A 288,358-nucleotide genomic window follows, 5' to 3' on the forward strand; every position below is an offset into this window, starting at 1 on the left:
CTTGGATGGTGAATGTGGCTGTTAGTTTAACAGTAGAGAAAGCAGTCTCTCAGACAGCCAGGCCCAAAGCCTCATTGGATGGTTACATAACCCTATCCAGAACAGTATGGATTTCCAGATCCAAGCTGGCCTACCTACTAACCAACACAACGCTATCTTGTCTGTAGATAAGCTTATTTTATTTATCCACATCCAGTCCATTTATACCTAAACAAAAACACAGGACTTCCACGGTTTTTAGCCATCTATTGAGAAGGAAAGACAGGGTTTCAGAATTTGAGGTGACCTCACTCAGGAGTCTTAAGTGCTAACCGAAACATATGTGGACCCCTGGATTTGGGCATAACCTTTCAGTGTGCCATATGTAGCTTTGAATCTCTACCCTAAGCTCTGTTTTTTTTTTTAACAGAACACAAAAACAACTGGTTCTGCAAACAGATTCCAAATATTTTGAACAGAGTAAGAACTCTTTCCCAAATCTTGAATATATAAAAACTAAGTAAGATACAAAAATCTCATCATAGTAACTTGATGGTTCTTGATCACAGAATTTCACATTTTTAATTGCTCGTAATTTAATGCACCTAATTTCTTTTAGGTATAATGATCCTACATGAAGTTTACATAACTGGATATAAAGGAAGTGATGAATGGAGCTTATGATCATAGATCACACCCAGTTTCTGTTACCAGAAAAAGGGCAGGGGAGGGGAGGAACTTCATAGTGGCATATAAATGTATGCATAGTGTGAAGAAAACTGATTGAGAGACATTTCCCCCCTCTTGCATAATATTGCAGTTGAGTTCAGTAGGTTCCACTGGAGCTAAATGGTGAGAGATTCAGGACCAGAAAATGGAAGTGATGCTTCATCCTGTGTATAGGAATTTGCTACGACAACAAAATACAAAGTTGCCACCAAGCTGGAGAGCTTTAAAAAGGGAACAAGCAAATTCATGGAAGATGAAGCTGTCAGTGATGGCCATGATATCACTTGCCCTATTAGAGGTCAGTTGCTGTACAAAATGCTATTGCCTTCTTGTTAAGGTGTCCCCACAGGCAATGGGTTGGCCACTGTGTGGACAGAATGGTGGACAAGACTGGCCATTGGTCTGACCCCACAGGGCTCTTCTTATGTTCATGTATAAGCTTGTGTATAGCAAATGACAGAAGAATGGAGATACTTGGGTGTGGTCACCACCTCCAGCCCTGCCCACCCTGTTCAGCTTTCCTTGTGCCCATGATACCAGTACTACATCCTGCTGTCTAGACAATATAGACTTGGAGTTACTGTCAACTCCATGTTGACCGTACTGGCCCTTTTGGTCCAGGCTGATGTGGTCTAAATAGGGTCACTCAAGGTCAGGGGGGAGGAGCAATATGCCATTTGGCATGATCCTCACATCCATATGGCATACCAACTTTCCACTATTAATTTAACACTTTGCCTGCTCCTCTGTGGAGGGGTGGGGAAAGTGAAATAATTAATGTTGCTGGACCATCAATGATGCACTATATCACTTAGATTTTTTTTGCCTTGTGTGTAATGCCAATCAAGAAACTGCCTGTAGCCACAATTTTGATAGTCACTTCACACAAAGGCGAAGAAAAACAGTTTTTAAAAATAGTTAGTCTAAGTCGTTCATCATTACAGCAGTGGCCTGGCAGAGTAAAAAACAAAACAAAACAAACCACCTTCACCTGGCCCTCCATAGAGGAGCAGGAAAAGTATTCAATTTGTCAATATCCTAAAGTAGCTTACTTGTTAAGCCACTTAATGCTACTGGAAATTGACACCAGAAGGAGCTTTGACAGCTGCAAGGCTTGGTTTTAGTCCATTGCACACACCAGGAATGGACTAAACTGCACCAAAATAGTAGAAGTCCCCAAAAGGCACTCAAAAAAGGTGCCAGGTGGGGTGTTCTGGAGTCAAATTGGTCTGCTCTAGCAATTACATCATGTAGTTGCCAGAAAAAAAGAGTGAACCAATCTGCTTCTACAATGTACTGAACAGTGAACAGTCTGAATGAGCCCAAAGTCAAAGTGAAACAGCAAAAACGTGATTTGAAGCCCTCTTTTTTTACCACCACCTCAAGTGCATTTTTAATCTGCTATGCCCAAATTCAGGGTCTGCTTGTGTGACTTTAGGGCTGGGCTGTTTTGTGCTGATCTGTGCACTTCGTTGGTATGTGTTATCTGATGCTATTTTCCTATGGGCATTTTTCTCCTGCTCAGTGTTCACCCTGGAAAGGTAAAACAAGGAGGCAAGGGAGGAGAGAATGAAGTAAGTCGGTGAGAGGGCAGAGGAGTTAAGCAAAAGAGGGAAAGGAGTCTGTATAGGGAGTGAGACATCAGGGAGCATTTCCAGATGTGTGTGGGCAGAAAGTACTGGGAGAACCCAGTGCATCCCAGTACCTCCAGCAACAAATATTCTCTTCATGTGTGGACACAATTACCAAATCTGCAGCAAAATAAATAAATTAAAATAATTAAAATAAATTAACAACTCAGAATGACTCCAGAATAACTGGAGACAAGGCCACTGTGTGCATGAGCTCTCAGGCAAACACAAATCCCCAAACAGGATAATGAGGCCTCCGCAGTACGCCTTTAAGTGGCTGTATGCATTCGCTTCAGCAAAGTTTTGTTCAGAAGCATCTTAGGTTTAAAAGAACAAATACTCTTTCTGTGCTTCTGAAGTGTTTTGGAAAGGCAAGTAAGTGTGAATACTCACCAGACAATATTTGAAAGCAGTGTAACTACCCTTGGCTGACCTGTAGCACCCCAGCCAAAGCTGCCCTCCATTTACATGCATCCCGGCTTCCCAAACCATGCCAGTTCTGAGGACATGGCTATAATTTAGAGCAGTGAAAACATGTGCCGAATACATGCACGCCCATGCAAAGCTGCTTTTACAAAAAGCCTTCTGTCCCAGAACAGATCTTCAGCCTGATTATTACTAATTATGGGGGTGTCCCCCCCTTTTTTCAGACTGAGTGGGAAAGGAGATTTGTGTGTGTGTGTGTGTGTGTGTGTGCTCTTTCTCTCTTTTACAAATGTGCGAAAATGGCTATCAACTATCAAAAAATAATACAAGCAATTAGGAGCTGAACTGGCTGCTGGCATCCCCACAAAAGCTTTTCACTCAAATTGCTTCTTGGCCTCACAGTTTTGGTAGCGATGTCTGTTTTTTGAGGCTGGCTCAAGTGCATTGGCTCTCACCCCACCCCCACCCCCTTGCCTTTTTGAGTGGGTTTGTCTAAATCTACTAGAGTTTACAAGAGACAGTTTGGCCTGTCTCAAGACAATGGCTGACCATTTGGTCTTCTGAAACAAATGAACAATTGATAGCAATAAAATTGCTGGAGTACATTTACCCTGGTGGTGTAACCAAATTCTTTAGGCATCAGGTGACAAGCTTCTCACTTTAGAAGTAAATTTTGAAGCCTGTCTTGAATCTCTACCCAGGATCTCAGTTTCCTGCAGTAACGTATGTTTTGGCACATAAACACATTTGGACTCTGCTGAGCAAGGAGTTTGCTTGCCTCCAGCTGGATTCATAAATGTTTCTCTAGTCTGTCGAATCGTTTCCTGAAAAGAAACTGAATTCTGGAACAAAGGAAAACCACTTGTACATGCAGAACCCTCAACCTCTTATTTTTGTCAATTAAGAGAATTACGCATATTTGCTTAATTCATGTCATTCTGACTGCAGAATTTGCCTTGTGTCAAAATCAATTTATCACATTTTTTTTTCTTGCCTCAGAACAGGGTGGGCAAAGTGAGGCTCCCCAGATGTTGCTGAGCTCCCCCTGTCATCAGCTGCATAGCCAGTGGCGAAGGATCCTGGGAATGGCAGTCCATGCACATCAGGAGGGCCTCTCTTTTAAGATTTCCTTCTTAGAACAAAGGCTCCAGACAGCCGTTAGGAGTCAAGGTAATAATAAATCCTGGTAGCATCTGAGAGTGATTCATTAAAAGTAATAATTCAAAGCCACCTATCAATTTTTGTTATCATCTTCAACTACGAAAAAACATGAATCATAAGATAACCAGCCTTTGCAAGGGACAATTCTGAACATCCAAACAGGCAAGCACACATTTTTTATTGTCACTGGCAAAGGGGGGGGGCAGATTATCACAGTCAAGGAGCAAGTAATAATTTTCAGAGGTTCTTATCGAAAAAGACTGCCCAACAACCTGTAGACCTAGAAAGTGTGAGGGCTCTGGGCCATAATTTAGCAGGACCAAGTGGATGTAAACCATTTGAAACCAAAATGTTTAAACGTATTTAATTTCATGCTGGACTATAGAACTAGTGTTGGTATATAGTGCATTGACTTTCCCCTTAAGAACAACTAATGGAGCCTTCCACCAACTTGTTCTCCAGATGTGCAGGGGTCCAGTTTTCATCAGTCCCTCGCCAGTAGGTCATGCTGGCTAGCACTGATGGAAATTGCAATTCAACATACTGTACTGGGGAGGGTGACAAGCTGGGTTAGGCTTTCCTGAGGGGTCCCCACAGACCAAACAATGGAATACTTTCCCTCACAACCCTTGGATGAGATCCTCTCCCCCACTTAGGATCACAGACTGCTGCTGTCTCCTTTCAGATCAAGTCTTCCCAATCAGACCCAACAAAATGTAGTGGCATTTTAACAATGGCTGTGCTTATCTTCCTCCTCCTCTTCTTCCACCTTGAAAATCTCCACATATTTACATTTCTTTATTTTCTCCTGTTCTCCTGTTTTGACCCAAAACTTAAGGGCCTCTTTCATTTGCCATTCATTTATTTTCAGTTTGTCCATCATTTGTTTTTGTGATGCTCTTTATGCCTCTGCTACCTGTGTACACAAACAATGAAGGATGAAAACAGAAGAAATAGTTGTTCCGAGCCAAACAAGTAAATGAAATTCCTTTCCAAGTAAGCTTGCTCATGCCATTGTGGCAGCCTGCTCCTCAAAACAGAAGAGCCCAGAGATGCAGCAATATTCCTTCACATGAGGGGCAAGGCTGCATTTCCGAAAGTCAGAGCCAAAATGTATGTCGTTTTCAATGAAGAAGCCATGCTAGTCTGTTTCAGCAGGTATAACAAAAAGAACAACAAAAGAACAGATTTACTCCAGTATGAAATTTGTGGATTATAATCCATTTCCTCAGACAAATGCATAATTAGCTAAGTCACAGATTTAGATATGTAAAGTACATAGTAGATGTATGGGGATCCTATGAGATGCAGAGGGGCAGTAACAACTGAACTCAATGGTTTTCTGAGTGACGACAGCACAGGTAACAGTCAACGTGCTGATTACATAGACATTCTGTTATCAGCAATGTGCTGAGGCAGAGTTACATGAAGAAAAATGACTTTTTAATGACAGCTGCCCCAGAGACTGTGAGTAAGTCTGAGTCATACATATCTAAGAATTCTTGGTTTTTATTTTCACTTTGATGTATGTTGGAACCTGTAAATATATAGCCTACTTTATTTGGCAGTTCCCTTTCTCCACAGCAGTTACTCTGAGATCTATAACAAGAGTGTTCAGTAGCACATGAAAAAGTAATGTGTGCTCCATAGTGTGGGTTACATTGTTGTACCCATTATTGCCATTGTGGAGACAAAGTTGGCATTTGGGTTTGTATCAGAATCTATCTTTCTTTCTTTCTTTCTTTCTTTCTTTCTTTCTTTCTTTCTTTCTTTCTTTCTTTCTTTCTTTCTTTCTTATCTATCTATCTATCAGATCTATCTATCTATCTATCTATCTATCTATCTATCTAGCTATCTAGCTATCTAGCTATCTAGCTATCTAGCTATCTAGCTATCTAGCTATCTAGCTATCTAGCTATCTATCTACCACCTTTCTCCTAATGGATCCAAGGCAAGTTACAGCATTAAAAAAGCACAGTTAAAGCTAGATAATAAATTATTACAATATTAAAAAGCATTAAACCAATGTATTAAAAACTCTCAAACAACAACAACATTAAAAACACAAGTAAAGCAACAGAAAAAAATAATCCCTTTAAAAAAATCACTTTGGTCAACGAGTCATTTAAAGGAAAGCCTGCCTGAAGAGAAAAGTTTTTGCCATCTTGCAGAAAGACAGCCAAGATGGGGCCATCCTGGCCTCCCATGGGAGGCAAGTTCCAGAGTCTCGGAGCAACAACAGAGAAGACCATCCGTGTCTCTGTATCAGTATAGTGTAGTATGTTGGGTTGTTTAACATGAAGAGGCTGTCTGTGAGTACAAGCCGGTTACCCAGAGCCTGGGACGGAGAAGTATTATTGTTCAGACTAGACAATACTTGATATATGTAGTATATAATTAGAAACCAAAATCCATTAGCATTCAAAACTTGATCCAGGTAGACCTACTTGAAAGAACAATCAGACTTGCAAATGACGCCTGGATTTGCTTCCTATAGAACAAACCAAAATGAAGCAATGTATTCGCGAAGGCTTTCACGGCTAGGATCTAATGGTTGTTGCAGGTTTTTCAGGCTCTTTGGCCATGTTCTGAAGGTTGTTCTTCCTGACATTTCACTGTCTCTGTGGCCAGCATCTTCAGAGGACTGGAGTAGGAATTCTGTTCATTCTCTGTTGCTGTTTGTTGGATAGTTGAGTATTTATAACTGTGGGACCAGCTTTTGTCTTTTTTCAGGAGATAGAGTGATCAGCATGTTTTCTTGTGATAAAGGGGGGGGTGAGATTATCTGTCACTGTTATTGATGGGTGTCGTTACTAAAACAAGCTGGACATGAAATTCTATTTCAAAATACTGAAGTACTGGACAACACCAGCAATCTGTATGTTAGACTGCACAGGGAAGCCATTGAAATCCATAAACATAAACAGAACTTCAACAGAAAGGAAGAAGGCCTAAAACTAAACATGGCCTGGCTTCCAATTCTGAAAAATACAGCCTGCAAAAGGTCAACAAACTCTACCCAGCCACAAGGGCCAGGGGGCCAGGGATCATTGCAAAAAAAAGACCAGCTAACAACACCCATCAATCACAGTGACAGATAATCTCCCCCCCCTTATCATAACAAAAACATGCTGATCACCCTATCTCCTGAAAAAAGATAAAAGCTGTTCCCACAGCTATAAATATGCAACTATCCAACAAACAGCAACAGAGCATGGACAGAGTTCCTACTCCAGTCCTCTGAAGATGCTGGCCACAGAGACTGGCAAAACATCAGGAGGAACAACCTTCAGAACACGGCCAAAGAGCCCGAAAAACCCACAACAACCAAAATGAAGCAAGTTTATCTGTAAAATGCAGCAGGTGTGAAAAGCTCCTATTGTGACAGTCATATGCTTTAAGAGCACCTAAGTCTCTAAATATCACTTTCAAAAGATGTAGGTTTTAGTATAGCAAAAACTCAGATATAGGATACTAGGTGAACCTTCCAGAAAAAGTTACAGGAGTCATGTGCTCCCATCTTTAATCCCAGAGCACAATATAAGCAAAATACAACGTTGCAGTGGTGAAGACAAATCCTAATATTGAACTACACGTCTTCATATAAAATTATATCTGAATGTTTGTTCGACGAGCACATCTTTATGGTAGGTGCAGTTAACCTAGAAGAACCATAGGAGGACAAATACATGATTAATTATATCATATAGATGCCCCATAAAAAGAGAGTGAAGAAACCATGGCTGTTTGAAGTCACCACAAATGGAGATGTGAAGTGAAAAGGTGAAATGTCCAGGTCTACCCAGTAGGCTGTGACAGAAACAAGAATAATGAAATTTGTCATTGTACCTGAGGGTCTGCAAAAATTCTTTTGGGGAAGAAGCAGGGTTAGGCAGACCGAGGCAGCTGAACTACTAGAGCTGAACTACATGTTTATGTAGCGAGCGCACTGAAGCCTCTATTATTTCAGGCCTCCAGGAAGTGCTCACTCTTCTTCACAAGTTGCTGCCACCAGTATTTCAATTTCAATACCAATTATTCAGTGAGACCAGTGTAACTTTGAAACTTAAACTTGTTTATTAGATCAGTAAAATAAAATAGGTAAATCACAAATAGCTAATCAATATCTCTCACTCATTGAGTTTATGTAGCAAGTGCGCTGAAGCCTCTATTATCTCAGGCCTCCAGGAGATGCTCACTCTTCTACTCAGTTGCTGCCACCAATATTTCAGTTTCAATACTAATTATTCAGGTAACAGATGCTGAACTACTAGAGCTGAGAGTTGCATGCATCATGAGGTTTCCCCTATAGTCCTTTCAACTAGCTTACTGCCACTAGGCGTAGTGCAGTCATCATCCTCATCACCAGTGTTGAAGGAAGTCCAAGTTTCTAGCCCAGCTGGCTTGTGTACATAGAAAGTGGTGAGATTTCAGGCAGCATTATTCCTTGGTTGGGCCTTAGGCATGTGACCTAAACTGACAGCCTCCTATTTCTTCACCTGCCCCTTTTGCAAAGACTAGCTGTGTCTCATTTTTCCAATTCCCCAAAGAAACTCTTGGGGAAGGTGGGGAACTGCCCACCATTGAGGGGGAAAAAACACAGCCAGTGCTTACATCTAAACATCTGTCACAACATCCCCCTTGGTTGACCAAGGGAGAGTCCTGCAGATGGACTCCCTTTGCCTAGTCCTGGCACACCAGTGAGATCACTCTGATGGCACTGAGTAACGACAACCCCTTTCACCCAGACCCATGAGATCATTGCACTTTCCGTGCTGCGTAAAACACTCACAATGCGGCTTTTCATAAAGCATGGAGCAGCCAGGGAGGAGCAAGTGGGGGATGGGGAAGTCTTCTAAAGCATCAAGAGTCTGGGATTCTTTTAAGGTCAAAGACCTTCTAAGGCTCAAGTTTCACAAGTTAACATATTGGCAACAGAACTGCTTCTCCTCCCCCAGCATATGAAGGTAAAGAGACCACCACTGCCAGGGGTAACTTTCATTCCCCACCATCCTCCTATGGAGGACTGTTAATTGACAGTTGGTAAACATGTATTTAAAAGCAAGGCCCATGTGTGTAGGTTGGAAAAATTTTGGTTTGGGCTGTGTGTGTGTGTGTGTGTGTGTGTGTGTGTGTGTGGGATGCTGAGTGGGAAAGTCACTCTAAAGCAGCAGATGGCACCCTGCCACATTCCCAGAGAACGGCTCGCCGACTTGTCTAGCTGTCTGCTTGAACCTTGCCACAAAGTGCAGACTTGAAGTCCAGATAAAATCAAGCTGGCATAATGGAGGGAGAGAGGGAGCAAAGAAGGCAGGACCACATTTCTTATAATATGGGAAGAACCAGAGCCAGGTAAAGACACATTTCTCTCTCATCCGCCACAAGCTTTATTAGACACAGGTATATTCCGGAATGTTTAGACTCCGAGAAGAGAATCCAAGTTACTGAAATCAGGCCACATTTTATTTTTATTTTTATTTTTTCCTCCTTAGTTATTATCTTCCTTGCTGGTCTTTCCATGGTTTCTCTTTTTTCAGGTTGTTTTCATTTGCACCACCCTTTTCATTTTCCTCACAATAAAGAAATGATGCCAAGGAGTTGCCCAGACTGGTCTTCAGCATGGTGTGCATGCTAATGCCATGCACAATGGAACCCAAGGGAGAGGATCTCAAATTTTCTGTGCCAAGCCAACTGCTCCAACGAGGCTCAATATGGCTATGGAGAATTCGGGGCTTGAAAAAGTTATCCTTCTTTTTTTGGACTATAACTCTCACAATCCCAAGCCAGCATGCCTAGTGGCCATGTTGGTTAACAGATTCTTAGAATAGCAGTCCCCCCCCCCAAAAAAAAGTAGTTTCCCCAAGCTATGGCAAGAATTCTGCTCAGACTCTTCTGTCTCACCTCTGGATTGAAACATCCTATGGGATACAAACAAGTTTGGTTGAAAGAGTAAGAGGGGGGAAGATACTGGTCCACGAAGCCACAATGTGACAGCTTCACTGCTCACCCCTGCTCATGGCAACATGAGGGTACACAAAACCCAGTGCTCTTCATTGCGTGCTGGTGTATTCTAAGTATTTCTTCCTCAGAATCAACAAAATATATTCCTTTCAAGAAATTACATGAAATGGCCATACGCTGTATATGCTAAAATGTGTTATGTTGTATCATTAGATTGTTTCAAATTTTAACATGTACTTAATGTACATGTATTTGTATATTTGAATTTGTCTCGTATCCCCTACAACTACTTGTGGTTACTTACTCCTTTCTTGATCGTTATTGTTTTCTATGTGACAGGGCAATGCACTGCAAGATATAAATGTACACAAACATGCTTGGAAGGTGTCATTCTGCAGGATGCCATTTAATCTTAGCCACAGAAATTTTGAAATCAATGATGGGGTAAACTAAACTTGACTAAGGCAATGGAAGACCCCAAGGGTCAAACTAGAGAAGACATTTATCACTAGCGATGTGTATTTGGGTTCAGAAACATTTGGATTTCACTGAATAATGCCACTGTCAGATAATCCCAAATATACTGATAGTTCCAAATATCTATAATGATAATTCCTAATTATTGGAGTCTTATTTACTCCTATAGATTAGAAAGCAAAAGGCTAGTTTGCCACTTGAGAGATGAAGATGTGAAAGTAAGGCCTATTTCTTAGGCATCCTGGAGTGATTTCTTGAGAAATGAAACAAAGACGTTCTGGGACCAAGGATAGTAGGGGTAGAGAACTGATTTAAGTTGTCATGGATTTCCCAAGGGAGGGTGGCTAGGGTGAGAGAAAACATATAAATTATACCTGTCTGCACCAATGAAATCTAGAAGCAGGCACAGACACCAATTCTTTTCAATTGAAAGGTGGGCATAATTGCTTATAAATCCCCTCAGATGTTAAGATATACTCTGGTGCAAGCTTGCACTGCAGCAGTTTTCTCCATGTCCTTTTCTGAACACTCAACTTACATTTACATTCTCTATATCTCATTGTATATTGTTTACTTAATATGGTTAGGAATAAGATTTAGGATTAGTAGGTTCATAGATTAATAATAGTAATTATGTGCTGTCAAGTCAAATCTGACTTATGGCTACCCTTTTCTAGGTAGAGATTACTCAGAAGTAGCTTACCATTCCCTTGGGATTGTGCAACTTGCCCATGGCCACACAGGTTGGCTCTACTCACAGGAGGCACAATGGGGAATTGAATTCCCAGTCTCTGGCTCCTTAGTCAAATACCTAAACCATTAAGCTATACAGCCAGCTAGATTCATAGTTTAATACATCAATACATTATAAATCAACAGGGAAATATTATATGAGATTTAGGCCCCTTAGGGGTACATCAGGCGGGCACTATTTCAGAGCCATGTGACACTAAAATCAACGCTGCCCTTCCACTGTACTTTCCTCACCAGATGCTGGAGCTAGGAGTGATAGCAAATTAGCAATCCCTGTTCAGAACTTGCAGTTAAAAACTGGAGGTCCCAAGAAGTCAACAACCTGCAATCATTCTCAACAGTGTTCAACAGATGCTTGCATGGATGAGCAGGCACTGCAAGAAGTTGCTCAAGTATGGCAGGACTTTGGCCACCTCTCCAGTAGCATGCTCAGTCACCTGGAGACTCAGCACTGGTAAATGAAGTGGGTACTGTGGAGGAAAAGCCGCCTAGAGTGGTCGCAAGACCAGATGGGTGGGGTATTAAATCAATCAATCAATCAATCAATCAATCAATCAATAAAATGACTTCCTTATTGTGAAGATTAAGAGCCACCAGAGGGCAATGGTTGAGTCACCAGATCAGTGAAGCAGGGGGCTAGATGGGCCAATAACAAGAGGTGGGAGGCAGCAAGTGCCACACCCACAGCTCAAGAATAAGTTCCAGGCTACCCTGGAGGAACTTGGAGGGGTGCAGGAAAAGGTCTTCTGCCAACGTAAAAATGTCCAGATTACTCATTGCCTAGGGGACATGATAATGATAGATGACCAGCCATTCCTTATGATGGAGAACATTGGTTTCTGTAGGTTTGTGGCAGACAAAACATATCTATATCTCCCTGGCATGACTCTGGTGGGAGGTGGAGGCATCAGGCATATGGCAACACACAAGGACAGGTGGGTCCTGCTGAATGTGGCTGTGGTGGAGGGCAGCCTCATGACACTCAATAGGGTCTGAAGGACATGTTGCAGCAGTGAAATCTATGTATGGGAAGGCAAGGTCTATTTGTCACAGACAATAAGTGGTGGCAAAGCTGCATGCTGGGAAGATAAAAAGGGGTGTGCTCAACCTAGTAGTTTATGGTGCTTTGCAAAATGGCAGGCACATGCATGCCTAATATAACTGAGTGGGTGAGAAAGGTGGCAGGGCAACTTCACCACAGTGCCCAGGGCAGTGAGATGTTGCAGCAGAGGCAAAAAATAGTATTGGGATTGCCACCTAATCCAGTATGTGGCAACTTGATGGAACTCCACTTTCTACCTGCTTGAGAAAGTGCTGGAGCAGCAAAGGGCACTCCATGATTCAGCGCTGGAGACTTCCATGGCTGGTCCTACGGGCAGAGAAGAGTGAGACGTTACGGATCAAATGGCCTATACTGTATTATCCAAAGCTTTGAAAGTGCAACAGATTTCCTTAGTGGGGAGACAGCCATCATTAGCCAGGTGATCCCAATGTCCCACAACTTGATTGGCACGATGGTGGGCATACTGGGGGGCTAGGCGAGGTGAGTGGGGAATTCTAAAGAAGGAGAACAGCATTTCTTCTGGCCTAAAGAAGTGATCCTGGCTAGCAAACTAAAGGATAAGGAAGGAGATTTTTGTTGTAGTCTTCTTGGAGGTGGGCCAAATGAGGTTGCTTGCGATGTGGATGCTGTGTGGATGCAAAGATCATACCAAATAGCATACTGCACTTCTACACGACCTTACATGATCCTCTTTAGACCAATTTAGCTGATTCCAATTTGGCTGTCTAGCCACGCCCTAAGTCACTTCAAAACAACTTAAAGATAATGCTTTTCAATGGTGTCACTGCTGAATTATCGATTATGAGATAGCCGTACATGTATGTATGTATGTATGTATGTATGTATGTATATATGTATGTATGTATGTATGTATGTATGTATGTATGTATGTATTTATTTATTTATTTATTTATTTATTTATTTATTTATTTATTTATTTTATATCCCACCTATCTGGTCAGTTATGACCACTCTAGGCGGCTTACAACATAAATAAAATACACATAAAATACAAAATTGAATATAAAATTATTAACATAATGAACAATAGACAAATTCAACAAGATGGAAAACGAACAGTAGGGGAAGAAAGGAAGGAAGACATCAGGGATTAACTGGGGGGAAGGCCTGCCGAAACATCCATGTTTTTAGTTGGTTTTTAAAGGTACCCAGCGAGGGAGCCGCGCAAATCTCCGGAAAGCAGGGCCAAAGCAAACTGGGAGGGACAGGTTAGAATTCTCATTGATTGAGATGGGCCATGCTCCTTCAAGTTGTCACACCAAGGGAGGTCCGAAAGACATCCACCATCCCTCAGCAAAGGCACCACCCCCTTTGGAGGGGCTTCTGGTTGAGCTGCCCCGGCCCCCTCGCTCTCAGCCTTCAAGAGATGGCTTAACACGACGCTTTCTACAGAAGCTTTCAAGGGCATCCTTCCATGAATTCGCCAAATTTATGCTGCCCATCCACCTGTTACTTGATGCTGCTTGGTTGGTTTGTCTTTTGTTGTTTATTGATTTGATTTGACATTATCACATTATGTCTTATTGCTTACTGTTATTGTTAGACTGTAGTATTTGCTTTAACTGTTAACCACCCAAAGTAGTGCCTCACGCTAAATGGGCAATATAAGAATTTAAGAAAGAAAGACTCCCCCCTTCAGTCCTGGTTTCTTTAAAAAAAAAAAAGGAGGGGAGGAACTATTCTGGCTCAGGAAAGACCAGGGGCAAAAATTACATGTATCCCGGTCCTTCGGGTTTAGTGATGTGAATCGCCACACTTAGAGACTGAGTGGAGGAGGGTGGAAAACCTGCAGGCTCCACGAGAGAAGGCAATCAAACTCCATTCCAGGCAGCAGCTTCCTGGTCTGCAAATCAGAGTTCAATCTCATGCAACAGCTTCCTGTTTCAAGAAGCCTCAGAACTCCCATCAGTGATCAGAGACCACAGCAGAAGAAGATTGCAACCAAATACGCATCTCTGCAGGCCACAAGCCACAGCTTCTCCGTTCATGCAGAATGAAGGGGTTGCTCCACCACTTCCTAAAGATGGGTATGCATGAGGTATTTTAACATTTTTATCCAGATTTGAGGTGGAAACCATGAACATAACATGGCAATTTCATTTGGTTATCTATTCTGCCATTTTCCATGATGATAGATCCTAATAATTTCCCTCCTAGAACTGAAAGGGAGTGGCCATGATAGCAGAGGATTCTGGGAGTTGTAGTCCACAGAAAACACTGCAAAGCTATGCTTATGATCAAAAGCGGCCCATGGAGCGTTTCTCACATGTAGTCAGACTTTCCTTCATTGTCGTCCTCCTAAACAGCTGAGGATTAAAGAACAAAAAGGCACATATGAGGAGAAAACAGGAATAGTTTGAGCATTTTGAATCCAAGCTAATGCCTTTTCCCCTTTAAAAAATTTTAATTGCATTTTAAAGCATGTACCACAACAGTGTTTAGAAGTGTAGCAAAATTGTAACCATATATTAGTTCAATATTATACAGACACATCTAGGAGGATTGCGTTAATATTAAATATTTTTACAAGGTAAAGGTCTCATAGAATTATATCTGGAATCCCTCTTTTTTTATTACGTTTCTGGGAAGAACAAAGGCAAATTTATCCTGGCATTCTTGTTTGTTTGTTTTGCTTCACTTTTTTAAAGAAGAAATAAAGTATTTGAACAATTGCTCCAAATTAATGCAGTGTTAATAAACAGAATTCACTAAAAAGATGTAATGAAATTTGTATATATGTTTATATCCATTCTAGCATAGTGGTGTAAAAATATCCTAGCAAGAAGTCACAATTATTAATGTGATGATATACAATCACACACAATTAGCACATCAAGAACTCAAATCCCTAATGGCAGGTTACCTGTAAGGTAGAGTTAAACAGCCCTGTGTCATGCTTGAAACTATGGTAAACAAAGTAAACATCAGAAAATTCCCCTTGACTTCTAATGTTTCGGCCAAGAGACAGCTTTTAAGCTCGTTTTGTCCAGCTCAGAAATCATTCTGCCACTGATCACCATTTGGAGTGGAAACATTGCCACATCCTAAAGCCTATAACTGAGCAAAGGTTTCCGTTCCTTCTTGCAGACTGAAGCCTTTGGCTATGTCACCCAGGAAAAATTCTCAGATGACAAGGGCCACTGACAGCATCTTTCAAATGTCAGACTCGGGGTGGTTAAAAGGCACCAGAGACCTGGACTAATCTCTTTGTTCTACACTTGCTAATAAGCTAGCCAGGGCAAGCAGAGAAGCTGCTGTGGAAGATTGCCTTAAAATTGCTAACCTAGAGGCAGCTAAGAAGCTGAGAGAGGAAGCGCTGTGCTGGGGAAACAGGGAGAAACAAGACAAAAACACACTGTGGTGGGGGTGGTTCCTATAAGTTTGTTCAGTGCTATTATATGAAAGACAAAAGCACCATAGAGGCAAAGCCTAGAAAAGGTTTACGACTGCCCAAATCTCATAGACACTAGGACTGGGTGATTCTTGTAAAGAAATGTTTCCTAGCCTTGACCTGGCCTGATTGTGAATGTTGTTGTTTTGATATACCACCTCCTAGTTTTAAAGCATTCTCTGGGTAGCTTACAACATACTTGTAATTATGCAAACAACAACTTGCCTCCCCCCCCCCCGCAACAAGATGGGTACTCAATTTACTGACCGCAGAAGAATGGAAGGCTGAGTCAACCTTGAGCCGGATACCTGAGCCTGTCAGGATCGAACTCAGGTCGTGAGTAGAGGTTTGACTGCAGGACTGCAATTCAACCAGTATTCCATGGGGCTCCATTGACTGGATAGCCATAATAATTTCCACTTCCCTGTAGCTGGGTGTTGATTTGTGTTTTGTTTTGTTTTGTTTTTTGTCTTCTCTTTTTTTAAAAAAAAGTTCCCATTTAACTGCATTTGTTTACAAAGAGGCAACATTCAAGCATCTGCAAATCAGATTGCTCCCCCCCATCCTTCCTTGGTGCAGAAGGAAATCTTCAGGTATTGTTGAAAACAGACAAACAGGCATTTGTTTGTTTGATTGATTTATATACTGCCCCATTAATGCAAGCACTATGGGCGGTTTACAACAAAAGAACGGAAACCAACAAAACCTAACAAATTACATTCAGCAATATGGCAATTTAACAGTATAGGACTAAAATTCATACTAAAGGGGAGGAAATTAAAATTAACATTAACATTAAGAGTATCCAGGAGAATCAGTTGTTGAAGACAGGTTCAAATAATTCCTTTTCCACCAATTTCCTAAACATAAGGAGGTAAGGAGCCTCACATATCTCAGTTGGTACCTTATTTCAATGATTGGGGGCCACCACTGAAAAGACCTGATTCCTTATCATTGCCTTTTTGGCCTCCCTTGGTTTGGCCACTTTTAGAACATGAATCAAGAGATGTTCTGAGAAATACTGAGGTACTAAAATGTTAAGGGCTTTATAGGTCATAAGCAGCACCTGGAGTTAAGCACGGAAACTAACAGGGATTCTGGCAATATATCATCAAATTTATTAGTCCCAGACATTAGTCTGGCCACTGCATTTTAGACCTGCTGAAGTTTCTGTACTGTTTTCTAGGACAGCCCTCTGTAGAGAGAATGACAGTAGTCTATTTTTGAGATTACCAATGTATGAACCACTGTTACTAGGTGTGTCTTACCCAGGTAGGGGCACAACTGGGCAATCAACAAATGTTGATCTGAGTTGTATTTCTGAAGTGGGGCCATGCTCAAAGAGAAGCAGCGCTACCTCATTATTCAAACCTCTCTGTTTTAAAGCTGCAGCCCTTTGTCTTTTACTGGGCAGAACACTTCTGAACGCACTGAACTTCCCTTATGTGTGAATATGCTTAGAATTTAGTGCTCGGTAAAGTTATTTTTTTAAACTAAAATTCCCAGAATTCCCCAGATAGCATCACCACACTAGCAGCTTTCCCAAGGTCTGAAAAACAATGCCATTAGGAACAGTTGTACATTGTACAGTGGTGCCTCGCTAGACAATGATAATCCGTTCCACTGAAATCGCTGTTTAGTGAAATCATTGTCTAGCGAAAAGCATTTCCCCGTTGGAATGCATTGAAACCTGTTTAATGTGTTCCAATGGGGAAGAATCATCGTTGTCTAGTGAAGATCGGCCATAGGAAAACTGCTTTATGAACCACCGATCAGCTGTTTAAATAACTGTCTTGCGAAGCTTAGATCCCGAAAACACCCGTTTTGCGAGTGCGGAGGGAGCTGTCAAAATCGTCTAGCGAAAATCGGTTTGTGAAGCAGGGACCAAACATTGTCCAGCGAAATTCCCCCATAAGAATCACTGTTTTGCGAATTGCTATAGCGATCACAAAAAGTCAATGTCTAGCGAATAAACTGTCATGCGGGGTAACTGTCTAGCGAGGTGCCACTGTATTTTTTCTCACATGCCTAGTTTTTAGCTGTGTGCTCAGCTTCAGCCTGTGCCTTGGTCCCATTAGTCCTGATGAATTTCTTATAATGCCCCTAAATAGCCGAAAGCACTAAATAAAGTAACAAGGATGGTCATGTGATCTGATTTTTCCAGAGTTTGTGTCTGAAACATTTAAAATAACTTAATACCAGGAATGGGGAACTAATGGAGCAGCATTAGAACAGCAAACCAAAATTCAAGTACACTTAGACAATCTTCCTTCTAATTCAAGCATGCGCAACTTGGGCAGGCCACTTTTTCACCTGCAGCGCATGTCATTAGGCATTACACCAGGGTCCAGAAAGGATCTTCCCCCTCCAGAGAGAGAGAGAGAGAGAGAGAGAGAGAGAGAGAGAGAGAGGAAGAGGGATGTTTGATCAAAACTGAAAATGCCTGTCAGGGAAACTTTCAGTTTTGATTTTAGCCTTCTGATTGTTGAGGAAATACATACCCACAAGCTATTTAAAATAGAAAGCTATGCTTCTGGGGTCCCAGTGTAATGTAGTGGATAGAGTGACAGACTAGGCTCTGGAGAACAAGGTTCAAATCCCCGCTTAGCCACGGAAACTCAATGGGGAAGCAGAACTGGTAAAACCAGCCCTTTGCTATTTCAATTGCCTTGAAAGCCCTATTAGGGTTGTTACAAATCGGTTCCAACTTGACCACACAGAACATGCACATGCTTCTGGAGGTCTCCAGAAGAACAAGAAATATTTTCTCCACCTCAGGGGTGTAGTGGGTCCAGTACTCACAGGGTCAAGCCCACAAGACTTTTTGAGCAGCATGGATTAAGCCATTGCCCCTCAACTTCCCCGTTCCCTCTGAGTTTAGCTGCCGTCTTCATAACTGCTGGGATGGAAGTGTGTTTTTCTAGCAACAGTATATTCCTGAAAGATGCCCTTGTTGTAATGCAAAATATTTGAGGGTAGTTTGGTCATGAATGGACCATTTACAGCCACTAACGTTACAAAAGGCCTGCTCCCCATCTGTTGATATGGACCAAGCCAGCATCCTGCATTTTTGGACTTTATCTAAGGTAGCTGGCTTTAGCGATTGATGATGAGTACCTGCATTTCCAAATTTACCAATATACCACTGCTGTGCTCCAACCTTTTCATTATTATTCTTATTGGGAAGTATTGGAGGACTTAGCTGGCTGGATAGCTCAATGGTTTAGAGACCTGACAGCAGAGTCAGAGGCTGGGAATTCAATTCCCCACTATGCCTCCAGCCTGTGTAGCCTTGGGCAATCTGCATAGTCCCAGGGCACCCCTAGAAGAAAGGAATGGTAAACCACATTTAGAAAACCCTCAAAGGGGTTAGAACTGACTTTATTTATTTATTTATTTATTTATTTATTTATTTATTTATTTATTTATTTATTTATTTATTTATTCATTTATTCATTCATTCATTCATTCATTCATTCATTCATTCACTACATTTATACCTCACTCATCTAATCCCTAAGCATTACTCAGGGTGACTAACAGCAGCTCAAAATGCAACTACCCATCCCGGAACACAAGGACATAAATAAAAAGAACCAGAAAAACTTTAATAAGGCACATGATTATTATTAATAATAATGGGGAATTTTGGGAGGACCTCAAAGTGATTTCTGGAACTACGTACAGCCGATAGAATACACTTCCCCATCCCTGTCCTGCTGAACCACAGATGGATTATTGTTGACAGTTTCCTCCAATGTGAAAGTGTAAAGAAATGATGATGGGATTCAGGCATTGCTACCCCCCATTCCTAATGGAATCACCATGTTCCTTGTATCAGTTAGCTAACAAATGAGCACTTGAAGCACGAGATAGTCTCACTGTTTGGTTTTAAACAGTGCTTTTTATACTACAACCTAGGGGTGTGAGGAAGGCCCCTACCTGATCTGTACCTGAATGAAAATAGGGACTGAACCCACCCACCTCTTTTGGGAGACATTCTGACCTTCTCCATCTGCAAGTCAGTGACATTATCTGTGCGTGTCCAGATTATTAGAAAAAATATTTTTAAACATTTTAAATAAAGTACTTGGTAACTGGAAGGAAAGACAAATGACGAAGGTATCCTTCTAATGATGGTTCCCTTTTCCAATCTGTAGTGCAATATTGGGTAGAATTAATACCACAAATAATTTGAACTATCAGAGGTTAATCAAAACACCTTATGATATTTGTTAGATATCAGCAGTTCTTACACAATATCTGGCTAGATTTGTCAAGTGTGTGTTATTTTATTCAAGGGAACAGTTCTTACTTTTAAAACAGAGATGTATCCAGGTGGGTGGCAAGCGTTTCTGCAGGGTTACCAAGTATGTAACAGCCCATTGCCTGAGATTTGATGGTCAAACCCTAAAGCCAAATAGCAGGGTCTGACAATGTCCCATGGATGGGACCCAACTGATGGGACCCACAGAGTGGGTCCTTTTGATGTCACAGAGGTGCAGCAAGCAAGGGTTGGGAGGAAAGCAGATGACACATGCATACAAACACCTTCACACTGAGACTCTGAGCCCTGCTGGCAGGTAGGAATGAATAGAGAAGGGATCCAAGAATTAAGGACACCTTAGACAAAACCCATCCAAATGTCTTCCTCCACTCATGCCAACCCTGAGATTTGTCTTTGTGCCTGGAGACCAAAAGATACACAGCAATTCCCTCAGCACCTAACTGACATGTGGCAACCATCTACCTCCAGCAGAGTTTGAGAAAGCCCTCTGCACTAGAGCTAACCCATTCAGAAGGATCTGTGTCCTCCTGAAGAGCATTTTCAGGTACAGTAGTTAGAACAGGGATCTCAAACATGCGGCCCGGGGGCCATTTCCGGCCCCCCAGATGATAGTTTGTGGCCCTCGCCTTGCCTGCCCCCCCAAAGTGCCCACACATCCTCTGCTGTCAAGAGTAAAAAAAAACCTTGCCTCGCTCGCCACTCTCTCCCAAGACAGCACCTCTTGCACCCTCCATCCAGAACTGCACCCTGCCAGCCAGCGTGCCTGTCTGTCGGCTAAGGAAACTCCTGGGCGGCTTCCTCGGGCTCTTGCTCCGCTTGGCGGAAAATCTGATGTGGCCCAGCCTCACCCAGACTCTGTCTCTAGCGGCCCCCAGATAAATTGAGTTTAAAACCCCTGAGTTAGAAGATCTATTCTGGGTATAGCATCTGCCAAAGAGGTTTTGCTGCCTCAGCTGGACCACCAGGATGGCATTCCACAGTGTGAGTTCTTCTACCCAAAAGCCCTACTCTGCACCTAGATCTCAGGCAGCTGAAGAAGCTAGAGCAGCGCCTCAGAGCAAGTGAGGAAGAAGTGCTCCCCATTCAATAAAGTTGTGCTAAGTGCTCAACCAGCCATCCAAGATTTTTTGGCATGTGCCTTCTCATCAATGGCAGTAAAATAATCAATAATATAACTACCAGGTCAATGCCCTTTCGTTACAATGAAAACATACGTATTGCCATTCATGCTGCTTAATTATAGGATCTGCTCAACCTGAGGAGAGAGAATACAGAAGACTACTTCCTTCAGTCCACTTGCACAGGTCAAAATCCAGATCCAATATAGTAAAATACAAAGTCAAAATGCTGCTCAAGAATGCTTCTAATTCCAGAGGCTATATGAGAATTGCACTGGTGTTGTTCTTATGCAGATGTAACATTTTGGCCATGCTCAGAGGTGCTCTGACCATGCAAAGGAACACAGCTTCACAGTTACATCAGTCTGTGAGAAAATAGGTACAAACAAGGAGGATAATTTGGTGACACAGAAGGCAGGCCCAGACGGAGGGAACAGTGATGGGGAAATGACTCAGCAAACAGCACAGAAACCAAGCAGGACAGATGAAAAAAAGTTGAAGTAGGGTTGTTTCATAAAGGACTTTGATTTATAGAACTCCTGCCTGATTCTTTTGTGGTTGCAACCCCCACTAGAAGCTGTAATTGTTGCAAAATATGGAAGAGTCTAGCTCAAAAGCAAAGATCTCAAATTAATTCCAGATCGCAATAGTTATCAAGCATAGCGATTATTTATTTATTTATCTCACAAATGCGTATTGTGTACTAATAAATGGCATGCATTAAAATCAAATCCACAGAATGCATTGAAGAATCTTATGAAATTTCACCCTCATAAAAGGCCAAACATTCAAAGATCAAGTGCAGGACAGAGTTGCCCAGGACAGACGTTTATGGTGCAATTGCCTTGCCTCATTTGCAAAATGTTACAATGCCATTGCCCAGACATCTTTCACCCATAATCTTCCTGCGTTTTCTCACCATTCCTGCTGTGTTTTCTCACCATTCCTAGAAAATCCATCAAGGAATGAAAAGCAGAATATCTGCACGACGTATTTGATTGATAGAGCTGGGAGACACAAAGTGCCAGTTAGAAGAACAATGAAAGTATACACAGCAAAAATCTTCGGAGTCCAGTTTTTATGAATTTCATCCTGGAGCTTAGCTTGCACAATACAAATGTCCCTAATGCTTTGTCCTTCCGGGGTCTCGTCTGAGCCTCAGACAATTGAGGAATTCAGAGTAGAACCCCAGAGCAGGTGTAAAAGAAGGTGCTCCCTATGGTGTTCAGTCCCAGATCAGACTATGTGGTCAGCTCATCCCATTCCCTGAACTTCATTAGAGCCAAAAACGTAAAATCAGGCAGAGGGCCCTTGCGGTCTTGCAGGGGCAGAACATCAAAGGGTTGGAAGGAGGACAGGAATTGTTTCTGGACCAGATGGCTGTGGAAATGGACACAAGGGAGTGCGTGTAAATGTGCCCAGCTTCTAAATAAAACCTGATGGACTAGGATTCAGGAGACTCAGGTTCAAATTCCAACTTGGACGTTGCTATTCTTGAAGGAGGGGGGTGGGACTGGTAAAACCTCTCTTTAAACATCTCACTGATCTTGACAGCTCCATTAGAGTTGCTATAAGTTGTATGCAACTTGATGACCCATAACAACAAGGTCATATGGCAACCTGTAGTTTGAGAAGAAAAGCAGTGGCTGGGCAGATGATGGCAAAATTCAGTCAGCAGTTTCAGTGGTTGCTGGTGTTTCTTCTAGGGCTGGTATTTCACACATCCTTTAACCACAGAACTCATGACATGTGGTGAGGTTTTTTTTCCCCAGGCTTTATCTTTCTGCTGGGGTTTGTAGATACAGCATACAGAGAAGGTTCTGCCCTCCATCCCTGTGTTGCTGTTCGAGGGGCTTTCGCAATAGAGGCTTATGATTCAGGAAACTAGCCATCTACCTTCTGCCTCGCCTCCTATGGCATGGTGAGTCCAGATGCATGCACCTATTAACTTTCTCCCCTGCCTTTCCCTCGCTCTCCTGGCTTTTTTCCAAAAATAGCACAAACACAAGCAAATTTGCACTAAACCAATGAGCCCTGGCAGCAGGTGGCACTGGGTGTAGATGGAGTTTCACAAACTAAAACAAAACTTCCACCTTCTGCTGGATCGCTTGCTCTGGGATCTGTCTCCCCACCTGGAGACCTGAAGAAGCACAACCCTCGCCTGAGAGGTAATCCAGAGAATAATTTTTCCAAGTTCTGGTTTAGAAAACACAGGCTGCACATCACCATGAGTACTGCTTGACAGGGAAGAGAATAATAAAAACATTAAATGTATTTTGTTAGTTGGTATCTTGCTGTCTGGGGTTAACTGTAGAACAGGAAGATTGCATTCTGCATCTCTTTAAACTGAAAATGTCCTTGGGGTTGTGAAGATGGGACGTGGTGGCACTGTGGGCTAAACCGCAGAAGCCTGTGCTGCAGGGTCAGAAGACCAAGCAGTCGTAAGTTCGAATCCACGCGACGGAGTGAGCGCCCGTCGCCTGTCCCAGCTCCTGCCAACCTAGCGGTTCGAAAGCATGCAAATGCGAGTAGATAAATAGGTACCATCTCTGTGGGAAGGTAAACAGCGTTCCGTGTCTAAATCACACTGGCCATGTGACCACGGAAAGATTGTCTTCGGACAAAACGCTGGCTCTATGGCTTGAAGAGCGGGATGAGCGCCGCCCCCTAGAGTCGGACACGACTGGACAAAAATTGTCAAGGGGAACCTTGACCTTTATAGCTAACAAATGCCTGCAGTAGGAGGTAGACACAATTAGTACACATTGAAAGAGACAATGAGCCTGGAAATCTCAGGTAAAATTAAAAGGTTACAACTAGTTCTTCTGTGTCAATGGCAGGAGAGTTTTCCAGCTGCCTTAAATGAAGCTGAAGTTCATGGGTCATTAACCGCTAGGAAGTGAGTTGGATTCTTCTGCCTTCATAAATGGCATGTGTTTAATTTCTGAACAGCAGCGTGTTTCCAAATATGCCAGTCTTCATGACAAAACGTAATTTCTCATGGGAGCAAGAAGCAGGAGGTACTGGTATCAACAACAACAACTCCTAATTCGTTCAGAAACTTCAGAACACTAAATATGCTACTGTATGTTCTTAGCAATGCATATCTAAGCAAAAGTAAATCTTGTTAAGCTCACTGGGACTTACTCCTAGGTATGTGTCAGTAGGGTTGTGGCCAACGGCACCAGTGTTTACCTTGATTCTCCATTTTCAACATGTGCAAACACCTTTGGAGTGTACACATCCTCCAGTCTTAATGGAGCAGGTTTGCATTAAAACATTTAAGCTGGGAGCCTCTGAGACAATCAGCTGAACAAAAACCAAAGTTCATAAGGGCAAAAGATCCTGCAACCTCCCCACCTTGTTTTTCTGTGGTTTGTTAAATTTCTTTTTCGGTCTTCATGGTTCTCACACATGCCAGATGAGGTTTCAGAAGAAATCCCCTTTGTAGGTTGTACCTTTTTTGCCTTGGTAAGCGGAATTCTCCTGCGTATCTACAGATGGGTTGGAAGGACATTGTTCTTCTCCTATTTCACGATTCATTAGTTAGAAATTCACTTAGAGCAAACTAAATGGGTGCATGGTGGATATAGGTGTTACATTCACCCGTGCCCCTGTTTCATTTTCTCCCAAACTAAGGGGAGAATGTCTTAATATATGCTAGTAGAGCCTGAAATGGCAATGATTACCCAGAAAAGAGAGATACTGTGGCTGTGATGGGCAGGTCAGTGAAAAAGGCAGGTGTGAAAAGGCAAATAGCACAGGATCAAAAATGAAATTCTCAGAATCATAATACCAGAATATAAACTCCTATGATGGGGTCATCCTTGGAATTTTGAATGTACTTGTCCCATTTAAAAGGGAGAGTACAATATTCTAGAGCCAGAAAAGTTGCAGAAGGGTGCAGCAAAAATGGTCAGAGAGCTGAAGCATCAGGACAAACTACCACCTCTTTCAGGGTGGCATCAGTTACGCTTTTTGGCCACCCATCCAATGCTCTTCTATTTGCCTTAACTAGCCAACATGGCAAGAGTCAAGTGGACAAATGCCAATGTGACATTTCCAAGAATCCTTTCCCTGTCACCATTAGAACAACCTAAAAAATCCATAAGAAAAGAACAAGAAGGTGTATCAATTACTTTTGTCCATGTGGTCTCCAAATTGGCAGGGAAGCAAACAATTTTATCTGCAAAATGTCTCCCTAAACTGGTCACACCAGACCACTGAGGTATCCTTCAACCTGCCTGCAGAACATGATGTAAATGACTCTTTGCTGCTTGGAAAAGCTCCATCAGCTGACTGTACAGACAAAAATATTCTCTCCTAGTTACCATCACGACCACAGAGCAGGCTCTAAAAAGCTTTCTACCTTGATTTCAATCAGATTTGTCACAAGTCTCCTTCTGCCACTGCTGTAGCCTTTGTCTCTGCCATCTCACAAACGCTTGGCTCCTTGGAAAGGCCAGGAATGATTGTATCACCCACTGGAGTCATTTTCTCACTCCAGAATTAAGTCAGGCATTTGATAAAACCAGCAGTGATAGCCACCACAAAATCCCCCAGAGCCATGATGAATCAACACAAATTCACTAGGATTGATTAATCTCTGGTTTCTCATGACTATCTTGTGAACTGCATCGCTAAGCATTTCATTGTCAACTTACAATATATGTTTAAGTCTTCTACAGGAAGGGACAACATCTCAAGAATGCTGAGGATCTAGATGAGAAGGCTCATTCTAGTGGACACAGTAGAGAGGGAAGGGCACCAAAAAGTTTATCCAGGTTTTTCCATGCATTGCACATCAGGGATTATATGGTATAATATGTATTAATATGCATCAGACATTCTCAAGACACAACAGACCCTTGTGGTATGAACCTAGAATCAACATGATAACACCCCACAATCTAGATGTGGGAAAAAATATAGAGAGTATGTCCTTAAAGAATAACAGAGGTAAATTACTGTGAGCTTTCGTGGATTACAATAAATGTCCTCAGACACATGGAGTACAATATTTAGGCCACTGATTGAAATACACAGTGTACATGGTTGTGGGAATGGTAACCAGGTGACAATGAATGCAGACTCAGGTACAGAAAAAGAACTTTCAAAATGACAATGGCATTGTTAACATCATGAACTTTAAAAGCATTAATTACAAAAACACCCAATCAATAGTAGAATAGTTAGATAATATAAATCATCTTTTGGATGATAACACAATGGTTAGGCTGTTGTCTTTGACATGTTGAAACAATCACTTTCAGTTTCAGGGGAAAGTTTATTGTACTAAGTGTGAAGTTTTGAAAAAGAAAATAATTCTTTTGTTAATTTTATGGGCCAGTTTATTGACACATAATAAGCCTTGGTATCAATTTAAGCTTCTAGAAGTATACTGGAATTTATGAATATGACCCACTTCAGAGATCTTGCTTCTCAAATATTCCCATAGTCTGCATCCCTTACAGAAATCCTGTTCCTGACCACATACACAATGATTTTGTCTCTATCCTCTGTTCTGTGTGAGCCTCTTATGTAGACAATATTCTATAATAGTTCATTGAAATACATTTAAAATATAGAATATATAACTTTGCCAAACCTAGAGTTGCCATTTTATTTCTAGTTGTTCAGATGTCTTTGTTGGAATGGATGTAAAATCTCATCAGCAGAGACCAAAGAGAGCAATGCAGAAAATAGGGATGCTATCTCATATTGCCAAACAAGAAACAGATAAAATCAGATAAAAATACATTGAAGTCTGTTAAATCACATACCTTGCCTGAATCAATAAACTGTAAGGCAAAATATGGTTCCTCACTCTGCATGAATGCCTTCAACTGTTTTATGGGACACAGATCATAATCAAAGCAAGATTGACCAAATAATTCCATTCCGTTCTGATGGATAACTGAAATGAACAAAGTAGCATGAAGGAGGGAAATGTCAAATTTATTTGTTTATTTTCCACTGATTTTCCGCAACTGAAAAACATCAATATCGCTAGGTATTCAGATGCAACATTCTTTGGGATAAAAGTCCAAATGGTCTCTTCACAGATGATTTTCGTGAAATGATGTATTCTTCCTGCACTGAATGATGCCAAATGACCTTCTCTGTATCCTCCAGACAAAGCTGCTTTCTAGACACTGGATCAATCATTGTATTCCTGGGAGTGGTATAAAATTCACCATTTAGAAATAGACTCAGTTTTGACCAGTTCACTAGGGACGCAGACTGTGGACAGGCAAAACACTATTACATCAGCCTAAAAGGAGAGTTGATTCCATCTGCAGTGAAAAGGGACACCAAAAAATTCACTTCTCCTATCCTTCAAAAGGAAGGAGAAAGCCTTTAATTCATTATAGAACAATATATTCATGAAGGCTTTCACGGCCGGGATCTAATGGTTGTTGTGGCTCTTTGGCCGTGTTTTGAAGGTTGTTCTTCCTAACATTTAGCCAGTCTCTGTGGCCGGCATCTTCAGAGGACAGCACTCTGTGCTGTCCTCTGAAGTTATAGAACAATTTGAAATCCGTAAACAACTTAAGAGGGAGTAGGCAACCTTAAAACTGGAAGGATAGCTCTGTGGGTTGGAGCACCTCAAGTTCAGTTTCCTGCTGTGCCTCTTGGGAGAAGAGCCAGTCTGTCCTTTTTGAATAACTTTTGTACTAAGCAATGTTGGTGCCTTATAATGACAAGGCTGATGTTTCAGAATGCCAACTGTCATATTTTCTCATCTCTCCCGTGTGAATAAATGCTTTTTAATGACCTCCTCCCATGGATATGTGTTTTGAGAGAACACAAGGCTCTTAGCTCAAGCAGACATTATGCAACCTTTAGGTGACTAGAGGGGTCAAATAAATGCACAACCTATGGAAAATAGCATCTGGTTTGTTCCACAGAAGGAACAGAGATGGGTATACAATAATAATTACACTTGCATTACAGCATAAAACATTTCATGTGTCAAATAGCAGATAGCATTAATGGTGATGTTGATTACAAGAAAAGTTTCATACATGCTATAGTATAAAAGCTGACAAATGGTGGGGAGAAAGGTGGGGCATTGTGATGCAGCAAATAGGTAGATGGAAATGGGAATGTTATTGGATACTGCGACAGCGAAATTGCTAGGGGTTGCTGATAGGCAGGTGTAAAAAGAAGAAGAGGCAGGACAGTGAATTGGATTCCATTCTGGCAAAAAAAGAACAGCAAAACAGAAGGACAATATGGGTGGGGAGCAACATTTAGAGACAGTAGTTCAAGACATGTGTGGACAGAATGTGCAAGTACCCCCAGGAACAATAGCCCTAATGTACCTGGATACAAAGACGATCCATTCAAAACCATTCAGATTGGGGGGGGGACAAACAAACAAAAACAGAAATGACCTGAAATGACAGGAAACAACACCACTGAGTAAACAAGCTCATGTATTCATTTGGGATGCAATCTTACATACCCTTGCCTGGAAGCATGTCTCATTGAATACAGTAAGGCGTACCTCTAAGTACATAAGCATAAGGTACAGTATCACCCATAATGGGACCTTTGAAATGTATAGACTGCAAAGGGAAAGTAATAAGAAACAACTCACTTCCCTTTTTGACAGCAGTTTGACCATCTACCTCCAAAAACAGCCTCCATAGTATGCCTTCCCATATTCACAAATATAGGTTGTATTTTCCCTCCCTTGAATGCTTGAGACTGTGTCAGAACAAAATATATGAACTATCATTGTCTGAAAAGGCATTTGCCTCAGAGAAAGGATTTAGGCCAATCTTAGGAGATTTAGATGGTGGAGGGAGAGGCTGGTAGCTGCAGACAGGACATAAAAGTAAACTTTGGTTTCCACAGCTGACTTCTGGGCAGTCTGGCCTGGTAAATGAAGATTGGAGGAGCAAACAGCCACTGACCCCTCAGCAGTGAAAGCAATATTCTAAGCTACAGAGCTAGGCTAAAAACATGTTGCTGCCTGAGGTGGAGCAGCAAATGGTGCCACCCACCCACTCAAGTCATGGTACGCAGTACAGCAGGCTAGCTATGTTATTTTGGGATATGAGGCAGAAATGCTCACCAGTGCTTCCCTTCCCCTTGCTGGCACTAACAGAATAATAGGAAAACATTAAATAAATTGACAATTGACTGCCCTTTCATGACACCCCAAATCTACTGCTTGAGATGACTTCTTAGTCTTCCTAAGCCATGCTAAATTAAGCAGGAAAAAAGAGGCATGATCTAGTACTCTTTTTTAAGGGCCTTACAAAGCCCACTGCCATTGTTCAGTTTCTATGTCCCCCAAATGTTTTGAACTTTGGCTATCACAGTCCATCAGCATTGGCAATGCTAACAAGGACTAATGGGAACTGTAGTTCTAAGCAACTGGAAGGCACCACATTTGAGAAGTCTGTCTTCTCAAGCGTGATAGTCACAAATGTTTGTGACTATCTCAAACAGGTAGTCAGAAATACACCTTAGCTTAGACACCTGCCTTCAGCTGATATGTAATGCATAGCTCTTTTCTTCTTGGTTTTATAAGATAATTTCTTACACATATATTTAATGAATAGGGTTGAAAAGCAGGAAGAAGAACATAGAAGAAGAATGTAGGAGAAGAGCAAACAAATTATTAAAAATAAGCCGATAAAGAAAAAAAAACATTGCCTTCTGAATTATATATTCTGGCTGTGAACACCAAATTTTAAAAGAAAATGAAACAAAATGAAAAGAACTACTTCTCAGGACCAAACTGCATACTCCAATGAGAAGCACGGCATGATATGGAAGAAAGCATGGCAGAAGTAATATAAAGAATACAGATCTTTTTTAAAAAGGAGTGAGCAGCAGCAGGTGCGAAGTTATTCTTTTTATGAAAACATTACTCCACCATTTTGTGAACCCTAAGTTTTGATTTACATTCTTGAAAAATGTCACTCCATTGTCACCCCTTGCAAAAAAAAAAAAAACATCAGGAGCCACTGCATATTTCAAACAGCTTTTTCAGACAATTAGTTCTTAGCACAGGTGTTGATCCTTTGTGTGAGAGGTCCAGTTATCTCTTTTTTGGGATCAGATATAGGGAATGCTTAAAATTTTTTTTTACTGTTGGACTATAATTGCCAGGACTACAACAACCCACCTATGGTGGCTGGGATACTCTTGGAACTCTAGTCTCAAAAAGTTTTTCCCCCCCATATCTGTGCAGGGCATGGTTTTTTGTGCTACTTTTTTTCTCAATAAAAATGCTATATTTTCCTCTATCCTTCTCTCCAACGATGGTCAGGTAAGTTGTTGTGGGTTTTTCAGGCTGTTTGGCCATGTTCTGGAGGTTTTTCTTCCTAATGTTTCACCAGTTTCTGTGGCTGGCATCTTCAGAGGCTAGTCTTGTTGGCTAGTCTTTGTGTGCAGTGATCACCGTCCTTGTGGCTGGATAGAGTTAATTGACCTTTTTTGCAGGCTGTATTTTTCAGTGCTGGGAGCCAGAATTTGTTGATTTTTAGACTTTCCTCTTTTTTGTTGAAGCTATGCTGGTGTTTGTGTATTTCAATGGCTTCCCTGTACAGTCTAACATAATGATTGCTGGTGTTGTCCAATACTTCTGTGTCTTGAAATAGGATTTCATGTCCAACTTGTTTCAGAGTGTGTTCAGTTACTGCCAATTATTCTGATTGTTTTAGTCTGCAGTGTCTTTTGTTTTCTTTGATTTTGGTCTGGATGCTATGTTTTGTGGTCCCAATATATACCTGGCCACAACTGTAAATACTCAAAAATACACAGCTACAAATACTCAACAGTACCACACACTACACTAGAACACAGACAGAATTCTAGCTCCTGTCTTATAAAAATGCCGGCCACAAAGACTGGTGAAACGTTAGGAAGAAAAACCTCCAGAACACGGCGAAACACTCCCCAAAAAAACCCAGCTGTGAAAGCCTTTGAGAACACAATAATCAGATAATTTACCTCTATGGAAAATAAGTTTATTCCTTAATATTTTGGTGGCATTCTGTTTGTGAAATAAATTTCACAGTTTGGTTTTCACTCTTTTCTTTTCTGTTCAGTTTCTATGTCCCCCAAATGTTTCCTCTTTGTCTTTTGTACAATTTAAGTTACAAACTATTCTGCCTCACTTAAACCCTAAGAGAGTTAAGTACATTGATAATCCTCCAAGTACCAACAAGATGATTATTTTTAAAACATAAAAAGAAAAATGGGTATTTCAAGGCAAATAAGAGCATCATTTTAATATGCTGTACAGAATGAAATGTATGCCTTTTGACGGGCAGTCAGTATATATTGATTGATTTTTTTAAAAAAATCAGGATGGTCTTTCATAATGGGAAGACATGAACTTTGAAAGGTGGGTGAAATTTACAAAAAGGACTGGCGTTCAAACAAAATTAAGTGCTTTGGAGATGTCATGAAAGTTTGGCATTAAACAAACCACCACCACCAATAGTGTGCTTTCTTACCAACCATCAAGTTAAAGCTCTCCAGGACTGGCAGATTTTGGCTGAATATCTAAAAGAATAAAATGTTGGAGCCAATGAAACTTTGCTTGGAAGGGCATTCCACTAAGTGGGTAAGTATTTCCAAACTTGGAAGTTTCGTTTCCATTCAAATCTTTGTCTACCTTGGGGATGAAATATTTGGTCCAAATCTGTCCTTCCCAGAGAACTTTTAAAGGATTATTCCAGAACCTGGGAAATCTACTTTCTTCTGTTGAACTGACAAAGCTATCTTTGGGGATATTTATGTGGGGCGGGGAGACTGAACCTCCCAGGACAACATCCAATTTTAGTCCCAAATAGAAGATAGACATTGGCAAGAATCCCGGCCAGTGACAGGACAGCTGAACACCCTGTCAGCACAGTAATACGGGCTCTCTGCTTGTGTAAGTGTTCCCTTTTTAGAGAGATTCATTACAAATGGTGGAGATAATGCTTGCACAAGGGGGGCCTGGATACCACTTCACACATGCTCTTTAAAAGAGAAACTGCTCAAGCTATGGTGGCTATTATGCAAGCATTTCATTGTAAAAGTCCTGGCTGTTGAAACTGGTATGACTTTCCTCAGTGCAGACTAACAAGTTCTATTCATTTCAATGGGCAAAATCCTATTGAGTAAACCTATTTGGTGCAAGCTGGGGGAAAAAAGCTTCTTAGCCCCTAATTTCAGGTTCTGAGGCTCCCTAGGGTTCCATTTTGCCTTGGGGAAGCCATTGGGAGCCTCGGGATGCAGGGGGGATGTCATGGAAACCACAGAAAAATCACCAGCAGCTTGCTGTCAGTGGTCCTGATCCTAGTGGTGACCCAGCAATGATTTTTGGCAGTTAGAGGCTTCGCCCACTTCCCTAGCTCCCAAAGGGCCAGGGGAACCCTAGGGAAGCTCCCAACCCAATGCAAGGGGATAAGAAACTTTTAATTTATTTAAATTACATTTTACCAGTGACAGCTGATGACATTGTAAGCTTCCACTGGCGTACCTTTACATGAACAGGATTTTGGCCATTGGCTCTAGCTGAGACTAAAATAGAGTTTATCCCAACAAAGCTGCCTTTCTGTGCTCTGGATTGTTTTCTTGGCTTCCTTTTTTTAATTGCTGTTACTTCTCTGGTGGATGCTAGGGTTTGCATGTTGCATGGTGAATACAGTGGTAGTTTTCTACAGTTCTTCATAATGTACAAACACATACACAGATATAATAATCTGCTCTTGTTCATCGGAGTTGTTTCTATTCCATATTGATTTTTAAGTCTTTTTTTCCATACCGAGGCGATCTGGCATAAACAAATGTACTATCAATGCAGTGATGAGGTGATCTAGCACTAAATTCTGTAGTTTGTTTAAAAAAAGAAACCTTTGAGGTGACTAGGGAGAAAGATCATAGTGGTGGTGTGTAAAAACATCACAGCCACCTTAGTACATCCCCAGAATACTGCCCACAGTCAAGCACAGACACCATCATTCTGCAACAAATCTTGTACTCTTTGCCAGTGTGGTTACCACCTGTGAGACTATTTCATCACAGATTTTGATTCCAACAAGGGCTTCTGGGCAGGTCAGTCTAGGCATTAAGAAAAATGCATATTTTCCCCATTAACACATTTCTCTCACACAGAAAGTGGGATTATAATTTAACCCTGTATTTAGCTTCTAATGACTAACCATTAAAAAAGAATACAAAATGTATGATACATTTTTGAGGAAGGTCTGCATGCTAGGACACTGTTCACCACTTAAGGGAACACCTTTTCTAAATATGCACTAAGAGTCTTTAGTTTTATTCACAGAAGGCCACAGAACGATATGAAGATGCAGCTCTCCCCAGCTTCACATCTCCAACATCTGTGTGCAGAAAGCCACTGGCTCTGAATTTGGAGGCTCCACTAAACTACCACAGTTAATTACTGTTGACTTTACCTACCTCCTTCCCTTTTAATGCCATCTGAACGAGTCTAATGCCAACTAAAGACATATGAACAAGGGGTGTTGATCATATACAGAAATAATGAATCCCTTACATTAGCCAACATGTTGAGTGAAACAGCAGTCCTTTCCGTATGTTCTTAATCCATGTAAACTCAATCCCATTGGATGACTAAAGCTTTTAGTATAAATGTGCTGAAGAGAAGACCTCTCTTTTTTCCATATCATCCTTAATTGAATAATTCTTTATTACACCCTGCTCAGTCCTCCCCCTTTTTAAAAAACTAAGAAGCCCCAAAGGATCAACTTTTCTGAAAATGTTCCTTATAATCTGGCCTTTTGATCACTTTGGCTGCTCTTTACTTTTCACAGTTCTGTGATGCCCTTTGCAAGGTGGGATGATGGCTAGAAGTGTGTTCCTACTGTGGGTGGTTACACTACAGATTTATGTACAGACAAAAAAAATCTGGCAGTTTTATTTTTAATCTCTTCACTAATGAGCGAGATAAAAATATTACTTGTTCAGACAGGGTTGTTGAGCTTTCCCTCTTACTCATTTCTCAAATCTTGTCTCATCAAGGGCCATAATATGATTGCTTGCCCCCAAATAATAATGCAACAATTGCTTATATCTTCAGAAATGTATTAATTTAGAGACTAAAAATCTTAACACATAGGATACAGTGTGCTTTTTGAAATTTGTAAATGACAGCATTTAGGATTTAGGCCACTTACACAGGCTGAACTTTAAAATAGAGGTGTGATGCAAAATTCAGGAACTAGGATATGCAATATCTTTGTTAGACCATTAAAATCTCAAAAACAGGCTAGCTTTCTACAGACTAGTATAGAAACAGCCCTGCTTTAAACCAGATTAACTGGTTGGCCTGTTAATGTCAGATGACTGACTGTTCCAAGATATGAAAGGACATAGAACAGTAATGGGGAGGGAAGAAAGGGGTGTATTTCCTTCTTACAATACACAGGCATGCATGAACAGACATTTATGCTTGCTAGAACTTGCCACTGAAATTGAGTTTATTAATGGCAGCAAATGGCCATATTTGAGAACATGGATCTCACAGTACTGTCTAGTTTCTGGTTTTTCAGAACACATTGTTCTGTACTATTAATCCCTCAAAACTGTCTCAACTTTGAACAAACACACACTTTATTTATTACAGCTCCCTGCTAGAAACCTGCTACTACTAGAACTCAGACCAGACCTACAAATCTTGAGAGACTGCTTACTGGAGTGAAAATTGGGTGCTATCATACTTACACCAGTAAAAAAAAACTGGATCACGTTTTGTAGCAACCTCAGAACTATGTTGTTCAATTAACAGAATTTTATTTTAGTAGATCCATTATTCTGGGCCACATTTGTAAGGCTCACTTCTGGCATAATGATGGCCAAAATCCTGTTGTATAATTTATGTGTTAGCAGAGGGAGCTTTTCAGCAATTAAAGAGTTCTTCCTTCTTTCCTGGAGCTCCCATGACTTGCACAGAATGAGACTGATTACTTGAGAGTTGGATAAGCCATAGGATGGAAATAATAACAGTAATAACATGCCAACAAGTTGATTTTGACAACCTTTTCCGGGATTCTCTAGGTACAGAGTACTCAGAAGTGGTTTGTCATTCCCTTTTTCGGGGAGGATTACTTTTGGACTATGCAGCTCACCCAAGGCTAGTAAGAACTCTGTAGTTCCCCAAAACCTCTCAACACCAGTGGTATCATCACCCTTCTAGAGGCATAACTTACAGAACAAGATTTTGGCCACTGTACCTACAAATGAATTATTGTGTGCATTACTATAGATGTATGCTGATCTACCACACAGATATTTCTTAGTAATAATTAATAAACTGCTGGATAGCTCAGTGGTTTCCATATCTGACTGTGGAGACAGAGGTTGTGAGTTCAGTTCCCCACTGCCCCTCCTTGACATGGGCGGGACGCTATGATCAGTGCTGCAGTTCTAAGAATGAATGTCCTTGAGTCAATTTGGAGATGCATCCATGTAACTGACCTTGCGGGAGGGTCAGATTCATGGGCTGCACATTATGTGCTATAAGAAGCCAAAAAATCACTGTCTGTTCTTTAACATTTTTTAATACACAGATGAAATCACTCACAGTGATATTAAAACAAGCACTGAACTTTTTTAGAGCATATATTTTAATTGTGTTTTAATTGTTTTATCTTTTTTACTATATTTTAATTGTTGCAAGCTGCCCAGAGACCTTTGGGTAGCGTGGGCGGCATATAAGTTAAATAAATAGATAAATAAACTTCTAGCTTGTGCTTTGCAGCTGTTTGGTAGTCAGTGGTCAACAATTCTCTCTTTTAAGTAGCAATTAAAAGGCAGGTGCCTCTTATAATGGGCATTTTAATGAAACCATTGTGCTGGGCACTCTTGTGAAGAAAAAAATAGCCAAAACAAACAAAACACCAGGTTGAACTTTCAAAAGACATGAGTATTATCTTGGACTTGTTTATTCCTTGCTGTAGACAGGCACTGGGGAGAAGTGCACCTTCCACTTTAAAATATACAGTATTACTAGCACCCTCCCTCTTCAATGAGGTTCCCATCCAAGGACTGGAGAAATCTATGTCTGCAGGGCTGATATACTGGCTGGAGAATCAAGCAGCAGTGGAGCAATAGATTAGGGTGTCAGACAAAGCTTCAAGATCTAAGTATGCTTCTCCAGTTCTCCAGGCAAGGAGACAAATCTCAAAGGTGAGCATATTCTTGTGTTAGGTATTTTAAAGCCTGGGCACCCATTTCTACCCACTCCCTGCTGGCAGCAAGGCTGAGCATGGAAGTGTTTACAAGTGTGTTGTTCTAGTGCAAGATGAGGATACACACACTGCAATGTGACGCAGACGAGACAGAAATGTTTTTGGTATATTCTTCATCAAGAGTTACATCATCACTGAGACAACTAGTTGTTGGTTCTGCTTGGTCTGAGCTGGCACCTATGCTCAGGTGATGGAAGATTTTAGAAGTCTTTCTACCATTTTGCTAATATATCAGCTGAGCCCCTTTCTGGGACATTAGCCCTGAGATGCTTCCAAACATGGCATATATTTGAGCATTTGACTTACCTCATTCACATAACTGAATGGCTCTTATAGGCTTCCCTTTATAACATCCCTGTGTTTTCCCACCATATTTCTTTTTTTACTTTTGATTCTTTGTTACAATGAAAATTACAGTTTCCAGCTCAGGCAGCATTAAAAATCTAACCTGCAGTTGCCCCTCCCCCCACAAATAGTAAGTAAGATGATATACAAAATAAAAGGAATTTTTAAATCATTCAATGACAGGCAATACTGTAAGAGCACACACTAAGAGCAACCTAACAATTTAACAAAATTTCAAAGCAGTAAATACAAAACTAATAAAAGCAAATATGAATAATGTGCCCCCCTTTACAACAGAAATTAATGAGGAAAATACTGAACCATCTCTCTATAAGTATCCTTTATTGATTGATTGATTGATTGATTGATTGATTGATTGATTGATTGATTGATTGATTGATTTGATTTGATTTGATTTGATTTGATTTGATTTGATTTTTGATTTATACCCTGCCCATCTGGTCTATACGACCACTCTAGGCAGCTTACAACATAACATAGAAACAATAAGAATACTACATAAAACATCCAATAACAAATCACAATACAAAGTGGAGTAAGAAATAAAGAAATAAAGAATAAAAGAAAAATCAAGTACTGACAGGAGGGAAGGCCTGAATATACATCCATGTTTTTAATTGGTTTTTAAAGGTACCCAGCGTGGGGGCTGCGCGAATCTCTGGAGGGAGGTTGTTCCAGAGGTGAGGAGCCACCGCCGAGAAGGCCTGATTTCGTGTTTTTCCTTCTGGGCCTCTCTCGGCGTCAGGCTCCTCAGCCTCACCATAATCTGAGTCATTCTTATTTTTTCAGCTTTAGAATGTAAAAAGGCACCAGAGATGTACCAATATAATGCTTTTTCTTTTCAGGACTGAAGGTGATGTCACGCAGGTTGGATTACCAGAATATAGTTTACATGGAGCTGTCCCTTAAAACATTAGTCTGGTTGTTTCACTTCACTGATGGAGTTCTGATGGCTGCTGCCTATTCTGAGTACTGTATATTTACACCTATCCTTTATCAACTTTGGGAATCCCTTTTTCATCAATTTGCTTCCAGCACAATTCAAGCCCTAAATTGTCAGAAGTCAGGATACACCCTGGATTTACTCACTCATTCACTCATTAAGGTCAGCCTGAGACTTCTTTTCTGCTTCTGCAGCAAACTTCTAGGTCTTGCCACTGTTCTTTTTGGTTGTGACACCTACATTTGGAGTGTTTTCCCAAGAGAATCACATTTGCCCCTTCCCTGATTAATTTCAGCTGGATAGGAAGACAATTTGGCTTAGGTTGGCTTTTCTTAAAATTCTACCTTAATGACAAATTCTGTGTTGTTTTTAAAAACTACTGCATGAATTTCTTACTTTTCCTTTCTTTATTGCTTCATATAGGACTTCATATTTTATACTATGTATTATCTTTCAACTTAGTGTAAACTATTCAGTATACCTTGGTAACAGAGCAGGGTGAAAGAAAGAAAGAAAGAAAGAAAGAAAGAAAGAAAGAAAGAAAGAAAGAAAGAAAGAAAGAAAGAAAGAAAGAAAGAAAGAAAGAAAGAAAGAAAGAAAGAAAGATTATTACTACTATTTGTGCATTACCTTTGTAAGGGGTGGCTGTTGTAATCTTCTCCATAACCAGGTGGCATCTGGGAATTATAATTTTAAAAAATACCTAGAAAGTAGTATCCATAAACTCTGGAATGCATTGCTTCAAGAGACTAGGTCATTCTGCTCTTTCCCTGATTCAGTCTGTACTGAATTTCTTCTATTGTTTGTTAATCTGTACACATAGGTTTATATGTGCTAATACTTTTGGCTTGTTTTAAATGTGCTTTTATTATGGTTGTTTCAATATTTTGTAAGTCACTCTGAATTACTCTTTTTCTACAGAGGAAAAGCAGGATATAAATGTTTAGAACAAATAATATACCATCATTATCACCAATTACTATGAGCTACAATTACTATAAAAATAATATCCTCCTAATAATGTACTGAGCTATGTCAGCAGGAATATATTATGCAAATAGCTTCATACATCTGCTTATAGTTAAGCACAAGGTAGCCCTGGCAGAACGTTTATAAAACAACGTTGTTTTGTTTTTCAGGGTAGAAGGTCACATAATTGTCTCTGATGTGTAGTTGCCATATGCAGGTGTCATTACTGTTCACAAGTTTTTTTATGGGGAGGGGAGTGGTAGTACTTCAAAAACCTAAAGAATATGTTTATTTTAAAAGTGGAAGAAGTGTGCACACACAGAGAAATGCTGCCTACATCAAGGGTTTCCACTGTTAGAATATTTTCATTTGTCCACAATAATACTCCAAGGGCCTTTCCAGACTATTTTTATTTACAGTCAAGAACTCATTATTACCTAGTAATTCTCAGCACTTAATATTTTTTTTATCCCATCTAGTTAAGTTATTGAGGGAAAATAGTATTTCTCCAACACCCAAATTACAAAAAAATTAAAAAATTAAAAATCAGTGCATAAATTTGACTTTTGCATATACCCCACAAATGATCCACTGAAATGAGTGGTACATTCTCCCTTAATGATGTGGGCATCATAGTCATCTGTTGGCCAATGTTGATGACTTCAATGACTGCAAACAAGCCATTCTTTTCCCTATCTCTCATGCATTAGTCAGTATTTTTGAAAACATTTCATATCTCATTTCTATTTCAAACTTTTAGAGATGTGGTGATCTTTTCTGTATTACCTAGGTGGAAGTATTAATGCAGCCTTAATATGTAGGCAAAAGAAAGCAATGAATTATCTTTATCCTCAATAAGAATTGACTGATATTCAAGGTTACTTTAGATATACCATTTCTGGCAATTAAAATTCAAATTTACTCTTTTTTTAAAAAAATGGCAGCCCATGCAGTATATTGGATACTGTGTCATACTAGGACTTGGGAAATCTGGGTTCAAGTCCCTGCTTGGCCATGGAAACCCATTGGGAGGTGGCAATGGTAAACCACTCCTTGAACTTTTCACCTACCTTGAAAAAACTCTCAAGGTTATCATAATCTAGAAATGATTTAACAACTATTTATTTAAAGGCAGCCCATCCTATGGCAAATATATCATCTTCATTATGTTGCATTTGTTAGGACTTTAGCAGTAATAATTAAAAAAAACATAAAGCCCACACATTAAGGCCCAAATTCAAATACTGATTCAAAAACAATAGCATGACATTCAGTGTTGATATCATTTATGGTTCAGGGGATAGTTTATTTTCTCTTGTCATTAGGAAAATTTATATCTCATTTGCTTCAGAAGACTTTCAATGTGTCTTACAATTAAAAACATAAATAACAAGATGAACTACATTGAAACATCAGTGTCTGGTTAACCTTCAAGTACAGAAAATTAACTCCAGCTTTAAAACAGATCCCAAACAATTAACACTGAAAGACCCAGGTAAATAAAAAGTTTCTTGTTTTTCAAAGATATCAGAATCAACCCAAGGCAAACTTTCATGAGGAAATAATTTCATGGCTAAGGAGCCTAAAGGAAGAAAGACCTTTTCCCCAGACATTTGGGTTCACTTTCTATAGTGACACTGTAGTTTCTCTCTATTTCAACAAAACAAGTGAAAGATACTCCAAGAAGCAGACCACTGCTACAAGTGAAACAGACTAGCCACAAGGCTTGCTTTACCCATGTCCTTCTCAGTTTTAGGCCCCTAAAGTCTTAAGTTACTTGAGTCTTCTTTGACAATTATGCTTATCCAACATGTGTACACATGATAAAATCAGAGATAAGCATGATTTGCACATACAAAACAGTGTTTTCTGTGTGACCATGCCTTGGCCCCATTTGTCAGGTAAGTGGTCCAAAGATCCCAAATATGGTAGATGAAGATCAAGTAATTAAGATATAACAATCTTGATTTTAAAAATACCACATTCCTAGCACTTTTGGTTATAAGCGGGAACCATACCTCTTTAGGATCCATACAAACAAGTCACCTTTTTTAGAGAAACCCACCATTAAATCAACAATAAATGGTGAGAAATGCAGGGACTTGCAGTCCAGCGGCATCTGAAGGACTGCTGTTTCCCTACTCTTGGTGTACAGCCATTGGAGGTGCACATGTGTTCAGGATCAACAGATCATCTATATTAGAAATAACATAATTCAATCACTGATGTATGTTTAGTCACCACCCATGGTTTTGTATTTTGTGTTCATCAAAAATCTTTGCACCCCTATCAAATTGCTGCTTTGAAAAACAGACATGCCAGCTCAACTTACTAAAGCATTAAAATGCTACTTTAACAATAAAGTTTTCCTCTTTCATGTGTTCATAAGTGGCTAGTTCCTACATGAACTTAGGCCAAGATTGCAAGATTTAAAATAGGTCACTAGTAGTTTAGTTTACTTTCAAAGAGTGTGTGTTCATCTGGCCTAACCCTAAACAATGGGAGAAGAAAACATGATATCTTATTCTATGTCTAGTTTGGAAATAACAGGTGTGTTGCATATTGAGGTGACACCCTTGTTTTGTTTCTTCCAAATGTAAAGCCCCGTCATAGCTTTGACCTTGAAGATAATGACTTATGTATGTCCTGCCAGAAAACAGCATTTGGTTTGCTGATACTTTCTTTGCAGAAAATGTTTATGGAAAGATACTTATAAAGGCACAATAACAAAGGTATCACATATAACAGTCATGATTCTTGCTCAGACATTGATGATATCCTGACCAGAGAACAGTTCAGAGGAAAAAGTGTGAAACCTTCAGTAATTATGTAACCCAGATAGGAAGATACTGCCTATAACTGTAACCTATATATGTATCATTATTTGTGTTGTTACTTTACTTACCAATTAGTATCTTCTATTTCTTAACTTAAAATAAATAGAACACATTATTCTATTTCTTAGATGCCCTTTAAAAAAGAGATAAAAGTATCACAGATAACTGTTATAATGCTGGCAGTTGGATGCAGAGAGGCAGACTTGCATTGTGAGGTTTTAAATTGTATTTTAAAAGTTAATGATTGGCCTGAAGAGAATTCATGAACCTGTGCAGAATCTGTTTATAGTTTCCAATTTATAGTTGGAATTTGGGAGAAACAGAAAGCAATATATAATGAGGGCAGATTATTTGCATGCAAATAGGTTATACCTATAGTGCTTTTAATGGTGATTTTTATTTTTATTTTTATTTTATATCTTGTTTCAAATGGTCTTTGCAAGTGATGTAACCTCTGCTCAGTGCTTTGAATAAATCAAAAAAAGAAAGACTCTTCTATTTCCATGCTGGCTTTCAACACACACACACACATGCAGACAAAAAAGGGAAAGCAACCAGCACTAGGACCTGCCCGGAGTCTTTGAATCAAGAGGTCTCTTGATTCATTCAATCTCTCCTAGACACACGCACACACACATACACACGCACACACACAAACTGCAACAAGAGGCGGAAAGTCGGCCAAAAGGGCTTTAAAAATTTCAAAGTTTCCATTTGCAGAAGCAATGGGGAAACGTGGCAGGCCGAGGAAGGAATTCAGATGCGAAGATGATGCTGTGAAACCTGCTCTGGAGCAGCAGCAGCAGCAGCAACTGCCCGTGGCAGATAATATGTCCAGGTGCCCGTTCAGTGACATTTTCAACACCAGCAGTGAGGAGGATTCCATGGAGAAGATCAACACTTTCCTACAGAATGTGCAGATTTTGCTGGAAGCAGCAAGTTACCTGGAGCAAATCGAGAAGGAAAACAAAAGTAAGTGGAGTTTTGGTTTTGTTTGGTTCCTTCTTCTTCTGCTCCTTAAAAAATAAAAATATCAAGCGCCGGGCATGTGCGATGACAACAGAAAATGAAGAAAATGTTTGTGAAGATGCAACAAGACAGACCGAGCCGGGGCTGCCTGATCACACTAAAGTGTTGGTTAGTTTCAGCCTGAGAACCCTATCCTAGGTCCAACGGAGAAAAAAAATGTATTTTTAAAAATGCACCAAGTTATCTTGGTAGAAAAATTATCAATCTGAGAAAGCCCATGTTTTTGTTTCGTTGTCTTTGCAACAAAAACAAACCCCCAACCGCGTTATCTGTAAAGTGACCCAGGACAATGTCGTCATGTTATAGATGCATTTTTATGACATGTTTTCTCGTGAAATCTCATGTCCCTATAAAAGGCTCTTAATGTGTCAAAAGCGGCCTGGGAGGGGGAGGGGGGAAATGGGGAGGGAGAGAAAACACACACACACACAACTGAACAAACTAGGCGATTGCGAGGGAGGAGGAGGGAAAATAAAGCAAAATAAACTTTATGGCTGCTTCGATGGGGAGACCAAAAATACTTCGGGTTGGTTGTTTCCCCCCCCCCCCCGCCGCCCAACAAGGGAAAACAAGGGTTGTTTATATCTCTAAACTCTTGCCTCCTCCGCCTCCAGAGAGAACGTGTTTCCCTCCTCCCTCACGGAAAGCCTAGTCGAATAATAAGTGAAAGAAGGAACAAAAGAGGGAAACAGCCCTACAGATAAATAGAGATATATACTTCCCCACGTCACACAGACACACACACACACCCTTGGGGGGAAATCTTTCCCAAATACCTCCCCCCCCCGCGCGCGCTTTGCCAATGTCGCCGTCAGCGAAAGGGATAATCCATAGAGAATCGGTCGTTTGCCGCGGCTGAGGAGCCTTGCTCTCCTCGAACAATAACAAGGGAAGGGATCGCTGGAACCAGCCTGGCTGGGCTTTTCTCCCTGCCTTCCTAACAACGAAGGTCAGGAGGAAGAAGGAAAATTAAACGAAGCGGCGCATCGCGTCAGCCCCTGCAATGGGGGGGGGAGGGTTTAAAAACAAACAAACAAACGGGAGGGGGGGAAGAGAACCGAACTTCCCTCGGCGTTTAAGTTTATTGTTTATATATTTAAGCTCTGCCAGCAGAGACCCCAGGCCTGAGAGAAGCAGGGCGGGCGATTTGGCTCCCCTCCCGCCGTGTACGTTTCCATTGCAGTTAAAGTAGCTTGGCCTTTGTTGATCGCGCGCGGTCTCTTCCCCCCCCCTCCACCCCCACCCCCGCCGCCCGCCCCGCTTCTTTCTAACGAAGAAGTGGGTCTGGGCATTGTCTGTGGCAGGATGGCATTGTGCAGGGCGAAGCCCTCGAGCTTTGCAAGGGGGCGAAGAAGGCCTCGGTGTGATCCACGGGGACACTTTCAGGAGGCATCTCGCGGGCTTCCTGGTCAATCCAGTTCTCGCTCAGGCGCCCAAGCCGACTTGGGAGGACGGCGGTGTCTGGCAAGTCGGGCCCTTGGTCGAACACTCTAGGAAGCAGAGCCAAGTTAATAGAACAGCCTGCCTGCCTCCCTCCCTCCCTCCCTCCAAGGGAAGTCACGTAGGCAAAGAGCAAATTCGCCAGGTAGCCAACGGAGTGGGGGGTGGGGGAGGCGGGCTGTGGCAGGCATTGCTTCCAGGGCTCTCCTAAGCAACTTGGCCACAGGATGGCTAATGAGGTTACATTGGTCACCCCATTTCATTAGCGAAGGTTGATGGTGTGGAGATAGATAGAGATATCTGGGTCAAGCTTGCGTGTTTTCCTCCGAGCTCACACAAACGAGGCGTCCATCGAAGTATCCATTTCCCGTCAGATAAATTTTTAAAACCCATTCCTTGGACCTTTAGGATGTTTCTCAAATCTTCCACGTGTCTCCCCTTGATCGTTTCCTTTCCTGCTGAATTGAAAACAGAACACAACGCAAGGGCAAAACCAGACAGTTCCCCTCAACACACACACACACACCCTTAAACCCACAAACCTTCGTATTATATGCTCTTTTAGACACATTCTTATGAAGCTCGGTGAGGTTGCATGGGTTGTGACGCTGACAGCAGCTGAAGTCAACAGTAATTTTGCTTACAGGGGAAAATCGGTTTGTTGTTTAAACGATGCTGTCAATTTAATAGTATTATTTTTATATTCCCTTTGAATGAGCCAGGAATATGCCCCCTCCTCCGTCATCTCCCCCTTTAAAGCCTCGTTCATCCGAACTGGCCAGGTGTCTCTCACAGAAAGGCCTGTGCATAAATCCCTCTCCTCATCAGAACAACAGCAGTATCATTAATCCGAACTTTTTGACTAGCTAGTATTTCTGGACGCTCTCCAAGCCATTTGGATAGAAAGGGGATAAAATTGGCTTTCGCAGTACAGTACACATATTAATATCGTCCCGATAGCATCACACTGCAGTCTCCCTGGGCCCCTTTTGAAGTCTATGGGGTCACTGGGTTATAATCCCTGCCTCTCAAGAGGAATTAGCGCTGTGGTTGTTTCCATCTTCCGTCTCAGGACCGACGTCTTGTTCGTTTTCGATGTGGGGCACCTTTTGTACAGTTAAAACAACAGGAAGGCGCTTGTTGGGTTTGTTGTTGTTTTCAACATGCACACACACACACATGCACTCGGGGATTTTTGGAAACAACGTTGCCAAATCAGTTTGAGGGCAACCGGTGCTTTAGCAACTTTCCGAAAACTTCCTTTAAAATATGACTCTCCAGCACAGATTTTTATAACTTTAAAGCGTCGTAAACAAGGTATGCCTACGTTGGCTGCCTCCCTCCCTCCCGAGCCCCCGCCCCCACCGCTTCCTTAAAGTTTGGCCGCGACTCCAGCCTAACGCTGGCGCTGCCTCGGGTGCACTATGATCCGCCTGGCTAGGTTACAGGATAATCAAGCCGAGCTCCTCCTCCTCCTTAGAACCACATGGTTTCCACATGGAGACAGACTCTCCTCTTTGGATTGGTTCTGGCCTAACGGGGAGGGCGCGGCTATTTCAGGGTCTCGGCCAATAGGGTACTCTCTGGTCCCTATGATGTCACGCGTTGCTGAGCCTGGAGATCAATGGGAGGTGCTTCCGAGCGGGGCGAGTGTTCTTGTTGGGAGTTGTGGTCAGATGATGTCATAGTCTCCGCTTAAAGCGGCCGGGTCCCGGGCTAGCGAGCGGGGCTTTCGCTAAGGCTGAAGAATTGCAATAACAATGGGGGCATGAATGGGTGCCGTGCTTGTCTGTGCAGAGAAGCGAAGGGACGGCAGCTCGCCTTGTGCAGTATTGCCAGGTTGCAAAGCTCACGCTGAAACACGTTTTCCCTGCGGTGCCTTACTTCTCCTTAGCCTGCCTCGGCTGAGGGCATGCAGGAAATGTTCGTGTCTCGTTAAACGTTTTCGCATTTTTAGCGTGCACGCGTCAGAAGGAGAGGCGCCTGGGCTTTGCGGAGCAGGACCAGTCGCTGTGCCTGAAAGGGGAGCCTGTACAGTATTTACTTTTCCTTGAGCAGCAGTTATGGCCTTTGAGATATCAGAAGAGAATAGGGCTCCTTAAAGATTAAAGTTTCCAGGATGTTTGCAATATTCTGTTGGACTTTTGCTTTTAATTTACTGGAAGCCCAAAAGGCTTAACCAAACGTGCGCGTTACCGTAAATCTCGGCAATTCGGAGCCGTCCCTTGTTTACCCGTTGCAGATCGTGGGGGCGGGGAGGGGGGAGCTTCGTTCCGCAGGGCACGGAAAAGAGGGCTCGGCCAGGAAATGGGGAGTTTAAAGGAGCAACGCAGCTTCTTCAGGCTGCGAATTGCTTTTAGTGTAAATTGGATTGGGTCCCTTGAACGCCTTGATATTTTGTAAGGCATGTAAGTAGAGAGCAAACCGTTCCAGTTGTGTTTGAGTTCGGGAAAAACAACGTGCACTGTTTACTTTGCCAAAAAAGGGGGTGGGTGGGGAGAATAAATAAAAAGAGAGAGAAACCGAAATCTCGGTTTAACATCAAGGTTGTCTTTTCTGTCACAACGCAGCTGTTTGCCTTGAAGACCTTGGCTTAAAAAGCAGAACTTTACTTTATGAAAACAATTCTTTGTGTCACTCTTGCACATGGCAAAATATATAACACTACTGTAATATGTATCATTCTCACTTTTCTGGTGCCTGTTTATCGTTCAAGTTGGAACAGAAAAGCTTAGTGCCCTGTTTTACTTTCTGATTCTCTTACACCATATGTCAGCGCCTTCATACTACAGGCGGTGGCTTGAGGGCAATATTTTCATGAATTTTGTAAAGGCCAGCATGTTGAGATAATTAATAATAGCAGTCAACATAGCATAAATACATTTTGAAAGCAATTTTTTATTAAATGTGTGTGTGTGTATATAAGAGTCACACTCAAGTTAAAGGGTCTGAAAATGCTTTATTGGTTTTTTAAATAAAGAACTCTTTAAGTTGAAATACTGTTCCACTGATTTTAACTTCAGCATGTCTAAGAGCTTTCATTATTCCAGGATAAAATGGGAACAGGGCAAAAGATCTTAGCAGAAAAGAAAGGAGAATTTTTGGAAGATGCTGCAGTATTATTGGCTGCAAAATAGACACATATATGAATGATCCTTATGATCATGATGGAGAGATTGTCCCATCAAGAAATTCTGTTTGTGAATGTCTGCAAGAATGAGTCTTCTCCCCCTATCTCACTTGGCCTGCACCCTGGCTTGTCTCTGAGTTTCAGGCCACCTTAGTTGATAAAAAAAATTAGAGCATATTAGTTTATCACACTACTTCTTTGTTTTCTTATTTCTTCTACATTTTGGATAGGACTTCTGTGTTGTTATACAAATGAAAAGTATTTGCAGGCAAGTCCAATGTAGGAGCCTGGAGTTTTTTCATGCAATGCATTGCACTTCTGAATTGCAAGCCATACAGTCTTATTGGTGTACTTTTTAAGTAACACACACACATATATATTTGTGGTAGTATAATAGAGATATAGTTCTGAAGGATAAATACTCCATGAATGGTTTCAACCATGCCTACCTCAATAAATATGCTAACATGCGCTAGATTATGGAGAAAGCCAGAGAATTCCAGAAAAACATCTACTTCTGCTTCATTGACTACGCAAAAGCCTTTGACTGTGTGGACCACAGCAAATTATGGCAAGTTCTTAAAGAAATGGGAGTGCCTGACACCTTATCTATCTCCTGAGAAATCTATATATGGGACACGAAGCAACAGTTAGAACTGGATATGGAACAACTGATTGGTTCAAAACTGGGAAAAGAGGACGACAAGGCTGTATATTGTCTCCCTGCTTATTTAACTTATACTGTATACAGAATACATAATGTGGAAGGCTGGACTGGACGAATCCCAAGCCGGAATTAAGATTGCCGGAAGAAATACCAACAATGTCAGACATGTAGATGATACTACTCTGATGGCAGAAACTGACGAGGCTTTACGAACCTCTTAATGAGAGTGAAAGAGAAGAGCACAAAAAATGGTCTGAAGCTCAACATCAAAAAAACTAAGAGCATGGCCACTAGTCCCATCACCTCCTGGCAAATAGAAGGGGAAGATATGGAAGTAGTGACATATTTTATCTTCTTGGGCTCCATGATCACTGCAGATGGGGGCAGCAGCCACAAAAATAAAAGACACCTTCTTCTTGGGAGGAAAGTGATGACAAACCTAGACGGCATCTTAAAAACCAGAGACATCACTTTGCCGACAAAGGTCCGCATAGCCAAAGCTATGGGTTTTCCAGTAGCAATGTATGGAAGTGAGAGCTCAACCATAACGAAGGCTGACTGGCAAAGAATTGATGCTTTTGAATTGTGGTGCTGGAGGAGACAACAAACCTATCCATTTTGCAGGAAATCAACCCTGAGTGCTCACTGGAAGGACAGATTCTGAAGCTGAGGCTCCAATACTTTGGCCATCTCATGAGAAGAGAAGACTCCCTAAAAAAGACCCTGATGTTGGGAAAGTGTGAAGCCAAGAGGAGAAGGGAATGACAGAGGACGAGATGGCTGGACAGTGTCATCGGAGCTACTGTCTTCTACTCCCTCCAAATTCCGGGAGGCAGTGGAAGACAGGAGGGCCTGGCGTGCTCTGGTCCATGGGGTCACGAAGAGTCGGACACGACTTAGCGAGTAAACAGCAACAACTTCAATGCAAGTATACAATCCAGACAAAACTCACACAGGATACAAAGAAATCCAAAATCAAAGATCTAAGCCAGCATATTCCTTATATACCTGTATATGTCCATTGATCAGTAATATCCATTGTGTTCAATAAGTCATATCTCCGGGTACATATAGAAGTGCAGCTTCAGAAATCTAGTTTTTAAACACAACTTAAAAAGAGAAATTTCTTGGCCAGTTTCACAAATGGGAACACCTAAGGATTAAGAGCGTACTCCATAGAGCTGTAACTAGCAGTTTCTGGTGTCTGGGGCTTTGACAGCTTGTTGCTTAAGCTCATGTGAAATGTAGATATACTGTACAGACAAGAATGCAAAGAAACACCTGGGTCTGATGAAGTGATGGTCACATCAGTTCAATCTGTTTTGTGTTTCCTATTGCCCTTGGAGGAACATCTGGAGATAGTATACATGCTAAGGGTGGGTAGGTTCATTCCCATTTCGGGGGGGGGACCCCAAACCACCAATCAATGGATTCACAATCTTCCATCTAAAAATGTCTGCACAGTGGATCAAAGACCCATCACTCCATCTCAGTTACAGCTCTGCTATTCCACATTCATTCATTCATTCATTCATTCATTCATTCATTCATTCATTCATTCATTCATTTATTTATTTATTTAAACACTTATTCCATCTGACTTAATAGGACTGCTACTCTGGCCAGTCATTACAATATTATATAAACCCTAACCCCCATCCAACCATTCCCCAGCATAATAAATAAAAATAATGCGCCAAACTAGTAAAACAAATCATATAAAACAAATTGGTGGCAAAGTTTTCAAGCAGCACAGGATTGAAGGGGACATTAACTGAGGGGGAGAATATCCTTAAAGGGTTCACTAAACAGTAAGCATCTCAGGTTTTTAACTCTCTTTTAAAACTCGGGAGGGAGGAGGCTTCTTATTGGTCTTGGTTACAAGATACGTACAATCAACTGAATAGTACCTACTTTATTGCTTCTTTGCAGTGTTAATTCTGTTTTTTGTTCCTGTTACAGTGTGTGCACATGTGCATATCCTTTATAGCTGTTAATCACTTGTCATAATAAAAGGGTGGAATTTTGAGGAAAAAGTACAGCCTCTCATAACCCCTGACTGCATTGCCCTGATAATGAAGGCAAAAGAGATGTGATACACAGGCCATATGTCTAGAAATACATGTGCTCACGTGCACATATGCTCATATCACAATTGTCATTTTAAAAAAAAACTGACCATGTGCATTAAAAAGCATGAGTGGATAAACTGAAATAACACAAGATCAATAGCTTAATAAGTTTAATAACATGCAACAGAGGGCTGAACAGCCTTAAAAGCAACCCTGGCTGCTTTTGGATAGCCATTGCTTTTCTGCAGCAAGCTGCAGGAGAAACTGTGATGGACTCTTCCACATCATCAGGAGCTTTACACTTTAAAATGTGCACACCCTGTTATATTCCCACCCATATTGATGGGCATAAAAGGAGGAGTCACAAGTGCTGTGAGTGAGTCAATTTGAAGTTTGGCACATACTTGCCCTAGTTGTTGTGATGGGTGCTTTTTGATGATTTAAAAATTAATGTAATTAATTTTTTAGTTAGTGCTGCAATGCTTTCCCTCTCATAGTTATTTTTAAATGAAACAGGTATAACATTGTAACTCTATATTCAGTGATGGAGAAAGTCAATCTTATTTAAATACAGGTTCCAGAATTATAGACCTAGCATGACCTGTGGCTTGTTTGTTGCAGTATTTTAGGAGATGCAGTACAAAGAAGTATTTTCTACCCATTTTAGTGTCTGTATTTCATAGTGCCATTACACTACTCTTCAGTAATGCTAATTTCTAAAAATGATGTTAAAATTCTTTTCCAGGACCATACAGTTTTAGCAACATGGTTATTTGTGTATATGTATATATGTGTGGATAATCTTTTTTAGAAATGAAAACATAGTTCACAAAAATATTTTAATGTTTATTGTTCATTTAAAATGATAAATTTAAAAATGAAGATAAATGGGCCATGAGTGGGTCATAAAACCCTAGCCTGACAATTTTAATTAATCACAGAAATCCAGTAGTAAATTGTAACTAGAGTAGACCCATTGAATGAAAGGAACTTATGGAGGAGTTGACTCTCAGATCCTCACTTATTCAACAGGCCTACCGTAGTTGCAATTTACTACTGGATTTCATCCAACTTGTGTCGAACTGTGATAGTATTACAAGGGTATGCTGAAAAGATGGTGGTGGGGACATGGTGGTGCTGCAGGTTAAACCGCAGAAGCCTCTGTGCTGCAAGGTCGGAAGACCAGCAGTCGTAAGATCAAATCCACATGACGGAGTGAGCTCCTGTCGCTTGTCCCAGCTCCTGCCAACCTAGCAGTTCGAAAGCATGCGAATGCAAGTAGATAAATAGCTACCACAGTGGGAAGGTAACAGTGTTCCATTTCTAGTCGTGCTGGCCATGTGACCACGGAAACTGTCTGCGGACAAACGCTGGCTCTACAGCTTGGAAATGGGGATGAGCATTGCCCCCTAGAGTTGGACACGACTGGACAATTTGTCAAGGGGAACCTTTAACTATATTGAAGAGACTTTTCCCCGATTGGCACCTGATCAATACAGTGCTGGGATAAATAAGTGTATGAGTAAGTATCACAGTTCAACAGCATATATTGTTGTATATAATGAGAAAGCCTAACTGTTTGGATATACTCTTGTGCTTTCCTGAAACATCTTTTTTTTAAACATGGAGAACAGGTACTCTTATATAATAGTTCTTTTCCTTGGTACGGTGGAGTAAGATATGATCTGAGGAAAGATTAAAGAACTGCAAGGAAACACAATACTGGTTGGATGATATCGCTATATGGCCGCCCTGTAAAATGGTTCCACATTAAAAGTATCCTTCATTTATAATTATGGAGCAGCATAACAAAACCAGCAATGGTGTTCTGTATTGCCATTCTGTAGCAAAACGGAAAGAAGTGGGCTAACTGTGGTCAGTTAGCGATCCTTGCTACAGAATGGCAATACAGTGGATTTGTGCCATTATTAACAAATCTTTCAGAATCCACCACTAAGAAGTGAAATGACTGTAAAGGAGGAATTCTAAATACTGTATATTTCTGTGAAGAATATTTAGCCATTGATTGGCATTTTGAAAGTGATGCCTCAAGGTTATTATAAAGAACCCCATGGTTGTTTCCTCTGTGAAAGTACATTGTATGGAGCAAAAAAATAACTAAGATTCATTTTGCTATAAGAAAAGTTTAATGAACATTAAGAAAGGACATAGAGAATAAATCTAAGCTTCAGTTCTCTTCATTGGCTTCTTGTAGCCAACAAAGTAATGTGCTTCACAGTGGTTACAGTCTTTATGCAGAAGCATTTCACTTTAGTAAAAGGATGGTCCAAAAAGAATTGGAAAAGAATCTGAGATTGGGTCACAAAGCTAACAGTCAAGTCTGACCTTACCTTTTTTCTTATAGGTCACCGACGGCAGATAAGCTGGTGTATTTCTTTTCCAAGTATAACAAATAACAAGAAAAGAAATACTCATTCTCTTAGGCTTCACTGTAGTTTTGGAATGTGAACCTATGAATTTTCATATTTAAAACTATGACAAGTAAGGAAATGTATTGAAACCACCAGTAATGTCTAAAGAAACACAATAACTTCCTCGGTACTCTGGAAAGTGCCCGTATTAAATAAAGAAACACAGAATACTGCCTATTTTCTTTCCTTTTCATCCATCATTTCCTCTTCCTTCCTTCCTTCCTTCCTTCCTTCCTTCCTTCCTTCCTTCCTTCCTTCCTTCCTTCCTTCCTTCCTTCCTTCCATTCATTCATTCATTCATTCATTTCTTTCTCTCTCTCTCTCTCTCTCTCTCTCTCTCTTTATTAGTGGAAAAGAAAAAGAAGAAGGAAAGAGGGAATCTGACTTATGACCTAAAGACTCAGAAAGCAGATGGCAAATAAAACCAATCTAAAATGTATTATTTTAAATCTCATGGCATATAAGTCTCTCTTGCAGTTTGGATGAGAATGAGAGTTGCTTTGTAGCACATCAGGAATTGGCAAACCTGATTAAAAAAGCAGATAAACAAAGGGCTTTGAGAGAAATAGAACAGAAATGTGTCTGGCACAGTGAAAGATGGGTGGGCAGAGCAGGGAGCAACAAACCTACTATGTCAAAATCCAGATGTCATGTTTACCTTGAATTATTGATAGTGTGCATGGACTCACCTCAGTGTCTGCTGAAAGTGTTCACCAATGTTCTTCCAATTCCTTTGCTTGTAACATGTCCACAGGAACATTTTTAACTCATACATGTTTCTTTCTACTCTTGGGAATCAACAGTAGCACATCCACTGACAGGTTTTTAATATTAAAGTTTCCTCATTGTTTCCATTTCTGGTGTTACAAGTAGTTGAGGATAGGTTTACAAAGTGTAATGGCTTCTCTTTCTCTATGATCCCAAAAATTCTCCAGTGGATTTCTAGATATAATTGAGGAATTATGTCCATGGATGAAGTGTCCTAGGAGAAGGACACGACAATATTGTCCCCCTTCAAGGGTGTCTAACAAGTTATTTTGCATTAATGTTCCAGTGGAACAAGAAGTAGTGACAACAGTTTTCTCCTGAAGGAAACCCCTCTTATAAGAAGTCCCTGTATGGAAAGTATTCCCTTGAGGCAGAAGCATACACACGAAAATTGTTGTGTTGGCAGTGATCATCCAGAATACAGATTTTTCAGGAAAGATCTGTGACTGGGTTCTTGGATTCCTCACACCTTCAAGTTTGGGATTTGTCCCAGAAAAATCTTTGTGGGTGACTGATCACAATATAATATTTACTCCCAAAGGATTTATTGCAGGAGACTTTATAAAGGCAATAGCTATGCCAAAAAAATGCCCAGAATCTGCTTGTTTCAAACATACTTCTTCCTTTCCTCTCACTGACTCCATAGGTAAATCCAAATGTCCATTATTTGGGAAGACGGGTGATCTGAAATGGTTAACTGATGGAAGCCACATAATAATACCAAAAAGGTTATCATCTGTCCATGTCCTTTTATAATATTTAAACACTGCTTAATTAAGAAAGGCCCTTGGGTGGCTTACGCGAAGAATAAATTCAATTAAATGCAAAAATGAAACCACATTATCTGTTGCAACATAGAATCAACAATTATGGATAAGAACAATATAGCAAAGCTCAGCGTAGAACTAAAAATATACATATCTTGAAATTCCAGAAAACTTTCAGAGGATTTATAAATTTTAAAAGCACGAGTCCTACACATACCTATCTTGAAGTAAGGCACACTGAAAACAAGACTTATTTCTGAGTAAATAAGCATTGTAAAAGGTTATAAAGCTTTGAAAAACTAAGAAGTCTTCAGCTGGCACTGATATAAAATACAGTCGAACTTGCCAGTGCTTTCTGGGAGGATATTCCATGGCCAAGATGGCAGCCATCCTGAGGCAATGTAGTGTTTTGTCTCAGGAGACGCGGTATAGTTGTGAGCTGCCTTGGGTCCCCTATACGGAGAAAGGCGGCAAATAAATAAATAAATAAGTATCCTGTGTTTGTTGGTAAAGACATTTATTCCAAGGCAATTCTTAGAGCTTTGCTGTGAAAAATGCTAAATCTTGTTACCAAAACAGAAAAATTTGGTAAACAAAATCATTATAAAAATATTACCAAGTTTTGTCCTTCTTGATGGTTTTTTCCATAGTTGCAAAATTGATGATCATTTTCTAGAAGGAAGGGATTGCAAAAAGCATAGGATATATAGTCCATGGAGTAGTAATATGCATTATGGGGAAGGAGAATGGGGTGTGGAAGGAACAGAGCACTATACTAGATGCAAGCACTGGAAAGAACACAAATCAATCTGAAAAGCTGCCTGACTTCAAAAACTGAAGGCTTGACATTGGATAAAGAGCAACCAACTTTTATATGTTTATATATTGAAAAAATGTACACATTCATAATCATCCAGGACAGATAGTATCAGTTCTTTAACTCTTTGTGGCTTGCATTTTAAAGAGGGAGTTTGAGTGACAGAGCTTGTCCAAAGTCATTCAGTATGTCTTTAATAAAACTGGGACTTTAAACTTACATCACTCAAACAGAACATCTGGCTTGTTAGTTGGTCCTGAGAAATAACTTTTTTGTTACAAACAGCTTCTCTAAATTTAAGAATAAATCAAATGGGATATGCAACAAAAGTGATTGTATTTCTGCCCAGGGTTTTGGCCAACCATTTTTCAGAATATTCCATTGTATTTGCTTTGCCTTATATATATTTTTTTATTGTTGTGTGTGTCTGTGTGTGTGTATTTAGCTACATAAGCAGCAAATTAGGTCTCAGCATCTGAAATAAAAAGTGTGATGAGGATGAACTGTCACAAACCAGTCCACAAACCAGTGCGAAAGGAATACTATACTATGATTGGTTGATTTTCTTTTAAAGAAGGTTCTTTTGCTTTTTTAGCAAGAGAGCAGTGGATGTCAACATGTTGTGTCTTATGTCCCACAAATCAGTATGTCAACAAACCTGAGTCCACCATGGTAAGGACAAAACTCCCAGTCTTCCCAAACAAGGATATTTATTGTTACAGGCAATCTGTTACTATAGTAATCATTAGGGGGAGGATTTTTATGCCATGTCATATTTTTTCTGCAACCTATGTTTGAGCTTATGGGTGGGTTTGAACATGTTTATGATTCATCTGGTGAGAAAGGCCAGATTACTCATAAACATCTGAACTTGCTTATGGATTCAAATGTTGATTGCAGAGAAAATGTGAAATATCATAGAAATCCTCCCCCAGTCATCATTTAGGGTAAGTTTTTAGAACACTGAAAAATACTGTAGTACCAGATAAGTCAAAAGTGGATGTCTACTTGATTAATGGTTATGCTTATGCATTTTGAATATGTAAAAAAGGTGTTACACACAGGTATTTTCAACAAACATTATTTCTTAAAATCTCCTGGAACATGGAGTAACATCTGTGTTTGAAAACTGAAAATAACAAGATTTGCTTAGGGCTATACCAGAATACAGATCAGTTTTGTCCTGGCCTCTGAGAAAATAATAGGCCCCACCTGCCCTATTAGTTTCTGTTCCATACTCTGAAAAACTGGAGGGTAACATAGTCAGCTAGACCTGAGGCCTTGTGGGATAGTTTTTTAAGAGGCAGGACACAATCCTATGTGTGGACTTTGAAACCTATACCGTTATAGCTATGGAAAACTGTACCTCCTGATATTAACTTTTGGATTCAGTCCTTTGAAACTCGGAATAATTACCTGAACACAATTCCCTCTTTGTAAAAGTAATCATGTTCATATTTCTTTTAAGAAAAGGACACTTGTGTTTCTTGGAAAACTACACCTGTGAAAGAAAACACAATAGAAATCCTAGTTCTAGCTAAATAAGCTGAAGTCCTGGTTGTCCCTTTCATCTCTAGAGAGCAAAAGTGAGATGTCTCCTTCTTGGAAAGAGAAGAGAAAGGTATGAGGGTGAGGGAAGTGACATCAGTGACTCATAAGAATAAGCAATCTGAAGCTGAAGGAAGGTCTGAGCAGGAAAGTTAATCTCCCTACCACTCTTCCCTGTGCAATGATGCCCATCTTTTTGAGTGTAAACTGAATTGCACCCAATCACTTCCAACAATCCCCATGTAGGATTACATTGGAAGCAAAAGCATATGGATTACTGACCCATAGCAACAAAGGCTGAGAGGGAAAAATGGCAGCTGATGGCATGTTTAATGGCAATTCAGAACTTTCATTATAGTGACTAGAATCCTATTGCCAATTTTTGCTTGCATAGGCGAGATTGTGTAAGTCTTGGCTGCAAATGGCAACTCCTTAACAAGGTGTTGGATGTGTTCCTGGGCATGAAATTAGTCATACTATCAGGGATGCACCCTGATAGTATGACAGTCAGCATGACAGAACTATAGCCTTGCAATTTATTTTTAAACTTAAATTTAAAATAGGCACTTTCTACATAACAATGCGTACAACCCCCCCAAAAATATACCATCAGACTTAGGTTGCTTTATTACCTGCGTGCCTGTGGGATCATGAAGGTTGTATTTTGAATGCCTTTCTTTTGAATGTCTCCAGCAAAAATAAAACTGAAAGCAAAAGCTCCCAGCCTCTTAAGGAGTCAGGCTGTTTGGTTGAAAGAGAGAGAGGGACTGAGGGTAAGGAAGCAAGGAGGGAGGGACAGAGGGAGCTGTGGCTCGTCCAGCAGCATTTTTTCACTCGTCATGGACGAGTGGATTTTTCAAGCCCTGGATATTTGCATGATCAGAGTATTCAGCTGGAGTATGGGAGACAGTTCCTGGCATTCATATAAGGTATCACCAGGTGCTGTGATGATTTCAGCTTGTGGGTATCCTATATTGTCCCTAGAACTGCTGGAATGTAGAAGTGCCTAATGTATATTGATATATGGGACCGCATAGCTTTCTCAGAATTTTTGATACCAGAAAGCACATAGATTCCTTAGAATCAGACCTTGGAAAAATTACTTGGTTGTAAATTCCCAGACTTCCCCAACCAGATGGTCACTGGCTACATGACTATGTTTTCCAGTAGTCTAAACAACTAGCTTTTTCCAGCTTTTCTTAGAAAGGAATGACAAGAAATAACAGGTGGTTTAGTAGCCCCTTGGACAGTTGTTGCTAATCTTGCAACCATACCAGGACAAGACATGCCTGTGCAGTAACCAATCCTGGGCATGCTAAATATTTGTAGCTGGATGACAATAAAGTTTCATCTGTTTTTGTCCATGAAAGGTGATTCTTGTTCTCTGTCACTGAAAACCCTGGGGAAGCATCTTGACACATGGTCCACAAACTGGCGTGAAAGATAGAAACATATAAACTATGATTGGATGCTAATTTGTTTTAAAAGATTCTTTTGTTTATTCAGCAAGAAAGCAAATTTCTGTAGCACTCTAACTGGTCCTGTAAGGGTGGCAGCTATAAACTTGAACAGCAGCTACCTAAGACCTATTTTACAGCACTACAGTGAACCCTTGACTTACAGACGGCTTGACTTACAGACTTTTTGAGTTACAGACTTCTCTGGCCGCAAAATTTAGGTTTGACTTGCAGACTGAGATTTGACTTACAGACCAGAAAAAGCCAAAATGGAACAAAAACGGCCTGTTACGGGATTAATCGGTTTTCAATGCACTGTAGGTCAATGGAGACTTGACTTACAGACTTTTTGACTTGAGAACCGCCTTCCAATACGGATTAAGTTCTCAAGTCAAGCCCCCACTGTATAAATGTCAGCTTTTTTGTTACACTTGTGTAATGTGTCTGCCTCAAAAGAGATCAGATAGAAGCCCTGTGCAGACAACATTCCCTAGGCATGGTGATGGTGGTCATGATGACTGGCTCTCTCCCTCTTCTTACTGGGACCAAATTCTATGCACTGAACTGTACATACATAGGTTTCAGCTACTGGACCTGGGGTGGGAGATCAGGATTATGCAGCAGGAATTTTTGTCCATATGCAGACACGTACACAAAGGGGACAGGACAGTGGGTATAATAAGTTTCAACTCTGCTACACACAGATGCCTTGTGCTCATATGCTGCAATGGCCCATACTGTACTTCATTCTTAAGCAGTCTCCCAGGGCTCAAGGAAGGCTTTCTTGGGTGCAAGACTTGTACTTTTTATAGGCCATCAGACTACTTTTTGGCCAAGGTCATCTGCTAGTATATAAAAATTAAAACAAAATATATTGTAGGCTCCTCCTTTGTTGCCTCAAGCTTTTGCTGAAATGCAGCCAATAAAACTAAGATTGGGTTCTTTGAGTTTGTCCAAGTCACATTTTTTTCAGCCGTGTTCAAAGCCAAACCAAGATATTTTATCACACTTTCATGAAATGCTGAATCAATACCTAACCTATGTTCAGATCTTAGAAGTGGATGATCCATTAGCTAATGATGGCATTTGTCTATGGAGGGATCAGTGTGTCTTTCTGTCACTAAGTGACATTATCTGTTTTGGCTTCTGTTCACTTAACACTATTGTGCCATCCAAAAATCATTTTCAGCATTGCTTTTCTAGGATACCCACATTGTCTGTACTTCTCCAGGCATATTTAAAGAACTACTAGATTAAAAAAGGGGAAAGGAAAATACAACCATGTATCTCTCTTCTTTCTGATATAATCCAAGATGTATTTTCTGTCAAGTGTGACCTAAGTTAATTATGGTTGCAATCCATACATACTTACATTGGAGGAAGCTACACTGAGCATAGTTCTGAATAAAGATGTGCAGGGTTCTGGTGTATACCTAACATCTCTATTCTGTCTTAAGCCATCACAAACTGCACTGTCTGGATTTCTATCTGGCCCTGTTCATTTGCTCTGTTCTCTTTTTGTTTTTGTGTCTGAGTGCTTATGTGTATACATCCGTTTAACATCTAGGTTGCTAAAGCACTTTAGCAAACCTTGCTCATTTCATCATAGCTTTTCAGTTGTTCCTATTAAAGGTAAGATCCTGATCTTGTTTTTGGATGATACAACATAACATTCATAATCTTATTTGTGGTCTCAGCATGAATGGTGGAGATCAAAAATTATTTAAACCCCACTGAATTAATACTAGAACAGGCCCACAGAGTCTGTACATCCAGTAAATTTAACTGGGACTAGCAGTAAGGTTCTCGCCACCGTCATTTTTAAGGCTAAGAAATTTTGTTCCATTTTAAACAATTTTAATGGTTTTTCACAGGACTTGTTTTGCTTATTTTTGGATAGCTTTATGTTAATCAACCTGCAAGTCAAGTGAGCTCCATAAACTCAGTTTCTGGAATTTTTTAAACTGTTACTCAGTAAGGATACTTGAAAGCAAGCAAGGGGGGCACAGAAGGGTCAGGGGGTATTTTGGAGGTGGGTTTTGTTCTACATGTTGGATTTCTAAAAAAGAAGGTATATTTCTTGCTAATGTTCCCATCCTGAGCAAATTTTCTCTAGATTTAGTCCAGCTGATTTGGATGAAATTAATTTTCAGGTACACATAATTTTATTTTCAGTTGATGATGGTTATAATTTATATCTAAAAAGTTTTTAAAGTAATCACAGCAATAAAGCAAGTGAGGGAGATGAAATATCTGTATTGCCCTTTAGCACACCAATGAAATAATCACAAAGGGATTCTTATCACACATGCAAAATGAGTATTGTGGCATCCTTCAGACTCAGAGATTTATTTTATCATGAACATGAATTTTCATGGATTACAATCCATTTATCTTCCTTCTTCTCTCTTTTTGCTTAGGCTAAAAGGACAAATATAACTAACTTTAAAAAAATGCTGCAAGTGATCTCAATTGCCAATCCAAAGAAAAAACTCTCCGAACCGAAAGATTATTAAGAAAACAAACAAACAAACAAAAAACCCAACAAATTTTATAAATGAGGAAAATCCATAACTGGAAAGAAGGTAAACTGGCCCCTATAAGGGGAGCTTTCCAAGCAAACAGCTGGATTGGGCCTTTCTAGAGTGAGATATTCTTTTCAAGATAAATCTCCAGAAGCTGAGATTTGGCAGTGGTGATTCTAAATAAACTTGACCTTGTGCTTTGAGACCAAAGGTGGCTTAACAACCAGCACCCCATCCAGACTAAACCTACAGTATTTTATTTAGTAGCAGGGCCACAAACAAGAAACACAAGGCTAGATTTTTGTTTCCAGTCCTAAACGTGTTCCCCTGGCAACTTAATGTCCAGGATGGGCTTATGAGTTCCAACTGTTCCTTGTTTCGGTTTGCTTGTTTTCACAGCCAACTTAAAAATGTTCTTTATTGCTGTACTTTTGATATAGTCCTCCCCCACCCCCTTGGACTGCAATTCTGTGCACCCTCTTGAAATGCAAGACCTCGCTGATAGAAGTGAAATTGATTTCTGAATATGAGGTAGGATCTCGCTGTGAGTTGAATAATTTGAAGGCTGAGGCTTAGAATACAAGCATTTTTTTTATACCAGCGAACGTGCCGAGGAGACGAGGGGGGGCGGTTGTTTACCTGCACACAAAAACTTTTTGGCAAAAGGAAAAGGAATACATTGTCGCGTTTTAGTAAATAGGTGTATTCCAGCGCGAGCTTTCGTGGAGCAAAATCCTCTTCCTCAGACACAGGAGCATTTTGGAAATTCATTTTTAAAAACTTGGCTTCCATTGCAAAGCCACCATCCTGGAATCCGGTTTTGTTAACCAGCTAGAGACAAACCTTTACGGCTACTGTAGTTCTGCGCTCTGAACCCGGACGGGCTTTCCCCCGCCTTGCGCTTCTAACTACCGGAGGGGACCCACTGACGAGGTTCGCGGGGCGATCGATGCCTCGTTAGCGGAGCAGCTTCTCTCGCCCTGCCAAGAAACATCGCCGCCGACAGTGGCGGCGGAGCGAAACTTCCCACAATGCAACGGCCTCTGTTTTTCTCCTTGTGCACGCGCGCTGCCCTGGCCAGGAGTGCAAGCGGGGGGACTACATTTCCCAGGTGGCCAAGGGGCAGAGTCTCATGTGGGTCCCCCCTTCCCCGCTCCCATGATTTCTAAGCAGAGGTAAACAAACTGTGAAAGAGGCAGGGATCTCCTGTAGCTGCTGCAGGAGGCGGAGAAAGCGGCTAGATCCCAGGGAGAACGAGCAAGCCCTCTCGCTCGCCCGCCCGCCTGGCAGGCAGTTTGGACTATGGATGCAGGGGCAGTCCCGAAATGGAGAGGAAAGGTGTAGGGTCAAGGGAGAAGGGGGCGAGAGGGGGCAGGATGCAGGACTAGGGGGCGGGCAGGATTAAGAAGAGGCTGGAGGAAGGAGACGTGGTGGGACGTGGACGTGGAGGGAGAGAGGGTGCGGGGCAGGATCGGTGGTAACCGAAAGGGGTTTTTTTATTTATTTTTGGCCGAGGGAGGAGAACGAGCAACCAAAGATCAGAAGGGGAAGAGTCAGGACTAGGGATCGTGGGCGGCATCAGGGCTGTGAGGGGCAGGGAACTGACAGCCAGGCTGGCTAGGTAGGACGTGGCTAAGATCCAGGGGCTCCTGCTGCAGGAGTTAGGTGGTTCCACCTCCTCACACCCATCTTTTTCTGTCTCACTAATGAACTTCCTGGAAGCAACAAAAGAAACACGCCAAAGTGTCTTGCTTGCTATCCTTGGGGTTACGAGCCCCGTCGCAGAAAGGCCAGTCGTCGGGAAAGAAGCAGGACAGGCGTAGGAAGGAGAGAGGCAATAATAATAAAATTTGTTTTTTAAAAAAAATCCTATCCTCCCAAGTGTTAGGAACCGGTCTGCTAATAGGGCAGTAGGAAGCCTCCTCCTCCATCTCAAGGGCTATGGAGCGGGTGGAGATGATCAACATCCAGCGCCTTCTGGAGGCAGCTGAGTACCTGGAGCGCAGAGAGAGAGGTAATTGGATTCGGGAGAGCTGGTGAGAATTTCCATGGAAATAAGGGGGTGGATTGTTCTTTATGAAAGAAATGGGATGATTGGGGAAAAGTAGGAGAGAGGAAGGAAAGTGGGGGCAAGAAGGTTTGCATGCCATAGGTCATTCACACCCTAACCTTTGGTGCCCTTCAGATGTATTGGGCTACAACTATTGCCATGTTGGCTGGGATGATGGGAGCTGTAGTCTACTTGTGAAGAACACCAGCCTGAGGGAGGATGCTGTAGATCAGGGTGGGCAATGTGTGCACTTCCAGATGTTGATAGGATGAATATCCATTGTAATTCACCATTGGCCATGCTGGCTGGAGGAGATGGGAGGTGTAATCCAGCAGCATCTTAGGGGACTGTGAGTTGTCCACCACTCTTGTAAAAAAGTGATATTAAAAATCCCCATTGTATGACAGAGTCTTCATTCCAGTATTCTGGGTTCTGATCTGTGAGTTATTTGTCCCGAATTACAAGTGTTGCCTCAAGCCCTCAACTCCAGTGCATGTGTTCAGGGAGGCACTTTCTGTATGATAGCTGGCTTGTGTGTGCATATAGTCACTATTCCTCTTGTGTTCTTGCTGCTTTTCTCTGCTTCATGAAGGTTATTTTCGTATTCCCTAAACCTTGGAAGTTCCAGTTGGCTTCTGTCTTGACTGATCCTTCTTTTCCTCTTTGCTGATGATTTATACAGAATGTGAACATGGTTATGCCTCGACCTTCCCTTCCATGCCGAATCTTGGACTGCAGGACCCAAAGCCACCGCAGAGGCTGAGCCGAGCAAGGAAACATAGCAGTGGAGGCAGCAGCACAGGCACTGCTAACAGGTATGTCCTGGAAAATATCCACAGCTTGTTAGGCTGTAAAGGAAAGAATAGGGCAAGTTCTTCATACATCTCTCCAGGAGTTTTACTTGGAACATCTGGCGGAAGTTCAGTTCCACTTCCTTTGCAATCTCACTTCCTCTCAGTCCCTGATAATTTATAGAGTTGTGTCTTTTAATATAAGACTTTCTCAATATGTATTTGGGAGTACTGGCTCTTTAAATCTAGCAGAGCCACTTGCTATCTATGTAATGCTTTGCCTTCTTCAGGCAGCATGTGCCATGCTCTTTTTTATGTAATCTTCATTCTTCATCCTGATGGAACGGTTTTTTAAAATAAGGATACTGACATTGATTTTGAACCTGATTCTGTGCATGTTTCTCTGAATTTGGCCTCATTGTGTTCAGTGGAGCTTATTTCCTAGTCAGTATGTTAAGGTTATAGCCTAAATATTTTAAGTTGGAGAATGTGTGTAGACTTCAGGGTGCAAGAGCTAGCCACACCTATTTGAACATGCTCAGATAAATGAATATGTTCTTCTTGAGGTAGTGGTATAATTTGTTATTACTCTGGCTATGATTCTGATGTTTCTTAATGCTCCAGACTTACTGCTAGTGGTGCAACACTGCTTTCTTTCTATGGATCATTGAATCCAGCCCCTGTCAAGGGTGTGCAGTGGGGAATCAGACTCCCAACCTCTGGCTCCACAGCCAGATATCTAAACCACTGAGCTAAGATAGAGTAGACCAATTAGATGAAGGGACTTGTTAATATTTATGTAAGTCCCATTTATTCAATGAGTCTGCTTTAGATTGGAGTAATAATTGGATTTAGCTAATACAGGACTTTTAGATTTTTTTTTTTTTTACAGCTGTCAGAATTTGACAGGAATTTCCCCAGCAAGAATTCTGGTAGCTGTAGCCAAGCAATTGAAGACCACAGAAGTTTGAGTACATGTACCTGTGCCTCTGCAAGTCTCTCTCTTAACCTGAAAAAAAGAAAGAAAGCGGGTGGAAGTAGTTGGACTACATGGGAGCTGCAGGGGATTAGGGGACTGGTAATCTCTCTGCTCATTAGGCTCTGTAAAGGATACCTTTCAAAGAACTGCAATTTCCTCCTCCTTCAGGCTAGTAGCAGCTCCAGAGACAGACTTACTGAGGCATAGGTGTGTGCACTGAAATTCTTCTGTGAGCTTGACTACAGCCAACACAATGCTGTCTGAAGAGATTCCTTGTAAATTCTGAGAGCTGCAGTGGAAAACATATGACAGTCTCATGGCTATTATTGTGCAGTTTTGTCAAGTGTTTTATTCATATAGAAAGCTACACTTATAATTTGATTTTAGCAATGGCATTTTCCAAATACAGTAGGATCCCTGTATCCTAAGGATTGATATGCATAATTTCACTTATCCATGGTTTCTGCAGCCATATATACAACATACAAGGGTGTCCCCTTGTATGTTGTATACAAGGTTCCCTCATATCCACTGTTTCAAGCATCCATGGTAGATCCTGAAGTGATCCACCATGGCTACAGAGATCCTGCTGTACATAATTCTTCTAGTGCTATGTATTGCAAATACTTGAACAATCTCAACCAAAGCTATTCAAAAAAGCAGGACAATAATTTACTTCTTCAAAAATGCACACTCGGCATCCTATTGACATCTCACTGCTGCCAGCTTATAATACAGATTGTGCTGCTTGTGTATACATTGCCATTGCACAACCAGAGGGTGAGTTTTCTTCTTGGAACCACTGCTTGTGCAACAGTAGTGCTTGTGCAATCCCTCAATAATCTTCTGGTAAAACTTTTCACTTCATAGAAATATTGGTTAATGGACAAAATCCTATTCAAGTCTTCAAAAAGACCTCCAGTTTATGAATGTGGGATATTGTACTTCTGTATCTATGATTCGAAAAGCCAGGACATGGCCCAATATTTCTGCACAACAGTATGCTTAGATTGCCAGCAGATAAAAGGATGCTGATCTTTGCATAGCAAAGCACAGCCTGAATGTTGACAATACAAATGACAGCACTCAAAATGGTCTGCAGGATACTCTTGTGTGAGCCTGGACAGTTGCTTTGTGTTTGTGTGAGGAATGGTTAACTGATGAAAAAAGGAGTTAACTTCTGGGCTATTTTCTTGCTTGGTGTCACTTTATGAATAGTAGTGAGCACAGGAGGGTTTCTTGTAGACCATCTTGACTGTTGCCATTGGTGTTGTCAACATTCAAGCTGCCCTTTGCTGTGTAAAGCTCGGCGTCCTTTTTCCTCCTGGCACTGTAGATTTTTTTGGATTTAATGAAATGGTGAAGCAAAGATGTGAGTAAGTGCAACATATTATACACCCTTTAAACTCTCAGGTAAATTAATGGTGCTATGCCTGCTGCAAGAAAATGAAGAAAGAAAAGGACAGATATTAACTCATTTGAAATGTGGTGTTGGAGGAGCGACTCAATCCAGTCAAGCCTGAACTCTTATTAAAGGAGAAATTAATAAACCAAGGCTATTCTACCATGCATGTATAGTAAGAATATAGAACTGACCAGAAAAGACAATATTTGTTGGGAAAAGTTTGTTGGGGGATCAGTAGGGAAAGATAAAACATTAACATAAGACAGATTGTCTCAATATAGGAAGCCACAGTTCTTAGTTTGCAAGACCTGAGCAGAACTTACTGAAAAAGACAATGTTACTAAGAATTGGGGGGGGGGCGTGGCAATAGGAAGAGAAAATGACCTGACATGAGATGTTGTTGGTTTACAAGATCTGAGCAGAACTGTTAATGATAGGATATTTTGGAAGTCATTATCTCTTATAGTAACTACACATCAAAAGTGATTTGATGACACATTATATTTTGGAGTTTTTTCTTAATTACTGGACAGTTGTATAGTGACAAGGTGGATGTAATGGTGGAAACTATGACAGGGTATAGATGTCAAAGTTTGGCTAACATGGGCTAACAAGACCATCCCCAGTCACAAGGCAAAAAACAATAATTTTACAGTGGTTATTGTGGGTTTTTCGGGCTCTTTGGCCGTGTTCTGAAGGTTGTTCTCAGCACAAATTTCTGTTTAGCTAAGGAGTGAGGTTCATTAAGAATCCATGTAGGAGAAACAAAGTTTTTCAAATTCAGATTTTGCCTTCAGAATTATCTGTAACATCACAAGGCCATACTCTTTCTTGTACGGATGCCATTTTAGTTGAATGACGTGTGAGACTAAACAAAACATACTGATTTTGTAAAAAAGGGTTTTGGTAACTTTTCCAAAAAGTACATGAATTGTGCATCAAAACTTGACTTTAACCAGAAAATTTGGAAGGGCTAGAGGCCAGCAGAGTTGGAGCCTTAGCTGAAATGTTACTGGTGTGCCTTGAGCAGGAGATGAGGAATGGTGGTGGGAGGGGGAGAAGTCAGCAAGAAAGAAAGAAGAAGAGGGAGGGATGACTTGAAGTGATTGAAGAAAGGTGGAGTGTAGGTGGTTAAAAACAGTCCACTTCTATGCATATTAAAGGTCTCTGCTGTGAAGTCAGTGAAATTTACTCCCAAGTAAGTGAGTGTAGTTGCAGTCTTACTCTTGCAGTAACAGTGGCTAAATGACTCGGCTTAGGGACCTGAAGGGCTTTGGCAAAAAATGTGTGAAGAGGGAAGGGCTGCCATTGTCCCATTTGGTTTTTACCTGTATTGGGGCATTTGCCTTCAGCTGCTATTCCTGAGTTTATTGGCCATACATTTCTGTTTGGAACAACACCACAATGTGTGTGTGTGTCTGAAACAGGACTGCTCATTTCAGATGAGGAGGTCTCATTTTGATGGAGCCTTTCAGCTGGCCTCTGTTACCTTTGTGTCTTTTTTGAATTTCTAATAAGGCTTGAATCGTATCAGTATGGATTGGGCAGGTGTCTGTTTAAGCAAGAAAGCTTTCACAAAGTGGCCTTCTAGAGCCAGTGTAGTTGCTATTTCACTATGTCTGGTGTTTGAGAGGTGAATGTTTTATTTGGCACCACTGAGATTTGTCATGGAAGTGTTGTCTTCTTTTCTGCATCAGCATTGGGACTATGGATATGTATGTAAATATCATTTTTTAAAATAATATTTTCAACACCGCTTGCTTTATTTCCCCTTCTTTTTCTCCTTGCTGATCATTGCCCAGTGGCAGCTATTGATTACCAGGAATCACAGTTCTGAAGCATGTACACACTTTGAAATGTCATAAACATACTGTAGGCTGGACTGATTATAATTTGTGTCTCCTTTGCTGTTTATACTGGTGTCTTTCCTATTTATTTCAATGTAATGAGGAAGGCATTGAGGAGTATCTTATGGTTGCTCTGAGGTTTGGAATCTAGCAGGTGAAGGTGCTCATTCTGTGGGATTATCTTCTTTTCCCCCAGCTCTAATGTCTTTTGACTCTCTACCAGTGTGTCTGCAGAAGCCAAGAGGCGAGGAGTATTATTCCGTACATGCCTGGGTCTTCTAGCATGGCATGCACGTGGGTAAAGGTAGATGAAACCTCCTCTCTTCTGCACTCCTGTATTTAGTCACTTCAGCCATTTTTTCTGTTTGTTTACACCAAGGTGCCTCCAGTACTAAAATAAATTGCCATGTTAGACATATAGGTATTTATTAAATGTATATTCCTGCCTTTCAGTTGAAAAAAATGACATCATGGGTGGCAGTATTGATAAAAACAATAAAATTATAACATTAAACAATTAAAAGTACATGACTAGCCATAGGAAACTTTTTTTTAACTGAGTGGGACTGTTGGTCCATTGTGTTTGCAATGGCTCTCCAGAGCTTCAGTCAGGATACTTTCCTAACCCTGCCTGAAGATCCCTGGTATCTTCTTGTTGTCTCCCATCAAAGCACTGAACCAGACCCAACCCTGTTATGATTCAGAAATCAGCTCGTCTCTAGTACCTGTCAGAGCTTTGCTCAGCAACAACTCAACTTCAATGCCACAGGTCCATGTGGACAAAAGTAAGTAAAGTGACGGAGAGTAGGGAGATAAGGTAAATTATCATAGGTGATAGAGCACCACCTGCCAAAGTGTACTTTTTAAAATAAAAATGAGAACCCATATGTACTAACACATGGACACAGGTGCATACTCCATCACTTTGGTTGACAATGGTGCAGCCTTGTGAATGAACAAATGTAATGAGGAGCCTTGTGGTGCACTGGTTAAACTGCAGTACTGCAGCATTTGACTGTGTGAACTACAGCAAACTATGAAAAGTCCTTAAAGAAATGGGAGTGCCTGACCACCTTCTCTATCTCCTGAGAAATCTATATGTGGGACTGGAAGCAAAAGTTAGAACTGGATATGGAACAAGTGATTGGTTCAAAATTGGGAAAGGAGTACGACAAGGCTGTATATTGCCCCCCGGCTTATTTAACTTACATGCAGAAAACATCATGCGAAATGCAGGACTGGACAAATCCCAAAATGGAATTAAGATTGCCGGAAGAAATACCAACAACCTCAGATATGAAGATGATACCACTCTGATTGCAGAAAGTGAGGAGGAATTAAAGCACCTCTTAATGAGGGTGAAAGAGGAGAGCGCAAAAAATGGCACAACATCCAAAAAACTAAGATGATGGCCACTGCCTCCATCACCTCCTGTCAAATAGAAGGGGAAGAGATGGAGGCAGTGACAGATTTTACTTTCTTGGGCTCCATGATCACTGCAGATGGTGACAGCAGCCACAAAATTAGAAGACGCCTGCTTCTTGGGAGGAAAGTGATGACAAACCTAGACAGCATCTTAAAAAGCAGAGACACCACCTTGCTAATGAAGGGCCACATAGTCAAAGCTATAGTTTTTCCAGTAGCAATGTATGGAAGTGAGAACTGGACCATAAAGAAAGCTGACCGCCAAAGAACTGATGCCTTTGAATTGTGGTGCTGGAGGAGACTCTTGAGAGTCCCCTGGACTGCAAGGAAAACAAACGTATCCATTTTGAAGGAAATCAACCACGAGTGCTCACTGGAAGGACAGATCCTGAAGCTGAGGCTTCAATACTTTGACCATCTCATGAGAAGAGAAGACTCCCTGGAAAAGATCCTGATGTTGGGAAAGTGTGAAGGCAAGAGAAAAAGGGGGTGACAGAGGATGAGATGGCTGGACAGTGTCATCAAAGCTACCAACATGAATTTGACCAAATTCTAGGAGGCAGTGGAAGACAGGAGGGCCTGGCGTGCTCTGGTCCATGGGGTCACGAAGAATTGGACATGACTTAACAACTAAACAGCAACTGCAGCCAAAACTCTGCTCATGACCTGAGTTTGATCCTGGTGGTCTCAGATAGCTAACCCAAGGTTGACTCAGCCTTCCATCCTTCCAAGGTTGATAAATTGAGTGCTTGGCTCATTGGGGTGGGCCAATGTGTACCATGCATGATTCAATTGCAAATTGCCCAGAGAGTGCTTTAAACATTATGAAAGAGTATATAAGCAGCGCACTGGTAACTGCCTCACTGGTTGGGTCCTTGGACTTCCCTCAGTAATGTAATGCTGGTCTCTATACAATGCTCCATAGCACTTACATGATGTTTACATGATGTTTGTCCAGGTTGCTCACGACAGTAAGCTCATGAACCAATTAAACTGCTTTTTAAAAAGTAAGAATCCCTGACAAAGAGGTGGCAGTCCTGTTTCAGAATTTTGAAATATGTTGTCTCTGTATGAGAATGCATGTGCTTGTTCTCCTTCCTTCTATTCCCATTTTGTGACCCTGCAACCATAAGTGGTGAACTTCTTTCCTTGCCTCTGCTCCTCTTCTTCCTGCATAGAGGCAGCATACTTTAGAACATCCCAGCTGGGCAAATATTTTGTAGCTTCTTGGCACACTTTCTATGGCACATTATACTTGCAGTTTATTTCAGCTGTGGCACTTCCTCAAGTATAATTTTTCCAGCGTTCCCCAGCCGGAACACTTGACCTGATCAAACCTCAAGCCAGAGTGCTGTAATGTAACCTTCTCCCAACTGGAGATATGCTTTGTGGTTTATGGGAGTTGTTGTCCCAACATATTTGGAGGTGAATAGATTGAGATGGACTGCTGCAGTGTATGAATATCAGAGGTAAGTGATCTCAGGAAGCTTGGGGGGGGGGCTAGGTTTTTTTCCTTGCCCTCCCCATTGGCTACAGTGGCCTCAGAAATTCCTGTCCCTCCTCCTTTTTTCTTCTCTCAAGTGTAAACAGGAATTTCTTGTTTTGTTTTGTTTTCATTTTGGACAGTGGCATTGTTGGTTTTCTAACAGAATGCATTTGTAGCTGTCATGCTTCTAAGCCGGCCCCCTGGCCTCCAAAGGGAAAGTCACTCTTTCTGAATGCATCCGAGAACAGAAGTAGGCCATTTTTGGTCAAAAAAGAAAATGCACGGTATAAGGGTCTGTATATGTATTTGCATTTTGAACTTGGAGGGCTGTAAAAATGTCCCTGGGAGCTGATGGTGCTCATGGCTGTAACTAGAGCAGGTCTGCAGGGACTTTGCCCCAGGGCAGCAAAAGCTAGAGAGGGTGCCGAAATGTAGAGGTGAAATCTGCTGGTGAGTGTTTATTCCAAACACAACAGCAGTGCCGGCCACCCCATTCTCTTTACTTTTTGGGGGGGAGGGGAAAGCAGAAGCGTTATGTTTATTTTTTGGAGGGGATGCCGCATTCTGCTCCTTTTGTCCTGGCCATGTCTTTTGGTCATGCTTCAGAGAGAGAGTGAGTGAGAAATGGTGCCATTTTCCCTGGGCTGCCAACAGTTTTGAGTTACAGCTCTGAGGATGTCCACTCCTGATGTAGGTGATGGAAATTATCTTCATAGCTTGAGGTGTTGTAGTTGCAAAGAAATCCTCAAAAAGACTACAGTACTGTTATTATTCCTTGGATGCTGATGAGTTCCAGGCCCAGACAGCTTTGTTCTGTTGAGTGAAACCTTTGCAAATTTCTGGCCCTGTGAATGGTATATTCTTTGTCATCCCCCTTTTTCTTCTGCCCTTTCTATTTTAGTGTTTGCTTATTGTGTTCTGGGCTTGGGCTGGAACCTGGCTTTTTCCTGTTTTCTAAACAGATGCTGTTTTGTCCCAATAATAGTCTGTTTGACCAGCAGTTGCTTTTTCACCCTGTATATATGTCAATACCTTGCTTCATCAAGTTTTGCTCCTCTGCAGTTCTTATTTGAAAAGCAGTTGTGTGGAGGTTGAGTCTGATAACCCAAGCATTATTGCATGAACAGGAAATCAAGAAAACCACATGTATGTAAACTGATGCTTTTTTCCAACATATAATCAGGTTAATGAAGTTAAAGTGGGCTGTTGTATAAGCCAGCCATCTAACTGAGTTCATAAAAGGACACAACAAATTGAGGATAAGAGCCCTGGTGGCTATTAGTGGACACAGTCAGGAGGTGCAGCTTCATGCCCAGCTAATGTCAGAAAATGAACACAAACAAATTCAGAGGGAATTCCTTTGTTAAAGAACTTGTGACATCTTGTTCAGTTCAGTTCCTCTGAAATTTCTCCTTTGAGCTGTTTTCAATTGTGGGAGCCTGGGTTGCTTAAAGGAAGATGCTATGATGTTTTCAGCCAGAGGTGTGACTTTGGGTTACAGCTACATCATAGTCTCACTCTCTCTTTTTCAACTGGAACATGTTTGTAGCTACCCTGTTTCCAAAAAATAAATAAATGTCAGTTTAGGATCTGAAAGCAAAGCGTGTCTTGAGTAGGATTGAACTTTGCTAAGGATTCGGGTGGGGGAATTGTCCTCTTTCCTATCTCCGTGGATCCTTTCCTGTGCAGATATAACATATAAGAGCATAGCATTCTGGTGCTGTTGGTTCAGGCTGAAGCCCTCCACATCCCTAACCTGGGAATGAGACCTACTGAACTCAGTAGGCATTGCTTTCTGAGTCAGTGTGCAGTAGGATTGTGCTGTTAAAAGCCCAGTCCCCTTATGTTAAATGTAGAGCTAATGCTGACCATAGTGGATATGATGTTGATCTCTAAGAAAGAAGTGTAAAGCATCTATAGATTGAGTGATTTGACAGGAGGATAAGCTATGCTTAGGAAAAGCCTACATCAAACGTTACATAGGCTCAAGAGATTTTGCTATATATGTGTGACACGGCAAGAAACGACCTGTATTAGTAAACATAGTACAGCTACTTGAATGAAAAGCTTATTTAGGAATAAAACTCTCTGTGTTTAAATATATTGTAGTGGGATGATAGCAAGGTACTGAACTAATGCAAACAAATCCTCCCATACTTGTCGATGAATCAGCCACTGAAGGCAGTGTTCATTGTCATGCCACTCTGTTGCCTTAGGGAACAGACCTAAATCTGATTGCTTGTCCCAGCTAGAGTAGACCCAATGAATTAATGGGAACAACAAGCCAACATGTATGAAAACTCAACTGATCCATTTTGTAGAGTTTTGAATCTTCAGTGGTCTCTACTAATTTTTTTTTGTTTGTTTGTTAAGATTCTTTCTTAACTAGAGACTAGAGACGCCATAGTCCAAAGATGTAGAGCATAGGAGTAATGTTAATAAATTTGCAAGGCACTATGTCTAAAAGCTATTATGTATCGTGACATTATGCAATTTTGCTCCTGAAGTAAATCTGGCAGCAATTTTCCAATATGAAAGCCCCCTTTGGCCTCATGCAGAGGCTCCGAAGGGCTCCCCAGGGCAAATGGAATTCCTAGCGAGCCTTGGATCCTGAAGGGGTAGTGGATAGGACATTTAAATTAAATTAATGTAAAGAGTAGTGTCATTGGGTGATGATGCCACCCTCACTGTGTAGTGTAAAGGAATGCCAACTAGATTTGAGCCACTGATTTCAGTGGGACTACCTGAGGTGTATGTGTACAATGGATTTCAGCACTAGCTGATTTGATTTATTGTAGGCATTTGTATCCTGTATGTGAATACACAAGGTTCATAAGTTGGCTTGCAAAATACAGTGGACCCTTGACTTACAGACGGCTTGACTTACAGACTTTTTGAGTTACAGACTTCTCTGGCCGCAAAATTTAGGTTTGACTTGCAGACTGAGATTTGACTTACAGACCAGAAAAAACCCAAAATGGAACAAAAACGGCCTGTTACGGGATTAATCGGTTTTCAATGCACTGTAGGTCAATGGAGACTTGACTTACAGACTTTTTGACTTGAGAACCGCCTTCCAATACGGATTAAGTTCTCAAGTCAAGACCCCACTGTAAATAATTGTAAAACAGCAATAGAACACCAATCAATAGAGATCATCGATAGCAACAGCAAGATAGAACTGCAAATAGAGCAGTAACGTCTTGCTGTTCATTTAAGAGCCTGGGCGAATACATTTGTTGTTGCTTTGTGTCAAAAGCTTGTCAAAAATTGTAGACAAGATCCTGATCTGGGAAGCATGTTTGAGAATTAGGCACCTGAAGCTTTTCTCCTAGGCTTTAACATTTGCGTTACTTACCTAACAATATTTGTATCTGTATGAATTGAGGCAGCAGAAAATTTATTAGAGTATTCCATCTGTCAAGTTTCCCTCTCCCTCTTGTAATGATTTATTTTATTTATTTATTTATTTATTCTATTTATATCCCGCCTATCTGGTCGAAACGACCACTCTAAATTAGTTTACTGTGATAATTTGTAGGGGTTTCCCCCCTTTTTGACTGACTAAAAGCAGAGAGTATTTTGACTTTTGGCTATATTCCCAATTGTACTTATTTATCTTTTTGTTAACATAATCTCCCTCTTTCTCTTATTCATCTGTTTCAGGTGTGACTTCTCATATAATGTCTGCAGTTTCTGTTTATCATTTTTTTTGTTCCAGCACGTAATTTAATTTAACATAATTCATTAATTGTAATGTTCTGAATCATTTTGAGAAAAGCTCTCCCTTCCCTTTTCCTCTTTCCTTTCCTTTCCTTTCCTTTCCTTTCCTTTCCTTTCCTTCCTTCCTTCCACCCACCCACCCACGGAAAAACTAAATGGGGAATGTATCCAAGGATTTGTGGTTATTACCCTGTTCCCCTCAAAATAAGACCTAACATGAAAAGAAGCCCTAGTATGATTTTTCAGGATGCTCATACTATAAGCCCTACCCCAAAAAAGAAGCTCTAGTTAAATGAAACCCCGCCTCCAGCATTGTGCAGCATTGTGCAGCAACCAGAAGATGACATGACTGTATTTGAATGAATGTAGATTGTTGTACATGAAAACAATAACACATCCCCTGAAAATAAGCCCTAATGCATTTTTGGAGCAAAAATTAATATAAGACCCTGTCTTATTTTTGAGGAAACACGCTATGTATCTCTACAGACCTTTGTAACATTTACTTCATGCTTATGTCAAACCGTCCTGTACAAATGCTCAGGGTTCAATCTCTATAGATGGATGCTGATAGGTAACTGAGTTAACTGTGTATGCATATCAGAGTAGCACAGTAGTTGTACTGATGTGCTGGCAGCTATCGGGAGTTGGGTGCGATGTCAACAGCGGTCTATTCTTTACCAGGCCATCCTTGATTTTCAAAATGTATCTTCTGATGCTTTTTTACTCTGCAATAGCAATTTAAAAGGGATGTAAGTCTCTTAAATGCTTTGTCAGAGCTGGCATCTTCACAGTAGGCAACCCCAGAAATAAGGATGCTGGCCAGCTTTGATGATGTCAAGCAAATGCAAATATGTGGGGATCTGGAGGGCTTAAATATGAGGGCCAGATATGTAGGATACAAAAATACCTGTTCTGTTTGAACTCTTCTTTCAGGTCCCTGTGGCAAAGGAGAGGCCTGCAATAGGCAATGCTTTTTGACAGAACTAGGCTGCTCACTTCTGCATAATATTGTTCCTCCTGTTGGCCAAAAAAATAGGAGTGGTATATATCATGGAAATATATCTTGGCTCCTTTCACTGGTGTCTAATCCAAATGAAAGCTAGCTTGCAAGTGCTCAAATTTTGGCTGCTGCCAAACCAGATGGGCTGAATATTTCAGTTGTGCAGAAAGATGACTCTGATTATTCTGTTATTCCAACACTAGGAGCTTAACGACTGCTTTTAAACTAGTGGCCTCTGGAGAGCTGTCAAGTGTTGCTGGCTTACAGAAGGCATTGTGGTCCAAACTGACCCTTCAGGAAGATCACTGATACAGATAGTCCGGTGTAAGGGTTAAAGTGTCAGACTGGGACAGGATCAGAGTCTTTGACCTAATCTACCTTACAGAGTGCTGGGACAGTGAAAGGAAATAGGGTGGGGTGGAAATAACACCGTGTGCAAATGCTCAGAACTTCTTCGAGGAAGCAGTGAGATAATAATATTCGTTCTAGTCCTAATCTTTTCTGGCTTCAGATGGTCTAAAGTGACCTCCTGTAAAGTGTTATAACCGTAGACTAGCACAGCTTTTCAAGCTGTCTGAAAGCAGGCTGATAGATTCCTGTCGGGCTAATCATAGGAAGCCCAACTGTGGGAACCACCCATCGTTATCAGAAATGGACTTCATGCATTTCGTAGAAAAGGGAAGGCAGCTGTTGCTAGGCTTCCTGGGTAGAGTTAGCACAGAGACAGAAGAGTTAGTAGGAAAGGGTGAATAGTTTAGTTAACTTTTAACGAGGCCCCAAGTCTAATTCAGTTAAATTTAAGCTGGAGGAGACAATTTTTCAACAGTTAAATTGATATTAAATTGCCATTTCCATTAGGTGACTGACTACAGTAAAACTTTACCAAAAAGAAGTAGAAAAACTCCTTCCATTATTTTACACGTCTCCCCACATCCTGATTTGAGAAAGAAATAGGTACATGATTAAAAAAAACAACCACTCATTTCGCACCAGTCCCACCAAAAAACTTCTGTTTCTGTCCCTCACCCTTATAATTTCATCTGTTCCATTTTATTTTATGGATTCTGAAGTTTGCACTAGCAGTAGTCCCAGGGAATAAAATTCATTTTTTCTGGGACAGATGAAGAACATGTGGTTGGTTATCCAGTTTAAAATTCAAAAGAGCTAATGTTCTGATGCAAGGAGGGCCATTCCCCTCTCCAAGCCATGCTTATGACCTATTGATTTAAAATGTTTTAATCTTGCACTAGAAATCTAATTAAATAATGAAGCCTAGATGGTTTGCACTAATATATTTACACCTGTACTCTTCACATGCTTCTGGTCACTATTTTCAGTTCTCCCTCCCCCTTTTAGATGCACAGCTTACATGGATTAGATGTTGAAGAGGTAGCTGTGTTAGTCTGTGCATCTGTTATCACTAAAAACAAAATAAAAGTAAAAAATAAAAATAAAAAATAAAAGAAGAAATAAAAAGACAAAAATGTGATTCCACTTTAAAGACTAATTTTATATTTGTTTATATGTGAGCTTTCGTAGCTAAGTCCATGAAAATAATCACATAGATTAGTTGCCTAAACATGAGATTTAAGTTTTAGGAATAGAATTGCTATCCTTTGCTAATGTGTGATAGATTTTATTTTTAAAATGCTCAGAGGCACTTGTGATGGATATTTAACAACAATAATGACTTCATATGTCATAGCAGGGCCTATTCTTGGTACTTACTTGTTCCTATACTTGTATTCTATGTTAATGGGTACTACAAGGTCACTCACCCTTTTTAGGTATTTGTAATGAATTAAGGCTGCAATTCTATATCCACTTAACATCAGAGTAAGACTCACTGAACTCAGTGAAATCTACTTCTGAGAAGACATATAAAGGATTATTCTCTGTGTGACTTTAATCCCCACTTCATCCCTATGAGGATGCAGTTTAAAAAGTGAAGGGACACCCTTTCCCCTTTTTATATGCAACAATGCTAAAGGCATGTTTGCAGGCAACCTTGTCTCGAAAGATGACAAAATTTATGGGGAAAGGGAATGAAAAGTTCCCAATCCCTCCCATAGGTGACGAGATCCAGCCTTTAAGTTCAGGAGGCCTCTTGCTGGGTGAAATTCACTCTATAGGAAAATGGTAAAAGCTGTTGCATGGGAAGGGATGATTGGTGCTCAGTGCAAGTGCAAAGGGGAAATCCACAAGCAGTTCAGGCACACTTTTGAAGATCTCATATCCCTGACAATGACTATACCCATGAATGAAGGCTTCAACCCAACCAACACTGATCCAGTGAGAAAGTCTGAGTCACTTGTTTTCTGGTTGTTGTGGGTTTTTCGGGCTCTTTGGCCCTGTTCTGAAGGTTGTTCTTCCTGACATTTCGCCAGTCTCTGTGGCTGGCATCTTCAGAGGACAGGAGTAGTCCATGCTCTGTTTCCTACTCCCAGAGCCCGAAAAACCCACATCAACCATCAGATCCCAGCCGTGAAAGCCTTCGCGAATCACTTGTCTTCCTCACTCAAAGATTTCTCATGCATACAAAAGCCAGGACTAGGGCTGCACACATGTGACTTCTTCCTGCATCTTGTCTCTTCTCTGGGAGATGAACTGCTGGTGGGGACAATGTCTGCCTGCAACCTTTCCCTCTCAGGCTCTGCCACCTTCAGCAGTAGGATTACATGGGATGGAGTGCCAGTAGAGACTGCAGTTTTAATCTCTGGAGAGATCCTTGGCTAGGCACTAGTCATTCAGAGATGAGCTTTAGTGAGTAAGCCGCAATTCCTACTCATACAAATAGCTTTTGCTATGAAAGTAAGATTTCTCTTCGTGGTTAGAAATGGGCAGCTCATCATTTGTGATCTGGCACAGGTCTTGAGGAAAATCTTATCGTTGAAGCTCAGTAGATGTTTTGAACTATTGTGTTCCTTTTGAAAGAAACATGAGTGTGGAAAACAGAAGCTGCCTTATTTTCAAACATAGACTGGTTTCAGATAGCTGCATTTGAAGAAGAGAAGCTACTACCAAATAACATCAAACAACACTGTAATTTTATGTGGTGTAGTCACTTTTTAAAAGAACCCTTAAGTTCAATGCCTCATATATCTTAAAAAAAACATAGATAGCCACTCCATCATATATGCACCCTGATGTAACCCCATAACAAAATGACATCATCTAACATCTCAGGACACTCCCTCAAAATTGCCAGGTAGCAAACACACCCCTTCCCTCCTTTTTTAAAAGCCTGAGTGATAGAGGAACAACATTGACTTCCTCCTGCCCACCCTTAGTGTATTTCTCCAGTATGCCCACCACTGTCAGGGATAAAACAAAACAAAACTGTAAACTGGTTGTTGTGGGTTTTTCGGGCTTCTTGGCCATGTTCTGAAAGTGGTTCTTCCTAACGTTTCGCCAGTCTCTGTGGCCGGCATCTTCAGAGGACAGCAAACTGTCCTCTGAAGATGCCGGCCACAGAGACTGGCGAAACGTTAGGAAAAACCACTTTCAGAACACGGCCAAGAAGCCCGAAAAACCCACAACAACCATTAGATCCCGGCCGTGAAAGCCTTCGCCAATACAAAACTGTAAACTACTCAACTCGGAGGCTTAAGAGCCCTTTTGATGTATAAGCATTGAGAGAAGCAATGGCAACCGGTGACACAAATTATTATTAATTATTTGTTTATTTGCATGCCATTTTTTCCTATTGAAGGTACCAAGGCCATTCACAAATTCAATATCTCAGTTTTAGGATGACAAAATTAAGAGAAAGGCCATGTGTAGTGCAGGTCAAGTCCCTCATGCTTCAGACCTAAAAATGTACTCAAGGGAAATGGAAAAGATAAGAGATAAGTGACTAGTTTGACAGTGCCACCATCAACATAACACCAACAAAACCCCTTTTTGGTGGAAAACAGATGTTGTAATTACTTATAAATAGAGAAAATGCTGTATCTTGAAGAATTCAGTTTATATTGAGCTTGGAAAAGCTGCATGTTTGACTGCCACCTCCCGGAATCTCCTGGCCAGAATGGTCATTATTTTAGTCCAAAATTCAGTTTTCCACGCTGTGGGTTTTAGAAGGTGATTTGCAGCTGAAAATGCAATGAACTACCACATCTGAGCTAATTCCCTCACTTCACATTCTTCCAGCTGATTTACAGACACAAATGTCCCTGATTTGTTCTCCAGATATTGGTAAAATATCTCAAATCTCAGCACTTTTGCTCAAATCTCAGCACTTTAGTTCTAGCCACTGTGAACAGCAGCAGGGGAATGCACCCTCTCCTCAGTCCTTGTTTGGCATGCTGTTTTAAATTTTATTCTATAGTTCTTATGTTTGTCTATCTGTCTGGTGAACTGGATCCACAATAATGGTATAAAACTATTTAATGATTTTGTAATGGAAGCTTTTAAGAAAAATGTAGCAGATTGTTTAAGTATTTTACTGCCCTTCTGTAAAAATGTACAACAAATTCAAAACTCGTAAAACAACAAGATGGAAACCAGTAATGAAGGTGTTATGAAAGTCAACAGTAAAACAAAAATATTTTAAAAGTAAAGTTAAAGTGTAGCTAAACTCAGAGTTGGGAGAGACACAAGAAGCTTCTTCACATCTGTTCATCAGGCAGGGCTCTGCAAAGGATGGTATCTTCAAAAACATAGCAGTTTTATTCCTCTGAGAAAGTTATCCATATGGCAGCAGCACTCCATGGAATTTTTAAATATGTGTAATGATATCTTTGTGACTTGTAATGAGTTGTCAGGATTGCTTAAAGCTCCAGCCAGTATTTTATCTCTGTAGGGGTTAACCTGGGATATTCATAAGCCTGTATTTCAAAATGTTGTGGGGTTTTTTTTTTCATACCTAGGAACAACATATTTTGTTTAAATACAGAAACTGGGTTAAGCAAATGTATTATTATTTATTACATTACCACGTCTGTGTCGAGAATTTGACATTGCTCAATATTTCAATAATACTGTACATTATTAGCAAAAGTTTGGGTTGGCAGAGCTGCTCAAAGAATTCTGATCGCTGTTTCACAAACTGATGTTTTGGTCCTCAAAATGTAGTGATATATTATAGCTATTGTGTTTCTCTCCCCCCCCCCCCGCACAAGGTGATACTAGAACGTCTACTTTTGCCTAATATTCCAGGGTGTGCAAATGATCTGACACATGGTGATGTTTAGGCTGCCTTCCATCAGCTGTAGATAAGAAAGTATCTTTTCTTACTAATATCTAAATCAGTGACAACAAGCGGATACAAATGAAGTACAAGTGGCAATAAACTATTGTGGTTTTTTGTTTTTTGTTTTTTTTGGTAATGTATTGTGTGAACACTAGGAGAATCACTTGGTGCCACACAGGAATTACACTTGCAGGGACATCATGCAATCACACATTTGCACATAGTGTAAATGGGACTGTAGACCGTATACAGTTCTCTGGTGCATAGCAAAGCTTGCCTTGTAGTGGGAGCTTGGAGATTTAAAGCAGCCTGCTTGAAAGTGGCTGCTGAAAGTGTTTTCTAGGGAAAAACTACATGCATTCCAGCCTTTAGGGGCTTATATTGTCTGTGGGAAAGAAACCATACAAACTAATAACAGTCTGAGTTCGTAGGGTGCCAGGCCTAATGTTGCAAAATGGCATCGCCAACGCACAGGAGGGAGCTATTGGCATGCAGTGGAATCTTGAACTTTGCAGAAGTAGCAAACAAACAAAAAACCCTCTGAGGGAGAAGAGAGTAACACAACCAAAGATGCAACTGTACATGCAGGATGGACTCACCATAGGAATTATTTGCAACAGAATCATCTCTTCCTCTGTGCCCCTGCCTTGCTATACCTATGATGGCATGGACAGTGACCCTTTCTTGCTTTGTTTACAATATTGTAAGATATTGTTTACAAATATTGAATAATTTCAATATCTTAATACTCACACACATATATATTCTCTCCTTTTTTCTCTCATTTTACAATGCTTTGCTGGCTATTGAACACATCCTAGTTTCAGCAACTCCTCTGACTCTTAGACTTTACTGGTTTCCATTTAAGTTGGTGAATTTCAAAGTTCCACGTGAAGATTATGACCATGTTGACTCAGTTGAAAGGGTTAATCATCCTTACTGAGTTTTGCAGCTGCCTGATATAAAACAGTTAGGAATATCAAGGCTTCAGCACTGAAAATTGGAATGGCCTTATGAAATGGAAACACCAGACTCTAAAACAGTGTAATAAAATTCAGCAGAGATAAAGTTAAGTTTGGGGATTTTATGAACAAAACTGTGGAATGGTAGCTTGCTTTCACTGTCTGGACACCGTGGCTAAAGATGAGTGAAGGTGATGATGATTGTGCAGTGGAACCTGTTCTATTTGTATGCAGTGTCTTTCACTCTTCAAAATTTAGCTCAGCTTCTGGTTGTATGTACAATAAATTAGTACAGTAGTTCTAAAAGTGGTGAGATTCCTTTATGAACATTAACTGTCATCTGGACGAATATGTAGAGCTTTTTCGGGGCAGAAAGGAATGAGGCAGGATGCTGGTGATTTAAAAAAAAAATTAACTGCTTGCAGTTGCCTTCTTTCTAATAGTAATTTTACATCTCTTAGTGTAGGTGGAGGAGGATATTTATGATGGAGTGAACGTCCATAAAAGCTAAGATATGCTTTGTTAAAAAGAAGAAACAGCATTTTCTTAGAAAGCCACACTTTCCCCCAGGATTCTACTGTGCCACACTTGTACAAATATATACATTTCAATCAGATCCTGCTTAACACTTAACACATGGATATTTATTATCTACTTGCCAACAAGAGTCTGATTGTTATGCCGCTGAATGTTTGTATAAGCACGGGCAATCCTGCAGGACTGTAAAGAGTTTCAATTTTAATTTCTTCTAGAAACTATTACAAACATCCTGTGAAGGTGCTGGAGAAAGAAACAGCATCTGAGGAAAAAATGCTGAGGATAAAATTATCCCTGAACTTATAAAGAAGAATACTAGACATATTTCCATAGATTTTCTGTTTCAATGTTTGTTCCTCATGACTGCTTGATAGGATATATTTAGTAGCTGTAGAAATAGTATTTTGTAACCACCTTTTTCTTTTTCTTCTTGTCTAGGAAACTTCATTTTATTTTATGTCAATATAGTTATAAATCAAGGGCTAAATTAGCCAGCTTCATGACAATATGGCGACCCTCCTCAGTTGTGGTGTTTTGATGGAAGGAAGATAAGTAATAAAGAGTCCCCTGTGTGTGAGAAATAGGGAGAGCCTGCTGTTTTAATTTTGTTCCCAGCGGTTGGCTGAACTTTGTTCTTTCAGCATCAGCCTTGATTATAATGTAGGAATTCAGCCCCTTGCATATCTCTGAGTCTGTATTCATTAAAGGAGTCTCTGAGAAGAGGGAGACACACAATAAATAAAACTAATACACTACTGAAATTTACACAGAAATTGTTCCAAATACATATATTTACAACTGTGTGAGATTTTCTTTATAGTTTTTAAATACCACTGCTTAGACATAGCAGTTCTACAGAATTTTATTTGTGTTTCTTGGGGAAATGAACAGAATGGCAGGGTGTTTCACCTTTATTGAAACATGGAAGTTCAGATACTCTAAACAAGTTACCTGAAGAAGCACAAAGATTTAAAGGTTTTTTTTTAAAAAAATTGTTTTTAAGCAAAATTTACTCTTCCCAAATGTAGAGTAAAAGGCTGTGTTTAATATTCTTGGCATCAGTAGCTATGATAGGGCCAAAGCAGGACGTTAGCAGGGATGCAGCTGTGATCAATCAGTGAATTTAGACAGACATCTCGGAGATCAATCAAAAGTAGCTCAAAATGGTGGAGAGTTCTCTTTTTCCATACGTCATCTGAATTCTGGAGGACCAAGGGTTCTGCTGATTTCTGCTTTCATTTCCAAATTATCACATATTACATGACATACGTCCATGTAATGGCGGCATTCTGCGACTGTGCAGCTCGTTCGTGGCTGTGCAGGTGGCAGAGCATGTAACTCCATCAGCCACGTACTGTATACACACTGCTGCACCTCTAGAAATATTTACTTAAGATGATTTGCTATAGGATACCTTCTGGCTTCAGATTGTTTTATGTCAAGTGGTAAGGGACACTTTGTAATTTAAAATCTACCAGGATGAATTAATTCAACTTTTCTTGTTTATTTATGTTATCATGATGAAGATCTATTTACAAAAAAACTGTGCATCTAATTAATTCAAATAGCCTTGGAAGCTTGCAAATTGCTCAAACTAATTGAACATTTAGTCAGGTGTCTCGTTTGGGGTCAGTTATTGAGAGTTCCAAATTTCATTGTTCTATGTGTTTGCATGAAGAAGATATAAGCACAAGACTGTTGAGAGTTAAGTGCTGGGAGGGGGGAAGCCATGGATAATCAGAGAGCTTTCCCATATTTCTATCTTCATTTTGAGGCAACTGACCCATGTAAAAAGTATCATGCCTATAACATTAATTGGACAGGATTGCCTCACACCAGGTACTGATGATGACAAGCAATGAGCAAATGGATATAATTAGAATAAAATCTCCAAGCTTTTTATATCTTTGAATATAGAAAGAACTACTATTAATTATCCGTAAAACCTCTGGAAATAGGGTCCTTAAATAAAGGATTAATAAATAATTCTTTGGGTGTGTATATGTGTGTATGTGTTTGAATATGCGACTCTGAAAAAAATGTACTTAGAATTTTCTATGGGAAGATGCTTTGCGATATAAGACTAGAAATGACTAATCCATCCTTTTCTTTTTTGTTTACCTTTCAGGTCTACGCACAATGAACTAGAAAAGAACCGGTAAGTCACAAATGGACAGGATTCCGAGGAATGTAATCCCCCCCCCAGTGTGTGTTGACTGTAAAATCCTTAAACTGTCCCCAAGCTCTGTCTTCCTAAGCAGCCTCCATGTTCTTCTCTTACAATCCCCAACCCATCATGACCATTGTTTGCTGGCTGGGGATGATGGACCTTGTAGTCCAAAACAATAGAAGACCCAGGGAATGCTATCCCATGTTATTCTTTGGCAGTCAGACAAGGTAAGTGTCTGGAAATACATCAACACAATCCATGCAGAGATTTGAAAAAGCAGGGCCTCTCCCACACTCCCTGAAATGCAAAGAATTGACCCATTTTTGCAACTAATCTGTATGCCGAGGAAATACTGTTTCTCTTCTCCTTGCAAACTGAAATCTAATTGGGTCCGTGGCCATACATGAGGTTGCTAGGGTATCAGATTTCTCAGGCACTGGTAGATGTTCACTAAAGAGCTGAAGGTTTGTGCCCTTCCGCCTTTTTTCTCTGCCTATCAGCCTTATCATGGTTTCTCTACAGGAAAACAGTATTGTCCAATGGCCTCCAATGTCTGGCTAACCATTTGTCCTGTGGAGTGGTGCTCTCATAACTTGCTTCAGGACATTCGCCTGTTTTATCCTTGAGTCCCAATTTTTAGCAAGCTGTGCAGTTTTGTTGCTTGGCTAGTTCTACTCTATGACTCATCTCCTTTGTAACAGGAGTTAGAGTAATATAAATACTACTGAGACAACAGGGAATTAGTTCACACGCAGATCAGGTTATAGCATTGCTTTCAAGATGCTATTGTTATACCAGGGTTTCCTATTTATAAATTTATCTTCAAGACTGGGGAGGGATAGGCTGGTTGAATCTACAGTCCCAGGCTCACAGTTGTGCTCCTGTGGAAAGGAAAACAACATCCTATGTGTGTGTGTGTGGGGGGGGAAGGGTAGAATTATTCAGTATCTTTTCAGATTATGTTGATAATCAGAATGCTGCAGGGTCACCCTGGCCTAGTATCCTGATTAAAGGCAAACAGGAACAGTAGAAGCTACATATCTGTACAAAGTCAAAAGATTGTATGTGCCACTTTCCTCTTATCACAGAGTTGTTTTGTTTTGGTGTCCTGGTTTGTCCCTTGACATTGCAAGCCTGTTCTTTTGTGTTTCCTGTATATGTTTACTTCCCTCAGTCAGAGTTGGGGACTAAGCTGACTGTTCTGCTGAGCTGACCATACGGTTTGGATGAATGTGCACACAGCTGTCTTGTGTTCTGAAGCACCAGTGATTTTGTGGAGGGGGAATAATTTTGCAGCAGGGGAGTGGGGACACTTCTAATACATCTGTGGGAATTTAAAGTAGACAGCATTACATAGGGTTAAAATGTTCAAAAAGAGAGAAAGGAAGGGATTGCTTAATAGAGGCATATGAGGCTGGGCCAAGATATGCTTCTCTCTCAGGCAAAGAACAAAAATGGTAGCCCATTCGAAGGACAGAACTGACAGGACTGCCAGCAGAACTTTACTTGGGTGCTGGTGACAAGATAGTATAGCCCACTAAGCCTCGGAATAGTTTAGTGGATCAGGGTAGTTTTGGTCACTTTAGTAGATCAGGGACAAGCAAGATGTACAGGTCTTCCATTCAGGAGGGGAGCAAAACTGGGATGGAGGTTAGGAGGAACAGCCAGGGGATTATTGTGGCTGGCCCCAGCACCAACAGCTGCTACCCTGAAGGTGGTGGCATTCCGCCTATTGGCAGAGGATGGCCCTAGAATCATTGACTCAAAGTCAGATAGAAGGGGAAGTGCAGTCTGTGGATTGGGAGAAGGGCTGTTCCAAAAGAGTTCCTATGAAACCATAAGGAACATTACAAGAAACAAGGGCAGCCTTCGTATTTTATTGTACTGAAGTTCGTACTAAGAAACTTCAGAATGGATTTAGTTTCTGCCAACTACTTCTCCAACTGCATCTCTTAATTTCTTATACTTTCGCCACCTTGGATCTATAATATATATATATATATATTTGCTTTTATTGTTTTTAAATTTGTAAACCGCCCAGAGTAGACCTTTGGTCCAGATGGGCGGGATAGAAATCCAATAAATAAATAAAAAATAGATAAAATAATATTATTGGTGAAAGTGTTCATAAACATTAGTTCTAGCAGATATATATAAAGGATGCTTTTTTCAAAAAAGCTTATCAACACTTGTCTTGCCTTTAGAACTGTTTGGAAGTCTTCAAGACTGTTATTGCATCCCCAATGCAAAATTTAGATGATGACAGTGATTAATATTTATACCCATCTTTCCTCGAGTGAATGCAGGGCAGCATATAAGGCTCTCCTTCTCATGGATGATTGGTGATTTGAGGCCACGGCTGATGAGTACTAGGCAGCTACCCTATAACACTCTGGTTTATTAAGGAAAATAGTTAAAATGTTGAGGCAGGCGAGGAGGGAGGAATAGGCTGTTGCTTTTTCCATGAAAACTGTCCATAAAACCATCCTTATGTATGAAGAGGTATGTAGACGGAGTGCAATGCAGCAGACACATTCCTGTTGTGAACCAGGTTACTGCATATTATGTTTTAGTTTCTTCTTGGACAGTTAATTGGTGGAAAGAATGAGAAAACTACAGTGTCGGAAGAAGAGTCTGTCTAACCAGTGCATTTAGTAGTAAAGTCAAGGGTGGGCTCTATCACTACCATTTTGTCCTTTCCAGAGCCTGCTACAAAGATAATTGTGCTGTTATCCAGGAACTGTGCAACTTATTGTGTGATATGTTGAATGAGCTGCTTCCTCCCCTACTGTCTCCCCCTCCCCCACTTTGTCTCACCATTCACAAGCCAAATTCCAAATTCTTTTCATGTTGTCGCTGTTCTTTTGTGCATTATGCATCAATAACATTGGACTTTGGACAGTCTTTAATTATCCGTTTTTGCTTTTGCTTTTATCATACTTTCTATCCCTATACTGGAAACCAGTTTGAAAAGTTTCTTTTTGGGGGATAACTCCCAGAATCTCTTGGCTAGGGTGCCCAGCAGCCATGCTTTTTAGGGTATTCTGGGAGTCTTCTTTTGTAGTCCAAAAACTGACTTTTCTAACCTCAGATAATTGGGTGGGGGGGCAAGCTTCTGTGGTAATCTGAGTCCCAATATTTTCTCTATTGCTATTGGAGTAGTCTAAATGAGTCCATTTTGAAAGTGTGTAAGAAGTAGCAAGATGTCCGCACCGCTGGAATGAAAGTCCAGGGTTCTGTGGCATGTTTGCCTTTTTTCAAGCCATTTCTGTTTCTGTCAGCAGATTTTCATGGATGTCCTGCTGGTTCAGTTAAAAGCATAAACAACAAGGGGAAAAAGAACAACAACAAAAGTTCATTAAGAACCAGACAGCACATTTTTGTGTTACCAGAGGAATCCATTTCTGGGCTTCAGGGCAAACAGAAGGACTGCTTCACCTTCATATTTTCAGAACTCACTATTTGTAGCGTCTTTAAGTCTGTGACTCTCTCCAGACTTAACTGTGGGAAAGATAAAAGCCCCAAATCTAATGGCTTTGTTGCAGGTGGTTGCTGATTTTTACATTTGGGCTGCAGGTGGGGGAAGTGATTACTTCATTTTTGCATTTCTCTGTTACCTCCATTATTGATATACCCTGTAATTTTTGAAATTGTCCACTATTAGATACCTGTTTCAATTTCTTCCCCCTTTGTTATACAAGCAGTTGCTTGTCTGATGCAGTGTTTAAAGTTTTTAACCCATTCAGGTCAGATAGATGTATATTTTTCTCTTTTAAAAAACCTCATAAGAATGAAATAATGGGAGACCTCACTCTTTAGGCAACTTTCAATCTAAACAGTGGCCTAAGTAGAAGGTGAAGGAACCAAACCTGTTCCCAAGCTCATGTGTTCCTCAGTCCCATTCCTCCTCTTGCACTGAGATAAGGAGTTTGGAAGCTATTACTTGTACTATTACTTGTGTCATCTGAACTGGCACACCAGTTTGAAGATGGCTACTTTTAAATCAAGCATGGGCAAGCTGCAGAAGGTTGTGGGCCACACAAGCCTTCCCAACCACTACTGTTCCACCTCTGGTTATATAAAAAACATTCTGGGAAAGCTTTTCAGCCACACTGGGGGTGGGTGAGACAGGAGGCATCTGGGAAATCCTAGAGGAGCTAAAGGAGCACAGAAATTGCCTCAAGGACAACATGTTCAAATGATCCTATAGATTCTCACCCACATTTTAAATCATAGTTTAAACTCAAGCCATTACAGTTTGTTAGCCCAATAAGCCACAATAGTTAACTAAATACAGAAATGAACACTTCAGAGCCCCTGTTGTCAGCTGTGCAAAATGAGAGGGAACACATGAGTCTGGAAGGAGATAAGATTTATCTTTGTTATGGTAAACTATAGTTTAGTATAACTTCAAAGTGCAGTGATAATATCCTTAATGTTAAAACAGTGATTAGGAGATTGTGAATGAAGTATGTTCTTAATAACATATCCTATTTCCCTTTTAACGTTTGTTTTTATCGTTGTGTAAAACCAGGTCTGCACTGAAGTTAATGCTCATCTTTACCTAGAGCTTGGAAATGTTGGTGTTAAAAACACATTTGTCATTCTAATTTGTTTTGTTAACTATTTTTGGTTGTAGTGAATATTGTGAAGTTAATTTGACACATTAATCATTATAGAGATTTAACTTTTTAAAAATGGTTTAGAATTAAAAATGGTGAATTATCCCCAAACATAAGAAGTTTTAAAATGTATTTTAATTATTAATCAGACTATTAAAACTATTAAAAATAATAATAATTAGAATAGCTAATTATGAAGTCAGTTAAATATTATAACAAATTATGGGTAATGATATAGTGAGTTAAATCCAAGCACTGTCTTTAACCATTGTTTGCAAACTATCTTTAGCTTCTCACGTTTGCAGTTAAATCTGCATAAGATTTCATTCGGACATGGGGAGCAATTTTGCTTTGTTTATCAAGGATATGTCTATCTTTTGGCTGCAGTCATCTTGGAGGGAAAACACATTGGCCATATTTAGACATTGCACTAAAGTAACCAAATTTTATTTGAAGATAACAAGCCACAATTCGTATCAGGTTTATGTTTTCCTCACTTTCACTGTATTCCATCTGTGGGATGCAGAATAGAAACTATTTGGTTTTAGGTTATCTGAAGTTTTTCTGAATCCTGAAAAGACTAGCTCCAGAACATGTAAACTGATGTTGGCTTGTTTCTACTAATAATAGTTAAGACTATCCATAGTTGTTTGGGTATGGAAAATTCAACTAAGTGTGATCAATGAAAAATGGAAGTAGAAGCTTTCAAACTCCTCATAAACTGTACCAGAGGAGGGAAAAGGAAGATGGAAGTGTAAGAACCCAAGGATTAGTTCAGCTCATTCTTGTCATATTAAAATATGGTTCAGCATGACTGTTCTCTTCTGTGCGAGCAAGAGAAATTCCTCTTCTAAAATAGCATTTGTGAGCCATATTTGTTTTGTAAAAAATTCCACTTAGAAATAGATTGTATGATAGATATACTTTTGTCCAGTTTTTCTGAAGAGGATTTTTTCACTGTCATTTTTTGCAAGCTGTCATTCAGCCCATCACTGAGCACTAGGAACAGATTTAAATGAACTTAGGTGTCTGTACTCTGCAATAAAGTGCTATAGATTCCTTGGTAATGCCTTCTACTTATTTCTTTGAACCAAAGCAAAATTTAACTTTCTTCTTCATGGCCTCTGTAAATTCACACAAATGAGTTTAGACTGTGCTTGCGCAGGACTCCTCGGAATATTCTAGATCTTAAAATAAGTGATGAATAGTATGTTGCCCCATGGCGGGTATGTTCTGCCTGACCATAATTCCTCAGTTCCTTCTTGTGCTAGAGCTACCTTTTCTCTTTGATTCTGGTCTGTTTATTCTGATTATCCTCTGTATCTCTGGAAATTTTGACCTTGGATTGTCTACGGATTACGATTTTGGATTTTGCTTGTACGTTGTCTCCTGCTTTTTGAATTACAGACTGTTTAATGATTCCTGCCCTTGCATTGCGAACTGATTTCGTACTCAACTGTGATTATTCAGCTTTTGACATATGGACTGTTTATCGACCGTCTCTCATTCGGATACTGACCTCAGCACCTCTAAGTCCATGACATCTGTTTTAAGAAGGCATGCACGGTTGCGATCCTCTGGGATTATGAACAATGCCAGATCATGCATCGAGGACCTCCTTTTCGATGGTGTTGGTTTGTTCAACAAGAAGACTGATGAGGTCATGGAGAATTTAAATAAAATAAGGAAGACGGCTCGATCTTATACAGTCCAACAACAAACAAGATTCCAAAGATATTAATGGTGCAGACAGTTCAATCAACAACAGTACCAGCAACCATCTCACCAGTCTTCCCATCCCTTCAGACCTCCTGCCCAAGGGAGATCCAGCCTACCACAGGCCTCTTCTGCTAATGTTGCCTTCAGGTCTCAGGCACCCTCGCAGCACCGACAATCTTTCCAATGGCCTGCAAAGCAGTATCTTTGATCTTTACACTATAATCCCTCCACCTCATATTGACATCATTCTATCATTTTTGAGATTATTTGTATTTATTTTATTTATTGGACTTATATTATATCCCATTACAGCTTTTCCCACTCTTTTGTTGACTATGAGGGCTACTCCATTCCTTCTACGGGATTCTTGCCCACAATAGTAGATATGATAATCATCTGAATTGAATTCACCCATACCTGTCCATTTTAGTTCACTGACGCCCAGGATGTCAATGTTTATTCTTGCCATTTCATGTTTGACCACATCCAGCTTCCCAAGGTTTCATAGATCTTACATTCCAGGTTCCTATGCAGTATTCTTCTTTGCAGCATCGGACTTTCCTTTCACTTCCAGGTACGTCCACAGCTGAGCATCCTTTTGGCTTTGGCCCAACCACTTCATTAGCTCTGGAGCTACTTGTACTTGTCCTCCGCTCTTCCTCAGTAGCATGTTGGACGCCTTCCGACCTGAGGGTCCCATCTTGCAGCGTCATATCTTTTAGCCTTTTGTTTCTGATCATGGGGTTTTCTTGGCAAAGATACTGGAGTGGCTTGTCAGTTCCTGCTCCAGGTGGATTGCGTTTAGTCGGAACTCTCCACTATGACCTGTCCGTCTTGGGTGTCCCTGCACGGCATAGCCCATAGTTTCTCTGAATTACTCAAGCCCCTTCGCCACGACAAGGCAGCAATCCATGAAGGAGTACACAGAGGAACTATGCCAGAAAGATTTGGATATCCCGGACAACCCAGATAGTGTGGCTGCTGACCTTGAGCCAGACATGAGTATCCCTCTTCTTTTCAGGCTAGCCTCTTTCTTAGACAACTGGTCACTGATCACCAAGGACACTTGGGTGCTGACTATCATACATTCTGGCTACCTCCTAAATGGAGCTTCCTCCAATTGGTCATCTCAAAATCACATCTTACTCACCTGCTCTAGAGGAGGAAATATGTACTCTTCTTCAAAAGCAGGCCATCCAACACATTCTCCCTCAAGAGATTCCAGATGGCTTCTATTCCTGTTATTTCGCAGTTCCCAAGAAAGATGGTGGTCTCAGGCCCATTTTGGATCTCAGGCTATTGAACACTTACCTTCATCCAAAGTGTTTCCGTATGGTCACTTTAGACTCCATCATTCCTCTTCTGTGTCAAGAAGTTTGGTTCGTTGTTATAGACCTGCAGGACATATACTTTCATATCTTGATCCATCAACTTCATTGCAAATATCTTCGTTTTTACTTCATTAATATGGCTTATCAATTCTGCGCCCTTCCCTTCGGGCTCTCCACCACACCAAGAACCTTCACGAAATGCATGGCTCCAATAGCAGCATATCTTCGTCTTCACAACATCACGGTCTTCCCGTTTATAGACGATTGATTGATCATGGATGCTTCCTTTCACAAAGCCGTGCAAGACACCAATTTTGCTCTTCAGACACTGGCAAACCTTGGCCTGAAAGTAAATGTGGCGAAATCTCATCTTCAGCCATTTCAGGTCATGGACTATATAGGTGTGCGCCTAGATTCAATCAGTGCGAGAGTCTTCCTCCCACCTGAAAGAATTCAGAAGCTACATTGAACAATCTGTCCCTTCCATCCGTTCGCCAAGATTTCTGCCCACCACACACAACATCTTCTGGTCCTCATGGCCTTGACTACACCTGCTGTTCCTCACGTAAGGCTCAAAATGTGCTCACTACAAGCTTGGTACCTGGCTCTATTCAATTCATTGGCAGATAGACCTACCAAGCGCCTGTGTGTAGTAACACCGGAGCTTGCAAGGCAGCTGACGTTGTGGACATTTGTACCACATCTGCTCATGGGCCGCCCCTTCCGACCTAGTCAACTGATGATCCAAGTGACAACAGACACCAGTCCAACAGGATGGGGTGTGCACTGTGGTCCCCACAAAGTTCATGCTCTGTGGTCCAGGACAGAAAAGCTTCTACATATAAATCACTTGGAAATGTTTACCACAGTCAGGACCATGGCAGCTGAGTTCCTCAGACTACCGTCTTGTCCACATCTTCTCACACAAGATGCAGACAACATCTGCCATCAAGACCTGGAGTCACTACACCTCACAGCTTGGAGGATTCTCCCATGATAAAAGAGCTTTTGGAAAAGGCTAGAAAACCTTCAGCTAAACTTTTATACTCCTACAAATGGAATAACTTTCTGAAGTTTGCTGTGTCTAATAATTTGTCACCTGTTCTGGTGTCCTTGAATAACTTTCTCATCTTTCTATGCCACTTATTTGACCGGGGCTTATCCCTTTTTACTCTCAAAGTTTATATATCAGCTATTGTCTCATATCAACCATTGGGATCAGAAGCATTGCGTTTGTTTTCACACCCAACCTTAAAGATGTCCTTAAAAGGCTTATGCAACATCCTACCACCCCCTCGACCTCCATTACCACAGTGGTCCCTACAGGTCGTTTGTGAGCCCTCATTCAGCCACCATTTAAGCCTATGGCTTTGTCAGACTTTCAACTCCTCTCCTTCAAGACATTGTTTTTGGTGGCAATAACTTCTGCAAGGAGAGTGAGTGAACTGGCTGCCCTTCGGGCTGATGCCCCATATCTGCAGTTTTCCTCAGACAAGATAATCTTGTATCCCGACATCTCCTTTCTTCTCAAAGTTGTATCAAGTTAATCAACCCTTGATTCTTCCAACGTTGTTTCCTAATCCTTCTTCAGACATTGAGTGCATGCTCCATTCACAAGATGTTCATCGTGTGTTGCCGTTTTACACGTCTAGGACTAAAGACTTTCACACTTCTCCCAGGTTGTTTGTTTGCTTCCACAGCCCACATAAAGGCTCTCCTGCATCTTTGCAGATGATTTTGAGGTGGATTGTGTCTACTATTACATTGGCCTATGAACTGGTTGGCAAAGTCCCACCAGAGGCGTTAAAGGCAACTTCAACTGCCTTATTATGTGGCGTTGATGTTTCGGACATTTGACGAGCAGCCACGTGGTCCGCTCCATCCACCTTTGTGACACACTACCATTTGGACTTACAGGCCAAGAAGGAAGCGAGTTTTGGATGGGCTGTGCTACTTCATTGTTGGCATGACAGCCCACCTTCCAGTAAGTCAACTTGCTAGTCACCCATTTGTGTGGATTCACAGAGGCCACGAAGAAGAAAGAAAGGTTACTTACCTGTAAATCTGGTTTTCCAAGTAGTTCTCTGTGAATCCACACATCCCGCCCAGCCTCCCCACTGGCCCCTCACTTGTTGTCTTGAGCTTTGTGAGGGTCAGAGCTTTGACAGCGGCAGACATTTGGAACTGAGGTATTATGGGCGGGCGGAGCATGCGTGCCACAGGGCAACGTACTATTAATCACTTATTTTAAGCTCTAGAATATTCCGAGGAGTCCTGCGCAGGCGCAGTCTAAACACATTTGTGTGGATTCACAGAGGACCACTCAAAGAACCATGGTTACAGGTAAGTAACCTTTCTATTTGAAAGGCTCCAAGAATCAGGTTACTTTCAGATTCTGCTCCAGAATCACATTTTTGCAAAGGCCAATCAAGGCTATGGAAGTAAGGGACATTCACAATTTTGATAAGTTTCTACCAACTTTTCAAGCAAAAAGTCAAGTTCTGCAGTTCTTGCAAAAGATAGCACATATGCATTCAAAAAACAAATCAGATTGAGAGTAAAACTGAAATTCTGGTTTGGACTTGGTGCTCTACTGTTGCTCTCCCTTTTGCCAATGAGCACCCAGCATAAGGATTTTGACATCAGCCTCTCTAACTCATTCTGAAATTGAAACCACTAAAACTAGGTCATGTACTTTGTATTCATTCGGGCTGTTTTCCTAACTGCATGTTAAAATCTGCAGGTCTTAGATACTTCACATTGTTATATTGCAAGATGAAGTGCTAGACACACAACCTTTTCTTCTCTTATTATATCCATGTCTTGATGCCCATAAATATGCTCACATGCAAGTCACTGGTTTTGTTCCCGCATTCCCCAATTGGCTCTACAAAGCCATAAATTCAATTCAGTAGGTTTGTGACTTCCAAATGACTATCTTCAGGTTCAGTTTGGGGGTAAAAACAAAGTTTTAACACTTTGCATACAAAGAGTCTGGCTTTCTGGTTCCATGTCCAGAGTCGTTGTTGTTTGAAGATCAGCGATTAATTCTGTGCCTTTTGTATTTTTATGCCATAAACTTCAAAGATGCTATTGTAGCAGAACTAAAGATTTGGCTGGTTTTTGAAGCATTATTTGAAGCAGCCCCCTTATTTTGTTTTCTGTACACCAGTTGTCCGACTCTGACATGCATATCCTGTTTCCCAGCCTAATTCACTGCCCCTTACATTGTTTAATAAACAAACAAACAAATAAATAACTTTGTCAGACAAACACATTTTACGATGAAAATGAATTGCCCACATCAAGGAGATCTATGCATGTCTTTGTAGGAATACAACAGGTTACAGAGTAGAGATTTAGAAATGGGAATATGTGTAGCTCAATTTCAGGGCCCAAGGCTTTCTGTGAATGTAGTTTCATCTCACTTAAAAAACAGTGTTCACTTTTTGGTCCATATGTATTATCTCAAGTTGCAACCTTTCTGGAAGGGATGTGGTTTTTTGTTTGAGGGGGTTTAGAATCCTTGCAAATACCAAAGCTGTTTCTTTCCTGCTTCTGTGTAAAGTGTCATGCTGCTAGATCTGTATTCTATCATTTATCAGTTGGAAGAACTCCATTCACCAGATACAGCAAAAGCATCATGATTTTTAGAAAATGGCAGGTTTAATTTTGAGCTGTCATTAGACTTATGTATGATGAAAGATCTAGAATGTATCTGTATTACTCAGTTACAACAGTTTGATACCATTCTCACTGTCATAATCTCATACTTTGGAATTGTGGCATTTATAGTTTAGAAAGGTACTTAGAATTCTCTGCTAAAACACACCAGCGCTATAGAAGAGGTGAACCCACCAAGAACTCTCTTTTAGAGGATTCTACACACCTCACTCAAATACATTTCCCAGAATTCTATAGGATACAACCATGGTAGCTTAAATAGCACTAAACTGCTAGAGCTCTATGGTCACAATACACTCCGAAGAATCAAATTCCATAAAGGTATGTATTTTCTGTGTTGACCCACTCCTCTGCTTCAATTCAATAGGTGTGGAAGCCAGCCGTAGTGCCCTTGGTTATCTGTTTGTGATGACAAGCAAAATAGTGTAAAACTGTTTGGGTAGAATTCTGCATGATGGCAATGGATTACTTCCTCTTTCCCATGCCACCCAAGATTTGCAAGTGGAAGAGAAAATTCCCCTTTTCTGCTGCTGGAAATTGTTGCTTTAATGAGAAATGTGAAATGGAGACTATCCTTTGAAAGTGAAACACAGACATATAAAATATTTATCATACTAGAACATTTTTTTTCAAGTCCTGTATACTGTCACTTATTTGGCAGCTCTCTATAGTGAAGAATCATTTTGGAGGTGAATCAAGAGTATTTTTGAGTGGCAGATCTCCTTTTGTGACGTAAGAGTTTATGCAAAGCTATGGAGTTTGAATGGTAAGCCTGTTGCAGGCATGAGCTCAGTATGATTTGCTTAAATATATAATCTTTCCTCCAGAAGTTTCTCTGGTTTTAAGGGAAACTCATTCTTACATTCTTACTGGAAAAACTGATGATGGACAATACTGATTGGACTAGTTACCTCTAAAGCAAAACAAACAAGGGCCTCTAAAACAAAACAAACAAAACCAGAAGTGTTGTGACACTTTTTACAAATTTATTTCAGTGTGAGCTTCTGTGAATAACAACCCACTTCTTCAGGAAAGAATGTCTAAATCTGAATATCGTCCTAAACCCAATTCTGCCTTTTGGACCAGGAGGACTAAATATACATGTAATTGAACAAATGTAGGTACAGAATTTTGAAATAAAGGCAGGCAGCCCACTTGAAGCTTTAGAGGAGCAAGAAAGATGAGTCACTGGCTAGTGTGTTTGTCAAACATGCTGTAAAAGCAGGAGGAGGCTAGGCTTGAGGAGTGGGAAGGGCAACATGCACTCTTCTGTTTTGCATTTATGTTTGGAGGCATCTGGAGGGTTTTTTAATGGGGTAGCAAAGGTACTTGGAGGCCAGAAAGAAAAGCACTTGTGATTTTTGTTATCTGATGAAATCTGATGATGCTCAGGCTGCCTTGACAGTGTTTTCCGTGAAGATGTGGTAGTGGACTCAGGGATAACTGGTGGGGAATACAATGCCGTGGCTACAAGTTAGGCCCTCTAACAACAGGGAAAGATTATATTTTCCTATGGCACTGCTTCGCCTTTGGGCCAAAAGAGACAAAGAAGTGGATTGCAGAGTGATAATCTACTCGTTCATATGCTGTCAAGGAGAAATTGAGGAAACATCTGTGGCTTCGTTTCTCTAAGCCTAAACAAAATAAGTTGGAATTACATAAATGAGAAAGACCAACAAAAATATTTTCCCCTCGCCAGCAGAAGAGTTATCTGTCTTCATAGAAAATGGTGAGGAAATGACTGTAAAGTTGCATCAGCATCAGGGTATTCACCTGTTCTGTAGTCTGCCCAAACTTCATCCTCACAGTCTCCCTTATGAGGGGTTCTGTGCTCAGGTTTTCCTTCTTAAAGAGAGAGGGAGTATTTTGCCATTTCACTGAATATTATACTGGAATACTGCCTCCGTGTCAAGGAAAGGTACTGTTGCTATTTGCAGCTGTCACTGTTCCCCACTCACACATCCTCAGCAACATTTACCAAGTGTACTTGCAGACATTTCATTGGCACCTTTCCTACTAGTTGATGACTAAGATATCTCTGCTGGTTCGCCCTAGTACCTTCATTTACATTCAAACTGTAGGGTACAAATCCAGTTTCTAGTTCCAGCTAGCACTGACCATTAAAGGAATGGGACTTATATAAATGTTATATTTAAGTCAGTTCTTCTTTAGCAGAGGATTCAGTGGATCTACTTTAGATGGAACTAGCAATTGGATTGAAGTCTGTATTTTAGCGTGTATAAAAATAAATAAACATGTTAATGTACTTACAAGGTGTGTGTGTGTGTGTGTGTGTGTGTGTGTGTGTGTGTGTGTGTGTGTGTGTGTGTGTGTGTGTGTGTGTGTGTGTGTGTGTGTGTGTGTGTGTGTGTAATGAGTGCAGGGGCTTAATTTCAAAGTGGTAGGCAAGTGACAGGGTTCCTGACCTTTCATCTTTGCTCCTTTTTGCTGTCTTTCCACACACTCTTCTCCCAAATGGCTTCCTTTCTGGAACTGGAGCTGGGTATGGGGGAGAAAGAAAATGAGGTTATCTAATGCCAGACGATAAGCTGCAATAGAGGGATTTCTGCTCCCTTTATCCCACATGGTCTTAACACAGCCCATACTTTATATGTGATTTGAGGAAGTCATCAGATGAAATAAACAGGTTTGAGTCTTAAGACAGCAGTGGTAGTTAATTCACTGTGCACAGGGACCAGCAAATGGCCTTATGCAGTTTACATTTTGCAGCACCATCTAGATTTCAGTCAGTTTTGTCAGCAGCAATATTTCATTGGATATCGTTCATTAATTACTAAAAAATGTTCGAAAAGCACTCCAAGACTAGGGGAAGGAATTTGGGATGTTGGAAACTGTGCCACTAGTCAAGAGACCTATAGTAAAATCTCATAGAGTTTATACTACTGTAATTTCTGAAATTATTGCAACCCCTCCCAATGCACCTCAAGACAAAAACCACCTCTAACGATGGTATCCACAAAAGGTGTGAGTTTTTAATGGTTCTGTGGCACATTTAATGTATTTTTGGAATGAGATTGGCAGTTACCTTCAGCCCACTAAAACTTGTGCATGCTTTTAATGCATGGCTAAGTATGCATGCTTGTGCATTCAAATCTGATCTTGAAAGTGTTGACAGTACAATTTTCCTCTCTTTTCTTTGTAAGCTGGGTTTGTGTCATTGCCCATGGCAAGGTAAAAAGGGCAATGAGCCAACTGTTCGGTTACAGGGAAAGAATTATAGATTGGTACAAGTGATAAATATTCAGCTGAGTTTCAGTTCATTGCTATGGAGGTCCAGAGCTTAGAAAGCTGAATAACCATATTCTGCAACAAGAAATTATTCTACTTGTTCAGAAATCCTGTGTGTTAACTGAACATTGTGTAACTAGGACCAAAAAGGTAGTATTCTTTGTTGTAGGCTTTGTTTTTATTTTTAAAGACCATGGGTCAATGGCAAGTATTTCTTCATGATTAGGATATGCTGTTAGGTCTTACTGTTAGGTTATCTGTGAATGAGCCAGATTCCAGGTAGAACACATGTGTCAACCCCTGTTTTTTGGTATTTGAGCAGTTTTGGAATGGTCTGTCATAATAAGGATTATGATTCAGCAGCTCGCCCTGTAAAAACACACTGCATTATTCATTGGTCTTTGAGAATCACGAGCTACAAGTTGTTGGAGAACTGCTGGTGAAAAGAAAGTAAGGAAGTAAGAATATGATTTCTCATGCTGGCTGTAGCGCTTAAGACTTAGAGCAGCGGTTCCCAACCTCAGGTAACCCAGGTGTTCTTGGACTGCAATTCCCAGAAGCTTTCACTGCCAGCTGTGCTGGTTGTGGTTTCTGGAGATAGCAGTCCAAGCACATCTGGGCTACCCAGAGTTGGGAACTACTGATTTAGAGGTTAGGGGAGTTCTGAACCATGTGGCAGTCTCCTAGATAAGGGGAAATCCCTAGCCAAAGTACATGCATAGAGCTAGACTTTTATCCTTCTAAAACAAAATTGCACATTTGTGAACGTGGCAGACACATAAATATTCATCTAATGTTGGTATTTCATACAGAATTCTAACGTATGCATTCATACAAAGGAGAAGCCTGATTGCTATTCTGGGTGTTGCTGCTAAGATACCAAACCTCATTGAGATCTTCCTGTCACACCCTTAAAATATTAATGCTGCAGTTTAAGTACAAGGAAAAACAACAGAACCTCACAGCAGAAGTGTTGGGTGAACTGTGTGCAACACACGACTAAAAGAAAAAGTGTAGTGATGCTCCCAGATGGATGGATACAGCACCCATGTTCTAAAGCTGAACCAGAAAACTTGCTTCTCTGCTACTATCTCATAAAACTCAAGTGTTTTCTTGCTGAAACACTTTCAGAAATAGGCATCTGCAGTAATTTTGCTGAATTTGGAAATCATAAGAATATTTTTCTTGCACACACAAAATCAGCATGCATCCAGGCATCGTTTTTAATCTCAGATTTGGAAAGATCAGATAGACTAGGATTTGTTTCTGGAACTTATATGGAATTGTGAATAATTCTTGCTTTTCTGAAGGTAGGTCTGAATATTGCATAACTTTTGGGTAGTTGACAATATAAGAATGATATGCTCAAAGTCCTGGGAGTGAGACTGAAAATAGATCGCTTGTGAGGCCTTCTTGGAATAGCTTTTTCTAAAGCTGCATTTAGTGATAAATACAGAGCTTGCTTATCACGTTATGCTGCAGTGTCTTTAGAAGATTCAAAACACAGCTATGTACCAAGTTAGTCACTAAATGTAGTTTTGTTTTGCACTTGTAACATTTCAAACAGCATAGTACCATTCTTCTGAGGTGGCTACCTTTTCTGTCAACTGCACCACTTTTAACTGACTTATTCATAGTGTGTAGTTTTGTAGTTGTATGTGTGGTCAGACCACTAAATAATTTCTGTGGGTGTGAAACAGCTTTGCCTTAGCTGTGTTTCACAAAAGGAGAAGCTTTTAATAGGAGCTATTTTGAGGCAGCCTGGGGAAGGAAATGGAGGAAATCAACTGCTTTAGAGAGAGATTATTTATAAAGCCTTGTTATATCATCAAAACTTTTTACCCTTGCTGATACACAGTGTACTCTGACACTTTATTCCATGTGGGTTATGGTACTCTTTGGTCAAGATTATATTTTTTTTTTTTTGCTCCATGGGGCAAATATACCTCTGCAAGCTTGTAAACCTCAAGTTGTTTATATTATAGTTTGTCCATGGCAGGTGGAAATGGTATTTTTCAACCTGTTTTAGGATTTTTACATTAGTACTTGTGAGGGTTCGACTTTAGGCTCCTCTTTCGGTCCAAAGGAATTAGGTTTTCATTGCTTCAAAACAGGTGAAAGTTTTATTGGTGCATTTAACAATAAACAAGTGTCTGTGGCATGATTATGAGTCTTTTCTCCTTCTGCCAACGGGTCCGGAAGGGGTCTCCAATCTTCAGGCAGGAACGGGTTGCCATAACTATTGTTCCATGGTCCTGGTAAATCAGCAGGGACCCCGTCTGTCAAAGTCTGCCTCATCGAACCTTCCAGCAAAGGCACAGTCTCGTCATCCCGATCGCCATTCTACAGGGATCGTCTCTCAGAGGTCTCAGTTCTCCCAGGGTCCTCCCTGTAGTTCTTCTTCCTCATCTCCCTTATTCTTCATTCTAGCCTCTCTCTCCTTTCTCTCTCTGTTCTTTCCTTCTCTTCTCTCAACCTCCTCCTCCACTCTCTCGCCTCGGCTTCTCCCCAATAAGAGGCTCTAGGGGGGAATCTCCCTTCTTCTTCTGTAATCTGCCTCCTCTTTAGGCACTCTCAGCCTCTCCCAGCATCCTGTCCAGGGGTCCTCCATCCACACCCATTCCCAGCCTGGTGGCAACTGACTCTCCTTCCTTTTTACCTCTCCTGTTCCTGCCTCAAACTCCACCCTCTTTTTCCTCCCTTTTCCCCGCCTTTTCCTCCTGGACCTCTCTCATTGTCACACCCTGCAAGTTCTCAGTCAACTCCCCTATTTCTGTCCCTTGCTGAGCTTCTGCCACAGGTTCTGGTGCTGGCTGGGGACTCTCCTCCTTATTCTTGTTGTGGGGGAGGGACGGCTCTCCAGCAAGTGGGGCATCCCTCTTGCCTTCTGTCTCACAGTACTCCATACAAAACTAAGAAATATAATCTCTGTGATATTAAGGGATGTAATCTGATTTTGTGTAGATAGTATTCTAGTACCCCAGCTGAAATTGATAATTAGACCTATTTGGCATAAATATGTTGGTTCCGGCAATCTTGGAAACTACTTAACATTCCTACCAACTTTCTTGAATGCCCAATGTTATTGTGGCTCTGTTCCGGTGTTTTTAAGATGAATCTGAAACATAGAAATCTGTTAGAATTTCCTAAAAGGTTTGTGTCACTTAATCTCCATCTCAGAAAAAGCATTAGCTGTTGCTTTTCTTTATGTAACATTTCTTGTTTGGACTTTATAGGACAAAACAAAGCAGGTCAGGCCTACTCAAAAATTGTTGTAAAGAACCAGGAGGTTCTTGTCACATTCTCCGTAGCATTTTTTAAAAAAAAAAACTTAGATGCAAAAATATTTCAACTAAAGTGCTGACAAGCTTTGTTTTTTTAAAGTCTAACCAGCCTTGATTGGCAGAAACTTACATGGATTGCAGTTTTATTAATATTAGTACATATTTATTATTTTCAACCAAGAAGCTCTGTATAACGTATTTGACTTAACCACAGGAAGCCTTAGGTTTTGCACATTCTGCTGCTCTCCTCATCTTGTGATGTTGGGAGAAGGAATGTAGAAGCTAGTGTTTCTGGCTTTTGTTTTCTCTTGTCATCAATACATCACACAGCATTGTGTGTCATCGAAACAATGAATTGTGGTTAACATCAATTGTGCTTCATTTTAAATGAGCCTAATTCAGGAATTACAGCTTGAAGTTGCTAGTCTGTAGTGTAATAGAGGAGTCCTGGGTAATACAAGAGTATTACCCATTTGACATGTTTTTTCATAGACCACCGCCCACTTCATCAAATACATCACGAAATGGTATGTTGTCCTCAAAAATATATGGCTTTAAGTACTATAGGACTCTGTATTGTTATTACTGCAACAGACTAACACAGCTATGACTTCCCAGAATAGTGTGTTGTATACTATACTTAATAATAGTTGTGTCATTTTAAAGTTACAGAGAGGTGACAATTAGGGAAAAACAAAGGATCTGAATGTCTCCTCCTGCCTGTGTCGGGATGGTGGGGGATGAGGAACCTGCAAGTCCCATGTTGGTTACAGCTCATTCACACTCATCAAAGTTACACTTTAGCATGAGATAGAAGCTCATAACTGGCTCACATTCACTTATAGTAAACGTCATGTCCGAGTTGTGTATGTAAGGGGCAGGTTTACAATCCTGCTCAGTTCTTGCAGACTCAAGGTTGTGCCTTCCTTTTTTTGACATCATTTGTCTCTTACTTTGTTTTCTTGCTGTCTTCAACTTTTCCAAGCATTATTGTCATTTTTCAGTGAGTCTTGTTTGTGATTGAAGTACAATAGCCTTAGTTTAGGGAGCATTCGGACTTGATTTGATCTAGGACTCACTTATTTCTATTTCTGGTGGAACATAATACAGTATCTGTAAATCTGCTCCCACACCACATTTCAAATGAATTGCCTTTTTTCTTTTGTTTTACTTCGTTGTCCACCTTTCATATCTGTACGTAGTAATCAGAAATACTGTTGTATGAATGTTGGGCTTGGTCTCCAGTTACACATTCTTATACTTTAGGATCTTTTCTAGTTCCTTCAAAGCTGTTTTTCTGAGTTTCTGTCTTCTGGTTTCATTTTTTTCATTGTTAACATTAGAATTCTGTAATGCAAACTCCGGGAGGCAGTGGAAGACAGGAGGGCCTGGCATGCTCTGGTTCATGGAGTCATGAAAAGTTGGACATAACGTAACGACTAAACAACAACAACAACAATGCTTCTCTAGTCATTATTTTTGTATTCTTAATGGTCAACTGCAGTACTACTTTTCTACTTTCTTCCTCTGCTTTTGTCACTTATATGATGCCATCTGCACACCTCAAATTAATGATACTTACTTCCTTCACCAATTTTCACTCTTCCTTCATTTGAATCTAATTCACCTTTCCATATGATATGTTCTGTACACAGGTTGAACAGATAGGGTGGTAAAATACATAGGCCTTATGGAAAACTATTTTGTTTTTCCCTGTTTGGTTCTCACACTAGCTTATTCTCAAGAGTATAATATAGGCCAGTTCAGTGTTGAGGCATACATATTTCTTTTACAGTGACCAATATTATTGTAAGCCGCCCAGAGACCTCTGGGTAGTTTGGGCGGCATATAAATTGAATAAATAAAATAAATAAATAAATAACTTTCTATAATCCACACAGTCAAATAGCTTCTGCAATATAAAAATGCAGACTGATTTTCTTCTTCCAAGTACTTTGAACATACCTTTCACTTCGCTTTCTAAAATCACAGGTTCTTTTCATAGGATTCTTCTTCAGCAAAATTTATTATCCTTGCATCTCTTCTGTATAGTTCTTCAAATTATAGTTTACATTTTCTTTTTATTTTGCACTAGTCAGAGATAATGGTCTCCTGTTGATCTTTCAACACACCTGATCTAGGTTTTAAATTTGTTTTGATACCTTGGATTTTATGGGGCGGGGATCTATAATTTCCCCCTTTCTGTTCTGTTCTATTTCTTTGCCCTGATAATAAGTGTCTTTCCCCCCCTGTGTGACAGTTGCTGAAAAGTTGTATTTAGGATTCTGATCCTATTTCTGTCTTCTTCTTTTTTTTTAATTTTTGCTTCTCATCTGTTTTAGTCTGTAATCAATTTCTTCCTGGACAATTGCTTAAAAGCTTACAATGTCTTCTTATTCAAGATCTATGGTTGCAACATAGACTTCAGTAATAGTTATGTTGATAGTTTTTTCAAGTCTAATATTATGTTCAGATTTTCCTTCTAGCTCTTATTTGATTGTGTTAAACCTTCTCTTGGTATTAGAGCAGCACCATTTGTTCTGAGTTAATATTGTAGTGATCTTTTAAATGATTAAAATATGCTCTGTCTTTTCTAATGGGACAATATACAACAAGGTTTTTGCATCTGATGCATGTTCCGATTGCAGGTACTATTTACTAGTGTGTGTGACAAAAACATGTAGTCAAATAAAATATTGTATGGCAAGAGTGTTTGCAACAAGTACATTGTGTACAAAACTTAAATGTTAAAACTAAAATGTTCTTGGAAAGAAATTGACTGCCTAGAAGAGAGTCTTATGAAATACATAATTTTTGAGATGGCAAAATCCTATTGGGTAGCTGTATGTGTGTAACTAAATGTTATGCTGGAGCTACAATAGTATCAAGACAAAAGTCTTATCTACAAAGCATTGCTGCCAGCGCATTGCGCAATTGGTTGCACCAGGGATGTTTGACCAATTGCACAACTGTATTATATACCTCCTTGTTTCTGGGTCTAATGCCTGCAGATTTATGCAGGTGTAACTTTATGTTACACTTACATGAATAGGACTTTGCCTAGTGATTTGAATCCCTTTCTGGAATTGTGCGCAGTTTCTATGTTGCAAGAAAGATCTGGTGGAGAATTATTACTTACGTTTGTCTCTACAGTTGTACTGTTTGTTACACAGTTTTACCTTTCCAATAAAAACGTCTTTGGGAGTTAAAAAAATAAATAAATCATAAAATAACCAAATTGAGTAATTGTAGATTATATCCAATGTAGCAGAAGACAGCTCACAGAATTTTCTCATTTTTGTTTTCTCCCCACAGCACCCTGTATATTTTACAGATTTTCTCCAGAAGATTGGGGGAGGTAGTAATATGGAGGATGTGACACCTATAGTACAAGAGGAACAATGGTGTCAAACCTTGGCATCATGTTCTATTTGTATCTCTCCCAGTCAGAACCTGGGTGTGCCTGTATAGTTTCCAAAGGCAGCTTAATGTAGAACTGTAATCCAAACAAGATACAATGAAGGATGTTAACTATACATTCTTGACTGGAAGTTCTATATTGAACGTAATATGCATAGAGGAGACATAAATGTCATTGCATTTTAAGTTATGCATCACAATATTCAGATTTCACCCATTTGTGCATTCAGGTATGCACAAAGTTTTGCAGAGCTGTCCTGGCTGCCAGAGCAGTCCTGTTGCTGCTCCCAGACTTTTCAACTCCCTCCCACAGGAGGCCAGACTGGCCCCATCTTTGCTGTCCTTCCACAAGCAGACCTTTCTTTTCAGACCTTTCTCTTAGTGACTGGCTGCCTGAGTGAAGTTTTTAAATGGATCGTTGTGCCTTGCTGTTTTAATGCGTTTCTGGTGTTGCTTTTGTTTACTTTTTTTGGTGTAGTATTTGACCCTTTTTAGTATTTGTGGTGGGACGTGGTGGCCCTGTGGGCTAAACCGCAGAAGCCTGTGATGCAGGGTCAGAAGACCAGCAGTCGTAAGATCGAATCCACACGACGGAGTGAGCTCCCGTCGCTTGTCCCAGCTCCCGCCAACCTAGCGGTTCAAAAGCATGCAAATGCGAATAGATAAATAGGGACCACCTCGGTGGGAAGGTAACAGCGTTCCGTGTCTAAGTCGCACTGGCCATGTGACCACGGAAGATTGTCTTTGGACAAAACGCTGGCTCTATGGCTTGGAAACGGGGATGAGCACCGCCCCCTAGGGTCGAACACGACTGGACAAAAATTGTCAAGGGGAACCTTTACCTTTACCTTAGTATTTGTGGTACTTACTGTTGTTAGCTTTAAATGTTGTCTTTTAATGACATAAGCTGCCTTGGGTCCTTTTTGAGGAGAAAGGCAGAATAAAAACATTTTATCCATGCATCCATCCATCTATACATCTTGGCTATCCATGTCTATGGTTGAATCCAAGAGTGCCCAGAGGTTAGTTTTGTCTTAACAGATGACTCATGGTGAACTCAATAGTGTGTTGGACTGGGTTTGGAGGTACCAAGTTTCAAATCCCTCTTAGGCCAGGATCCAGCTAGGTGCATCTGCAGTCAGAATGGCTTCCATCAGCGTAGAGGGCAATATTTACTTTCCAACTGCAGCCATTCAAAGCAAAGCAAAGCGTGCTGCTTCAGGCACTCCAAAAACAGTTTGGGAGTTGTTTTCATTCTGCCTGGTTATGTGACTTCTAGTGTGTGTTTGTTGAGTATAATCCAAATGTTTCTTTTTGTATAAGAGTTTAAAGAAACCTGTGAGTATAACCTTAAAAGTCTCTGGAAAACCATGGTGTGAGTTCAAAGACTCAGTAAAACAATTGTTGGTAGTAGGAAGACTTTGGAAAACTGTTTACAGATCTACACAATCATAGCCTGGCTAGGGTCAATGATGATGAGATAATAACTGATTTTAGCAAGACATGCTCCTGCTGCTTTTGCTTCCAAAGCAGGCACATGTATTGTAGGAAATCAGATCTAAACTAACAGCCCTTTTAGGAAATGAACAATATTTGTTGACCAGCTTGTAGGCTTCATGTTTGCTGGAAAGAGAATATACACTTTAGCATCAGAAAAGACCCCAGAGCTCACGTTTTCAATGGTGGGAACATGACTGAACTGTCTGAACAACAGTGTTATTTGTAATCATACACATCCATAGGAATTGTGTGCTCCTTTGATGGAACTCGCTTCCTCCCCACCAGCAATCTGTAAAATCTTTACGGTATGGATTGGGGGCAGGGGGGAGTTTATGCTGAAATAAAAATAATTATAAAGGACTATGTTGTAAGAAATACAGACAAATATATTGAGATTCTCTAGGCCTTCCTTTGGGGAAAGTGTATGATACAGAATGACAACCAGATTTTTCTAATCAGTCCAGACCTTTTTCTCTCTAATCCTTGGATTGGGGGATTGTGTGGGGTAGGATTTAAAAAGCAGAAACTAGTTTTATGTCGTAGCTAGTCTGTTGGATTTATGTTATCCCAGTCTTTCCATATAGCTGAATAGACTAGATGGCCAAAGAAGACAGGAAGGAGGCTGTTGCTAAGATTAGCCAGATTCCACCTGGAAAAAAAATATTTCTCTTCTTTCCATAACCATTATTTAGGCATTCAAAAAAGGGGCACTCAGAATGTATGAGCAGGGAGAGAATTTTAGCCCCACTGCTGCCTGTTGCTGACTATGTGAAGGATAGTCTGAAGAAGAGAGAATCTATTACACAAGGAGATTTCCCATGTAATCAGGAACACTGATTTTTCAGAATCTGAAAAAAAAGTGGCAGAAAATTTCCTACTTTCCTCCTAGAGATAGTGAAAGGGAGTGGATGCGGCTAGAACTCCCTCTCTGTTGCAACTTCAGATGAATTGCCCTCTCTTTTTTTCCTGAATGCCTGTAAAGAGGTGCAGCCACACAGAAGGGAGCATTCCGAAAAAGGCATCTTCTGCCACTACTGCTGATCAAGAATGCTTACCAAAGGCCATCTAGTTCATCTCTATACTGCAAGATAGGATTCTACACCTACCACTGCCAGTGGTAGGTCAGCCTACACAATCTGCATTACAATTATCTACCAGACGTGAGCAGGTACATCACAAAAGTGGGCAAAACAAGCCACATATTAGAGGTGAGGCTGTATACTGTGTGTCTTCTGTCATGCAATGCAGTTATGGATGTTGTAAGAATTGCAGAATTCTGAACCTTGAAAACTTTCCTTTCTTCTCTTTGGAATGGAATCATACAACTCTGACAATTGTATGGCATTCAGAATCTCCATATTCTTTGTGAGGTATGGTTGTCTTGACCTCTGATACAGTACACAGCACCTCTTTTTTGCATGGCTGTGTTTAATTTCCAAGGGTCTGGATAATTTACGCACTGATATTCACAGAACATCCTGATTATGCTGAGAACCCAGCCATGTAGAGGAGCTGATGCCATTGCTTCCTGTTGGTATTAGTGTTTTTTCAGCTGACATATGTACATATGCAAACTGCTGGTAAAAAAGTGATTGTATCCGAGGATGTACTGGGTTAGACATCAGACTCACAGGTAGTTGGGTGGAATAATATTCTTAGTATTTTCAGTATCTTCTAGCACTGTTTTGGAAATTGATGACAAGGGGCATTCATGAAGAGGGACCACTCATTTCACATTTTGACATCTGTATGGCGAACCATTTGTTCTCTTAATGTTAAGCAAATTTGGTACTGTATTTACTATGTAAACTGAATTTCTGCCACTGGATTTCTTTTTCTGTCCACCCAGGTGGCATTTCCATAAACCGTTTCTGGAGGGATCCTGCCAACCAGCAAATTAATTCTTCACCCTTTGTCAGGATCAGAACTTGAACAAGTCACTTTATGAATTACCTAGCCATGCTGGCTGACAATTTCTGGGAACTGTAGTTTTTTAAAAATTAACTGTTCTCAAATCCATCATAGAAGTGGTTCAGTCTCCAGTAGTCTCTAAATTTGTCATTGTTCAGAAAGCTTTCCTCCTGGGAGAGGTTGTTTTATTCTTCATTTTAGTTGCATGAACTGTATGTTCTAAGCCACCTCCCCACCCCTGCCCTTCCTGCTCCTTGGTTAATCTTTCGTGCCCTTGCAGGCTTGAATCAAGCTGGTAAATGGCAGAAAGTTGAAAATCAATTGTCCTAAGCAAGTGATTCTGTGAAGCTGTTAATTTCCCCTCAGAGTTCTATAATTGGCCTTCCTCTATGCAAATTCAAGCCCATTCAGTATTCCAGTTAGTTGGGCAACAGTTCTTTTGCAGCTTGAATCAAAAGATCTACTAAAAACAAAAGAACAAACCTTGCTCTATTCATTTTAATACTGATTTCACAAAACTTCAAGTAGAGTTGTTTTTCCCTACTGGAACCAGTACTGTATATTCTTTGTGTGCCAGGCATATCATTGACCTAAGATGCACTGGTAGTGTTTCAAGAAACTAACTTTGCTAATGGGTCATAGAGTGGACACTGGATCCTCAGACCCTTTGTGGTTTTAGATGGGTTAGGATTTAACCATAGGAAATTTAAGAAACCATGGCTGCTGATTTTGTAGATTCCATTGAATCTTTGCATCAGGTAGTTGGGAGATTCAGTGCCTTCTTGATACAGGCACAATATTAGGTTCAGCCCTGGTTTGTCAACTAATTTTCAAAGAATAACAGAAGGCCAAGATGTTCACCACTACTCCTCAAGAAAAAAGAAAAGAAAAACCCACCATCGAACACTGCACAGAATGGCTTCTAAAGGGGAATCAATGTAATGGGATTAACCAGAATGAGGGCACAGGATATATGGTCAACTATTTACAGAGCAGCCCTTTTTTTATTTTTAACTTAAGACAAAACTTCATTAGGATAATCTTGGCTTTATAATTAGCATGGTTATTTTGTACATTGCATGCCTTGCTTTACAAAACAGTTCAAATTGGAGAAGTGGGGAAAACCATATGATGAAATAAGCAGAAACATTGTGAAAAAACCCAAACTGAGCCTCAATCATTCAGCATTCATATGACTTATGGGCCATACGATTATCAGTGGTGTGAATTTTTTTTGTTGAATTACATTTTATTTTAGTATTGCTCCAAGAAACATTAGGCAATGTACGTGGCTCTCTTCCTGTTTTCTCCCTAAAAACTGATGAGAGACAGTAGGTTTGATCCCAAGAAGCTTGCTTTAGTGCAAGAGTCTCATCCTCTCTAGGAAAGCAGCTTGTATGGGTTTAAAACAGTCACATGGGAAAGTTTCCGTGATGGGGGTCTCTTTGGTCTATATCGAGCATCCTACCCATTACAATACACAAACTGGCTGGCTGTACGATGCATTTAAATCACTTTAAATTATGTATCAAGAGTAGAAATGATTTCGGCTGTGATTCTTTCTACAAGTGGTGGCCTACTGTGTTCCTAGGACTAGAGGTGGCTGTCAGCCTAGTTCCAAAGGTTCCCTGTGTCTCTGCCCCAACAGCCCACTTTGGTGGAAAGAATGATGTGGGGAGAAAGGAGGTGGCAGAGAGAAAGAAAGGGAGGGCCTATCACAAGTGCTTGGTCTCCAGTGTTATATTAAAGGGACTGTGGCCCTTGACAGAAGAAGGTTTCTTCATGTCTGTTATCCATTTACGTGGTAGTAAGCCCTGTAGAATTTAAGGGGTCTTCCTTCTGAGTAGATATGTGTAGTGTTGCACTGTTCAGGGGACATTCATGGTTTTGAGCATTAGAAATTGATCAGCTGTTGTTACTGAATGTATCTGCATTCTGCACTATATTTCTCAATAAAGGTTTATACTGTTCTGGGTCACTTTCTTTTTCTGCCTTGGCCCATTCTGTGATTGTTCTTCCAATATGATTCCAAACTGTGTTGCTCATAGTTTCTTTGGAGTATTTTGAATCCTTTAAAAAATGAGCAGGAGTATTGGCTGAGTTTGTGTTGTTGTTATTCTGACAACAGCCCAATAGTGACTTTCTCCTTTTGTCTTCCTCAGCACAGGCTTGGGCAATGTTCTAAAGGGGAGGGGGTGAATGGAGAAGAAGAGCTTTGCTGGTTTGTCCCACTTCCTTTGGTCCCTCTGAGTTCTTATTGTCTCTCTGCTGGTGGTGAGCCTGCAACATATTCCTTATCCACCAGTGTAGGGTTTTGGGTCAGCTCAGAATGCCAGGGAAATTATATTTCTTCTCCATGGTCTGTGTGACTCACACTGGTGGGATCTTCTGTGCCTGCACAGTTTCATCTCTATAGAGCTTGGTACTTGATTCACTGTTTTAGCGGCCGTGCCATTCAGCTCAGTACGGTCAGATGTCGGCCATTCTGAGCACTCTTAATTGTTCGGTTGTTTTGTATGATAACAATGTGCAAACAAAGGTTAGAACCATCAATAACTATCTTGCATATTCATCAATACTGGTTCTCCCAATGCTACCCATTAGCTGTTTAAGATTGATACCCAAAGTATGGTAGTCTGTAATGGAAGGTGAGCAGATGACTTTACGTGTGTTTCATCAGCCCTAGCCAGCATAGGTAATGGTAAAGAATAAAAAGAGCTGGAGTGGAAAACTCTACAGAGGGCCCAAGTGGCTTCTATTCAGCTGTGAATGAAGCATGAATGAGAGTAAAAGAAAAGGTTCCCTTTGACATTTAGTCCAGTCGTGTCCAACTCTAGGGGACAGTGCTCATCCCTGTTTTCCAAACTGTAGAGCTAGCGTTTGTCCATGGACAGTTTCCATGAGCACATGGCCAGCGTGACTAGACACGGAATGCCGTTACCTTCCCACCAAGGTGGTACCTATTTATTTACGTGCATTTTTACATGCTTTCGAACTGCTAGGTTGGCAGAAGTTGGGACAAGCAACGGGAGCTCACTCTGTTGCGTGGATTCGATCTTACGATTGCTGGTCTTCCAACCTTGCAGCACAGAGGCTTCTGCGGTTTAACCCGCAGCGCCACCACGTCCCAGTTCTCTGACATTGACTCCATTGACTTCGAGCAGTATCTGAAATAGGCAAATTGCACAAGAGAGACTGCCATGTGAGATGAGATCTGTGGCAACAGTGCTATCACTTGTTTCATTTAAGATCCACTTGCTTCTCTCCCAGAGAAGGAACTCGGTCAACAGCATTGTTGTAGCTGAGGTTGAATTATAAATAGAACACGGAAAACAGAATGGAATTCCCTCCTCTCCCCTCTGACTTTCAAGGCTCCAGCAGGATGTAGAAGAGCCTCTGGGCTGATGACTGAGGAGATGAATTGGGTTTTTTTTTGGGGGGGGGGTGTAGTAAGGACCACAGGGGGTTAATAGACCAGTAGCAGAGAAAAGGGGTTCCCTGTCCTTTCCCATTTGGGGACATGGCAACTTCAGTAGGTCCAGGGGTCAATTTTCAACCTGCAAGGGCCACAAAATAAGCAGATATGCAAAAACAAGCAAGCAAGCAAACAAAGCATCCTAAAAACCTAGAATTAGCTGTAAATCTTTCCAGTTTTGAAAAATAGGAGTGAGTATTAAATGGTTCTACCGTTTCTGTGACCTCTTTGTAAGGTGAGCTGCCACTCTTGAGAGATCTCCAGGAGCAGTAATTCTCTGGTACTGAATGAGTCTTGGGGTACACACTTTGCCGATCCCTGGTTTATAGCCTGCTTCAACAGAAAATTGAAAGGATAGGATCAAGCTTTCTTTCTTTCTTTCTTTCTTTCTTTCTTTCTTTCTTTCTTTCTTTCTTTCTTTCTTTCTTTCTTTCTTTCCTTCCTTCCTTCCTTCCTTCCTTCCTTCCTTCCTTCCTTCCTTCCTTCCTTCCTTCCTTCCTTCCTTCCTTTCTTTCTTTCTTTCTTTCTTTCTTTCTTTCTTTCTTTCTTTCTTTCTTTCTTTCTTTCTTTCTTCCTTCCTTTCTTCCTTCCTTCCTTCCTTCCTTCCTTCCTTCCTTCCTTCCTTCTTTCTTTCTTTCTTTCTTTCTTTCTTTCTTTCTTTCTTTCTTTCTTTCTTTCTTTCTTTCTTTCTTTCTTTCTTTCTTTCTTTCTTTCTTTCTTTCAAGAAAAGGGCATAATTTTAAACATCCCCCCCCAATTATACCAATGGTATGTGGCACAAATGATTTAGATTCAAGTCGGTTGTTTTATGAAATGGGGCAGGAAATGCTCTTTCTCGTTCTGTTGCTGCTTTATTTCTGTGTTCACCTTTCATTTTTGTTGTTCTGTAGTTTGTTGTGTTCAACCAGATATTGATCCTGTTATTTTTTTTATTTTTATTTTTTTTGAATGGGGTTCCTTTATGGTTTGGCTTAAAATCTCTAATTAGAAGATGGCAAGGCTTTTATGTAACTGGTATATCTCAATGGATTTTTATTGTGTTTTTAAATTTTATATTTATTAACTTTAATTTTTTTCCTACATAGAATGCATCTTAGTTATACCAGCTTTTTTTTAATGAAGGGGGAATTATTATATGTTCTCCTGTAGAGAGGCACATTTTGGGAAAATTGTGCTTCCCTTTTGATTCTAATAATCTGACCAGAAGTATGAAACCTTTAAGATTTCTTTGCCTTTTATGTTTGAGCTTGCTAAGCAGGCTTTGCCAGCCATATGTTAAGAGTGAAGTCATGTGTTTAAGGGGCTTGTTATTTGGCACACTTGCATTTGGGAACATGCACCTATGTGCACAGTTACAGAAGACTGGCAAAAAGCCACAGCTGTTTTCACTGTGCACAGCTCAAGGGCTTGGAGTGCTTATGTAATCCTACAGCAAAAGGAAATACAGGCTCCATCCGTCCCCAGCACTTCACTGGTTCTTCCATTCCTGGTTTTGTTACTTAGCAAAAATCTTGGTTTTCGTCCTTTTGCTGCTTGCGAACAAATCACCCAATAGGGGAAGGCTCTGAGACAGCAGCAGCCAATAGAAGGGGGGCTCGGTGGGGGGCAAGGGGGAAAACCGATCTGATTGTCTTTCGGGTTAGAGATGAAGCAAACTCTTGAAGTCATATGATGGCTTTGCAAGATAAGCATATGACCTGGGAATTGTTTATGAAAGGAAGCTTTCCTGCATTCCCTGGGAACATGCAGAATTTATGCAGATGCCTGTTTATTACTTAGCCCCAAAATGCTTTGCTTGCACTGGTAAATTGACAGAGGCTGCTTATCACCTAAAATTATTAAGCAGTGCTTTCTCATAAACTCTGTGCTTTTGTAGAACATTTTAATTCTATATTTTCGATACTGTTTATGTTCTGAAGGTCATGTGCCCGCATGTGAGGGGGCGGTTGGGTGATTTCCCCCTAAAACCATTGCATAGCAAAACCAAACAACCTATCTTTTTCTCTGTTCCTCATCTTCTGCATATATTGAAACAAAAATACAGTATTTGGGTTGGAGAGTAAATTTTATGGTGATGGATATGCACGTTTGTTGTCTTCTCAAGAGATACTTCTCTCCTTTTAAAATGGTAAAGCTTCAAAGAAGTATATCCTTACAAGGCCCTAGTATAAAAATAACCTTGCAACCTTGCAGAATGAATCAAAGCTTGGAAAGTTATTTTTCAAAAGGAATCAGATGCAATTATAGGTTTAAATCATTCTACCCTGTCCTGACTCCAAAGCAGTTAGTTAACATTATAACTGCAGTTATTAAAAATGATATTGTATTTTCCAGATTTTCAAAAAGTATCTAAATAGTTGTTACCCTTTAGTTCCTTTTTAAAAAAACTTTTTAAAAAATCCACCTAGAATGCAGCAAACCTGCAATATGAAACACAGTGCCCTTCAATCCACCTCATCCTCCCGTTGTCACCCAAATAGAGCACAAGAGAGCAGAATGGGACAACACCTGTACCATGTGATCCTCCTCCTCCTCTCACCATTTGGTGGGCCCACACCCCAAAACCATAAAATTAGCTGAAAGTTAGCTCAACCATAGAATGAATAGTCCTCATTAAAGTCTGATGTAGTTATACCTTAGTTACAGAGAAAGGGAAATAATTGGAAATAAGTCACCACTTCCAAGCTGGCTGGATTGCTCAGTGAGTTAGATACAGTATCTGGCTATGGAGCCAGAGGCTGGGAGTTTGGTTCCTAGGAGAACAGTCAGCGTACAGTGGGGTCTTGACTTAAGAACGACTTGAGTTAAGAACATTTTGACTTAAGAACCGCTCTCATAGGAAAATATTGACTTGACTTAAGTACTTAGATTTGAGTTAAGAACTGAAAAAAAACCACGTGGGAGGCAGGGAAAGTGCAAAATGTGAACTTTCGGTTAACTGTTGGCCAGTGAAAAGGGTGCCTGTCTGCTTCCTCACTCCTCCCAGCGTTTAGAGAGTGGATTGGGAGACAGTCTTCGGACTGCCTGGTACTGTACTGCCTGGACTGTATTTTCCCTGCCTTCCCTGAACCTTTCTTGACCTAAGAAAAAAAAGAAACAAAATATCCCCCTCTAGTGGTCGAAGGTGGAATAGCAGCTTCCCATTAGTTTCTATGGACGGAAAAGAGCAGATACGGATCAAATGGTTTTCAATGCATTCCTATGGGAAATGCAGATTTGACTTGAGAACTTTTTGACTTGAGAACCGCCTTCCAATACGGATTAAGTTCTCAAGTCAAGACCCCACTGTATGGTGTCATGGACAAGCTGCACAGTCCCAAGGCACCCCCCAGAAGAAGGGAATGATAAGCTACTTCTGTGTATTCTCTACCTAGAAAACCTTGGAAAGGGTTGCCCTAAGTCAGAATTGACTTGACGGCACACAGTTATTATTATTAACCTTTCCAAAGTTCTATGCAGGCTGAGCCTCAGTTGCATTTTAGCTTCACAATGGTTGGCGCATGAAATGCCAAATCCGGCTAAACATGTTATGTGTGGACTATTTTAGATTCTCCTACTTGGTGTATGTGGAGTTCTGCAACAAAGCAGCTGTGATTTTGTTTAAATCTTTTAAGAGTGAAGGTGATTGCTGAATTGCCCCCTAAACATTCCAGCTTGTTGTTGTTGCTGCTGCTGTTTAGTCATTAAGTCGTGTCCGACTCTTTGGGACCCCATGGACGAGAGCACACCAGGCCCTCCTGTCTTCCACCGCCTCCCGGAGTTGGGTCGAATTCACGTTGGTAGCTTTGATGACATTGTCCAGCCATCTCGTTCTCTGTCATCTTCTTCTCCTCTTCCCTTCACACTTTCCAAACATCAGGGTCTTTTCCAAGGTGTCTTCTTTTCTCATGAGATGTCCAAAGTATTGGAGCCTCAGCTTCAGGATCTGTCCTTCCAGTGAGCACTCAGGGTTGATTTCCTTCAAAATGGATAGGTTTGTTCTCCTTGCAGTCCAGAGTCTCCTCCAGCACCACAATTCAAAAGCATCAATTCTTCAGTGGTCAGCTTTCTTTATGGTCCAGTTCTCACTTCCATACATCACTACTGGAAAAACCATAGCTTTGACTATGTGGACCTTTGTTGGCAAGGTGATATCTCTGCTTTTTAAGATGCTGTCAAAGTTTGTCGTGGCTTTCCTCCCAAGAAGCAGGTGTCTTTTAATTTCGTGGCTGCTGTCACCATCTGCAGTGATCATGGAGCCCAAGAAAGTAAAATCTGTCACTGCCTCAATATCTTCCCCTTCTATTTCCCAGGAGGTAATGGGACCAGTGGCCATGATCTTAGTTTTTTTGATGCTGAGTTTCAGGCCGTTTTTTACACTCTCCTCTTTCACCCTCATTAAGAGGTTCTTTAATTCGTCCTCACTTACTGCCATCAGAGTGGTATCATCTGCATATCTGCATATATTTCTTCTGGCAATCTTAATTCCGGTTTGGGATTCCTCCAGTCCTGCCTTTCGCTGCACATTCCAGCTAGAAAACAGCAATGATTAATCAAATATTGAGTTTGGGGAGAATTTCTGCCATTGCTTTGCCTGAGAGTTTGGGGAAGCTGTGTCTGGCTCTAGGTATGCTTGGTACAGTAGAGCCACAGAGCAATGCAGTAAATGCTCATAAAAATAGGCTTCCTCCCAGAGCCTTATATAATCAGAGGGAATGATGTCATTTGTAACTGTGGAGAGAGTCTGAAATTGCAGCCCTCCGCAGATGGGCGACTGCTCGCCAAGTGTGAGGAGGAGTCCTCTCCAATTTGGTGATAAACTGCAGTGTGGGATTTTGTGCTTTGTTGGAAAGAGATAACACAGTCTGGCAGAGTGAACGATCCTTCTCTCTACGCACACGCACATGCACAGAGGAATCACATTAACTTTATTTGGGAGAGATGTTGTATGCAGCACTGACATAAGGGATTTCACTGGGTATAGCTATTCTCAGCCCTGTACTGCAAAATGAAACTCTCTTTCCTATGCAACTAGAAAAGGGCCTGATCCTCTTTTGCATCTGGTCATCCTCATGCAGCCACAGATGTTTATCTCATCTATTTCAAACGGATCTTGCTCCCCCCCCCACCGCTGCACAGTAAGCTTCCCACGGTGGATAACTTACTCCATTAAGCAATGCAGATGCTGCAGAATTTTAGACTGTCTAGTTTTATGTTGAATTTATCCCACATTGGTAGGGTCTTGTCAATAGGTACAGTTATGTAGAATGCCCTTCTTCTGGAAGCTAGGTTGGTCTCCTCCCTGTCGTCCTTCTGCCTGCAGGCAAAGACTTCTTTTTTTAGGCAGGCTTTTAGCAACTGAACTGGACAGCTGAGAAAATGGTTTTTACTGTGTGGGGGTGCCATAGGTTTTATTGTTTGCCCGTATGTGTCTTAAGTGGTTTTAAATGGCTTTTAAACTGGTATCTGTTTATGTTTAACTGTGTTTCAGTACTAAAAATGTACTGTGTTTATTTCTTGAATCTGTTTTTTAATCATTGGTGAGCCACCTCAGAAGGATTTGAAATCAAACAAACAAAGCGAAGGAAGGAAGGAAGGCTTGAGTATATGAAGCAACTTGTTTTTAGAAGCTTTTGCACTCTTCCCATAATGTCTTTCTCAGTAATCTTATCTTTCAGTGCTACACTGAACATTAATGGTCTGGTATGTCTAATCTCTCTGAACACATGCTTGTCACACGTGTGTGTTTTGTGTCTTCAAGTCAGAAACGACTTATAGGGACTCTTAATAGGATTTTCAAGGTGAGATTTTTAAGGAGTGGTTTTGCCAGTTCCACTTCTCCAGTGAGTCTCCATGGCCAAGTGGAGGTTTGAACCCTGTTGTCCAGAGTCCTAGTCTGTCACTCTATCCACTGCATCATACTTGTCTCATATAGGCCAAAAATGAGGTGGATAGGCTGCCAGTGGAGAGGCTGTATCCTCTCAGATACAGATAGCAGCGGACACAGGTAACATCAAAGGAATGTATGATGGTATCAAGCAGGCCTTAGGTCCATTACAGAAGAAATCTGCTCCCTTGAAGTCTACTACAGGTGTGATCATCCAGGACCGAGCACAGCAGATGGAACGCTGGGTGCAGCACTACTCCGAGCTATATTCCAGAAAGAATGTAGTAACCGAAGAAACATTAAATAACATTGAGTGCCTGCCTGTCTTGGAAGAGCTGGACAGCGAACCAACCCTAGCAGAAATAAATGCGGCCTTGGATTCCCTCACCTCTGGCAAGGCACCTGGAAGGGACAACATCCCTGTTGAAGTGCTGAAATGCGGTAAGGAGATCATCATCACCGAACTGTATGAAATCTTTTGTCTCTGCTGGAGGGAAGGTGGAGTACCACAGGACATGAAGGATGCAAACATTGTCACGTTGTACAAGAACAAAGGTGACAGGGGTGACTGCAATAACTACCGTGGTATCTCTCTTCTTAGCGTTGTAGGGAAGCTGCTTGCCCGTGTTGTGCTGAAGAGGCTCCAGGTGCTTGCAGACAGAGTCTATCCGGAATCACAGTGCGGATTTCGAGCAAATAGATCCACCACTGACATGGTATTCTCCCTCCGACAGTTGCAGGAGAAATGCAGGGAACAACAACAGCCACTCTTAGTGGCCTTCATAGACCTTACAAAAGCATTTGACTTGGTTAGCAGGGATGGCCTTTTCAAAATACTTCCCAAGATTGGATGTCCACCTCGTCTCCTTAACATCATCAGGTCCTTCCACGATGGAATGAAAGGCACTGTAGTTTTTGACGGCTCAACATCAGATCCCTTTGACATCCGAAGCGGAGTGAAACAGGGCTGTGTCCTCGCACCAACACTTTTTGGGATCTTTTTTGCTGTCATGCTGAAGCATGCCTTTGGAACTGCAACAGAAGGTGTCTATCTCTGGACTAGATCAGATGGAAAGCTCTTTAATCTCTCTAGATTGAGAGCAAAGACCAAAGTCCAGCTGAAATGCATGAGGGACTTCCTCTTTGCAGACGATGCAGCCATTGTTGCCCACTCTGCTGAAGACCTCCAACAACTCATGAACCGTTTCAGCAAGGCCTGCCAAGACTTTGGACTAACAATCAGCCTGAAGAAAACACAAGTCATGGGCCAGGGTGTGGACTCACCTCCCTCTATTACCATCTCCACACAAGAATTGGAGGTTGTTCATGACTTTGTGTACCTTGGCTCAACCATCACTGACACCCTCTCTCTAGATGTCGAGCTGGATAAACGCATCGGGAAAGCAGCCACCATGTTCTCTAGACTCACAAAGAGAGTATGGCTCAATAAGAAACTGACAACACATACCAAGATCCAGGTCTATAGAGCCTGTGTCCTGAGCACACTCCTGTACTGCAGCGAGTCCTGGACCCTTTGTGCCCGGCAGGAGAGGAAGCTGAACACCTTCCATATGCGTTGCCTACGACGGATTTTTGGTATCACCTGGCAGGACAGAGTTCCAAATAGAGTAGTCCTAGAACGAGCTGGAATTTTCAGCATGCATACATTACTGAAACAGCGACGTCTACGCTGGCTTGGGCACGTTGTGAGAATGGCTGATGGTCGGATTCCAAAGGATCTCCTCTATGGAGAATTAGTGCAGGGAAATCGCCCCAGAGGGAGACCACAGCTGCGATACAAGGATATCTGCAAGCGGGATCTGAAGGCCTTAGGAATAGACCTCAACAGATGGGAAACTCTGACATCTGATCGTTCAGCCTGGAGGCAGGCAGTGCATCACGGCCTCTCCCAATTTGAAGAGACCCTTGTCCAGCAGGCTGAGGCAAAGAGGAAGTCACAAAGGAAGCAAAACCAGGGAGCTGGACAGGGGACAGATTGGATTTGTCTCCAGTGTGGAAGGGATTGTCACTCTCGAATTGGCCTCCTCAGCCACACTAGACGCTGTTCCAAGTCCTCCATACAGAGCACGATACCATAGTCTTTCGAGACTGAAGGATGCCTACTACTACAAGGCTGCCAGGTAATACCTGTCCTTATCAATGGAAAGGCTATATGATCTGTTGCCTCCTAAAAAGGGTCTGAAAGTTGCAATCATGGATGAGTAGGTTTAGGAGAGCCAGAGGAATAGAGCTGTTTCTTGATGTATCCTTAGGAAGGGAAGATGAGCTATTCCTCTTGGGGTGCTTTCCAGGTAGAAGGTTTTTAGTGCTATTAATGAAAAGGCATTCTGCAGGTGTTCCATCTTTTCCCTTTTAGCCAGTGATGTGGGCAGCCAGGGCTTGCATGGTTGAAGTCCTAGGATTTTCTGAGCAGTAGGGACTGTGAAGAAGGAGTGAGAAAACAAAACAGGATTGCACACTTAAAGTGTTGTCATATGTATTCCTCTTCACCCACTCACATACCTCCATCAGTGTCTGTAGGGCATTTGTACAATAAAGGCCACTAAGTACCACAGGTTAGATTTTACTTCTATGCATATGCTTGAACCTGAAACTAGGTTTTCCTGACAGATAGTGGAACTTTACAGTTTCTCGCTTGAGGAATCTTCAACAAAATATTCTCGAAGGCTTTCACAGCCGGGATATGATGGTTGTTGTGGGGGTTTTTTTGTTTGTTTGGTTTTTTTTGGCTCTTTGGCTGTGTTCTGAAGGTTGTTTTTCCTGACATTTCACCAGTCTCTGTTGCCGGCATCTTCAGAGGACTCTGAAGATGCCGGCCACAGAGACTGGCGAGATATCAGGAAGAACAACCTTCAAAACATGGCCAAAGAGCTCGAAAAACCCACAACAATCAGTCTTTAACCAAGTTGATCCCAATAAAGATCTTTATTCCTTCTTCTATTATTTCATACATTTCATAGACTAAACTGAACTATCAAGTGCAAAGAATACAGTGGTGCCTCAACTTATGAGCTTAATTGATTCCGGAACTCCGGTCGTAACTCAAAATGGTCATATGTCGAAGCACCATTTCCCATAGGAATGCATTCAAATGCAATTAATACATTCCAGACGAAGGGGAAAAAACACACAAAAAACCAAACAAAACACAGCAAGACCCATCGGAAACGTGATTAATCCATTCCTGCTGAAGGGGGAAAAAGAAAGAAAAGCAAACAAACCATGCAAGACCCATCGGAAATGCAAAAAAAGCAAAGCAAAAAGCAAGTAAACCTTGCAAGACCCATCGGAAATGGCGAAAAAAGCAAAGCAGAAAGCAAACAAACCCTGCAAGACCCATCAGAAATGCAAAAAATGAAGCAAAAAGCAAGCAAACCCCGCAAGACTTATCAGAAGTGCAAAAAAAGCAAAGCAGATGGCAAGCAAACCATGCAAGACCCATCGGAAATGGAAAAAAAAACAAGGCAGAAAGCAAGCAAACTGTGCAAGACCCATCGGAAATGCAAAAAAAGCAGAGCAGAAAGCAAACAACCCTGCAAGACCCATTGGAAATGCAAAAAAGCAAAGCAGAAAGCAAACAAACCCTGCAAGACCCATCAGAAATGGGGGGGCACCAAAAAGCAAATAAACCTTGCAAGACCCATTGGAAATGGGGGAAAAACCCCAAAAGCAAACAACCCCCAAGACCCATCAGAAATGGGAAAAAATACCAAAAAACAAAAACTGCAAGACCCATCACAGCACAGAAACATAACATCTCCCAGCCCAAAACCACGCTGCAAAACCCACCCAGAACAGTTTTTAAAAAGCAGAAAGCAGCACCTTACCTTACCAGCCAGTTCAAAGCCTCCTCCAATTGCACCCACTCTAACCGTAGGGGCAAAAGCGCTACAAAGAAGCAGCCTCTTTTCCTACCAATAGTTAGCAATTTGAATTCCCTGCCTTTTTCCCCTGCCTTTTTGGTTGTAACTCGAATTTCCGGCCGCAAGTCAAAGCAAAATTTTGCAGCCAGAGCTGGTCGTAACTCGGATTGGTCGTATGTCAGGACATTCGTTAGTCGAGGCATCACTGTATTTGGTGCTTTTCCTGGCAATTGGAGAGGCTGTGTTGAGTAAGAGTTCACATAGTTGTGAAGGAGTCCCAGGCAGACAAAAGGATAAGCTTAAGATTTTAGGGGTATGGGGCTGCTGGATGTCAAGGCTTACTGAAAACGGTTGTTTGATGGGCAAGGAAGCTAACGTTTACCTGATGGGTCATGTGCTTATTGCACATCCTATTGGACTTCAAGTCGATCTTTGTGATATCAAGCTGCATGTGTTTATCACCCATCTCGCATGTCTTCCAGGATACTCGACATATGTCTCTCAGCCACAGGTCCATCCAGCTCTGTACTGTCTAGCTTGACTAGCAGCAGTTCTCCAGGGTTTCAGGTAGAAACCCTACTTGGATATGTTGGAAACCCCATCATTTGTGTGGAAAGCATTTTGTTCCACCACAGAGATCAAGCTCTGAATGAGAATATATGTGAACATCTTGTCCTAGTCCACGAACTGGGCGCAATTCTGATTGGACTATGGAGTGCAGGTGACATTGCACTCATAAACTGCTGGTAGACTTCCAACGAATGTTCCTTCTAAGCTGTGCGTGCACACGCCTCACCCAGAGCTCCGTTGGGGTTGCAGACGGCAGCCAGTTTGTTTACTTCCTATTTCAAATGAAGCCCCACCCATCTCCTTCCACACGGAATGAGGCTCCCACACAGTCGGACAGAAACGTAGAAGGGAACATTGCTTCCAGTAAGCAACTGGGTAGCCACTGCAAACAGTATGCTGCATTATTAGGTAGGCCTCTAGTCTGAGCCACTGTGGCTCTTCAAATGTTTTTAGACATTTTTTAAAATTTTCTAGAAATTATGCAGGCATACATATGAAGAAAATGTATGTATATTCTCCTTCCTAATAAAAACCATAACAGGTGGGTTTCTTGCTTGCAAGCATTTCTGAGTCAAGAGAAAATTTTTAGAATGCACTCATGTTCCTTTTGTAGCTGGTGATGTGTATGTCATGTTCTGTATCTGTATTTGTATCTATGATTAATGAGACAATGATTAATATCTGTGATACTAATATCTATCACTTGATGCCAGTTTATTTTAGGGTATCTGTAGTCCAGCATTTCATATACTTTAGCCCTAAGTTTGCAAGGTCTTTTATGTCAAAGTGCTCTAAACTAGCATAGACCGTACATATTGTTTTCTTGGATTAAAGTATGAAAAGTACTTATACAGTATTATGAAACTGAGCTGACAGATGTGCCCCTTATTTTTCTTGCTTTGCCCTCCCCCCCCCCCCCAATTTATGTTGCAGAATATAAGATACACAATCAGGTTGCTCGTTGAGGACTTGTGTAATATTTATTTACATGGGAACAGAGTATGCAGGAAAGCAAAGACATTTGGCCAAGAGGCAGGGTTCTTGGAAACATTCTATTTATATTCCATTAGCAGAAAACTGCTCAAGTTTTCACTAGGCATAGAACTTTCATATTTCTTGGACTTCAGCTCTCAAAATTCACCAGAAAGTCTCCCATTGTGAAGGGTATGTCCCATTTGAGGGGATGGAGATCAGGAAAGACATTCCTCTAATGTCTGTCCTTCAGTACAAGGCTCAAAGTCAATGTTTAACTAACAAGCATGGTATTTATTGTGAATTGTTTATATAATTGTGTTACGATGAAGCTCTCTGCTTAGAAGCACTATTAGCTAGAGTTCACACCATCAGGGCTCCTTGAGCCCTCCTTCCTTTGATATCCATTGCTGCCTTGTGCAGTCATCAGAATTGTAGCTACAAGAAATCAAAGAAATCTGTGAGATGTATTCGCGAAGGCTTTCACGGCCGGGATCTAATGGTTGTTGTGGGTTTTTCGGGCTTCTTGGCCGTGTTCTGAAGGTGGTTTTTCCTAACGTTTCACCAGTCTCTGTGGCCGGCATCTTCAGAGGACAGCAAACTGTGCTGTCCTCTGAAGATACCAGCCACAGAGACTGGTGAAACGTTAGGAAAAACCACCTTCAGAACACGGCCAAGAAGCCCGAAAAACCCACAACAACCATGAAATCTGTGAGGTTTGCAAGGAACTGGTAGTCTCTCTTCCCATTAGGCTCTATACAGGATGCCTCTCAAAAAACTATTAGTCCCGTAATCCCTTGTACCCTCAGAGTTTAGCCTCTCCATTTCCTCTTTTTTCCTCACTGAAACACAGTGGCTGATGGAGACTTCATTCCCTTCCTGTGAGTAACAAACTCTTGTGAGGTATTTGATTTTTTGGCAAAAGCCCCCAGAATTCTGACTGAGATAATTCCTGGTGAATTCTAGGAACAGAAATCTAAGAAATATGAAAGACCCATGCCTAGTTTTCACTCCTTTTTTCCACTGATAGATTATAAATATGCTTCATTAAAATATGACAGCTCTTCAAAAGAAGCACTTTTTAATATTTCATATGTTGACAGATATACTGATTCCATTTGTCTAAAATCCATGTACTCTGGTGCCAGGTTTAGGGTTGCCACCCATTCAGCACTTTTATTTACTGTACCAAATGTTGTCCCCCAGTGAATTTATTATACATTGCAGGTGAAGTGCATAAAGAAGACAAATAGCTTGAAGCTCCATCCAGAAAAAGGACAACGGGTACTCATAGATGGTTCATCTCCCAGTGTCAGGGAGGCTAGTTTGGATGAGAATTGGGATTGTATTGTGTTGGTTTACATAGATGGGTCTGCATTGCTTTTATAGTAGGCATGGCCCTCCATTAGATCACAGAATTTTAGAATTACGAAGTTGGAAGGCATCCCGAGGCTTACCTAGTCCTACTGCTGCTGATGCCAGAAATCTCATCTAAAGCATATCTCGCAAATGGTCATGCAACCTGTGTTTAAAAACCACAATGAAAGAGAGTCTACCACATTCCCACAGACATTTGTTCTAGTGTTGAACAGTTTTGTCTCTAGAGTGTCCTCCTCAAGTTTAGTTGAATTATCTTTTCTTGTAATTTAAATTACAAGAATTTAAATTTCAAGAATTTAGTTTCAGGCATACTCTTTGAAACAAGCAAAAACCAAGGTTGTTCCCCTTTCCATGTGACAGCCTTTCACAAATCTGAAAATGGCTATTGTCTCACTTCCCAATCTTCTCCAGGTTAAACATACTTAATTCTGCCAACAGTTCCTCATAAAGCTGGGTTTCTATACCATCTTGATCACTCTCCTCAGGACATGTTTCAATTTATCCCTTTCCTTCTTACACTATGAAGCCCAGATCTTGATGCACCACTTCCAGGTGAGGTCTGACTTAGGTTTTGTATGGAAACATCAGCCTTAGCCAACATACCCAGTGGAGATGATTATGAGACTTGCAGTCAAAAACCTCTGGGGAGCTACAGTTGCCGACCTATAATCTAAAATATGGTATTAGCAATCTGGAGACATGCAGACTGGCATGTCACCAGGTTGCTAACATCGTTGTAAGTGGAGACCTAGGGTGATGAAGTGTTTTAGACCTTTCCAGGTGCATCAACTGCAACCTCACTTGAACAAAAATAGCTTGACCATAGTCCCCCTCCGTCTGGTAATCTCCAGATTGGGCTATTGCTATGTGATGTATATAGCTGAGTCTGTCTTTCATTGCAGTTCACTGTGAGAACTAGGTGTTGAAACTATTTGCACACTCCTAATCCACCTCCAAGGTCAGTTCTTGTCAGATGTATTGATTTTAGCTCAAATTCAACTCAAAAGATGATCTTGACATCTTTAAAAACCTCTACAGTGCTTATGACCCAAGTACTTGTTGGACTGTCTTTCTCCATACTAGTCCATCCAGTAATCCTGAGTTTGTCATCAGAAACTCATCCTTGGGTGTAACTGCTGTCAGAGATAAGGCAGGTCTTTTGCATAGTCACTGAAGCAGAAGTAGATGTTTTTCTGGAACTCTCTGGCTTTCTCCATAATCCAGCGCAAGTTAGCAATTTGGTCTCTAGTTCCTCTGCCACTTTGAAATCTAGCTCGTACTTCTGGGAGTTCTCGGTTCACATACTGCTGAAGCCTGCCTTGTAGGATTTTGAGCATAACCTTGCTAGCGTTTGAAATGAGTGCAATTGTACGGTAGTTGGAGCATTCTTTGGCACTGCCCTTCTTTGGGATTGGGATGTAGACTGATCTTTTCTGGTCCTCTGGCCACTGTTGAGTTTTCCAAACTTGCTGGCATATTGAATGTAGCATCTTAACAGCGCCATCTTTTAAGATTTTAAATAGTTCAACTGGAATGCCATCACCTCTACTGGCCTTGTTGTTAGCCAGGCTTTCTAAGGCCCACTTAACTTCATTCTCCAGGATGTCTCGCTCAGGGTCAGCAACCACACTACTGTATCTGGGTTGTCCGGGACATCCAGATCTTTTTGGTATAATTCCTCTGTGTATTCTTGCCACCTTTTCTTGATGTCTTCTACTTCTGTAAGGTCCCTGCCATTTTTGTCCTTTATCATGTCCATCTTTGCACAAAATTGTCCTTTAACATCTCCAATTTTCTTGAACAGATCTCTGGTTTTTCCCTTTCTATTATTTTCCTCTATTTCTTTGCACTGTTCTTTTAAGAAAGCCCCTTTGTCTCTCCTTGCTATTCTTTGGAAGTCTGTGTTCCATTTTCTGTAACTTTCCCTATCTCCCTTGCATTTTGCTTCCCTTCTCTGCTATTTGTAAAGCCTTGTTAGACAGCCACTTTGCTTTCTTGCATTTCCTTTTCTTTGAGATGGTTTTTGTTGCTGCCTCCTGTACAATGTTATGAACCTCTATCCAAAGTTCTTCAGGCACTCTGTCCACCAAATCTAGTTCCTTAAATCTGTTCTTCACTTCCACTGTGTCATACAGAGCTTCTCCATCTTTGGCTGCAGAGAACATAATCAATCTGGTTTCGGTATTGCCCATCTGGTGATGTCCATGTATAGAGTTGCCTCTTGTGTTATTGGAAAAGAGTCTTTGTGATGACCAGCTTGTTGTCTTGACAAAACTCTATTAGACTTTGCTCTGCTTTGTTTTAAACTCCAAGGCCAAACTTCCCTTTTATTCCTTTTATCTCTTGACTTAGCATTCCAATTACCTAGAATGAGAATAACATTTTTCTTTGGTGTCAGTTCTAGAAGGTGTTGTAAGTCTTCATAGAATTGGTCAGTTTCAGTCTCCTCAGCATTGGTGGTTGGTGCATAAACTTGGATTACTGTGATGTTGAAAGGTCTGCCTTGGATTCGTATTGACATCATTCTATCATTTTTGAGATTATATCCCATGACAGCTTTTCCCACTCTTTTGTTGACTATGAGGGCTACTCCATTCCTTCTACTGGATTCTTGCCCACAATAATAGATATGATAATGGTCTGAATTGAATTCGCCCATTCCCATCCATTTTAGTTCACAGGATGTCAGTGTTTATTCTTGCCATCTCCTGTTTGACCACATCCAGCTTCCCAAGGTTCATAGATCTTACATTCCAGGTTCCTATGCAGTATTTTTCTTTGCAGCATCAGACTTTCCTTTCACTTCCATGCACGTCCGCAGCTGAGCGTCCTTTTGGCTTTGGCCCAACCATTTCATTAGCTCTGGAGCTACTTGTACTTGTCCTCCGCTCTTCCTCAGTAACATGTTCGACACCTTCCGACCTGAGGGTCCCATCTTCCAGCGTCATATCTTTTAGCCTTTTGTTTCTGTTCATGGGGTTTTTTTTGGCAAAGATACTGGAGTGGCATTGCCATTTCCTACTCCAGGTGGATCGCGTTTAGTCAGAACTCTCCGCTATGACCTGTCCGTCTTGGGTGTCCCTGCATGGCATAGCTCATGGCTTCTCTGAATTACTCAAGCCCCTTCGCCACAACAAGGCAGCAATCTGTGAAGGGGGTCTACGGTTTTAGCCTGTTGTTATTTACCGACAGGAGGTTGTTTGCTTTTTAACTGTGATCTGCCATGACAGCTTGTGCATCCCAATGACCATGGAACATGCCCTCTGTACAATCTACATAACTCTGCTTCATGTCACTTTGGCACAGCAGTGCCAGCCTATATGTTTCACCATTATTTACATTCATGTATAATTAGATCAAACATGTGTTCTCTGTTAGTTTGATGATAGTTAGCTTGCTGGGGGGGGGGGGCAATGTGTAGCCTGTATAATTAAAATTGTAAACCGCCCAGAGAGTGCTTGTAGCGCTATGGGGCGGTATACAAGTCCAAAAAAAAAAAAAAATCTATACTGAGATTGCTGTGACACTATCCAAAGTTCTTTAAGTTTAAAAGGTGGAACCCTGGTTGAGATGGATAGGTCAACATCTAGGACTTTGTCCACAAAGTGGACAATGGGTGAAGTATTTGCAAGTGCACCTGTTGCTGTCACTGTAGGCATCACTCATTGATATTACTCTGTAAGGAAGGCAGCTGTCAATGTAAATGTGTTATGTGAGTTTTGGGGGTCCAAAAAGTGCTAAAGGTCTCTTCCATTTTGAGGAGTGGGAAATGTTCAGATGAGGGGGAATTAAGAAGAATTCATTATGTGCTACTAATCACTAAAAACAAGGAGGACAACAAACTGACAAAGACATTCCTGAGCAGAAGGTCTTGTTTGCCGAGTTAGAGTCTTGGAGCTGTTTTTCCAAGTGAATTACAATCCTTTTATAAAAGGAGGTTTAGAAGGCAAACATTGACAGGCTGTCCTCTCTAGTGGGTGCTGCTCTTCCTCTGTTCATCAGCCAAACCCCTGACCCTTCTACCCTTAATCATCCTTGCTTGTCAGTGATATAATTGCCCGATTACCCACTCCTCCTCCTTTCCCTGGACTCTTTTCAAATTACTAACAATAGTGGATCTGAAATACAAAATGTAAATGAAGCTCCCAGACTAATTTTTCGGCCTTCCTTCAGATGGCTGGAACTTGCCTCCTCCTCCTCCTCCTCCTTTGTCTATGAACGTGACTGATGAAGGCTTTCAAGAACTGGAAATGCCTTCAGTAGAAACGCAGAAGCTTGACGTCATTGTGTTATTGATTGGAGGATTTCAGTTTCTGTCACAGGTTGTGAATGTGCATCAGGCCAATTTGTGCAGGCTGGGAAGGAGGGAGAGAGAGGTGCAAGAACAAACAGTTAAAAACAGCTCTGCATACATCAGTTTTAGATGATGATCTCTAGTTATTGTCGGGGAGTTGAATTCCCGAAATATAACTTCAGAATCAGTCCCAAGAACTATCGACACCAAGAAGAGAATAGTATCTTACCTGGCCTAACCTTGCTGCTCCTTTCTCCGTGACTCCCATTGCTTTTAGAAATTCAGTTGCGAGGTCCAAAGGAAAGACACCTGGCCTTTTGGCTTGCCTTACCTGTCCTATACTGGGCATGTGTATGGCTGCCTGTTAAACAAATTTAAGAGATGGTCATAACATCAGTTGCTTATTATTGAATGCAAAAGATGTGTTTCTAATGCCTCTTCTGTGGCATTCTGTATGGTCTCAGAGATTCTTTTTAACCCAGGAACATATTTTTGATCTGCTGAGGCACTGGGGGGACCCACCAGTGGGAAGGTGTGGTCAATATCAGATGTAGTGTGGTCATGCAAGAGGGTGAACAGAATTTCTTCTTAGGGAGACTGTGTGACCAGCTCTTCTTTTTACATCATGATTGGATTTCAGCAATTGTACTTACCATCAGAGTTGTTGTAGGAAACAGAAGTCCATGAATGCTTATGCTTGCCGTTTTAGCTAGGATGTATAAGAGATGGCCCTAGATGTTCTCCTGAGTACCTTTGCTGTATAGCTTTCTTAGACTGAAGGCTTTATCAACTACAAAGTGGAGATACTGAGCTATTTGCATAAATTGCTTCCACGGTGCTGCTCTGTGGTGACTGTGTGGCTTGGAAGAAACATAGCTGGCATTGGTGCAGGATTTGCTTGCATTTCTTTCTGTCTCCCACTACCATGGCAGAAACAGATGTTATGGCAACTTCACTATTAGAAGCAGAGCTGCCTTAAGAACTAAAAGTCATTTGAGTATCTTTCAGTATTGTTTTGCAACTTCATAAGTTATAGATTGCTTTTGTTTGATGATTGGACATCAGGGAAGAAACACTAGACTTTGTTTTCAAGTTGATTATATAAACATGGCTGTTTTGAATAATGTGTCTCTGAATTTCAGAGCATTACATTTTATCACCCTCAGTTTCTTGGCTGTTTCTGCCCCCTATCTCAACTTTTCTCCTGTTTGAAGGCTGTTGCCTCTTTTTAAGACAGAACCAAACAAAGAAATCCTCAGTGCCAGGGCAGCCCTTATGGCCCATGTGAAATCAGAGGCATAGAGGGGAGCAAAAGAAGAGAGGGGAGGGAGGACTTAGAAATAAAGACAGCAGGAATGCATACATTCTTGTTTAATATTTAAGCTTGCTTTAGAGCAGCTCTGCACCTTATTCTGTCTCTGCGTGTGGCTGATAGTCGAGTACATAAACTGATTTGCAGACAAAACATAGCCACAGGCCCTGTTAGCAGGATACATTAATGGGACCCTTTCTCACTGACACAATTCAGTCTCCCTGAGTTGATCGGTGCTAGTACAGGTGTGACAGGAGCAGCTCCATGTGTTTCATCTGCTTGCTTGCCCTGTTGACTTGTAGAACTGGCCATGAAGGAACTTGTTCTTTAACAGGAGAAAGACAGCAAAGGAAAGCAGGCCAATCCCATTCCCTCTCTTTGCTTTACCTCCCTGTGTGGCATTGTTTTGCATCTTTTAGCACTAGACCAGTTGAGCTACGTAATGGGATCAGAGTTGGGGTAGGAAGGAAATACCTCAAGCGAGAGAGCTTGGCAAGAGAAAAGACGGCAGTGGGTTTCACTCCCAACCTTGCATTCTTCTTTACATGAGAATAATATATTCCCACACCACCCCCATTTTATATGTGCATACGACTATGTTACCATATCTAGCTTGGAATGCTAAGTGTGCAACAGCTCTGCATTGTGACAAGGCTGAGATCTTTTGTATCCAAGGCTGGCCTGGCAATGAAATTCATACCATTATAATGGAGAAGGCTGCATTGGTTGAATGTATGCTGTGTGGGTTGGCTGTGAGTGGCTATTTAGAAGCCACCAGCTAGTCCAGAAATGCAGCAATTGGTCTCCTGATAGGAGTGGATCCCTGGCAGTACGTTCTAGTCATGCTTTGGCACCTGCAGGAACTTCCTTATCTCTTTTGAGGCTTTTCTTTTCTTGTTTAGCCCTACGGCTTTCAGCCTAATGCACTCCACTTCTCTCTCAATGAAATATTGGTGATGGAGCAAGAAAACCCTCTGGATTGTGCCATCCATCCTAAGCTGGAAAAGAAGGATGCATAGCTGATCCATAGCTGTTTTGCTGTCTTCTCCAAAGATTGCAACCTACTTCACTCCCACTTCCTTTTTTGCAAGAGTTTGGGGCATCTTTATTTTTATTTATTTTATTTCAAACCAGCCTAAGCTAGTTAAGGAGAGCACCCACCCACACACTCATGTGTATTATTTATAATTAGCCTTCAGTGTGTATTTTGTTTACACTCCTATTAGTTGCTTTACACTCGTGCAGTAGAGTAGACAGGTTTTAAGCAATAGGTGTTGAAATCAGTACTAGAAGTGGGAGAAAAAATAATCAAGGGGGAAGATGGCAGATTGACTTTTCCCACAATATATAGGACAGACCACTTGATTAATATCTGTAGGTGGATATTGCTAAACATGTCAATCACTTGACAGTCATAGGTAAAGATAAAGGTAAAGGTTCCCCTTGACATTTAGCCTAGTCGTGTCTGACTCTAGGGGGCGGTGCTCATCATCCCTGTTTCCAAGCTGTAGAGCCAGCGTTTGTCCAAAGACAGTTTCCGTGGTCACATGGCCAACGCAACTAGACACGGAACACCGTTACCTTCCCACCGTGGTGGTACCTATTTATCTACTTGCATTTTACATGCTTTTGAACTGCTACGTTGGCGAGGAGCTGGGACGAGCTCACTCCGTCACGTAGATTTGAACTTACGACTGCTGGTCTTCCAACCTTGCAGCACAGAGGCTTCTGCAGTTTGACCCACAGCACCACCACGTCCCTTTTGACAGTCATTAAGTGCTTTAATTTGGATAGGTTGTAAGGATTTTTTAAAAAATCCTACATGTATATCTGTATAGAAGCAGTCCAATATACCCAGGCCTTCTTCCTCTCCCCCCCCCCCCCAGTTATTAATGTGGATCCTAGAGTTAGTGAAGAAGCACATTGGTGATATTGATTTGTATATTCTTGGAATTGTAGACCCCAAATTTAACTTCTCCCATTTCTGGACATTGCCAGCTGGGGTGAACAGCTGGGACTCTTGAGAAACCCAGAAACTCCAGAAGGGTGGTAGTGGTTATAAACAGTGTTCCTAGCACTCTTGGAAACATAGTTGTAGTAGCAGAAGAAAACTAGGCAGTTCTATGCTTGGAATTCCTGAAATAAATAAAAGAGAGGCCCACTAATATAAGACTTGCTTAGCAGTTCATTTGTTAACATGCTTTGATGATAACTGCAGGTTTCTCTGTTTGGTTAGAAAAAGAAAAAGCCTAGAGAAGTTAGTATATCAAAATCTGCAGCAAGGCAAATGGCCGTAACCTTCTACTTTACTACATTTATATTGCAAGTCACCTTTGGTCCTTTTGAGGAAAAAAGGTTGGCATAAATAAATAATAAATAACAATAAGACTGTTCTCTCCTTTCCTCTTTGCTGAAGGTCCATCTGGACTGTACACAGCTGTATCTGTTTGATGTCATGGCTCCTTCCTAAAAGGGATCTTGGGTTTTGTAATTTGGTGATGTACTTAGATTTCTCTGTTGTACTTCAGGATCAGTACAGTCTATGGCAGGGAATTCTCAGGATCTCACCAAACTTCAAAGTGTCAGTTAAAGCGATACCAGACTGTGGGGTCCATATACATGTTGTGTCGAATGGCTGGTCAGAATGGCAGGCTGGCTCAAACAAACAACGCAGATGAGGCTCAAGAGAGACTGAGAATTCATGATCATTCATGTTCACAGTTCAGCAGTGAGGCGAGCAGAGAACCTAGAGGGAGGATGTGGAGGTACCTGAGGGGCATGGGGCACCCAGGAGCCTGCCCAAGGAAGGACAATTACATTTTAAAGTTTACCTCTGATTCCCTTGTTTCTTTCTTCACAGACGAGCTCACCTCCGCCTGTGTCTAGAACGTTTAAAAGTTCTGATACCACTAGGACCTGACTGCACCAGACATACGACCCTTGGGCTGCTTAACAAAGCCAAAGCACATATTAAGGTGAGAACGCCATCCCTGAGTGTTTATCAGCAAGTGCCAATATGACTATTCTTGTAACCAAACTAAGACTATCTAGTAGCCTTAACTGCACCAAGAAGTTGAGTAGTCATGATTATCCTGCCTCAGGGGGCCCTTTACCACACAGCATATCCTACAGCAGTGGTGTCGAACTGTGGCCCTCCAGATGTTCTTGGCCTTCAACTTCCAGAAATCCTGGCCAGCAGAGGTGGTGGTGAAGGCTTCTGGGAGTTGAAGTCCAAGAACATCTGGAGGGCCACAGTTCGACACCACTGTCCTACAGCATACTCTTTTTCACAGCATGGCTTTATTCATTTTCACATGAAAGTAAGTCCCAGTGAGTTCAGTGGGAATCTTTCCTGCAACTGTGTATAAGATGGCAGCCTTAATTGGGTCTGTAAAGGAGGCTGGTGAGTATAAATATTGGCCTTAACACTCAGAGAGTATAGAGGCCTAAATATTACCTTTTAATTTAACAGGCAAAATCCAATGAAACAAAACAAAACAAGACAAAAACACATGGCTCCTTAAAGATTGACCATTATATTTTAATGTAAGCTTTTGTGGACATGTCCACTTTGTCAGACATTAAGAGACAGAATGAAATGGAATGAAATGTATATGAAATATCAGTTTCACATTCTAAATGTTAATTGCCTACATGCAGTAATTAGGCTTATGTTTGTTTTACAGTCCTTTTGTAAAAGCACTTCAGGAAAACAGAACACAGACACCAGGTCTGAGCAGAGATGAGCGGTGGGGTGGGGGAGAGAGAGAGAAAGAAAAGAGAAGAGGAGTGAGTGAGTGAGTGTGTGTGTGTGTGTGTGTGTGTGTGTGTGTGTGTGTGTGTGTGTTGAAGAGGCAGTAAACCTCAAAAAGGAAAGAAAGAAAGAATTTCCAATGGATTTCATTTTGTTTCATTCTGTCTCTTAATGTCTGATGAAGTGGATGTGTCCACGAAAGCTTACATTAAAATATAATGGTTAGTCTTTAAGGTGCCACATGTTCTTGTCCTTTTATTTTGTTTCTTTGGATCTTGCCTGATATGCTTGAACAGGCTAACACAGCTACCTCCTCAAAACTACAACTTTTGGTTTAAAGTGTTCTTTGAAATTACAGAATGTTGTAGCTCTGTGAAATGTAATGGTGAAAACCAAGAGTTTGTCCTTTATCAGAGCCATTGAAATGTACCAGTGTTTTGTAAGACTGTGTAAGCCTCTTGGATTCAACTCATCGAAAACGTTTCTTGTCTGAAGCCCATCCATTTTAGCAGGAGACCTTATTCAGGCATCATGTCTGAACCCTGCCACCATGTCCTCACTCCACACAGAAGTCAGCGTTCACCGATCAAAATCATTATTTTTTTTCAGTGATGTGACGTGCTTATGTAATTAACATTCTCAAGTATACAGGGGATAACATACTTCTGAAATGTTGCAAAGAAAGCAATACAGTATATAAAGTTAAATTCTACAAATATTTGACAATGTCCCTTTGAAATCATTATGAAACATAGAATGCAACATAGGAAAACAGTGTTGGATAAGGGCTGCTTCTGAGTTGAACTTCTGCTCTTCACAGAGGAAAAGAAGGCAATAATGGAATTTGAATTGTGAGGGATTAAAACAAAACACACACACAGGCCCAACCCTTGTAAAGAAGACAGGATCAGTGCATGCTCAGTCTAAGGAAGAGTTTGGGGACCTTTAACACTGCTGGACTCCTAGTCTTGTCTGTTCCATCCAGTATGGTCACTGGTCAGCGATGCTGGGCGGTATAGTTTGATACCTCTTGAAGGCCAGAAGTTCCTTCCTATCTCTATACTGGCCTATAAAAAATGTCCTAGAGAGAGCCCTATATTTTGAGCAAATTGTTCCAGGTAGTTGCTGAAGCATATGAGCTGGGCCACATGCTACAGGGAGAGGCTGCTGGTGACCAAGGGTGATTTGTGTCTGTTTAAATTAAACCTGTACCTATATATCAGGAAAATGAAATGGGAAAACAAGCACAATCTCTAATAACAAAAGATGAGAAAGCCAGGCTGTTTCAGAATAGCACAGCAGGTGCCCCTGCTGTCTGCAGTTTTTCCGATTCTTGTCCTGACAGTTTCTTTCACGAAGGGTAGTGCCAGGCTCACAGGGATCAGGATGTGCTTAAACACACTGGAACAGCTCAGGCTTAGTAAGGGAGGGAACCCTGTTTGCTCAAATGGATGGCATTAGCCTGAGATGACTTTAGAGTTATGCAACATGCTGGCCATCAGGAAACCCTGTGCATTGGCCTGGTAAGATTTCCCAGCTGCGATCAAAGGAGTCTGCAGTAGATTACATAAACCACTGTTCAAACAGGGAAACTGCTTCGAAGAAATACCTAATTGAGAAGGGTACACCAATCACTTTATTTCCAGCCTTTTTTTTTGTAAATTATCTGAATGGGTCTTCAGAGTTTCTGGATTTGGAAACTAAGATATCCACTGAAACAAATGCATCTCATGTTCATTAAACATAATGGGCAAGCCACGATTTTGTTTTCTTCATTACTCAGTAGAATCTTGATAGAGATACAAGCAGATGTTTGTGTTGGTGGGAGGATGTTATTGTCTTTGCCACTGTCAAACTGGTCTGGCTCCATCTGAAAGCACAAATTCATTCCAAGTGTTCTTAAATGAGAGGGAAAGACTTGTGTAGCAGAGCTGCTGGGGAGATTTGGAAAGCAAATAATAATAATCGGGTTCTCCTTTGTCATGGCAGAAACTTGAAGAGGCAGACAGAAGAAGCCAGCATCAACTTGAGAACCTGGAAAGAGAGCAGAGGTTCCTCAAGCGACGACTGGAGCAGCTGCAGGGTTCTCAGGATGTAGAACGAATACGAATGGACAGTACTGGATCAACCATTTCCTCAGATCGCTCTGATTCAGAGCGAGGTTGGTATTTCTCCTGTGATTTTGACTTGACCATTGTTACATTTAAATGACAGAGTAAAATTACATTTACTTTTTTTTTTAACATTCCTTTCATACAACACTTCCTCTTTTTCATCCCTAGGTCATTTTAATTTTATTTGACTGGCCCAACAAATATGCAGGATGTTATTCATCCGACAATTTCTTCTCAAACAGTGTTCATGTTTGTCATAAGATGAGGAGATTCCCAATAATACTGGATCTTGGGGTAGTTACTTGTTGAAGTTGCTGCTCTGAAAACATCCCAGTTAGCACATCCCATTGTCCACGCTATCAGGAGATTCTGGGTGCTGTGGCAGAAGAACTAGTACTCCCAACCTCTGCTTTTACCCCTTGCCCCTTGGCAACATTAGTACAGTGTCTGCTTAATATTACTTCCTGATTCTCTGAGAAGGCTCTGGATACCCCTGAATGGACAGTTCCTTATATAATTAATGAAAAACCATTGTGTAGTGCCAGGGAAACTTGGAAGAGTTACTAATGGAAAGCAGCTGGACCCTCCTGAAAATTTCCATGAATAGGGCAGGACAAGTGGGTAATAAAAGCTGTTTGGAAGCACCTCCGATTCAGGTAGAGATACAGGCTTTGAAGCCCCACTGATTTTTCAGGACTGCGCTGGAAATCTGTCCCAGTGAAAAGTATGCAGCTTTAATTTGGTTAATATTCTTCTTCGTATAAATGCATCAATATGGCCACACATAATTAGGTGGATATAGAAACTTCACAAGGGTGCACCTGTAGCAGCTTGGGGTGAACTAGGTTCTTTCATTTCATGCATGATGAGTAATACTACATAAGAACAGAAATCTTAAAGAAGCACAGGGTTCAGATCCACATCTCTGGTTTTAATGAGGACTGTAGAGATCACAGTTACATGCACAGTGGAAAACTGCCACTTGGTAAATGTCATTTTTGCTTCTCCTCTAGGGAGAATCTAGCATGAATAACAGCATATGGGTGTATGGGTGTGAATAGCATCTGACATAATTGTTAGTTTCACCTCAATTTCTGTGCGCCTTAACAACCTTTAAGAATACTCAGAACTGAAGTTGTTCAAGATTTTTCTTGTTAAGGTACCTGATCATAGTTAAATTACATGCACAGTGTAAAACTGCCACCTGGTAAATGTCATTTTTGCTTCTCCTGTAGGGAGGATCCTTTATTGAGTGTTAAATGGAGATCCCTGCAGCTGCCTGGTTGCAGGCTGGGATTGAATCACAATACATAACACAGTTGCTCTAGCAACTGACTACACTGGTTGCTGGTGTGTTTCTAGGCCCAGTCTAAAATGTTGGTGGTTATCTTTAAAGCCCTAAGTGGCTTGGGACCAGTTTATTTGGAAAACCGCCTGCATCCATAGAGATCCATAGAGGCCTGGCTCATATGCCCACAGGTAAAAATCTATTCAGTTGGGGAACATAAGAGAAAGGCTTTTTCTATGGTGAATCTACCCTTATGGAATGCTCTACCTCAGGGTGTGTACATGGGCTCTGTTATAATGCAGTTGTTAACATTTTGGCCTAGTTGTGCTTTACACTGTTACAATTAATTGCATTTAATATTTTATTGTTTAAATGGGTGTGAACTGCTTTGAGGAGGCTTTGCCTTCAAAGGCCATGTAGAAACGTTTTAAACGATAACAAATAAAACACATAGGTATACTTCAGTATTTGTTGTATCTGTAAAGGGCCACAAACCACCTTTTGGAAACACTCACAAAGACATGTGTAACAGAAATGTTTTTGGAAGGAAAATGACACCAGTGTTACAGCCCTAATATAAAAAGTGAACAGTGCTGTGAATGTATGAATGACATCATTCATGCAAGGCCCTTATATTCTGTCTTTTTATAGGACATGTTACAGGTTTGTGAAACAGAATGATTAGCTTGTCCAATCAAGACAATTAAATTTAAACCTAGTCTGCTTTTATTTTAATACCCTTCTATGTTGAGATGGGATCCTTAGAGCAAATAAAGAGGCAATGTAACACCTTGCCTGGAGTCATTTTAGCTGCACAGATAGCATGAATAACAGCATATGGGTGTATGGGTGCGAATAGCATCTGACGTAATTGTCAGTTTCACCTCAATTTCTGTGCGCCTTAACAACCTTTAAGAATACTCAGAACTGAAGTTGTTCAAGATTTTTCTTGTTAAGGTACCTGATCATAGTAAAAAAAATCAATAGATGAAGGGGACCATGGATTCAAGGATTCCTCTGCTTGCCTGCGCATCCACTACATGTCACCCCATTCAACAGAGCCACCTACCCCTTTGTGTTGTATTCTCAGGAAGCTGAAGTAGCTGCCATGAGGAGAAGGTAGAGGAGCATCCTCTTTTCTCCAGACCAGCTGTATGTGCCTAAATCTGGACCCAGCTCTTTGGATATACTCTTAGAGCAGTGAGGTCTATGTGGCAATTTCTGCTAATCTCCACCTCTATACTGGCTATGGTTGTTTTGGGTGCACACCTGCCCTTCACTGTCAATCTACTTTGATAGATTATTTCCCACTCACCAGGAGTCTGTTTATCAGATACAGTCTGACAGACTTCAGACAATTAGAACAGGTTTCATTGTAGCAAAGATGGCCACCATTGAGAATGGCTGCCTTAAACGCGCACACACAAAAAATGTTATTTGGCACAAGCATTCACTGGATGAAGTGGGCGGCAGTGCCTCAATATTTATGTCCCATAAAACTCCTTTTTGAGTGTTTCCAACCATCTCTGGCCAGAATTCTATTACCAGTTTACACCTGCTTAAGAGAAGTTATGTAAATCTTTGTGGTAAATTGCCACTCATTAACAATCAGGTGCACATGCAGGAATGCAAGCAGCACCTCATTAATGCGTGGCAGTTTGGTGCCATAACTTACCCCTTTGCATGTGTAAATTGGTAATAGGATTCTGGCTTCTGACTCCAACAAGTACTCTGTGCTAAGCATGCATTGGTCATGAGAGTTGAAGAAGCTCTGCCCAGCATTTTGTCTCAGTCCTACCCAAGACATCCCTGTGCTCCATACGTCCCTCCATTAGTGTCCTTTTTCTTTGCAAATTTAACCTCTGGCAGCCCAGATATTTAGAATAGATCCTGTAAGTTAAGGAACTATGTCCTATTTATATTGTTACCTATTCAAGGTGTGTGATTAGATGACGTCTGTATACAGTTTGTTTAAGGTCAGCAATATATATTTTTTGGTTTGGAATAAATTAGTATAGATGAAGAAACAATAACCTTTTCTTTGCAGTGGCCATAGTTTAGGAGATTGTATCACTGATGTTCAATTTAATTCAGAGCTAGGTTGCTCAATACAAATATTCTGTTTTAAGATAGCAACCGAAAGTACTAATCTAGTCCAGAACCTCTTAATTGATTTGTCTGGATGATTTGAACAATTAATTGTGCAGTAATAAACTATGCTTCTTTCTTTGTTCCACAGCACTGACTGATAATTAAATGCTCATTCAAGATAGGTTAATTCAAAATACAAATATGATTCATAAGGCTATTCCCTGCTTTCTGCCCTTGCTTGATTCACTAAGATCACAGCATAACTTCCCAACGAAACTGCAGGATGTGGCCCCAATTACCTTGCACTGTTCACTGTTTAGCCATTTAAAATGAAGTGTGAACTTGCCCTGTGACTAATTTGAGTGTCTTCCTTCTTTTTACAGAAGAAATTGAAGTGGATGTGGAAAGCACAGAGTTCTCCCATGGAGACATGGATGATATCAGCACAACCAGTACGAGTGACATTGATGACCACAGCAGCTTGCAGAGCATTGGGAGTGATGAGGGTTACTCCAGCGCTAGCGTCAAGCTCTCCTTCACTTCCTAGGCCATGGTGCTAGGGCAGTGCAGCTGGTTTCTTTGGGGCAGTTGAAGTTCATGCAGCAGAGCTAATATAAGACACAATATTTTTCGTCTCCAAACTACACCAATGACTAAGCTTGGACGGATGCAACTCTAGGATAGCTCCATGGGTTCACAGGAGGGTGGGAAACTAACTGGGAAGCCAACTGGTCTCCCCACCATCATAGACCCCAAATCCCAATGTAGTGCTGAATCCATAGCTTTTTTGAAATCTGAGAAAGCACTCCTTTTATGTATTGCTGGACTGAGGTTTGCCCCTGTGTCATGGATAGTAGTGCTCAAGAGATTATTGCATATTTTGATTATTCAGGGCATTTTGGCTACTTGGACCCTGATAATCTTCTTAGTTTGTCACAACTGCTAATAAATTACTCCCCCCCCTTCTAAATCCTCCCCTGTCCAAGATCAACAAACTTGTTAAGACCATTTGTGGTGCTAATAAGTTAGAGTGAGGAAAAGATCCATGATCTGTTTGTAATAACCTAACTCATATGAGTTCCAGATTACAGGACAAAGTAGCCAAGGTGATAATAGTTTAATGGGTCAGCCTTTCCCAGTGAGTTTGCACAATATTACAAATGATGAAGCTCCATGTGTAGGCTTTTTAAAATTCCGTCTTTCAGTTCCCTTAAGAGAACAATGAAGGTGGACAGTTTTTGTGTACTCTCACCAGCAGAAGCTAGTCCAGTCAATGCCTTCTGCCCACTGGGTTCCTCCAGCCAGCTTTGATCACTTGTTACCTAAGAAATAACAATAATAATGAGAAGCTCTGCTCATGCCCCCCCCCTTGTGAAAAGAGAGGTGCTGCAAATCTGGAAGCAATTCCCATTCAGCTCAACTTTTTCCGCTGGACATTGTTTCAAGGCAAGAGCTTGTGCCGCATGACTTAGCGCTAGAGTATTGAGCTGTTAACATACCAGCACCCAATGCGACTGCTCTCTGGATTCAGTGGCTAAAGCAGTAACTCCTTATGTAGAATGATGCTCCTGACACAAGAGAGTGAGAGACAGAAAAGCCTGTGAAAGAAGTGATGATGATGATGTGCAGGGAAGGCACAGCCTCCATTCTGAGCCACAATGACCTTTTTTGTTTTTTGTTTTGCAAATTATTTTGATAAATGTTTGTAAAAGTTCTTTGGGTTAGAGAACCCTCCATGCGACAATGTCTTTTTAGAACTCCTAGGCATGATTCTGCAAATGTCTTTTGTAATTATTACCACCAATGGAAAGGGACCTGTTTTTTCTGCAGCTGTGCACAAAAGGAACAGGGGCTCTTCTCCTCAGGCTCGATGGCTCTTCCTTTTCGGTTTCCTTTCCGGACTCCCTGCCATAGTCCTGGGTCCATAGTTAACATAGCACGTGTCTTACGGTAACAGCCAGCCAGTCAGTTGTGATTCTCTGGTGAGAAGCCTCCCGAGAAGAACTCTTTGCTGTGGTCTTGCTGTTGACAAGATTGTATCCAATGTTTTGATCATTTTTTTTCTTTTGAGCTTTCTAACCTGCACTTTGAGGTCTTTGCTTTTCCTTTCAGCTTTTTAACTATAAGGATTCTTATTAATTGTTCCTTTACCAAGTTTAAACTTTACTCTTCCTTTTTTTTTTTTTAGAGACCTCATTTATGACACTTGTTTGAGACTTTTAAGTAATTTGCCTATCCCTAATTACTAAGGGAAAAAAGAGAGAGAAAAATAAGGAAAAAACACTTTATAAAACTCATAACTTATTACTGATTATGATTACTGGGTTGTTAATTTCAGTCCTGTAGATTTAATTTTATTGTTTTTAGATAGGGCTGGGCAACAAAAATTTAAAAAGACAAAATAAAAAAAAAACAAAGTAACCTCATTTAGCCGTGCAGTGGAATTGTGTTTAAATGTTGGCATATGGTTCTGCTTAATAGTAGCACTTTAACACCATTAAACATTTCTGTATCTGAAATGCACTGTGTTCTGCCATTTTGGTCACGAGACTTTAGAATACCCATGTTGTTTGTGCCTGGATTTTTTTTCCTTTCAAACCTATTGGCCATGTTAATAGATGACTCTCAATGACTTTTAATGTAGATCTTGTCTCGGTACTGATATGCTGCGTGTCTGTTTAAAACCACATATGTTATTAGTTCACCCAGAGTTATTACTGTGTCATATACTGCAAGACACAACTTTAGCACCTGTTTCATGAAATAGAAGCATAATCCCACCAGGGCTATAGTATATCCATAGCTGGGGTTTTAAAACTTATCTGTTTATTAAAGCCTGGATCCAATTGTATCCATTTTGCCCCTGTGACGATGTAACATTCTTGGTTTGCTGCATGTAGTCATATCTCCCTCTAGCGGCAGGAAAAAAAACCCTGTTTTAGTAGATGGGAATGAAACCACTGGAAACTGCAAGGACATGGATCTGTACATCTGTTTATGCATATGAAATCATGCTTTTTCAGCACAGCTCTGCAGAACTATCAGAATAACTGATGAAAAGTCAAATAAACAAAATTGCAGTAGGGAATCATGTATCACAGAATCGGTGAATATAGAACTTGGCCAGGGGCAGGGAGGTGATTCAATGGCACAGTTTGTACGTAAAGGGCCCTGACTTAAAACTCCAGCAGCTCAAGCAGAAAAACTGGGGGAAACCCTAGTCTGAGATCCTGTAAAAGGTCTCTCGGAATAAACAGTACTGAGCTATACTGAAATTTTGTCTAGCTCAGTTCCTTACTGTGCGTCAAAATCATGTAAAAATGAGGGTCAGCTATGGATTAGGGTGGAATAAGAGCCACCAGTATCAGATTCTACCCCCGTCATCTCTTTGTGCAAAATCAAAAAGCCAATAGTCATAGGGTTGTGAACTACTACATTTCTCTGCAACATAACAGATAAGTATATATCTCTGAGATGAAGTCGTGTTACTATATTATTGAATGAAGTAGGCCTATTTTATTGCCATGGAGCAGGCCAACATCCTACATTGCTCCTACAAAGTATTTTCTTGGCAAAACCATGTCTTCCATTGAGCTGCCTTTTATACCTTAACTTGGTCCTATTGCTTATACTTGAGATGCTCTTTAATTGTATTTACCCCTCTACAAAAACTTGGATGCTGATTTGCAGCACAATCCTATGCATGTTTGGTTCAAAGTCTCACAACAGGACTTATTCCTAGGTAAGTATTTTCATGATTTTGCAGCTGTAGAATAAACTTAAGGCAAAGTTAACTGCTTTTTGGCTGAAGAGTAACTTTAAAAATGCAGTCAGAACCAGGGTAGGGATGAGGATAGTGTATCAGAACAACAGCAAGCAAGCTGGAAACAAAATTTTAAAATGTTCACTTCAAGAAGATAACTGAACTCCCAAGTTTGTACTCCTTGTCTCTTCAGTTATTTTAGCATCACAAATGTTTGCTCACTAAGTATACAGCAGGTATCTATGAATATATGTACGGTTGTTTTTCAGTGCTTGCTGTTTTATCTAGAACGTGAACCTAAAACCCCAGAAATGTATGAACATGTGCTTAGACTGTTGATCTAACACTGTGCCTGTTCTGTCAGCTCAGGCCTCAAGTAATTTCCCAGCCTTGCTACATTGTTTGTTTGGAGATACAGTACCAAAATGCTTTGCAGGAAGTCATTTGCCCTGCCTCTGAGATTTATCCCCTACTCCAAGTTCTCTTGTTTAATGTGCTGGAAGAGGGAAGCAGCTGTACACGCATGACTACTTTTCACTGTATGGTGTCTTGGATGAACCTGCTGGGCTACATTTTAGCCTTGCCTCGTACTCTGTGATGGGATTCTGCAAGTCTCATGACAATTCAGTTCAGGGTCTATAAGCGGGATCAAGCACAGTTAAAATGCCAGTCCATTGTGAGACCATACCTCAGGAAACTTTACCTACAAGTAAAAGCTGTATGAAAATGGCAATAGCTAAAGCCACTCTTTTTTTCATTCTACAATTTTTTTCATTCTACAAATATGCCCAGCAGACTTTATGCTGAAAACCTCCAAACAACAGACAATTAGCACAAGTTCCTACAGTTGCACAAGCTGGCTGAGAAATTACCAGAGAAGGACCAGTGAAAACAGAACCATCAATACCATACTTTCATTTAAAGGCCCACTTTTCTTCTCCATAGTCATGTCATTAAATAATCCAGAAGGACATCTGTTATCACTCAGTATAGGTGATCAAATTACATGGTACATCCTCTTTTTAAAAGATAACTTGGGTAAGGTAAGGGATCCTTTAGTAGAACTAAGGCAAAAGTTGTATATATGTGGTTAAGCAGCTTTAGGACTCATAAATACACTGAGATAACTGTGAAAGGTTGTGCATATTGAATCTATAGCATGTTATTAGCTACCACTGGTAGTGGTTTTGAGTAGTGCACTAGGCAGTACTTCCTCCGACTCCAGATACTTGTACAGTTGCCACCCTCCCTCTACTTGCAGCACAGCATATGGTAAATCCTGCCTCCCTGAAGGGAACAGAACTAAATAACATCTCAGGGCCAATTCACACGATCACTGGATGCAGGAAAAAAAAACGTGGGTCCAGGTTTAAGCAAGCATTTTAAAAATCAATAACTATTTAAGAAGTAGTTTGTACAGGACTTCCCAGTGGCTTCTATGACTGAGCCTAACACAGACAGAAATGTCACTGTTCAACTTTTCATCCATGACAGGCTATGTATGATACAGCTAACAAAGACTAGCAGGGCAGAGACCTGACTGCAGAAGACTCAAGCACGCCTGACTCTGTAATGGTTAATGGCAAAGAGCTACGTTCCATCGTTACTATAGTAACATTTATGGTGTACATGGCCCCACAGCAGAGACGAACTTAGTACATGTGAGAAATAAAGTCTGTAAAAATACAGTACATGGCCAACGCAGAGGAGCTGGGCAAAGGGAAGATCACTGTAGGCAGCCTTTTTAAAGAACAAAGGCAGAGAATGCTGGAAACTTTGCAATTGCTCCAACCTCACAAAGCAAATGAGTGTGAAGCCTTCCCTGTACTGGCTTCAGTAGGTCTAATAAGAAGGGAGATTCTTATACAATATAAAGCTCCAACTGACTTAATTAGGGCATGGATCCAGGCAGATAACCAGCTTGTTGGCTGTTTCAATCTGTTCAAATAGATTACCGTATTTTACCGTGTATACAACCCACCCAATGTATAACCCCCCTCTAATTTTGACCCTTGATGGAGGCAAAGCAGTTAATGGGCAACTGCTCCTCCACCTCCGTCTCCTGCTGCTGCTGTCTCCACTGCCCCTCCAATTACCTCCTCCAGTGCAACTGCCGGGACTCACCTCCAGCTCACGGGAAGAGGCGATCTGGTGGCGGCAGCAGGAAGAGGCACCTGAGCGCGCACGAGTGCTGGTTTCCCTCCACCTCCGCCTCTTGCCTACACCGTCAGTCCCAGTGGAGGTGGTGATCAGGCGGGTAGGGAAGGCAGCAGCAAGAGGGACCCAAGTGCGTGTGAATGCTCCTTTGCCTCTGCCTCCTGCTGCTGCTGCCTCAGGGCCACCAGAGGGGACAAGCAGTGAGCTCTGGAAGAGGCAACTGGGCAGCAGCGGCAGCAAGAGGTGCCCAAGCACACATGCACAACTGTTTCCTTCCGTATATGAAACGACACTCAATTTTTCCTCTATTTTAGGAAAAAGTGTCGTTTTATACACAGAAAAATATGGCATGCTCCATGTGAATGAAGAGCTCATCAGACAAGTGAACACTTCCTGCATGTAACATGCCTGACTCCATTATTAAATACAACAACAGAAGAGTAAATCAAATTCAGCCCCCCCACCCCCCAATATCGTTGGGTTATCTAATTGTCTGGAAACATTTCTGATAGTGTTCTTGTTGGAAGATGCTGATGTCCATGTTCAACACATGTTCAGTAACATATGTACTGATGTGTATTGAAATGTTAAAAAACCAGTTTTTCTCTGCATTAAAAACTGTCATGCTGTGTAGCTCTTGGATTTCAAAAGATCAGTCTTGCTAAACTACATTATATACAAATCTTTCTAATGTTCTATCCAGCAGAATGCAAACAATTCCAGCATGACATCTGTCTGAAAATCCCCACATTTAATTTCTCTTCTAAAACTCTATTTACTGTTTTACAAGAACAGAGTTAAATGAAACTGCAGTTTAACTTTCCTAGAGTTTAAAGTTTACAGCTGTTAAGTTATCCTCCAACTTAAAAGGCAGCTATTATATTTTGATGCAAAGTAAATATGATGTAGGTCAACCAATTTCCCCTTCACTTTTTGCGTTAGGCAGTGCCCGACACCCAAACTCAGTTGTGTACTAGTCTATTTTTCTCCAGCTGTAAAAAAACTTGCCACCAAGTCTCTTTCAACTTTTATTGAATTATTTGTTTCCTTTGCAATGTGTGTACTAAAAGGGGAATCATATGCAGAGTGCTGTTTCTTCGTAGTAATACTGTACTGGTTAAGGAAAGCAATTCAAGTCTAAACTGATACATATCCTCTTGACAATATTTTCATATGTATACATAGCTCAGCATAAGCTTATATTTAAGATTTCTGCTATCATTGTTTTGTTCCCTCTGAGCTTTTCTGAATGTTGATGCAGTTACTAAATTGGTGATGTAGCCAACTACTTCTTTGAGGAACCAAAAGATGCAAAATAAAAAATTCCAACCAATCCCTGATTGATGCTCCAATTGACCAGTGCCAGTCTTTAAAATAATACTGAAATGTTGATCACAACTCTATAATGGTGCAGGGATGGTGCTGACAAAGTTGTTGAATTTTTCATCAGTGTAAACCCTTTTTTCTTTTGTTTGTGGCCATCTATATTAACTTGTTTAAAATATACAAATAAATTTTATGAAACTTTATTTCTAGTAAGGTTGTTATCTTCCTTTTTCCTGTAGTGAAAGAGGACATTCTCTATCTCTCGAGGATGTCCTACTTCTGCTACATAAAATGAACGTTTTACAGTAAGTGCCAAAGTTGTTCTCATGCCACACCATTTATGGACTGTAAAAAGCATTAAATTGCCACCAGAATGGTTACATACAACCATACTGGTATAACTGTCCTAATACACGGTCCTCAAAAGTTCTGCAACAAACTGTTTCCATATACAATTATCACATGGAAGCTTCTGCAGGTCTGCACTTCAATAATTGCAAGCTCAATGTTCCATATAGATGAACACATCTCCTGCAGCAGCAGCAGAACAGAAGTACAAAGTGGAATAGACTCTCCAGTGCTAGACACTCTTTCAGCCCTGTGGGTTAGAGCTATGTCATATATAGGTACACATGCAAACTTGAGCTGACTTGAAAAGACAAGTTTTTAGGAAACAAAAGGACATATATGAACATAACTGGATGTTTTAACCCTCTTTAAATAGAGAACCTCCTTCATGGATTGCTGCCTTGTCGTGGCGAAGGGGCTTGAGTAACTCAGAGAAGCTATGGGCTATGCCGTGCAGGGACACCCAAGACGGACAGGACATAGTGGAGAGTTCCGACTAAACGCAATCCACCTGGAGTAGGAAATGGCAAGCCACTCCAGTATCTTTGCCAAGAACGCCCCATGATCAGAAACAAAAGGCTAAAAGATATGACGCTGGAAGATGGGCCCCTCAGGTCGGAAGGCGTCCAACATGCTACTGAGGAAGAGTGGAGGACAAGTACAAGTAGCTCCAGAGCTAATGAAGTGGTTGGGCCAAAGCCGAAAGGACGCTCAGCTGTGGACGTGCCTGGAAGTGAAAGGAAAATCCAATGCTGCAAAGAAAAATACTGCATAGGAACCTGGAATGTAAGATCTATGAACGTTGGGAAGCTGGAGGTGGTCAAACAGGAGATGGCAAGAATAAACATCGACATCCTGGGCATCAGTGAACTAAAATGGACAGGAATGGGCGAATTCAGCTCAAATAGAGAACTTCATGCTATATCTAAATTTGCATTTCAAACCTGTTTCAGTTCAGCAACATCTTTTTCTCACAGAATACAGATGGCTATTCAGGAACCAAAAGTAAAAAGCTTCCCCAAAGTTATACAAAACTGGTGGCACATTTCTTTGGATCTTATTCCCTCTTAGTGAATTCAGGTCATGTCTGTTCTTCAACAACTTTCAACACTGCTTCCTTTAAAAGAAATGTTCCCGTATCAGAAAACTACCTATCCAGGTACACAGTAGAATTCAGAGTACTGTATAGTTAATTTACTTTGAGGCCAATTCAAGATTGTCTCTTGAGATCCCAGGAAGTGTCTTCACATTCATCACCAGATAAAGTAAGCTAGCCCTACAAAAACAGATGGCCATGGAACTTGCCCACCCCCAGCAACAAACTGACTTTAACTCCTCAATATGTACTTTTTAGTTCCCCAGTCTCTACAACACCCATGATTTTTTGAGGACATAGCCAAGAGATTTTCAAGTTTTTATTTTAATAAAAGTTGAACATACAAAACTGAAATCAACACAGTCATAAAAATTATCTCCTCTTTTTGTTGACAGAAGAGCCTTTCTTTAGGAATGGGTTCTAACCACAACTATATATGGATTTACTCAGGTAAACTGACATTTTCCACTAATCTGTGTATCAACAAGTGCTGATGGAACCTGATCTTATTTTATTCAGAAAACAAATTACAAAAAGTAACTACAGTATAATGTACATGGGGAACAAAGTTCAGATTACTGAGCAAGGATTACTCTTGAATTATTTCGTAGGAGAAATAACTAAAGCCAGTCTTTTTCATTAACTTAACACCATATTTTACAAAAATAATTATCTACATTGTATACAGGGCTATACATTGACTTTTTGCTTTAAACACATTTCAAGATTAAGACATGGCACTATGACCCTAAGCAATAGCTATGAACAAAGGGAAGCAACTGCATCAACAAGATCTAAAAAAGGCCAACACTTTTACACCTGGCTCCCAAATAAAATCAAAGTGGGGGCAAGCACTACTAATGTAACTAAAATCAGGCATTTTTAGGAAGGAACCTCCTGCTGTAGTTAAACAGCTGAATTTCATCAGTAAGACAAATACACCAAATATATTTCCCATGAATACAAGTACACTTGGAGTACATTTGACTCTCCCAATATTTAAAGTGCTAATCTCTAATGGAAAGTAGCTGAATAATGTTTAATCTGATCATACAGTGGGATTCAGCACAGAGGACCACAAAGAAACTTTCCAGCCTGCCACTAGAAAGCGTTCTTTTACCCCGTAAAATCTCACACCTTTCTCTGGGGCTGGGAAAAGGCTGGCAGCAGCTCCAAAATCTTGTGTGGAATTCAAAGAGTATGCAAGATAGCCAAGAATCCTACAGCCTTCCTCCATGCTCAGAAAAGAGGAAGGAAAATCTGCTTGCTTGGAGCCTTGGGAAGCTTCAAGACACACTGCTGCTTCCAGACTTGCTGTGTTTCCTTCCTCCTTCTTCCAGCCTGTCATAAGGGGTGCAGTAATCTTTCAGACCTTGCACTGATTTGTAAGGAACAGCAAAGCAATTATTTCATTTTGCTACTTTCCAAGTCTCTCTGAAATTCAGTATGACAAAGATAAACCCTCCCTCTGTTTCTATGAAGCCTGGAGCTGAGAAAGGAAACACTCCATAGTACACTGAACCTGCCAATACCTTTGTAGTTTAGACGACTTCATAGCAAACACCAAATTCTTGCCTTCGGGGAGCACTTGATGGTAAGCATGTCCCATCAATTTTTTACACACAGCCTAATTTTCCCCCCACTAAAAGGAAAGTACCATTAGCATATTCTGGCCAGCAAGCAGTGATCTTAAAACTCCAACTTTCCTGTTTCTGAATCAGATTTAACTGGAGAGAGCATGGGCCAGATTAATTAAAACTGTTTAGGCCAAAAATAAAATAAAAATTAGTCATGGGCAGTACTCAGTGTTTGACCTTACATTGAAACTGGGATGAAATCAAGCTGCACAGAAATAAAAGAGTGCTTAACATTAGTCTATGCAAGAAGATTAAGAGGACTACATTTATTATATAAGAGGGAGCACAACAGCTAAAACAACTATTTTGTTACACAACTGTTTGCTTGATGGCATTTCCAGTCAATTTTTGGATACTCTAGAGGCTTCCTGACACTCCAAAGGGCATTTTCTCATCAGACTTGACTTTTACATATTTATGCGAATTAATTGTGAGGACAGCAAAGGGGGATCACGTGAATATCTCCATTTTTACTTAAGGCTTGTAGAAGCAGAGGCCAATTGAAGGCAACAACCATTTTACTACGTGCCAATAGTTTACTTTAGAAAAATATAACAATAAAAAGATGAATGTAGAGCCCTGCAGAGGTGATGCTTAGTCATTTCTCTCCCTCTATCACTGGGGCATCAAATGTCTGACATTGTACTTGGATGTATCCTGGTACTGCGTCATGGGTTTGTCTGCAATTCCACATGTCCCAACTCCGACTTTCCCTGTTACACTTTCAGGAGAAGCAAAGATGCTTCGCTTTACCTGTGGAACGAATTAAAAACATCACGTGTACAAATATTTAAATTTCAGCAAGTCACAATGCACTGATACAAAAATTTCTTATTTAAATTACTTAGTTAAAAAGCAAAATGTTGCAGAATTCTATTAAGAATGAGACAGGATAGTTGTTTTCTCATAAAAAAAAACTTATATTTCCTTGATCTTTGAGAATAGTACAGCTAATGCCACCAATATCAACTTATCTATCTACCTAAAGCATCCAAATAATTTTGCATCAGTTGCATTATTCTGGCAATGAGCAAGCACCATACTGCAAACTACTATTTGAAGGTGGTCTGGGGATGAATGTGAGTGAAATATAATCCAAAGATATTGCAAGTGGGTGGGTGGGAAGTATGAATGGAGCTGACCTTCAATGGAACTGCATTCTCCCTGGGGGACCAAGTCTGGTGTCTCAGAGCTCTCTTGGACTTTGCAGTAACTGGGGAAGCTGAGGTGACCAAAGCAGCCAGCTAGGCCTTCCCCATGTTAGCGTAGTGCGCCAGTTGCGGCACTACCTAGGGAGAATGGATGCTTCAGTTAAGCATATTCTTGTGCCATATGCACTGGATTATGTAATAACATTCTACATTAGGCTGCTTTTAATTTTAAAGCACTGATTGGTAAAAAGTCTGCTTAGATACTGGAATGTATTACGTGACTGGAGAAAGAGACTATAAAGTGGAATGTTGAACTATGTCTCAGTACACCCCAAAACTCAGCCCTGGAAATGCACTGAGGAGTATCAATGGCAAACCACTTCTTGAACATCTCAGATAACCTGGAAACCCTATTGGAGTAACCTACATCAGAAAGGACTTAATGGCACAAAACAAATCAGGTGATTGGATGGTGACACCTAGATACACTGTTTGCCAGTGCTGCCAGGCCCAATTTGATACGCTGAGATTGACATTATAAGCCTCAAAAGGGTTGTGTCCAAATAAGTGAAAGGATTTTTTTTCCTGTCTCAACTGGCCTGCACTTTGAAATCCAGCACCAAGAAGTCAACATCTGTACCTGCCTATAGGAGTAATTAATGTAGGCACAAGAAACAGGGCCTGGCATGAACCTCCCACTTGTAGAACTGTGTTCACTCAAAGTTTCCCAGACACCATATACAGATTTACCTGTTAAATACTGGCTCTTAATTGAATTAGAACTCTACCAGGACTACTGTACATATGGTGCTGTTCCATTTAAACTGGTGATTTTTATCATTGCTCTTAATGTTGCTGTGTTTCAGTTTTAAACTTTATTCTGTATCAAATTGGGTTTAAAAGACATTTGATATAAGTCTTTTAAATTAATATATCCCAAGCTTTACCACCATGAACTTTCAACTTTATTACTACTAGCACGTTCTTCTTCCTAAAAGCAAATGACTGTTTACATAAATCATTTTGTATATGGTATAATTTGTATGCCTTCAGCACATTTATGTCAGTGGAGCTGTACACTTCCACATCTCTTTTACAGCAATAAATTCATACTTGCAAGAGAGTAAGAGTCACAAACCTGGCCTTTTTTGTTTTTTGAGTATGCCCTGTTGTTGAACTGTTGCCATTTGACTTTCTGATCTTCTCGCTCCTGCTCTAGTTCTTTGATTCGCTGGGCCTTTTTCAAAGCTTTCTTCTTTTTATATTCTCGTTGCTGAGCAATCATTTCCTTCCTTTAAAAAAAGGTGGTGTTAGCATCAACAATTGCTTACATGTCTAAGTTGCACTGGCCACGTGACCACAGAAAAACTGTCTATGGACAAACGCTGGCTCAAAGGCTTAGAAAGAGGGATGAGCACCACCCCCTAGAGTCAGACTCGACTGGAAAATTTGTCAAGGGGAACCTGCTTACATGTCTTAACAACATGCATCTCCTTTGCTTTAAATTCCTTTTTATTCTCAGAACAAGTAAACAAAAGCAAAGCTGACCAGGATCATCTCACCTTGAACCTTGGCCTATGTGAATATAAACTATAAGGACAATGTGGCTTCAGCTGTCCAGACTCATTTCATTTTCCAGGTGTAAAAAGTACTGTCATTCCAAGTTTCAATCAAGCACAGCAATCTTCCTTTCATGTACTACTAAGAACAAAGTACTACAAAAAGTCTACCTAGACTTTTGCTAAACTCTGAGTAATTCTAAGTCTGCTAAGAATTTGTTCCAGGAGGAGTTTACTACTTTACAAGCCTGAAGCACTTGAGAAAGTACTGCAGTAACTGAGCCTAATCATTATTGCCATGATGCTCACCAAGCTTTACATTTAAGGGCAAAGTATGGCACACACTGTCATTATAATTTAAATCTACTGCTATGTGTTTGTAGTAGCAGTTCAGTCCCGAGATGGATAAAATGAAAGTAGATGGAATTCTGAAGTCTGGAAAACCTGGGCAGCCAGGTTTATATTCTAGCCAAATCCTAAATAGAAGAAAACAAAACAGGCAGTCTGTATCACCTCTTCAACAGTAAGATATCTCTGTCCTGCATAAAATATCTCTCAATAAATACAGGTCTGTAAGACTTTCATTGAGGTAGAATCACTTTTGTGGGAGATAATCTGTCAGCAGTGCAAGCTAAGCACATTTTCTTTACTGCATTACCACACCCTAAACACTGGAAATTAATTTCAGCCACTTACTTGGACATGGGTTTGTTGCCACTGTCTTCCTTTGCTTTCCTTCCCTCTTCCACAGGTTTCAGATTCAGCAGGGGTGTAACTTCAGCATTCCCATATCCCAAAAAGGTGACTGCAGCGGTACCATTTTCTTCATCTATCTCTTCAATTTCAGCCTCATAACACCTGTAAAGATATCATGGCTGTAAGCATGTGAGTAAAGGTTTAAGACTCAACCCTACAAAACTTGCAATTATTAATATTAAACTTCAGGGAAATTCTGTTCTGTACAGAAGTAGCATTTCAAGTTAGAATCAGTAATGAATTTTATTTGATTCCAGAATCAATTATCAATGATCCCACAGAGTTATGATACCAATCACTAGCAATTTTAAGGCCCACGAAATAATTAACAAATGTGTTTGAAATAAAATGTTGATTCTGTATCTTCTATTACTTAAGCACAGATGAAAACACTTTCAAGATCTAATATTTAACTAGATTGAAGTTTTTAGTCTTTCTCTGTGAGAAACAATGTAGCTTTCTGAATCATGAGGATTTATTTTCATTGTTTCAATTTTCACCAAGTTTTTTCAACAACCATCATTCAGCCTGCTATCCTATAAACACCTAGCTAGGAGTAAGCCTAAATGACTTAAGTGGGAATCTTTGCGGAGTAGACATGGACAGAATTCTTAAATTAGTTTGACAGCTGTGTCACTGCCCACAAATAACTTGCTCCTAAAAGGAAGCAATTAATTACTAAGAATGTAAGAAAACACTAAAAATCTAACAGAGACATTAATACAGAGATCAACAAAGTAATTATTTACTTTTTTTGATCACATCATTTGAGATTCACAGTTGAGTATGCTGGAAGTAACCAAAGGCAGCTTAAAACACATTCATGTGTGTTTTGAAGTGGTATATCTGCATGCAGGCATTCCTGAGGCCTAGATGAGAAAAATAGAGGCAAGCGCAAGGGAGAGAGATGATGCCCTTCCACTTCATACCCCAAATCATCCAAGGTGAGGGAGGACATGCACATTTCCCATGTGTTGATACAGAAAATTTCTGACAGCAATGGCTGTTCAAACGCATGAGGAGTAATTATGCTGCTGGACACTTTTGCTTCTGCCCAACCAGCACAAGACACCTTGCAAATTCACTAGGGGAAGGCTACTGCCTTTCATGCTGAAGCAGTGAACACCCAAATCCATCATGCTGAATCAGGGGAAGAACTGAGATCAGAGTCAGCTTGCTCATCTGGCATATCACTTCAAAGTTCAGCTCCCTCTCCACAACAGCATCTCTAAACTCAGTTCCTTACCCCCCAACAGCAGTATTTGAGGAAGACAGAAACACCCCCTTTGCCTCCAGAAAGGGAAATGTGGGTTCACAGTATGAGCTTAATGAATATAGGCCCAGTTCCCTCTCCACAATGGATGATCTATATGGAAAGAGATGGTTCAGTTTTCCCTTTATCCCCGAACAGAGGGATTCAACTTAAGAGAAAGCTTCATATGTAGTACTGATTCTCAAACTGTGGGACAAGCCCTGCAGAGAGAGGCAAAACATACCAGAGAACCTAAACTGCTCTTTCTCTTATAACATCACTCTTGGGTTTAGAGTTTCAACTAGATTCTCCCAACATAGCAGAAGTCTTCTATATGAATACAAAAGTGAGGATATTTTAATTTTTGAACCTTTTTCAAAAATGTGCCACGAAGCTGATCCTAACTTACTGCAAATCTTCCACGTGTTTCTTAGGCATTAAGTAATCAGAAGTGGTAACCACTCCCTTCTTCTGAGAGTGCTCTAGTACTGTGCAGCTCACCCAAAGTTATACAGGCTGGCTCTTCTCCTAAAAAGCACAGTGGGGAACAGAACTCTTGACCCCCAGGTTCACAGCCAGGTACTCCATCTCAATGAGCTATTCAGCCAGCAACCTTCAGCATACTTCAAAGAAATCTCTAGATTTCTTGCAGACGTCCTCAAACATCTTTCTGTGCAACCTTAACTATTTCCTTTCACTCTGAGCCCCAGCTTTTTGGGAAATGACATTCTGAACAATATGGGTTGAAATGTGCATGTAACAGTTCAGCTATTGCAGACTGGATCTGCATAAAGATTTTTGAAGATATTAATGGCTATCCTATATTCTACAGTACTCACTGTAAACACATCAACAGAGCTCATTCCCAAGTAAGATACTTTAGTTCAAAATGAATGTTTTATACCTATAAAACTCCTTCAATTATTATATTTGCAAAGCTGGTCCTCACTGGGGAAGAGGTGAATAGAGCATAAACTAAAGGGAAATCTCTTACCATGGAACTGTATAATTTCATGATAACTGTTACAGAAGTTTGTTTTCTACACTTACTGTCCATCTTCACTCCATATTGCCATACATCTGTCTCCAACCTTCCAAGTGTGACTGGGGAGAGCAGAAGCATTACTGTCAGAACTTGCAAGAGCTTCTGAAGGTTGTGTTGAAAGGAGGTCTTTGGTTAATTCTATAACTTCCTGTGTAATGGAACAAATAGGACAAGTCTTCAACACAACTCCTTGTTACTGAAGCGTATTAGACCAAAAGGCACATTTACATTTTTCCTTACAACATACCGTGTTCATTTGAGTATGTGTCTTATTCAGGTCCTGAACTTGATATGGGAAGCACAATATCTCAGCCCATGCTACACAGTGGGAATGATTTAAAAAAAAATCCAGACTTGCACAATTCTTCCATCTGCTCCCCCCACAATGAATTACAATGTTTATGTTTGTGCAGGAGGAATGTATAACCCAATAGTGCAAAGGAAAACATTATTTTAAGGTAAAAACTAAAATACTGGCAGGAAAGTGCTGCAGTGGTAGTAGGTATATGTGCTGGTGTTTCTCATGTTCTGTGCTCAGCCTGCTTCAATTACGCAAGGATGAATGAAACCCTTAAAAATATTTACAAAACACTACATTTATGTGAGAGAAAAATGTGCCCACAATTAATAATGTCATTCCCACACCCACACTTCAGAAACCCATCAATGTGTATACTGGCTAGTGGGTGCTAAGAAGTGTAGATTTACACTTCTTAGTAAATCTGTTTTAGCTTTTGAATACAGTGGTGCCTCACGTTATGTATTTTACCACAATTGTGCAGATGTGAGGGAAAGGATACCATGTCCAGAACAGGAAGATTAGCCTGACCACAGGTACATATACATGAGTATTCAAAACATTACAACTTACCACTTTGATCTGTCATTTATCAAAGTGACCTCCCTCCTTTATTGCTTTCTTTCTCCCTGCACATCTTGTCATTTTAATCTGTAAGCCCAAGGGACAGACCTCTGTCTTGTTTGCATTTAGTATACTGCTTGCTACCAGAATATTATGTGATTTGTTTAGGAAACAGCATTTGTCTAGGAAGCAGCAAAAAACTAGGATAGCCAAACATGAACAAGAAAGGGAACAATATAAAGGCATGTGCACCTTTCTTGCTTGATGTGACACATTGATCTTCTGTCCTTATATTCTGGCAGCTGCATGGCTGCCTTTAAATGCAGAAATGTCAAAGAAAATATGAACAAGGAACAAACATGGAAAAATACACTCATAACTATTTGCAAATTGTACCATAAAGAACAAAGAGACAGATTAACTGATGTCCCTGGTTAAGTAGTAGTCTGAATGTACATATGGCAGTGATTCTGTTATATTTTATAATCTTTCTTCCAAAAATGTCTCTCAGATGAATACACATATGTAGCAATCAGAATCTAGGCACATTATAGCACTTTGTGTCAATTTTCATTTTTCCTTTACAAAGTTCTAAGGAATTTGGCCTCTGAAAATCCATTTTGTGCTATCTTACCATGACATTAAATTGAAAATAACTCAAATGGTATAGTACTGATACAACTATGCTAACACTTTAAGTAATAATATCCTACCCTTGGATTAATTTTTAAAAAAACTAATATTGTTCAAATCTAACTAAAGAGCCTTCCCTGCCCTGCCCCAGAAAACAGACCCTCATAAACACATGACTATTTTGAATGGCATACAGAATAAAAATAATTTAACATCCTACCTCTTCTCTAGCAGCCAAGGAAATTGCCCAGTGTTCATGGATAACTGAACATGTTTGATTCCTTGTGTAGAAATGTGCATACTTGCTTTAAAATGTGCTAGTTTTGCTTTAAAAGCTGCTTGTTTTGCATTAAACCGTGCTTGGGTGAAAAGGTGCTCAGTTTGAGTTGAAACCTGCTTGTGTAGAAACGTGCATACCTGCTTTAAAAGCTGCCTGGGAAGCCTTTTAGACCAGCACCGATCAGCTGTTAGGTGGGGAGGGGGCAGGAGCGGAGAAGAGCACAAAATGGCTGCCTGCTGCCTGCCAGCTTGTAGCAGTTTGGTGCTCTTTTTCAGCTATTTGGGGGGGCTACCAAGGCACTGTGAAGAGCCAGGCTCAGTCTACAGTACCTGGTAAGTGATTTTCTTTTAATTTTTTAAAAGTTCCTGACCTTCCCCCCCCCCATAAAAATGCATTAATTAATTTTCAATGCATTTCTATGGGAAATTTGGATTCGACTTGCAAACTTTTCAACTAGTTCTGGGCACCTAATAGAGAATGTATTTCCAAAGGGTGTTGCAGCAAGGAAACTAACTGTGTTAACAGCTGTTAAATATATAATTCCACTATTTATCCTCCACACAACTAAAAGGGACCTCTCAATGCAGTGCCAAATCAGACAAACCATTTATAACTTAATATAGGCTTCAGCTATAGCTGGGCAGAGTTGCACAACAATCTCATCTGTCATTGAGACATTTCTATAAGCATGGGGAGGGGTGGATGAAAGGAAATGTAAAATATAGGTAGAGTGGTATAGGTCTTATCACTGGCTAATAATGGTCTATATGTACTTGACTAAAATTTATGGTACACAAATTTATGGTACATAAACTAGAGTACACAAACCTTTAAGTCTCTCCATTTGTTAATGACAGTGGTAATGGTTCTTAATGCCACTGTTGACCGCTGTTCACTTTACATGGTTCAAATGTTATTCTGTTATAGTTTATTAAATATTTTATTACACCATTTGGTTCAGAATATATTTTCCCTGTTTTCCTTCTCTAAAAATTAGGTGCGTCTTAAGGTCAGGTGCGTCTTATGGAGCAAAAAATACATTTTATTTATATTTATACATTAATACTAGCCTGTTTTCCCGAAAATAAGCCCTAGTATTTTTCAGGATGCTCGTAATATAAGCCCTACCCCAAAAATAAGCCCCAGTTAAGTGAAACCCCTCCTCCACCATCGTGCAGAAACCAGGAAATGACATGACTGTATTTGAATAAACGTAGTTGTACATGAAAAAATAAAACATCCCCTGAAAATAAGCCCTAATGTGTTTTTCGGTGCAAAATTAATATAAGACCTTGTCTTATTCTTGGGGAAACACGGTAGAATTTACAAAAACTGCAAGTTGCAAGCATCATTTAAGATGTATTCTCCATTTTCTTTTACATAAGAGACTGCCACTTTTAAGATAAACATAATACAACATAAACATGCAAACTCTTTTAAAAATATGCTTTTTGCTTCACATAAATGTTTATTCTGCATACATTCTGCAAACTCTTATAGCAAATATTTCTTTACATAGTCCTTTACAAACAATTTTATTACCCTAGGAAAAGTAATGGTTGTACGTTAACTTTAAACATAAATACAACACTCAGCATAACAGCATAGTTCTTGTTAATACCTTCAAAGTAAATACTTTGCCAGTCTTGAGAATATAGAAAATCTTTGTGAAAATATTTAATCTCCAAAAGTGTATCCTTTTCCATTCTTACCTGTAAATCTTTCTTGAGTTTTAGCAAATCTTCATTATCTCCATTTCCCGTTAAAGCAGCTTCAACTTGCTGCAGCTGAGCTTTATAGCTAGCTAGCTGCTTTGCAAGGTCCTCTGACATCTATATGAGGGGAAAAGTGATTCTATAGTCAGAAGTAACATATGTGGGAACCTCTCTTGTGAGAGCAAAATGTCACTTCACTTAAATGGTTAATTTATCTGCCTATTAAAAATCTGCCACTGATCTCTAGTACTTCCTCATTTCAACTCACTGTAAAGTATCAAAATATATGGTGATTTCAATGCACTACAGTACCAATGAACACCAAAATAACCTTCAAAGAATTGACTAAAATTAGGTAAACCCATAACTATTGAGGTCTTCTGTAGGTCATTCCCAGTGTTCGTATCTCTGTTAATTTAAACAAAAAAATTGAAAGACTTGTTCCCTTCTTTTTATACAGCATTTACATTTCATCTCACTGAAGGAGCCATCTCTAACACAATGGTCTTCTACTTCCAAAATATTTTTTTAAAAAAATATTAGGTCAACTTGTTCTTTCCCCATTTATCATAAATACAGCCATCATACTTTGGCATATTTTACTCTTTTCACCAACAATAAAGAAATTCAAACCGTCGGTAGCAAAGAGGCTGCTTCTTTGTAGCTCTTTTGTCCCAACGGTTAGAGCAGGGGGTCAGGGAACTTTTTTACTTCTGCCGAGAAGGAGGAGGAAGGAGAGGCAGGGGCAGCTCTGGATCGCTGCCGGGCACAGGAAGCCAGTGCGCTCCCTGCCCATCCCTGGTGTGGGTCTACTCATGAGTAAGTGCCGCAGAATGCACAGATGTACTTGTGAGTAAGCGCTGCCAAAGGTGCTGGGCTGGGCTGACAGTGCTTTGGAAACCCGGGAAGCCTCCGCAGAGGCAGCTGGAGCCCTGGCCCAGTAGCGGCGGCGGAGGCCAGGCCCTGCAGGACCGATAGAGATAAGATGCTGCTTTTTCCTTTTTAAAAAGTTGTTTTGGAGGGTAGGTTTGGGCTGGGGGGTTTATGTTTCTGTGTGTGGTTCTTTTTTTGGATTTTTTTTTTTTTGCAGCGCCAGCATGGGACTTGCTTCAATGTTTATTTTTGGATCTGTTTGCTTTTTGTTTTTTTGCAGTCCCAGAGTGGGACTTGCAGTAGTTTATTTTTTTAAAAAAAAAATTGTATTTTTTTCTTCAGCCGGAACAGATTAATCGGTTTTCAATGCATTCCTATGGGAAATGGTGCTTTAACTTACAAACGTTTTGACTTATGGCCACCATTCCAATACGGATTAAGTTCGTAAGTCAAGGCACCACTGCACTTGGCAAGACCCATTAAGCACCAGCCAGAATTTCTAAATCATTTTGAAGGAAAGATTCATGCAAACAATATGAACATTAACTAGCCTCTTCTCCATGGTTCATCTTTTCATTGCTTTGTTAGTATCAAGATAGAATCATATTACAGTGGTGCCTCGACTTACCAACATCCCTAGTTGCAAAAATTTTGAGATATGAAAAGCTCCAGCTGCAAAATATTGCTTCGACTTGCGGCCGGAGCTTCAAGTTACGAAAGAAAATAAACAAGGGGGAGGCAGGGAAAGCGTGTAATTTGAAATTTCTGTTAACCGTTGGCCAGCGAAGAGGCCGCTTGTCTGCTACCTCCCTCGCCCCAGCGGTCAGAGAGTGTATAGGGAGAGAGTCTTCAGGCTGCCTGGTACTGTACTGCCTGGTACTGTACTGCATGGACTGTATTTTTTTGATTTTTTTAATTTTTGATTTTTGGAGTTGCCTTTTTAAAAAAAAAAACAGAGACTGCCTGTTCTGAGTTTTTTTGCAGCTTGGTGTGGGGTAGGGCTAGGTGGGGGTTATGTTTCTGTGCTCTGATGGGTCTTGCAGTGTGGATTTAAAATGTGAAAAGTAGATTGTAATATTAAATTAAAATTAAATGTGAAAATTAGACTATAATTTAAAAATGTAATATTTATTTATTTATTTTGCATTTTGTGGCTCCTGGGGTTTGTGTACTGTGTTGTTTTAAAATGTGTGGGTTTAAAATGTGGCTTCAAAGTCTTTTTTTCTTTGGGGATCTGTTTGCTATAATAATGGTTGCTGGTTGTTGATGCAGGCAGGCTGTAAAATGCAGTTTAGACTCTCTTTTTGTGATTAGGAGTTCAGTGCTGGAATTCTGTGGCTTTTACGGTTTGTGTACTGTGATCTGTCTTTTGTTTTAAAATGTGTGTTTAAAATGTGGCTTCAAGGTCTGTCTCTTTTAAAATCAGAAAATATTCTGTGAGGGGCTGTGGTGCTTGTTGATGCAGCCAGGCTTTAAAATGGAGTTTACTGTAGACTCAAAGGTGCTTGGTTTTGTTTAAAAGGTGCTTGGGTTAAAAAGGTGTTCTGGTTAGAAGGTGTTCCCTCCTCCCCTCCCTCCTTTCCTGCCCTTTTTTTGACCTAAGTTCATCTTAGGTGAAAAGAAAAAAAATTCTCCCCCTAGTGGTAGATATGGATTAACTGGCTTTGCATTAGTTGCTATGGGAACTAATGCTTCAACTTAAGAACGGCACCTCTACGTAAAACAGCCAGGATTGATTAAATGGATTTCAATGCATTCCTATGGGAAATGGTGATTCGACTTACGAAAATTTCGAGATGCAGCCACCGTTCCAACAAAGATTAATTTCATAAGTCGAGGCACCACTGTAATTAAGCAGATAAAAAAAGAAATCTCATCATGTAAATAGGGCCGGTCACTGACACAGATAATCTACTGACATACTGTAGGTCCTGATCATGATCCAATTGTCATCCAAATTTATTAGGCTCAAGTTAAGATTCACAAAAATAAATCCAGTTTTAGTCCGATCAGATCCACTAAAATCAGTCAGAGCTATAGTAATTCCTATCTCATAAGTTCCATTTGTCTCTACAGGTTTGTTTTATCTGTGATTACTACTGAATTTAGTCCACAACATGATCTACCTGCTTCAATTCACACTGAACTCATCTTCAAGTTGGTATTTTTTAAAAAGAAAGGAATGAAGCTAAAAGAAAGCAAGCTGTAGTTTGTTCCCATCTCAAGGAATTACTAGAAAAAGGCTCTGCAAACAGATTACCGTATTTTTTGCACCATAAGACGCACTTTTCCCCCACAAAACAGGGGGGGTGGGAAGTCTGTGCGTCTTATGGAGCGAAGAAAACAGATTATAGTTTCCTGTTTTCTTCTCCTAAAAAATTGGTGCGTCTTATGGAAAGGTGCGTCTTATGGAGCGAAAAATACGGTAAATTAGACTCAGGCCTACTTGTTGATTGTTTTGTTATGACTGCTATGGAAAGATCTGATTAAGGGCAGGTTCTATTCAATATTTGCATGTATGTGGAACTCCAACTATCAAAGTTGCAGTACTGATCCAATGCAGTCCCATTTACAAGTGACCAGGCGCACAACCTTATCAGACTATCACAGACGTTTCTACAACCACAGAGCCTCACATGTGAATATGGAACAGGAGACACTGGCTAATAATTGATACTACCTATTTTGATAATTAAGCAGTTATGATGCTGGGTTGTTCTTACCATAACCAAAAATTATTACACTGCTGTATTGACATGCATTTTTGATTTTATATCACTGCTCTTGTGTCATGAGATGCTCTGAGCACAATACATAGAAAAATAGCATATATATTTAAAATTTATGATTGGCTACTTTTTCCTGTATTACCCAGTAAAGAAACAGGAACTACTGAATGAAATAAATATTAGGACCTGAATTCAGCTGGGCTTCACAGAATGGAGATCCTCTATACATATAGTGCTCTGCCCAATCTGCAGATTGCAGTGGCATGAGCTGGTGATTGCTCAGTTTCAATCAATGGTGTATTTTGCTTGCTTAAGTGGTGATGAATATCTCCATGTGCAAATAGTGGAAAAATAGACTACAGTGGTGCCTCGCACAACGAGTGCCTCACAAAACGATAAATTCACACAACGATGGCTTTTTCTGAAAAATTTGCCACCTCACACAACAATGTTTCCTATAGGGAATTTTCGCACAACGATTTTGGGACCATGCTTCACAGAACGATTGCATTTTGGGTCCCCTGTTTCACTTAACGATGTTTTAAAAAAAGAGCGGGGAAGGTGGCTGTTTGGCAATGCTAATTTGTTCTTCTAACTGCCTGTACCCAGGATGCATTGCGCATGTGCAGGGAAGGGATAAAAAACCTTCCCCATGCATCCTGGGTTTACATTCCCACATGCAGTTCAAAGGTTGGCTTTGCCTCTTTGCTCTGTCTTGTGGGTGCTTTCTGTGCTGGAGAACTTTCAAAGGTAAGCTTGCATTTCTTCTCCTGGGTGTGTGGTGGGTTTTACAGTGTATCTGTACTGTACTGTATTGCAAAACTCTGATGATTTTTGCGAGGGGGAATTTGGGTCTGTCTGACTTTGGTTATGGGGGTTTTTTCATTGGGGAAATTGCAGGGGTTTTTTTGGCTGGGGGTTTCTGTGGATTTGTGTGGGATTTGAATGCCCAAGTTCAAACCTGATTTTAAAATTTTTTTCCCTGCATGCTGCTTCTTGGTTGGGGGGGGGGTTATGCTTTGTGTGTGTGGAATTCTGCAAGGAAATGGTTGCTGTTCTCTTGTGGCCATGCCTGCCTCTGGGATTTGGATGCCCAAGTTCAAATCTGATTTAAAAAAATTTTTAACTGCTGCCATGCTGCTTCTTGGTTGGGGGGGTCTATGCATCTCAATGGGGCAGAATTTTTTTTACCAAAAATTAACGAAGACTCAGAAACTGTTTTAAATGCTTGGACCCATTAGTGCAGCTTATGAAACCTTTGCAAACTTAATCTGGCTTTGTTCTGAGTCTTCGTTAATTTTTGGTGAATTTTTTTCTCCCCCATTGAGATGCCTTGAAGCCTACTCAATGCATTTGAATGGTGGATACATTGTTTCACACAACAATGTTTCCTATGGGGATTTTCGCTTAAGGACGGCAATCCGTTCCAATTCGAACGGATTATCCTGTTTTCAATGCATCTCTATGGGAAATGGTGTTTCACAGAACAATGTTTTCACAGAACGTTTTTTTTTAACCAATTAACATCATTGTGCGAGGCACCACTGTACTGTATTAGGTATGAAGGAAGAACAAACTGGATTTGGACTCAGATGTTATTCTTCTTTGCTATATACTTCCCAAAATATGCTAAAGCAGATATGGGCAGATATTTCTCTTGAGAGAGACAACATGAGGTGATTATCATCTTTGGGAGTAACCATGGCTTGAAGTGCTCACTGCCTGACATTGCCCGATTGCCTCAAATTTCGTCTAGAGCAGTGGCTCCCAATCTTGGGTCCCCAGATGTTCTTGGACTACAACTCCCAGGAATACTGGCCAGCACAGCTAGTGGTGAGGGCTTTGGAAAGTTTTAGTCCAAAAACATCGGGAGACCCAATGTCGGGAGCCATTGCTCTAAGGAAATGAGGATCGCAAGGCATTAAAAATACTCACTAAATAATGGTGCCAGTGGATGGAAAATAGCAAGGACAGTTGGAATGAAACTTTAACTTCCAAATGTTTTTAGGGTTTTCTTCATCTCTCTCTCCTCAGTGCAGCACAGTCTGCTTCATCAAATTCCATATGTCCCCTATAAAAGCAGCATTTCTTTTTCCCTAAACACACCCTAATACAGGAGAGCCGGTGTGGTGTAGCAGATTAAAATATCACACTTGAACTCAAGACTTGGAATTCCAAACCCCATTCAGGCCTGAAAAACCATTACGAGGGGGTAAAACCAATCCATTAACCTTTCACATACCTCAAATACTCAATTAAGGTTACCATGAGTCATAAGTAATTTGATGGCTCGTGTCATCAACAACCGATACAAAAACACACACAACTGTATTTTCTGCCTAATCTGTCTAGAGCTTCTTTCTAGTCAGAGACATGAAGTGATAGAAAAAAATAGCTCTTCATTTTGCTCCTTGGTCTCTCATATCTGCTTCCAGACAAGGCTGAATCTGGATAAGATGGAGGTCTTGAGGGTGGGCAGCCCTTCTATCAGTGGTTTGGGAAAAAAAAACCCTCTTTTGGGGGAGTGACTCTCACCATGAAGAGTGAGGTTCGCAGCTTGGGGGTCCATTTGGATCCAGCGTTCACCATGGAAACCCAGGTAGCGTCAGTAGTCTGCTCCACCTATTTCCATCTGTGGCGGATTGCTCAGCTGCATCCCTATCCTGATGCTGGGGCGCCCACCACTTTGGTCCATGTGCGTGTAATCGTGAGATTAGACTACTGTAATGTGCTTTACTTGGGCTACCTTTGAGACTGATACAGAAGTTTCAAATGGTGCAGAATGCGGCAGCCAGATTTCTGACTGGGGTGAGAAAATACTAGCATATTTCACCCACTCTGGCTGCCTTGCATTGGCTGCCCGTCCATTTCCACACTGATTTCAGTGTTAATGATGACATATAAAGCCATAAATGGTTCAGGACCTCAATAGCTAGTGGAATGCCTCCTCCCAACTAGATCTACCTGAATCACTCATTCTAGCCAAGAAGGGCTGCTGAGGGCTTAACACCAAGGGAGGCCCAGAGAGAAAGAACAAGAAACCAGGCCTTCCCCACAGTGGCACCTCGCCTCTGGAACAGTCTGCCCCCAGAGATCTGTCTGGCTCCCTCACTGGGTGTTTTTAAGAGTAAACTTAAGACCTTGCTCTTCAGGCAGGCTTTTCCTCCTGTCATCACCTGATTATTTTTCCCATCTTGAACTACATTATTACTGCTGTTTTTATTTTATTATATTGTTCTTACTTTTATCTATCACTGTTAGCCACCCAGAGTAGACTTTGGTTTGGATGGGCGGGGTATAAATTTAATAAATAAATAAATATATTTAAGCTATACCAACATTCAGTCCTGTTCCTGCTTCTCTCAACTTCCGATTCCTTACTCTAGCATTTTTCTTTAGTCCTCACTCCTAAAGATCATTGCCTCAAGATTCCCATTTAGAACCAAGTTTCTGAAAACCTGGGAGATTATACATCATTTGAATTCTCCTCCCTAATTATTTTAGGTAAATGAGTAGACATAAGTTACAAAGCAGTGACTGAGATACACCTAAATTTTTGAAACCTGTCCTTTAAAGAATAAACTTATCCCATGCAAACCTACTAAAACCCTTCAAACTTCACCTGAAACCATACAATCCCCACTTATCCCCCACTGACTGAGATTAAACATATGGTGACAATATAGAGGATCTTCAAGATCACAGCAGCTTGATATTGAAACACTGTTCTTAGAGAAGCATACCCGATGCCAGCCAACTTTGATGTCTTTTAGCTACAAAGTAGGACTATATGATTCTAAGGATTCCCAGCTGCTTTAAGCAATCTTGTGTGGATCTACCTAAACCCAGTTTCTGTTGCAGCTTTTATTTATTTTTATCGTATTTAGTAACTTCAATGTTTTTAATCAGGTTTTATACACTGCACTGCACCCCAGAAAAAAGATAGTAACGACTTGGTTTTTAAATTGTAAACTGCCCTAACAGTCCTGTTGTGAAGGAGACTCCTAAAAATCATAAATATTCTGAACATTCTCAAATGTTACTTTCTATTCACACTTACAAAACAGAATCCTTAAGCAAAATGCTCACATCTACATAATAATCTAGACACTTAGTTCTATTTGATATGACATTAGGTAACCAGAATAACTCTCTTGTCCTGAAATTCTTTTCTCTTATTATTTAGCTAAGGAACATCAAGTCAGAGGCAACTTATAGTGACCCTAACGGAGATTTCAAGAAAGGTAAGTGGGATATTTAAGGAATGATCTTAGCATTATATTCCCACTGAGTTTCTATTCCCACTCTGTCTGCTATGACCAATCTCCTTTCGCTCACTTTATAGATGCTGATCTCTCATCCTGTTTCATGAAATATGGTGATGCCCCTATGTGCAAGTGCTGAGTATCTACAGATTAACATATAATTGGGTTGTACCATTTCTAGCAAGGAAAATTAATGCTTGATATCCATAGTCAAATCAATGAATTAGGCATGCTGTTCTGCTGCACATGTGATACAAAGTTATGATCACAGTGGCCTCTAGGTGTGGAAGTGGCTTGGGCTCACTAGAGGCAATCCATGAGATCAAATGGGGCACTGCTGCCAACCTGTTTGTTACAAAGAGTGGAAAGAGTCCCTATTCCCTTTCTTTGCAGAAAATCAAGTACAAGATAGTAAGGTAAAGGTAGATGTTCCCCTTGACATTCTTAGTCTAATCGTTTCCGACTCTAGGGGGCGGTGCTCATCCTGTTTTCAAGCTGTAGAGCCAGCGCTTGTCCTAAGACAGTTTCTGTTGTCACATGGCCAGTGTGACTACAGAACGCTGTATTACCTTCCCACTGAGGTGGTACCTATTTATCTACTCGCATTTACATGCTTTCAAACTGCTAGGTTGGTGAGGAGCTGGGACAAAGAGACGGGAGCTCACTACGTTGCGTGGATTCAATCTTACGACTTGCAGCACAGGCTTCTGCGGTTTAGCACGCAGCGCCACCACGTCCCTACAAGATAGTAGATGCCTATTAAACCAACATAAAAATTGACTTAGATATTAAAGAGTTTTACTGCAGTATGACCATAAGAGCCAAGGAAGGGAACAGAAAAACAAAATAAAAATTATTCTGATCTACTGTTACCTTTCTTGGCCACCTTGTTCTGTCAGTCTCATCAAGCCCTCACTGCCACTGCGCAGACTACTCACTCTGCTAATACCTGAGATTGGTCGACATTCACATTTTCCTCCGACATCTGAAAACTAACTTGAGAACAACTTGCAGAATTCAGAGTCAGATTCAGATGCAAATATGTGAGGAAATGTTAATTTTAATTGACATTGCTGAGTATGTGCTGAGCAGGGATCCAAAGCCAGGCAGGCCTCCAGAGTCCCAGTCCATTGCTCTATCCACTACCACATTGGCTAACCCTCTTAATATTAGCGCCTATAGAAACAGTAATAGGTTAAGTGTTTCTGCCACAAGCTTACTATTTGGCCTTTAACAAGCCAAACATATGGAAGTGAGTTCTGTTGCAGAAAACTGATCAATATGTTGTACAAGTAATGTAACTTGAGGTTTATAGGTAAGCAAACCTGGGTATCTTGCAGCTTAGTTCTTCAAGCACAAGATAACTACGTCTCCAACTACATTTCAATAAACAATAGCTCAACTTTAGCAACACAGAACAAATTTATCAGAAAGTTTAAACAATAACTTTAAACAAACAGCAAAAAAAAACCTGTTATGTTCCTATGTAAACCACGTATTACTGTGCTGCGTTAAACTCTGCACAGGTCTAAACTAAACAAAGTCATAAGTTGCTAATAAACTACCAAAAACTAACAAAGTGACTCTCCGTTTCACCAAAAACATAATACTGTAGTTAAGAGAAGAAAAACAAATACTGCGGTAGACAAACATGTGGTTCCCGGAAACTTCTAGTCCGTGAACATGGAACTCCTTTGTGGAGGGACCGGAAGCGAACTGGCAAGACTCCCGAACAGCTCCCACCCGACTGCAGGGGAGAACGGAATTTAAAAAAAGTGAATAAATCTCCTGAGGAGTAAGTGAAACCTTGAAGAGAAATTTAGGAGGAAAAGGAGAGGAATTCTTTTTGCTGATTTAAAGCAACAGGCAGCCTCCAACTGTTTCGGGACGACGGAAGAGGCCTCTTCGTACGAACGGCCCCGAATGCCGGGACGTTTGGAGGCTTAGGAGAACTCCAAGGCCTAGAAATCAGAGGGAGGAAGAGGGAACGGGCCCGGGTTCTCTGCCGAAAGGAACAAGGGCCGAAGGCCGGGCCTGAAACAGGTACCCGACGGGGAAAGGGCAGCGGGCAAGGCCTAAGGACCGGCGCCCTGAAGAGGCCGGGAAGCTAACTGGGGCTTTCATAACGGAGGGCCGGGTTTCAGGCCCGGCAGTAGGCTTATCATAGTTCCCACCCCCACCCCCACCATCCCTGACCCATGGTGAGATGGGAAGAACAACCAGGAAAGACCGCGGCTCTCACCTTGGCCGTACGTGCGGAGGGCCTCTCTCGATCCCGTCAGGCCTCAGGAAAAGCGCCTGCGCCTGCGCGGGCGCTTCCTTTCCCGCGGCTCCGCCTAGCGACGCCGCGCGTGGCCCGGTCGAAGGGAAGCGAGCTCTCGCGGGAAGGGGGGAGAGAACCGGACGTGAGCTCAGGCTTGGTCGCGTGATCTGGGAGCAGACCCGACAGCGACATTCTCCACCGAGCGCCAGTAGCACTTGAGGCGGCTCCCCGAGGGTGGCTCAGGGTTTTTTCCCTGTGAGCGGGGCGAAAGCGGGGCCGGGGGGGGGGGGTGGAGAGACACTACGGAACAACGTAATAATTGAAAACATACAGGTGTAGTAGCCATAGAAATATAACCCTTTCGTTGTTCTGCATTTTAAAAAAATTTCTGCCTCAAGAACTGGAGAAAAAGTTAAGTGACATTTTGAAACAAAGGGGTGAGATAGAGCAAGATTTATATCTCTACAATTTTACGATTAATATTTATTTATATATTTATTTCATCAACTTTGCATATCACCCCATTAGTGCGATGAACTATTCTGGGTGATTCACAACAAGTAGAACAGCAGATGTATAACAAAAACGTGTAAAATGGTAAAAAAAAGCCATCAGAAAGGAATAGAACAAAGGCACTTCCTCTATTTTAGCGAAATGCATAAATATGCATTTCTTTCTTTGTTTAATGTCCCACCTTTCTTTTTTGCAGTACCTAAGGAAGTTCACATCATAAATTTAAACATTACCAATATATTACAGTGGCGGCAGTGCATAGGCGAACCTCCCAATCGTTCTGTGACTTCCCAACTGAGATACTAAGGGAATCCATCTCATATTTGGCCTTCCTCTTTTCCTCCTACCTTCTACATTACCTGGCATCCAAACGTTGTTAAACCCAATTCCCATTAGACTCTGTCAGCCTGCAATGGTATAAATGTTTTCCTGACCTCGCTTGCTCGCACTCCGTCTGAATGGAGTTAAGTCTCGTGTATAACAGTATTGTACCACAATGTCCTCCTGGGCATAAGCCCCATTCAACCACGGGGCACGAGCCTCCACATTCAGCCCTCTTTCTCCCCCCCCCCCCAGCAGCCCAACTGCCTTCTCTCTACACAGCGATGTATTCTATGCACAGGCAATCCTTGGGAACCGACAGTGTAGCCCCAGTCGACTGTTCACTCGTGCACCTCTTTGGGGGAAGCAGTCCCGCCCTTAGTATGAACGATTAGGCGGCTGTGATTGGCTAAGCCCAGGGAATGGAAGTCACGTGACGGGAAAGCGGAAGCCTTGTTTCTCCCGGGTCGTTGCTATGTTCGCGCTACCCCTGAGGGCGGGAGTCTGCTCCGGTCGCTAGTTATTTTCGACAGCGCGGGTGATAGGAACATGCAGCTGCTAGTTTAATGGCAACAATAGGAAGAGGGTCTTTCTCCTCTTCTCCAAACCTATGAATCTGCGACATTGCCGAAATGTTTTCAGACTGATGAGTAGGCTGGCTTCCTCCCTGTCTTTCCATCTACAGGCGAGCTACCCTGCACAAGTTGCCAAGAGAAGGGCTTTGTAAGAAAAACAAACATGGCCCTGCTCTTTTAATTGTTACGCTTTAAGAATCAGAAGAAAAAGGTGGTATGGAATAAAAGCTGTAGTAAATAGTTTTAAAAGTGTAATTTTAAAAAAGTAGAGCATAATACAGTGGGGTCTTGACTTAAGAATGGCTTGAGTTAAGAACATTTTGACTTAAGAACCGCTCTCATAGGAAAATATTGACTTGACTTAAGTACTTAGATTTGAGTTAAGAACTGAAAAAAACCCACGTGGGAGGCAGGGAAAGTGCAAAATTTGAACTTTCAGTTAACTGTTGGCCAGTGAAAAGGGTGCCTGTCTGCTTCCTCACTCCTCCCAGCGTTTAGAGAGTGGATTGGGAGACAGTCTTCGGACTGCCTGGTACTGTACTGCCTGGACTGTCTTTTCCCTGCCTTCCCTGAACCTTTCTTGACCTAAAAAAAACAAAACAAAATATCCCCCTCTAGTGGTCGAAGGCGGAATAGCAGCTTCCCATTAGTTTCTATGGATGGAAAAGAGCAGATACGGATCAAATGGTTTTCAATGCATTCCTATGGGAAATGCAGATTTGACCTGCGAACTTTTTGACTTGAGAACCGCCTTCCAATACGGATTAAGTTCTCAAGTCAAGACCCCACTGTAAAAAGAAATCAGAAAGTTTGTAATAAAAGCTACATTGTTTTTAATAGATTTTTATTCAGTCGTAATATTTACTGTCTTTATAGAGGCTATGTTATGTTAAAAAAAATTCCAGAGACACCACTTTAGGCTCACAACCTAGCATTATAGATTATCTTAAACTCCATCCCTGCCAAGCAAAGAATGCATGGTTTGGTGCATTTTTGCAGGAGTAAGAAAGCAGCCACTATGGCCAAGGATAGGTGTTTTGAAATGAGTTGCCAGCAGCGGAAGCAGGTAGAACTGCTGGATAGCTCTGTGGTTTAGGCATCTAGCGGTGTGTCTCCCTGGTGGGCTGGACTTGATGATCGTTAGGATTCTTTCATGTTCTGCAGTTATAAGAACACAGAATAGACAGAAACCCACTGCATTGGAAGAGCAAGAGTAAGTGTTTTCATCTGCTTACCTGTGACCTCATGGCCAAGTGGACTTAAGAAGCTCTAATGACAGTGAAAATCTTTACCTTCTTGGGCTCCATGATCACTGCAGATGGTGACAGAAGCCACAAAATTAAAAGACGCCTGCTTCTTGGGAGAAAAGAGATGACAAACCTAGACAGCATCTTAAAAAGCAGAGACATCACCTTGCCCACAAAGGTCCACATAGTCAAAGCTATGGTTTTTCCAGTAGTGATGTATGGAAGTGAGAGATGGACCATAAAGGAGGCTGACCGCCGAAGAATTGATGCTTTTGAATTGTGGTGCTGGACGAGACTCTTGAGAGTCCTCTGGACTGCAAGAAGAACAAACCTATCCATTTTGAAGGAAATCAACCCTGAGTGCTGACTGGAAGGACAGATCCTGAAGCTGAGGCTCCAATACTTTGGCCATCTCATGAGAAGAGAATACTCCCTGGAAAAGACCCTGATGTTGGGAAAGTGTGAAGGCAAAAGGAGAAGGGGACGACAGAGGATGAGATGGTTGGACAGTGTCACCAAAGCCACCAACATGAATTGGACCAAACCCGGGGAGGCAGTGGAGGACAGGATGGCCTGGCATGCTCCGGTCCATGGGGTCACAAAGAGTCGGACACAACTTAACAGCTAAACAACAACAAAAATGACTAGAGAGATTTTCTTCCTAACACACGGAGCTCAGATTCAGCAGTTTCCAGTATCTCCTGTCTCATGATACAATATTTTGGGCAGGAACATGAACAAGAATGCTTTCATGAGTGGTGGGTCACCACCCCTTTGAAAGTGGCAGGTGTGGGGAATCTGTTTTATTTTACAATATTTGGATACATGTCCTGTTACAGTGATGCCTCGTGCAACGGAAAATTCACAAGGCGAAAGCGTTTTGCGATTTTTTGTGACTCGCAAGACAAAATTTTCTATTTGTTTGTTTGTTTGATTGATTTGATTTGATTTGATTTGATTTGATTTGATTTGATTTGTATCCCGCCCATCTGGCCATGCTTCACAAGATGAATAGGAACACATTAATTAAATTTCAGTGCATTCCTATGGGAAATTGTGCTTCGAAATTTTTGCAATACAAAATGACTCACGGAATGAATTATTTTAGTCTTGCGAGGCATCACTGTATTTCTTTATTGGCAGTTCTGGCTGTGGCTGATTAAAGTTAGAATCCAGGAGCGTTCCAGGAGTGCCATAATATTAATCAATATTTATGTCTGTGAATGAAGTTTTGGCCCCAAGAGCAGCATCTAGGGTGTGCGCACATGCTTATGCATATACACAGCAGCACACATGCACATAGGTTGTTTATATTGATCTGGATCTTTTCTGACAGAGCCTAGCTCAGTTTCTATGTCAATCTTCAGAAGCAATTCCAAGTGCCTAAAGTTCTAGGTATGCAAAGCAGAGCTCAGTTTTGTACATGTCTCTTCAGAAAGAAGCCTCAGTTTCATGCATTCAGCTCAGATTGCAGCCAGTTCTGGATGAGGTCACATTCGCTGTAAAGCATTATATTCACCATTTGGGAGTACTCCTGGATTGATTCACTATCAGCCATATGCATTTTCCTGGCTACAGTGATGCAAACTTTGGTTACTTCCCAGCTTGACTACTGCAGCACGATTAGCAAGGGTCTGCCCTTGAGTGTTTAAAACATCACTGTTGCCCCTCACACAATTTCCCTTTTTTGCACAAAAGACATGGAAGCTTCATGATTTGGCTTTCCTAAAGATATCCATGGCCGTATTGTTCTGGTTGCAGATTTGCTGGCTGTGATGTGTCTGTGTCCTGGGTCCCTCTTGCAAGATCATATCCTGTGTTTCAGGCTTTCAGATTACAGTATTAGAGCTCAAGATGAACTGTGAATTTCAGGCCTTTGCTTTCATTCTGAATTGTGCATTCCTGAATCTGTACTACAAAAGAAGTGTATTTTTTGGTTCATTCTTGCAGATCTCTGCCTAAATTGTAAATCTGTTGGACAAGTGTTAAGGAGTAGGATGCCTAGTTTTGGAGGTATTTTAGATGCATCACATTAAGGACAATTTAATATTATTAAATCACAATGTTAATCTAATTAGCTTAGTTTTACATATATTGATCACTGTATTAACTCCTTTAATTAATAATTTTATATACAACAACAACATGGAATAGTGGGATAGGCCATCTTGTGCATGCACACATTAACATGGTAAAGGGTTCTTAGTATATCAGAGAAGCTGAGAGCAATGCAGTCAGCAGACTAGATTCCTTCATGAGTTTAGACTCCTAGCAGGGTCATCCAAGATGGAATAGTCAAAGCCAAGATACCAGACTAAGATGCATTCACCCTCATTAATGGTCAGTTCCTGTAGTGATGGGGACAGAGAAATCCTGAACGGTAGCTACACGGCAGCAGTGGTAGTGGAATTTGATACTGGTGGACAACATCAGCAGTGTCATTCAAGATAACGTGTCACCATTATGGGAAAGAAGGCAATGGTAAGCCACTTCTGAATACTTCTTAAAGTGAAATCTCTATGATGAAACAATCCAAAATGAAACTAGAAATAGTGCTGGAAGACGAAAGTTTTTGGTTGGAAGGTAATCATCCAGAACAAAGAACAAGTACGAATACTCGTAGCACTGTTGCTAATGAAGTAACTAGATTAAAGCTGACAGGACATCTATTGACCAATGTATATAGAGGTGAAAAGAAAGTCTAATGCTGCAAAACACCTACAATAGGAACATGGAATGTAAGAAACATGAACCAAGATAAACTGAAAATTATAAAGCACAGATGGAACATTTCAACACTGCAGTACTTGATGTGAGTGAGTTAAAGTAGACAGGAATAGGACATTTTCAGTCAGTTATGAAGCATTTTATTCTGGAAATGACAAAATCAGAAAAAATTGTGTGGCAACATGTAGCACAAACAGTTGGGGTATAATGCAAGCTCTGACCAAATAACATAAGTCAGACTTCCTGGAAAAGCTGTCAACATAAGCATTCTTCAGATCTATGCTCCAGCTACAGATACTTCTATTTCTTCTTTTTCAAATTGAAAAATGTTATGCATGCATCCAAAAGAAAATTGATTACATACCAAAACAGAATGTCCTAATCATAGGTGACTAAAATGCATAAGTAAAGGGGGGGTAGTTGTAAGAGAATTTGGCCTAGGGGATAGAAATAAGAAGAATTTTCAGAATTCTGTGAAGCCAACAATCTCTTCATTGCAAATACATATTTCAAGCAACTCAACAGACAGCTGTACACATAGACATTACAATATGTCTAACATAGAAATAAAACTGTAGAAGTAGTAAATGTACAAGCTGTATCCTCTGTTTCAGACAAGACCAGGAATAGATTGTGGTACAGTTATATTAACAATCAATGAATTATTAATATAAACAAAGTAAAGCTGAAAAAGAAAACATTCTGATAAATGCAAAGTCCATGTGAAGAGTAAATTAGCATTACTTAAATCAGTTGACCATGATTCAGAGAAACTGGACTGAAGTAAAGGATATTCAAAGAAGAATGCAAAGATATAATTGCTATAGTAAAAAGAAAATAAAAGCCTAGATGAATGATGGAAGAAACTCTTAAAATTGTTAATGACAGGTGAGAAGCAAAAGTAAAATGTGGCAAAAGTAGGATCAGAATCCCAAATGCAACTTCTCAGTGACTATCATATTTTATTTTATTTTATTTTATTTTATTTTATTTATTTATTTATTTATTTATTTATTTATTTATTTATTTATTTATTTATTTATTTATTTATTTATTTATTTATTTATTTATTTATTTATTTATTTATTTATTTATTTATTTATACCCTGCCTATCTGGTCTTGCGACCACTCTAGGTGGATTTATAGAGACAAAGGAAACTATTGTAATAATTGGTGCAAAGAAATAGAGGAGAACAACAAAAGAGGAAAAGCAAAAGATCTCCCCCAAGAAATCCAAGGAAATTTTAAACCTAGATTAGGGATGCTGAAAAACTAATAGAGGAACATACTATATGACCAAGCTAAAATAAAGAGAAGGTGGGAACAATATGCTGAAAAGCTATACAAAATAGATGCAAGGATGACAGATTTAATTGCAATTAAAGGATTGCAATTCTAGAAAGTGAAGTAAAAGCTGCTGTGAAAGCACTTGGAAGAAATAAATCACCAGGACTATATGGAATAGTGATAGAACTGGTCCAAAACTATGGAGACAAAATGTGTAACAATTCTAACAAAAATATGCCAATACATATAGGAAACAAAAGAATTTCCCACTGAATGGAAATGTTTAATATACATTCCATTTCGTCCTAGATCAAATCAAGCCTGAATTCTCTTTAGAATGAAATATGACAAAACTGAGGCTCTCAAACTTTGAGCACATCATGAGAAGAAAAGAGTCTCTGGAAAAGACACAAATTCTAGGAATTGTCATGAGAAGACAAGAGACTCTGGGAAAGACAGAAATTCTAGGAAAAGTTGAAGGCAGCAGGAAAAGAGAAAAGCTAAATATGAGACAGGTTGACTCCATAAAGGAAGCAAAGGCCTTGAGTTTACAAGAAGAAAGCAAGGCTGTTAACAATAAGACATTTGGGGGGCCACTCATTCATAGGGTTGCCATGAGTTGGAGCTGACTTGATGTCAAAGAATAACAAAAAGCAATTAAAAACATTGATGTTTCGGCAGGCCTTCCCTCCTAGTTAATTCCTGATCCCCTCCTCTTTCCTAATGTTTAACCCAATTGTCGAAAGTTTTCTTTTATGTAATTCTGTTGTTTTTATTGTTGTATCCCTTGTTGTAAGCCGCCTAGAGTGGTCTATCGACTAGATAGGCGGGATATACATTTAATAAATAAATAAATAAATAAATAAATAAATAAATATAAATAAATAAATAAATAAATAAATAAATAAATAAATAAATAACAACAAATGCATATCAGTAATGTAGGTTATATCAGGACCAACACCTTGAAAGCTAAAAGCTTTTCAAATAGGCTTCATTGTTTAATAGGTTTTTTTCAGATGCTACAATGATTGACAATGACGATGGTGGCATAATAACTATAATAATTCCCAACTGAATATACATTTCAAGGTTTATACTCAGATTAAAGACAACACAAAATGCATGACCAACCAAAAACATTTTAACATTTAAATATCACTCATGGAAAAAGCCTGAATGTTCTTATGACAGTCAAGTCCTCCTCCTCCTTTGCAACTATCTGTATCAAGCACTGGATGGCAGCACTGCTTCACTGGTGTGGGGTAAAAGCCAATTTCTGCATCCTTACAAGCAGCATTCTTTATTTGTATCAGAAGCACCACAATATGATCGATAGACTGGAATGTCTTGTGATGCTTAGATAAGTCTGTCAGATAATCTTGCCCAAGAAAAGAAAAAAATCAAGTGCATTTGGGCTAGTTTCACTCAGACTTTCCATGGTGCAGGTCCAAAGGCACAGAGTACACTGACATAGGTGTGATGTCACCTGTTCTTCTCTGCATTCACAAAGAACTGTGTCTGTGCAAAACTCACATGTTCTTAGGCTTCCCTTGGTTCTGCCAACTGCAGTCTTGATTGGCAGTCAACATAATATATCTTTATGTTCGTATTTTATGTCAGTATTTTTCATAAGTTTGTTGAGTGTGATATTTCTTATCTAACCTAATAAATTTTAACCTTTTAGCAAGAGGCCTCTGATTAATACTGATTTGGGGAGTGCACAGCATCTTCTATATTCTTACTCCTAACTATTATACCCCAGTATTTAAGTCATATATCACAATTCAGGACTTGTTACTGGAGAACCCATCATCATGCACAGGCTGAACAGCATATTTTGTTCAGAACATTAAATTTTTATGATGTTTAGGGTACACTTGTAGCATTAGTAGCTCTTTGATAAATTGGCTGGCTGTCAAGCTAAAGTGCCTAAGAAAGCTGAAACATGATAAGAGCATTTTAAGAAGTGTGAGAAGGCAATACAATTAATTGAGGGACAGTTACCTATCCTTAGGCCAACATCAAAAACTGTTCCCTTCCTTCCACAGCGGAAGGTATCTGCCACTATTTCCATTGAAATCACTCACTCACTCACTCACTCACTCACTCACTCACTCACTCACTCACTCACTCACTCACTCACTCACTCACTCACTCACTCACTCACTCACTCACTCACTCACTCACTTGTATATCCTGCCATCTAGTGGCATACCACTACTCTGGGCAGTTCTCAACATAATATAGCAATAAAGAATAATAACCCACCCTGCACCCAACTCCCAGAAATACAAAAAAAGAGGCACCAACTGAATCCAGAATAGTAGTGCCAGGAAAAAGACCTAGATAACAAACAATTATAGAGGGAGCCTATCCTGTTTTTAAATGCTTTTTGAAGCTAAGGAGGGAAGGGGCTTGGCATGCTTACACCAGTAAAGCATTTCACAGCAAGGTGGCCACCACTGAGAAGGCCTGATTCCTATTCATAGTTTCAGACCTCCATTGGGGTGTATACCTGCAGCATCAGAGCTTGGGAGTTGCAGGTGGAATAGGTGGTAGATCTCAGGGAGAGGCATTCCTACAGGTAGTGGAGTCCCAAACTGTTAAGGGCTTTGTATGTCAACATTAAGACCTTGAATTTGACAAAGAAGCAAACAGGCAATCCGTGCAAATGAGCCAGGGCTGGGGAGATATGATCATGTTTTGAAATCTGGTCACCATATTTTGTACCTGTTGCAGATTCCATACTACAGTATCTACAGGGGTAGCCCATGTACAGAGCATTACTGTAGTCAGTCTTTGAGATTATTAGTGCATGAATTGCTGTTACCAGAAATTTCCTGTCAAGGCTGCAGGTATGCAATCTGGCTAAGCTGACAAAAGGCAGACCTGGCCATAGCCGAGTTCTGCTTCTCCATCAACAGGGCTGGGTCCAAAAGCACACCCAAATTGCAGACCTGGTTCTTCTGGGATAGTGTATCTCCATCCAGACCTGGCAGAAAACCCCTGAACCGTTTAGGGTATCCACCTAACAATAAGATCTCAGTCTTGTCAGGATTCAACTTCAACCTGTTAGCCCCTGTCTAGTCCATAACTGAACCAGGCAACTTTCCAGGGTTTGCACAGCTCCCCCACTGAAGATCAGAAGGAGAGACAGAGCTGTGTGCCATCAGCATACTCATGGCAGCATACTCCAAATCCCTGGATGAACTTCCCCGGTGGCCTTCTGTTCCCTTCACAGTCACAGTTCTACCACAATCCTGTCTTTGGTGTAGGTCTCTTGGCTACTACATTCAAAAAACTCTGAGCCAGACCAGACATGGTTGCCTGTTGGGCTATAAACTTATGATGGGAGTGTCTATCAGTGTGGAATGTATAAAGGTTGGGAATAAAACTTCCTTTCACTTTCTTATCCACTCCAATCCATTTCCAGTCCCAAAATGTATCATCTAGAGGTGGGGAGGAGTCTTCAAGAAATAGATAGATGATCCACTTCAGTGGATAGATTTACAGATTTTGCACTTCAATGAAAAATAGCCATGATCATGTGATTCATCCATCATGAAAGCATTTTGCATCTCAGGAGCCCCCCCCCAAGTAACTGGATTCAATAGATGCCATTATGAAAGAGAAACCAAGATCTCAGGATGTAGATATAAATGTAGATTTATTACAGCTAAAACCTGTAGGAAAAATGCCCCAGTATACCTTTCCCAGCAGTGAGCTTAAGAGATACAAATGCAACTTAAACCGTGTTACAGAAATGCTTAACAAATTATAACACTCTTCCTCATTTTCCAACTTGGGGCAATTACATTTTGGTGGGGGGGGTGATCAAAAGCGGCCATTTCTGCTTTAGGCATTAATATTGCATATCTAGCTATGACTAATAAAGGAGTTACTTCCCACAGTGCTACTGATGACCAATTTGTACAGCTAAAAGGAACAAAGCTAATACAGGTCATGTTCATCAGAAAGCAAGCAGCTCCCAGGAATGAGTCACAGTTTTTGTGTGTTATTTTACAATAAGTGAAGCAAATAGGCACAGTTACTTATTTTGTATATATATAAAGACAATACAACATAAGGAACAGTTGCTATTTACATTGTTCACATCATGATGTAACTTCTTTTGTTTATGGATAACAGTTTCTACCGCATTGTGTGTTACTCAAATACGGCCTCAGCAAAAAAAAGAAAGAAAGAAAGAAAAAAAGAAAAGGGGAGCTGGAAGGCGCAGGGCCATTGTGGGGGGTCACCTCTGGCGCATATGGTGGACTGTTTGCTCTTGCACCAGGCCTCCCGGGGAGACCATCAGAGCCACCCCCTGCCAGGCTCCAGGCCGGCACTGAGGTCAGTTGGTCAGCTTAGGAATGGGAGAAGAAGCCAGTTGATTTGGACAATCTGGGTGGTGGGGCAGGAGTGGAGCTCTGCTCCCAGTTGCCTGCGATAAAGGTATAAGGAGAGCCACAGGGAAGAGAGAAATCTGGGAACAGAGGAGATTGAGGTGGAGGCAATTGGGTTGGAGGAAAAGGCAAACTGGGAGCATGCCATAGAGGAGCACAAGGATACTCTGTTGGGGGAAGGAGTCTTTGACTATGCCCTTGCTGAAGATCCTTGGATCAGGGTATTGATGGAGTTGAGACTACTGGATTGCCACGGAGAATGTAGGGTTTTTGAACTCATACTCTGCCAACTTTGACCAGGTAACCAGTGTTGTTGGGGGTGACTGTGCACTGATAAGCTGATCTTGACACCATTGCAGAATAGGAGTCTGAGATGCAAGAATCAAAAGGCAAGGCAGCAGTTTCTCCTGGAGGTCTTGGGTAGACCTGTAGCACCACGGCCACCCACCAATGCAAGCCGTCATTAAAGGGTGTGAACCATTAAACTTGGACTGTGGGACTGTGGACTATGCCAGTCTTGGTAGCGTCATGGAAGGGTGACCACTACATCTTTTGTATCCTAAGAAGAACAATATTAAACAGCAAAGGACCTGACAAGACACATTTAAAAATGCTAAATGAATATACTTTATTACTTACTGATTACAATTCTAATGAAAGGGGTTTCATGCATTCAACACATTCACACCACATACTCAGCAAAGAGAGAAGAATTCTTTATTTGCATCGTCCAAGTTCCAAAGAAAGTAGTTAGTTCCAAAAACCTTTTGGTCTCAGTAGAGAAATTATAGTTGCCCGGACCCCTCTTTTTATATTCTTTTTAGGCTGAGCATGCACATTAGATGTTTCTTTATTTCCCCCTAAATATATGGTCCTTTTTACCTACTGTGAAGTATGGAATGCTTAATGGGTCTTCCATCACTTAGTGGACAGGTGTGGAATCTGCTTGCTCAGAATGAGCCTCGTAACAGGCTCTTCTCAACCCGAGAGTTTGCTCCATTCCCTTAATTAGCAGCAGATGGGTTTTGTCAACTTACTGAAAGCATAGTTCAAAACGTTCAAGACTTGAATTTCTCACAATGAGGGCTTATAGCCAGAAATACAAAGTCCCATAGTTCCTCTGGTTCCGTTGGTTTCCATCTTTGTGTCCTATCTGTCTCTCTGTGGCCTTTGACTTTATTCCAGGCCAAACATGCACACATCTTATAGTAGACTCAACCAGGAACTGTAAGATCCCCAGGCTAGTGAAGGGAGTTGAGCCTGGGAAGGGTCCAGGACGTGGTAAAGTGAATCCTGCCTTATAGATTGCTAATCCCACAATAAAACCTATTTCTATCTTGTTCTGGCTCCTAAATCTGTGTATGTCACTGCTGCAGGCCCTGGCCTCACCATCCTAAAGGGTGGTCAAGTAAAGAGCCATGCATCCTAGCTCTGCCTCCAACACTCCTGGCCCTGCCCATTGCAGCCTTACACCTTCGTATCTGAGCAAAAGTCTGAAGGGGAATCTTCATAAATTCAGCTGGAAACACTTAGGGTTCAGCTGTACAAGATGCCACATTTGCTGTTAGTAGGTGACAAAATGTTACTCTTCCAGAGACTAAATTGTTCATAGCTGTTGTGCCTGCACCATTACAGTGAACGTTTAGCTCCTTGTAAATAAAAGCAAGCTAATCTGCATTGTGTGGAACTGAGGAAGCCTTTGACTAGAATAAACATATTTTGTCTCTTAACGGAGCCTTGCTTCTAATGATAACTGAGCTTTAGGCGACTCCTTGGAATTGGGTACCTGGTCACCAGAAGTGAACAAGGGTCCTGGTTCCACAACAGGTAAGATACTCTAAGTCAGGCTTGTCCAACCTTGGCCCTCCAGATGTTCTTGGACTTCAACTCCCAGAAATCCTGGCCAGCAGAGGTTGTGCTGAAGGCTTCTGGGAGTTGTAGTCTAAGAACATCTGGAGGGCCAACGTTGGACAAGCCTGCTCTAAGTAGTGTGGAATGTAGCATTAAGATTTCATTTAAGCAGAACTTGTATTACACTTTGTATGATCCAACTACCAAGGTGACCTAGTTTAGGAATGTTACTTGCTTTGAGTCCCAGGCTATCCCAAACACCAGGATTATTGGCTGTGCTGGCTGAGAGCGGCCAGGAGTATCAACCCCTCAGAACAACAACACATTGACTAGATATGTCTTAAGTGTCAATTCTGCCTCACGCACTGGAAAGATCTTATATCTTGGTTCTAGGAATTACATTCTCTGTATACTGGATCTTACAATTTGGCAACAAAGCCACTAACAAATAAACAATCCCATGAAATGGTGAGATTATAAATACCAAGCTTCAAAATCCCAAAGTTGTAAGGGGTTCAAGGAAGAAGAAATTATCAATTCAAAGGACAAGAGGTTCTGGTTCTTCTTTGCTTTCAGATTCACTTCTATACATAGCCACTGCAAACTATCTGTACCTTTATTTCTTTGTAGAATATGTTTAGCTGATCCAACCGGAAAATTATTAAGAGTTTTGTTGACATTGTGCAGAAACCTTTAGGGGCACAGAGCCTTATGGAAGGAGGACCACAAGGTTGTTATCCACATGGAACAGATTAGCTGAGTAGTTTGCTGAGTGGGGTCTAAAATAGCATCAGACTATCATGATGATCTGCTGTGGTATTCACGGTCCGTGCCATTATACAAGCTGTCCTCTTCCGTTGTTCCGCTGGCTTCCTTTGCACTTGCCGCTTTGGCACGATCTCTGTGCAGAAGAGCGTATTTCATGAAAATCCCCAGGCAAGTGGCATGGCATGACAAGGGATTAATATAACCAGAAGCTACATGACTTCAGATAAGTCAGAGTTCTGCAACATATAATTCGTCAACAAGATCAGGTAAATCTGTCACTTTAGAGGAAACTTGAGGGTATTTATCTCACAGCTGTGACTAATCCACTGCATGGTGACTCACCCAGTGATGCATTGTCAGAAACCTCTTAGACCTTTTAACATTTCAGTTGACAAATCAATAAATACCAAAATATTTCTTTAAACAAAAAAACTATTTTCTCAAACTAATTGAATCCTAGAATCTATTACCTCCAATCTATTAACTTTTCAACCATACTGGCCCTATGTGAAAGAGTGGGTTTGTTGCATATATATGTCTCATGGAAATCTCCCCCATTCTGACTTTTGATTCTCAAGAGTGACTGTTATAAATAGAGTGAATAGGGAGGGAGGGGTGGAGGGAGATGGTAGAATGTCACTGCTGAAATTTGGCAAGCCTACCAGTTGTTTCTAGTGGCACAGAAAATGTTTTAAGCTCAGGAATTTCTGATAAATGTTCACACTTTCAGCCTGCCTAGAAACACTTGGCTTCTTTCACATGGATCTAGTGCTAATACATATCTATAACTGTATAGCTATATAGATATATATAGTCCAGGATAATGTAGTAGATAGAGTGAAGGACGGACTCAGGAAACCTGGGTTCAAATCCCTGCTTGGCCATGGAAATCACTCCTTAAGTATTATTTCACATAGTTGACAGTATGTAGCAATAAGAAGTCATTGCTTAGGATTGTGCCTGTTACTTTGTTACATTAGAATCAGAAAATTATTTATACATAAAATTAAGAACTTAAATAATTATTGCTTGGGTTTTTACTTTAACTTATTTATAATAGTCATTACTTACTATGTAAGTAGGTGGGACTCGTCAGCCATGGAAGGCAGCCCATCTAGGAGAAGGAAAACTCTGATTTCAAACCTCCACTGCCTTGTGGCTGTATCCACTGATGGAAAAGGCTTCAGTGGTTAACCTAGAGCAAAATCTGGAGCTGGAGTCCCGAAGGCAGTTCATGTCGTTCTGCCAACTCCTGCAATGTTGCTGGAACCAGTTGTATTGGCTCTTGCCTTTCCATTGGACCATTTCAGCAATGTGGAGAGGGGGGATCTGCTGCTTGGGTAACATTCTATCCTCCATATTACTTTACCCAGGCTTCATGCTCTGGAGAGGACACTCCTCAATACAGAGCACGTTACCATGGTCTCTCGAGACTGAAGGATGCCTATGCTACTTACTATGTCACCTGTAGCCTAGGAACACATTTCATTTATCATATGAAAACTAGTCAGGTTCTGAGAATTCTGAAGGTATACTGTTTCAATCAGATAATGCAAGAAAGCTTAGATGTTTTTGCCTTGAGATATTTAGGTATTTTTAAATGGAAATGGAGAAAGGCTGTTGGCTTCCATCGCTTGGTATTTCCCTCAGCTAATTTTTTGGTTGTTTGGTGATATTAGATGAATGAGATGACAAAAAGTGAAAACCCATAAGCCAGGACTGTTATACCCTCTCTCAGCAAAGGCAAGCACCTCCAGGTTTCCTCTTCTGTTTGGAGAACAACTGTATATGCTCAGCAAAAAAGGCTGACTATTTGGTAAAATGTTACAGAGCATAGTGGCAGAGCACACACTTTGCATGGAGAAGGTGGAGTTCCAGGTAGGACTGCAAAAAATGCATCAAAATCTGGAAAGCTACTGCCAGTCAGTGTGAACAGTACTGGCCTAAATGGACCAAGGTCCAGAATCCTGGTATGCATCTTTATACCACGCAATGTGGATGATGTCATAAGTCACAGCCATTTAGAAGGAATTAAACATTTCCTCTCCCTCTCCCCAGGTTCTGGGGATACCAAAGGATGCCATTTGTTCTGGGGAATCCTTTGGGAGCTATGGAATCAGGGAGGACTCTAATTCCCGAAAGTCACGGCCACAAGTCCTGGTGTGGACCTACAGCAGCAGTTTTTAGGTTACATTCACTGTGACCTTTACTTGCTGAAAAATTAGAACCTTCCATACATCTCCTTTAACTTTTGGAGTTAGTGTGGAGTTTGCTTTGTATCTGATACTAATTTGAGTGCCTACACCTGAACTTAATTCTAACCTTTCCTTCTTGTTGTTCCTTTGTTAGCTGCCTTTTCTCTCTCCTCCATTTTCAGCTCTCCACAGAGTAATGTGTGGAGATATACGTAGCTTGCAATATACAAAGGAAAAAAACAAATATATGTACTGTTAAGTGCTTTTTTTGTTTCCTTTAATGTAGTAGTATCCAGATACAGCTGTGCCCACCACCAAGGGATGAAGTGTGCCTAGGCAGATCTATCTATGTTTTTCTATGCACCAAAAAGGAATCAGCAAATTCCGGGTTCCTCTAACAGTACCATCTATTGCAGTCAAACAGGCATTCACATGAATGATTTAGTTTTTATATTGTACAAATTGGTTAGAATGGGCTACCGAGTGAACTACATTTTCTTCTTAAAGAGTGGAGCATAAAAGGCCTCGGACCACCTGAAAAAGCTTGTTTGGAGAACTGTGTGAAGAAAAGGGATGGCAGAGATATGCAATTCCTTCACCGCCATCACAATTACAGCATAGACCTTCAGATAAGTTCCAGCACGTATCTGTTTGACTCATTCTGAGCTTTCTACCAATGTTCTTTCAACAGTTGTCCCACTCCTTTGATCGCCCCCTTATTCCTAATAAACTGAGTGCTTTATTTGGGCCTAACTCAAGGAGACTGGGTTTTCAACTTCAGTTTTGCCAAGTGCTCAGGCCATAGGCTTTAGCAAAATCAACTGCTGAAGTAAATGAAAATCCACATGAAGAAACTGACAAACAGGGGGAATGTGGAATCCATCTGGAAAAATCAGGCTTCTCTGTGAGTGCCTGGGAAATGATGACTGAGAATGTGGAGGTCAGTGTCAGCCTGGTAATAAAGAGAGAGTAACACCTGCAGTTTATCTCTTATGTGAGAGAGACCTCAAGGCTAGGTCAGCTTCTTTGTTAATACTGCACTAATTAGAAGGTGATTTCAGCTGTGTAAAGGGAGAGGAACAGAAAGTATCCTTGTCTTTGTGAACCTTTGAGGAAACTCAAAGCCTGATTGGTGATCATCTGGGAGGGCCTAGAACAGAATGTTTAATGTATAAAGAGGGGTTCAGAAGTTACTTTGTCTTAGCTTACCTCTCAGGAGATGCTATGCTCAGCTGCAGTGCTGCTATGTTGTATCTAGAAGGATGCACTTCAGACTAATGTGAGAGTATTAGGTAGATTTGTTTAGCTTTGTTATTTTCTGGTATGTTCTTTTGATTGCCTTAGCTTTGTCTCAATTTTTATTTTTGCTCCAACTGCTCTTTGGAACTTTTCTGAAACTTTTTGCCATGTTGTCTTTTTTACACTCTTTCATAAAATATTTTTAAAATCTCCAACCATTTGTTTGGTTTTTTTCTCAGGGGGTCTTACCTTGGCCAGTTACTTGGAGTTTTGGTATTTATGTGTTGGCAATCTACCTTGCAAGGTGGCTACAGTGGTCCTAAGTGCCTATACTTGTGGATTTTTTGACTCCCTGGAAGCCCTATCAAGTCTAGGAAGATTGAAGTGTTGGGAGGCACTGGTGCCAGGCAGGTTCTATAGCCATCACCACAGCTAACTTTCTTGGTTCACCCAACGCAGGATAAATGAGGTAGTGTGACTGAATAGCTAGAAAGGGATCCCCTGAACCCAGATTACTGTCACAATCCACAACTGCTACCAAGAGACTAGTTAGATCCAGCAACCTTCTGGACTGTTTCATCTCAGTTGGCCCTCTACCCTTGAAAAGGCACTGAGTCCCATTAAGTGTAATATAATGAAATATAGATTACAGATGTCACAGGTAGATGTAATTGCTATAATTAGCAGACCTGAAAGCTGTGTGCACTGCCCTTGTAGAGTTCTTTATCCTGCACTCTTTGCTGGGCTCTTCCCCCTCTACATTGAACTGAGGAAAAAGCAAATCTAGATTGTTCCATGAGAAAGGATTACAAGGTGGAGGATGGGTGTGTCTTGCTGTTGTCAGGAGTATAATTTCAGCCACTGCCTTCTCCTCCTTTGGAGCCCTTAGGAGATGACCTCCAGAATGAGCTTCCTCCTCTCCCTGAATAGCCCTGTTTACTGAGCAGAAATCTGTGATGGTAGGGCAGCCCTGACTCTGCCACCATTACCTTTCCCAGAGCCTCGAAAGGCATGCAACAGAAAAACCCAGGATCTATTTCTCTGAGCAATCTTTTCTTAAGGAACTAGTGTAGAAGTTGCATCAAATTTAACAAAAGCGAACATGTGGGGGAGGTTCATTTGTATGTTACCATTTACTGACCTACAGTTTATAGACATCAAGATCTCTGGTTGAACTGAGCAGTCTTTCAAGCAGGGTCTGAAATGAACCTTGTATTCACTGCAGACTCCTAATATTCATCATCTTGGAGTCAGTTTTGTTAAATCCTTAAAGAGAAAGAAACAACATTGTTGAGAGTCAGCTGCTGAGGATGCCTCTCACATACACCCTCGCTGTCCTGACCTGATGCAAGACAAGACACCTTAAACGGAGGGTGTTCCTAGACAGATTTAAACATTGTGGTGGACTATGGGGAAGGGTCAGTGGTGTGGGAAGAAGCTTTGCAACTCCTCAAGGGTAGTCATCTGGGAACAATATTATTTTATTCTTGCAACAGAGAAGAGGTTTCAGAGTTCAGTGCTGGCAAGAGGTATTTCCTGCCTCTGATGGAAGTCCATTTAACCTTCTTTCTCCAAGCCTAATGTTTTCTGTATAACACTCTTTGTCCCAGCTTGTATCCTAGGCTGAGTCTTCTCTGGTACTGCTTAATTTTGGTGATCGATGAGGCTTTGAGATCAGAACTCAGTTTGGACACATGCCTCAAGGATGCATTTTCCAGTCCTCGTTGACACTCCATTTCCTCTTCTTGCAACTGCTGCTGCCACCACTGTCTCCGTTTCTCAGATATTTGCAACAAAGGAGGGAAAGCTCAGCTAAGAGGAGGAAAAAGAAGAAAGTGGAAGGGAATTCCTCCCCTGCCCCCACATCCTGCCACTCATATGAAGATCTAAAGCAGGGGCAATTGTACGTCTTGCCCTCCAGGTCAGCGTGATTATAAGTGACTGGGTGAAATGCTCGGAAGATTCATATCTTTGCATGAGGGAGAGTAGACAGAGAACCTCCTCAGGTTTCATAGACTGTCCTTTACCCTTTCAAAGTGGGAAGATCTGTGTTAGATTTTCCACATATTGTCCCATTCTGGATCATGCCATTCAACATCCAGACAATTGTCGAGCATAAACTGTATCATCTTGTTATACTAAATTGCCTGTCCTTCTGTTTCAAATTAATAGGCTCCCATTAAATGGGAGGTCTTTTTTTCCCCAGTGTGTTTTCATTTGGGTGTGTGAGATAGCAGCCTGTCACTTTAAACTGCAGCTGTGAATTTAATGATAGTACAAATAGAAAGCTGTTAGTAATTACTTCCCTGGGTGCTTCAGAAATTATTGACACTCTAAAGTTTTCAATTTTTCAAAAAACCAATTTGCAAATCAAGAAAAACACTTTTTGGGGGAAATCAATGGAAATATGCCCTTATTTTCCCTTCCACCTGGGTAACCAGGAAGATTATAGTTTAATCTGACATCAGAAAGAAATATGTTGTGCATTAGAGTGAAGACAACCAATTTCTGATGGACTAATGATGAGCAAAGATATTCATGTAGTGGCTAAACATATCCTCTTGCTGAACTTCAGGTGTCTTCTAATCAGAAGCAGGGAACCTGTGGTCATCCAGAGGTTATTGGACTCCATAAGTCCAAGGCAGTGCGATCTAAGATAGTCGAATCTGGTATCTTACATCATATCTAATATGGCTTTAAAGTTCTCTAACTATATGAGAACAACTTATCCATTAGCAAATGGGATGAATGTTAGGAATGCAGTCCTATATCTGCCTACCTGGGAGTAAGCCCCATTGAAAATAACAGGGCTTACTTCTGAGCAGATATACCTAGGGTTGCACTGTAAATAACCCAGTTATTAAGTGGGTTTCTCATATTGCCTGGTCAGCAATGTTACATTCTTGGGGGTTCCATGGCCAAAATTAGGGAGCTTGTCCTTGTGATGTCACAAAGTCAAAGCAGGCAAGGTTAGAATGGATCTCCTAGGGGAAAAGTCAAGTGACTATTATTTATTTATTTATTTATTTATTTATTTTTATTTATTTATTTAATTTATATGCCGCCCACTCTACCCAAAGGTCTCTGGGCGGCTTACAACAATTAAAATTCAATGCAATAAAATAAAATGATTAAAATACAATTAAAATACAATTAAAATACAGTTAAAATTGCCATCATTAAGACCCACAGTTAATGTTATTTCAATTAAAAGCCTTCTGGAACAGGAAGGTTTTGACCTGGCGCCGAAATATCATCATTGTCGGCGCCAGGCGAATTTCAGTTGGGAGGGCGTTCCATAGTCTGGGGGCAGCTGCCGAGAAGGCCCTTTGTCTACAAGCCATCCCTCTTACCTCCTTGAGGGATGGCTCTTTCAAAAGGGCCCCCTGGCTAGATCTTAACAGCCGGGTAGGCTCATATGGAAGGAGGCGGTCCTTCAAGTATCCAGGGCCCAAGCCGTTTAGGGCTTTATATGTCAAAACAAGCACTTTGAATTGGGCCCGGACAGCAACTGGTAACCAGTGTAAATTATACAGAATCGGCTTGATGTGCTCTCTGGCGGCCCCACCACTCACCAGCCGCGCAGCTCGATTCTGAACCAGTTGCAGTCGCCGGACCGTCTTCAAAGGCAGCCCCACGTAGAGCGCATTGCAATAATCAATACGAGATGTTACCAGTGCATGTGTAACTGTCATGAGACTCCACTCGTCCAGGTAGGGCCGTAGCTGGTATAATTTCCGCAGCTGAAGGAAGGCACCCCTGGCCACCGAGTCCACCTGAGCTTCCAAAGTTAGACTGGGGTCCAGGAGCACCCCCAGGCTGCGGACCCTGTCCCTTAGGGGGAGTGTAACCCCATTCAGGACAGGGAAGTGGCCCTCCAACCTGTCCGGCGAAGCACCCACTAACAGCACTTCCGTCTTGTCTGGATTGAGTTTCAATTTATTAACCCTCATCCAGTCCATTATCAGGTCCAGACACGAGTTCAGCACAGAAACCGCCTCACCTGGATTGGTGGAAAACGAGAGGTAGAGCTGAGTGTCGTCAGCATATTGCTGACTCCTCAGCCCAAACCTCCTGATGACCTCTCCCAGCGGTTTCATGTAGATGTTAAACAGCATGTCTGAGATGGCAAACAGTGCCCACATGGGATTGACTCAGAGGTTCCTCATTCAGGCAGGTTGCGAAGCAAGTCATATTCTAGCCCCCCCCCCCCATTTCTTTCTTTCTTCCTGGTCCTGGCTCTGCTGACCCTTTAATAGTTTGCAGCCAGAGGAGTCCCATACCCCAGAGTGGGAGGAGATGCAACTGAGAGCCAAGGAAAATGTTGCCTCCATGGGGATGACCATGCAATGCAGTGAGACTGCCTGAGGGTTGGGGTGAAGCAGCTGAAACCTCAATTGAACTGTCTCATAAATCTTTCAGATGGAGTAGGATCATGTGCAGCCAGGAAAAAACCACAGGAGGGATTGATAGACATGTTGGCTGGATACCAGGATGCTGCGGGGGGGGGGGGGTGGCAGGAGAAGAGTTACAAGTGTCCCTGATATGGTTCAGGAGGACCCAGAGATGGGGTATGTGCCAGTGCAAATGTGCGAGGCATTGTTTGCAGACAAGCCAGGTAGAATCTCCCTGGCTTTCAGTCAAATATCCTCTATGGGAATCTTCCCTACTCAAACTTCACACTACTACATTTCTGAAAAACGTTTCTATAGAAATAGAAAAGTAATATGGAAAAGGTACTTCACAGTCTCAGAATACAGAACATCAAAAGTCTGAACAGCAGTTTTGCAAAATACATCAGAATGATTCCATTCCACCCAGGTTGAAAGCTCTTTTTTTAAAAAAAGAAGTGGCTTGAAGGAGTAAAGGCTTTGTGAAAAGAGATGAATGCTGGCGCTACAGACACACTCCTGTCTTTACAACAGTGTCTGAAGCGGGAAAAGCCTGATCGAATGCTCCCATCATGTAAAAGTTGTAGTTTTCTAAAGGCATAGAAAAAAACTGGTTTGGCAGCAAATAGGCTGGACCAATTCAAATCAGCCTTGTATGTCTTGCCTACAGCCAAGCCCATGCCTAAACAATTGAATTCACCTGTTTTCTAAGCAAAGCAAACCTCGTAGTATTTGACCATGTAGTTACCCACTAAGTTGCAACTAGAGTAGACAGAACAGTAGTCACCAAACTGTTAACTGGATCACCTGAAAACCTATTCACCTTAGTTGTTTGGTTTAATCCATGGCCTTTTGCTTCTTCCCAGCCAACTCCAGAAACTATTACAAGAGTAATTTCAGAAACAAAGTTTTTGAGTTTCAAGAAGGAGAACAGGATATTCTGAGCCCCCACCTTAGATCACGAATGATTACTTTTCAGCACCAGCAGTATCTCAGGATACAAAAGCAATTACAGAAAATGTCCTCTTAAAATAAGTGCTGCAATTTATTCTTCAATGTATCTCAACCCCTACCTAATGAAATATTCTGATGGCCTATTTTTTTCCTGAAAAAAAGGAGAAAAAGCCTTCTATTTGTAAACAAGTTGAAACAACAGCTCAAATCTGATAAGCCCAGAAAAAGATGCACTGTGACTGTGCTATGCAGCAACAATATTTAGTTCTTCAAAAAAAACCTCAGGAATGTGGGATATTGTGCATTTGTACCCAAAATTCAAAACACCAGGAAATTGCCTAATATTGCTGCACAATATTACACCTGTATTGCCAGCAGGAAAATGAATGCCAAACTTTACATAGCAAAAGACAGCCTGAATGTTGGCAACACCAATGGCAGCAGTCAAGATGGTCTACAGCAGTGGTTCCCAACCTTGGACTGGTTGGAGAGCGGGGTCCGTGTGCGGGGGGGGGAGCTCATGCACATGTGCAAGGTGCACTTACGGGTGGGTGAGGCACACACTTGCATATGCACAGCTGGGTGGGGGCGCTCACACACGTGCGGGTGGGTGCGCTCGTAGGGTTGGGCAGGGCACCTGTGCATGCAGGTGGTGTGCATGTGGGGAGTGCATGCAGAGGGGGCAGGAAATCTGTCTCCTCATCCCGGTCCTGCCAAGGCCATGGACTGGCACTGGACCGCACACCAGCGGTTGGGGACCCCTGGTCTACAGGATACCCTATTGTGCTCACAAAGTGAAACCAAGCAAAGAAAAATCCCAGAAGTTGACTCCTTTTTTCATCAGTTAAATACTTCTCACCCAAACATAAAGCATTTTGTCAGGGCTATTTTTCTACAAGTTTAAAATGTCCCATGTTGGGGTTTCTGAAGAAAACTATGTTTTTAATTTTTAATTTTTTGAGTTTTAAATTAGACCTTTCATTTAAAAGGGATGGATGATTGTTAAAGAGAGGGGGAAGGTATGGAAGTTTCTTAAAATGAAAATTTTGAGAATCACTAGGTTAAGCTGAGAGAAGGCGATGGGTCTGAGATTGTAAAGGGAGCTTCCTGGCTGAGGGGAGACATTACTCCAGGTTTTCCTAGTCCCTGCACAGCATTCAAAGCTACTGCAACCATATGACCATTAACTCTGACTTATTGGGAATCAAGACGATACAGCACTTCTCCTGTAAGCCTGCTTCAGTTCGTCCATTTCTTTGAAAATTACTTTTCTCCTTCTGTGCACTGCGCTCTGCTGCTAGACAACACAATGCTTTGCAGAACAGTGTTTCTAATACAGCAATGAACACAGTTACACATTGCATCACACACACACACACACACCTACCAATACTGCACCATTTGATTAACTTTATCATCAGAATTCCATTCTGAAAGTGGATAAATAAACAAACAAAATCATTCTATGTAAAAAAAAGGTTTTCAAATGCCTATGTGGGTATAAGTGCCAAACACTGTAGTATACTTTGTCATTGTGTCTTTGGGTTTGTACTGACAGCCACCACTTTAGACTTAAAAAACAACAACCAACAACAACAATCAAAAAACCCCTGAAAACAATACTATAGAGCAGCAGACGAAGAGCGGTAATTTTATTGAGCCATGACTCACTTTTATTCTTGTTTTGTGGTTTAAATTTTAGTCACACTCCTATAGTATAGTAAAACAGATATTGATGAGAGAGAAAAATAGAGTAAAATCTTGCATTGCGGCTTATATAACAAATCAAAAGAAGAACACTTATGACTTACACAAAATGCTCTTCCTTCCTTAAACACACCCAAATAACTCAAGTCTCTTTGTCTTCTAGCAGCCACCACCTTTTTACCCCCCCCCCTTCAGTTTAAGTATCTCCTACACAATATTTCTCTGGTTAATTAAAGTTTACTGCAAAAGGAGCAGGGGTGGGCTGATAGCATTGATAAAGAGATGACTAACAAAGTAATTCGGCATGCGATTAAAGTGTGGGTTGGCAGGCATAGATTAGTTCTCCTTGAGTCTCTCGGCTTTTATCCTAACTGTACAGAAATTATACTCTGTTAACAATACTGAGGTCTCCCATCCTGTCTCTTAAATAGCACTGAAATGAACAAGACTAGAAGAACCCACATTTTGGAAGCCTGAGGTTCAAATTACACTGTGTCCAATCAGATGATGTTTTCTCTATACCTGGTGGACAGAGTTCATAAAAGTGTAGGAAGCTGTGATGAGTGCACAAAAGCATCTACTTGCATTATATGCACCCACTAAACAGAGACTTGTACTTCATTATATAATAATAATAATAATAATAATAATAATAATAATAATAATAATAATAATAATAATAATAATAATAATAATAATAATGATGATGATGATGATGATGATGATGATGATGATGATGATGATGATGATGGTGGTGGTGGTGGTGGTGGTGGTGGTGGTGGTGGTGGTGGTGGTGATGATGATGTGCTGTCAAGTCTATTCTGACACACAACACTTTTCAGGGTTGTTTTCTGGGTAGAGAATACACACAGGTCATTTGTTCTTCTGGGGGAACCCTAGGACTGAGCACCTTGCCCAAGGCCACACATGCTGGCTCTACTCCCAGGAGGCAAAGTGGGAGTTCTACTGGTGAACATAATGGTAGTTGATATCTTGAACACTGCGCATGTAAACAGAAGAACCAAAATGCACTTTAGCATGCCAAATATATATATTGACCAATATCTACTACATAGAAAGATATTTCAGGCCACTTTGTGATAGCTGCAATTAGTTGTCCTGTAATAAAAGATTGTAGTATACATACAGCATATACACATAACATGGCAAGCCAGGGATCCACAAAATGGCCTGCCCACCACCTTGCCTTGGGACTGCCATTTTCTTTTCTTCTCCCTTTATTTCTTTCTCCTACAGTCAAAAGCAAAAGCAAAGCGTGCTGCTTATATACTGCCCCGTAGCACTTCAAGCACTCTCTGGACGGTTTACAAGTTCATTATGCAGGCTACACATTGCCCACCCCCCAGTGAGCTGGGTACTCATTTTACCGACCTCGGAAGGATAGAAGGCTCAGTCAACCTTGATCCAACTACCTGGGATTGAACCCCGGGTTGTGAACATAGTTTTAGCTGCAGCACAGTGGTTTAACCACTGCGCCACAAGGCACAGAAGAGAAGTCCCTCTTCCTCTGCTAACACAACACAGTCAGCTGGCTGGGCTGCAAGCATAAGAGATCAGTGTAATTGTATGCACTGCGGCATGGCATAATAGGAAAGCTGCCCCACTGCTAACTAAGAGCTTCCTTTCTGAACAGGAAGCTAGGTGGAGCCAAGCCTAGTTAGGCCACAAAGCCTTCCAGCTTAGGCCTTTCGCCTCAGTAAACCACATGTTAGGTGTCTGTAGTCATCTGTCTGTCAGGTGGAACTCCCAGAGTAGAGAATTATGGTATTAATAGTCAATGGCATAGTCCTATTTGCTACCATTGAAGCTCTTCTAGGACTCAGTTGACAGTGATAAAGGTCGCAAGCAGTTAAGGAAGTAAAGCATTTTTCCTATACGGTCCTCTGTATGTGATTATTCTACAGAAGCTTTGATTTCTGCTGAATGTGATAGTTCCACAAAGAAACTATGACCCTCCAGATGTTATTTGATTACAGCTCCCAAATCATTGACAATTGGACAATCTGAGAGGTGCTGATGGAAGATGTATTTCAGTAGCATCTAGAGCGCTGCAAGTACTGTATACAATTCTACACAACAAAATGGACTGTTTGTTAAGTATACTTGTAGAAGACACAAACCCCATTTGCCTGTATACTATCATTGTGATATTTAGTCTACACTATATATATGACAAGAAGCCAAGATTCTCACTCTCTATTACTGAAATCTCTCTACCTGCAACCTCCACTTTGGGATGCTTTGATGTTTCCATGATGCGGATCAGATATAAAGCCATTGAAAGAAGAACAGATCTATTTTCCCCACCTTCTGTCCTCTTTAAAATATATGATTTGGAGCCTAAATCCATACCAAATTGATATGTGTTTCTATAATGAGCATTTAGAAGTTGTAAGTCTCTCAATACTATTTGTTTTTATTGTGGAATCTAGTTAAAGGAAATGACTCACTATTTTTATTGCAAGAGTTTAGAGAAACTCTTGCAACAAAAACACCTGAAACTCAGTTATTGTTATCCTTGTGACTGAAGAAGGGAGAAGAACTGCCAGTGGAGACTGGCAGTTCCAGTGCCAATGGAGCAGCAAATCTACTCTGGGTTTTAATCTGAAATTTACTCTGTGTGTGCTTATGTGGCTGTAGAAGAGCAAAAACATTGCTCTTTGAATTTTAAAAGCAGTCAAGGGCCAAATGTGACCTTAGGACAACCATGCCTACACATTTTCAAGGTTGACTCAGCCTTCTATCCTTCCGAGGTCGGTAAAATGAGTACTTAGCTTGCTGGGGGGGGGGGGGGAATGTGTAGCCTGCATAATTAGCTTGTAAACCACCCAGAGAGTGCTTGAAGCGCTATGGGGCAGTATATAAGCAGCACGCTTTGCTTTTCCCATTGCTTTGCTGTTTGCAACAAAACAAAGCAAAAGCATAAACTAATGAACACGCAAACATAGTCTAACATTAAATATTACTTCTGAATTAATGGCTAAGCATTTTAAAGCCTTCTTGATATAAAGGCAGCAGCAAGAAAGCAGGAAATCACATAAAAACTTGTTAGTCATTAGGTTCGCAAAGACTGTCTGCTGTTTGTTACAGTTCCTTTTGTACCTCTCCTTGGCTTGCTGGATCCAAACATATCTTCTTAACCTTTCCCTAAAGGGTATTTTTCCTAAAGAAGCCTGAACGCCAAACTCTTCCAAGTCAGAACAGGAATCAGGTCCATGAACTTATTGAATGGCTTTGCATATGTACTGAAATAACTCACACAGCAGAGTTCTGTCGAGAAAGGAGTATCTTCCTCTTTCTTCCAGAGCAGCCCTTGTTGCATCTCTTAGTCATAGCAGCCCACGAGGGTGTTTGTCATCTCTGTGGCTTTTTCATCAATACCCAATTCTGTACAGACAGGATTGGTTCATTGTTACCTTCCCTAATACAGCTGGTAAGAATCGTGTTAACACATACATAGCCAAAGACACTACACATTTTATTACACTAAATAATATTTTTCAAATAATAACACCTCAAATGACTAAGCATTTAAAAAGGCTTCATTTAGCAAAAAAAAAAAACCAGCAGAGATAGAGAGAAAAAATTGCATTTAGAAATTATCAGCTTACCTTCATAGATATATAGATATATAGATATATATGCAGTTTTCTCCTGAGAACTGCTTGATGGCCTGCTGCTGAGATGACTGGGCCTGGATTAACTCTCTCTCTCTCTCTCTCTCTCTCTCTCTCTCTCTCTCTCTCTCTCTCTCTCTCTCTCTCTCTCACACACCCACACACACACACACACACACACACACACACACACACAGAGAGAGAGAGAGAGAGAGAGAGAGAGAGAGAGAGAGAGAGAGAGTAACTGGAAGACAAAAGGCCACAAATACTCACAGCAGCAGTCATCCTAGATAGGCATTGGGTTGGATCCACCTCCATGGGGAGGCCGCATGCCCACCCAATGCAAGCCACCATCTCCTTAAGAAACCTCTAGGATGGCAGTTCCCTTGGGAAGCCACGTGGACGTAAGCACTCCCCTGCCTCCTAGGGCGGGGGCAAATTCCCCCCCCCTCGAGCTGGGGAGATCCCGGCACCACCCCAGATTCCCATGTGGGATTTCTCTCCCACCGAGACCTGCAGGTCACCACCTGCTGTCCAACCACTGGCTGGATCCTTCCCAATGCCTGAAAATTCCAACCAACTTGTGATGAAAGAAATACAAATTTGGGAAACCAACAGATTAACAACCCCAATCGACATATGTCATATGAGCTGAGGAATGTGATGTAAGGGGTGAAGGCTGGATTTCTGGCGAAATGAGGCTTCCCACCTCAACTTGTCCTCCTTTTAGAATATGCCGGTGGACCAGACTGTAAACCCCATCCTTCAGGTCTGCCGGCAGGCAACCACACGCCCCTTGCGCTGCCCAGCCAGTCCTCTAAGGGGTTTGTGCTGCCGGGTCCAGTGTGGGCTTACCCAGACCCCTCTTTGCCACTTACCACATGGCGGCCTCCATCTTCTTTTTCATCTGCCGCCAGAGGGACCCCAGCAACTGCTCCAGCCTCAACACGGACCAAGTAAGTCCATGCCCTGGCCTTCTCTAATTTGTGCCCAGCAACGTCTTTTTAAATGCATAGCCATGAGAACTCGAATCCATTCAGAAATCTCTAATCCTGGCTTTTTGCCAAAAGATCTATCTGGACTCTGAGCCACAGGTTTTCTTCAGGCACAGCATAAAAACTATTTGCACAGAGCTGTCAGTTTGCAGTAGTGTTAATAAAGTTCATCTTACTACTGCATAGCTCAGTGGTTTAGGTATCTGGGAGTTTGATATTCCACTGTGCTTACTTGACAGATGTTGGACTCAGTGATCCACAGGATCCCTTCCAGCTCCAATCTCTTCTAAGATTATTATTATTATTTCTTCAGACTGCTCTGAAGGTGCCTTGGAGTTATAAACCTCTTGCCTGAATGTGTGTGCTTGCCGGATTTTCAAACTTGCTGAGACATCTCACTTTGATTCTGATTTCCAGACTTTTCACCTGTGACTTTTCCCCTGTTTCTGTATTTCCCAGAATGATTTTGGGTATTTGGCCTTTTGGTCCTTAGTCTCTCATCTCTCCTCCAAAGGTACTCTGTCTTTTCTCAGGCAGGCAGGGCACAATGCAACTCTTCTTTTCCTCATGTACAGGAGGCCTGCTTTAGAAAGGAAGAATAGGGAAAGTTGGATGTTGTATAACACATGCAGTTGGAACATGGAGCACAAGAAGCATGAATCAAGTAAATATGGAAACTATACAGCAAAAAATGGAATGTATAAACATTGCAGTGCTTGGAATCAGTGAACTAAACTGGACTGGAATGGGATATTTTCAGTCAGACAACTACCAAGTGTTCTGCTCTGAAAATGACAAATTCAGAGAAAATGGACTGGCTCTAATACTGATGTATCACAGGGAGTCAGGGTCTTTAATGCAAATACTATCTGACTAAATAATACTGTATCTATCAGACTCTATAGAAAACCTGGCAACATAACCAGCATTCAAATCAATGCTCCAACTACCAATGCTGAAAAACTTGAAACTCAAAGCTTTTACACAAACATCCAAGAGGAAATTGATCACATAGCCAAGCAAAGACATGCTTATAATCATAGGTAACTGAAGTAGAAAACAAGCAGAACCAATATTGCTGGAAATTTTTGCCTAGGGGACAGAAACAAAACAAGAGAATGAATCATACGAGTTATGTGAAGCCAACAGTCTGTTTATTGCAAATATATGCTTCAGACAACCAAACACAGGGCTGTGTGTAGGCATTCTTCAGTCTCGAGAGACTATGGTAATATGCTCTGTATGGAGGGCTTGGAACAGCATCCAGTGTGGCTGAGAAGGCCAATTCAAGAGTGACAATCCCTTCCACATTGAAGATAAATACAGTCTGTCCCCATGTCCATGCGTATAGGGCTGTATGCATGGACATAACCAGGTGGTCAATATAGAAATCAAATAGACTATGTAATTGGAAGAAGGCGATGGAAGAGCTATATTCTCTCTGCCAAAACAAGATGAAGAATAAATTGTGGAACTGATCATAAACTGTTAAATATCCAGCATTAGAGTAAAGCTGAAAAAGAATGCTAAAAGAATAATAGTAATATAATTTAAACAACATTCATGATGAATTTAAAGTCCATATACGGAAGGTAATTTCTTTTAATTGCAGCACAGAATTTCCAAATTCCCACCTGTTCTTTTCCTCCTGAACTCAGGTCCTGTGGGGGTGTTTACAATTGGAACTCCTCCTGACATCAGCTGTAATTTCAGCTGTGGGAGTCTTTTCAGCAGGGAGCAGAGCTGCCTCTGCCTGGCTCTGTAAAAAGCAGTGGGAGTCAGGGGGGGGGGTGGTTCTCTCCAGCACAGCTGCCTCTTACCCTCTGCTTCATGACTGGAAAGATCAAGATAACACATTGTTTTACCAAAAAAAGAGAGAGCTAATGGCTCTAAACCCTCTTTCAAATTCTACAAAGTTTTCTCTATGCTAGGAAGAAAGCAACAGCCCCTTCTCTACAAAGTGAACAATTTCTGCTACTAAATCAGGCAAATTAAGGGGGAAAACAGACAAGGGGTAGAGACAGGTCAGAGAACAGGAGGGGGATAATGAGTTAGGAGCAACATATCCTCTAATTTTCAGCCCCATTGGGTGGGGCTCCAGCTCTCTCTTGCACACGACTTCACCCCTGCTGGCACGCATGACTCCACCCCCTGCGCACAGGGTTCTGTCACAACCAGAACCTAAGGGGTTGAATATGATTGCTGTGTGGAGGAGGAAGAAAGCTGGAAGGAGGCAGAGATGCGTGCACCCAGCTTAGAGGGAACCTTGCTTAGGAAAAAGGGAGAGGAATGAATGAGACAGGTTATCAGTGTGGAAACTCAATATGGATTACATTGAAGGAAAATTGACCAGTGTAGAATCTTACAATGAGAAAATCTTGATCCATGGGGTAAAGGAGCCACATTCCAAAGCACATCACTCCAAAACAACAGCTTCTCTAGATGGGCCCAGAATAAGAGAGAGAAGAGAAAATGAGGTGAGTCTGCCCACTTTTTATTTTACTTTTAAGCCCTATCCCCCACTGGAATGCAATCCCCAAGAGACTATCTTTTTTTGTCAAAGGAAAAGTTTGCTCACCTCTGCCTTCTGTAAATAGATCAGAGTGTTTGTCTTTTTGACCAACAGTCTCTTATTTCGAACATCATGCCATAGCTTTAATTTTTAAAGCTCTTCTGCCTTCTCAAATTAGCTTTCCAAATTTTGCTTAGTCATATCTTCCACCACTTTAACTTTTTAAGTGCTGAGAGAGGAAGCAGGCCTTTGCCAGATTTAAGGACAATTCTGATAGCAAAAGAGATGTGAGCAATGTGACAGATTAGTCTACTAATAGGAGAATAAATCCAGCAGGAGACTACTACAGGCCCTCTTCTCTATAAAATCTATATGCATATGTTTGATGCCAGTAGAAATGTATATACAGTGAGTGGAATCCAAAGACAAAACAGGGCAATTGTAACTTAGAGATATGACAGCCATAGGGAATTAGAAATTGGTGGCAGCCTCTTTTGGTGTCAGAAGTTTCCTGATGCTGTCATAAATGCCCTTCTGCTGGCGGATCCCCTTCTGCTGGCTGATCTCTATCAGCATAAGGATCTCCCAGGAGATCTACTTGCTTTACTAGGTAAGATTTCCCAAAAGAGCCAAAACAGATCAGACAAAGAACAGCTAAGTTATACCAGATCCAAACTTCCTCAAGCCCAGTGATTCAGCTACCATGACAGTACAAAGTGAGGATCATCCTAAATAATTCCCTCATCCTTGCCTGGGAGGATTTTGGATTCAGCACAGCTTCATCTGGCCTTTAGCCCTATTTGCTAGTTAAGACTGCACTCCCAGTCCTTCTCAGAATGCATGTATTGAAATCAACTAGATGAGTTAGTAAACAATTAGATGAGTTAGTAAGTCACATTGATTTCAATTGGGATATTCTGAGTATCACCACAATTGGCTCCAGCTCGTTCTTTGTCACACTCTCTAAGAGAAGAAAAATGTCCAGATTAGTGAGATGACATGAAGTACATATAGTGGACTGAACATTCTAACAGAAATATGATCTACTCAAAATGAGGGAATTTGCCATTACAGTACCTTTTGGTGCCTTCATTTTTTTTAAAGTCACATAGGCGTATTTCAGTGAGAAGTAATGTTTTTACATAAAGTAGGTATGATTCATCAGCTAATGTCATTTTAATGCCTAGCAAAAAAGGGTGTCATTATCCCTCACAATGGCCTGTGTGATACATACACTTTTGTCCTGCATATAACACATCACTCCATTCTCATTTTCTAACAGCCAAGTCACTCTCCCACTCCTTGGCAAACATGACTGTCTTTGCCTCTGACAAAAGGTGAGCCAACATTGTGGACAACTGACTAACTGAATGAGAACATGTTTGGATGAGTAAGTTTGTGTTGTACCTATCCATAGGACAAAAAAAAAAGTACCACCATAGAAAAGTTTTCTTCTGTCCGCTCATTTTAATTATTACCTTTTTTTTAGTGCAATTGACTGAGAATTCTTGTTCAGTACACTTTTGATCACAATTTACCAAGATTTACACAGTTCTTTATATCTGAAGCAGAAGGAATTTGACCTAATAGAGGATAAAGAGAAATACAAATTTTGTCACCCTTTGTGTTAATATGCAATAATTGACCAGTGAGCCTACCAGCTTTTCAATATACAGTGTGCCTCACTAGACGATGATAATCTGTTCTACTAAAAGAGCTGTTTAGCGAAATCATTGTCTAGTGAAAAGCGTTTCCCCATTGCAATGCATTGAAACCTGTTTAATGCATTCCAATGGGGAAGAATCGTCATTGTCTAACGAAGATCGGCCATAGGAAAGCCGCTTTGCGAACCGCCAATCAGCTGTTTAAATAGCTGTCTTGCGAAGCTCAGATCCTGAAAACACCTGATTTGCGAGTACGGAGGGAGCTGTCAAAATCGTTGTGTAGCGAAAATCTGTTTGCGAAGCAGGGACCAAACATTGTCCAGAGAAATTCCCCCATAGGAATCACTGTTTTGCGAATCGCTATAGCAATCACAAAAAGTCAATGTCTAGCGAAAAAACTGTCATGCAGGGTAACTGTCTAGCGAGGCGCCACTGTAAAGCAAATTGTGAAGCTCAAATCCCTGCTTAGCTATGGAAACTCACTGGGTTGTGTGTGTGACACTGGTAGAACCACTTCTTAAATATCTCATCTTGAAAGCCCTGTTGGGGTCTCTATAACTCAGTCTCACATTTATGACACACAACACACAAAAATGTTTTCATTTATAACAATTCAACAATTCAACATAAAAGCAGTGGCTGGAATTCAACTGAAGAATTATGCTGATGTAAATCCATTGGTGTGAATTTCAGCAGTAAATGGTCACTGGTTAAGAAGTTGGTGTAGGTGTTTGCTGCCAAGTCCCAAGTCACGTCATCACCATCATCTTAGAACTGAAGAGTTGGAAGAGGACTCTATGGATCATCAAGTCCAGTCCTTGTCAAGGAGGGACAGTGGAGAATCAAACTCCCAACCTCTGGCTCCGCAGAGGGATAGATAAATCACTGAGTGCGGCGGAATACCATCACATTATGTCACTCCTGTCTGTCCATCATGTAAGCTCAAAAGGCAGGAGCCTATGATAGGGCAGGAGGGGCGGAGTCAAAGAGACAGTTGAGGGGTTAGAATGAGAGTTATGGAGTTAAGAGAGAAGCAGGAGGGAGATAGTGATTTGAAGAGGGAGAGTTAGGAGATTGAATTGAGAAAGTTAATACAGAGATTGAACAGTAGGAGTGATAGAGAGGTTAGGGAAAGTGTTATAAGGAATAGAGAATACAGTAGATAACTAGTAAAAGTATATTGTTGTTGTGAATAAAAAATACATTCAAACCAAGGCATAACCAAATCCTATTTAATGAATGACCCAGAACATCTGCAGTCCCGAAACCAGCAAAATCAGGTAGCTGGGCAGGGGACAGATTGTATTTGTCTTCAGTGTGGAAGGGATTGTCACTCTCAAATTGGCCTTCTCAGCTACACTAGATGTTGTTCCAAGACCTCTGTTCAGAGCACATTACCACAGTCTCTCAAGATTGAAGGATGCCTACTACTACGCCACTTCTTGGCCATGGTTTGTGTTTATTGGTGAGATCATTCACCCCAATCAAAAATGAAGTCATTTTTTTTCCTCCCATGAAAACAGGAGGTGGCGTGGGTGGACGGACGGATGGGGGGGCAGGTCAACAGACCGACCGACCGACCGACCGACCGACCGACCGACAGACAGACAGATAGATAGATAGATAGATAGATAGAAGAAATTGAAGCCATGCTCAGAAGCCATTAAATGATCAGACCTGAAACATATTTCTAAGAACAGAAAGGGTGAAATGATTACATTTCCCAGAATGTGATCACATCCATTAACTTGTAAATGTTGCTATTTCCATATAAAAGATCTAAAACATGTTCTGAAAAGTGTAAGGAGTCATTATACCACCAAACACAGATTCTTATATTTAAAATGAAACATTGACACTTGTTAATGCAACTGTTATTAATTACCTTGTGATGCATTTTTGAAGTGTTCCAAGAATCTGCCAGTACTTACAGAATACAGCGTATAGCTTAAATATAACACAGGATTACACATTATGTGCAGAAGCATCATTGTAATGAGGAAGTGACTTCAGAGTCAGCAAATTTTACTGCTTGACGTAGAAAGCTTTGACTTCATGACTGAAATTCTGTCACGCAGCTTTGCATGCACAATGGATCGTATCACCCATTGTGAGTCTAATCAGCTCTTGAGAGCTTCTGGGGAGGCCCTTTTCTCAGCTCCACCACCTTCCCAAGGTCATTTGGTGAGGACACAAGAGAGGGCCTTCTTAATGGCTGCTCCTGGGCTTTGGAATGGGCTCCCCTATAAAGCTAAGTTAGTCCCATCCCTCTTGTCATCCATTATCAGGCAAAGACCTTCCTTTTCAGGCAGATTTTTAAGTGAGGGTCTAGAAAATGCTGTATTTATGAAATTTAGATATTTTTAATTTTTAAAAAAGTTTGTTTTAAATCTTGATTAATGTTTAATTGTTTTTAACATAGTTTTATAGTTTTTTAAACTTATTATCGTACAGTTATAATTGTTGTGAGCTACCTTGGGTCCTCTATGGGGAGAAAGGCAGCATATTAAACAAACAAACAAACAAACAAACCAACCAATCAATAAATGTGATGTCACCATCAGGGGCAAATCCCCACAGAATAAAGATGATCCTTCGGCCCTTAAAAATGTAGAACATATATGATGTGGCCCTCATGCCGAAAAATTTGGAGACCCCTGGTTTAGGGGTACACTTGTATTCACCACAACTCATACACAATGTGTTGAAGTCATGTGCAGCTAGAAAATGTGAAAGGAAACCTTTAAACACTGGTAATTTGTACTGAGAATGACATAACATTGTACACACAGAGCTATGTAACAGAATTTCATCCATTGTCTGAATGGAAACTGAAATACAGCAGAGGATCTGAGTTATCATTCATTCTAATAGTAAAGGTAGGTGGTAACTACACACAGAGGAAACGTGGGAGCCTGGAATGGGGTTAACAGTTGCCCTTACCATTGGAGGTTGGTGGTAGGATGGGATGGGACAGTGAGTCCCCTCTAGGGATTTGTCTAAAGTTTAAGGAACTGTATTTAAAGGACAGGGTTAACTACCTGTAAAAGTTTAACTAAAACCTGGAGTGGATCCACCTCCCCCCCCCCACAAAATTGGAGTCACCAGCCTCCACTGGCAATCATCCTTATTAATAGGAAAGTGCCAGTGTTTAATGCCAGGAACCTGGCCTCCACTGCATGAGTGATTGCAATCCTTATAAAAACATGGTAAAGTAGGTCAGTATTGTTATCTTCATACTGTAAATAGAGGTCTGAAAGAAAGTGATCTGAAAGTAAGCAGGTTGTTGAAGACCACCAAGAGAGTTCATGGTAGAAATGATACATCCAGAACTACTTGATTATTAAGGTGGAATTCCAGGCTTATTTGCATTGGTTTTTATGTTATGGGATCAATGGGGGGGGCAACAAATCAGTCCATCCCAAACCTGTAATATTCCCCACATTTTTGTCAACATGATTGTACCTTGAAATGTAGGAAGCTTTGGAGATTTCTGATAATCTTCATGGGAAGATGGCATAATGAAATCCCAAGCAAAATCTTATTTAATTTATTTAAAATATTTTTATCCTGCCTTTTTCCTTCGTTGTTTAGTCTGTTAGTCATGTCTGATTCTTTGTGACCCCATGGTCATGCCAGGCCCTCCTATCTTCTACTGCCTCCCAGAGTTGTGTCAAATTCATGTTGGTTGCTTCAATGACACTGTCCAACCATCTCATCCTCTGTCGTCCCCTTCTCCTCTCTCCTTAAAAAGACTCAACTTTCAGCTGAGACTGAAAGACAATAAGTAACTAGCAAAAGTTCTTGGTTTAGACACAAATATGGCTTGCTAAACCTCCTACCCACACACTGATACAGATTTGTGTGTGAATTGATTTATACTGATCTGTTCGTATGGCTAACAGTCATCAGATACTTTCCACCCAATAGTTTCTCCACCAATAGCATATGCAGAGAGAAATGATATGGCCCTTTTCCATTCATTTCCTGAACTCTATTTCTCAGAGATGGAAAAGTTCCATGTTTGGACAACTCTCAAAATCCCGTAGCCAGTTTTGCTGCCTATGTGATTGAGGAACTTATAGATAAAAGCACAGAAAGATAAAAAGACTGTTCAGAATATGCAAATAACCCATCTTATGCTTTAATTTTAGCAGAAGCAACAAGGCAGTGGCTCTCCTAGAATTAAATACCACGACTTTACAGAAATACATTAAAACAGTCTCTTGAATGCTCAGATTTTCTCAAAGAGCTTTTTTTTTTGGGGGGGGGGAGGTGTTTTACAGCAAAGAGAAATCTTTTTGCACTTTTTCATACAGCACAAATGAACTGGGTCAGAATTCACATCACGATTTAGAGCAAGCAGACACAAATATTACACATCCTCGCCCAAGCCCCTCTCCTTTCCATTTACTTATACAGAGCTAAATGAAAATTAAGTTCTTCAAAATAATTGAAAGCCTACAGCCTTTGGAGAAAAGATATTTCCCTCTTAGACCAGGACATCAAATCTTTCTCTCCACTGCTATTCAGAGAGTGACTGTCTCCCCACCCAGCCTGTTTCCTACAGACTGCCACACAGTATAAGGATTATGATATAGGACCAGAAAAATCTAAAACTTTTGCTGCACTGCAGTATAGACCTAAATTTATTTTCACAAACAACAAGAATGAAACATGAGCAAGTCCTTTTCTCTAGCCCTGAAAGGTAATTGCACAACAGGCAGATTATGTGTAATGTACCACTCAGAAAGCTGTGGGTGGATGTTAAAAATCAAGGGAGAAACAGAATGAAAAAGGAACTAGGCAAATGAAGACACAGAAAGAAAGATGTCTCCCTGACTCAGTGAGCTGATGCCATCATCTGGATGAGGTTTTCTCAATTCCCAACACATAAAAATATAGTGAATCTCTTCCCACAGAGCTTCTTACTGAAAATAGCAAGGCCCATACTGTCATCACTTTATGCAGGTTGGTGGGTGGGTGGGGTAGTCGTACTTTTGCATCTTGAGACAGAGATGGGTTTGTGCTTGTATATATTTTCTATAAAATCTTTGACTCGGAATCAAACCATTATTTCCTAAACCTTTAGTTCTTGTTGGCAGAGGAGGATCTCTGTGCATTCAGCTGCTCACCAGATTAATAACTGCCATCTTAGATGAGGTCAAAGGAGTGGGAAAGGGGGGCTGCTTTCAAAAAGAGTTTTGAAATGTTACTTTTGGGCCCTATAATCCCCCAAATTACTTGGCCCAACATATCCAATGGGCACACCAGATAGGACTCTGGGGGCTGTAGTCCAGAAAAGCCATGTTTCCACATTCTGGCTTTGGATTTCCACCACCTACTCCATGTGATTTGAGCTGTCAGCGGTAACAAGGCCACCCACCACATTTCTGTACCTGGTACCCTATGCATGGTCCCCATCCAGTATGGCAGCTGCTGCCTGACCGCCATCAGTAAAAAGAGCTGCCCTAATGGACTTACCAAGTTGATGGCTCATTTTCCAAGCAGTTTTGTTATATGGTATGATGATTGCCTGCTTTTAAGTGAAATGGTTTTATTCCACCTTCTTATCATAACACAATGTTTATGTTTAATCTTGGACATCATTCTTGGGGCAACGGCAGAAAAGCAAGACATAAATTGCTATCACCAACCAACAGTGTTAGCAGTTTAGCACCAGACTCAATGACCCATTGGGTTCTTTCCAGCGGAGCATAGTGTCTAGCCCCTATCAGGGAGGCATAGTAGGGAATTGAACTCCCAACCTCTGGCTCCACAGCCAGATACCATTGCTTTCAGACAGTGCATTTGTTCTCCTCGATGTAACTGGTGCAGCACTGATTGTACTGGTATTAACCCCATTATCCATGGGACATCACTTTTTAAATCACTTAATACAATTATATTTTTTCATGACTTTCTGTACCCTTTCGTCCTTCCTGAAAGCATGGTTTATTTTCTATATTACTTTCGGGGGGGGGGGGCGCTAGGGTGCTAGGGTGCTTCCTGGAGTTGATATCTAATGACAGCTTTCTGATCCAAAGCTTTCAATTAGCTCTCAAAAACCAAGCTGCAAAAGAAAAGCATTATTGAATATTTTGAAAATATTTTCTTAAACATTTCCTAAAGGGAAAAAGTTGTCTTAAGGAATGGGAAGTGAGTTTTTAACAGGGAAGTTTGGACACAAGTCCTCTGCACTCCTTTGTGATCAAGTGAGAAAAGAAAGTGGAACTTTTGCTCTGCCTTTAAGAGCCCTAAGGAGACACACATTAGAAGGATCATGACTCATGCAATGGGATAGGTTGGGAAAGATGGAGACAGAGCCATTATATTTACCATTGTGTGGGTCTTCCCTTTGGTTTTTAAGCATTCAATAGAAATTCTTCAAATTTAATGATGATGAGAAGTAGAGGATTGAAAAATGAAAAAAGCTGAGATTCCAAGAAAGGCAAATTCCGCAGTGTGGATTCCAAATCTGACACTACAGATTTACTTATACAGAGCTAAATGAAAATTAAGTTCTTCAAAATAATTGAAAGCCTACAGCCTTTGGAGAAAAGATATTTCCCTCTTAGACCAGGACATCATATCTTTCTCTCCACTGCTATCCAGAGAGTGACTGTCTCCCCACCCACCCTGTTTCCTACAGACTGCCACACAGCATAAGGATTATGATATAGGACCAGAAAAATATAAATAATTCTCCAAAAGCCTGGGAGCCATAATAAATAACAAAATTAAATAAGTTGTAGTCACTATCCAAAAGGTTTTGTTGCTTGCCATAAAATACAATTGTAGTACAACAATATTTTTTTCTATATTCTGCATTACTCATAAAAAGGTTAGGCTTATGTTATCCACTCAGATTGTGAACATGACTTTTCTCAGCCTGGCAACTTTCTAAACAGGCAGGAGAAACAGTTACTAGAACCTTATGAATATTTCCATATTCTTATGGGAATAATGTTCTCATGTATTTCCTATACTGGTTAATTAATATTTCTAGTAAATTGTTTTTGAGGACCTCAGTGACTGGAAAACGTTCTGTACTGAAGATACTGATATGGTCAAGGGGCTCAGTTATCAGGGTGCGACCTGTAGTGCATCCCAGAAGAGCCAGCCTGTGAGGCCTCAGGTAAACTGTACACTCCCAGGATTCTCCCAGAAGAAGAGAACGGTAAACCACTTTTGGTTACTCTATACCTAGAAAACCCTGAAAAGGGTTGCCATAAGTCAGCACACAATTATTATTATGAAATGTGACATGGGCAAGAAGTAGTGTCAAGGGTAGCTCCTCATGAGGAAACTCTCATAAAGAAATAAAGTTCTAGTTCCATACAAAAGCAAACACTGGAAGACAACTTTACTCATTCATACCTTATCCATAAGATGGTAAGGGAAGTGCTGTCTTGCTCTGTTTGTTCCGGGGAGCAAGAACAGGCCAAGGTAGATGTGGTTTCTTTTGCTAGGCTCATAAAACTCGGGGCAAGATTAAGATCTTCAAGCAGTTTCTTTTCCACAAAACAGAACATTGGGATGGGCTCAACTAAGTGAAGCAATGAAGTGGAAGTGGTGGCATGTGCTGGGGACTGGAAGGAAGGAAATGGAGACAGGAGGAAAGCTAAAGAGTGCTTCTTACAAGTGCCCTATTGAACTCAAAATACCACTTCCTTTATGTGGTTTGAAATGTAAACGTTTCAGAACAATCAAGTAGACGGTTATTTCCTTGTATAGCAAAGAAGATGATCTCAGTTTTTTTCAGAATATCTTTCATGTAATAAGAATAATGTTCAATTTATGCCACAGTCTCCTCTAAAAATAACCAGTTCAATGCGGTAAAAATCAAGGTACACAGAGTACTGTTGTTTATTAAGTGTTTGTGGAAGCCAGTATGGTGTAGTGCAGTGATCCCCAGTCTTGGGCCTCCAGATGTTTGTTTATTTATTTATTTATTTATTTATTTGTTTGTTTGTTTGTTTGTTTGTTTGTTTGTTTATTTATTTATTTATTTATTTATATGCCACCCACTCTACCCAGAAGTCTCTGGGCAGCTTACAATAATTAAAATTCAATACAATAAAATGATTAAAATACAATTAAAATACAATTAAAATACAATTAAAATACAATTAAAATTGGACCACAACTCCCAGAAGCCTTCAACACCACCTCTGCTGGCCAGGATTTCTGGGAGTTGAAGTCCAAGAACATCTGGAGGCCCAAGGTTGGGGACCACTGGTGTAGTGGTTAGAATACTGGGTTGAAACTTGGGAGTGCCAAAATCTAGTCCCAGTGGGCCATGAAACTCACTGGAGGGAGTTTCTCCAGAAGGACTCAAACTTCCACACCTTCTGTCTCGCAGTTGGTTGCAAATGAATGTGGGTCTTACTGTGATCTGCATCCAACTTCCCTTTAAAAAGACATTTTTGTCTAAGAAAGCTGCTTATCTTTAGGAAATCTGTTAAAAAAAAATGAAGAAATCCATTTCCCTGCTAGAACTTCTGCTCAGGAACATTGTCTTGTTTTGTTTGGTGCTAACTGAGAGAACTCAACTAATATGCTCGGACACTAGATGTGAGCTTGAATGGGGCATGCCTTAATGTTAAACCCCACTGCCTGGAACAAAGTCAAACTGAAAATAAACCATTTTCTCAGCAGGGATGAACAAGGATAGGGGGCATCGAAAAATCCATAGTACCAAGTGAGACAGAAGGAATGGTGAGTGGTGGGGAAAACACAAATAAAATCAATGAGGACCCAGTACATTGAGGAGAAGAAATGTACCATCAAGAAGATCTCTGTGCAATCTCAGGCCAATGACTCTTAGTCTGGACTAAACCTGAAGAGATAAAAGACTCAGAGTATAATATGTGTCACTTTGAACTCACTGGATGCAAATGTAAACAAATTAATGACCGTAGCAGCAATAATACCGGTAAGGTGAGTGTTCATATTGCAAGTCCTGAACTAGACGCTAGTTGCCGGATGGGGGTGATTGCACATTCTCTTTAACTAGAACTACCCCTCATCCAGAGAGAGAGAGAGAGAGAGAGAGAGAGAGAGAGAGAGAGAGAGAGAGAGAGAAGCTGGGGTGGGGTGGAGAGAGAGACAAAATCACTTATCTAGAACTGAAATGTAATAACTGAAATGCAATTGCCCGGGAGCATAACAGTGACAAGAGCTTAAATGAAATCAATGTTTTCTTTGACAAGATGAGTACCCGGCAAGTTGATTGTGTTATCATAGAATAATTATTGAAAACCAGCTAAGTAAGAAGGCTTATAGCAAGTAATTAAGCTCTGTACAGAAAGGGGAGGGGGCAGAATCATACGCTGTAGTATAAAGCACATGGCTCATACCTTTAAAGGTGGTCAGTAGCTGAACAATCAATTAATACATGGAAAGCATATATCAAGGCTTACATTGATGCTACCCAAACAATTTTTGCCTATTTGTTTGAATCAATATTGTGGCATGATTGGGAATTTCCTGTAATTAGTCTGGGGGGGGGGGATGCTTAGCTCCTTTTTAACTCAGAAAATACCACATTTCTCCATGTAAGAGAAAAGACAAACTGCAGTCACTAAGGGAGTTCAGGTGGATTTCCCCAAGGGATTCTTGTTGCTTTTTGAATTCCATCTCAGGCTGGTGTCACAATCATCAGCAGGAGGCTGTTGTCAAGGCCAAGTCCGAGCTTGGTGCCAATGCCCAGACCCCCCCCCCCCAATCCTTTCGATCTGCTGCTGTTGCTGCACTTTTCAGGCAAGTAAGCAGCAAAAGATGGAACAAAAGGAAACAGCAGTTACTTCTATTCTCTCTGATTAGGGATTGCATGAGGAGAGCGCAAAGCAAAGCTTGGAAATAATAAGTTACAAATAAGGTTGTTAACTGTAACTAACAACCTTTTGAACAACAAGTAGGCATGTGCCATTCTTGTGGGTTGTGTGGGGTTTTGGGGTTCCCCCCCCAAGTCCCAGAATTCTCCAGCAAGCACCAGGGCAAGTTCCTTTTCTATCAGGAAGCTCTTGCAGGCCTTTGGTAGACCTTCTGGGTCAGCCTTTTTACAGGTGAGCACAATTTAATCTAGAATCTACCAGATGGGAGGGATATAAATAAATAAATAAATAATAAATAAATACATAAATACATAAATAAATAAATAAATAAAGTATGGGCCTATCAGGTGGAACTCCCAGAATAAAGAATCCCTGGTTTTGGAATCCACCCCCACCCCCACCCCTCAAAAACCCCCAAAACAAACAACCTTACTAATAAGGTTGTGGAAAAGTTACATTTTAAAAGTAAAGTTGCCTTGTTGGTGTAGGGAGAAATATCTACCCGGTTTCCCTGAAAATAAGCCCTAACCTGAAAATAAGCCCTAGTATGATTTTTGGGATGCTTGTAATATAAGCCCTACCCCAAAAATAAGCCGCAGTTAGGTGAAACCCCACCGTCCACCATTGTGCAGCAACCAGAAGATGGCATGACTGTATTTGAATAAATGTAGATTGTTGTACATCATCATCATCATCATCATCATCATCATCATCATCATAAAACATACCCTGAAAATAAGCCCTAATGTGTTTTCTGGAGTAAAAATTAATATAAGACCCTGTCTTATTTTCAGGTAAACACAGTATCTTTCAAAAGGTGTTCTTAAACAACATTTTAATGTTGTGAACATTGTAACGGATTGCAATGGAAACAGATTACTTTCTAAATGCTGTAATGAGCACACATTATTGAAAACAAGTAACTCATTGAGCTCCAGTCCAAATGGAAAATAAATATGAATGGCCAGCATCCTGAGCAGTAGTGATAAAGAATACCTAGGTCAGACACTGCAAGCAGGTGTTATGCTTTGATGTCTGATTCTGCTATCCTCTGATGTCATGTTTTGTTACCAGTTTACTCATTAGCAAGATGCTTTTTTATAATTTTGCCAATTAATGAGATATAAACATCTGAGAAGTTGTTTGTATGGAAATGTGCTTAATGAACAAGCACAGTTATATAAGGAGCAGGTATTTGGGCCATCATTGAGTCTTGATATAGACCAAGTTCCTGGACATGCTGCACAGCCACTGATTTCAGTGGTCCACCACCACAGTCCAAGAGTTTCCAGCAAGCAGAAAGGGCATGAGGATTTATTCTACTTTACTGTCTTACTGCCAATATTATTTGTTTCTAAGTTCTTTTTCTCCTTAATAAAATGTTGTGTCTTTTCTTGTATTGATGAGTTGTCACCAAATCCAGAAGCATTCTTGCTAGCCTGTACAAGACAGATGGACCTTAAATAGTGAAAATAGTCCATCTGTTCTAGAATTTTCCTCTTTTAAAAATTTTTAGGTAGCTGCATTTAAAAAAATAAAAACTGTACCCTTTTAAAAAAGGAGAATGGGCCATACACAAACATGCAAACAGAGTGTTTTGCTGAAGCATCTTTCCCCCCTCCTCATGAGGGAGGGCAAGCTAGACAAATGCATACACTCAAGCAGTGTTAGCACACACTATTTCTGACAAAGCCTCTGTAAAGGTGCCACCAGCAGAACTCCAAGTAAGCAGCAAGCAAGACTTTTTCTTGTCTCTCTTTATGTCCCCTTACCCCAAACAGACCTGAATTTCCTGATGCAAATTCACAACAATTGAATGTAAAGAGTTTGTATTTCCCTCTAGTTGCACCCTTAGTCTTCATTACACTTAGGAAGGAGTGTGTTTGTGTGCGAATGTAGGATGAATGAATGACTCTCTACCTGCCTTTGATAGGGTAGGTCAAAGCACTGGTAGATATTATCTCTCCCTCCCTCATATTTTTCTACTTTGTTTTCATTTTTTAAGCCTGCCAGTGCTAACTGAGGGCGGATTTATTGAAGGGCACAAGCTGGCCAAGGGGTAGACTTCACAGCACTGTGAGAGGAAATGGGAGGAAGGAAGGAGGATGGTGGAACTCTGCCTACAAACTTAAAAGATCATCACATTTCTAAATTGAAGGTTCTGCATAGCCTCCCCCCATCCCAAGTCATAGCCTTGTGTTTTCCTCATTTGGAGCCCACTCATCCCAGTCTGTAAGCATAAAAATGCTTCAAAAACACAAGAAGAAATTGATTAACTCAGTCTCCAAAGAGTTTGAGAGAGGTCAGTCCTCCTGATCTGTACAGCAAATATTCAGATCCCACCCAAATTGGATTAAACAGTACTTCAGTACTTCTAATTTTCATACTGTCGCGGGTACATGTTATAGAGAAAGACAGGGCATAAACTATATTAATAAATATAAAAATAACTTGTGTGTGTGTGTGTGTGTGAGTGAGTGAGTGAGTGAGTGAGAGAGAGAGAGAGAGAGAGAAATAAACTTGATTTATTTATTGTTCACTTTATATGGAAGCTGATGGAACTATTGGTCTCCATGTGAGAGTTAACATCGGCAACAAACATCAGCCAACATTAATAACTAGAAGTCTCAGAAGACAAATATCTTGTGGAGTAGAAGGTTGCTGGATCTGTATTGTGTTCTGTATTGTGAAATCAGACTTATTGTAAGATTGAGATTGGCAGATCTCTGATTTATTTGATCTGCAACCCCCCCAAACACAGGGAAGTGACAAAGACATATTTAATCCCATATACAACAGTAGAATGTAGAGTGGAAGGGCATTATCCCTCCACCTCCACCAGGCTCCCCATCATGCAACCAATTGCATCACTGATTTTACAACCTTTGCAAAAATAGGCGCATGACAAGAAGCCTGCTAGAGTGGGAGGGACACTTACACAATGGCCATTGTGCAGTAAGGTATCAGCCTTAAAATTAAAGAACAGACTCCTTCTGAACACATTCCAAGACAATGAATTTGTTTTTAGCACTACAACTCAACTGAAATCACACTCTATTGGCACAAAAATACACTGTTGTCCAGATTTTAGCACAATGTGCAGCATAATTTAGGTGGAAATAGTCATTTCGTTGTTGGCATCATTCAGCAATTAGGAGTAAAATAAACTCTGATCTACTGCAGATCACCCAGATGTCTACTAGTGGTTGATGATCTGCCTCCTATCCAACTTTATGATAAAACAATCAGGATAAATTCTGCCACATGGTTCCAGTGTTCAAAGTTTTTATGTGCAAGGGATCTAAAGTTGCTCTTCTGCAAAGAGAGCTGCTCCTTCCATTCTGGGAAAGAAATGGCTTTCAATAGAGGCTGCATCTGGTAGAAAGGAGGATATTATTTTTTCCCCTTCTCCTTCCAGTATTCCATAGAGTCCCCAATATTGTTTTAGGGGATTCTCCCATCTCCCAGAGCAGCTCTGCTGGAAGAAATTAGAGACTGGAAGAAGAAGGGGTCCTCTAGTACAGAGTTCCATTTGTGGATGGTCTGAACATGAGCATACATAAACGTTCTTCTTTTTGTTATTGGCTGTGGTGGGTATAGATTAAGACCTCCAAAAGTGAAATTTACCCAGTGCATTTTATTGTCTTTTCTAGTCACCCTACCAAATGTTGGTAAATATGCTCTCATAGAGAATTAAAATGCATCCCGTGAAGACAGTGGGAGAGAAGTCTCCCAAAATAGAACGTAAGCAACTTGCATTTTGTGATACTGAGCTGTTTCCCTCCCACACAGGCACATAATAGAAGCACCACTGAACATGGTACTCTTAAAGCACAGAGGTGAGATTCACAGTGTGAACTATTTCCTTAAAGATGATTCCTTAAAAGTAACAATAAAACACTGGCCAAAATATGGTTTCCTAAGCAACTCTCATGTTTAATTAACTAGTCCAAAGGTTTATCTTTTTCATAGATTGTTTTATTATTATTCCTTGTTAAGGAAATACTCCCAGATTTCTCTTCTATGACAAGTTTCCAGCTTGCTCCTTCTTAGTGATAATGACAGTTCTTTCAGATGACTCACATCAGCCACTCTTTAAAAATATACACAGATCAGATATAAAGTAGCTATTACTCCTTGAGGTAATGGCATTTTAAAAATAAATATTTTTTAAAAATCACAACTAGCACCATCTCGTGCTTAGTCTGTCTCCCTTCTGTTTTCAAGACTATTATTTATGCACAAATGCTTTTAAGTAGACACAATCAATCAAGGCTTGGGCAAAATCATCTACTGCTATCTCTAGTATTTCATAAATGCCTCTTGAGGGGTAACTAAAGATAGCAGTTCTAAACTCACAGGTTAAAAAAAAAAGCACAAACAGACAAGAAATGGCCCTCCAACTCTCTCCAGAGCATTTGTGTATGCATTCTGAAGATGCCCTTATTAAGCACAATAACCTCTTTCAAATATAGAGAAGCAAATGAGAATTCCTGCTGGTTTAAATGTCTGATTGCTGAAAAGTGGGGTGCATGATGATTCTCCCTTTCTGTTTTTAGAATAGAAGGCTGGTTCTTCAGTTCCCATGAGTGTTGTGTGTTTTATTCACTGCTAGAACCTACAGAGAGGGGGAGAGAAATGGAAGGGTACTTTTGTTTCCTTACACACATTTCTGTGTTTCTTTACATGCATTTCTGGAGTACAAATAGAGGCAAGGTCACGAAGAGTCGGACACGACTAAACAACTAAACGAACGAACGATATCCAAGGTAATAATGGTTGAGCAAGAGAAAAATGAAACTAGTGAGGATCTGTCTCTACCATTCCCCAAGCGTGTAACAGCTGTGCCTTTGCAAAGAATGTCCATTACATGGTTTAAATATTTCTTAACTTCATCACTTAGGGCTGGGTTTTGAAGGTTTTGGTGGGTCGGTCGGCTTTGTTCTGCCGACTTGTGTGCTGAGTTTCACTGGCAAATTCTTGTTGTTTACATTGAATTAACAATGCTCTAAAAATACCCAGCACAATTATTTGCTCAGTATCATATCAGATGACTAATGCTTGCTGTGACCCGTTAATCTATATAATTTCACCACAGCAACAGCCATGTCCTTGACATAACTGTGGCCCACGATACATCCTTTCCCGATGAGACAGATGTCCCTTCTATTCAAGTTATGAACAAAAGGCCTGAGAGCGGGACAGGTTTGCTTGGGTTTTTTTTCCCTTTGCAATCCCCTCCCCCTCTTTTCAGCAACTTCCCCAACAAGCACACACCCAACACATACTCCCAAGTTGTCATATTTTCTTTCAGTCTTAGGGCATGAGTAATTTATGTGTAATCTTCACGCAGGATAAATCCCAAGAATTTCTCAGCTAGCAGAATCCAAACAGTCTAAAAAATAGCTTTTCCAAGTTTCTGTATTCAATCATTTATTAAAAGTGATTACAAACTATTTTGTAATGTTAATAACAGAATAAGAATACGAATTGCCAAGCATTAAGGCAAGAAATTAAGAGAATATGGAGGCAGAATCAGGTCATCAGCATACTGATTTCAGCAACTGGAGTCATTCTTAACTCCTTGATTGCCAATTTAAAACAATTGCCAATAACTGTTAATTTGCTTCCTGAAATTCAAAAATCAGTGGTTTTGTAAATATGTTATCTCACCTGCAAATTTTGAGGATTTGAATGTTAATGTTTAAGATTGACCTTTTGACCCACCCACTTATGTCAACAGTGCTGAGGGGGGAAAGTGCAATATAACCACCAACAACAACAGGCGGCATTTATGAAAGACCTACAACACAAGGATGTATAGTTTGAGAAACTGTTATATGGATAGCACGCCTGTTACCTTCTGGATGACAATGTGGATAAGCAACAATGTGCATAAAACTAGGTTGTCTTCAGGCTGAAACCAAGGGATTCATATGCACAATCCAAGAACAAGTTATCTCCCCCTAGACACAATTAGAAGTTAATTTTGGAGCAAGGTGTAAGTGATATATGTAGGACTTGTCACAAATCCAAAGAAATAATTCATTGTATCATATCTGGATGCCCTAAGTTACCATCATAAGTGCATGCATATTCAAGCTGCAACAATAATTTTTCTATAGTTGGCTAAATCTTATGGATTACTCATATCTTTTCCTCCATCTTATAAATTCCAGCCACCTCCACGTTGCCACTGATAGAACAGCTGGTTTTAATAAGCCAGATATTATACTTCATGCCTTATAGAAGTTGGAGTTCCATCAACAAGCAACCTCAAAAGTACTGAAAGTACAAAATTAAAAATTAAAAACATTAAACCAAGACGTTAAAAGAATATGGAAGTAAATTTGAGTACTCTTCCTCTTCATATAAATTTCAGTAAACAAAGTCATTCCAACATCTTTGGTTACCTATTTAAAACAATCGCCAATAGCTGCTGATTTACTATCTGGAATTAAAAAATCAGTGATTTTGCAAACATGTCGACTTACCTGCAGTTTTTTAAGACTTGACCTCTAATGTTTTAGGCCCGACTCTTTTGCTCCCATCTGCTTGTGCTCCAGCAAAGTTGAGAAATAAGAAGTACAATATGATGAAGAGGAAAAGGATGTTTGTAAATAAATAGTCTTTTTTTTGTTTCTAAATTCTACTATTTGTCATGCACTGGTTGAAGAACCATTTTTCTGTCCTGCAAACCAAAATCTTTTCACTCTTCCAATTAATTTCCAAGCTTATGAAATTGGAACACATCCCACTGAACACGGCAACACTTATTTCTGAATAAAATGGTGGTCAAAATCCTCCTACTCCTAGCAATTGATCAATTCTTACACATTTAAAATTTCATTCTGTTAAAGGCAGGGGAAGCTTAAAACGCCAAACAACTGTAAGTATTAGTAATAATAGAAGTGACAGTTGTCGTGATGGTGGTAGTATTTTAAAGGGGGGGGGGAAATGATGTAGAACTTAATGATTTCAACTGCTACATTGCTGTCTTTGTTAGAAGCTACAGTTTATAACCAGAGCAGGCCCCATCCTGAAATTTTGAGGTGAAGCACGCTTCCAACTAAATCCACAAGCTGCCCCTGGTTGGAGAAGGTGACACAAAAGGGCCCATTAAAATTGACAATACTTTAAAATTTGGCAGTTTTCTAGCCCATTGGTGAAAATTTGTTGAAAATCAAGGGTGTGTGTGTTTGAGATCAGCTAATAAAATTAAGTGGGCAAGCATGTTGCGAAACTTGTTGCAAAAACTCAAGATCTAATGCCCTGTCATAACCTGGCCGTATATATTTGGACAAAAGGCAGTGCACCTGTGTTGGAGGCACTTTTTTAAAAAAGATAATTTTAAACACATATACGCAAAAAGGATACTAAAGGGATGCTAAGACTCACCTATTTCAAAATATTGAGAACAATGTTATGTAATGACCAATGAGAGATCTGTAAAAGAAGGTGAACAATGTGCTCTGTACTAGATTATGGTGCAGCCATCATGTGGATGACCTAAATGAAAGCACATGCCCAGTAACAGCACTTAGGGCTCCGGAACATGGAGAATCACTACGAATTCATCTTTTATATTGCAGCAGAAAATTATCAGCTGTGTTGGAAGCTGCCATGGGACTAAACACCCAGGGACTTAATCCAGAATTTTCCTCCTTCTGATCTTTAAAGTAACGTGCTTGTAGCCCTTATGCTTTCTGTTAGTACAGGAAGATGTTTATACCATCTCTGCTGAATATCCAGTCTTTACAAGCCAACAAGTCTTTTTTAATGTTTGCCTCAAATCCAGAGTTTTGAAATATTCCTCTTTTTTTGTCTACAGCATGGTCATGGCCATGGTACCTATGGATTATGGGTGTTGAAATTCAGAACTTGCCTAAGCTCTGCTGGGAACCACCATCTTCCATCCAGATACTTGGCTTGTTGATGCTGTGATCTGTAACTCAGGAGTGAATGATGAGCAATTTGCACATTCTCCAGAAGTACTTGCCATCTATTATTGTAAACCTTCGAAGGGATAATTTTAAATAGCATTGATGCAAGAACAATTCTAGGTGCACCCACTGGCTTTCAGGGAAATTAAACTCACCTTAAGAGGATGCATGGCAAACTTTTGCCATGAATTTTTGAGACATTCATATATCATTTTTCTGCACTGTTCACAGGTTACTGGTGCATGCCTGAAGAAGGGATACCAAGTCCACAAAAGCTTGCATTAACTGTTTTTGTTTTTACATTTTTACATTTTTCTACATTTATGTTATGTAGTGACGACATGGCTTCCATTGGGGTTTTTTTCTTTTTCAAACTTCAAAAACTGTTATTGAAAGCAAATTAAAAAAAGAAAGAAAGATAAAACAAACCTTAATTCTGTGGAAGCTGTGATTTTTAAAGAGCTAGGATTTTGCTAAGCAATAGGAGGAAATAATTGGTTTCAGAAGCTTTTGTTTCAAAATTGTAAACAGAACAACAAAATGCCTCAGAATTAATGTTATCCATTTTGATCTGTGCTGATAAATCCTCATGAAGCCTTTTCAACTTCATGCCCAATTAGGTCAAAATAATAAAGTTTATAAATTGGCCAAACTCAATGATATAAAATCTTGCATGGAAAAAAAGTGACTCATAAGTTGGAAATAATCAAACACCCAAATATAATATAGGAGGAGGTTGAGGAAGCTGTATTGCCATAGAAGAGGTTCTGTAGATGATAAATTCAGCTGCTCAGATATTTGATGCAGAGAACACAAAGATGTAGGGCATTATGAGGGCATCAACTAAATTGTGTAACAGACAAGAGCTGCAGTACATTTGCACAACTATACTGCCTCGGGCTGATGACATAATCAGCCATGTTCATTTTTCAGACATAACATTTCCAATCCTTCCCCCAAAAGTCATGAGATTCCCATGGAGTCCCCTTCATAATGAGGAAGCTGTTGAAGGCCACAGAAAGGGAGGGATCTTTTAAATTTCTTGATATTGCCTGTGCTTGGATGACTTTGCTACTGCTTTACATTTTCAGGCATTAACACACACACACACACGTCCCCTGGCCCCCAATGACTCCCCCTTAAAGAATTGATTTCCAGAGGAGCCTTGGAATCTTGGGGAGTGAAACTGGAAATTGTTTATTTCTTTTTTTAAAAAAAATTATCATTTTGATGACCATCACCCTTACACAATATAAGTTAAAGCAACAGGATTTCAGCCAACAGATGTTATTTTAAAGAAGTTCATAAATCAGTTAAACCAAGGGTGGGGAAAATGTGGCCATCCAGATGTTGTTGGACTACAACACTTAGTATACCTAAACATTGGCTATACCAGTTAGGCCTTATGGGAGCCGAAGTCAACAGCATCTTGAGGACTACATTTTGTCTTCTTGAAGTTCCTTTGCAAATTTCTCAAAGGGGAGCTAAAAAGCAGCCACCTCTAATTTTAATAAAAGGAATGAGTAGCAAATAATTCAGCCTATGTAAATGGACGTATCTGAAGCGGAACATCTTACAAGGTTCTGCCTGCCTTTCTTTCTCCTCCAACAGCCTGTTAAAATCTTTTGCCTTTAAGGTCCTTCAGAATACAGGTCATGAGTCACTTAAGCCACTGTCAGCTAATTGAAGGTAAGCACAGTTAACTATGCTCTACATGCTCATGATTTTAATATAACCTATGTGGGGGCTTTAATCATGTCAGCAACCAGTCATCTGTGGCTAGATGCCTTTTCATGAACTGCTGACTAGACAGCCAAAGCCAATGTACAGTTGGCTTTCCCTGACCATTACTACTGCCCTGTAGAACATTCTTTAACAACCCACACCAACTTTTTTCCCTGAATCTATTCCTACCTTCTGAATGTCTCAGTCACAATTCTATCATTTTATGTGGTTTCTGTCTGGAACAGCTAGAGTTGTCAGTAATTAACTGGATTCATTCCTTTGTGTACCACCAAAACTGTAGGCAGGGACAGAGGAAACTGCTTACAGCCTCTATAGCTGTCCTCAGGATGTCTGAACCTCAAGACATACTATAACACTTCACAGTTTAAGTTTTTTTTAAAATGGCCCCCATGTATCTTCACATAGACATGAATGTCCCACATTGCATGAAAGATAGAAGTACTGATGGATTCTACTATTAGTACAGAATACAGAGAAACAAAATGGTTTCTTATAGGCAAAAATAATCTTAACACTCGAGCAGGCTCATAAAGGGCGATCTGGTCCTTGAGATAGCTCGGGTCCAAGCCATTTAGGGCTGAAAAGACAAAAATCATGACTACAGAAGAACCAAATAACTTTAAATTTGACAACGAAGAAGCTGAAATTGGTGAAGATTTTGTACTCCTTGGTTCATTCATCACTCCAAATGGAGACTACAGCCAAGAAATCAGAAGAAGACTGAGAATCAGAAGAGCAGGAATGAAGGAACCAAAAAACATTGTCAACTCTAAGGGCATGTGACTGAAGATCATAAAAAGGTGGCTCCCTGGAAAAGGCAACAATACTGTGAGAAGTTGAAGGCAACCAGAAAACAGGAAGACCAAATATGAGATGGATTGACTCCTTGAAAGAAGCTACAGGCTTGAGTTTATAAGAGGCAAGCAGGGCTGATGAGGGCAGGACATTTTGGATGTCATTCATAGAGTTGCCATAAGCTGCAGGTTACTTGCTGGCATGTAACAACAATGGCCTGCTCATTGACTAGTTTCATGATGCAAACCCCTTACATCTACATGTCATTTATCTGTCCTGTTATACAAAAATATGAAACTTGCTTTTATTTGGTTTCTGTTTGGTTTTGGTGCATCAAAATGTATGAGGTGCATACCAGTGAGACGGGTGCTGGTGTGGGGAACTCCCACTTTGTTCACTCAGTTGCAACTTCCTCTGTTTGTCTTTTCAATACTGTCCATTTCAGCCCAGTTATTGTTCCTCCTACAAAAATAAACATTCTCTGCCTCGGGTCAAGAAAGGGCACTGGTTCCTGAAGTGCAAAACACAGAAACAGGTTTTATTATAATGTTCAACCTGTGTTTGTACCTTTCTCTTATTAATTTACTACACAATTTATCCAGACAAGGATGTTAGGTTTTCTTTTAAGTGGGAGCAAAGCAGAAGGGGAGGAGGAGGTGGTGAGAATCTGTAGCAGAACAGTTCTTTCTCTGAGAGCATCAAAAGGAACTGTGATCAGTTATTTTTAGGCATTTGTTAAAGTTCATATTGTCCAACTTCTTTAAACAGCATGTTGTGGTTGTGTTGAAGGCAGACTTTTTGTTTTGTCAGTCTTCTGTGCCAGATGGGAGACGTGTATTTTTAGCTAGAAAACATGTGGCTTCGTGTTGTTACTTTAGTTTCTTTTTTTTTTTTTTCAGAGCCATGACAAGTAGCAGATTCTGAGCATTAAAATTTTAAATACTGGCTATAATCCATCAAATTCTCCTCTGGACTTATTTTGGAAGCAGTAGATCAAATGTGACTTTTAAAAATTAAAGTTAAAGGAGTCTCGTATGCTGCTAACTTGACTTGAAGGAGCTGCAAATACTCACTTTATGCACCATTCAGTATGGCAGCATAGGACAGACAAATGCTCAGTGGCTGAAGGATCTGGGTGCAGAGTCAGCGGTTGGGAGTTTGATTCTCCACTGTGCCTCTTTGACAGGGTCTGGACTTGATGATCCATAAAGTCCCTTCCAGCTTCACAGTTCTAAGATCTAATGCCATGTGGCTGTGAGGAGTCTGAGAAATCATACTGCCAGAATGAAGGACACATTGGTACATGACTGCTTTTAAATGAATTGTGCCATGTCTTGTTCTAAGGAAGCCTGGGAACTGCAGTTCTGAATGGGACTAGAAATGTATAACAAACCATTCTTAATATCCTAACAAGTCAACTTTCAAGTCAACTCTCTGTGAAGAAAGATATCACGCTTAAGCTAGATGGAAGGCACTGTACTCTTGCAGGACAGATGTAGACCCAGAGGTATCACAGAGTGGGGTAACATAACTTTTCAGGATAGCAGACATCAAGGGGTGGTGGCAGCAAAGGCAGCTCTGAGGCTGTTCACCCGTCTTTTCTGTTTCACTAAAGGACATGCCTTCTGTACCTCTTAAACTGACCTGCTGCCCTCAGGGCTGGTTGAAGACATTATACTATTGCATTTGTTCAGCTTCTGCATGGGAAATGGGAGAGAGGTTACCACCTCAACCTTTGCTTCAGGCAGCTGAACATTTTTGGGCTGGACTACTGTAGAGATACTGCAGTCCTTGTCTAAAACTGAGTAGTTTCTCTCCATGCTGCTTTATGACTTTACGTACACACCATCCAGAATCAAGTCAGGTGACCCTAATTACCTCTAAATCATGGAGATCAACTGGAAGACTATAAATAGATACCTTGTAAAAGATAACATAAATACCACCTTGCAGAAGATGAATGCAGGCTGCCCGCTTAACTAGTGGAAACGTAGTATGTCACGCAGGCACCTAAATAATCATCTACAGTATCCTGGGTGAAACCAGCAAATATGTCTATCCCTCTTGTTTTCTCTAAGAGAAGACATTGGAATCCAGAAAATCTGAACTGGCAAGTCTTTCTCCCTTAGAAAAACAGTCAGTCCCAGTTCTGCAAGATGTTTCTTTTGCACCGTGAAGTCATTCAACACGTATATTCTGAGTCCACATTGGGTAAGTGGAATACAATTATGACAGCCTGAAATTCTGCATGTGCTAGTGAGATATCTGAAAAAATAATCTTACACTTTAATCTACCCAAGGCCCTGGATACTTGACTAGTTTTCATATAGTTGTTTCCCAGCTGTACTGTATTGATGTCTGTCACCTGAGGGCCTCACTTCCTGAAGAAACACTGATTCCGCTGATTCTAGAAGCACTGCACTGCCCTTCAGAGGAAAAGACTATTTCTTCTAACAAGAGGTTGCTTCAATCCTTTTTATTTTTTTTTATATTTTTGTCAAATTAGCTTGCTTTTGTTTTGTAACTGGTCAGTTGAGGATTGGTGGACTGGAAATAGCATAGCTCTGTTTGCATGGTTGATGTTTCAGAAGAGTAAAACTGAAAGATTTGCATACTTGGAATGATGACATTGAAAGAGGATGAAATAAGCATGTGCCTAAGGGTGCATTCCGGCAGCAGGGAGATGTGCATATCTGATCCTAGACAGGGTTGCTTTACTGGGAGCAATCTCCCTTGCAGTGACCCTTCCATCCATCAGAGAATCACTGCACCCTGGCCGCCAAAAGTAGTAGCCCTAAAGGTCCAGCTTCGGCACAGATCGGTATTAGGCTGCAGCACTATTTCCCATATCACATGTGATCACCAGAAAGTAGCTTACACTGGATCACACCACAACTGGTCCAAAATATGAGTTATACGCATCCTAAGTCATGCTCAGACTCAGAGAGCACAACTGGCAGAAAATGTGTGGGAACATTACAGTTATGACATCCTTTAAAAGGATGCTTGTAGTTTCCTATCAGTAATGATAAGTGATTGCTCAGTTAAATTCATGTTTGAAGTGATAACAGCTGTCTTGCTATAGGAAGCAACTGGAATGCATGCAGCTTTTATTCCCTGCCAGTTAAGGTGGGATCGTTTGAGACCAAGTCATCGATCTTGGTCATCAGTCTCGCCCCCAGACTATGGAATGCCATCCCAATTGAGATTCGTCTGGCGCCGACGCTGATGACATTTCGGCGCCAGGTCAAAACCTTCCTGTTCCAGAAGGCTTTTAATTGAAATAATATCAACTGTGGGCCCTGATGGCAATTTTTAGAGTATATATTTTAATTGTATTTTAATTGTTTTACCTTTTTACTGTATTTTTTTTTTGGACTTATATACCGCCCCATAGCGCTACAAGCACTCTCCGGGCGGTTTACAATTTTAATTATACAGGCTACACATTCCCCCCCCCCCAGCAAGCTGGGTACTCATTTTACCGACCTCGGAAGGATGGAAGGCTGAGTCAACCTTGAGCCGGCTACCTGGGATTTGAACCCCAGGTCGTGAGCACAGTTTTAGCTGCAATGCAGCGTTTTAACCACTGCGCCACGAGGCTACGTTTTAATTGTTGTAAGCCGCCCAGAGACCTTTGGGTCGTGTGGGCGGCATATAAGTTAAATAAATAAATAAATAAATCCATAGCAGGCCTTATATTTGTTTCATATAGGCAATTTCTGTTATATCTTTAATATCATTGAGTTCTGTACCTTTAGTTCTGGTAAATGTCCATCAGCTGAGATGAGTTCTCTGTCACAGAGCTTGGAAAAATCTGTTTAGGATTTTTGCACTACAATTCTCAGAAATCCCAGTCAGGCATTTATTCTCATTTATTTTGTCCTGATACCAGAATGAAGGACACATCGGCACATGACTGCCTTTGAACCCCAGTCCATAACAAAAAACAGGCAGTGTTCAAGGACCTGAACAAGCTAACTAGGTGTGGGCTGGGTAGAACAACTGTCAGGTGGATACACAGCTGGTTACAGAATCACACTCAAAGACTGCTTATCAATGGCTCCTTCTCAAACTGGGAGAATGTAATAAGGAGGGTACCATAAAGCTCAGTTCTAAGCCAGGTGCTTTTCAAAGTTTTAATAATGACTTGGATGAGGAAGTGCAGGGAATACTTGAATATCAGATTTGCACATGACAATGCTATGAGGAAAGACTGAAATAACTGGGCATGTTTAGCCTTGAGAAAAGAGGACTGAGGGAAAATATGATAGCATTTTCAAATACTTGAAAGACAGTCAGTCATACAGATGAGAGGCAGGGTCTATTCTTAATCATCCCAGAGTTCAGGACACATAATAATGGGCTCAAGCTACAGGAAGCAAGATTTAGGCTGAACTTCAGGAAAAACATTGTAAATGTTAGAGCAGTATGACAACTGAACAGCCGCCCAGAGACCTTTGGGTAGAGTGGGTGGCATATAAATAAATAAATAAATAAATAAATAAATAAATAAATAAATAAATAAATAAATAAATAAATAAATAAATAAACAAACAAACAAACAAACAAACAAACAAACAAACAAACAAACAAACAAACAAACAAACAAACCTTGGAGGTGGTAAAGGCTCCAATGCTGGAGGCGTTCAAGAGAAAATTGGACAATCATCCATTAGATCGGCTTTGATGTGGACTCCTGCCTTGAGGGGATTGGATTTGATCGCCATATAGGTTCCTTCCAATTCAATGATTCAATAGTTCTATGAACAGCTCCTCTGCAGATAATACAAAGGAGATGTTCTTCAGCATTCATTTGGTACAGTACTTTAATACTGAGCAGTGGTCTCTCTCACAGGGCTCTTGTTATGTTCAGCTTTTGTTGGACAAGAAAACGGGAAGAGTACAGGGGTTTTTTGAAATTTAGTTAGTCAGTTAGTTATTTTTATTTAATTTATATACCACCCAATTAGTGGATTCCCACAAACAAACCCAAGGTTCAAACGTTAAAATTAACATCCTTTGAGGAAAAGATGTCCTTAACTGTGTCTTGATTAATTTCTTGAATATTGGGAGGGATGGAGTCTGACATATTTTAAATTTATTCCACAAAGTAGAAAGCCCAACTCCTAATTGTTACCTTTCTGGCTTCCCTTGGCATAGCCACTTTTAACATTGTAGATTGAGACATGGGAAGTTGATTTTTGGGAGAGACCTTCTGACAAGTATCATAGCTCTAAGCCTTGGCTTTAAAGGTCATAGCCTGCACCTTGAATTGAACGTGGACACTAACAGCTAATGTAGGCGGACCAATGCTGGGGATACAGTATATGATCAGATTTACTAGCCCTAGAGATCAGGCCCTGGCCATCACATTTTGGATCTGCTGAAGTTTCTGTGCTGTTTTCAAGGACAGCCCTATGTAGAGAGCATTGTGGTAGTCTATTTTTGAGATTACCAATGCATGCATTACTCTTATTAGGGACCTTTGATTCAGGTAAGGGCAGAGCTGGAAAGTCAACTGAAGTTTACACAGCTGATATTTGATCCTCCATAGAGAATGCTGGGTGTACGAGCCACAACTATCACCATGTAATGCTACCTACCCATAAATCACAAATGTAAATACAGAACAATAATTCATTGTTTCTCTTCTCATGATTGTTTCTCTTCTGTACAATCTGCTCCTCTCCTGCCCCATAGGGCAGATTCTCTGTCAGGGCTAATTTGTCACACAGATATGAAAAATGACCAATATATCTTGCAAATCTCTGCAAATAAGTTACATATCAAGAAAGGTAAAGGTATGCTGTAGAAGCAGTTCCCGTCTTTCTAGTGGTCATGATTGTCTGGGTTATTATTACTTCAAAGATGCAGATGAAACAAGGCCCTCTAAATAAGCACAGTGTGTTCCCTAAATAAAGTTGTTTCAGTGTTAAAGAAGAGGATGGATGACATGACAGTGCCATCACAGACATCATATATCACTAATGTTTTCTTGTGGAGAAGTTTGAATGATGGAAGATAATTTGCATAATACAAGTTCAAAAATGTTGCACGCAGAAGCAACACCCCATATCACTCATCCCCAATCTGACGGAAGCATTTCAATTAGCAAAGGCCAATTATGAAATGAGTCAGCTGGTCTGCTTGAGGGTGACAATATGGAACAGGATGTGAGACCATTGGCTTTCAACCAGAACAAGATAAGAAGAGAGAGAGAACACGGGTGTTATCGCTGTACATGATGATCAAGCTATTTTTGGCATCTGTGGATGAAAACCCTGTGTTTTTCACTCCCTGAGAATAAAAACTAGTAAAAATACATTAAACAACCATTTCCTTCCTCATCTGTCACCCTGCCCAAAGCAGCCTCCTCACTCTAGCTTTTGGTAGGGTTGGTTCTGACATAGAGGCTAAAGAGGGGAGAAGATATCATCATGAATGCAAACCCAGTCCTCAGTATCCTTGACTTATCCCTTCGCTCCTCAACATTCCCACACTGAGCAGAGAGATGTCAAAGGGAAGAGGGGTTCCAGTTGTGTTTGCAAGCAAGTTGTTATGTGCATGTAAAGTAAGATTTTGTGATCAAGTGTGAGAATCTACTTGTGTGCAAGTGACCATGCATAGAAATGCCTTCACACCTTCCCTCTCAACCCAAGGAGCTCAGGAACTGGGAGCGGGGGAGGGGACATGGTGGCGGGGGGGGGGCTTTGTAAGTACATTTCCTCATCCCACATTGAGCAGTCCTGTGAAGAGTCCAGAGTGGGGCTGGTGAATTTCAGGGGTCAGGGAACTACCTCTGTCCCCCGTAGCTCTGAAAGCCTGTCCTCTGTCCCAATTCTGCCATTTTTGGAAGCACTGTACACCATGCCCTTGCTAATTGGTCAGAACTGGCCTGTCGTAATTCCAGAAACATCGAGAGGATAGGATTGTGTGGAGACAGGGTGTCCAAAACAAAACAAAACAAAAAAAAACTGAAGGAGGAGGTAGGTGAAGTTGCACCTCTTTAGACTTTGAGACCATCATTTTTTTTAACATAGCCATTACCGTAGGAATTAGATTTTTTTCCCCAGAATTTATTTATTGCTCCTTGAGTCTGTCTGCAATGTAGTTTAACTTCTTCATATTCCCCAAAAAGCAGGAAGGAAAAAGCTCCCTCCAAGCTCTTTTAGGTGTGGCAAATGTTATGTCAGACAAGGAACATAATGCATGTCCTGACTTCTCAGTTTGCCTAATATTGACAAAAACAGGAAGAAAAGGGATATTTCAGCAACTAATGTGTTGATCAGCTGCTTATATATTAGAGACAGTCTGAGTCATCACCGGAGACCATGTACTGAACTATAAACAAACATACCCAGAAAATCAATTTTCATGAATGTGCAGAATGGGAAGTACTCCCTTCCTGTATTTTTCTCAGCAATTCTAATCTTGGGGCAAGCCAAAAACTATTCAGAAGCTGGACTTTTCAGGCTACGGTACTGTCTAAATGAAATTATCTGCTTTAACAGCTCTGCCTAACTACTGAAAGGGGGGGGAGAGGGTGAGAGAAGAAGAAAGGAAAACCAGTTCGATCAAATGATAAAATATCTGTCCCAATTTATTTGGAAATAACAGTCTTGCCTCTTTTTGGGCAAGTTGCTTTGCTTCTGTGCTTCCTGTTGGGTCGTGGTGCCCTAGTCAGTAACTTGACAAAGAGAAAATAGCACATGTGAAAAGGACTCTGGGAGTGTTTGATGCCATGTACAGAAGTCTACCATCACCAATATTTTAGTGACTGACAACATAACCTATAGTTCTTTAACATCTGTTTGAGGCCCCTGGGGATGGTCATCCAGAAATTTGGAGTTTCGTATCATTGGTATGCCATTGCCACACAACTCTATCTATCCTTCCACACTTCTACATTGGATGCTGTACCATCCCTTGAGCGTTGCCTGGACTCCTTGCTGGGGTAGATGCAGGACAATGGACTGAACCCAGACAAGATGGAGGCCCTTTGGGTGAGGGTGCCTGCTGTCTGTGGATTGGGTGCCTCCCTCTCCTTTAGGAATGTTACTCTCTCCACCAAGAATGAGGTTTTCAACCATTGCTGTCAATTGACATCCAGATAGTGTCGGTGATCCCATCTGCCTAATTGCAACTCAAGGTGTTTCCCTATCTTGACACCAGGTACCTCACTACACTGGTCCATGTACTGGTAGTCTCTACTGCAACACTTTCTATGTGGTGCTGCCTGTAAGACTGTTACAGAAACAACAGCAGGCCCAGAACATGACAACCAGGCTACTGAATGGAGTGAATAAATATCAACTTATCTACCAAATTCTGGCCGTCTTATGCTGGTTACCTATTTTAATGTCTGAATTTGTATTTTGTCCTTTATTTATCTTTTCTTTTCTTTCTTTCTTTCTTTCTTTTCATTTCTTACCAAGTTGTTAATTGGATTTGAATTGTGAATTAATAATGTTTTATGAACTTTGTAAGTCACTTTAAGACAAGGTGGCCTCTAAGTACAGTATGTAAGAATTTGGCTAATTCCTTTTATAGTTAGCAGAGTATCAGTTACAAACAACAGCTTCACAGGGAAAATTTGAGAGAATAGCTTACAGCTCACCAGCCCACCCCTTTTCACAGGGACTAGCACTTTATATGTTAAAAATCACTCCGGAAGCATTTCAGGTAGAAAAGGGGTATCTTTACAAAATAGGAGGAATTGAGTCTCCACACATGGGAAAGACCCCTTCATGCTTCCTGCATGCTCAGTGGTCAGGAAAAGAGAAAGTAATGGACAAAGGAAGTGATGCAAACAGACAGGAAGAGGGGAGGGCAAGCCATTGGCAGGAAAAAAAACTTCAGTCATAGGTTAGTAGCAAACGAAAATCACCTTAGGTTGTGAAGAGCCATCTTCCACTGTGATTCAGTGTTAGTACATGCATGATCATTATAATCTCAACAAGAATATCTAGGGCACATTTTACTAGATTTTGAGAATTATCAATGGCATGCCCTTTACCTTTTCTTGCATCTCAGTGTGCCTGAAGTCCATCTCCCTGATACAACAGCAGAAATCAACAGCACTGGCCTGAAAAATTCTCCCCACCTTTGTACATCCTGGCCTTGCATCTGCGTGCTAGGGAAGTGTGTGGAATCTTTATCAGAACAAGAATATTTCAGCTGCACTGTGACAGTACAAAGTAGCACAACTCTTGCCATCTGCATGCAGAGCTCCTCTACTCTGTTTGCCATGTCCCAGTCTCCCACTTTCCAGGGATTCTTTCCATTCTACCTATGCACTGTAATTATGGCACCATTATCCCAGAGTCTGGAAAGAGCTTTGGATTACCACTTCCAGAATGCCCACCTCCATTGTCACTGTTAGCTCGGAGATACTAGGAACTGTAGTAAAAAAAACAGAACTTTCCCAGATTTGAGTTCTCCAAGTTCTTCTGCTTTACAGGAATATTCATATTCCTAGTGTTCCCTCAACTCATCATCTTCATCCTCTGTCCCAGTAAAGCAGTCCACTGCAGCTGAAGAGAAGCAGGAGGAGGAGTATTGTTCAGGGCATTAGAAGTACCCAGCAAAAGGCACTTTGGCAAGGAGTACATGGACACTTCAGAGAATTTCAGATAAAAAGTCTGAACCCTGAGGTCTCTTCCCATTGATTTGTCAAGGGTTATGGGTGTAATTCCACTCACTTTTGATGACTGAGACCCATAATAATCATGATGCCATGCTTTGCTGAGCAAATCAGCCATAGTTTGTGATGCATCACTCCAAGTGTAACATCTGTTGTATCTCACAACACATTACATATGTGCTGTTCTAGAACTCTCCTCTACTGAACCCATGTATCAGAGGTTTTAAAACTTGCATGATTTATATATGTAAAGATTTTTTTTTAAATTGCAGTCTAACACATCTGGACAGGATGCAGTTGAGGAAGGCTGCCTCAAGGGAAGCCAGGCCTTATATTTTAAGAACTGATAATTTGGTTTCCAAGATAAGGAAGTTGTCAGAAAAACATAGCTGTGGTTTTCCTACAAGAGGAATACTATAACAAAACCAACACATATAATAAGCTTTCATAGACTGTAGCTCACTTCTTCAACTGATTCCGAAGGAGTCAGACTGTCCATGAAACCTTATGCCAAACAAAAGTTGAAGGTGCCGTGAGACTTTGCAGCTTTTGCTGCAACAGGTAACATGGCTAGCCTCTGGAAGATAAAGGTAAGGAGGCCAGAGAATTTCCTTTGGTTGTTACTCATCTTGTATCCTGCTGTGCAGGCTGACACAACTGCACTAGAGATTCCATTAGTCTCATGTTTTTTAAAAGGAGAAGTCAACAGTATGAGACCTTCCTAAAAGGTCAAGTGCACTCTCTGTCACCTCAGGATGCTCTTATAATTCCAGATGAGTGGATTTTCAGCTTTGAAGCTCCCACACAGGCAAGCAGCATGGCAGCCATTAAAAGCCAAATGGAGTGGAAAAGAACGTCTGTCAAAATGTTTGACAAAGGAACACTGCATTGACTTTGTCAGCCAAAGTGGACTCCTTGATGTGCCCAAAGCTCATGCTATAATACCTGCATGGATCTTAATTGTTTTTGCTAAAGCAGACCAATGCAGCAGTTCCTTTGGGATTGGATTTCTCCTACATTTTGAATCTAAATTATCCACTGGCAATTTAATACCTTCTCAATCTTCAAAAACCTGAGATAGCTTTCAGGAAAATTCTATTTGTGTATACTTTTGCAAGTAAATCTCCAGTAAAATTTATTTCCAGGTTAAGTATACATAAGATTGAAATGTCATTAGAATCAATATATGTTGTTAGGAAGACTTGGGAGTAAGGCAATAGCTTTAAGTCTGAAGACAACACATTTCTTTCAACACCATCCCCTTTGAGGAAAGCCCTTAACTTCATGGGTACTGGACTGTCCCCTCAATTTCCCTCTCCCGTATTATAAAATGCTTTCCGTGGACCATGACCATTATAACAATATTTTTTATTCACAAAATCAGCATCAGCATTTCAGCTTATTGTACTCAGGGGAATCCTCCTTTTGCAAGTGACCTTCAGTCCATGTTTGATTTAAAGACAATTAAGCACAAATAAAAAGATTATGTACCCTGAAGCTATCTATTTATAGTGATCATAAAAACAACTGAATCAGTCTTAAACACTTCCTATGCTCCTCCTTGGAGAGGCAGAGGAAGGTAGCAAAAGGGTTTTTTTTAAAGTCTGTATAACAATGCTGATGCACTATACCACTTAGATTTTTTTTAAAAAAAAAACTTGAAAACTTTCTCTCAGAAGCTAGAGGAGAGATGAGGGGGCAAGGAATAAGATTTTTTTTTCATAAGGGAGGTGAGCTAAATAGAGATGTTTGAGATGTACATGCCATTTGGGTGCAAGAGACACACCAAATAGCATACCAGACATCTACCTGACTTTAAGCAACCTTGTTTAACCAGCTCCAGCCTGCTCCAATTGAGCCTGTGTGGACAAGCCGTAACAAAGAACTGCATTATCCAGATGATGCTTTAAGGACCATGCAGACATCTGAAAATACAGAAATATTCACAGAGGTTGGAAACATTACTGTTTTGGACTACAACTCCTCAAATCCCCCAGAGACTTGTAATACAAAAAAGTAATATTTGTAAGTTTGGTATATTACACAAACTTTATTCTACACAAGGCTTAGCAGGATGCTTGCAAGTGGCAGATCCTTTTGTGTCTTGTTCCAAAAGGCCGACTATCTTGTGCTATGTTTCTTCAATGAGAAATATATCTCTCAAATACACAAACCTTCAAACCATGCATTCTTGTCTTTTAAAAAAAAGCCAAACCAGAATTATGCCTCTGTGTTTGTCAATGGCTTTTGTGTGGTATTGTGTAAGGCCATTCATTTGATGTGATGCCAGGGAAGGACAAAAGGTAGAAAATTTTCCTGTATCACTTGCTCTGCTCTTTTGACAAGACTTTATAAAAAAGAAAATCATAGACCAATATATTCTTCCACTGTGGTAGCCTGTGATTCTTCCTTGCAAGCTACTATCGAATCTAAGAAACAGTAGAATAAAAAGTGTAGTGCTATAAAAAATCACAGAAGTATTCTTGTCACAAGGCTCATTAGAAGTTGCAGGTGGTGAGAGGAAGAGAAGGGGAAAAAAGTGGTTTTTGAAAGACACTTTCTCCAATCTGATCTGATGTTTTGGACTATACGTCATTGACAATACGTACTTAGTGGAGCTTCTGAGAGCTATAGTCCAAAAACAGCTGAATGGGACCATGTTGGAGAAGGCTGCAGTATGGCTTCACCGTGTCTCAGCTTCCCTTAGCTACGAAGCTTGACAATGTAAAGAGAAAGCAGACATGCAAATACGATATGGATCAATAGTTGTTACACAGCTTTCCTGAATGCATTGTTTTATATACAGAGAACAAAAACTGCCCTTCTAAGTCATGCATGGAAGAGAGAACCAAAACTGGGGTGTCTAGCCAGTTGTAGAAAGAAAAGCAGCAGAGTCTGTGCTCCCATTAAGAGTGTGGTTGTCCTCTCAGCCTGTAGAAATTGGGGAGCAATAGTAGGATATTGGAGACCCCAGCTATGTATGCCCCAAAGCCTGTCCTGTGATTCCAAGCTAGCCTGCTGTCTGCTGGGGTGGTAGAAGACACTATCATATTGAAGTACTTACTGCTCAGCTGCCAGTCCGAATGGCTTAAGTTTATGGAATGGGAGGGAAGAAGAATACCATCCAAGATTTATTAAAATATTTCTGTCCTGCCTTTTGATTGCAGGGTGGGATTCTGACAATAAAACAGCGAGGACTACGATTTTTTTAAGGCAGGCTTTCTACAGTTGAATCAAACAGCTAAGAAGGGATTTTTGGTGGATGCTATACGTTTTACTGCTTCTTCATGTGTTTTTGTAAGCATTTTAAACTGTTTTAAATTAATAATCTTTTAAACATTATTATTTTTAAATATCATAAATGAGTGCTTTAAAAGAAATTATTTGTTTGTAAATCATTTGTGAGTTGCCTCCCTGCCTTAGGAGAAGAACTGCTGGATTTAGGCTGCAGAGCAACTGACTGGGAGTTCAGTTCCCTGCTGTGCTTCACTGACAGGGGCTGGACTTAATGATGACCACTTGGGTCCCTTCCAATTCTGCAGTTCTAAGATTGAGAAAGGTGGCATAGTACTAAAAGTGTGATCAGACATCCCGAAAGGACCATGTCTGATTCCACTGGAAAGAGTCACTTTGCTGGAAGCAATCTCACATAAAGTGACCTTTCCTTCCCTATAGGAATTGCTACAAGCCAACTCCAAAAACGAGTCGCCTTTTCCACTGGACCAAAATGATCCAGCTTGGCCATGGATTGCAAACCAGTTGGGGCTGGTTCGCATTCTTTTGTGCATCATGTGATCACCATAAAATAGCTCGTAATGAGCCACACCACGCAAGCTGTGTCTGCATCTGGAGAGGTCCTTGTGACATTTTCTGTTTCAGGTGCCAAAATTATTTGGCTAGCCTTGGAGACAAGGCACTTTGATTACAGGAGTGGACAATGTCATTTCCTACTCTGCTTCCATCATTGGTATGTTTTGGGTCAGTCTTAGTTACCAGGGGAGGTTCATGGACCAAACAGGGTGGTATTTCACTCCCCAATTTCACAGCAGTGCCCACTCTCATTCTGGTTATTTGTTTATCTATCTGTTGCTGGTTTTACTGTCTCTATTTTTAATTTTGTTTTCTATGATACATGTTGTAACCTGCCCAAAGTAGTGCTTTGATATAAATGGCAGGAGGATACAAATTAAACAAACAAACAAACAAACATTTACTTAATGTATTCGTGAAGGCTTTCTCGGCCAGGATCTAATGGTTGTTGTGGGTTTTTCGGGCTCTTTGGCCGTGTTCTGAAGGTTGTTCTTCCCAATGTTTCACCACTCTCTGTGGCCGGCATCTTCAGAGGACAGCAAACTACACCAGAGCACAGAGTGCTGTCCTCTGAAGATGCAGGCCACAGAGACTGGTGAAACTGTTAGGAAGAACAACCTTCAGAACACAGCCAAGTAGCCCGAAAAACCCACAACCAAATATTTAATTACTTACTTAATTTATACTCCACATTTCCACTAAAAACAGGACTCAAGATGCCATACAGAATTATTAAAAGAAATCAAAACTCAAGAAACCAACATTTAACTAAAATCTTAATGCAATAGTATAAACTTGACCCACTGTAAAAATCAGCAAAATACTTTTTTCTAAAAAAATTAAAAAAAATAACATTACAAGCCATTTATGGTTATGAACCATCTTTCCTCGTTGTTGTTGTTGTTACCTACTATCAAGTCGGAATCAACTTATAGCAACCCTAACAGGGTTTTCAAGGTAAGTGTGATGGTTAAGGGGTTGCTTTACCAGTTCCACTCCCCTAGTCATTTTCCATGGCTGAGTGGAGATGAGAACCCTGTTCTCTAGAGTCCCTGTCCATCAAAGTATCTGCTACACCCAAACTGAGAATTTTTCTATGCTCATTACCCTTGTGGATTTTACAGTGTAATGCTTCTGGAAGTGGCTACTCAAATGAAGCCACAATGCTTTTCCACTCTTGGGTGAGGGTAGGGCTCCTTCTATGCCCACAAGAAGTAGAGAACAGTAGAGAGGAAACACCTAGTTAGCTTTGAAGGGAAGATTTTGGAACATTGTCCTACCCCAAAGTATTTGGGCATTAGGCTGGATCAACCCCTGACCTACAAAATCCATTGTCTAAACACGAAACAGAAAGCTGTTGCCAGAAAACACATACTTAAGAAAATGGCAGGGTGACTTGGGTGTACACCCATAAACAATAAGAACAACAACTTTGTCCCATGTTGCTCCACAACAGAATACAGTATGCTAGTGCCATATGGTTTAAATCAGCACATGCCAAACAAGTGGATGTAGCTCTTAATGCACCATGCAGGATGATTACTGTCTGCCTGAAAACCACCCCTCCCCCAGAAAAGTCTATTATTTGGCTGGCATTGCCTATGCAGAAGTAATACATCGAGAAGTGCTAGCAAATACTTAACAAAATAAGGTAATACAACACCAAATCAATTCACTTCATGGACACCAACCCTCTAGATCAGCGGTCTCCAAACTTTTCAGCATGAAAACATGTACTTTTCATATATGTTCCACATTTTTGAGGACTGAAGGAAGATGCACACACGCACACTCCCGAACGTAAATATGCATGCTGGCAAGGCGGGCCAGATGTGGCCCACAGGCCGTAGTTTGGAAACCACATGATTGCTAAAATTAAGGAAAAGTTTTCTGCAGACATTCAAGCTCTAAATATTAAACCAGAAGAGGCTAGGTTAAACCTATAGAGAACAAAAAACTACACACCTTGCCAAATAGACGAATACTGAAGAGTGTTTCTCATCAGGACCATCTGGAAATCATTTAATATACTTTGAAGCAAAACCTGTATTTACCTATATGTCCATAACTTTAAATCGTGCAATGCTCTGATATGAATAAAGACAGTCTCTTGCATGGATTGACCCAAATAAAGGAGGTGAGTGAGGAGATCACCCCTTAAGTGTCCAGCTTCTGCTTTCTCTGGTGCCCCAAATTCCTTGGCTGTCATGTGACTCAGGTTGTAGGTATAAAATATATTGTTGGGTATGTTATTTACAGCTGTGAGGTTCAAGCCTGTCAAAGCTAGATGTTCAGAGCAGTCAAATAAATAAAATATTCTGAGAACATTCACATAAAAAGCATCAGTAATTTTTTTTAAAAGGCAAAGCTTATTTTAGCAACACAATGGCAACAAAGAATAACCCTGGGAATCTTTCTGCTGCACTGCTCCATTGTGCCTTCCTGCATGTCAGTGCTTCTCATCTGTTAACTGGAGAGGAACACCAAACAAAGGTTCCTTTGTCATGAAAATCAGCCATGAAGTTCCGCCAACTGTCAGTCAGTGAGACAATTGGATTTAAAACCAGATGTGCCACTTGCCAAACCAAAAAAGGAGGGTGGGTGGGTGGGAAAGGAAGGGGGAGGAGGAGAAGAAGAGAAAGCAGAATACAGTTGCCCAGAAGGCCCCATCTCAACTGCCTAAGTAACCTATTTTAGGATGCTCTCTTGTACACATTTACTTGGAGTTAATTACCACTGAACTTAGGGGGACTTACATTTGATTATCTATTATGCACAGAATTGCACTGTTGGATACAGGATTAGACATGTACAGATTTGTACTACTAGGTTCCAGACTGTGATATTATCTATCTAGGATTCAGAAAAGACTTACTGAGTCTCTGTATATTGTATTGCACATAGAATATGTTCCGAGGAAAGTATGAATGAGCACAGGTTGCTGTCCTCTGAAGATGCCGGCCACAGAGACTGGCGAAAGGAAGAACAACCTGCAGAACACGGCCAAAGAGCCCGAAAAACCCAGAACAACCATATGAATGTATTATTTATTTACAGAGTCAGGGAAGTGTAGTGGATAGAGCACTAGACTAGGATACAGGAAGCCCAGCTTCAAATCCCTACTGAGCCATGGAAGCTCATGCAATCATGGTGGCAATGTAAACCACTCCTTCAATATCTCCAATGCTGCCGGGTCTCCATAAGGCAGCAGCAACGTGATGGCACATAACAACAACAAATTATTTATGTAATTGTCTGATTTTCCATCCAAAAAATTTGGCTAACAACAACAGAACAAATTAAGAACAAACTATAGATCCAACCCATAGTACAACCATAAAAGATCCTAAGTCAGCATTCTTGGAAAACAGGCCTTCTTACATGCCTAATGCCTACCCGTTGCATAAAATGGGCAAGTTAGAAGGAGCCCACCTAGCCTCTCACTGCAGGCTGTTCTAGAAGCAACCATGAAGAAGACAATCTTGCAAAAGAGTTTGTTGCTCATTGATGAGTTACTGCAACTTCGTTATGCCTTAGTAACAACACACAATTTCAGCACAACCAACTGCAGATGAAACTGGCATACTTCCATATCTAGTGAGGTGAGCAGAATTGCAGTGGTAGGTCTATACAGGGGCTGTGCAAGCTCCCCATCACCTGAAGGAGGCTACAAAGCTGTGCCCACTACTTTACAAGGGCTGTAGCCCACCCCCATCACACACAGCAAGCAATGGTGATGCAGAGGGAGGGAGCAAGAAGAGAAGGGATAATGGCAAAGACAGCAGTGGAAGTGGGGAAAGTGGCATCACACTCTGCACATTGCTAAAAAAAAAGATGGGGAAGAGATGAAGCAGTTGCTACATTTTGAACTACAACTTTTAGAATTTGGTAGTTACAGTCCAGAAAGCCCCCCCCCCCAACTGTGTGTGTAGACATCCGTATGACAGCAATTGTGAGAACAGGATATCAGTAGAGCCAATGAGTAGCACTAACAAAATAGGAGTATATTATCAGAACAAAATTGTAGAGATGCTATCTTGATTGTCTATCTCAACATTACTTCATAGATCCACTGTTTAATATAATTTATCTCCAAAGAGAAATATTTTGGGGTTGGGTTTTCCATCCATTTGGTGGTAGAAAGAGAGCTAACCAGAACATCTTTGGCATAATATTTTTGTGCCCGGGGGGGATATCTTGAAACATGGTGTGGTGAGGTAGGAGCAGCCATGGCTTTAAAAATCTGAGTGGCAAGTGGAAGCCTCTAAGAACAATTTGTGAGAAATCTATAATGCGACACTGTACATGACTAGAAATGTTCTGCTAAATGTGCCTTTTCTCACAAAACTGCTCTCTTGGTAGGTACTGACCGTTCTGTGTGCTGCATAACAGAGGCATTGATTTTCGCCTCAGGTGGAAACTGTAATGGTGCCTCGTGTTTCTTGGGTTTTTTTTAAAATCCAAAGCAGAGTAGAAAGATTGAAGAGAAAGGGGGGCTTATACAAGCTGTGAACATTGCCACATCTGTCTCCAAAGGGACTAATTAACAGCAAAGACTTTTTTCAAAACATGTGTCAATTCAATTTGCACATAGAGACATGGGCCACTAAGAAATTATGCTTTACACATTGAACAAGACATTCTCATTTGCAAAACATAGTGGTGCAGGGCTCCCCCTTTTTTGTCCTTGATCCTATCAAGAGAGAAAAAATCTCTCACACATCTAAAATGTCTTCAAAAACTGTGCATGAGCAATTTCCCTGCTTTTTTTAAAAAAAGAGGCTAACATTAAAATGAAAATAATTTTGAAAGAAGAGAGAAGTGAAAGACCTCTAATGGGGGAAAAAGAGGGAGGAGAGAGAAATTACAAGATTGTGCAAGTAAAAATGAAGTCATCCTTATTATAAACTCATTCCCCAAGTAGAAAAACAAGGGCAATTGATACCATTAAAAAGAAAAACGAAAAAGAAATGCTGGCTTTCGACTTATTCTAGTCTTCATCAGCCTAATCACCGCAGTGTGGTTAGCATAGGAAAAAAAAATCCAAAAATCCCCAAAGTTATGGCAGATGTCATTGCTAGGCCATAACTTAAAAGTGAGACCCAAAATACAGTTTGCAAACACAAGTGAGGACTGTAGGTTTCAAACTTTACATCTGGTGGCCATTGGTTGGATTCTCTCTCCCAACTCATCTAACAAAGAGTTGCTGGGTATTCAGCATTTCCCTCTCATCACCTTCTTTGGAAATTCAGGGTTCTTAGGAGGAAGAAATGCTGAATAACTGGCAGCACTTTGATGCTCTCTTTTGTCCCCTTTCAGATCTGGGGGGACATTTTTAATTTTTTAAAATTTTTGTATAAGTGATATAATGCAGCTGCACTGCCCTAATACAGTGTAAAATAAGAACAACAACTTTCTCTGCCCCTCTATGGAGCAGATGAATTTTTTTTATTTGTCAATATCCTGAAGTGGCTGTCTTCACAATATGGGAGATTCCAAGATGAAGTCTGTCACATTCCCAGGGGTTACAACAGCAGAGTCCAATAAGCCAGTCCTATGTTAGGAATTCAGGGAATGCAGAGCCAATATCCAAATACCAAAGCCAACTCACACGTAGTCCAGGGTCAGAGTCCAAAGCAAAAATGCACAACGCAGTGAAGGTTCAAGGTTGTCAGGAGCATGGATGCAAGCCAGAGGTTTGACTTGTTGCTTCCACAGACTTTCAGCCATCTGAGAGCTGCTTATATAGTAAAAACAGCCCTTGAACTGCTGGAAGCCTTTCCATCCTGTCAGAACTCAGGGCTAGTTGATCGGATGTTTCTGCGGACAGCCTTCAAGCAATCCTCTGACCTTTTCGTCATAAGTCTTCCCTGAAGCCTGGCTCTCAGCCTGTCTACTGAGGGAGGAGAATCTGGAGGCGATTCAGGTGTTTGTATTTCTAATCGCTCAGCATTCTCCTCAGCTACAGTTAACCCTTCAGGTTCCGGATCTTCGGCTGCACTCACGAGAAAGTCTCACTTTGGTTCATTTGCACTGATCACACACACTGGAAATGAACCAAAATGGAGCAAACAAAAAATAGAAGTCCTTAATATTGGTCTAAAAAGGTGTGGGTAGGAATGCTCTGGAAACAGTCTGGTATGCTACAGCAATTACATCATGTGATTGCCAGAAAAGGAAGCAAACCCACCTAGCCTCACAGCAAACCAAACAAAGGACTGAATGTCCATCTGATTGAACCCAAGTATAAAAACTCTTGATTTAAGCACTGAGCACACTTGTGTCTTACATATGATTTTGTACATTGTATTTCTGTCTATTTACTGTGCATAGGATTGTCTGTTACATTTTAGCAAATTAATTCCTTGTTAGAACTCATATAATACTTGTTACTAGGTGCATATTTCAAGCAAACTAATTCCCAGAAAGGTTATGTTGTACATTTTTATATGTGCAGGAAATTAACCAGTCCCTGTAGAACAGAACAAAGTCTATTAGTGGAACTCATCTGCCAAGATGCGCCTCTGCCAAGGTTAAAAGATCTGTTCTTACATGTGGCTTTCAGTTCATGCACAGTCTTGAAAATTGATCTGGAGAAGGGCCCATGCAAATTGCATGGAATCCTTAAAGACATGCACACTCCCTCGACTACCACTGGAAATATCCATAGTACAATATACCCTTTATTTACATGTATTTGTTACATGGTTGCTCTGCATTCTCTCAAAGGATAGAACAAGGCCTAGTTCTTCCTGAGATGACAGTTCACATCACTGAATGTTGCCTTATGCAATATGTCCTTCCAAGTCAAAAATTAAATATCAGGGGAAAGGGGGCATCAGGCTGAGGAGGGTGCCAAGTTAAGCTCAGTAGCTGATGCATTTTTTGTTTACATTTTGTTGTTTAAATCTAGTTCCCAATCAATTATAACAAAACAGGAACTGCCATTAACAAACAAACCATTAAAACTTGTCTGAGTTTGCTGTGTTCCATAGTGCATTGCCAGTGCTCAGAGTGTGGGTTTTGAACCCTTTGGTTTGTGTATAGTTGCTGACAAACCAAGGAAATGTTGTTAGTCATCCTTTGATAACTACCCACATCATGTAACAGAGACTTCATTGGGATAATATAATTGGAGCTGAAGAAAAAAATGTCTTGCCTTGATAGGGCCCCTTTTCATAGAAATTGCTGTAGAAAATTCTGGGAGTAGGAAGAGCTGCTATTGTGCTTCATTTTTTTAAATCCTGTACCAGCTGTACTGCTTTGTCTGGAGTTGAGTGTATATAGCAATAGTACAACTAGCTTTACAGAAGTTATTTCTGTATTAGAAAAATGTATGTCTTAGTAAACTTTGGAGGTGTTTTTTAGCATTCAGCTTATTTAAAAAAAATATATTAACACCCCCAAAAAAGGTACAGTCTTTGGTGGTGATAGGGAAAGTACATTTATTCCACACTATCGTAGCCTACCAACAAAATCTTTTTGAAAGTCAATTTTGGGCAAATTTTTCTTTGAATTCCACTGGCTGCCTATATGCTGCCAGGCCAAGTTTAAGGTGCTTATTTAGAAATGCTGCAACAAATTGAGCCCAGGGTGTCCTAGGTTTGTTTGCTTTTGACCATGGAAGTCTTCAGAGAGTCTTGGCCGTTCCATATGGCAAAGAGGGCCAACTGACTATCACCAGAAGCTGGTAATATTTTGTTCCGGTACTTTGATATTGCCTAAGTAGTTCTTCTAACTCTCTCAAATCATTTCATGAACTGAACCTCTGTGAGCTTTTTGCTTATTGAAATGAAGAAAGCTGCTTTAATTTCTTGTTTCAGGTTTCTGGTGAAGACTCTTTTGTTCCTTCAGGCTTATCTGCTAACTTCCCTGAGCTGTAGTGCCTGTTTTGGTTTATACTCCCTTGCCTTGTTTTTGCTGTTTGGGATTTTTATTGATTGTTTTGAACATCATAACCACTTTTCTTTGTTTGTTTCAAAATGCTGTTGCTGCTGCTTCTGAATTGAAACCTACAGCGAGAGGCCAATTTAAAATACCTAATTTCCTTTGGTAATAACTGAAGGGGGTGGTGGTAGGACGCCACTTCCTCAAGTAACCTAATGGCTTTATATCTGCTGCCTTCTCTTCCCCAGCTGCAAGCTCCTTCACAGGAGAAAGATGAGAAAAAGAATCTAGGTCATCCTTATTTAGTGTGCACCTAAGCAGAGGAAGTTCCAGTGACTCAAAAAAGAAGAAGAGGAACTGTCAGGCCTATGGCTTGTTTTTCCAGTTCTGCAAACTACACTAAGGAGAAACTCCTAATCAGCTGGGGGGGGGGAATAGAATACAAAACCATCAGTCATAATTGATTTTTTTGTCATCCTGGGAGCAGCAATTATGCTTTAAGTCATACTTTCCGGAACACAGTGATCTGGGGACTCGGTTGGCCAATATGGTCTTTTCTAGGAAGAAGAGAAACCCCCTCTTTCTCCAGTCCACATATCTTTATATGAAAAGAGTGGGCACCACAACCAATGAGATACCTTTAAGAACTAAAACCACATGTTACTGATCAGTAAGCTGATGGATTACAGACAGAAGTAACAGCTAATAGTGAAAGACTCAAAGCATTTACATCAAACACACACCCACTCTTTGTCTACTATCTCACCACAGATTAAAATTAAGGAACTTTTTTTTTACAACCTCTGCAAATCTTGGAGAAAGAGGAGAGAGTGCCAGGATTATAATGTGAAAAGAAATGGATGGAGCCCCAAGGAAGTTTAGCACCCAGTCACACAGAGAACTGGGATACTTGGAAGTCAGTTAACAGGATACACACTATAGTTGGCAGAAGCAAAGGAAACCCAAGAATATGATTTTTTTAATTTATTTTTTTGCGCTTACACCATCCTTTGCAAGTGTGGAGAAGAACAGGTAATGTCACAAGAAGAAGAGGAACCCTTCCTATATTATGAAATAAATGATGGCAGCTGCCCAAATGCTCTTGATGTTGCCCATTATTAGATGAAAATTCTCTGATGTATTTGCTAATTGTACTGTGGTGCTTCTGAACTGAAAGAAAGATCTTATATTACAAAGTGACTTCAGCATTAATGTTGAAGTTCTCCAGCATAATAAGCCAGCAGCAATCCCAATACCACTTTCACAAGGGAAACAATTGAGTTAGGTGCCCACTTTTAGATACATGCACTGAGATTGAGAGATAGAGCATCTGATGACGTGAATGAAATTATGACCTCCGCAGTTCCATCCCTTGACACATGTGTGCACACACCCAGAGAAAACACAGACAGAGACAGCACTGAGAAATATTGACCTATTTCCCTCCCCCCCACAAGTTCATCCAGCAGATTTTGTTGATACTGGCCTATTCAGTATACTCATCCAAGATCAGATCCTGGGTGGTGATTGTTCTCCTGTTCATTGACCTGATATTTGGCATCAGCATTTTCAGTCTGGTGGGAGAGGCTGCTGCAGAGGTCATTCAGGCTGTTTGAATGGGAGAACATTACAGGAGCAACCAATAACCTCTGAACATTGATGATGTAGCTGTAGCTGATGTTCGTAATGTATTGGGTGAGGGTGAACAAACTGATCCAGCCAAGACAGAGGTATTTCTTATCTGTTAAAAGGCAGATCAGTGAACAGAGATTCAACCTGAGCTGGATGGAGTTACAGTCCCCCTCAAACCTCTGCAACTTGGGTGTACATCATGCCCTTCACTTATATACTGATGTCAAAACTCCCTTTCTCTTATCACTTGACTCTTTATGTAATGGCCTCTTTAAATAATTACAGGAATAAAGTGCTTTCTTTAATTATCTTTGCTTATTTCATCTCTTCCTCTTTTGCTGCCACCAATCTTCCATCGCTTTTAATTGCTTAATAAATGTATTATCCTTCCTTGTTTTGAACATTTTCTTTAGTAATGGATATACTGAAGAGCTCAGAGTTCTACTGAGGGCACCTGGGGTGGGGGCTGTGGGCAGGTATTCAACTCAACCTTTAAGAAAAGTCATGAAAAAATAAGGAAAAAATCCTTCTGACTGCTCCCTTCTGTCTCCTCCCACTTCTGGAGGGTGGTGGATTTTAAATGATTTTAAAAAGTGATGCAGCAAATCTGCACTGCTCTACTATAGGTTTGTTTGTTTTATTTTATTTTAAAAATCAATTTCCTTGGGCCCTCCATGGAACAGAGGGTGTATTTAATATGCCACTATCCTGAAGTGGCTGCCTTCTTAAGCCACTTCAAGATGTGGCAAATCAACAGTGGAAAGAGCCAGATCACATAAGGTACGTATGCCATTTGGATCTGAATATCACACCAAATGGCATACTGGATCTCTCCACAACCTTTAGTGACCAGACCACTTATATGAGCCCATGTAGACAAGCCCTCAGAGAACTGGTTGTGCTCATGCAGGGTCAGTTTAGAGTTATGCTAGATAGAGCATTTGTTCTCCATATTATATCTAGTTTGTGTTTGATTTTATTCAGATTTCTCCCACAAACCATGTGATGTCAAGCTTATCTCACAATTCCTCTGCTTTTTGTCCTCCCCTGAGGTGTAGTTTCTTTATTATCTCAGTTGTTCCGGGAGCAGAGCTTAGCACTACGGAACTTCCCAGTGGAAGTTCACTTCCAGTCAGAAACTTTCTATTGGGCTGTCTATTAGCTTTACACATGGGCAGGAGCTCTAGGACGAAATATCTGGTGGAGGAGTGAACTCTTGTGTGCATATATTGAGGATTTTCTTAAGATTTGCTAGAGAGAAGCAGATCTTGGCGAAGCACTGTAATTTCTGGGTGAAATAAAATGAGTTGGGTTGGACTGGGCTCTAGGTTATGGCTTCTGGGTTGGTGCCTAATTCCTAACTGATGGGCTTCAATTTCTAAAATGCCAAATTTAATGACACGTATTAGTTTGTATCATTTAGCTTTTATCTGTGCACAAGTGGAAGCTCACAACACAAAACACTTGCTTAATTGCTTAGATATATCAGCTATCTACATAGGGAGTCATGTAAGAAAACATTACTACAACATCATATATTGCTAGGCAAGGTATCTCAGGGTATTATGTTTAGCAGCATGCCACCAACATTTCTTCCATTATGTGTGAAAGTTGCCTTATATGAAAAGTGAATTGAATCACATTTGCTTACAGTGCAATACTTATAAGTGTTTGCTCAGAAATAAGCCCTACTGTTTTTTAATAGAGTTTACTCCAATTGAGTTAATAATTGGAAGGTGCTGAGAAAGAAAACATTTAATTTTCCACTTAACATCTTCACTTTTATTACTACTTTAGTTATTCCAAAAGAATACTTTGAGAGAAAGAAAGAGACAGAGAGAGCCATAATTTTTTCTACTAACATCTGAGGTTTATTCAACAAAAGATGTGGAAATATTTTGAGGAAAACCCTCCCTTCCTCCCTTCTTTCTTGTATCATTGATTATATTTTTCTTGATTAATTTCATCTGGCCTCAATCCTCTACTTTCATTTTGCTGTTCAGACCTATAAATTGTTTAAACATTCCCCATTTAAAACACAGGCATGTTTAAACACATTCATTTTTTAACTTCTGTTCATTGCAGCTTGTTTCTGTCACACATCACTACCGTAGATGTAAAGGAATGGCCAAAGGGTGATACAGAGAAGATTCCTAAGGTCAGTTTAGAAGAAAACCTATCCTGTGCTTTGCATTTTTTTTCTTTGTATGCCATTTTATGCCAAATGTGTGTACAAAGCATACACATGCACACACACAAACAATGTCTGCAAATCCTTCTGCTTTTGTTGTTTAGTCGTTAAGTCATGTCTGACTCTTCATGATCCCATGGACCAGAGCATGCCAGGCCCTCCTGTCCTCCACTGCCTCCTGGGGTTTTGTCAAATTCATGTTGGCAGCTTCGATGACATCCATCCAACCATCTCATCCTCTGTCGCCCCCTTCTCCTCTTGCCATCACACTTTCCCAACATCAGGGTCTTTTCCAGGGAGTCTTCTCTTCTCATGAGATGGTCAAAGTATTCGAGCCTGAGCTTCATGATCCTTCTGCAGCCATGAATAAACAATTTGGCCATGAATAAACAATGTGTTCTCCTTCACACAAATGCTTCATACTTTGATGCAGGGATGGATTCACATGACTGAGACACAACCACAAATAGCTAATGTGAATGTTGCAATATTAATGTGACAAGAGGTGCAACCCCATAGAGAAACTCCAACCAGGAGTACTAACATAATATATCTCCAGGGATGTTACTCTCTCTCAGTAGCATATCTTGGGTCACTAAAATTCCATGCTGCAAATTAACTGAATTGCAATGGTAATTGTAGGATATTGTAAGTAGAACATTTGACCTTTATTAAGCATTTTTCCATCTATGTATATGTGTATCTAGTGACATCTAAATATGGTCTCATGGCATTCACCAGCTGAAACACACCCTGAGGGACTTTCTATGGTCCTGTGAAACTCCAAGAAGGGAGACAAAAAGGCTGAGGGACATTAGGAGAATTTTTTTTTATTTGTTTGTGAAATGGCTTGTTTTTGTGCAGTAGCTGCACAATGCTGCTACATTTGAAAGCCAGGAGGGGCTTATTTTCCTCACCTATATATCTTGCATTTAGCATGCTTTGTTTTGTGATTGCCTATGGAAAAATAAACATGGGCTGAATTTACAAGTCTTATTTCTGAAGCATTTACTGTATTTTGGAGGAACTCCTGCTGTGGGAAGAAACATTCACTTTCACATTCACATCAGGTCATGTGACATATACAACTTATGTCCTTTGATAGAGGGCAACAGCCAAGGAGTTCAGGAGGGAGTCTGTCATTACCGCCGCTCAGCATCCTCCACTTGAAATAAGTCCAGTCTTTTAAAAATCAAATATTAATGCTACGACAAGCCTATTACACCTATTAAGGAGAGCCTAATGAGAAATGGGCAAAAATTATGGAGGCACAATGTGACAGAAGGTGAAATGCAGAATTGCAGTCGCAAAATGAAAAGAAAAGCTTGGATTTAAAAAATAATAGTTTGTTCTTGAAGAGCACAATGTTTTGTGCCTTTGATTTAGAGAAATATTTTTAAAGCTTGACCTGAAACAAATGCCATCTGGGAAGTTTTCAATGTACACCTCCTGTTACCTTGTGTTTTCTCCTTCGGCCACTAGGGCAGATTTGTTATTATTCAGATTTCTCATGATGCCAAATCCTCAGCAGATAATAATTTGTCCATGAGCTGCTGTTCATTACTCTAGGTGGGAAATGAAAACGAGTTTTAAAGGAGTCTAAAAGGTTTCTGTGATAACTACTGTCAAGTTCTTACTGTATGTCGGGAGTGATGAATAGGACTTACTACCTACTTGGATTCATTATAGACAGACATGTGTATGACAGTATAAATAAATGGGGCAGAGATTACATGAACATTATGTTGATGTAAGAATGAACCGCTGAGCAGGACAGCGTCTGCGTATTTCTGAGAAAGCACGCCTACTTACATAATTAGTTGTGAAAGGTAATTTATAATTAGAATCATTATTGCATCAGTGAAGTTTCATGGCTACTCTTCTTCCTATTTCCCTATGAACTTGTCTGGCTTCCATACTGAAGCCAGGTGCCATCAAATGTTCAGCCTAGTGACCTTCCCAGGGGCCATGCTGGCTTGAGAACTCTGAAAGTTGTGGTCCAAAAAAGTAACGTTCCCAGGCTCAGAGGGCCCATTGTGGGTGATGCTAGAGCAACGAGCTTCTTGCCTGCCTGCTCAAGGCAATGAGTGGCAAGGATGGGAGATGACACTGCTCGTATAGAATGGCAAGCTCTGACCCACTGGCTCTACCATCTTGATTAGGCAAGCCCACAATTGGCAGACATGTGTCAGGACAGGAACATCACCTGTAACTGTGCACTGGGTGACTATAGGTGTGCAGTCTAGAGCTGCACTTAGGACAGCTGGTAAGCCTACAGTGAGGACTAGAACAAAGAGAGAAAAATCATGATGCTTGGAGCTCTAGACAATTATGACACACACACCCCAATGCCAATGTATACATGGCAGGGATGGAAACATGATAATTAATGTGGGGGGGGCAGTGCATTCAGGCATGTAATTTAGAGCTGTGTGCTGCTACTGTTATTGGAAGGTGTCTCTCTACAAGTAAGCTGAGTGGCTCATTCAGTGTAGTTTCACCTTAGCCAAACAGGCCCCACTGAAGCTGGTCACCAAAGTGTCCTTATCTTTGCAAGCATTTTAAAGTCAAAATCTAGCCAAATGTGTGTGTACCTAGTTACAAATTCTCATTTTATTATGCTTAGTGTCAGGTTATTTCGGTGCACTGATTTAAGTAAGTTTTAAAAACAGAAATGCAACAGACTCAAATTATTCCATTTACTATATATCTCTGTCAGTCTTTCAGTCTGTCAGGAATACCACAGTGCCTCTTTCTGTGCTAATATATCAGAAGTAAAGATTGAGAAGTAACACACTAGCCATATTTGGGAATTTCAATGGGTATCATGTAAGAATTCCAGCAAGGACGTGAAGCAAACTGATAGAGGCACTGGATTAAAAGAACAAGACAGGAGATTTTGACTTAATTTTAGGAGCAGCTGCCCAAAGACAAGAGCTGTTTGAGAGTAAAACAAATGGGGGGGCAAACCCTCCTTGTTGAAATAATTGTCCACCATCTTGTTTTTAACACATTTAAATATGTTCAAAGAATCCAAGGCCTGGTCTTAAGGTACCAATCAGTCATTTTGCTTTTACAACTGAGTTCTTCCGCCAGCAAAGAGAACTAGTTCTTCTGTGCTTGACCCTGGAGGACGTTGTGTATGTTAACAAAAGGGCAAAATATCCACAACCCCTTAAATATCTAATTAAATGCTTTTGATTGGAAATGAGCTTCCCACCGAAAGCACTAATCTCTCCCTTCCCCCACCCCCACCCCCTGACAAAAGAAACCAGACCTTTTGAAAAAGCACAGAAAGGCAGGGAAAAGGCACCAATCATATCAAATTAGTATCTTGTGTCATGTGGATGGCAAGTTTGATCCTGAAGCCAACAGCTCAGAACCTAGTAGCTTCAGTGCTACTTCTGCCCAGTATGAATAAGTCCATGTATATTTAGAACTTCTGGGAATTTTCAAGTGGTTAATAAATAGCATCTGGTGGATGTTGCTTATATTTCAGTAATATTCACAGTGCTTTCTATTATAAGTACACTTTCCCACAAGGTGCATACTCTGAGGACCTTTGGCATAGCCTTCATAAATGGGTTTCTAAGAACACACTATTCCACCTAATCTTGAGGATGCAAGAAACATTAGCAATGTCCTGCATTAAACCTGTGGTGAAACATTCTTGTTGCAACAACTTTTCATAGGAAACTAAGGCGAGTGACTTCCTGTTACCACTTTCTGGAAATTCTCCCAGAAATCTCTTCTGCTCTAATTTCTTAATAACAGAGATTAAATAGCTTAGTAAAAAAATCCTACCCTGGCAGCAGAATTACAGTTGGAACTGGAGTGCTTCTAAGCTTTACATATTATTATCACTCTCTGCCACTCAGACTTTGACATTAAAGAGTCTGATACAATTTAATCACTCATAGTGTAACATATCCACCTTAAAGTGATATCCTGATGAATCATCAGTGTGGTTTGGTCATCATGACCTATAAAGGAACTATATCTGGTAGTCAATAGGTCTCCATGAGCCATTCAATACCATTCAACTTCCAGCAATAATTCTAAATTATCAGAATCATAATGATTATTTAGACCAGGGGTCTCCGGACTTTTTACTGTGAGGGCCACATAATATATTTTCCATATTTTCTAGGGCTGAAGGAACGCACCCGCCGACCCACACACCCATGTGCCTGCCTGCCCACATGCCCGCCTGCACTTCCACCCACCTGCCCACACATGTGCACATACACACACATGCAAATGCATGCACGTGTGCACACATGCCAGATAAAAAGTCAAGGCAGGCCAGATGTGGCTTGTAGGCCATACTTTGGAGACCCCTGATTTAGACCACAGTAGATGCAATCGTGTAAATTACAGTACCAACTTGCCATTAATCAAGGAGTCAATCTCACCGCACACCAAGTCCACAAAACTAGTATGCGATCAGGAATACAAAGGGTAAGTTGTTAAATAGTGGCAATTCACTATTGTTATTTACACTATTGTATTTAATAATTATTATTATATGCCATCAGATTCTGACTTATTGTGACTCTTTTCTCTCTTTTCTAGATATAGAATATTTAGAAGTGGTATACCACTCCCTTTTTCCAGGGGTGTTCTGTAACTGTGCAGCTTATCCAAAGTCACACAGGATGTCTTTCTTCCTACAAGGCACACAGAGGATTTGAACTCCCACAGCCAGGTATTCCAACTCAGTGAGATATTTATCTATGTCAACTATATGTTTGCTGTTCTTGGCCTTAGACTGGTGGTGACCCGATGAATGAGCACTCTCAAACAAATCAAGTTTTTTCCTGTCAACTTTCTTTATTGTCCAGCTTTCACAGTCATACATGGTGACTGAAAATACAAGAGTGTGATCTTGGTCTTGCTCTCCCAGGACACAACCTTATATTTGATGATCTTTTCCAGTTCCTTCTTTGCTGCCCTTCCTAGTTCCAGTCTTCTTCTGATTTCTTGGCTGCAGTATCCATTTGGATTGATGATTGAACCAAGGTATACAGAATCTCTATTTCAATTTCTTAATTGTTTTTAAATTTGTAAACTGCCCAGAGTAGACCCTTTGTCTAGATGGGCGAGATAGAAATCAAATAAATAAATAAATAAATAAATAAATAAATAAATAAATAAATAAATAAATAAATAAATAAATAAATAAATAAATAAATAAATAAATGTCAATGTTAAAGTTGTGTAATTCTTCTGTAGTCATGATTGTTGTCTTCTTCACATTCAGCTACAGCCCTCCTTTGGCACTTTCTTCTTTCACTTTCCCTAACAGTCATTTCAAATCATTGCTGCTTTCTGTCATTGAGGTTATCATCTGCATATCTTACATTATTTCTGGTTCTTCCACCAACTTTCACTCCTCCTGAATCCAGTCTGTATTACTTTATGGCACGCACTGTGTACAGACTGAACAGATAAAGCGTATAAAAAGCACTCTTGTCTGACATCTTTGCCTACAGGAAACCATTCCGTCTCTCCATATTCTGTCGTAACAGTAGTTTCTAGTCCACAATACAAGTTACACATCTGGACAATCAAGTGCTGAGGCACACCCATTTCTTTCAGAACAACCCATAATTTCTCATGATCTACACAGTCAAAGGCTTTACTGTAATTTATGTACTGCACATATACTGGAAGGTCCAAGACTACACTCTATGCATCTGAGGAAGTGTCTCCCAAATGTTCACCCTACGATAAATCCAAAAGATTTACTTAAAATTAAAACAAGATAAGTGTCTTCCACGGGACGACACTCTGAAGATGCCAGCCACAGAGACTGGCGGAACGTCAGGAAGAACAACCTTCAGAACACAGCCAAAGAGCCCAAAAACCCACAACAACTATTTATTTATTGTTTACTTTTACATACAGTATACTTTATATTTCAAAAACATTATCAGGGTAACTTGCATTGAAATACTGATTCATTCATTAATACTAATATGAATCATGCATTCATATAACTCTGGAATACTGCAAAAGTTAAAGGTTTAAGGATGCCCACTGCTCAGTATATATATATATCTATATATCTATATATATAATTATCATCACTCTAACTTTATTCTAGATGGATTACTGCAATTCAGAAACTGGGTCAGTCTCTAGATTGTTACACAGGTTAGACATCTATAGGTTATGTAGGCTAGACCAGCTAGATTACATAGATTATTTTTAATAATCACCTCAGGCTTTCTCTCCATGAAGCATTCAGTTCAGTTCTGTAAGGTAATGATGTAATTATAAAGCCACAAGAGTTTTGGAGTAAGCAGAGAAGGAAGCATCTTCATAATGGCAAATAAGATTTATTATGGATTTGCAAGAGTACCTGGCTCTCCCACCCTAGTGTGCTCTCTCTCTCTCTTCTACCCTTGCTCTAATTCCCCCCCACCCCGCAAACCCAATCTCATTTTCTGCCTCCATCCCAATACATGCTCAGCTTAGTGCTCTCCATAGTACTCAACCAAGTCCTCATGAGTTAGAAAAAGATCTTTTTTGACCTACAAACCCTAGCCTTGCACTTCCCAGAATCACCCAGCCAGCAAGTCTAGCTGAGATATAATCTATCCAGTTGGGACATAAGTAGTATATGTGTAAAATTTTGTGTTTGGTTTTTACTGTCTGGTAAGAGCAATACAACCACCAGAATTCAGAAGTTATACCTTTGCACTGCAAACTCCTTTCGTACTGTAGCATAGCCAGCCAATATAAACCACTTTCCTATCGGAGTTGAAAAATCACTAGAATCTATACAAAGTTTCATATTTAGCTCTGACTGTTTCAGTAAGATAACTATGACTCACAGAATCCCCTAGCCAGCATGATCAGCCAAGAAATAACCTACTGCTCATACTACTAGCTGTGACCTTTGTAGTAAGAGGACTACAACATACAGAGTCTCCCAAGTAATATATTGATCACAGCACTCAGAATCCCTCAACTAGCATGGACACTCAAGAGATAACTTGACCAGTTAATGGAGATGAGAAAACCTTATGTGGCGTTCACCCTTGTGCCCCTTGCTTGACCCTCAAGACTCAAAGCGCACCAAGGCAAACAATCCCCTCTTTTTCACTGCTGCCACCAGGTGATCACTAAATCACCATTACTTCAGGAAGATGAAGATTCAGGTCCACACTTCAAAGTCTTTTAAACATAACTTTTGTTTATTGATTACAGAAATAGATAGTGATTCATGAATATCTTCTTTAGGTAAATGTATTATTAACAACTATCTTCTATTTGATAACACACTCCTAACTAATCACGTCTCAGATTTCCCCAAACTCCAAACTCCACACTCTATCTCCTTCTCCACTCTCTCATGCTACTCATACTCTCTCTGACTGACTCCCTCTCAGGCTCCGCCTCTTATCACATCTCTGTCAGCTCCACCTCTCAGCAACATGAATATGCATGTACAGTTAACATAACAAAAATGAACCATTGACATAATAAAGGGGAACGCTACACCGTAGTATATGGAGAAAATTTCATATTTCCAGTTGTGATCATTTCTGTTACAGAACAATAGCTCCCAGAATGGTCAGTCAAAATAAAACCTATTCAGTTGTTTGAGTTAGGACCTCAACAGTATCCATGCAGAATTTCATGTGTATAGAAATATTTTAGAGACCTGACCATCTGAGTTAGAGGATTACAGCTACCAAATTCCCCAGCTGGCACAGCCAGTCAAGATATACTGTATCCTAACTAGTTACTACAGAATCATAATATTCTTACCTTTTTCAAAATTCTTTCAGAATAAACAAATACACAAACAGACCATAGTCTTTATTTTTAAGCTACCTGCAAGATCAGCTTGTGGACTGGGAAGGAGAGAGCCTCACCCCAAAATATAAGGAGAAGGCCCTGCCTCCTGATCGTGAACTGGTCTAAGCTACACCCATATTTCTGCCTTCCTTGAGCAGGTATTAAGTCAAGGCATCATACCTTGCTCTCCTCTTTCCTCCTCCCTGCTGTATCTTCAGAAGAAACCTCTGAGTCAGATTTGGCTGAAAGACTAATTTGAGATCCCTCAATGAGCTTTTTACCCCAGTGTGGACTTGAAACTAGATCTCCTACATCTCAGACTCTAACCACTATACTGTACTGTCTCTCTGCATGTTCACAGATATCAATACATAGTGAGTCTCCCCTGTCCCTGATAGGGCTGTATGCCTTCAACAGCTAATCCATAGACATACATTTGACAGATGTTTTGTTTCAGAAAAAGTGCATCAATTGTAGTTCTGTACATCCCACAGTTCTTAAAGGTACACATCCAGGGGAGGGGGAGAGTTGACATCCTGTTGATTAACTGCAATTTGCTCCTGTGACTTACACAGTTTCACTTACACATGTGTAAATCAGCAATATTTTAACAAAAGAGATCAAGACAAACATTTAAACAAAATGAACAAAGTAGAAAGAATATATTTTGAAACTATTGACATTCAAAGTGAAATGAGATCGTGTGAAAAAAATCATATGCAATGGTATATCTTGATGACCTAAATTCTGAGCAAGTAAATCCACTTAGCCCTCTAAGAATCAAAATCCAAACAAAAAAAGAGGCTTGTAGCCAAAAAATTGTTTGAAAATAGAGCAAGCCAAGTATATTTCAAGAACTTCCCCAGCAAAGTGTGACTTTGAAAATACATGTCAGCTTCTGGTTTTTGCAAATAATTTTGCCTGTGGTATAGCCAGCTGAGTCAACATTTTTGGTTTTAATTCACATCAGTCAGCCACAGAGACCTGTTGCATGAATGTTATAAATCTGGCTTTTGTTGCATGTGAAAAGTGACAAGATTACTAATCTCAATTCTGATAAATGTTTACTGTATTTTTCCGTGTATAAATCAACACTTTTTCCTTAAATAATTGAGAAAAAATTGAGGGTTGTTTTATACACAGAAGGCAGCTCTTTACCACTGCCTTTTGTGAAGGCACAGAGCGTAGCAAAAAGGAAGGGGAGGTGTTGCTCCCTTCCTTTTTGCTAAGCTCCGTGCCTTCTCAAAAGACAAGGAAAAGCGGCAGTCTCTTTGACAGCCACTTTCCTTACCTTTTGCCAAGGCACAGAGCTTAGCAAAAAGGGAGCCCTTTGATCCCTGCTTTTTCTAATTTGGGGATAGAAAAGGGAGGTTCATCTTATACCTTGGGTTGTCTTATAAATGGAAAAATATGATACATTGCTTTCATTCGTTAAAAAAACCTAAAGCTGCATCATTTCTAAGGATGGCTTTTAGGTCCTATTCATTTTACCTGTCTGAAAATATATATATTTTAACTTACCATTTAGAAAGCTTTGTTGCATGTTTATCAAGAATGTTTATATATTTACAAAAAGAAGTATATTATTAAATAAATATTTTCCAAAGTTAAGAACACATTAACTTCAACAAGAAAGTTGTGCATATGATTTGCAGTGTCCCTTTCCTTAAATACTTTACCACTCTTGCGCTGTAATATTCTTTTACTCTCGGATTTTTTAAAAATTGATCCCATCTCGATACAAGATTTAAACTGAATTTTTGAGAAAATGAAGGTCCATGTAGATTTTGATGTATTTGTAACATAAAATTATTTTGTTTTATACCTTTTGATATCTCCTTATATACTTAAAGTCTTTTCTTCTTATGAAACAAAAACAATTATGCTAGTCCTATAATTCCTATTGTTCATAGCAAATTTTGTTTTAGCTTGACCTTTAGAATACCCATGAGTTATCATACTCTGCATGGTGACGTGGAGAGCCATTGCATTTCATAGCACCATTGAGAGTGTCCTAACCTATGGCATTCTGGCATGGTTTGGGAGTAGCTCTGCAGTGGACAAAAAAGCTCTACAGAGAACCATTAAAATTGCCCAGAATATCATTGGGCTCCAGCTACCAACCCCTGGATGACATCTTCACATCCCGCTGTCTGAGGAAGTCACACAACATCCTGAGAGACTCTTCCCATCCTGCTTACAACTTTTTTGAACTGTTGCCATCTGGCAGAAGATATAGAACAATTAAGACTTGGATCACACATTTTCTGAATAGTTTTTATCCCAGAGCTATAATTGCACTTAATAATGAGCTTAAAGACCACCAGTAGTGAATAGTTAGTTGGACAGTGTTACTTAGCCTGCAGTGTAGATGTTTGTATTCTTAGGGGGGATTTTTAGTGGGTGGGGAGTGTTTGGGGAATTTTTATGTGGGTCTGGTCTCTGGGTGCCTGTGTGAATTTTGTTGTATGGTTATACCATGTATATACTTACAATGACAATAAATTAAATTATTACAGTGGACCCTCGACTTACAGACGGCTCCACTTACAGACTTTTCAAGTTACAGACTTTTCTGGCCGCAAAATTTAGATTCAACTTGCAGCCGGAGAATCGACCTACAGACCGGGAAAAAACAAAACAAAATGGAACAAAAATGTTTGGTTACAGATTAATCGGTTTTTAAGGCATTGTAGGTCAATGGAGACTCGACCTACAGACTTTTCAACCTGCAGCCACCATTCCAATACGGATTAATTCCGTAAGTCGAGGTTCCACTGTAGTAGTAGTAGTAGTAGTATTATTATTATTATTATTATTATTATTATTATTATTATTATTATTATTATTATTATTATTATTATTATTATTATTATTATTATTATTATTATTATTATTATTATTATTATTATTATTATTATTATTATTATTATTATTATTTCCCTTTCTCAGCCTTTCCTCCAGTGAGTGGGAGGATTTCCTGATGTGTTTTTCCTTCCAAAATGTCCCCAAGGAGAAATGTGTCTGCCCAATCCAAGAAATAGAGCAGCCTCATCTAGCTGTAGGGGTGAAGAGTTTCACCTTACCACTTAGAGATGAGGCACCATCCCTAGCTGGACTACAGGCCACCTCTGGCCAAATTAAAAAAAATCTAATAAAACCTAGAATTTTAATGTTGGTTGATTGTTTTTAAGCAAGATTCTTCTGTCCTTCCAAAACTGTACTACATGCTGAATGTTTGCAATCACTCTTTTCCACTGCTATGAAGCTGCAGCGATAGAAACACACACAGAGAAAGAGAGAGAGAGAGAGAGAGATTTAAAATGCCCACATTTCCAAAGTGAGGCATCTGTGTCTAGACATCTAAGTGGCCTAAAATGGGAAGATTTAGGATAGTATGTAAGAAAATATTTTATTGAAAGGCCGTATCATTACAGAAAAATATTGAAGGATCAAAATCAGTGTGTGAAAATATTACTCTTTTCTTAACTGAATCAGAATTCTGGGAGTTGCAGTCCAAAAAAAGTGACCATGGAAGGCAGAAGCAGAACATGCCATACAGCCAGACTCAGAGGTCAGGTGGAAAGGGAAACAAACAAGAAGCAGCCTGAAGCCTAATGCAGGAGAGAATTCAGCTAAGACTGAATTCCTCTTCAAAGATCACTTCAGCAGTGTGGTGAGTGAAGGCTTCCTGATGTTCCTCACTGATCACTGATTCATTCATGATCACTACTTATTACACAGAGCTCTGAGCCAGAATGAATCTGCTCAGCCTAATACTGAGAACCTCTCAAAACCAGCATCAGACAAAGGAGAAAAAAAAAACTGGCTGCTGTCCGTCCATGACAGTTTGTATTTCCTTTCCCACAGGTGAAACCAACCAACTACTGATTACACTGCTACACTAACTTATTTACATGACTGTCTTCTGACTTCTGAGGTAGTTTTTTATCAGCTGTCCAGCAAAGTTTTCCTGTCTGGCATGAATTCCTGACCTTGACACTTCCTTAGCTAATGATGTAACATAAGCTCTGTCTTGTTCCCAGCCTTGAACTGCTCCCTGGAACTAGAAAGAGAAGAATGCATATATGTCCTAATCATGCCCACAGCATGAGAATTACTGTCTTTTTTAGCTAGTGTGTCATGATGAAACAGGAAAGAAGCCTTGTTTCCCATTAAGACAGGCAGTGGCTGCAGTAAACAGAGTGTACAGTAATGGTTTATTGATCACTGCATGGTTGAGAGAAATATATGGAAACATATCTCACTACTGCTTCAGGGGAATGTTTACCTCAGTCCAGACAGAAGGCCAGCCAGTGGGTGTGGATGTGGGTGTGGGACTGCAGATTATAGAACATCCCCATGGAATTCTTAGCCAATGGGTGATGGCTCACGGCCAATGGCTTTTTTTCTACAAAAAAATGCCATAGACTTCCCCTGTTGTGGCTTTGGAACTTTGAGAATTACTGGTTTGCATGATATCTGCACAGTAGCTCAGAGCAGCAGAGCAAATCTACATTCTACAAGGCAGTTTCAAAAATAGGGGAAGCCTAAACAAAAAATTATAACTTTGAAACTGGACTTCAGCACCAAATTTGGGGAAGCCTGTTCAAAGAGTTTTGAGCTATGATATTTTTTAAGTAAAACTGCCCGCCCCAATTCAGAAATAAGTGATCCCAACCATCCTCAGATTTAAAATATATCAAATAAATTGAAAAGACCAATCTTACTTCAGACTGCCCTTTGTTATGTAAAGCTTGGCATCCTTTTTCCTGGTGGCAACATTTGCATGATATTGTGTGGCAATATCTGGCCATTTTGAATAGTGGATATAGAAGTATTTAGGCTTCTGTGTAGACAACACCAGTGAGATTGTAATAACAGACAAATCTTACTGACTCAAACCAAATGTGTGTCTGGCTCAAGCCCCCATTATCCATGTTAACCTTGTAGATAAGACATCTGAATTAAGCCACTGGAACTATCAAACTACTGTGATTTCATCCATCACATTTTCTAGCAGGGAATCCTGTTGATTATGTATTATGAGAACTTAATATAGTGTAAGTTCTAAAGAAGATCTGAGTGAATGATGTTAGTTCTGAAGAAAACAAGAATGGGTAGAACATAAGAATGAACTCAAGCCAGATGAGTGGAAGGACAAGGCATGTGTATTAACAGCACAATAAGAAAACTGGAGTTCCACATGTGTCAGAGCTTCACTTTACTCAGTTTGGTTAGTGTGGTATTTATAGACATGTTGGGTGGAGGAATTCCAAGAATTGCAGTCCAAAATTCTGAAGTATGAACCACCAGCTCAGAGTTAAACTTGTCCCACTATTGTAGTGGAGAGAAAAGGGTTAGAATGCACCTCAACCTTTACAGTCATTCCCCAAACCTAAGATCTCATCCAATGTAAGTGTATAAATTGGGGGAAGCTAGCCCACAGCTTGAGTTTAGCTGCATTAGCCAACAAAGTTTTTTTTTCTTTGTTGAGTCAGGCAGAATAAGTCTGCTTAGTCCAATTTCATCATTATTATTTTTGTTGTATAGTGCAGGAAAGTTTATCCCTCAGGGAAGCAGCCAATATTATCCCCTTTCCACTTCGAGGTATTCTAACTATTTCTATCTCACAGGATTATTGTCAGGATAAAGTACTGAGAACAGTCAAGTACATGGTGTTGAACTCACTGGAAGAAATACAAAACATAAATGTGGGAAATAAATAAATCCAATTTCCATACCTTGTTAATACCTTTATGTGGCCAGTATTTTTAAAGGTACAAAGCTGTAGGCAAAGTTTTGGAGTCACTATCTTTTCATCAAGCAGAAATGGTAGGTATTTAAATATGGGTCTGATACAAGACCTGCTGCTGGGAAAGGCTGTTTTAACAGATCGATGCTGTGCTTTTAGAAGGGCAAACATCTCTTTTTGTCATCTTGCCACCATTACCAGTCTGGCTGAGGTTGATGTGCTGCAGTCCAACAATGTCTGGAGGGGCACAGATTCCTCAGCCTTGCCTTAGAAACATATCACTGGAAACTGATGAAGAGTGAGCATTTGAGGTCACATCCAGACAGGGGAAGTTGGAGCAGTCTGGTTCACGCTTAAAAGGTTTTTATGTTAAGTCTGATCTATTTTGTCTCTTGCTCAGCAATCCTTCCATTCACACTGATCAACATTTCTTCTCCCAGAGAAGGATCCAGACAGGTCTTTGGATCACTCTAATTTGTCCCTCTTTTGATTTATGACGCTCCCTTTATTGCCCCCTTACCCATCTATTCCTGTTGCCAACAGTCCTCTTTTTTGTTAAATAAAATAAATGACATCTGCCTAGCATGGTACACATAATACCGACAATGTATCTAATTTATCTAGAATATCACTGCATCAATAGGAACATAGATTTTAAAAATTTAAAACAAATATATGTACAAATGAAAATGTAGATGAAAATGGGGGTGAAGGTTTGTTTCTTCCTTTCAGTGCCAGAGCCTACCAAACACATAACAGAATTGTCACCTTGGAGAACACCACCCACAGCTCTCTTTGGATGCAATCTAACCATTTGCACAGACTACTGAATGGGATAATCACTCCAAATGGCACCAAAAACCTTATAGCTTTCTCACTATGCCAAAAAGGAGAGGGGCAGGATAGATTTCTCTGTATCAAAATATGTGTGGATGCCATAATTCGATTCCAACCAAACAACACCAAAGGTAATCCAAATAGCGAGGTATATGCCCGTCTGAATGTGCCCTGATTCACAACTCAGTACTTCAAAAGATTCCTGCTCCCCATCATTTGTGTCACCTCCAGTGCCACAGAAAGTCCCATAGAGAGCAAAGTTAGATATCTGGATCCTTTTCTAGTCCAGTTCTAAGATACACACAGAAGATGGAGGGCTCTGCTAGACAGTGTCCTTTGCACAGATTTGCTCCTTTTCCTGGCAACCACATGATGTATGGGCCATTGCAAACCACCTCATCCCTGATATATGCTTACCCATATTTTTGGCTCCTAGTTTTGTTTTGTTTTTTTGCATGTGTGGGTGTGATTCCTCTGTTTTGGTTCAGTTCCAGCATGTGTGATGACTGGGATCAAACCAAACAGAGGGCTTAACCTGTCCCTTTGCTTAAGCCACTTCATCATCTTGGGAAATTGAAAGCTTCCTTCCCTGTAGAGAAAGACAGAGGAGAAGCATTTTTCTCTCTTAAAAGCCCTTGTAAGGCAGCACTGATGCAATATGCCATTTAGAAATATGTTTTTTGAAAGCTTCCTCTCTCTTCCCATCCACAGGAGAGTGAGAAGAAGCTTTCAATTTCCCACTATTGTGAAGCAGCTTAAACAAAACATGGACAAGACAAGGTGGTTAGTTTTATTTGTCCCCCCTTTTTTCTTTGCCTTTAAAAGGAAAGAAGGACCAAATAGGGTCAGTTGAGGTATAGTGTGGTTGATACTTGCATATGGATACAAAGATCTCCTCCAAATGACCTGTTGCATCTCAAAACATCCCTGAATAGCACAATCTAGCCTGATCCAGGCTGGGATATTTTGGCTGTCTAGACACACTATTATTCTCACATTCAGATCAGAGCTCCAAATAGCAATTTTGGAATCCAAAGCAAATAGCAGTGCCTCGCACTGACTGCCCCAGTGTCACTGCTGCCCCAGTTTTATCCTCCTTCTTTCTAATGTGATCTAGAGTATAGGCACCACAACTTGTGAGCCTAGTAGGGCAGAGGATAAACATTGTGCCATGATATCCATTTTTTTTTCTTTGAAGGTAGAAAATCCTCTTTCCTTTGTGGGGGCATGCCATCGTGAAATGTTGAGGAGGTGGCATTTTGCTTCCTTCTTGCAGCAGTGCAGAGCTCCCCTGGAATTAAATAGTGTTGGGAAGTGTTGCCATTAATTTTCCTGTTACTCTCTAGTCAAGGTACCTCTAAATTTGACAACCTATTACTTTTAGCCATCCAGGGGCAAAGCTGAAGTTGCTCTGATGTAATTACAGCTCTAGTCCAGACATATTAGACTATTCCTACAGGAACATAGAAGGGAAAGATAAACCTCTTTCAGAAGAACAGAATAGTCCATCTGTGACCATATATGAAGATAGTCATGAATCTGCTAATTTCCGCAGTGGAAAGGAGTCTGCCAGGCTCAACTAGTCCAAAGGATTTTATCCATTCCAGCAATCTGCTCTTACAACTGCAGATTCAAGAGTTTGGCAGAGAAAGGATTCCTAGGAGGTCATTTAGAGCACACAGAAGCTCTGTATTACTTATAACAATATTTACCTGTTTTTCCTCCTTGTTTTTATCTGTCTAAAGGCAATGGACAGAGCTTCCGATACCTTGCATCTTCAGAAATTGAGAGCAGTTGTAACCTATATAGACTATTTTGTTCATTGCAAGTCGATAGGAAAATCTTAGGGAGGGGCTGTGATTAAAGATTTGAGTTAAGAAAGAGGGGCAGAGCTGGAATGGCAAGACTTCCTGTTCCTCTGGAGGATGATAAATCCCTGGCCACCTTGTTTCAGGTAGTAGAAATCCAATATGTTTGTTTAGGAGGGGCACTGGAAGAGTAAATCCTTCTTATGGACCTGCATTTTATTTAGGGCTTTAGAGACTGTATATTTGTACGTCTATTTGTTTCCTTTATATTGTGAATGTGCAAACTTTGTTGATAAATATACTGTATTTGGATGTCGCTCTTATTGGGACATTTACATTGTTCATTGTTTCTTCAAGCACCACAGAACCAGAGAGTGTTACATGATCAGTGATTCTTCGTGCCAGTACGCAATGCTCATTGTAAACTGATCCCTATTTACCTATCACTGACCCATTCACAGAGATTCAGAAAGCATCATTCTGGAACGAGAACTCCCAGAATCCTCCAGTCATGCTGTCAAGAAGTTTCTGGGAGCTGAAATACCTAGCAGACAATTCCTCTAAGCTCAATTCAATTAGTTTGCGGTTGTCATCTTGTTGCTGAATTTAACACAGGAACCCTATTCAAATGCACAGTGCTCAAATGTACAGAGAAGCATTTAGCTCTGCCTCTTTCATTGTCACTTCTGTCTCCCTCCTACATGTAGAGGAAAGAAGCCTAAAGAAGGATATACCCTGCTATCTATGAGGACTCTCTATATGAGTCAGGAGCTTGAAAAACCAGGATATCAACTCAGATGGAAAGGCTCCATGGAGAGTGGGGCAATCCATCTTCAAATCTGTCCTTATTACAGTGGAACCGCGACTTGTGAATGTCCCCACCTACGAACATTTCGACTTACGAACGGCTCCATTCGCAAAAATTTGCATTGACTTGCAAACACAGCCTCAACCTATGAACGAAAAAAAGGCAGGCGAAAATGGCGGGAAATTCAAATTTCCCCTGCCTTTTTCTCATTCCATTCAAAGCGTTGGTGGCGAAGAGGCTGCTCTTTCGCCCCAACGGTTAGGAAAAGGGACCCCCAGGAGGTCTCCGATGGTGGCAGGGGACCTCGGGAGGTCTCCCAGGTCTTTCCCGCCACCATCGGAGACCTCCTGGGGGCCCCCTCCCACTGCAATTGGTGCCTTCGGAGGTCTCCGGAAGCCTCCTGGGGGTCAGACAGTGGGGGATCCCCAGGAGGTCTCTGATGGCAGCGGGGAAGCCCTGGGAGACCTCCTGGGGGTCCGATCACAGCGGCAGAAAAGAGTGGGAAATTTAAAATTGCTCCCCTGCTGCTGTGATCGGACCCCCAGGAGGTCTTCAATCGTGGCAGGGAAGCCCTGGGAGACCTCCCAGGGCTTCCCTGCCGTGATCAGAGACTTCCTGGGGGTCCCCACGCTGCTGCGATAGGACCCCCAGGAGGCCTCTGAAGACCTCCAAAGGTGCCAATCATGGTGGCAGGTGACCCCCCCCCCAGGAGGTGTCCGATGGTGGCAGGGAAGCCCTGGGAGACTTCCCTGGGTTCCCCACCACCGCAATCAGAGGCAGTGGTCACCCAGCGCTAGGAGGCTTGAGCTGGCCAGGTTTCTTCAGCCGCTTCCCTCCTGGCTTGCCTCCCGCTCGCTCCTTGCCACCCTCCACCATTTGAATTTGCCACCATGGGCCCATGGAGGGTGGTGCAGAGCAAGCGGGAGGCCAGCCAGGAGGAGAGCGGCCGAAACCCAGCCAGCTCAAGTCTCCTGGTGCTGGGTGATTCCTGCCTCCACCGCAGCCGGGGGCGAGTAGCCAAAGCATCCCAGCCAGGCTTAAGCCTCACGGCAGCAGCGATTGCAGCACCAGGGGACCCCCAGGAGGCTTTGGACTGGTAAGTGCTGCTTTTTTTCTTTTAAAAAAGTTGTTCTGGGTGGGTTTTGGAGGGTAGGTTTGGGCTGGGGGAGTATGTTTCTGTGTTGTTTGTTTTTTTGGTGATTTTTTTTTTTTGCAGTCCCAGCGTGGGACTTGCAGTGTTTTATTTTTAAATTTTTTGGTATTTTTTTTCTCCCCCGGAACGCATTAATCGGTTTTTAATGCATTCCTATGAGAAATGGTGCCTCGACCTATGAACTTTTTGACTTGCAAACACCGCTCTAATACGGATTAAGTTCATAAGTCGAGGTACCACTGTATATAGAAGGAGAATGAAACTGGGGAGGTAGTGTTTGAGGCTTTCTACGTGTTAGTATTGTAAACACTTTTGTCCAGACTAACTCTGGCACTTATTCGCTTCTTTCTCCCATCTCCTCTTCTTTTATACTACCTAGCTTTATGAAGACTGCCAAAGATCATGGAAGCTTTCTTTTGTGGAGTAATGTTTTGGTGTGTGTTTTCCAGACGAGAAAGCAGTTTGAGGAGTCTCGGTGTAACCCTTTCAAATCATTGCAAACCACCCCATTCCTGATCCATGCTTACCAACATCTTTTTGACTCCCTGTCAGGGGCTAGTGTTGTTGTTGGGTTTTTTTTTTTTTTTTTTGTACAGTTAGATCACTCCATTTTGATTTCATTCCAGCATATGAATCATGGGGATCAAACCAAAGCAGATGGCTCAAGCTTTCCCTTAGCTTAAGCCTTTTGATGATTGTAGGAAATTGTAAACTTCCTCTCACTCCCCCACAGAGGTGGAGAGAGGAAGCAAAAATGTTCTCTTGTTAAGTCCTAAGGCAACACTGACATGATAGGAGAAAACCCTGAAATCTTCCTTTTTCTTCCTGCCCACAAGAGAGTGGGAGGAAGCTTTCAATTTTCCACAACCATGATAAGACTTAATCAAAGCATGGGTGAGGAGACAGAAAGGTACAAGAAGGGGGAATATTTTTTTATTATTTTTGCCTTTCTTTTTCTTCTGTATTAAAATGAAAGAAGGGTCAAATAGAGTTGCTTGAAGTGCAGTGTAGTTAATCCTTGCATGTGGATGCAAGGACTGCCCCCAGATGACATACCACACATCAAAGCTCATACCTTGTCAGGACAATTTGGCGATGTAGTCACACCCTGAGTCCTTAAGAGCCATGTGTCAAGAGTAAGAACTATCTGGTAGTTAGGGTCTGAACTAATTAGAGTCATCAGTCAGAACTATGAGTCAGAATGGTTCTGTATAAAAATATGGTCTTGTTACAATTTGTATCAAAACAAGTATCTAGCTATATGTGCATATATATAGAATTACTTCAAATTGTAAAGAAGAAAAGAAAAGGCTTATGATTATATATTGAAGAACTGACAGCTTGAAACATTGTTCTTATATTTTGCATTTACCTGTTCACCTATTTTATTCTTTTGTGTTTGTGTTTTAAATAAAACTCTGTTATTTACTAATCATGCTTATTATTTTATGGAGAGCTGTCACAAGAAATGTATGGTGTCACCAAAGTAAACTAAGTTAAGTTCTACCAAAAATATTCTTATGTTTAAAAAGAGCAGTGTGAAGTTAGTCCTTAGCTGTGGCAGAATTAAAGAAGCAGCGTAAAAGGAAACATTTGGCAGTTTGCTTAGTTTGGTGACAGAGATAAATCCAGGAAAATACGTCCCTCTTCAGAAGTTTAAGCAACAACACCAGATTTAGTGCAGAGGTTTGGGAATAGTTGTTATTTGGATGGAAGTACACACTTGTGGCATTCAGCTCTGCTCTCACCTGTCCGTCACAGCTGGGCAGGGGAACCTCAGCCAATGAGAGGATGGAAGGTGGTGCAGAAGTGGGAGGAGCTGGGTTATATAAGGTGTGTGATGTGTGAGAAGAGTTCAGATCAGATTGGAAGATGAGTGATTAGAGAGATTAATAGAGAGTGAGAAAGAGCCTGTCAGTGAGGGAAAAGTCTGTGTGAGCTAGTGTCTGAGAAACAGTGATTGACTAATTGATTTTATACCTGTGATTTACTCCTTTTATTTTGTGTAATCAATAAACACTTTATTTGTTTTGAAAGAAACCCTTGTCCTTTTGATTTTAAGGATAGGTTGGTGGCAGCAGTTTTTGGTGAGAAGTAGTGAGCACTCTTAGAAGCCTGGATGGGTAGAGGCTTGAGAGTGGCCTGCTACAACACTCATGTAGAGAAGGTGGCTGATCAGCTAGAGCTATTTTCAAATTTGAATAGTTCTTGTTGAAAACAGCATATACTGACAAGATTGTGCAGTTATATCCTTGGAATAATCTGATGTGTGTATTCTCGAAGGCTTTCATGGCCAAGATCTGATGGTTCTTGTAGGTTTTTCTGGCTATTTGGCTATGTTCCGGAGGTTTTTCTTCCTAACGTTTCACCAGTCTCTGTGGCCGGCATCTTCAGAGGACAGGATGTTACGGACAAATGTTACGGTCAGCAAAGGACAAAAGGCAAAGGACCCTCACCATTGCAGGATTATACTAGATACCTTGCAGTTGTGTCCAGGTATATATTGGGATCACAAAATGCAGCATCCACACAAGAATCAAAGAACATAAAAGACACTGCAGATGAAAACAACTGGAAAAATTGGCAGTAGCTATTTCAAAACACAGAGGTACTGGACAACACCAGCAATCATTATGTTAGGCTACAAAGGGAAGCCATTGAAATCCACAAACATCAACAAAGCCTGGCTCCCAACACTGAAATATATAGCCTGCAAAAAGGTCAACGAACTCTGCCCAGCTACAAGGACCAGTGATCATTGCACACAATAGACTAGCTAACATTACCAATCAATCACAGTGACAGATCATCTCCCCCATATCACAACAATACACCCATAACAAAAAAACACCCACCCTGATCACCATAATCATCCAATTTCCTGAGAAGGACAAAAAGCTGATCCCACAACTACAAATACTCAACTATCCCACACACTACACCAGAACACAGACAGAGCTCTAATTCCTGTCCTCTGAAGATGCCGGCCACAGAGACTGGTGAAACATTAGGAAGAAACACAGAATAATAGTTCTGGAAGAAATCTCCAGAGTCATCTAATCCAGCTGTTGCCAGTGCAGGAGTCCACAGAGAAAGCGTCCTTAAGAGATGGGCATCCAGTCTCTGTGGTAATAAGATGTAATAAGAGATTGTGTAACAGCACTGTGAAGAAAGAAGTAGCTCAGTGTTAGATGTTTATCCTTTGCAGGTACAGTCCCTGGAATGCTGGGAAACAGGGAGAGGAAAGATTTCTGCTGAAAACTGATATATGCAGGAGCAACTCTTTCTGGTTAAATCATTTGCCCAACCATCCATAACTCAATATTTGCAAAGACATACAGTGTTAAATTAATACTAATTGCCTAACCACTGCTGTGAACTTATCAAGCCTGGCACAAGCATAGCAGCAAGTCATATCCCCAGAGCTTGTATTTATAGAAAGAAATTCATTCCTCTTGGCCTTTCTGATTCACTTTCCGTTCTGTCCCCAGGCTATGAGAGATCAAGAGGAAGCCAGAAGAGTTCTTCCTGGTTGAAGGAGTCTGGTCATAATACAGACACATTTAATCAAACAGTTATTGGGGCTGAATTAGCAAAAACCACTCAAGCCTCAGGGATCATGTGTCTGCTTTATACTTTTCATATTCTCCCCCTTTTCCCTCCCATACGATGACTTGTGTTGGTTTAAACAAGCTTATCATCCCAACATTCACCTTGCATAGATGTCGTCATGGCAATGGCAGCAGCCCACGAGGCACCCAGGTTGCTGCTTGAAATGCAAAGTCTTCTCTCACACACACACTCTGGCTGATGAAATTTGCAGCCACTGGCTTTCAAGTACATATCCACAAAGGACTTACCTACAGGGTACTCTTTGTTCGTGTTCCATGCTTACTGGAAGTTTGGCAACAAAATTATTTTAAAAATCCCTCTGTGTCAAGGACAGCTTTATTTTTCCCTGGAAAAGAGAATAAAGAAGAGCTCTTTTTCATGAGTGTTGAGGAAATCCATGCACATGCAAAGCACATCACACAAATGAGGGACATGCAATCATAGAATAATTGTGTTGGAAGATGCCTACAAGGCCATTGAGTCCAACCACCTGCTCATTGCACAAATCTAAATCAAAGTAGATATGACAGATGGTTGTCCGTTTTTTCTTGAATGCCTCCAGTTTTGGAGCACTCACTACCTCCTGAGGTAATTGGCTCCACTGTCATACTGCTCTAACAGTTAGAGAGGTTTTCTTTATATTCAGCCAAAATCTGGCTTCCTGTAACTTGAGTCCATTATTACCTGTCCTGCACTCTGGGATGCCTCCCCCTCCTCTCTATGACAGACTTTCAAGTATTTGAAAAATGCTATCATACCTCCCCTCTGTCTTCTTTCCTCAAAAATAAACTTGACCAGTTCTTTCAGTCTTTCCTCACAGAGTTTCCAGTCCCCTGACCATTCTTGTTGCCCTCCTCTGAACTTGTTCCAGTTTGTTGGCGTCCTTCTTAAAGGGCGGTGTCCAGAACCAGACAGAGGTCTCAAGATGAGGCCTAACCAGTGTTGAATAAAGGGGGCTAGTAGTTCACAGGTTTTGGAGAGCCTACTATTTAAAAACCTTCTGTTTAAACTGAGCTTAGCATGTTTTATATTGATGTAAATGTGGGCATTTACAGAAGGGAATGCACACACAGAGTATTGTGACAGGGCAGTGGGTTTTACTGCTCCTCCATTAAAGGTCCATTTATTTGTGAGGTGGATGTGTAATGAATCAATTTGCCCAATATGCACTCCTCTGTAGGGGAAAATTGTTTCCCATTTCTATGTCACTGTGCTAGTTCTCTATGCCCATGTCCTGGATCTCTCCTCTACCGAGGAGAAAGATCCTTTCTCTGCCAGCCACTGAGGCTTCAGCTTGGCAGAGTCTCATTTGTTTGGGATTGTGGGAAGGAAAGTGGGAAGGAGAGGAGGAGGAGGAGAAGAAGGGGAGGACAAGAAGGAAGAGGTGATTTCATTATTCCATATGCTTTTTATACGGGATCTCCACCAAACCACTATCAAATCAGAGATCCCACCTGTGCCCACAGACTACTAATCCAAAGAATGCATGGAGCCCATGTTTTTGTGGTTTGGGGTGATCCTATATATAAAAATCATGGGGATTTATGGGGAGAGGTCCTCCAGGAGCAGGAGCCCAAAGGGAAAAGTTGTTCCTCCTCCTCTGCTAGCTCGCTCTCTAGGTGGACATTTTGGGTTTCCTGCATCCAGTGGGTAGAAACAACCCTCATGTTTCCCTCGCCATAACTCTAAATCTGTCTCTCCTCCTCATTCCGTATGTGCATTTGTGTGTGTGCATTTGTGTACACACATCTGCATCTGCCTGATCCTTGGGCACTGAGCTGTGTGTATGTGTTTCCCTTCCCACTTGAAAATCAGCACATAAAAAATTAACTGCAAGTGGACAGAAATAGCTAAGTAAATATAACATGACTGTAGATTGATTCAAGATCAATTTTGGTTGAACCACAACATAATCTGTTTTTTTTTTCTTTTCGGTGGGAACCTAAACTTCTGTTAATGCAGCCCAAAATAGCACTGGCCTTTTTGCAGCCACATTGCACTGTTTACTTATGTTCAGCTTGTGATCTATAACAATTCCAAGATCCTTCTTGCTTTTAGTATTACTGAGCCAAGAATCTCCCATCTTGTAAATGTGGGCTTGTGGTTCCCCCCCCCCAGCTGTAAAACTTTGCACTCATCTCTGTTAAATTTCATTCTGTTGTTTTCAGCCCAGTGCTCAGGCCTGTCAAGATCTTTTTGAATTCTATCTTCCTAGGTATTAGCTATTCACCCAATTTTGTGCCATCTGCAAATCTGATAAGCATTCCCTGCACTCCCTCAGCCAAGTCATTAGTAAAACTGTTGAAGAGCACTGGGCCCAGACCCTTGGGGCACCACATTTGTTCCTCCTCCCAATTTGAGAAAGACACCCCCCCCAAAAAAAAGAATGTGAGGACTATAAATACATTTGGGCATCCCCTAGGCAATGACAACACCTTGTCAGTTAATCCATCCACCCTAACAACACCACTGGATTACTTTTGACAAACAGAAAAGATCACACAAATATTCACCCAAATATTTTTTTAAAACGAGCAAGAATTTGCTGGTGTGGTTGACCATGAGCTGGGCATCCACATTCTGATTCTGAACTCACTTGATTGCCAACCCTAACCCTCACCAAGCTCGAGGCCTCCAAGTGTGCAACATAAGACCTAACATACTCTTGGACAGCCACAAGACATGCTCAGAGAGCTCAGGTGTTAAGGCCTCCAGGTCTCAGGACATCAGCTGAAGTCTGAGGGAATTGCTTTGTTCTTTGCGTCTCCAGGTGGAAAGACAAATCTTAGGAGGATATCTGTGGATAGGATGGCTTTAAACCTCAGGTCCCCATCTCTGCCCATTCCCACCTGACATCAAGATTCACTGACTCACAAAGGTGGTTGCATGTTGTCTTGCGCTTATGCAACATTGTTGTTGTTATTAGTTATGTGTTATCAAGTCACTGTGGTTTATGCAACCCTATAAATTAGTGACCTCTAAAAGATCCTGTCCTCAACAGCCGTACTCAGATCTTGTAAACTCAAGGCTATGACTTCTTTTATGCCGACAATCCATCTCTTATTTGTTCTTCCTTTTTTCATTTTTCCTCCAACTTTTCCCAGTATTATTTTCTTTTTCAGCTTGCTGGATGGCCACACTATAAAGAACATGCTAAAAACAGCCTTATCTTTCTTGATGTTTCTTTTGTTAATTTCAGTCCTATTCAGGGGAAAAAAACCTAGAAGGTAAATGTATTAACTAGCTCAGATTTCAGATGGGAATTACTATTCTGCAAGGCAACCCAGGAGAGTGACATGTATCTATATTGTTTGGAACTTCTGGGGACATTTTGATTGTCATATTTCAAGAGCTGATAATAGACATGGCTAAATAGGATATAATTAAAACGCTGCAACTTGTGTCTTGAATTAATGTGGCACTTCTCCCCTCAGAACTGTAGAAATAATTAGCCTCTTCAAGGCTGCATGTTAATTATCTGCTACAAGCCTACTTTCTCTTACATAATGGGGAAGAAGCATCAACTTGGCTACCTTATAATAACTGACTGATGAAAGTGATAACTGTTAAGCATTTGGCTCTCTTGCTTTTAATTCCCTCTTTTATCCAAAGAGATGTATAAGGATTAGACTGTTTGCACGGAATAAAGAACTATGATTCTTCCTCATTCCTATTCTGTTCTGTGGTGTGTTTGCTGAACTAAAGAGGTGTCACAAGGATTCCATCTCCATTTGTTAAAATAGCATTCATGCCATTCCCCCAATCATGGGCTTTATTTTCACTGTTTTTCTGACATTTTAACTTCTGTTGCAAGTTAAATGTTCCGATAAGGTTTCCTATTACCTGCCTGCACCTGGACTATTTTCACTAAAAAGAAAACCACAGCTGTCATTTCTTTTTCCTTTTTGCATGCAACACATTATTATTGTTTGTTAATAGACAGCTTGTTGTCGACTGAACCAATGTTAAATCGAGTGGTAAGCTCTTGAAAAATAAGAGACATTGCACAATTTCTCAGACAATTTAACATATACCTGCTACCATTCCCTGCCTGCAAAGACGGCTGCACAAATTAAATTGTAATTAAATTCAAAACTTCCATATCCTCCATTAATACAGCCAAAAGCACTTCTTGAAATCTAACATGGGGGAGGGGGATTTCCCTTTTCCAGAGAGATCCCTCAGATCACTCAGATATTTTGCAACCTCTTGCTGAACTGTCGTCATCACACACCAAAAAGCTATCCTTGAATCTCATGGCACAGACAAGTCCTGTTGTGTGAATACATCACAGTATAGCCTGGTTCAGACACAAGACTAATCCATGGTTTAGCTAGCATTATGAGAACAAATCTGACTGATCCTCTAGCTCGCAGGCTTCCCTTTCTCCTCTTCTCCTTACACCGGCAAGGGAGAGAGAAAAAGGCTACTTAGAATAAACAGGAATCAAACTTCAATTGTATGATGTATTCCCTCGTGGGTGTGTTTTGTTTTTAAACCAGGGAGGTCGCTTTTAAGCACGGAGTGGACAGATGCAAAGACAAGCTGCTGAACAATTTTTCTTATGATTGTTTCTCAGATCAAAATCACTCTTCTTGACTTGTTTTCAACCCTATTATCTGGAAAAGAAATCCAGTGTGGGGTAGTAGAAGGAGTGACCAACTAGGACTCATGAGATGTGGGCTTGAATCTCCTGCTCAACATGGAAAATCACGGGGGGGGGGGGGGAGTGGCAAAACCAGGCCTTAATTATCCCCCTGACCTCAAAAACCTTATTAGGGTTGCTATAAGTTGGATGCAACTTGATGGCACATAACACACATCAGGAAAGATATAAGGGTAATATGGAAATGAAGGACTCAAACCTGTTAATTAACAGGTATGAGGCTCCACTCCAGATCAAGGCCATTAGTGGTGGGGCTTCAGTGAGTCCTGTTTACCTTTTTTTTTTTAGTCATTGATAATAACATAGATTGTGTTTTATCTAGTTTTGTTCTAGATTACACTAAGGGGTGATTAAGCTACTTCAGGGAGGAAGGTTTTAAGAAGAAAAGAAAAGAAAAAAATTAAGCACCTTATATTTGCATATGATTTCTCCACTCAGATTGGTAACCTGTATAGAATGATTTGGTTTTATTTTGTTTACTTTTTTTAAAAGAAGCAAACAGTTTTACATATTGTGTATAGAAACACAGAAGTATAGATCTGGAAGGGACCCCAAAGGTCATCAAGTCCAGCCTCGTGTCAGTACAGAAAATCCAGATTTAAAGCATCTCTGCTAGGTGGTCATCCAAACTCTGCTAAAAAAATTCAGTGAAGGAGAGTCCATCAGCTTGCGAGGCAGTTGGTTGCATTGTCAACAGTTAGTAAGTTCTTCCTAATGTTTAGTTGAAACTTTTCTCGTAACTTGAATCCTTTGCTTCTGGTGCTATCCTTTTGAGCTACAAAAAAAGCCTCCTCAGATTGAGATCTGACATTCCTCTTTAGCATAGCAAGAAATTCCCTATCCAGCATTTGGCATGCTGAAAAACAACACCTGATGTGTGCATTACTTACACACACATTTTTGCACTCAGAACACTAGTTCACTCAAAGGGATGCAGAACAGCTCATATAGTTGAATCCTATGCATGCCAACTCAGAAATAAGGACTAACTGGGTTCAGTGAGGTTTACTCCTTAGGAAAGTAGGTGTAGGATTGCAATACATATGTTGGAAAAAAGATGTATTAACTTAGTTACTGTTTAGAATCAAGCCTTAGTAAAAAAAAATACCTTGAAAGTAAATTTAAGCAAATGTCTGGCTTAATTGTAATCATCATCGTCATCATCTTAGAACTGTAGAACTGGAAGGGCCCCTATGGATCATCAAGTCCAGTCCCTGTCAAGAGGCACGGTGGGAAATTGAACTCCCAGCCTCTATACCTAAACCAGTGAGCTATCCAGTTGTTCATTGTTGCAATTCTTGCCTATAATGCACACTGCAGAATCAGAACAGTTCTTCCCTTTGTTTTGATAATACAAAGGAAATGAAAGTGATGACACAATCAAACAATGTTATGTGTAGTTATTATAGGAGAATTGGGCTCTAGATGCTGAGAATACTACATCATACAAGAAATAGGAGCAAACTGTTGAACTGTCTCTTTGTGTGCAGTGAAAAACGAGATTGTGCTTCTTCACACAGTTGATCATGTTCAGGAATGGCTATCCCTGGCCTCTCTCTACCTCTCCTGCTGAGTATCTTCCCTCCTGTCCTTGGAAAGTTTCCTGTTATTTTTCCATCTTCCTGCTGCAGGATATAACATTAATCACAACAATAGAGCAACCTTCTTCAGGAACACTAAGTTGAAAGATTGTCTTCTGGTTTCCCAGTGTCAACAACAACAACAACCAGCAGCTTCCATGCACAGGAGAAAAATGAGAGGCTAAAAACACATTATAAATCATGGATAGACAAACGTGGTTCTTCAGTTGATTGTGCCTTTCAAGCCATTTTTGTATCTGTCAGGACTCACTGAAAGATTAATTTAAAAAATATGACCAATAAAAATTGGCATAAACTTATATACATACATCTGTTACAGGCCCTGATGCAGCATTATTATAAAGGAGGAGGAGAAGGCAAACATTGTTTGAGTTTTTACAGTCTTGCATGCTGCCTGTAAAAGGTGTGTCTGGGAGGGGCCTTTTTGGGCTGGGGTGATTATCAATCTATCCAGCACTAATCATTTCTTCCCACCTCTGAATTCAAAGAGAGCCATGCCTCTCTACTGAGAGTTTTCTTTTTCCCACTCTTTACAGTTATTAGTAGTTGTTTTGTTTCCTGTTAATCTGTTCACAACTGTAAGTAAAGAAATGTTTTTAGTCTTTCTCTTACACATTTGTCAGAGTAAGTTATTGAGACTTTAAGTGCCAGTTAATCAGAAAGAAATGTACCATCTGGGGAACTCGTAGCTATTCTCCTCTGTGAGTCTCTGTACTTCTACTGCATAGCAAAGGGAGTGTTCCCAAAAATTCATAACTCTGCAGCAAAATTGATTCAGAAGGAAGAACCAGAGATATGGAGATGCAGCAGAGTGAGTGAAAAAAATGTTTTATCATTTACCAATGTAACATTTCTCCAGTCTAACTGCCTCACTTGTTTTTCAGCTCTAGGAAATTCCAGATGCGTGCTTCTGAAGTCAAATGTAGAAGACTCTGGGAGGAGCAGTCACTTTGCCATGGCAGTTTAGAAAGGGGAAATGGTGAGTCGAGGAAGGTTTAAGCATTTCCTTCACCATTTGTTTTCTCATTTTTCTTTCTTCCTGAAGATTTGTTTTTAAAAGGAAGGTGAGGTATTAGGACATTGTTATATACCCCGGTGTGTAATATTTATAGTCTTGTCCTGATCCATTCATTAACTGGCTGGGCATTTTGTTCAGAAACTAGACAGTATAATTTAACTTGATGGTTGGTTTCCTATTTTCCTTTGAATGACTGTCTACATAATGAATAAGTAAGCAAGCAAATAGATTACAGAGCAAGCTGCTGTCTTATCATGCTGTCTTGCTGCCTCCCATGATCTTAGTATACTTCTATAGGCCTTCACCTGAACATTCAAGGGATAAACTAGTGGAAGGGATACACCCCCACATCTGGCTCAATGTATCAGTGTTAAAGATGTGAAGCCCTTTGGGGGAAATATCTTAATTTATACACATGGGCTCTTCCAGTCCTCCAAATGTTTGCTGCAGAGGTATGAAGATGGCTTTTACGTGCCTTGAGCTAAATGTACTTTAGAAGCTGCTGCATAACTGGGAGTTGTGTCAGATTAGGACTGATACTTGTTCAGAGGCTTTGACGTTTATATACTTAGAAATCTTCTTTAGATCTTCACACCACATGCGTGAGGGCCTAAAATAAGAGTCCACATGTGTGGAAACAACAGGATTTGTATGCAGATCACTCTGTTCACCTCCTGGAATTCTAGCCTTTGCGACTTCATGCAAACAACTGAACAAGGGAATTCTTTCATCTTTAAATACCTGAAATCATGGAGAGGCTCATTGGACAAATGTTCAGAGACAGGAAAAGTAATGTTTTGGGTCTACAGCCCCCCACATTTTACAGTCTCTATATCCACTAAATGTATGCATTATACAGCAAAATTTGCAGTGTTGTCAAGAATCAACCCTCAGTCTGAAGAAACTACTAATATACAACAGGCAACACAACTTGCAGATGGAGAGAGGAAGAAGAACATGCCCTGAACCAAGCTGGACATGAAATTCTATTTAAAAAAACAGAAGTACTGGACAACGCCAGCAATCATTTATTGGTGTATTAAAATGACTGAAGATGAAAGAAAAAAAAAAAAGCCGCCCCAAGTAGACATGGTCTAGAGGGGCGGGGTAAAAATCAAATAAATAAATAAATAAATAAATAAATAAATTAGACTACAAAGGGAAGCCATTGAAATTCACAAACACCAGCAGAGCTTCAACAAAAGAAAGTCTAAAACTCAACAAAGCCTGGCTCCCAGCACTGAAAAATACAGCCTGCAAAAGGTCAACAAACTCTACCCAGCCACAAGGACTGGTGATCACAGCACACAAAAGACTAGCATGTTTCCCCAAAAATAAACCCTACCCCGAAAATAAGCCCTAGTTAAATGAAACCCTGCTGTCCACCAGGGACTCACCGGGATCCTCCCAAGCCCTCAAAGGAGACTTAAAATGTCTTCTTCTCCCACTTCCCTCGCTTGCAGAGGGGCTGGGCAGCCAGGAAGGAAGGAGCTGCGCGCCACCAGGAACTTGCTTCTTGGCTGCTAAGTTCCCAATGACTCTTGGAGCTCACACCTCTGCAGTGTGTGCGCTTCTGCCCCAAGTGCGCACCCAGGCGAGGCTAATAAAGCACAAGGTTGGAGGGGGGGAGGTGATTTTAGAACTCCAGCCCCCCACCAGCCAGCCCCCACCGTACCTTTATTTTTTCCCTCCCCTCTTTCTCCTACCATAACTCTTTTAACCCTCCTCTTGTTCGGCTCCCCCTTCAATGCTGGGTGCTGCTGGCATGGCCACATGTTGAAGCAGCCACCGCCCTTTCCTCAACTGGGCTCGTGGGATTTGGACCCAGCCCCCTTCCACACCAACACCTCCCCCTTCACTGCTGCCGTTGTTTCCCTCAAAACAAACCCAGTGCCCACCAGCCCCAGTGGGAGCCTCAGCCCAGGCACCGCCACTGGAGGAATCCAAGCCACCACCATGGCACCTCCTGACAGCGGCAGAGGCACCCCTGGAGGAAGTGGTGCCAGGTACATTTAAAGAAGGGGAAAGGGAACGGGAATTAATAATAAATAAATAAAATAAATGACAGTAATTGAATAAATGTAGATTTTTGTTCTTGAAAAAAATAAAACATCCCTGAAAATAAGCCCTAATGCATTTCTAAAGCAAAAATTAATATAAGACCCTGTCTTACTTTCAGGGAAATACAGTAACTAATGACTGTGTCAATCACAGTGACAGATCATCTCCCCCCCCCCTTACCACAACAATACACCCATAACAACAACAACAAAAAAACCACTCTGATCACCATAATCACCCAATCTCCTGAAAAGGACAAAAAGCTGATCCCACAGCTACAAATACTCAACTACGTTATACCAGAACACAGAATTCTAACTCCTATCCTCTGAAGATGCCTAATGTTTTGCCAGGGGCTGGCAAAACATTAGGAAGAAAAACCTTCAGAACACGGCCAAAAAGCCCAAAAAGCCTGCAACAACCATCAGAGGAAGAAGACTCTGTCACAAGTGTATATGCCAGTTGTGCTCCCATATTTACACTGATAACACAATCAGTGGCTCCAACGATGTCCTCCACAACATCTGGGGTTTATTTGCTTATCCTGTAATGTGATTCATGTGGTCTTCTGCCAGCAGTGTCCATCTGCATCCTACACAGGGCAGATAGGACAATGTCCATGCAAAAGAATGAATGGATGCAAATTGGACATCAGGAATGCAAAGCTGGGGCACTCTGCTATGCACCTTCAGGTAGCTATTGTAGAAAACAGGAATGACAAAGGGAGACTCGATAGGGAGACAGTGGAAATTTGCTACATAAATTCTGATGCATCCCAAAGGACCTAAGAAAAATCAAGGTGTCATTGCACATTATATACATTAATAACCCATCTTTCTATAGGATCTTATCCATTTAAAACATTTGTCTCCCTTAGCAAACTCTGATCTTTGTTTCATAATCATCTCTTAGCATTTCTGCAACAGCCAAATCTACCCGTCTTATGCTGCTGACCCTGTCCAGGACCTGCATATTGAAGTAAGGTACTCATAAAATACAACAGTAATATTTTGCCCTTTTTTCCCTTCTTTTCCCCCCCTTTTTCTTTTGCCAACATGCTGAGACAGACAAACATGGCTACTTCTTTGGAATGTGCCCTCAAGTCACTTTTGACTTATGGTGACCTCAACGGGTTTGAAGTACATAAGATGTTCAAGATGGGAATTTGAATCCAGTTCTGAGCCCTATTCCAATACCCTAATCTCTACACAACCCTGCCACTCATTCTAGTTGTACAAATAAAAAAAATTACAAAAGGTTCATTGCTCAAGACACTCTAGTGAAATCAAAGCTTTGGTGGTGAACACTAGCTCAACCACTGGCAGGTGACTGAGCTGGTATTCACCAAAGGCGAATATAGTGCTTTTCCCTGAGTGTTACCCACTACAGGGAAAATAGCAGCTTTAGGGCTGGTTGCATCAAGGAAATGATACAGTGGGCAAGTCAACAACAAAAGGCAAGGCCAAGATCATTTACACTCTTGTATCTCAACATAAGGACGTGAGAGCTGGACAATGAAGAAAGCTGACAGGAAGAAAATTGTTTCATTTGAAATATGATGCTCGAGCAGAGCTTTATAGATATCCTGGACTACCAGAAGGATGAACAAATGGGAAATACAACTAATCGACCCTGAACTATCTCTAGAGGCAAGAATTATGAAAATGAGGCTGTCATACTTGGGGCACATCATGAGAAGGCAAGATTTGCTAGAAAAAGACAATAATGATGGGAAAGGCTGAAGGCAGCTAGAAAGGAGGACAGTACATTCTGGAGATTGTTTACTCATAGAGCCATCATTGGTCAGAGGTAACTTGACAGCATGTAGCAAAAACAACTTGACATTTACTTATCCTGTGCCTTCAATCCTTTGTGACTAACATGGTAGCTTTCCACAACAAAATACCACTACTATTGAATTGTGGTAATACTGTGACAGTTCAGACAACCAATAACCCCGAAGAAGGTGCTTGAAGGTCAGAACTAATTGTGTGAAAATAGGGTCAACAATACTCTCCAGTCATATACCAAGCTCATCAAAGTCATACTCCCAGAATCCTCTGCTGAGGTCAAAAAGTAAGGTCCAGTTGCCTTTGTGCATAGACTGAGGTTAGCAATCTGTTTTTCTCAAAGATTTAAAGGCCACCTTCTAGGGAAAACCAGTAGTGTCTGCAATAAGCGGATACTGTACAGTTGGTTACTCTTTATATCTAGACTTTCAGTCCTTTCAGTTAACATTTTTTCCTCTTGTGGCATAGTGAAATTGTGGATGGAAAAAAACCGCATTTCAGATGGATGCATACATGCATATTATATATGAATCTGATTCTCAGAATGACGCATAACAATTTGTAAGTGCAATCCCACTGTAAAATTAATAAAAGATAAAACCATTAAATGCAATGTGGGTAGCAGCAATTCACAAGTAGAGATGGGGGTGCTCATGTTCGTATATGAATGCAAACACCTCCGCATAGCTGGAGTTAATGAGGGTCCAGCCCATGAGGCCGGTCCGTCCACTCCGCTACTGCTGGCCCAGCTCTTCCTTCCGATCGCTCTGAAGCACCTGGTCTCCTAGCCACTCGTCAGCCTTGCAGGGAGACTCGTCTTCCCTCCTTCTGCCAGGGGTGCCGGACCCTCGTTAACTCCACCTGCGCAGGGGGTATTCATATCTCTAGTCACAAGTCACTTTTAAATGAAGTAACAATTAATATTGATGCTGGTTCAACCAAAATCTGCCAAGACACTCTATCTACTACACCATAATGGTTCACCATACTATGAATTTACCCAGATAGTGAAGCAGCTTTCAGTTTACACAGCAAACCTGGAAGTTAGTGGTGACACAAGGGAAGTCTGAAAGACATTTATCTTCATCCAACCACGAAAACTCTGGCAACCAGGCCTCAAGTAGTTCAGCTCCAGCGCTCTCTTCTCTGGATGATGCACAGTAGATTGCTTGCGCTCACTTAAAGAGCTGGGTGTGATATTTTTGAACTACAAAGTAGAGCCAGTAGACCTTGTAGCTGGGCACATAGCAATTGTAAAATTAAACAACTGCTTTATTTGGCAGCTATTTGAGAACTTCCTGTGACTTTTGTTTTAATTTTTAGGCTGCAACTATTAAATTGCATGACCAATGCAGCCAGGAAGACTAGCCACAACAATTATCCGAAGCCTGCCTGTAGACAACACCCCTGAAGTGCCCTTGTTTGATTGTTGTGTCAATATTCTGGCTGGTTTTAATATGTAGGTTACTGGATTGGGTTATATCACAGTCGAAGATGATCCACAATCATAGACTTGCCACTTAAGATAATTAAATAATTGTGAGTATTGCTCACAAAGAGAACTGAGTTGGTCATGCTCAATTATTTGCTCTCAAAAGAACAATAATGATCTGAGGATAGAAGAACAGTGAGGCTTAGATTAAAAGGAACTCCCATTAGAAAGGTGCAGCCCAGACTTATGGTGGAACCTAATGTTTTTCTCTCTGTTTGGCAACTCTTCAAATCAACTGGATACTCTTTTGAAACTGTTGTGGATGTCAATGATACATTGTTACCAAGGTGGGGATGACACAGAGTGCAGTATCTCCCTCTCAGGGAAATTGCTGAAGTTCTGAAGCAACAGCATGTGGAGACACTATTGGGCTGAATAAGGATTTGTAGGCTGAGACTTAGGATGAAACTACATAGCTGATTTTTTCCACAGGTGCAAAATACACTTTGATCCACTGTGATTCACACCTGTAGAAATCAGATTTCCCTGGGTGAAATCGCTGTAGCCATCCAGATGACAATTTGCAGGAATCACGAGAGGCAAAAGCAGAGGGCTCATTTTGCAGCAAGTTCCAACAGCAGAAGGTGCCTTAAGGTGCTAACAAGTGCTAATTGGCAATTTTCACTTCTGTCTTTTTAATAATTTTTTTCTCCTAAGTGTCCTTGTGATACTGTTTTCCAGCACAGAGCTGGAAAAAGAAAGAAAGAAACTGGTTGTTGTGGGTTTTTCGGGCTTCTTGGCTGTGTTCTGAAGGTGGTTCTTCCTAACATTTTGCCAGTCTCTGTGGCCGGCATCTTCAGAGGACAGCAAACTGTTTGCACAGTTTGCTGTCCTCTGAAGATGCCGGCCACAGAGACTGGTGAAATGTTAGGAAGAACCACCTTCAGAACACGGCCAAGAAGCCCGAAAAACCCACAACAACCATTAGATCCCGGCCGTGAAAGCCTTCGCGAATACAAGAAAGAAACTATTTGGAAACTAGGGGCACTCTTTAAAGGAAACTGAGATCCCCCTCCCCAAGTGCCCCTTTGCATTGATCAGGCAATCACATTGATCAGAAAGCAAACAAAAGTCATGTCAAATCGGTTGGGAAATATTTAAATTACCCCTACCAGATGAAAAAAAAAGCCTGCTCAAAAAAGAAGATGCCACAATGGACTTCCCTGCATTGAATTGTATGTCATGTAGTCACTGTGCTTTGATTTGAATTCATTTGTGCCCAATATGATGTAAATTGCAGGATAAATGTCTCAGATAAGACAGAGATGTTCCATTACTCTATTCACCACACCACGTTTGGTATCCAGAGTAGTAACACTTTTGACAGTGCTTCTGTGCTCAGCTCTCCACATGCAATACTCAGCCTGCAGTTAATTTGTCCACCTTAAAATGCCAGCTACATCTGTTCTTAATGAGGCCAGATGGGGCTGTGGTGACATGTATCTTAGTTACATCTAGATGAGACTACGTGTACATTACTTCCAGAGTGACTGCGCCCTCAGTGTCCCATTATCTCAAAGTGATTTAGGAAGAAGAGCTGCTACTTTCATAGAATCATAGAGTAATGGAATTGGAATGGCCTATGTATAGCCATTGAGTTCACTCCCTGCTCAGTGCAGGAATCCAAGTTAAATTACTGTATTGCCAACAGATGGCTGTTTAAAGATGTGGTTCCACTATGAAAATGAATCAGATGGAGTGGGGGTTTTGAAGTCAGCTTAGTCACATGATAGTCATGCAGTTTCGGTGTTTGTGTGTGCATCCTCTGGGAAAACTTTTGATCTGTTTTTAAATTGTGTGGTATATTGCTCAAGGGGGCTACAGAGGCTTTTAGATTTGTTGTTTTGAGGCTTTGTCCTGTGCCTGCCCATCCTCATGCTGGCTGTCTCTCACAGCCGCTCACTGCTGTTGCTGTGGTATCATTTTTATTATTTTATTTGAAAGTGGGATAGCGCTAGATCAATATTACAGACAGAAAAAAATAAACAGATTGGACTGCAAGGTTGCCCTGCAGCCTGACACATATGCACAGACAGCAGACAGACAGACAGACAGACAGACAGACAGAGACAAACAGACAGACAGACAGACAGACAGACAGACAGACAGACAGACAGACAGACAGACACACGGGGGTGGAGAAGGAGAGAAAGTGATGGAAGCAGCAGCAGAGCTGGAAAGCGAGAAGGCACACACTGAATGGCAAAGAGAAACTAACCAGAAAAATTTCTTTTAAATGCCTCCAGTGTTGGGGTGCTTACCATTTTCTGAGATAACTGTCCTAATGTACTTAATAATTAAGACATTTTTCCTGATAATCAACCAAAATCTGGCTTCCTGCATTTTGAGCCAATTATTATGTGGCCTGCACTCTGGGAAGATTAGAAACAGATTCTGCCTCTCCTCTGTATGACAACCTTTCAAGTATTAAAACAATTTGTGGGTATTATATTCGCGAAGGTTTTCACGGCTGGGATCTAATGGTTGGCCTGGGTTTTTTGGGCTCTTTGGCCATGTTCTGAAAGGTTGTTTTTCCTGACGTTTCGCCAGTCTCTGTGGCCGGCATCTTCAGAGGACAGCAACCTCTGCAACAAAACTAACTCTTAAAGCAACCAAAAAGTCTGAAGCACACCTTCTGAAAGCATGACCATAGTACTGCGGCTGCACACAAGAAGTTTTGCTTCTCTGAAGCCCAAACCTGATTATCTGGTTTCAGCCTGCATGGTCTCCTCTTCTGCAGGAGCCATTTATGCTGCAGTTGAAAATAAACCCTACTGATTCCAGTATTGTTGATTTCCTTTGATAAAGGCTCATTCCAGGAATGTTCATTCTAGTTTTTACTAAAAGGCTATGGAATGAATTAGAGGGGAAGGATCAATTGGCTCCCCTATCCCAACAGGGGACACTGCAGGCCCTTCCTTCAGGAATTCATTCATCCCTACCTGAAAACATGGACCGCACAGCTGCAGTGGGGGGGGGGCAGACAGACACCCAGCCCAACTATTGTAGAAACGCCCATTCAGCACCTACACACCCAAACCTGATCCTCTTCCTTCTCCTTCCTCTGCAACCTCATTTGTGTAACTTCCTCGGCTTAATTACTGCCCGCTTGCTGCCCAACTTCTTTGCTCGCCTGTAAATTGCTGACAACCCAGCGCGAAATGAATTTCAGGCAGGCTTATAAAATGACTTTACAGCAAATGCGAGGCGGGGAGAGAGTCATGATCTAAGAAGGCAGAGAGAGTGGAGAGGTATCACTTTGCAGAACAAAGATCTTGATCGTGTCGGTTTCCTTCCTTCCCCTGATTTTATTTTATTTTATTTTAGGCTTCCCTGCGTGCAAGAGCCCTCTCCAACCGGCAGTGCCTCTGCAGCTCGAACAGGAGGAGCTTTCGGAGTCGTCCGCCTCTCTGTCTCTTTTATTTTTTAGGCAGAGTCACGTTGTCGTCCCGAGGCCAGAATCCCGGCAGCGCGGAAGCAACCCCTTCGCTCCAGGAGAATCCTCGGCGGCGGCGGCGAGAGGACGCGGGGAACGGACGTCACCAGGGCTGGCACCGAGTGCAACCCTTCCGATCGGCCTCGCTTGACGTAGTGGGGCATCTGTCGCTGCTTAAGCAAGTACAACTCTTGGCTTAAGACTTGGCGCGGGCGCCCGGCTCCTCCTACCTCGAGGGCCGCCCTCCCGCCTTTTTTTTTTTCCATTGACGAAGTCGGCTTCCTCTCATCCTCTCTCCCGCTTTGATCTGCCCATTCAGGACTCGGGAGCGAAAGCTCCTCCCTTGTGCTTCTTGGGCGGAAGCCGCAGAGGCCCCGACCGGCTTGCCTCGTCCGAGCCAGGTGGAAAGGAAAACAACGCCCTCCCTTTCGCCTCGGCCAGAGCCGGCCCCGCCATCCGATACGAAGGCCTTTGCCCTTGAAGCCCGCGGCCAAGGTGAAGTGCCTGCGCCGGGGACGGAGCCGCTGCCGCCTTCCTCTGCGCCGCGCCGGGGGGGGGGGGGCGCGAACCGGCCCCCAGCGGGCCCGCCGACTGGCGCGCTGGCCTTGGCCCAGTTTCGGGCAGGGTTCATCTCTGGCCCTGCCTTGCGGGGAATCCCTGGTGTTCCCGGGAAGTCCCTCATCCACAGTTTGGTCCAGCCACGTTTAGCTTCTGAAGTCAAGCAAGGTGATACACGCTGAAGCCACACACCACACATAGGGAAATAAATATTACGACCCTGTGGCCAAGGGGTGATTTCGGGGTGGGGTTGGTGGCTTTGCCTCCTGTTGGGACCCCTGCAAGGCTTGTGCACAAGCTCAGCAGGCTGCATCTTAAAGTCTCCGTGATCAGTCTCTTATACAGTATATATTAAGTATGTATATAAAATTTTAAAAAATTAAGAAAATTAAAATCTGTTACTATAATACACATATTCGGAGTAGTGTTAGGGGCTGAAATCATATATAGTTTAGTTCTGCTTAATCTGGCTGTGAGTGCAATGAAGCAGTTTCACCTGATCACACATTTCTCATTTTTGTTGCATGAGCATCTACAATTAATATCCAATATTAAATGGGAGTCATGGTAGAGCTCAACATCTCTTTTAAATTTTGTACCAAAGCAGGGCCCTAGCTAAGTTGTAGAGTATCTGCTGTGCACTCAGAAGCACTTGAGTTCAAATCCTGGTGTTGGTGAAGTAGTGACAGAATAGATTCTTGCTGATTCCTACACAGCTGCAGCCAGTTGACACTACTGTATGAGCTAGATCACCCAGTGGCCTGGCCCAGAGTAAAGTTGGTTTCTAGGTGTTGGTGTGCAATAGAATTCCTGGTGGAAATCTGGTCCAGGAATTATACCACAGAGCCATTGGGAGCTGAACAAACAAGGGTGGCGTTAAAAGGTTATTTGCTTGCACCCTCACTGCACTGTGTGCAAGGTTTGCTGGCAGGTTGTTGGATTAAAGTATATGAAATTGTACCATCTGATAACATTAATACTGTAGTTTCTATGGAAGGAAAAGAGCAGATACGGATTAAATGGTTTTCAATGCATTCCTATGGGAAATGCAGATTCAACATAAGAACTTTTCAACTTGAGAACCACCTTCCAATACGGATTAAGTTCTTAAGTAGTGACCCCACTGTACTCAGGATTCGTTACGTGCACAATTACTCAACAACAGATATTTAACTGGAAAAATAAAAAGAAGAAAGGCAGAATTTTTCAGAGGAATACATGTAACACCACTGTTACAACATCTCTACAGACTGCCAATCTGTTTCTGAACACAATTCAAAGTACTGGTTTTGACCCAATAAAAACTCTAAACGGCTTTAGTCCAAGCTATCTTAAACATCACGCCTCTCTCTATGAGCCTGCCCAGGCATTGAAATAATCAGGTAAGGACTTTCTCTCAGTCCCACACCCTCACAGATGTGTTTGGTGGGGATGCAGAAGAGGGCCATCTTTAGAACTCTCTCCATCTTTGCTGTTCTTCCGTAACCAGAAAAGACCTCTTCAGACAAGCTTAGTAACTGGCACTCTGAGAGAGGCTTTGTATCCTGCTGCGTTTAAATGTGTTTTTAGTATTGATTTTCTTTAACATTTTTAATGTGATACTTGTTTAATTCTTTTTAAATATTGTACACTGTTTTAACCTTTGTATATTGTCCTTCTAATGATGTGAGCCAGCTTAGGGTCCTTGTGAGGAGAAAGGTGAGGCAAAAATATATTAATTAAATACTTTCAAGGTATATAATTACTTCTTTTTCACATATGGAAACAGTTGCTCCTAAATGATAGAGAAATTCTTGATGGGGTGGGCTGACCCAAGACATTTTGCTCCCAGGCAAAGATGGCACGCATTCACCTATCCTATTTATGTTCAGAAGCTGGTAAGACTGGCAGTTTGATGCAGTTTTGATGTGGGTGAAATGCATGAAACATAGCAAATGGAAACCAGCAGCCTTCAGGAAACAAACCATACACAGCTGATGTACTTCTTTCCCAAACATTTTGGATGCTCCCGCGATGTAATTAATCTGTATTGTAGTATATTTACTCATTTTATTACAATTCCATTCCAGTGCAAAACTCAGGTTGTCTCAGATTTTTCCAAATTAAATGTCAATGCCATGAAGTCTAAGAACATAATAAAAGAGAAAATAAAAACTCTTTATAACACGAGCAAAGCTGCAGCATGATGCCAGAATGAAAACGATTGCTTCGACAATGGGAAAAAATGCAAACTTTTTTGAAAATCGATGTATTATAGTTCTGCATTTAACTTTAAGGAGAGGCATACTTCAATGGCAGGCACATGCTTTCGATGAAAAGTTGCAGGCTCAAACCCCTGATAACACTAGGGACAAACCTTTCCTAAAACCAAATAGAATTGCTTTCAATCAATGTGGAGAATACTGGGCCAGAATGAGAGATGGAGGATAAAACAGCATCCTACATTCCTATGA

The 288,358-nt window shown here is 40.8% G+C and overlaps 2 protein-coding genes and 4 long non-coding RNA genes across 11 annotated transcripts; 3 read left to right on the forward strand and 3 right to left on the reverse strand.

Annotated features, from left to right (window-relative positions):
* The first annotated feature begins 24,652 nt into the window (after positions 1 to 24,652).
* MXI1 (MAX interactor 1, dimerization protein) lies at positions 24,653 to 146,754 on the forward strand. Of its 4 annotated transcripts, none has more exons than XM_020779817.3 (6): positions 24,653 to 42,333; positions 62,746 to 62,878; positions 83,544 to 83,573; positions 132,919 to 133,033; positions 135,802 to 135,973; positions 139,689 to 146,754. In XM_020779817.3, exons 1-6 carry the CDS (start codon positions 42,087 to 42,089, stop codon positions 139,850 to 139,852), a joined length of 861 nt encoding a protein of 286 aa, XP_020635476.1. In that variant the 5' UTR covers positions 24,653 to 42,086; the 3' UTR covers positions 139,853 to 146,754. The 4 variants fall into 4 exon arrangements, with proteins under 4 accessions (XP_020635476.1, XP_020635477.1, XP_020635478.1 ...); XM_020779818.3 differs by having other exon boundaries at positions 139,692 to 146,754; XM_020779819.3 differs by lacking the exon at positions 24,653 to 42,333 and adding an exon at positions 61,181 to 62,027.
* On the reverse strand, positions 51,828 to 61,045 carry LOC140705972 (uncharacterized). 2 transcript variants are annotated; one of them, XR_013543146.1, is made up of 4 exons: positions 56,664 to 61,045; positions 55,900 to 55,984; positions 54,283 to 54,338; positions 51,828 to 54,119 (listed from the first exon to the last, which is right to left on the reverse strand). It is a non-coding gene; the product is annotated as an uncharacterized LOC140705972 (long non-coding RNA). The 2 variants fall into 2 exon arrangements; XR_012085633.2 differs by lacking the exon at positions 55,900 to 55,984.
* A 1,545-nt stretch (positions 146,755 to 148,299) lies between the features above and the next one.
* On the reverse strand, positions 148,300 to 169,221 carry SMNDC1 (survival motor neuron domain containing 1). 2 transcript variants are annotated; one of them, XM_072995566.2, is made up of 7 exons: positions 168,995 to 169,221; positions 161,543 to 161,602; positions 158,883 to 159,002; positions 155,401 to 155,543; positions 153,039 to 153,200; positions 151,922 to 152,075; positions 148,300 to 150,385 (listed from the first exon to the last, which is right to left on the reverse strand). In XM_072995566.2, the coding sequence occupies exons 3-7, from the start codon at positions 159,000 to 159,002 to the stop codon at positions 150,248 to 150,250; spliced, it is 717 nt and encodes a 238-aa protein (XP_072851667.1). In that variant the 5' UTR covers positions 161,543 to 161,602; positions 168,995 to 169,221; the 3' UTR covers positions 148,300 to 150,247. The 2 variants fall into 2 exon arrangements, with proteins under 2 accessions (XP_072851667.1, XP_020635482.1); XM_020779823.3 differs by lacking the exon at positions 161,543 to 161,602 and having other exon boundaries at positions 168,995 to 169,218.
* Positions 169,222 to 192,910: 23,689 nt separating this feature from the next.
* Positions 192,911 to 197,082, reverse strand: LOC144588302 (uncharacterized). The gene is made up of 2 exons (XR_013543802.1): positions 196,481 to 197,082; positions 192,911 to 194,200 (listed from the first exon to the last, which is right to left on the reverse strand). It is a non-coding gene; the product is annotated as an uncharacterized LOC144588302 (long non-coding RNA).
* A 50,308-nt stretch (positions 197,083 to 247,390) lies between these two features.
* On the forward strand, positions 247,391 to 257,885 carry LOC140705507 (uncharacterized). Its single transcript, XR_012084901.2, has 2 exons — positions 247,391 to 247,465; positions 252,074 to 257,885. It is a non-coding gene; the product is annotated as an uncharacterized LOC140705507 (long non-coding RNA).
* A 23,601-nt stretch (positions 257,886 to 281,486) lies between these two features.
* Positions 281,487 to 285,376, forward strand: LOC140705970 (uncharacterized). Its single transcript, XR_012085631.2, has 2 exons — positions 281,487 to 285,162; positions 285,239 to 285,376. It is a non-coding gene; the product is annotated as an uncharacterized LOC140705970 (long non-coding RNA).
* The last annotated feature ends 2,982 nt before the right edge of the window (positions 285,377 to 288,358 follow it).

This window comes from Pogona vitticeps, chromosome 3 (assembly GCF_051106095.1).
Source record: "Pogona vitticeps strain Pit_001003342236 chromosome 3, PviZW2.1, whole genome shotgun sequence".
NCBI lineage: Eukaryota > Metazoa > Chordata > Lepidosauria > Squamata > Agamidae > Pogona > Pogona vitticeps.

Bases quoted from the DNA above. Each gene is read 5' to 3' on its own strand.
- MXI1 (XM_020779817.3), top strand. From the start codon at position 42,087: ATGGGGAAACGTGGCAGGCCGAGGAAGGAATTCAGATGCGAAGATGAT. The intron at 42,334-62,745 runs GTAAGTGGAGTT...TGATTTATACAG, and splicing joins AATCGAGAAGGAAAACAAAA to AATGTGAACATGGTTATGCC. The intron at 62,879-83,543 runs GTATGTCCTGGA...TTTACCTTTCAG, and splicing joins AGCACAGGCACTGCTAACAG to GTCTACGCACAATGAACTAG.
- SMNDC1 (XM_072995566.2), bottom strand. From the start codon at position 159,002: ATGTCAGAGGACCTTGCAAAGCAGCTAGCTAGCTATAAAGCTCAGCTG. The intron at 153,201-155,400 runs GTAAGTGTAGAA...ATATCTTTACAG, and splicing joins ATATGGAGTGAAGATGGACA to GTGTTATGAGGCTGAAATTG. The intron at 152,076-153,038 runs GTAAGTGGCTGA...CTTTTTTTAAAG, and splicing joins GGCAACAAACCCATGTCCAA to GAAGGAAATGATTGCTCAGC.